The sequence below is a fragment of the Hemitrygon akajei genome, chromosome 7 (genome assembly GCF_048418815.1).
Source record: "Hemitrygon akajei chromosome 7, sHemAka1.3, whole genome shotgun sequence".
NCBI lineage: Eukaryota > Metazoa > Chordata > Chondrichthyes > Myliobatiformes > Dasyatidae > Hemitrygon > Hemitrygon akajei.
Window position 1 is genome coordinate 21393807 of NC_133130.1, and position 288358 is coordinate 21682164.

The 288358-nt window shown below is 42.1% G+C and overlaps 2 protein-coding genes across 7 annotated transcripts in view; one reads left to right on the top strand and one right to left on the bottom strand.

Moving 5' to 3' along the window:
- The first annotated feature begins 72940 nt into the window (after window positions 1–72940).
- LOC140730285 (adenylosuccinate synthetase isozyme 2) lies at window positions 72941–221312 on the top strand. Of its 2 annotated transcripts, none has more exons than XM_073050487.1 (13): window positions 72941–72976; window positions 145480–145582; window positions 150407–150475; window positions 151289–151339; window positions 154440–154506; window positions 156835–156942; window positions 178452–178533; window positions 199097–199223; window positions 202785–202939; window positions 205479–205603; window positions 205813–205910; window positions 208192–208341; window positions 217461–221312. In XM_073050487.1, the coding sequence occupies exons 1-13, from the start codon at window positions 72956–72958 to the stop codon at window positions 217511–217513; spliced, it is 1209 nt and encodes a 402-aa protein (XP_072906588.1). In that variant the 5' UTR covers window positions 72941–72955; the 3' UTR covers window positions 217514–221312. The 2 variants fall into 2 exon arrangements, with proteins under 2 accessions (XP_072906588.1, XP_072906586.1); XM_073050485.1 differs by lacking the exon at window positions 72941–72976 and adding an exon at window positions 73103–73414.
- A 65999-nt stretch (window positions 221313–287311) lies between these two features.
- zbtb18 (zinc finger and BTB domain containing 18) overlaps window positions 287312–288358 on the bottom strand; it is a 5389-nt gene continuing 4342 nt past the window's right edge. For all 5 annotated transcript variants that reach the window (XM_073050474.1, XM_073050476.1, XM_073050473.1 and 2 more), the window contains exon 2: window positions 287312–288358. This exon is cut by the window's right edge and continues 2442 nt beyond it. The gene's annotated coding sequence lies outside the window, so the exon portion shown is untranslated.

Here is a 288358-nt window from a genome sequence, read left to right on the forward strand (position 1 = left end):
CAACAGAAGGACCAATACTGGGGAAACCAGTATCAGATATAGGAAAGACATGTCACAGTGATAGAATTTTTCACAGATTCCCTTTAGAATATTTTAAATGCTATAGGATACATAATCATGAGAGCTTAGCAAACAAAAGTCTGAAGTCAGTTGTCCAGCTATCTTCATACTCCATACAGTAGAGCAAGTTATGTTCTTGAAGGTACCCATTCACAGAGCAGAATAAAAGACTTGCCAAAGACAGGAAATTTGGACAGCCTATCCTTTGTTTAAGCAGCCATAAATCCATGCCCTAATATAGAGGAAAAAGTTTGTTAACATTATTGTTTTGAGTTTTTTTTTCTTAGATTTCTCTTAAAAGGAAACAATAAGTACTCATAACTGCTCAGATATTATGGAAATGTGAGCCAAACATTTGTCGGATTAGAGTGTAAAATTGTTATTTTTCTTGTAATTTAACTTTCCCATGCTTGCTTATAATTTTATATAGATTCCTTAAGGTTGTTACAGTCAGGGGTGATAACGGGGATAATTCCCACTATCTATTAAATGCTCCCAATGACATGTGCCTCAAATAGCCTCTGACAACCAAGTTTAGTTCCTGGCCTTCACATGTGGTTTAGCTACTGAGCCCGGTGGAGACGTTTCTACTGACAGGAGAAGAGGCAAAGGTGGGTTACTGGCTTCTTAATCTAGTCACTTCAGGCAGTTGGGGCTCATCAGCCATGGTTGGCATCTCATCTTGGAGAAGGAAAATACCGATCTCAGACCTCCGTTGCCTTGCAGCTATAACTACTCATGGGAAGGTTTTGGGAGTAAACCCCGAGGGAAAAATCCAGAGCTGGAGTCCCTAAGGCAGTCCTATGTTGAGTTCAACACTGACCGGCAACTCCTGTGATGCTGCTGGTGCCAAACTGTATCAGGCTCTGCCGTTCCTTTAGGTTCATTAGATGTGTGGAGAGGGGGAGCTTGCTACATGGGCAACAGCTTGCTCTTTCCATATTGTATTGTCCAGTCTTGCATACCTAGACAGCTAGGACACAACACCCATGGTCAACTTTGACCAGCAGCGGCCTCAGAGAATTTTATATATCACATGTTCAGTGAATTTTCAGTAATTGTGCTATAGCCGATCATCTATTTTTCTAAAAGTTTCTCTGCAGCCTGTGTCATGCCATTGAATCTGGCTATTTCATAGGTTACCTCTTATCACCTAGCTTTGTCAACCATGACTTTCCTGTTCTTTTTCATTTTTGTTCTCCTTTGCTTTCTCTCTCTCCTTTAGAGCAAGTTGGTTACTGTTGTATTTTTATTGTTATGAACACCTGATAAAACAGTTATAATTACAAGATTTATGTCTGACTCTTGAACTCCAAAGAACCTCTGGATCAATATCACCAGATCCATCATTCTGTACTTAATGAAGTAATTTTAGAAATTTGTAGACATTACAGACATTATTTCTTTCATAGGTTTCTGGATAAAGATTAGCAACAGCATTATTGAAAGCTGCTTTAGTTTACCAAGGTCACCATGAGAAAGTAACCTCATTTTGGTGGAATGCACAAATTGAATACAGCTTGCTCAACCACCAGATATAGAATTCAAGCAGCATTGAAGACAGCCAACCAACTGATGTGTCTGCCCATTGAGGCAAATCCCAAAATTTCTTGATTTGTATCAAGTTTCATTCTTGAGATTCATCAAGATGTTTAAGCACATAAATAGGCCCTTTGGCCTACTTCATCCATACCAACCAAGATGCCATTTGTCTGCATATCTCTCTTACTTTTTCCGATCCACAAACGTGTTCAAATGTCCTTTAAATTTTATAATTATACCCACTTCTACCAGTTCCTCTGGTAGCTCATTCATTTACACACCATGCTCCCTCTAATACTTGTCCCCAGATCCCTTTTAATTCTTCCCGTTTCACCTTAAATATACACTCTTACATTTTTTACTTCTCTTTTAGAGAAAGAGGACATTTTTTACGCTTCTACAAGGTCCATTTTTTTCAAGGTGTCCAAAGAACAGCCAGATGTATCCACATTGGATCAAGTAACCCAGAAGTTGATTTCTTAGTTTAAAAAAAACAAGACAATCATGTATTCAGTTCTGGTCACCTCACTACTGGAAGGATGTGGATAGAGAGAGTGCAGAGGAGATTTATAAGAATGTTGCCTGGATTGGGGAACTTGCCTTCTGTGAATAGGTTGAGTGTACTTGCCCTTTTCTCCTTTGAGCGACGGAGGATGAGAGGTGACCTGATAGAGGTGTATAAGATGGTGAGAGGCATTGATCGTGTGGGTAGTCAGAGGCTTTTTCCCAGGACTGAAATGGCTAACGTGAGGGGGTATAGTTTTAAGGTGCTTGGAAGAAGGTACAGAGGGAATGTCAGGGGTAAGTTTTTCACACAGAGAGTGGTGAGTGCGTGGAATGCACTGCCAGCGACAGTGGTAGAGGGGATAGAACAGGGTCATTTAAGAGACTCCTGGATAGGTACATGGAGCTTAGAAAAATAGAGGGCTATGCGGTAGGGAAATTCTAGACAGTTTGTAGAGTAGGTTACATGGTCAGCACATCATTGTGGGCCGAAGGGCCTGTAATGTGCTGTAGATTTCTATGTTCTGTGTTCAAGGTAGAAGGAATGTGGTGGTGTGGAAGCAGGCACAATAATATAAACAAGACCTAAAAGCAGAACTAGGTCATTCCATCATGGCTGATTTATTCTCCCTCTCCAACCCATTCTCTGCCTTCTCCCAGTAACTTATGATGCCTGGACTAATCAAGAACGCATCAACCTTTGTTTTAAATATACCCAATGACTTAGCATGAATTCTACAGACTCACCACCCTCTGGCTAAAAAACAAAACCCTCCTCATCTCTGTTCTAAACCGTCGTCCTTATGTGCCCTCTGGTCCAAGACTCCCCCGCTACAGGTAAAATCCTCTCTATGTACACTCTATCTCGGATTTTCAATATTCTACACATATCACAGAGATCCCTCCTCATTCTTCCAAACTCCAGCGAGTACACCCAGAGTTAACAAACGCTCCTCATACAACAACTCTCACATCAAGTGTAGACCTCGAAGTAAAGGAATAACGGGAGAGGAATTTAAAATAGCGTCACATGATCAGTGACGGACCAGATGGCTCATAATTTGTGCATGCAGCTGGGAAGAGTTTAAATAACAATACTAGTTATATCAAGTTACTAGAACGACTTTACCTCTGGACGTATTGTCTGCAGAATTGGAACAGCAACAGTCTGCTCCCCCAGGGTCTCCGATCTTCCCGAAAGGTGAATGAGAAGTAAGGCAGCTCCTGAACGACCCTGACCACTTCAGCCGGAATCAGGATCGTCCAATCACTGGAAGGGACCACCCTGTACCTTGTTAACATGACAGTTTCCTTCCATTGCATCGTCCAAGCATAAATTCCTGAGAGAACAAGGAAACTAGAGCGGAGCGGCAGAATGGTTCCATTACATGCGGGTCCACGATGACCAGACCCGACACCATTATCTTCATAACACACACAAAATGCTGGAGGAACTCGGCAGGTCAGGCAGCATCAATAGAAATAAAAAGGGTACAGTCGAGAGCCTTCAGCAGGACCTTTTGTGTGTGTTCTGAGCAAGAGATTTCACCGATTTCAAAACCTACTTCACAATCCTTAAAAACCAATCCACTTTCGCCCGTTGTAATCATGAACACAATGAATACATTCAATTATTCCCCACTGGAACATTAAAATTCCTGCCGACTACGACTGCTCTAATCCGAATTCTCGTTTAATGAGTGTGCGGGCGATAGTATTACTGTAAACTTGTATTCGATATTTTAAGTATTGTATGTCAACACGTGGAACAAAACTACTCTGACTTCTGTCCGTCTGGTTTGTGTGTTACTTTGTGAGAAATACTGTATATTTAATTGAATATCGTCGCTACTTCGCTTTATAATAATGCGCAGTTTGGACCCTTTATGCACGAGGAGTAATTCTTAATGTTTGTGGAGCGCTGTAAAATTAAACTTTACGCGAACTTTGAAGCGATGGTAGCAACTTGTTCTTTAATATTTTTTAAAAATTTTAATACAGCATCTGCTACATTTTCCAACTGCTTTTTATTCAGTCACCCATCGCAGCATTGTCCAGTCAGCCAGTTCTATGTATGAGCTTCCAAGTTCTATTCTCTTCTGTGTTCAGAGTTTCCAAAAGCATCTTCACAAAGCAAGATCTCCTGCTGGCTACCTATTTCAGTTCGGCTGTGTTTGGACCGTTTCTTTTTACGTTTAATGTCAATAATTTGGATGATGGAATTGATAGCTTTGTGGCTTTGTAGAAGATAAGTGGAGGGGCTAGGTAGTTTTGAGGAAGTAGAGCGGGTATAGAGGACTTGGACAGATTAGGAGGATGCGCAAAGTGGCAGATGGAATACAGTGCCGGGAAGTGTTTGGTTATGCACCGGCAGAAGAAATAAAAGCACAGACTATTTTCTAAATGGAAAGAAAATTCAAAATTGGAGATACAAAGGGAGATGGATGGGCTAGTGCAGGATTCCCTAAAGGTTTATTTGCAGGTTGAGTGAGTGCTGAGGAAGGCAAATGTGATGTTAGCACTCATTTTGAAAAGATAAGAATTAAAAAGCAAGGATGTAATGTTGTGGCTTTATAAAACGCTATTGGGCTTCACACAGAGTACTGTGAGCAGTTTTGGGCCACTTATCTAAGAATGGATGTGCTGACATTGGAGAGGGTTCAAAGAAGGTTTGCGAAAATGATTCCGGAATTGAAAAGCTTGTCATATGAGGAGCATTGATGGCACTGGAACTCTGCTCACTGGAATTCAGAAGAATGAGGGGTGACCTCATTGAAACCTATCAAATGTTGAAAGGCCTTGATAGAGTGGATGTGGAGAAGATGTACAGTCTAAGACCAGAGTACACGGCCTCAGAATAGTGGGATGTCCCTTTAGGAACAGAGGTGAGGAGGAATTTCTTTAGTCAGAGTGTGGTGAATTAGTGAAATTCATTGCCACAGGTGGCTGTGGAGGTCAAGTCATTGTGTGTATTTAAGGCAGAGGTTGATAGGTTCCTGATTAGTCAGAGCACTAAGGGATACAGGGAGAAGGCAAGAGATTGAGGGAAAAATGGATCAGCCATGATGTCATGGCAGAACAGACGATGAGCCTAATTCTGCTTTTATATCTTATAGTCTTACCATTCCTATATCTGTCCATGGCCGCCTCTACTGCCATGCTGAGGTCACACTCAGGTTGGAGGAGCATATTCCATCGCCTTGAATCTGATGGCATGAACATCCATTTCTCTAACTTCCCATAATTTCTCCCCATCCTCCCTCTTCTCTCTTTCTGTTTTTCATTCTGGTTGCCCTCTCATCCATTCTCCTCCCCTCACCTGCCCATTAGCTCCCTCTGGTTAACCTCCTCCTTCCCTTTCTTCCATGGTCCACTATCCTCTCCTATCAGATTCCTTCTTCTTCATCATTTTACTTCTTCTACCAATCACCTTCAAGCTTTTTGCTTCATCCGTCTTCTCCCACCCATCTACCCCTCCTCTGGTCTCACAATGCTGACCTGTACTTCCATTCTCCCACCTTCTTATTGGTTTCTGTCCCCTTCCTTTCCAGTCCTGATGAAGGGTCATAGCCTGAGGCTTTGACTGTTTATTCCCTTCCATAGGTGCTGCCTGACTTGCTAAGTTCCTTCAGCATTTTGTGTGTGTTCCTAATTTTTTTTCTGTCCAGATGATAGGCCTTGACTGTCCATTTTCCTGCACAAATGCTGCTTGACCCACACTGAGTTTCTCCAGCAGCTCTTTCCCAGTCTCTGCAGACTTTTGTGTCTCATGCATTGTCCTCTTCCACCCCCTTGACATAGTTTGTCTTTTGCTTATTCCAACAGCCATTAACCTCAATGTCTGTGCCTGGAACTGGGTCTATCATATCAACAAACAATCTGCTAGAGCAGACATTCCCAGCCTTCTTAAAAAATTAATTATTTTATGCATTTCTACAAAACAGCTACAACAAAAACCCATCAACAAAATGAAGATTAATTCAGTGCAAAACAAACGTATCTAATATATAATTCATAACAATAAGGAAAAAGCACCCAAAATAAAATCATATAAAGTTAGTATATGTAAAAGAAAAATTAATTGGCGCGTTCAATCCCACAGAGCTGTAAGTATGTATTTAAAAAAGTATAATGCCTACTACCAAAACTATAATGTAATTCCCATCAAAAAGAAACCGTTAAGCTTACAGAAAAAAAAAGCTGAAAGTAAGGGATTATGGTACAGAAAAAAAGAATAAATTTAATCTAAGGAGGAGTTAAGAAAATATTCAAGAAAAGGTCCCCACGCCTTATGAAACTTTATGTCTGAATTGAGAAGTGAATAATGAATTTTTTCAAGGTCTAAACAGGATATAATATCACTAAACCATTGAGCATGAGAGCCTTTTTTAATACCGTGGACCAATACCATTAACCAAAAGGTCCATGGATCCCATGTCGGAACCCATGTGCTGGAGGAACTCAATGGGCCAAGAGGAAGAAAAGAATTGTCAACATTTTGGGTCAAAACTCTGCATTAGGATGTTCCAGCAGATTGTTTATTGCACAAGATGCCTGCACCTGCAGCCTCGTGTGTCTCTCTCACATTGACAAATGCGACATGATGCAGTTGGCACCTGTAACAAGCAGGTGACTTAACTGGTTGTCAGAAGCAAGTGAGCTCATCTCATTTCCCCACATTACCATAAAAACAGGCAGCCTGTCACCAGCACTCTGGCTAAGATGGCCTCCAGACACTTAAACAAATACATGATACTGAATTTTGAAAGAGAGCTCAGAGCCAAACTCAGCCTTCAAATTTCACCCTGAGGCATGATCAGCTTGTTCAATTGGCTGTAACCTCTGCTGGCTTCCCAGATCGTTCAGAGGCTGCCTGCAAGCCAGTTTCAGGGCAACCCACTGGTGTCCATGTGCAGTCAATGTACTTCTGTCCTGGAATATTGTACAATGCAACATACTCAGTGGCTACTTTATTAGATACGGGAGTGGATCTGCTGCCCATCCATTTCAAGGTTCAATCACAAGAGAAAATCTGCAGATGCTGGAAATCCAAGCCACACACACTAAATGCTGAAGGATTTCAACAGGCCAGGCAGGATCTGTAGAAGAGAGTATAGTCAACGTTTTGGGCCAAGGCCCTTCATCAGGACTCAAGATTCGATGTGCTGTGCATTCAGAGATACTCTTCTGCACACCACTGTTTTGACGCATGGTTAATTGAGTTAAATTAGAATAAGGATTGGGGATTGCCAAATAAATGCATGTTTGAGTATTTCAGTAAGGTATTAAAGAATAACATAATTTCTATGGGTATGAAACTCGGAGTGTTACGGTGCAATGTTCATTCCACACTGACATATGGAAGCGAATGTTGAACAGTATCAAAACAAAATGAGGGAAGACTCGAAGCAGCAGAAATGTGGTTTCTGAGAAGATTGATGAAAGTATCATGGAAGGACAGGGTAACAAATGAGGAAGTGTTGTGAAAAGCCAGAATAAGAAGAGGGCTGATATCATCAATCAGGAAAAGGCAGTTGGAATTCCTGGGACATGCACTGAGGAAAGAGAAGCTCAAACATCTTGCAGTGTTGGGAAAAACTAATGGAAGTCAAAAGTCATGGTCAACAGCGCATGATATTCATGTTATATCGAGGGATGGACAGGCAAAAGTTTTGAAGAGCTTATTAGAACTTACCAGATTAAAGACAGATGGAAGACCATGATCACCCATGTCATACGACACTGCATGTCATGATGATGATAATTTGAGTTACTGTCGCCTGCCTGTCAGCTTGAACCATCTGGCCATTCTCCTCTGACCTCTCTCATTTACAAGGCTTTTTCACCCACTGGATGTTTTCTTTTTGTTCTTTACACCATTCTCTGTAAACTCTAAAGACTGTTGTATGTGGAAAATGCCTGGAGACTAGCAATTTCTGGGATTGCCAAACCACCTCATCTGACACCAACAATCAATCCAAGGTCAAAGTCACCGAGATCACATTTATTCCCCATTCTGATGTTTGTTTTGAACAACAAATGAACCTCTTCACCAGGTTTGCTTGCTTTTATGCTTTGAGTTGCTGCCACTTTATTGGTTGTGTTACGAACCCCGTAACTGGGTCACTTACCAGCAAAGATAGAGAGGTCCGTTGAAGTCTGATGGTACTATTTTTAAAAGTCTTTATTTATAAAGGGGCACAAAAATAAGATTAATACAAACATTCAGATAATATACGTCGTCAATACTCAATCTAAAAGCGCGGGTATAATCATAATCATCAATAAGAAATAGCTCTATCGTTTGTCTAGGGGATACTGTATTGTCCGATGGAAAAATAAAAGTCAATTGTCATTCAAGATGCAGCTCCTTGGATTTTTAGAGAGAGACAGTCTTAAACTTGCCCGTGTCTTTTATGAGGCCAGTCCGTTGAGTCGGGGGAGTTGGTTCCCCGTTGTTAGTTCAAAGTCGTTTTCCGTGGTACTCGCCACCAGTTCCCAGGCAAGGGAACTGAACGCACGTGGCTTCCTTCCAATGGTTTCCCACTATTTCGGGATCGCTAGCGTTTCTTCTGGTGCGTCTGAGGGGGCTGTTCCTACAGCCCCTCTTTTATCCTGACTTGCAGGGTTGTAGACGTCAATCAGGTTGGGGGGATGATGCAATCTCTCCCCTTCACCCAGCCCACTTTGCCCGAGGGCTGTCACGTAGCATAGCATCGCAATCCACAAACGTGTCTCCAAGAGACAATGGCCAATGTCTCGTGACTTTACATCGCCGGGGAATGAGGCAATTTGCACGTCTCTCCCTCATTTCCTGGGTCCCCTGACCCAACCCAAGAGTGCTCTTGCAATTCTCACAAAGGAGGGGGCTGCGGGCATAACAGTTGATTAGATATTTTCAGGAGTACAGGTATACCTAGTAAAGTGGCCACTGAGCATATGTAGTCTAATAGAGGCTGAAGTAAAATTGGATTAAAAATATTAATTTTCTTGCACTGTTTTACCTTTCTTCATATTTCTTCTCTTCCACACAGCTACAAACATTTTTTGTTCTCCTTTTGTCATTTCTCCACATGTTAAAACTTATTTATCTTGAAAGATCTTTGATCTGAAATATCAATTCTCTTTCCTTCTTTACTGATACCACCTGGCTTGCTGAATGTTTCCAGCCTTTTCTGTTTTCATTTCAGATTTCAAGCATCCACAATATTCGCTTTTGTTACATTAGCTCTTTTAACAAAAATAAAATAATCTCTTTGTTCTTCAACTCACAATTAGTTGGATTGAATTTAATATGTTATTTATCAGCCAGTCTGCAAGTTTATCTATGTACTCTTGTGCCCTGAATGTGGATGTTTGATTTTTAAATCTGTAGGAGGTGACAACCAGAGACCACATAAAGGAAGGTTGCATCAGGAGACAAGAATAGATAAACAAGCTTGCAGTCTGGCAGATAAATAATAAATTAAATTCTATCCAACAAAATGTGAGATAGGAAGGAAAAAAAGTACTAAGTTGAGTTATGGATTTAAAACACTTATTAATCATGACCTGATTGAAGAATGTAACCTGATACATTGGCTTCTTGTTGTCACATCTACCAATATGTGACATCACTTCCATTTTCCTTGTTGGAGTCAGCGATAGGAGTCATTCAGAAACTCGACATATGATAGAGTTGTTTGCATTCTCAGCATCTCTGGTTCCCATATTGAACTCTCTCTTCTACAATGATGCAGCTTGCAGGTTGAATGACATCACTAAAAACTTATAAGAGGCACAGCCATCTTCCATTCATCTTGCTCCCTTTGATGCAGGGGTTCCCAAACTGGGATCCATGGATCCCTTGCTTAATGGTATTGGTCCATGGCATAAAAAAGGTTGAGAGCCCCTGCCATAATGTTTTTAGTGCCTTCTGTTGATTTTTGAAAACTTCCCATTCCTCCAGCGTATCACTAGCCTTTTTTCAATATTGTATACCCTCTCTTTTTCTTTTATGCTGTCCTGGACTTCCTTTGTCAACCATGGTTGCCTCATCCTTCCTTTAGAATGAGACAATCCTGTATGTTCCGAGTTATTCCCAGAAACTCCAGTCATCGCTAATCTATTGTCATCTGTAATAACCAACCAGCATTTCTTTCAGGTTTCTCTAGGTAAAGTCACTTTACTCGAGGAATGGATGTCAGAAGGAAAGATGCTGATACAAATGGGAAAGGATTTGGCCACTATTAGCACCAACCACTGCAATGGTTCCAACTCAAAGGTCTGCACAGACTTAATGAAGAGCAAGCCAGATGGTACAAATCGTGTTGGGGAGGGTAAAGCTGCAAATTCACTGAGCACAAGGAAGAAAGTTGCAAAACTCTGACACAAATGGGAGCTGGAGTCAGGAGAAGAAATATAAGAGATGTTTGTGCACAGATGGGCAGATACCTATCTCTGTTTTCATAAGAACATAAGAATTAGGAGCAGGAGTAGGCCATCTGGCCCATCGAGCCTGCTCTGTCATTCAATAAGATAATGGCTGATCTGGCCATGGACACATCTCCACCTATCTGCCATTTCCCCATAACCCTCAATTCCCCTACTATGCAAAAATCTATCCAACCTCTCTTAAATATATTTACTGAGGTAGTCTCCACTGCTTCGTTGGGCAGAGAATTCCACAGATTCCCCACACTCTGGGAAAAGCAGTTCCTCCTCATCTCCATCCTAAATCTACTCCCCTGAATCTTGAGGCTATGTCCCCTAGTTCTAGTTTCACCAACCAGAGGAAATAACTTTCCTGCCTCTTTCTCATTTATCACTTTCATAACTTTATATGTTTCTATAAGATGCCCTCTCATTCTTCTGAATTCCAGTGAGTACAGTCCCAGGCAACTCAATCTCTCCTCATCGTCTAACCCCCTCATCTCTGGAATCAACCTGGTGAACTTCCTCTACACTGCCTCCAAAGCCAGTATATCCTTCCTCAAGTATGGAGACCAGAACTGCATGCAGTACTCCAGGTGCAGCCTCACCAGTACCCTGTACAGTTGCAGCATAACCCCCCTGCTCTTAAATCCAATCTCTCTAGCAATGAAGGCCAACATTCCATTTCTTGATAGCCTGTTGCACCTACAAACCAACCTTTTGTGATTCATGCACAAGCACTCCCAAGTCCCTCAGCACAGCAGCATGCCGCAATTTTTTTTACCACTTAAATAGTAATCTGCTCTTTCATTTTTCCTTTCAAAGTGGATGACCTCGCATTTTCCAACATTGTACTCCATCTGCCAGACCCTTGCCCACTCACTTAACCTATCTATATCTCTCCACAGACTCTCCATATCTTCTGCACAATTTGCTTTTCCACTCAATTTAGTATCATCAGCAAACTTAGATACACTACACTCTGTCCCCTCTTCCAGATCGTTAATGTATATCATTAACAGTTACGGACCCAGCACCGACCCCTGTGGCACACCACTCACCACTGATTGCCAACCAGAGTAACGCCCATGTATCCTAACTCGCTTTCTATTAGTTAAGCAATCCTCTATCCTTGTTAATACATCACCCCCAACACCATTCATTCTTATCTTGTGGATAAGTTTTTTATGTAACACCTTACTGAACATCTTCTGGAAATCCAAGTAAATAATGTGCATCTGTTCTGCTCTATCCTCTTCACTCACTATATCCTCGAAGAATTCCCATAAGTTTGTCAAACAGGACCTGCTTTGCAGAATCCATGCTGCATCTGCCTGATGGATCCATTTCTTACCAAATGCCTCGCCATTTCTTCTTTAATGATAGCTTCAAGCATTTTCCCAACTGCAGATGTTAAACTAACAGGCCTATAGTTACCTGCCTTTTGCCTATGTGGTAACTTCTACTTTACAAAAAGACCACTCAACAACTTGATGGCCAAAAGAGCATCTTTATCTGGGACGGGAAATGATATTTACAATACAGAGGCTTCCAGGTACCTCGTGCGGCATGGGTGGAGGAACTATATACAATGCATACTGGGAGTAAAAAGAGCGGAAGTAAAGACCCTGCCAACCCTGGATCCCGCCTCTTACTACCAACAGCTCCCCGATTAGTATTAACTTACTTTTAATAATACTCACATTACAACAGCCTACATCTTTTTTTGAACAGTTGCCCTAACCCAAGAATTTCTGGCTCAGGGGACTGAATGCTAGCCATTGATTCATGGCTCACACTTAAGCAAGCATAACCATGCGACCCAGACCAGACTAGCAGCCTGACCAACAAAATTGAAATCAGACTAATTACCCATTAATCCCTGCTGCCTTCAAAAGAAAACACAAGCAAGATGATGGCAGGACATGTCAGCTTGTTGCAAGCTGCTCTCTGCATATTTACACATTGCTGCTTTAATAATTCTTAGACTCAAAGATGTACTAATGATGTACCTGCACTATATTTTCTCTGTAATTGTATTCTACTTTCTGTTGTTGCATTTCCCTTTACAACCTCAAGGCACTGATGTGAAGAAATGGTCTGTATGGTTGACATGAAAAACAAAGTTTCTCACTGTACCTCAGCACGTGTGACAATAATAAACCAATTTACCAGCTTTTCTTGAAGGAGTTTCAAGGTATGGCACAAGAGGCAGGTGTATAAATGATTTTATTAATAAATAATCTTAACTGAAAGAAACCAGCAATGTGAAACCCCACTGGTTTTCTTGGCTGCGTACGTCTAGTGAAGATACACTCTGGTCCTGCCAAACCCGTGAGACTGACTGACAGACAGACAGACATACTTTATTGATCCCGAGGGAAATTGGGTTTCGTTACAGTCACACCAACCAAGAATAGTGTAGAAATATAGCAATATAAAACCATAAATAATTAACTAATAATAAGTAAATTATTCCAGGTGGAAATAAGTCCAGGACCAGCCTATTGGCTCAGGGTGTCTGACACTCCGAGGGAGGAGTTGTAAAGTTTGATGGCCACAGGAAGGAATGACTTCCTATGACTCCTCAGTGTTGCATCTCGATGGAATGAGTCTCTGGCTGAATGTACACCCCAAACCCCAGTTTATGTGGATGCTGTGGAATTTGCTACCCTGTTACAACTTAGTGCCAAGAAACAACAGACAGCACACTGCATACGATTAAAGGAATTATATTCATGAATCTTAACTAAAGGGTTACTAAAGTAAAGAAAAAAACAAAATGGGTCCATTATAATTAAACAGTCAAATGTGCACAAGTTGGAGCTCAACTCTTCCCGAAATTCGTATTCACCGATTCTCAGTCGATCTCGGCGCCCTGGCTCCAATGAATCGTGGTCCCCCACTGGGTCAAATTCTACAACCGGTTCTCTCCAGAATCTTCTCTCTTCATCTCCCCCCCCAAACAAAAAAACCCAAGACCTAGCCTAAGATGTACTCTGCACTGGCTATGCATTTCCCCTCCTTCTCCTGACAGTCACCAGGTTACCCATCTCCTGCAGCTCCTATCCATCACCTCCTCATTCTCCAATATGCGTTGAAGGTCATCGAGCTGCAGCTCCAGTTCCTTCATACGTCTTCTTAGGAGCTGCAACTCGGTGCACCTGGTGCAGATGTGTTTATCTGGGAAAACCTGGGAGAATCTGAGAAATCTGGGAGTTGGACAATACGTGTTTCATCCATGGTGTTTTGTGAACAATTGTAATGCTGTTGTGCACAATGCAAAGGCTGGCAAAGTTGAAGATGAAAGAGAGTAGCCAAATCACTCCACTATTTCACCAGAATTATTGTTCCCAAGACATATTCAAAAAGCCCACCTACAAGACAGCTGCCTCCTTAGAGTCAGAGTAATATGGCAGGGAAACAGGCCCTTTGGCCCAAATGTTCCATGCTGACCCACAGCATCCTTCCTGCTAGGCCCAGTTGCCTGCATTTGGCCCATCATCTCCCCTCCATGCTCCTGTCCAAATGCTCCTTAAGTGTTGAAATTGGACTCAATTTGATCACTTTCTTTGGCAGCTCATTCCAGGTACTCACTGCCCTTTGTGTAAAGAAATTACCTCTCAGTTCTCTTTGAAAACTCTCCCCCTTAACTTATATCTGTGCGCTCTGGTTTTGAACTCCTTAACCCCGAGGCAAAGACTACAACCTTCTGGCATCGATAAACTTTTATAAACTTCCATGAGGTCTCCCCTCATTCTCCTGTGCTCCAAGGAACAACCTTTCCCTGTAACTCAGGCCCTCTAGTCCAGGCAGCATCTTTGTTAATCTCTCTGCACTCTTTCCAGTTTAGCAATGTCTTTCCTTTAACAGGATAAATACTCCAAGTGCTGCCTTACCCGTGGTTTATATTGGGTAGATGGAGCTCGTCAGCCTGGGAAGGCAGTCCATCTGAAAGTGAAATCTCTGATTTCAAACCTCTGCTGCCTTGCGGCCATAACCACTCATGGGAAAGGCTTCGGGAGTAAACCCTGAGGACAAATCCGGAGCTGGAATCCTTAATGCAGTCCGACATTGTCTTCAACCTTGTTCTGGCAACTCCTGCGATGACACTGGTGTCCAGCTGTATCGGCCCTTGTCCTTCCCTTGGACAACATCGGTGGCGTGGAGAGGGGTGACTTGCTGCATGGGCAACTGCTGGTCTTCCATACAACCTTGCCCAGGCCTGCGTCCTGGAGAGGGCACAGATCCACGGTCTCACAAGACCAACGGATGCCACATATCACTACAACATAATGTCCTTACTCCTAAAGTCAGAGGCCACAGAGGTCATCGTTACTGATGAAGGCCAGAGTGCTAAACACCTTCTTCACCTCTTTGCCTACTCGTGAAGCCACTTTCAGTCAACTCTGCACTTGTGCTCTCAGACCCTCTGTTCCACATTACTCGCCAACGCCCTGCTGTTTACTGTACAAGTCCTGCCCTGGTTTGACTGTCCGAACTTATCTGAGTTGAAACCCATTTGCCATTCCTCAGCCCATCTCCCTAACTGATCAAGATCTCTTTGCAATTCGTTGTAACCTGCTTCTCCATCAACAAGATCCCCTAATTTATTATCATCTGCAGGCTTGCTAATCATGCCACGTACATTCACATCCAAATCATTTCTATGAATAATAGAGGTCCGAAAGCTGACATTTGGGGCATAGGCTGCCAATCAGAGAATCGAACTTCAACCATCACCCTCTGCTTCCTAACGTCAAGCCAATGCTGAATCCATCTCACCAGTTTCCCTTGAATCCCATGTTCTAACCTTCCAGATCTGCCTGCCATCAAGGACTTTTTCCATCCATTGTCCTATCTTAATCTATTGCTTTAGGTACCTCTTTAGAAACCTGTAAGAGATTTGCCAGAGGTGACGTCTGACACACAAAACAATGTTGTCCATTCCTGATCAGGCCCTAACTATCTTGTTCCTTAGACTTCCCTCCAGTAACGTGCCTACAACTTGAAGTCAGGATCACTGGTCTGTTGCATAAGAACGTAAGAAATAGAAACAGGAGTAGGTCATTAAGTCTTTAAATAAGATCATGGCAGATCTGACTGTGGACTCAGCTCCACCCACCTGCCTTTTCCTCATCACTTTAATTCCCCTGCTATGCAAGAATCTATCTAACTTTCTTTTGAGTATTTAATGAGGTAGCCTCTACTGCTTTCCTGGACAGAGAATTCCACTGATTCACTACTCTCTGGGAAAAGTAGTTTATCCTCATCTCTGTCCTAAATCTATTATCTATTCCCCTGAGTCTTGAGGCTATGTCCCCTCGTTCAATTCTCACCTATTAGGTACACCTGCTTCTTAATGCAAATATCTAATCAACCGATCATGTGGCAGCAACTCAGTGCATAAAAGCATTCAGACATGGTCAGGAGGTTCATTTCTTGTTCAGCCCAGAACAGGGAAGAAATGTAACCTAAGTGACATTGACTATCGAATGATTGTTGTTGCCAGACAGACAGATTTGAGTATCTGATCTCCTGGGATTTTCACACACTACTGTCTCTCAAGTTTATAGATAATGACGTGAAAAAAAATCCAGTCCATTTATCACAAACAAGAGAAAATCTGCAGATGCTGGAAGTCCAAGCAACACACATAAAATGCTGGAGGAACTCAGCAGGCCAGGCAGCATCTATGGAACAAAGCACAGTTGACGTTCCGGGCTGAAACTCTATTTTTTTCAGCTGGTCATATCACTTTGCAAGCTTACATGGCCGTCTCACTGTCCACTTCACCCCCAATCTGGGTGTCATTCACAAATTTGCTGATCTAGTTTATCACATTTCATTTAAATTGGATTCCCATAGATGCTGCCTGGCCTGCTGAATTCCTCCAGCATTTTGTGTGTTCTGTGGGTGTAACACCAAGGTCGCTTGCAGTGCTAAGTGCCTGGAAGGAAATTAATGGGGAGGGGCGAATGAACAAGGGAATTGTGAATGGAGATCCCTATGGAAAGTGGAGGGGGGATGGGGGGAAAGATGTTTGTTGGTAGGATCCCTTTGGAGATGGCGGAAATGCGGAGGGTGAGGGGGTGGTAGGCAAGGACAAGAGGGACTGTCACTATTAAGGTGGTGTGGGCATGAGAAATGGAGGAGATGCAAGTGAGATCAGCCTCAATTACAGAGGGAAGGAAACCCCGTTTTTAAAGAAGGAGGACATCTCTGATATACAGGAACCGGAAGCAGCGTCCTCCGAACAGAGAGAAACATGGAAAACCTACTGCACAATACAGGCCTTTTGGCCCACAATGCTGAGCTGAGCATTTATTTACTTTAGAGATTACCTTGGGTTACCCATAGCCCTCTATTTTTCTAAGCTCCATGTACCTGTCCAGGAGTCTCTTAAAAGACCCTGTCGTTTCCACCTCCAGCACCGTTGCCAGCAGCCCATTCCACGTACTCACCACTCACTTCATAAAAAACTTACCCCGATATCTCCTCTGTACCTACTTCCAAGTACCTTAAAACTGTGCCCTCTCGTGTTAGTCATTTCAGCCCTGGGGAAAAGCCTCTGACTATCCACACAATCAATGCCTCGAGATGCGGCAGAGGCAAAGAAACTGAGAAAAGGGAATAGCATTTTGACAGGAGACAGGGCGGGAAGAGATATAGTTGAGATAACTGGAAATCAGGTTTATAAAAGATGGCTGTTGACAGTTTGTCTTCAGAGATGGAGACAGAGAGGTTGAAAAAGAAGAGGGAGGTATCAGAGATGGACCAAGTGAATTTAAGGGCAGGGTGGAAATTAAAGGTAAAGTTGATAAAGTTGTCAAGTTCAGCATGGGTGCATGAAGTAGTGTCAATGCAGTCGTCAATGTAGTAGAGGAAGAGCTGGGGAGTACAACTGGAAAAGGCTCTGAACATAGACTGTTCTACATTGCCAACGAAGAGGCAGGCATAGCTGAGACACATGGGGATGCCCATGGCTACCTCCCAAGTTTGTAGAAAGTGGGAGGAACCAAAGGAAAAATTGTTCAGAGTGAGGACCAGTTCTGCCAGACATGCTGTGTATTCAAGAGACGCTCTTCTGTACATCACTGTTGTGATGAGTGGTTATTTGAGTTACTGTCACCTTCCTATCAGCTTGAATCAGTCCAGCTATTCTCCTCAGACCTCTCTCTTTAACAAGACGTTTTTACCCAAAGAACTGACACTCACTGGATTTTTTTGTGTTTGATTCCCGCACCATTCTCTGTAAACTCTAGAGACTGTTGTGCATGAAAATCCCAGGAGATCAACAGTTTCTGAGATACTCAAACCACCCCGCCTGGCACCGACAATCATTCTACAGTCAGAGTCACTTAGATCATATTTCTTCCCCATTTGGGTCTTAGCCCAACATGTTGACTGTTCATTCACTTCAATGCTGCCTGGCCTGTGCTGAGTTCCTCCAGCATTTTGTGTGAGCTACTCTGAATTTCCAGCATCTGCAGAATCTCTTGTGTTCATGATTTGTTTCTGCATTCTGATGTTTGGTCTGAACAACAAATTAACCTCTTGACCATGTCTGCATGCTTTTAAGCATTGAGCTGCTGTCACGTGATTGGCTGATTTTATTAACGAGCAGGCGTAAAGGTGTACCTAATAAAGTGCCCACTGAGTGGAAGTTGACTGGTACTTAGATGACAGGAATTTAGAGGATGTGAGCCATATTGGTCAGCGTGGAGAAATATGAGCTGAAGAACCTTTTCCCATGGCATACAACTCTATAACAAAAAATGACAGATCCAACTCTAACTTTATCAAAATGACAAATATTTAATAGAGGAATTAAATCATGCTGCTGAATAGCAGGAAATCGGCAGGCAAGAAGTTGTTAATGATGGGCTTGAAGCTCAGTTACTCAAGGAGCATGAAGGCCTGCAGACAAGATTGAACAAACTAGTAAAGATATACCTCCAGGAATTTTAAGTAGTACAAACCTGGGAACAACATGTAGGAGTATAGACACTGAGTTTGCAACCCATTGCAATCCCCATCTGAGCCTGATAATGCGATGTCATTAAGGGGCAATACATTGTCCATTTTTTTTCATTTTCAGAGAACAGTGTTTAGGTGCTAAAAGATTGCTGAATGTATTTACAAATAATTAATCGAGGAATTAAATCATGCTGCTGAATTCAAATTACTGTTATTATGAAGATATTACCTCGAGGAATATAATTACTTGTTTTGCCAGGCACAATAACATGTTGTCACTGTGAATGTTAATTGCTAGTCCCACCAAAAATAACAGAACACCTAAAATATAGGATAATAAAAATTACCACTATCAAAATATTTATAAACTGACTGAAATAATAATGCAGAAATAGTTTATCCACATGCAAAGCGGAATGAAGTAAATTCATCCATTCCATCGTTCATCCTCAGGAAACACTAAAAGATCTGACAATTCCATTACAAGCGAGTTCCTTTTCTCACCTGGAAGAGAGCAGAGGAAATAAAACATTTTAAAAATACTCACAACAATGCCAACCAAGAAAAAGTTGGTCAAGGGTTTCAAAATTTTCTCCTAGACCCAGAAAGGAAAATAAATGTAACATTGAAAGTGGAATGGGGCAATTCTCTAGAAAGGAGCTAAAAAGCTGAGGTGGCATGGTAGCACGGTGCTGAAGGTAATGCTATTATGGTGCTTGCAACCCGGATTCAAATCCGCCACTGTCTTTAAAGAGTTTCTATGTTTTCCCCATTAACGCATGGGTTTCTTGCGGTTTCCTCACCGGGTGTAATTGGGAGGTGTGAGCTAGAAGGGCCTGTTTCCCTGGTGTATCTCCGAATAATATATTTTAAAAAACTAAACCACGAGTTTTATCAGAATGCCTTTCTGATGGAAATGAACTTTGGAAGCAATCTTTCATTTCCTGTGTCTGGAAATGGCAGAGGTATCTCTAGTACTCTCTTTAACTACCCATCCTCTGTTCCATTACTAAGGGCTGAAATTCTACTCTAAATTGCTGGGCACAAGCTTTTTGGAACTGATTTTGCTTGGTCAGGTGCTTACCCTGATAAGACGCCAAGTGGGGTGAGCACCATGAGATATGCTCTCTCCACTGCCCCATTTTAAACTCCACCTTTCCTCCCAATCTCATTAGTGAACTCACTCCATCTGCAAGCACTTTAGAAGAAAGCTTGTTTTACAAAATTGTTTCATAGCCCCTTTTTGACCAACGATAAATTTTGCCATCATTCAAAAAATTCTCACTCTGCAGTGACCAAAATATCCCTTGCCTAAAATTTCATACCAATAAGAGGACTGAGTATGGGCATGCTTGTAAATTAGCGGGGAGATCAGGGACCCTGGGCAAGACTAGATTTTGTATCACATACAAAATGCTGGGGGACCTCAGCAGGTCAGGCAGCATCTGCGGGAAGGAATAAAGAGTCAACGTTTCATCAGAACCTTTCATCTTTCAATAGATGCTGCATACCTGCTGAGCTCCCCCAGCATTTTGTGTGCATTACTCAGAATTTCCAGCATCTGCAGAATATCTTGTGCTTGCACTACATTTTGTATGGCTGTTTCAAGCTAAGCTCTCAAGATTTATGGTTGACCCAACAAGGGACACCAACAGGATGGTGACGCTGTTAACGGGACTGATCATCCAACAGCCTGGGATAATGGATGTGGAACCCTTGGTTCGGATGGCAACTAGGAAGTTTACATTCAGTTAATTAAATCAAAATAAAAGAAGCAGTGATGACAAAACCACTAGAATATTAAATCTTCTTTGTTCATTAATGTCTTTTAGAGGTGGTAATCAACTGGCTTAGAAGTGTGGGGGACCAGAGGGGTTTGGGGTTCCATGTCCATGGATCCCTTAAAGTTACCATTCAACACAATAGGATTGTTAAGAAAATATATTTCATTAGTCAGGAGATTGAGTTCAAAAGCTGCAAAGTAATGTTGCAGCTCCATAAAACCCTGTGTTAGACAACACTTGGAGTATTGTGTTCAGTTATGGTCACCTCATTATAGGAAGGATGTGGAAACTTTAGAGAGGGGGCAGAGGAGATTTGCCAGGATGCTGCTTGGATTAGAGAGTATGTCTTATGAGGAAAGGTTATTGGAGATAGGACTTTACTCCTTGGAGTGACAGATAGAGTTCAATAAGATGATAAAAGGCCTGGATCGAGTGGATAGCCAGAGACTTTTTCCCAGGGCAGAAATGGCTATTACGATGGAGCATAATTTTAAGGTGATTGAAGGAAGGTATGGGAGGGGGTGTCAGAGGGCTTCTGTCTGTCTTTTTGATACAATGTGTATCCTTGGATGTTAAGCTCCCAACTACAATCGTCTTTCAGCCGTGACTCAGTGCTGTCCACAAAATCGTACCTGCCAGTCTCTAATTGCTACAAGATCATCTAACTTATTCCATGTACTACATGCATTCAAGTATAACACCCTCCCAGTGCTGTATTCATCATTCTTCCCCCTTGTTACATTTCAACGTATCCCACTGACTGCAATTCTGCCCCGTCATCTACCTGTCATTCCTCACTGTCTCACTACAAGCTGCATTGACTTCTATACCAGCTGGCCTATCCTCAGCCCTGTTACTCCAGTTCCCTGTGAACTTAGCTTAAACCCCACGCCCCCCAACAGCAAACCTGCCTGCAAGGATATTGCACCCCTCGGGTTCAAGAGTAACCTGTTCATTTTGTACAGGTCATACCTTCCCCAGAAGAGATCCCAATGATCTAGCAATTGGAAACGTTGGCTCCTGCACCAGTTTCTCAGCCACTCATTCATCTGCACTGTCATCCTATTCCTGCCCTTTCTAACATGTTGTACTGGGTGTAAACCAGAGATTACGACCTTGGAGGTCCTGCTCTTCAGCTTCTAACTCCCTATACTCACTCTTTCCCCTTTCTCCCTACAAAATTGGTGCCAACGTGCACCACAATCTCTGGCTGCTCACCCTCCCCCTTGAGAATCTTCCACAGCTACTCCGAGACATCCTGGACCCCATCTCCTAGGAGGAGTGAACACACCATCTTGGCTTGTCTTTCGCAGCTGCAGACCCTGCTGTCTGTCCCCCTGACTATCGACTCCCCTATCACTGTCGCTCCACCTGTCTTCACCCCATCCCTGTTGAGTCTCACAGCGGGCCAGAGTGCCCCTGGCCTGGCTGCTCCTGCTGTGATAGTGATTTATACACAATGAATTCAGGAAACATTCCAGCATTAACCCTGGAACTTGAAAAATGAGAAAACAAGCTTAACTGTAAGTTGTGGAGAAGGAAAAAAAGGGATGGGTAGGATAAAAGGGAATGGTTCTGACAGGCTGAGGTGTTTTTGTTGTTTACAAAACCATCTGATTAATGGAATAACAAGGACACTAGGAAGAGAGAGAAAGGGATAGAGAGATAGAGAAAGGGAGAAAGAGAGAATGGAAGAGGGAGAATTAGACAGATAAAGAGAGGGAGAGAGAGAATTAAAGATATAGATAGACAAATAGAGAGAGACAATCAGCTATTTCAAGCTGTGAAATGTTAGACACAGATCTTACTGCACCCATAGCTAAACAAAATAGAGGCCTGAAACATCAGGGAGTGCAGGTAGTGAGGAAAAACTCCACTTAACATGGATAACCTTGCAACAGAACTTGTCAGTCCTGATACAAACAGGAAAATCAAACAAACTGAAGCAATTGAATTTCAGAACTGAAGGCTGCAGCAGAACCCGTTCCATGAGAATACAACAGGCCACGCTGAAAGAGTGCATGAGATCACAGACAAGATGGGTTTGAAAAAGTCATGGACACGGCCCAGTCCATCACAGGTAAAGCCCTCCCCGCCACTCAGCACATCTACATGGAGCATTGTCGCAGGAAAGCAGCATCCATCATCAGGGACTCCCACCACCCAAGCCATGCTCTCTGCTCACTGCTGCCATCAGGAAGAAGGTGCAGGAGCCTCAGAACTCACACACCAGGTTCAGGAACAGTCATTACCCCTCAACCATCAGGCTCTTGAACCAGAGGGGATAACTTCATTCAACTTCACTTGCCCCGTCACTGAACTGTTCCCACAAACTACAGACTCACTTTCAAGAACTCTTCATATCATGTTCTCAATATTTAGTGCTCAGAGTCATAAAAAAGTACAGCACAGAAACAGGCCCTTCGGCCCATCTAGTCTATGCTGAAACAATTAAAACTGCCTACTTCCATCGGACATTGCACTCCATATCCCTACTATCCATGTACCTATTCAAACTTCTCTTAGACATTGAAATCAAGCTCCATTGCACCACCTCTGCTGGCAGCTTACTCTCTAACTACACTCCGAGTGAAGAAGTTTCCCCTCATGTTCCACTTAAACTTTTCACCTTTCATTCTTAACCCATGACCTCTGGTTGTACTTCCACCCAACCTCAGTGGAAAAAGCCTGCTTGCATTTACCCTATCCATACCCCTCATAATTTTGTATATCTCTGTCAAATCTCCTCACAATCTTCTATGTTCTAAACAATACAGTCCTAACCTATTCAATCTTTCCTTATAACTCAGGTCCTCCAGACCTGGCAACATCCTTGTAAAGTTTCTCTGCACCCTTTCAATCATCTTTACATCATTCCTGTAGGTAGGTGACCAAAACTGTACACGATACATCAAATCAGGCCTCACCAATGTCTTACTCAACTTCAATATAACATCCCATCTCCTGAACTCAACACTTTGATTTATGAAGGCCAATGTGCCAAAAACATTCTTTACAACCCTATCTACTTGTGATGCCACCTTCAACGAATTATGGACCTGTACTCCCAGATCCCTTTGTTCTACCGCACTCCTCAGTGCCCTACTGTTCACAGTGTAAGACCTACCTTGGTTGGCCCTTCCGAAGTGCAATACCTCACACTTGTCTGCATTAAGTTCCATCTGTCATTTTTCAGCCCATTTTTCTAGTTGCTCCAGAACCTGCTGCAAGCCATGATAGCCTTTCTTGTTGTCCACTACACCCCCAGTCTTGGTGTCATCCACAAACTTGCTGATCTAGTTGACCATATTATCATCCAGATCATTGATATAGATGACAAGCAACAATGAACCCAGTAATTCAGTGATGCCAATCTGTAACTGTGCTACAAGTATACTGCGTGCATTCAAATATTACACCTTTAGTCCTGTATTCACCCTTTTCAATTTTGTCCACCTTTTATATTGCATCTCATCCTGTTAACTGCAATTTTGCCCTATCATCAGCCTCTCTTTGCTAGGGGTCTCACTACACATTGCCTCTGTTTGTAAACCAACTACTTCATCATCAGCCCTATCACTCAGGTTCCTGCCAAATTTGTTTAATCTCTCCCAAACAGCTCTAGCAAACCTGCCCACGTAGAAATTTTAATTCCACGTCCCATTCTCATTCTGATATGTCTATCCATGGCAAGATGAATCCACACTCAGGTTGGAGGAACAACACCTTATATACCGGTTGGGTAGCCTGCAACCTGATGGCATGAACATTGACTTCTCTAACTTCCGTTAATGCCCCTCCTCCCCTTCTTACCCCATCCCTGACATATTTAGTTGTTTGTATTTTTTTCTCTCTCTCTGCCCATCACCCTGCCTGTTCTCCATCTCCCTCTGGTGCTCCCCCCCCCCCCACTTCTTTCTCCTGAGGCCTCCCGTCCCATGATCCTTTCCCTTCTCCAGCTCTATATCACTTTCGCCAATCACCTTTCTAGCTCTTAGCTTCATCCCACCCCCTCTGGTCTTCTCCTATCATTTCGCATTTCCCCCTCCCCCTACTACTTTCAAATCTCTTACTATCTCTCCTTTCAGTTAGTCCTGACGAAGGGTCTCGGCCCAAAACGTCGACAGTGCTTCTCCCTATAGATGCTGCCTGGCCTGCTGTGTTCCACCAGCATTTTGTGTGTGTTGCTGGGGAATAGATGTGAGTTCTTGGCACCTGGAAAGATTGTTGTTCTGCAGGTATTTCACAGACAGTCTAACAATACAGAACAAAGAAAATATTACTTGTGTCCTTGGATAAACCTTGTTGGTGAACAGAGAGAACCTTACCTTGCAGCTTTTTCAAATCACACTCTGCTGTTTTTAAAACTTGCTTGAAATAGAAAAAGAGAGAATCTGCAGACATGGGAAATCCAAGCAAACACAGAAAATGCTGGAGGATTTCAGCAGGCCAGGCAGCGTCTTTGGAAAAAAGCAAAGTTACCATTTTGGACTGAGATCCTTTGGCAGGACTGGAGGAAAAAAAGATGAGGAGTAGATTTAAAAGGTGGGGGGGGGGGAGAAAAACACAAGGTGACAGGTGAAACTGGGAGGGGGAGGGATGAAATAAGTAGCTGGGAAGTTGATTGGTGAAGGAGATACAGGGCTGGTGAAAGAGAAGGGGGAATCAATAGACAATACGTGCAGGAGTGGGCCATTTGGCCCTTTGAGCCAGCACCGCCATTCACTGTGATCATGGCTGATCATCCACAATCAGTACCCCATTCCTGCCTTCTCCCCATATCCCTAGTCTGATAGAAGCCAAGGCCCTAGTTCAGTCCCTTCCTACCTACATCTGTGAAACTTCACACACTTTGGATCTTTTCAATGATTTCAAGTTCCATGGCTCCCATCATCTTATTTTTACTATGGATGCTCAGTCCCGATACACCTCCATTCCCCACCAGGAAGGCCTCAAAGCTCTCCATTTCTTTCTGGACAGCAGACCCAACCAGTTCTCCTCCACCACCACTCTCCTCTGTCTAATAGAACTTGTCCTCACTCTTAATAATTTTTCCTCTGGCTCTTCTCACTTCCTTCAAATAAAAGGTGTAGCCATGAACACTCGCATGGGTCCCAGTTATGCTTGCCTTTTTGTTAGCTACATGGAACAGTCTTTGAGGATATAATGAGCAGAGTGGATAGAGGGGAACAGATGGATATTATTTACTTGGATTTCCAGACGGTGTTCAATGAGGTGCCACATAAAAGACTTATCCATAAGATAAGGATGCATAGAGTTGGGGGTGATGTATTAGCATGGATAGAGGATTGATTAACCGATAGAAAGCAGAGATTTGGTATCCATAGGTTTTCTCTGGTTGGCAATCAGTGGTGAGCGGTGTACCACAGGGGTCGGTGCTGGGCCCACAACTGTTCAAGATATACATTAATGATCTGGAAGAGAAGATTGAGTGTAGTGTATCTATGTTTGCTGACGACACTAAATTGAGTGGAAAAGCAAATTGTGCAGGAGATACGGAGAGTCAGGGAGAGATATAGATAGGTTAAGTGAGTGGGTAAGGGTCCGACAGATGGAGTACAATGTTGGTAAATGCAAGGTCAGCCACTTTGGAAAGAAAAAAATGGAAGGGCAGATTATTATTTAAGTAGTAATACATTGCAGCGTGCTGCTGTGCAGAGGGACTTGGGAGTGATTGTGCATGAGTCACAAAAGGTTGGTTTGCAGGAGCAGTAGACTATCAAGATGCAAATGGAATGTTGGCCTTCATTGCTAGAGCGATTGAATTTAAGAGCAGAGAGGTTATGCTGCAACGGTACAGGGTACTGGTGAGGCCACAACTGAAATACTGCACTCAGTTCTGGTCTCCTTATTTGAGGAAGGATATACTGGCTTTGGAGGCAGTTCAAAGGAGGTTCACCAGGTTGATTCCAGAGATGAGGGGGTTAGACTATGAGGAGAGATTGAGTCGCCTGGGACTGCACTCACTGGAATTCAAAGGAATGAGAGGAGATCGTATTGAAACATATAAAATTACGAAAGGGATAGATAAAATAGAGGCAGGAAAGTAATTACCACTGCTAGGTAAGACTAGAACTAGGGGACATAGACTCAAGATTTGGGAGTGTAGATTTAGGACGGAGATGAGGAGGAACTGCTTTTCCCAGAGAGTGGTGAATCTGTGGAATTCTATGCCCAGGAAAGCAGAGGAGGCTACCTCAGTAAATATATTTAAGACAAGGTTGGATAGATTTTTGCAAAGTATGGGAATTAAGGGTTATGGGGAAAAGGCAGGTAGGTGGAGATGAGTCCATGGTCAGATCAGCCATGATCTTATTGAATGGTGGAGCAGGCTCAATGGGCCGGATGCCCTACTCCTGCTCCTATTTCTTATAGTCTTACGTTCCAAGCCTACAGTTTTATCTGAACCCCACTTTTCCTGCACTACATCAACGACTGCATTGGTGCTGCTTCCTGCAACCATACTGAGTTCGTTGACTTCATCAACTTTGCCTCCAACTTCCACCCTGCCCCCAAATTTACCTGGTCATTTCTGACACCTCCCTCCTCTTTCTCGATCTCACTGTCTCTATCTCTGGAGACGACTTATCTACTGACGTCTATTATAAACCCACAGACTCTCACAACTACCTGGACTATACCTCTTCCCACCCTGTTACTTGTAAAAACACAATCCCCTTGTCTCAATTTCTCCTTCTCTGTCGCATCTGCTCTCAGGATGAGGCTTTACATTCTAGAACAAAGGAAATGTCCTCCTTTTTCAAAGAAAGGGGCTTCCCTTCCTCCACCATCAATGCTGCCCTCAACTGCATCTCCTCCATTTCACACTCGTCTGCTCTTACCCTGTCCTCCCGCCATGCTTCCTGGGATAGGGTTCCTCTTGTCTTCACTTACCACCCCACCAGCCTTCGAGTCCAGCACATAATTCTCCAGAACTTTCGCCAATGAGAAATCAAATGAGGTTCCACCACTGAGCACATCTTTCCCCTCCTGTACATTGGTGAGACCCGACGTAGATTGAGAGACCGTTTCGCTGAGCACCTTCGCTCCGTCCTCCAGAAGAAGCGGGGTCTCCCAGAGGCCACCCATTTTAATTCTGCTTCCCATTCCCATCAATGAGGCCACACTCAGGTTGGAGGAACAATCCCTTGTATTGCGTCCGGGTAGCGTCCAACCTGATGGCAGGAACATCGATTTCTCAAACTTCTGGTGGTGACCACCTCGGCCCCACTTCACCACTCCCCATCCCCTTTTCCCTCTCTCACCTGATCTCCTTGCCTGCCCATCACCTCCCTTTGGTGCTCCTCCCTCCTTTTCTTTCTTTCATGGCCTTCAATCACTACTTATCAGACTCGACCTTCTCCAGCCCTGTATCTCTTTCACCAATCAACTTCCCAGCTATTTACTTCATCCCTCCCCCTCCTGGTTCCACCTATCACCTTGTGCCTCTCTCTCTTCCCTTCCCTAACCTTTTAAATGTACCCCATCATCTTCGTTTTTCTCCAGTCCTGCTGAAGGGTCTTGGCTGAAATGTTGACTGTACTTTGTTCCATGGATGCTGCCTGGCTTGCTGAGATCCTCCAGCATTTTGTGTGTGTTGCTTGAAACAGAACTCCTGTGTTCTCTCACAGCGTGTTTGGTTAAGTTACTTTAAGATATAGATAACAACACACACAAAATGCTGGTGGAACACAGCAGGCCAGGCAGCATCTATAGGGAGAAGCGCTGTTGACGTTTCGGGCCGAGACCCTTCGTCAGGACTGGAGAAAAATGTGTTTGCTCTTAAGATATAGATAGCTGGATAGACTCACTCTCAATCAAGACTTGACTACAAATAGTGGTGTAGCTGGAGCTCAGAATCAGAATTAGGTTTAATATCGCTGGCATATGTTGTGAAATCTGTTATCTTTGCGGCAGCAATACATAATAATAGAAAAAGTGTGAATTACAGTAAGTAAATATATATTAAATAGATAAATTAAATGTAGTTCAAAAATAGAAAGAAGAAGGTTGTGAGGTAGTGTTCATGGGTTCAATGTCCATTCAGAAAACGGATGATAGAGGGGAAGAATCTGTTCATAAATCACTGAGTGTGTACCCTCAGGTTTCTGTACCTCCTTCCTGATGGTAACAGTGACGAACAAGGCATAATCTGGGTGATGGATGCTGCCTTTTTGAGGCTTCGCTTCTTGAAAATGACCTGGATAGTACAGAGGCTAGCGCCCATGATGCATCTGACTGAGTTTACAGCTCCCTGCAGCATATATTTCAATTGAGTGCAGAAGATATCCTGTACCAGATGGTGATGCAGCCAGTTAGAATACTCTCCACGGTATATCTGTGGAAATTTGTGAGTGTATTTGAACTAAATCTTCTCAAGCTCCTAATGAAATTTAGCCACTGCCATACCTTCTTTGTAGCTGCATCGATGTGTTGGGTCCAAGTTAGATCCTCAGAGATATTGATACTCGGAAATTTGAAGCTACTATACACATTATTTAGGTCATAGGTAATAACAAAATCACTGATGCATCTCAAGGTGGTTTATCAATATATATCCAAGCCTCTCCATCTAGGTCACTGACTTCATCATCTGGAGACCACAGTCAATGCAGATTGGAAATAACATCTCCTCCTCAGAAACAATCAGCACAGCACACCTCAGGGGTGTGTGCCCTATAGTTATGACTCATGTGCCAAGGCATGGCCCAAACATCGTCTATAAATTTGTGGATGACACAACTGTTACCATAGAACCATGGAACATTACAGCACAGAAACAGGCTCTTCGGCCCTTCTTGGCTGTGCCGAACCATTTTTCTGTCTAGTCACACTGACCTGCACCTGGGCCATATCCCACCTCTCATTCATGTACCTGTCCAAGTTTTTCTCAAGTGTTAAAAGTGAGCCCGCATTTACCACTTCATCTGGCAGCTCATTCCACACTCCCACCACTCTCTGTGTGAAAAAGCCCCCCTCCCAATGTTCCCTTTAAATTTTTTCCCCTTCACCCTTAACCCATGTCCTCTGGTTTTTTTCTCCCTTAGCCTCAGTGGAAAAAGCCTGCTTGCATTCACTCTATCTATACCCATCATAATTTTATATATCTCTATCAAATCTCTCCTCATTCCTCTACGCTCCAGGGAATAAAGTCCTAACCTATTCAACCTTTCTCTGTAACTCAGTTTCTCAAGTCCCGGCAACATCCTTTTAAACTTTCTCTGCACTCTTTCAACCTTATTAATATCCTTCCTGTAATTCGGTGACCAAAACTGCTGACAATGTTGTTGACGGAATCTCTCAGATGGTGACGAAGAGGCATACAAGAGTGAGATAGATCACCTGGTTGAGTGGTGTCACGAGTGTCACAACAGCAGCCTTGCACTCAATGTCAATAAAACCAAAGAGTTCATTGTGGACTTCAGAAAGGGGGAGTCAAGGGAGCACACACCAGTTCTCTTCGAGGGATCAGAAGTGAAAAGGATGAGCAGATTCAAGTTCCGAGGTGTCAACATCTCTGAAAATCTATCCTGGGCCCGACGTATTGATAGAATTACGAAGAAGGCATACCTGTGGCTTTATTTCATTTGGAGCTCAAGGTGATTTTGCATGTCAATGAAGACTCTAGCAAATTTCTATAGATGTACCATGGAGAGCATTCTAACTGGTTGCATCACCGTCTGGTATGGAGGGGCCACTGCTCAGGATGGGAAAAAGCTGCAGAGGGTCGTAAACAAAACCATCTCCATCATGAGCGCGAGCCTCCCAATATCGAGGACATCTTTGAAAAGTGTAGGAAGGAGAAACGTGGAACCACAATGCTGACACACATTTGTTAATCCAGACGTGGGAAATGGGAACCAGGTAACGCACAGGCAAACACTTAATGTCAGTATTAGTTTTCTTTTTGACATAAGGTATTACAATAGAATTAAAAATCAAAGAAAGGAGAACAGTTCATTGACGCATTCATTTTTTAAAATGTGGACATCACTGGGAGGGCCAACACTACCCTGGTAAATGATCTGAAGAAGGCAGATGGAGGTGTTGATCTAGTGAAATAGTGACAGGGGGTTTGGGGGTTGGGGGCCCTTGAGGGACTGAATGGCCTTCTCCCGTTTATACATTGAATTTACTGCTGACGTTCAACATCGGCAGCATTTTGCTTCATTGCGAAGGCCACATGGGAGACGATTAGATCTTAAAATGGTTCTTCCATTTGTGGAGGTTATCTGGCGTTCAACTTCCTTGACTAACAGCTTGAGCTCATGCAGGTGTTTTTACAGAGGTTGACTTGGCCTCGGTGTTAGCTTGTTGTTCCTTTCCACACCTTGTGGCGCATTGGGCAGCAACCTTGTCCTTTCTTGAGCATTTGTACAAGGCTGAGTTGCTACCTTGACGCTCAACCCAGCATGGATGGAAAGTGTGGTCAAACTCAAACCCGGGGCCACTCGCCCCAAAGTACGGTGCAAATGCCACTGCACCACTGACCGGCTTAATATGAGCTTGGCTCACAACTAAAGTGCCTAGTTTTTGATAGGTGCAATCTGCAATCGTTTGAAACACTTTAAAGGAGGGGAATGATTCTTCTTTCTTACATTTTATTGCAATGGTAAGACTACTGAAAGTGGTGGATACAGCCCAGTCCATCACAGGCAAAGCCCTCCCTATTGGTGAGTACACTTACATGAAGCACTTCCACAAAAAAGCAGCTTCCATCAACAAAACGGCCTCTTTTCACTACTACGTTCAGGCAGGAGGTACAGAAGCCTCAGATCCCACACCGCCAGGTTCAGGAACAGCTATTACCCTATCACCTTTGGGCTCCTGAAACGGTGCGTATAACTTCAAACACCACAACTCTGAACTGATTCTACAATCTACAGACTCACTTCAAGGACTCTTTACAACTCACGTTCTTAGTGTTTTTTATTATTATTATTTTTGCAGTTTGTCTTGTGTACGTTGGTTGTTGGTCAGTCTTTATGTACAGCATTTTGTAAATTTATTTATTTATTATTTTTGCATTTATTTTTTCCCTATAAGAAAGTTTTGTCTCTAAGAAAATGAATCTCAAGGTACTTTATGGTAGCATATAGGTACTTTGACTACACTTGGAACTGGGAACAAGATTTGGTCTTGAGGCGACTGACCTGAAAAAGTACTGGGGTTGCAAAAGTGGTGGCGGCTGCCCTCTAGTGGCCTCTGTACAAATTTTCAGTCCTGATGATCGGGGAGTCCGGGTTCTGTTCCTGAGAAATATCCATAACCCGAAGTCGGAAATGAATAGTGTGTGGGAAAGGGTCACAGAAATAGCCGTAGAGGAGTAAACAGGCATGAGAAGAGCAGCCATCAACAGGCCTTTTTGACTCTGTGAGTGAACGAGTGAGTCTCCTCAGCGCGGCCAGCTCTGCTTGGCTGGGTCGTGCCCCCAGTTAGAACATGGAACAGTGCAGAACTGGACAGGCCACTCAGCCCATAATGCCAACACCCTCCTCCATATTCATGAGTCTATCTGAAAGCCTCTAACCACTGGCTTCCGCTACTACCCCTGGTAACCCACTCCAGGTACATCACCCCTCTAACCTCTGAGTGTTGTGGCTTGGGGGAGAGAGACGGCATGTGGAAGATCCCTGCGACTCCACGGCAGCCAGAAACTCCAAAAAGTAGTGGATACCGCCCAGGCCACCACGGGTAAAGCCCTCCCCACATCTTCACGGAGAGCAGCATCCATCATCAGTGACCCCCACCGCCCAGGCCATGCTCTCCTCTCACTGCTGCCATCAGGAAGAAGGTACAGGAGCCTCAGGGCTCACGCCTCCAGGTTCAGGAATAATTATTACCCCTCAACCATCAGGCTCTTGAAACAATGGGGATAACTTCACTCAGCTTCATTTGCCCCATCACTGAACAGTTCTCACAACATTTGAGCTCACTTTCGAGGATTTATCATCTTATGTTCTTGATATTTATTGCATATCTATTTATTACTATTATTTCTTATTTTGTATTTACACAGTTTGTTGACTTTTGCACATTGGTTGGACACCCAAGTTTACTTCATTGATTCTGTCACAACCGTGGAGTCGGCAGCTCAGTAGATACGGCAATTGCGCTTGTGAATTTACATTTGTCTATTATTTAATCATGATAGTATTTAACTCCATACATGTCGATACTTGGACATGGACATAGCCACACTTCGTTATCTCCATTCCACCTTGCCTGAGGAAATTGGACTGTCGAGTCAACTGACTCTGAAAATTAGTGGTATTTGTTTTATATTCAGTTATTCTTTACAGTGTAGACTTTGCTTTCCATCTGAGTGGTTTAGTTAACGGCCCCGTTTGGCCTAGCATTTATTCTTTTGTTTTCCCTTTAACACTGTTCGCATTAAAGTCTGTGAACTGTTAGTGTCTCTCACTCCGCCCTCTGGCCATATCCGAACTTGGTAACACCTCTATCAGGTCACCTCTCATCCTCCGCCGCTTCAAGGAGGAAAGGCCGAGTTTATTCAACCTATTCTCATGAGGCATGCCCTCCTATCCAGGCAACATCCTTGTAAATCTCCTCTGCACCCTTTCTATATTTTCCACATCCTTCCTGTAGTGAGGTGACCAGAACTGAGCACAGTACTCCAAGTGGGGTCTGACCAGGGTCCTATATAGCTGCAACATTACCTGTCAGCTCTTGAACTCAATCCCACGGTTGATGAAGGCCAATGCTTTCTTAACCACAGAGTCAACCTGCACAGCTGCTTTGTGTGTCAGGTTTGCAGATCAATTGGCCAGTGTAAATCATGCCCATTGCAGGTGGCTGGTAGAAGAATCAGTGATGCGTTAATGACCATGTGAGGAGATTAGATTACAGGAGGAATAAGATCTGTGAGAGTGCTGTCACTATGGTGCGGACATGGCCCAAGTGCAGAGTGAGACACTGAAGCGGGTCGATAGTACACAGACTTTAATGCGAACAGTGTTAAAGGGAAAACAAAAGAATAAATGCTAGGCCAAACGGGGCCGTTAACTAAACCACTCAGATGGAAAACAAAGTCTACACTGCGATTGTAAAGGACAACTGAATGTAAAACGTATACCGCTCGTCTTCAGAGTCAGTTGACTCAACAGTCCAATTTCCACAGGCAAGGCGGAAAAGAGATAACGAAGCGTGGCTACGTCCATGTCCAAGTATCGACAAGCACTACGACAAGTATGGAGTTAAATACTATCAAGATTAAATAATAATTAGCTGACACGTGCAAACTCACAAGCACAATTGCCGTATCTACTGAGCTGCCGAATTTGTGGTTGTGACAGATTCTATTATGGTTATTATTCTAGTACGGATTTATAGAGTATGCCATAAGACTATAAGATATAGGAGCAGAAATAAGCCAATCAACCAATCAAGTCTGCTCCCCCATTCAATCATGGGCTGATACAATTCTTCCAGTCATCCCCACTCCACTGCATTCACCCCATACCCTTTGATGCCCTGGCTAATCAAGAACCTATCTATCTCTGCCTTAAGTACACCCAATGACTTGGCCTCCACAGCTGCCTGTGGCAACAAATTCCACAGATTTACCACCCACTGACTGAAGTAATTTCTCTGCATCTCTGTTCTAAATGGACGTCCTTCAATCCTGAAGTCATGCCCTCTTGTCCCAGAATCTCCTACCATGGGAAATAACTTTGCCATGTCTAATCTGTTCAGGCCTTTTAACATTCAGAAGGTTTCTATGAGATCCCCCCCCACCCCCATTCTCCTGAACTCCAGAGAATACAGCCCAAGAGCTGTCAGACGTTCCTCACATGGTAACCCTTTCATTCCCGGAATCATTCTTGTGAATCTTCTCTGAACCTTCTCCAATGTCAGTATATCCTTTCTAAAATAAGGAGCCCAAAACTGCACACAATACTCCAAGTGTGGTCTCACAAGTGCCTTATAGAGCCTCAACATCACATCCCTGCTCTTATACTCTATACCTCTAGAAATGAATGCCAACATTACATTCGCCTTCTTCACCACTGACCCAACTTGGAGGTTAACCTTTAGGGTATCTTGCACTAGGACTCCCAAGTCCCTTTGCATCTCTGCATTTTGAATTCTCTCCCCATCTAAATAATAGTCTGCCCATTTATTTCTTCCACCAAAGTGCATGACCATACACTTTCCAACATTGTATTTCATTTGCCACTTCCTTTCCTATCCCCCTAAACTATCTAAGTCTGTCTGCAGGCTCTCTGTTTCCTCAATACTACCCACTCCTCCACCTACCTTTGTATCATCAGCAAACTTAGCCACAAATCCCTTAATACCATAGTCCAAATCATTGACATACATTGTAAAAAGTAATGGTCCCAACACGGACCCCTGTGGAACTCCACTGGTAATCGGCAGCCAGCCAGATTAGGACCCCTTTATTCCCACTCTCTGTTTTCTGCCGATCAGCCAATGCTTCACCTATGCCAGTAACTCCCCTGTCATTCCATGGGTTCTTATCTTGCTAAGCAGCCTCATGTATGGCACCTTGTCAAAGGCCTTCTGAAAATCCAAGTACACCACATCTACTGCATCTCCTTTGTCCATCCTGTTTGTAATTTCCTCAAAAAATTGTAGTAGTTTAGTCAGGTAGGATTTTCATTTCAGGGAACCATGCTGGCTTTGGCCTATCTTGTCATGTGCAGTATTCCATAATCTCATCCCCAACAATCGATTCCAATAATTTCCCAACCACTGATGGCAGGCTAACAGGTCTATAGTTTCCTTTCTGCTGCCTCCCACCCTTCTTAAATAGCAGAGCAACATTTGCAATTTTCCAGTCATCCAGTACAATGCCAGAATCTATCAATTCTTGAAAGATTATTGTTTATGCCTCCACAATCTCTCCAGCTACTTCCTTTAGAACCTGAGGGCGTATTTTTCAGGTCCAGGAGATTTATCCACCCTCAGACCATTAAGTTTCCTGAGCACCTTCTCAGTTGTAATTTTCACTGCACAAACTTCACTTCACTGACACTCTTGAATGTCCGGTATACTGCAGACGTCTTCCACTGTGAAGACTGATGCGAAATACGCATTCAGTTCCTCTGCCATCTCTGTGTCTCTCATTACAATATCTCCAGCATCATTTTCTATTGGTCCTATATCTACCCTCAACTCTCTTTTACCCTTAATATACTTTAAAAAAGCTTTTAGTATCTTCTCTAATACTAGTTGCTAGCTTCCTTTCACAATTCATATTTTCCTTCTTAATGACCTTCTTAGTTTCCTTCTGCAAGTTTTTTAAAACTTCCCAATCCTCTATCTTCCCACTAGCTTTGGCTTCCTTGCATACCCTCTCTTTTGCTTTTACTTTGGCTCTGATTTCACTTGTCAGCCATGGTAGTGTCCTTCTTACCTTTGAAAATTTCTTCTTATTTGGAATATATCTGTCTTAGACTTCCCTCACTTTTCACAGAAACTCCAGCCATTGCTGCTCTGCTGTCCTTCCTGCAAATATCCCTTTCCAACCAACCTTGGCCAGTTCCCCTCTCATGCCATTGTAATTTCCTTTATTCCACTGAAATGCTGACACATTGAAATTTAGTTTCTCCTTTCTTGTCCACAAGAAAATGAATCCCAACGTTGTATATGGTGAGATATGGACTGAAAGAAACTGCAGAGGGTTGTAAATTTAGTCGGCTCCATCTTGGGTAACTGTCTACAAGGTACCCCAGACATCTTCATGGAGCGGTGTCTCAGAAAGACAGCGTCCATAATTAAGGACCTCCAGCACCCAGGGCATGCCCTTTTCTCACTGTTACCATTAGGTAAGAGGTACAGAAGCCTGAAGGCACACACTCAGCAATTCAGGAACAGCTTCTTCCCCTCTGCCATCCGATTCCTAAATGGACATTGAACCCTTGGACACTACCTCACTTTTTTAGTATATATTAATTCTGTTTTTTGCACAATTTTTAAAAATCTATTCAATATACGTATACTGTTATTGATTTACTTATTAATTAATTTTTTCTACATTATGTATTGCATTAAACTGCTGCTGTTATGTTAACAAATTTCACGTCACATGCTGATGATAATAAACTTGATTCTGATATATGTACTTTGATAGTAAATTTACTTTGAACTTTGTGTATTTTAACATTAAAGAGGAGAAGTTGGCTTTAATAGGGGGTCCCCCAATGCTGACGATTTGTGGTGCCTGGCCAAGTGGTTAAGGCGTTGGATTAGCGAAATGAAGATCGTGAATTCGAGCCCCAGCCGAGGCAGCGTGTTGTGTCCTTGAGCAAGGCACTGAACCACACATTGCTCCAGTCCACCCAGCTGAAAATGGGTACCGGCAAAATGCTGGGGGTTAACCTTGTGATAGACTGGTGTCCTATCTGGAGGGGAGTCTCGTACTCTCAGCCGCTTCACGCCACGGAAATTGGCATAAGCAGCGGCCTGATGAGCCTATAAAGCTCGGGACAGACTTTAACTTTAATCAATGCTGACTGAAGGACAATTGCAACCATTGGCTCAGTACAGGAAGAGTAAGCCACTTGATCTATGATTTGTGCCTAGACGTGAATGTCAGCATGCACTGCTCATCCCAAATTGGCCTTGAACTGACAAGCTTGCTGGCCAATTTTAGATCAGACACAAGTCACGCATTGATAGAGTGATTAAGGACAGCAGATTTCAATTCCCAGGTGACATCAGTCAGCAAGATTCTTCTTGCAGCGGGCTGCTTCGGTATTGCTGATGCTCAGTTCTTAGCTACTTGTGTTCATGTTCCACAGCTACAGCACCATGGTTGGGTCTGAATTTATCTCTTCACTCAGCGGGTGGTGGGAACGTGGAACCAGCTGCCAGCGGAAGTGGTGGATGTGGGTTCGGTTTCAACAGTTAAGAGAAATTTGGATAGGAAGCCAATGGAGGGCTATGGCCCCAGAGTAGGTTGGTGGGACTAGGCAGATTGATAGCTCAGCACATACTGGATGGGCCAAAAGGCCTGTTTCAGTTCTGGGGTGCTCTATGACTCCATTAAACCAACATATCCCACTTAAAGCAAGTTCTTTACTTTGCTTCTATGCTTTATGTGTAAACACATATGGGGGGCTCTGCACTTGAAAGATTATTTTGGACCTTCAGTTCAGCTCTTTCTAAATAAAATATTTATCTGGCATCTCTTGCCAAAATATTTCAAGGATTTTACGTCATGTTAACTGCAAGCAAAGTTAAGTGATTAATCATTTTTATAACATCTTTATTGCGGATCTTCAGCTCAGACTGCCAGCTACAATCTGTAAACTTACACTTTCAGTAAGATACACATTTAACCCTTGGTGAACCAATGCTCTCCTAAATTCGGGCAAAATTCCTAATGCAATATGCAAGTAAAAATGCAGGTTACAAGCTGAAAAACCTGCTCAAAGCATTGTTGTCTGTAATAAGCTAGAGCAAGCCGAGGAGAAAACCTCTGCTTTCTGCATAGAGAAGGTATTCTGCAGCCTGACCTTGTTTTTTCCACAAAATAAAAAGTAACTGTGCCAGGCACTGCTAGATCTGAGTTTGTCTGGATCCATTACAATTGAAGATGAGGACATACATGGACTTGATAGAAATAAATTCTACATGGAAAGGACAATCACAAAGAGAGGAGTCTGCATTAATCAAATGCCTGGGCCGTGATTTTCTTTCGATGTAAAAAATGGTTAGGGAATGGGCACTGGTAACTTGCCAGGAAGCTGTGTTTAAATCTAACAAATCTTGAATCTGGATGAAAACTGTCTGATAAGTAGCATGAAAGTTGCTTGAGATGTGGACAGACAGGTTGTCATGAGCCCTGTGAGCCTGTGCAGCTGTATTTGTTAATTGCTGTCTAAGGTCGTTAAGCTCTTGTGCTTTCTGCTTACTTATGTCCAGAGTGTTTTGACTGGTTTTCACTGTTCTGTGATCATTTAAAGCAGACTCCCAATTACAGCTGATCGCGGGGTCCTTGTGTGTTTTGAGATTGATTCGTCTCGCAGTGTCGCTCAGTGTACCCACTGATGTTCTGTTGGAATTTCTATGAATGAATGTTCACCGCATGAAAGGAAGAATGGGGAGGCTTTGGAGAGGGAGCAGAAGAGGTTCACCAGAATGTTGCCTGGATTGCAACATAAGGAGAAACTGGAGAAACTAGGATTGCTGGAGAGAGGTGTCGATCGGGCTGGAGCATATCACAATTTCTGGTCATGCGACCGTCAACTGCCAGTCAGACAATCTCCGCCAAGTATTGATAATGGCTGGGGTCACATCTTGTAAAGACACTGCCCAGAAGGAGGCAATTGCAAACCACTTCTGTAGAGAAATTTGCCAAGAACGATCATGGTCATGGATAGAGCATGTTCGCCTATGTCAAGGGAACAGCACATAATGGTGATGATAGGGGAGACAGTCTGAGCATTTTTCCCAGGATGAAAATGTCAAATATTAGGTATAGGTTTACAAGGAGAGGGGAGAGCTTAAAGGAGGTGCATGAGGCCAGATATCTTACACGTCCGGAACATGCTTGTGGTAGAAGCAGATGCAATAACAATATTGAAAAGGCATTTAGAAGGACACATGAAGAGGCAGGGATGGAGTTTTATGGATCATGTGCAGGCAGATGGGATTAGTTTACCTTGTCACCATGGTCAGCACAGACTAAGTGGGCTGAAGGGCCTGTCCTGGTCTACATTCTAAATTAGGAAAGCACAAAGGGGTCAGGAAAGGGAGCGGGCAAGATTAAGGAAAATCTGGTCATTGTGTGTAAATTAGCTCCGACAGATCACCAGAGATAAAAGATAAAGATAACATGTGTAGGAAACCTTGGTTTTCAAGAGATATTGGGGCCCTGGTTAAGAGAGAAAAGGAGGTGCATAGCGGGTATAGGCAGATGGGAACAAATGAGGTCCTTATGGAGTATAAGAAATGCGGTAGAACAATTAAGAAAGAAATCAGGAGGGCTAAAAGGAGGCATGCAGTTGGCTTAGCGGACAAGTGAAGGAAAATCCAGAGGGGTTATACAGATATGTTAAGAGCAAAATGATTGCAAGGGACAAAATTGATCCTCTGGATGACCAGAATAATATTCCATATGTGGAGCCAAAACAGATGGGGTAGATCTTAAAATTTTTGTATCTGTATTTCCTCAGGAGGTGGACACAGAGTCGATAGAAGTGAGGCAAAATGGTATGAACTTCATGGACCTTGTACAGATTACAGAGGAGGGGGTGTTTGCTACCCTGAGGCAAATCAGGGTGAATAAATCCCCAGGATCTGAGAAAGTGTTTCCTTGGACCATGCGGGAGGGAAGTGCAGAAATTGCTGGGGTCTTAACAGAGATGTTTAAAACATCCTTAGTGACAGGAAAGGTACCAGAGGACTGGAGGATAGCCAATGTTGTTTAAAAAAGGCTCTAAACATAAACCAAGAAGTTATAGGCCAGTGAGTTATTGGAAAGTATTCCAAGGGACAGGATATATAAGTATTTGGATAGATATGAACTTATTCAAGATCGTCCGTATGGCTTCATGCGTGATAGGTTACCAAGTAAATGTAAGGCAGTACATAGACGTTAGTGGGGCATTGACAAGGTCCTGCATGATAGTTTGGTCAAAAAGATACAGTCCCTCAGCATTCAAGATGATGTACTAATTGGATTAGACTTTGGCTTTGTGAGAGAAGCCAGAGAGTGCAGTAAATGGTTACCTCTCTGGCTGGAGGGCAGTGACTACTGTTGTGCTGCAGGAATTGGTGCTGGATTCATTATTGTTTGACAAGTGCGAGGTTTTGCATATCAGTAGAACCCCAGGGTAGGTCTTGCACAGTGGCACTGAGGAGTTTGATAGAACCAAGGCTTCTGGGAATACAGGCCCATAATTCATTGGAAGTGGCATCACAGGTCGGTAGGGTCATAAATGAAGCTTTTGGCACGTTGGCCTTCATAAATCAATGTACTGAGTACAGGAGATGGGGTGTAATGTTGAAGTTGTATAAGACATTGGTGAGGCCTAATTTCAGGATCAGAATCTGATTTAATATCACTGGCAAATGTTGTGAAATTTGTTAACTTTATGGCAGAAGTACAATGAAATATGTGATAGATAAGTTTATAGAGAAAAAAATGAGTTACATCAAATAGTATATATCTATTAAATAGTTTAATTAAAATAAGTAGACATGTAGTGTTCATGGATTCAATGTCCATTTAGAAATTGGATGGCAGTGGGGAAGAAGATGTTCCTGAATCATTGAGTGTGTGCCTTCAGGCTCCTGATCTCCTTCCCGATGGTTACAATGAGAAGAGAGCATGTCTTGGGTGATGAGGGTCCTTAATGATGGACGCCGCCTTGCCAAGGCACTGCTCCTTGAAGATGTCTCAGATATTACAGAGGCGCTACTACTACAGAGACACTACAGATAGAGATGACTAAATTTACAAGTGTCCGCAACTTATTTCGATCTTGTGCATGAGGCCTCCACCCCCATACCAGATGGTGAAGAAGTCAGTCAGGATGCTCTCCAAGTACATTTGTAGAAGTTTTCAAGTGTTTTAATTAACAAACCAGATCTCCTCAAACTCCAAATGAAATATAGCCATTGTCTTGCCTTCTTTCTAACTGCATCACTATGTTGCATCCAGGTTAGGTCCTCAGAGATGTTGACACCCAGAAACTTGAAATTGTACTCTTTCCACTTCTGATCCCTCTATGAGAATTGGTTCGTGTTCCCTTCCTGAAGTTCACAATCAGCTCTTTGATCTTGCTGACGTTGAGTGCAAGGTTGTTGCTGTGACACCACTCAGCTAAGTGGTATATCTCGCTCCTGTACACACTTTCATCTGCCAACAATGGTTGTATCATAAGCATCTGCTTTAAATTTTTATTTGCCTTTAAACCTAGCTTACACCTGTGCACTATTCAACAGCTTTGATATCAATGCGATCCTTGCTTGATGGTTTTTAGCAAGAGTTGTAATATCTGGTTCAAGTTGTGACTGTAAAAGCCTTAAGTCCTCACACGAAACAATGTCCAACCGGTTTCTGTTTTTGTGAGTATGTGGTTCACTGCACTGAAGCCTCTTTCAACAAGGTAGGAAGATGGAAATGCAATGAAGAGCAGTTTGGCTCTTCTCCAAAGACCAGGAAACTTCGTATGACAGTGTAGCCACCTCCCTCAAAAGCTCTCATTTTGGAAAAAGCAATTTTGCTTCTTCATCATTCTGAATTTCAATAATTTCTTCTTGCAAGCTCTCTTCCTGTTCTTCTACCTTGCAAAGAAATAGGTTTATTACCCAGTCCAGAATTTCCAGATCATTCAAGCTCTTCAATCGATTCTGAAAACCCTTCTTCGGTGACTGCAGGTGTAAGCAGTACACTTGTAAATTGCCGTCTGTGAAAAAGAGTGCCACACTTTCCATGTAGGGAAACTGTGAGAACGTTCTTCTCCCAATGTTTTGCTTATGTATTTCCAATTTTCTGATAAAAGTGGACACTGCACTTTTTGCCTGGATTAAATTGAAATCGTCACCCTGCAGTTTCATATTTAGAATGTTCATTTGTCATACAGATCGGCTAGGCATTCCAAATCTCCAAGTAGAAGTTCAATTTTGTTTCTCAGGTTCTTGTCAACTTTGAGCAAAAATTTAACCACAGTGTCAAAGAGATCAACAGAATGCTTTCAGCAGCAGCCTTTTGTTAGCCAATGCGCTTCAGTGTGAAGAAGCAAGCGTTCAAACTCTTCATCGTTACCTTAGCATTACTGGCAAAGTATTCTGCTATTTGATGGATGAGCTTTAATTTTGTTGATAGCAGATATTGCGAAAGTCATGCTTGAAAAAAGTCACTGGCTGAGGATTTTGGCTGCGGGGTGTTGACACTGAATTACACAATGGATTGCAAACAGACTTGGAACTTCTTTTTTTCATAACTGCTACTAAACAAGCATGGTGACCTGTCATATATGGTAGTCTATCTTTTGCACAAGAAATCATGTTCCTAATCAGTATATTTTTATCCTTAACATACATTTAATATACTTAATATACTTGGTGTATACTTAATATACTTAATATACACCAAGGAGATGGTGGTGGACTTTAGGAGATCTAGGCCTCATATGGAGCCAGTGATCATTAATGGAGAATGTGTGGAGCAGGTTAAGACCTACAAGTATCTGGGAGTACAGTTAGACGAGAAGCTAGACTGGACTGCCAACACAGATGCCTTGTGCAGGAAGGCACAGAGTCGACTGTACTTCCTAAGAAGGTTGGCGTCATTCAATGTCTGTAGTGAGATGCTGAAGATGTTCTATAGGTCAGTTGTGGAGAGCGCCCTCTTCTTTGTGGTGGCGTGTTGGGGAGGAAGCATTAAGAAGAGGGACGCCTCACGTCTTAATAAGCTGGTAAGGAAGGCGGGCTCTGTCGTGGGCAAAGTACTGGAGAGTTTAACATCGGTAGCTGAGCGAAGGGCGCTGAGTAGGCTACGGTCAATTATGGAAAACTCTGAACATCCTCTACATAGCACCATCCAGAGACAGAGAAGCAGTTTCAGCGACAGGTTACTATCGATGCAATGCTCCTCAGACAGGATGAAGAGGTCAATACTCCCCAATGCCATTAGGCTTTACAATTCTACCGCCAGGACTTAAGAACTTTTTAAAAGCTATTATTAATGCTTTTTGAGATAGTGATTTAGATGCATATCATATTTTTTTTACTGAGTTAAGTATTGTATGTAAGTAGTTTTGCTACAACAAGTGTATGGGACATTGGAAAAAAAGTTGAATTTCCCCATGGGGATGAATAAAGTATCTATCTATCTATCTATCATTTTGCGCCCATTGTAGACTGATTCTTCTTGATATTGTTTTTATCTTTTTATAAAAGAGAATCTCTTCATAAGCTTTTCCATTAGCAATGCCTTGTTGTCTTGCATAGTTGACTCATACAGTTGTATCCAAGATTCTGTTTTTTTTTGCAGCTTTGTGCATAGTTGTGTTGGTCAGAAAGAACTACAGTCTGCAAATCAGTGAATTTGAATGAATCAAGGACAGTGAAGTGGATGGGCCAATTGCCTTTGTTCTTGCCATGAGGGAGGAGATGGAGGCTGCAATTTTATGAAGAGATTGCGTTCTCCATTTTGTGTTAGTCACTTGGTTGGATCAGCGTTTTAAAGTCGACACAATGAAGCCTCATGTAATCTGCTGAACTAGGGATCATTTCCAACCAAGAAGTTATTTGTGAGGTGTTCTTTGGTAGGATATAACATGCAGGTTTGTGAATGGTGTGGTCTGTATCTGTTCTGTGTGATTCAAGCTGGTGGCTGATTGAGAACAAAGAGCAATAAATTACCGATTGTCACCTGCTGGGAAGAGGGCAATAAATGGTTGTTGGCCTGAAGAGGAGCCAATAAAAAGCTGTTAAAAGTCAGATACATGACCTACAGCCAATGACACTGGAATGCAAAATTTGAATTGGTAAGGAATTAATATAAAAGCAGATTCTTCAAGTGTGCAGGTGGTGGTAACTCTGTAGAAGACAAACTGTTGCGGATGTTGAGGTGTCCCACGGACCCGTGGAGATATGAAATGGAACTACCAGAAACATGTGGCCAGCAGCAGAAACTCCTTTTTAACTGGTATGATCTTTTCTGTTCTTTAACTGTTCATGGACTGTCAGGGAAACTTAGTGGTGTGCCCATGGGTATTGGTTGTATAAGTTCACATGTTCTTCTGCTGAGATAATAAAGGTACTTGTTAGTAATCACAGATTCTCTCTGTGTCTCCCTGGTCATGATTACAAGGGGTGATTTTTGTAACAGCTGATACTCAATGTCTTCACTGATTTCATCAATATGATGAGCTACAGAGTTATTACTCCGAGGAATTGATTTTAAATATACTGGTATCCATGTTGAGAACAGCGATGACCACTTCTGATACAGCAAGCATTATTAATCTCTCACTGATTATATGAGATCTTCCACACTTTGCTATCATTTTGGAAATATTATAATAACTATCAAGGACATTTTTAGCTTTCTTGGCAAATGACTTGAGCGTGCAACTCTTTTCAAATGCTTCTTTCATCTTCTGGAACTGAGTAATACCATAAGTAGTCTTTTCAGGATGTCTTTTATGGGAGTATTCCTGCAATCTTGATGGTTTCATGGTTTCATTAGACATCACAGTATAACAAACCAGACACATGGGCCATCGCTGATCTGACAGGAACGGAATAAAACCATACTCCAGGTATGTGACATTGTATTGACGTATTTTCTATAGTTTCTATTTCTTAGCAGGATTAGAATTCAAGTCTTCACTGCCTTCAGACTCATAGAGATTGCACCATACATATTTATCCATCACATAAAGCCAAAGTCACTTCGAACACCTCAAAAGGAATCTTTAGGGTTGGCAGATCACTGATTGCCTCGATTTCACCGTCTGGTTCCGGCCAGCGCTGTATCATTGCTTGACCTGTAGGTCTGTAGAGAAAGTTGAGGGGGTGTTTTTGACTTACCAACTTTTAAATTGTATGAACTCGTTCCATGCCGCGAGTCAAGGGGAACTGTTGGGCACGCTGGTTGCTAATTTATGCATCTCTAATAATGTCTGTTTGGTTGGTAAGTTTGGATGAGATTGCCGAGTTTCAGACGCGTTGTGACAGTGAGTGCTCACCGCCTGCAGAGCTGTGGTTCTTCCTGCATTCCAGTGCCTCTTCCTTTATTTTTGGAAGTGCCTGTTCTGCTAACGGTCGGTCTGGTCTCGTGCCTCAAGTTAGGATGCCACTTACTGGCCTCTCCAAGAATCTTGAATCCCCCCCCCCCCCCCAGATGACTTCTATTTCCCCTAACACCCCCTTAGGACATGTAACAGCCCCCCTGTTGGGAATCACTGGTTTAAAAGAATGGAAGGGGTAACTTCTTCACTCAGAGGGTTATGAGAGTGTGGTATGAGCTGCCAGCACAAGTAGTGCATGCAAGCTTGATTTCAATGTTTAAGTGAAATTTGATTAGGTACGTGGATGGTAGGGGTGTGGAGGGCTATGGTCCCCGTGTAAGTCGATGGGAGTAGGCAGTTTCAATGGTTTCATCATGGACTGGGTGGGCTGAAGGATTGAATTCAATCCCACAATTAATGAAGGTCTGCTTAACCACCCTATTAACGTGTCACAATTTTTGAGGATCCAAAGACTTGAATGCATAGATCCCTCTGTTCTTTCACACTGCTAAGAATCCTGCCATTAACCTTGTACTCTGCCTTCAAGATTAATCTTCCAAAATGCATCACTTCACCCTTTTCCATATTAAACTCCACCTGACTCTTACCCACCCAAATCTGCATCCTGTCTATATACCGTTTTCAAATTTCTGAAGTTCAGAGAGCTTTATTATTACAGGCTATACTATATATAGCCTTGAAATTTGTCATCTTACAAGTAGCCACAAAACAAAGAAACCCAATAGAACCCATTAAAAAAGACCATCAAACACGCAATATGCAAAAAGAATAAATTGTGCAAAGAATACAAAGTAGACAAATAACACTGGAATCCACAGCCACAAAGCCAGTTCAAGGCTGCAGCCAGTCCAGGAGCCATTACTTGCAGGCCACAGCCTCAGTTCAGCAAAGAGATAAGTAAACTTCATGGAGCAGGGAGCTGAAAACCATCCCGTCCCTCGCCTCCAACCCTGACACCTAGACCTCTTCAATCCGGCCCAGCGTTTAAACTGGCCAAATATCGGCCCGCTTCTCACTCTTGGGCCTGGGTGCTGCCACTTCCATTCGGCTACAACTCCACTCCTATAAAGACAATGTCTAATCCAATTTACCATCTTATCTTGAATGCCAAGTGAATGAACTTTCTTGACCAGCCTCCCAAGCTGGAGTCCATGTACACAACATCCACTGCCTTGCCTTTATGCACGTTCCTGGTAACTTCCTCAAAACTCTATAATTCCCAGTATTATCCCTATTAACTTAAATAACAGAACAATATTTGTCATCCTCCAGACTCTGCTGCTACTCCTGTGCCAAAGATTGTCACTGCCCCAGCAATCTATTCCCTTGCTTCCCATAGTAAGCTGGCATATATCCACCTGGCCTTGAGAATCCCATATCTCATCAACCCTAATGTTTTTCAGTTCTTCAACACTCCTTCCTTAACCTCGAGATGCTGAAGCACGTTATTCTGTATGATGATGACCTCACATTTTTCTGAATTCCTCTCCCTGGTGAGAATTAAAGTGAAGTATTCATTAAGGACCTCCCCTATCTCCAGGCACATTTGCCCCTATAGCCTTGAGCAGTCCTTCCTTCACTCTAGTCATCTTCCTGTTTTCCAAGAATGTGTAGAGTACCTTGGAATTTTCCTTTATAATAAGATCAAGTTCAAGTTTGAATTTGATACACATGTATACAGCTAAACGAAACAGCATTCTTCCGGGGCCAAGGACACACGATCACACACAACACACAGCACATATAGTTACGATAGCACATACAGTCACAAAAATAATATTAGCCCAAGTCACTGAGGGTCATGACCTGTAGACTGATGGTGCATGGGATGTTGCCCTGGAGCCACATTTCTGCAAGAACGAGCAACACAGCAGTTCCTCAGCTCGTGCTGAGACAGCCAGAGATTAAAACAATCCAACTTCACTTCCAGAGAGTGAGCACTGGAAAGCAGCACTGATGGGAGAGCTGGGCAGCGGAGACCGTCTTCTGAACCAGCTCAGATTCCAGCACACTGTGAGCTAAGAGTGCAGAGGTGTTTGATGTCTTGGGGTATATCTTTGTGGATAAATCCTCAGGACAGAAAGTTAAGGGACACAGGGAGAGGATTGCAGGGACTCTAATGGAAATGTTTGAATCTTTGTTAGCCCCAGGTGAGATACTAGGAAACTAGAGGATACCTGTTCTTCTTCCTTTATTGCGCAGGAATATTTGTCTACTTGTCTATGTTTGTCTATATTTGTTATTTGCCTACTTTGTATTCTTTGCACAATTTATTCTTTTATTTACAAACGTAGGTAAGGCAGCAGGGATAAACCTGGAAATTGCAGGGCAGTGAGCCTCACATCAGTAGTAAGGAAGCTACTGAAGAAAAATTGAAGGAACAGCATTTATATTCATTGTGAAAAGGGACTTTTATGAAAGTTTATGGTGCTTCCTACTATATAATTCAAAATCATATGATTATTCAGTTGTTCTTAAAACATTTGCAGTGCTTCGCTTTAGAGTCATGGAGTTAAAGAGCAGGAAAATGGACCTCTGTGTGGAATTTGAATTTTTTTTTACCCTGAGTCTTGATGTGTTTTCCCCCAGGTACTCCACTTCCCTCCCATATCCCAAAGACATGTGCGCTGGTAAGTTAATTGCCCTGGTGTAGGTGAGGTGGGAGTGTGGGAAAATTGGCGGTGAATAGGATTGCTCCAGCCCAGTATAGTTTCTATTGATGCCGTCGGGAAGCGTTACCCTCATTTAACAAGAGAGCTCTATGGAAAGAATAATCACCATCTTATTGCAGAGTTTGCCCTAGGATGATTCAGTGTAAGAGAACAAAAGAATGGAAGAAGGTGTGGACTATTTTGTTCTTTGTGCCAGTTCTTCGTTCATTCAGTCTTGTGGGGTTGTGCGAGAGTGCAGTTGATATTTGATTGAAAGAGTACAGAGAAGATTGACGAGCATGTTGCTGGGACTTGTGGATCTGAGTTTCATAGAAGGGTTGAATAGGTTACGATTTTATTCCCTGAGCATGGGAGAATGAGGCAAAATATGATAGAGGTATTCAAAATTACGAAGGGTACAGTTAGGATAAATGCAAACAGGTTTTTTCCACTGAGGCTGGATGAGACTAGAACGAGAGGTCGTGGGTTAAAGATGAAAGGGAGAACTTCACTGAGAGGGTGGTGAGAGTGTGGAATGAGCTGGTGGATTTGGGTTTGATTTCAGCACTTAAGGAAATTTTGGATAAATGCATGGATGGGAGAGGTATGGAGGGCTATGGTCTAGGTGTAGATAGATGGGACTTAGCAGAATATTAGTTTTGCATGGTCCAGATGGGCTGAAGGGCTAAAATGCACTATGACTCTATGTGGGATTAAAGAACAGAGCTTGGAGTAATATGGGATTTTAGTGTGAGATTCAGGGTAATACATAAGCTTAGAGCACAGTTTTGCTCTGCGCAATATTGTGGGGCACAGTGCAATGTGAGATTTTTGAGAACAGTTTGAACCGCATTTGGATCAGTCTGGGATATGGAAATACAGGTAGGAGCAGTGTTGATTTTCACAAGATGTTTGAGCTGTATTGGAGTTTGGAGCATGATTTGAAACACTGTGGGAGTTTTGAACAGAGTTTGGAATGTCGTGGGAATTTAATGAATATTTGGAGGATTGTGGAATTTTAGAATACACTTGGAGCAGTGTAGGATTTAATGGAGCACAGCTTAAAATATTATGAAAGTTTGAAACGCATTTCGGAGTGATGTTAGATTTAGAGCATGGCTTGGAACGGTGTGGAATTTTCAAAGCATAGATTGAAAAATCGTGGAATTCAATGGAGCAGTGTGTGATTTGGAGCACATTTAGAATTGGTGTAGTATATTAAAGCATGATCTGAAACATTTTGGATTGCTAGAGCAGCGTGGAATAACTAGGATTTTAGATCTGTATGTGATTTAAGAGCAGGTCAGACCAGAGTGGGCCCTTGTGCAACAAAATGTTGCACGAACCCAGTGGGTCAGGCTAAGCCTACAGAGGGAAATGGACAGAGGATGTTATTCTCATGTTTTCTGGATATTTAGAGCACAGTTTGGGACAGTGTCAAGTTTAGAAACACAGTTGGAGTAGTGCAAGAGCAGAAAGCACAGTTCCAAGTACTGATGAGCAGTTTGAGATGGGTGGGACTTAGAGCAGCTTGAAGTACTGTTAGATTTAGAACAGTTTGAGGCAGGGTGGGTTTTAGAGCACAGTGTTGGGGGGGGGGGATTTAGAGCAGTTTTGAGATAGGGTTGGACTTGGAGCACAATTGAGGTAGGGTGGGATTTAGGTCACAGTTTGGACAAATATGGGATTTTAAAGTAGAGTTCTCAACAACAAATAATATCACAGTAAAGACTTGAGCACTGTGGGACTTTACAGTAGGGTTTTGTGTAGTGTGGCTTTGTAAAGCACATTGTGGGTCAGTGTGGGATTTTAAGGGCAATGAATGGGATTTTAGAGCGCAGTTTAGAGCGTGTTTTTGAACTGTGTGGGCTTTTCAGAGTCCACACTGGATCATTGTGGGATTTCAGAGGACAGTTCAAAATAGTATAGGATTTATATCACAGTTTGAAGTAAGGTGGGATTTAGATCACAGTTTGAAGTAAGGTGGGATTTAGATCACAGTTTGAGGTAGGGTGAAATTTATGACCACAGTTTGAGGTAGGGTGAAATTTAGATCACAGTTTGAGGTAGGGTGAAATTTATGATCACAGTTTGAGGTAGGGTGAAATTTATGAGCACAGTTTGAGGTAGGGTGAAATTTACGAGCACAATTTGCAGTGCTGTGGGTTTATTTCTTTTGCAGTCAAATGCCAGGTTGGAGGATGATTTGCTTCTAGTCCACTTGTACTGTTTCTGAGGTGGCTGATAAGGCGAAGGTGGGACTCAGAGACTCTTCCTCAGATGGAAGTTCCTGATAGGTCTGGTGGAAGGAAGTTTGAGAAACATCCTTCTGATGTTTATGCTGGGTTTCCTTGTGTTCCCAACACATTAAAGCACAGGCTGCAGTAGAGAGGGCTTTTGTGGATGAGTGTGGTATTCAGCAACACACAGTAGCTTTGAATAACTATTTGAATGTGCCATACAGTAAATGCGTAATCAGTAGTAGTTCAGTTTTGGAGAACAGTTTGGAGTCATATCGGATTTTAGGGCCGAGGATTGTGAAGGGTGAGACATAAAAACCACTGTTAGGACAAAGAGGGGATTTTAGAGTAGAGTTCTCAACAACAAATAATATCGCAGTACAGATTTGAGCACTGTGGGACTTTACAGTAGGGTTTTGTGTCGTGCGGCTTTGTAAAGCACATTGTGGGTCAGTGTGGGATTTTGAGTGCAATGAATGGGATTTTAGAGCGCAGTTTAGAGCTTTCAGACCATGGGGGTTTTCAATGTCCACCTTGGATCACTGCGGATTTCAGAGGACAGTTCGAAGTAGGGTGGGATGTTAAACACGAGAGACTCTGCAGATGCTGGAAATCCAGAGCAACACACACAAAATGCTGGAGGAACTCAGCAGGTCAGGCAGTATCTGTGAAAATGAGTATAAGTTGACGTTTTGGGCTGAGACCTTTCATCAGGACTGGAAAGGAAGGGGGACGATGACGGAATATAAAAAAGTGGAAGGAGGGGAACAAGCTAGAAGGTGATAGGTGAAGCCAGGAGGGTAGAAAACGTAAAGGGCTGGAGAGAAGGACTCTGATAGGAGAGGAGAGTGGACCATTGGAGAAAGAGAAGAAGGAGGGGCACCAGGGAGGTGAGGAGGAGAGTTAAGATGCCAGAGTGGGGAATGGAAGAGGAAAGGGGGAGGGGAAAAGACAAAAAAGAGAAAAAAAAGTCCCAGAAGGAGAAGTCAATGGGATTCATCCCCTCATCTCTTTTCCACAATAAAGCCACTCTCAGGGTGGAGGAGCAACACCTCATATTCCATCTAGGTAGCTTCCAACCTGATGGCATGAACATCGATTTCTCCTTTTGGTAATTTTTTCTCATTTTCTTTTCCCTTCCCTTTCCCTCTTCTATTCCCCAATCTGGCCTTTCACTTCTCACCCACCTATTACTCCCCCTGGTGCTACTCCTTCTTCCCTTTCTCCCATGGTCGACTCCTCTCAGATAACTTCCTCTCCAGCCCTTTACCTTTCCCATCCACCTGGCTTCACCTATCACCTTCTAGCTATCCTCCTTCTCCTCTCCTCCCCCCCCCCACTTTTTATTCTGGTGTCTTCCCCCTTTCTTTCCAGTAATGAAGGAGGGTCTCAGCCCGAAACGTCAACTGTTTATTCATTTTCGCAGATACTGCCTGACCCGCTGAGATCCTCCAGCATTTCAAGATTCAGGAACATTCATGATCAAAGAATGTATAAATTATACAACCTTGAGGTTTGCCTGCTCACAGGCAGCCACAAAGCAAGAAACCCAAAAGAACCGAATCAAAGAAAAAAAGAATAAAAATAAAAGACCAACACTCGATGAGCAAGAGGAAGAAAAAAATATATAAATCATGCAAACAATTGAAGTGAACAACAGCATTCCGAACCAAAACTGAGTCCTCAGATCAGAACCCCAGATTAGCATGGAGTAGGCCCGAAGCCTCGCTTATCAGTTCATCATATTAGTGGGCATGGAGCACAGCAGCCAGGGCAGTCTTCATATCCTTAGCACTGTGGAGATGACCATCGCAGAGAACCAAGTGAAATTGGCTCTCAGTCTGGCCAACACCCTGACTTTTCCGTCTATCTGGGACAGCGTTTAAATTGACCCAATGAGGGAACAGCCAAAGCCTCCAGTGTCCCGGAGACAGCAGTGAAGATCATGGAAAGTGATTGAAATTGGCTCTTGCCTCCGATCTGGGCCGGTGTTTAAAATATCTAAACAGCACCCAAGGAAGTCTGAGTGCGGCACCCAGAGCAAAGCAACCTTGCACCCAGGCCAGTTGAACGAGCACTAAACTTTTCTGCTCGGGCCCTGACTTCTCCTTTTGGCACCCAGTGTGATCCAACCTTGCACCCAGGCATCAGATCTCCAACTGCAACGACTCTGCAACACACCATTTCAGTTCATTCCCCCGAACTCACCTCTTCATTGCTCACCCTTCACTGTTTGCGGCGATAATTTAACACAATTTACCACAGAAAATGTATTTGTAGTCAGATTTCCTATCTTTTTGACTACCAGAAGCTGTCGCATACATTTGGTAGCGCCATCTTAACGGGAAGATTTTGTGTGCGCTGTGGGATATTAAAGCCCACCTTGGATCATTGTGGGATTTCAGAGAACAGTTTAAAATAGTATGGCACATTAAAACCCAAATAAGTGCTTGGTGGAATTTTCTTCAGCAGTTTAACGCTGCATGAGTTTTTATAATCTAGTTTGTAACCCTGTTGGATTTTGTGGTGTATTTTGGAGCAGTTTGGGACTTCAGACCACAGCTTGCTGCACTGTGGGTTTTTTCTTCTTCTTTCACAGTTTCTAAGTGTGGAGTCTGACTTGCACCCACGCTGTTTTTTTATGCTCTGAGGTCACCGTAAGAACTGCAGGCTCTTTCACTAATTCAGCCACAGAAACAGTCCCTTCAGTACAATTTCTCTACGTCAACCAAGGTCCCACTTGCCTGTATTTACCCCATTTTCCTCTGAAGCCTTCCCTACCAACGTACCTGTCCAAATGCCTTTTAAATGTTATTATTGTATTTACATCAACTACTTTCTCTAGCAGCTTGTTCAATTTAAGCACTGTGCTCTGTGTAGAAGCTGCCCTTCGAGTCCCTTTTAAATCTCCTCCCCCCCCCCCACCTTAAAACGATGTCCTCGAGACTTTGGTTCACCTTCCCAGGGGAAAAGACCGCATGAGTTCATCTTATCAATGCCCTCAATGCTTTTAAATTGTACAGGTCTGATGGGGGAATGGTTTGTGAGGTAGCGTGACCTTCCACCTTTTGTGCTGTCTACTCCCAGCAAAAGCACCCAAAAGCTTCTCAAATGCATCTTGCATGTTCCTTTCCATCCCCGAGTTGTCATGGGTCATAAATTCCCAAAGTCACTGTTGTAATGTGAGTATTATTAAAAGTAAGTTAATACTAATCGGAAAGCTGTTGGTAGCAAGAGGCGGGATCCGGGGTTGGCGGGGTCTTTTACTTCCGCTCTTTTTACTCCCAGTATGCATTGTATATAGTTCCTCTACCCATACCGCACGAGGTACCTGGAAGCCTCTTTATTGTAAATATCATTTGCCGTCCCAGATAAAGATGCTCTTTTGGCCATCAAGTTGTCGAGTGGTCTTTTTGTAAAGTAGAAGTTACCACAGTCACTACAAAGGTTATATTGCATTGAAATCCCCTGAATATTGAAAGGCCTAGATAGAGTGGACATAGAGAGGACAGTGGGATATAATAGGGAAATCTAGGACAAGAGAGCACAACCTCAGAATAGAACGACACCCCTTTGGAATAGAAATGAGAAGGAATTTCTTTAGCTAGAGGGTGGTGACTCTGTGGAATTCATTGCCACTGACAGCTGTGAGGGCCAAGTCACTGGGTATATTTAAAGTGGAGGGTGATAGGTTCTTGATTAGTAAGGGTGTCAAAGGTTACAAGGAAAATGGGGTTGAGAGGGAAAGTAAATCAGCAAATGATCAAATGGCAGACCATACTCCATGGGTCAAAATGGTCTAATTCTCCTCCTATGTGCTGTGGTCTTAAGACAGTTGAAGACTGGAGGAAAGTTGGAGTGGGAGGATTGGAATGGAAAGTAAGTGGAAGATAAGTGAGAGAGATGGTTCAAAGAGGGACAGGTTAAAGAAGAGGAGTATGGGTGATGCACAATCAATAACTCTCGGAGACTGGAAGTGAACAATAGGCTTTTATTAACAGCAAAAGGGAGAACGACATCTCGTAGACTGAGGGAGGAGCAGTGCCCCAGTCGCCTTTATACAGGGGTCTGTGGGAGGAGCCACAGGAGCAGTCAGCAGACAGGTGTGTCCAGACAGGTATACATAGTTTACCACAATGGGCAAGGTCAGAATGCATCTGCCGTGTGTGCGTATGCACAAGTTTGTGTGGTACAGTTATACTAAGTTCACTTACAACCTCCTTTGCAACTGGTCCAAGAGCTTGTGTTACCAAGACTGCATGGGTGGTTGCTGTGTAATGGCCCCTTTAACTGCATTGGCTAAATCTGACTACTAGGTGGCGCCTCCCACCATAAGGAACAGAAGCAGAAGGAAGTCCTCTGACCCTTTGTTCAATTAGATCAGGTTTGATCTTTAATCTCAGTGTCCCTCTCCTGCACTATTGCAATGTCTGATGTCCCTGTTATCTGAAAAACCTAGAGCTCTGCATTGCATATACTCATTTCTGAGCCTCCACAACCCTCTTGGGTAAAGGATTCCAGAGATCAGCTTCCATCTCGTATGTGCCTGTCAAAGTAAAAGGTAAAAATGACGTGTAGGGAACCTTGGGTTTCAAGAAATATTGAGGCCCTGGTTAAGAGAGGAAAGGAGGTGCATAGTGGGTTTAGGCAGGTAGGAACAAATGAGGTGTTTATGGAGTATAAGAAATGCAAGAGAACATTAAAGAAAGAAATCAGGAGGACTAAAAGAACACTTGAGGTTGCCCAAGCAGACAAGGTGAAGGAGAATCCTGAGGAATTTTACAGATATGTTAAGAGCAAATGGGACATTTGCTTAAGAGTATGGGACAACATTGGTCCTCTGGAAGATCAGAATGGTAATCCATGCGTTCCTTTAGACCCTGCGGGAGGCAAGTGCAGAAATTGCTGGGGCCTGAGCTGAGATATTTAAATTATCCTTAGCAACAGATGAGGTACAGAGGATTAGAAGATAGCCAGTGTTGTTCCACTGTTTAAGAAAGGCTCTAAAAAAATAAACCAGGAAATTATTGGCCGATGAGCCTGACATCAGTACTGGGAAGGTATTCCAAGGGACCAGATATATGAGTATTTGGATAGTCGTAGATGATTAAGGATAATCAGCATGGCTTTGTGTGTGGTAGGTCGGGTCTAACCAATCTTATAGAGTTTTTCAAGGCTGTTACCAGGAATGCTGAAGAAGACAGTCAGTGGATGTTGTCTACGTGGACTTTACTAAGACATTTGACAATGTCCTGCATGTGAGGTTGTTCATGAAAGTTCAGTCACTTGGCATTCAAAATGAGGTAGTAAGTTGGATTCGACATTGGCTTTGTGGGAGAAGCTAGAGAGTGGTAGTAGATGGTTGCCTCTCTGACTGTGACTCATGGTGTGTTGCAGGGAACGGTGCGGGGTCTGTTGTTGTTTGTCATCTGTATCAACGATCTGGATGATAATGTGGTTAACTGGATCAGAAAATTTGCGGGTGTCGTGGACAGTGAGGAAGGCTATCATGGCTTGCAGAGGGATCTGCATCAGCTGGAAAAATGGGCTGAAAAATGGTTAATGGAATTTAATGTAGACAAGTGCAAGGTTTTGCACTTCCATGGAACCAACCAGGGTAGGTTTTTTATACAAAACTGTAAAAGTTTATTTACATCACATATACACAAGGGACAGGCAGTCAATATTTACAAGACAGTAAGTATACTCAAATTAAAATATGGTTACTATCATCTATAAAACAGTCAATACCCCAGGGAGCCCACTGCTCATGGAAGTTCCCCAATGTGCCCATCACAACCGTGTGCTCCCTCTCCAAGGACAGCCAGGCACAAGCGTATCCTTGGAAAAGGGGTAGGCTGTCAGCCCGAGCAGCACCCTCCACTTTCCACTGCCCACTGCCCAGACCTGCGAATGGCCACCTTGGCCAGGCCCAGGACCAAGTCCACCAGGAGATCCTCCTCATGCCCAGCCCCCTTCCGAACTGGGTGCCCGTATATGAGCAGCATGGGACTAAAGTGCAGCCAGAACCTCTTCAGCTGCCCCTTGAGAAACTCAAAGAGGGGATGCAACCTCTCACATTCCGTGTGAGCGTGGTACAACGACTCCTCCTGCCCACAGAATGGACAGGTGAGTGGGGTGTCAGTGAAGCTGCTCAGGAACCTGTTGTACAGGTCTGTCCGATGCGACACCTTCCACCCCAGGTCCCCAACGTACCGGGGAAGGACCCCTGCGTAAAGAGACTTCCACTGGGGACCACCTCTGCTGCCAGATGGTAACACGGACCGCCAAGGCGAGACCAGTCAGCAGACGAAGGCAAGGAAGTGAAAAGTGTGCGGGAGGGGCACAAAATGGGTTGTCTTACACAGTGAACAGCAGGGCACTGAGGAATGTGGTAGAACAAAGGGATCTGAGAATACCGACTCAAGTTATTAAGTACTGGAGATGGGATGTTACGTCGAAGTTGTGTAAGATATTGGTGACAGCTAATTTGGAGTATTGTGTGCAGTTTAAGTTACCTACCTACAGGAAAGATGTAAATAGGGTTGAAAGGGTGCAGTGGAAATTTACAAAGATGTTGCCAAGTGTTATAAGGAAAGACTGAGTAGGTTAGGACTTTATTCCTTAGAACATAGAAGATTGAGAGGAGATTTGATAGAGGTATACAAAATTATGAGGGGTGTAGACAGGATAAATGCAAGCAGGCTTTTTCCACTGAGGTTGGGTGGGACTACAACTGGAGGTCATGGGTGAAAAGTGAAAAGTATAAGGAGAACATGAGGGGAAACTTCTTCACTCAGAGTGTCGTGAGAATGTGGAATGAGCTGCCTGTGCAAGTGGTATATATGTGTTTGATTTCAACATTAAAGAGAAGTTTGGATAGGTATCTGGATGGTAGGGGTATGGAGGGCTGTGGTCCCTGTGCAGATTGATGGGTGTAGGCAGTTTAAATTGTTCAGCATGGATGGGCCAAAGGGCCTGTTTCTCTGCTGTACTTTTCTATGACTATCTAGCTGAAGGAATTCCTTCTCATCTCTGTCCCAGACAGACAATCCCTTATTCTGGGGCTATAATCCCCATTAGGGTGCACAGTGAGATTTACATGACGTCTGGATTAGAGAGCATATTTTATGAGGATAGGTTAAGCAAGCTAGGGTTTTTCTGCGCTGTACTGCTCCATGTCCTGTGTTTCCAGATACTCCATCCAAGGAAGCATCATCCCTAAATCTATTGTGCCTAGCTTGTAAGAAGTCAGTAAGATCATGTCTCATTCTTATAAATTCAAGTGAACATAGGTCCATTGTTCTGTGTGTTCTCTTTTCCAAGGACAAAGTCTATTCTTCCCTCCCATCTTGTGAATGAATCTGGTGAGCTTCTATTGCAGCTGCTCTGTCTACGTCCCTCCTTGGGTAAAGAGGCTGGACATGTACGCAATATTTCAATTCCTATTTCTTCAAGGTCCTATCTATAATTGTAGTAAGACCTGTTTCATAATTCATATCATTCTGATGACTCACATCATTAGGGCTTCTCTACTTCACAGAGCATTCCTATTAATCCCCTGACTTTCGTTCCACCCACCTCTCATGGTGTTAACCCAGCTAACTAAGCAGCATACATTTAGTGTGGGTGGAAACTGGAACACCCAGAGTAAACATCTGGTCAGGAGTAGAATATCAAACTCACTTGGACAGTGCCCTAGAAAGGCATTGAACCCAACTCACTAGGGCACTAACTGTACAGAACTGCCTCCTTGTACAGAACATTTTAGATCCAGAGGTCAATAGTTTTTAATTAGGTAAAGGCATTGATAGAAGTGCATAGAGTGTAGTTCATTTATCATCTGATCAACTGGCTAAGGCGTCTTGAGAGACTGGGTAGCCAAATGCCTAGTGTCCAAGAACTGAGAGTTCTACAGACAGTGGTGGACATAGCCCAGTCCATCACAGGCAAAACCCTCCCTACCACTGAGCACATCTACAAGGAGCGCTGCCACAAGAAAGCAGGATCCATCATCAAGGACCCCCACCATCCCGGCCATGCTCTCTTCTCGCTGCTGCCCTTGGGAAGGAGGTACAGGAGCCTTAGATCCCACACCACCACGTTCAGGAATAGTTATTACCCTTCAACTATCAGGCTCCTGAACTGGTGTGGATAACTTCACTCACCTCAACACTGAACTGATTCCATAACCTATGGTCTCACTTTCAATGACTCTACAACCCTTGTTCTCAGTATGATTTATTTACTTTGCTATTTTTTTTATTTGCAAATTTTGACTTCTTTAGCACATCGGATGGTTTTCAGTGCTTGTGGGTAGTTTTACATTGATTCTATCGTATTTCTTTGATTTCCTGTGAATGCCTGCAAGAAAATGAATCTTAATGTTGTATATGGTGACATACACGTACTTAGATAATAAATTTACTTTGAACTTTGAATTATTTGAAATGCTCCCCTGTGCATCAGTTGAAAGCCTAATTTTATCTCCCACCTCAAAGAGGAACACTGCCTGTAGCTCCCTTCATCAGAACACGGCGTCCCGTCTATTTTTGTGTCATCTACAAATTTGGGTTTGTAGTGTGCTACGCCCTCCTCTGAGTCACTAATATAAATAGTAAATACATGAGGGCCAAGAACCAATTCTTGAGCAGAAAACAAACTACTGGAGGAAATCAGCAGGTCAGGCAGCATCTGTGGAGGGAAATGGGACAGCTGACCCTTGGAGTTGAGACCTTTCATCTGGAATGCAAGAGCACAGAGGGGCTGGCCAGTATTAAGAAGTGATGGGCAGGGTTGGGGCTAGAGATGGCGATCCAGGTGAGGAGGGATGATTGGCAGATAGGAGAGGGAAAGGTAGAGAAGGTGAAAGAAGCTGGAAAATGATAGAAGAGTAACAAATAATAGAAACACCAAAGCCCTGAAACAGAAAATACCTCAAAGCAGTGGGTACGACCCAGTACATCATGGATAATGCCCTCCCCACCATTGAGCATATCTACGTGGAGCGCTGTCATGGGAAAGCAGCATCCGAAGTCAGGAACTTCCACCATCCAGGCCATGCTGTCTTCTCGCTGCTGCCATCAGGCAGTAAGTACAGGAGCCTCAGTTTCAGGAGCACTTATTACCCCTCAATCGTCAGACTCTTGAACCAGTGGAGATAACTTCACTCAACAGCTCAGCGTGTTAGAGTTCAGAGTTCATTTCCAACATCCTCTGTAAGAAGTTTGTACATCCTTCTCGTGAGAGCGTGGGTTTCCTCCAAGTTAATTGGTCATTGCAAATTGTCCTGTGGTTAGGCTGGGATTAAATAGGTGGGTTGCTGGGCAGCGTGTCTTGCTGTTCCAGAAGGGCCTGTTCTGTGCTTTGTCTCTAAATAAATAAATAAATAACCTTAGCAGATAAGTCATACATTATTTACCCCTCATAAAACCATTTAGAGGTGCAGCATGGTAACAGAACTTTCCAGCCCGATAACATCCACGTGACCAATTAACCTATATGTCTTTGGAATATGATAGGAAACCAGAGCACCCGGAAGAAACCCATGCAGTCATAAGGAGAACTTGCTGGTTCTGTAATAGTGTTTTGCTAATAACTGCTGTGCCATTGCGCTGCCCGTGATAAGTGGGAAAACTTTCCTGCAGCCTACCCAATCTATTCCCTTCATAATTTTATATACCACCCAAACATGTCCCTCTTAATTCCTCTGCTCCTAGGAAAACAGACTCAGCTTTTCCAGTCTCTATGACTGAAATGTTCCATCCAAGGCAGCATTCTGGTGAGTCTCCTCTGCACCCTGTCCACCAAAATCAAATCTTTCCTGTATTATGGTGACCAGAAATGCAGACCAGAAAAAAAAAGAAATGCACACAGAACTCTAGCTGAAATCAGAGTAAAGTTTTATCAAGTTGGAGCATAACTTCCATGCTCTTATGTTCAGTGCCCTGACTAATGAAGTTCAATATCTTATATGGCTTCTTAACCATGTTATCTACCTGCATTGTCACCTGCACACATACTCCAGGTCCCCTGATTCTGCACCTCTTTTAGAACAGTCCTTAAAACATCCTTAGGCATGTTGTCCGTTATCATAAACAATACATTTCACTGTGTGTTTTGATGTGCATGTGATAAATAAATAAATCTTAAACTAAATCAATATCCCTTATTCTACATTCTGTCAGTAAGATAAAGGAACTGATTGTGGACTTCAGAAAGGGTTAGTCAAGGGAACACACACCAGTCCTCATAGAGGGATCAGGAGCGTAAAGACTGAACATCTTCAAGTTCCTGGGTGTCAATATCTCTGAGGATCAAACATGCTCCCAGCATATTGATGCAGCTACAAAGAAGGTATGACAGGGGCTAAATTTCATTCAAAGTTTGAGGAGATTTGGTATGTCACAAAAGACACTAGCAAATTTCTGCAGATGTAACATGGAGAGCATTTTAACTGGTGGAATCACTGTCTGATATGGTGGTCTACTGCACAGGATTGAAGTAAGCTGCGGAGTGTTGTCAAATCAGTCAGCTCCATCATGGGCACTAGCCTCCATAGTATCCAGGACATCTTAAAGGAGTGATCCCACAAAAAGATGGCAGCCATCATTAAGGACCCATATCGCCTAGGTCGTGCCTTGTTCTCATTGTTACCATCAGGAAGGAGGTACACACTCAAGGCACACACTCAATGATTCATGAACAGCTTCTTCCCCTCTATCATTCAATTTCCAAATGGACGTTGAACCCATGAACACTACCTCACACGCTACATTTTTTAATTTCTATTTTGCACTACTTATTTAATTTAACTATTTAATATATACAGTATATACTTACTGAAATTCACATTTTTTCTATTATTATATATTACAATGTACTGCTGCCACAAAGACAACAAATTTCACAACATATGCTGGTGATATTAAACCTGATTCTGATTCTGATTATTTTTTTCACCAAATGCATTTTCTCACATACCTCTGTATTAAGCTCCACTTGTATGCCCATTCCACCAGCCTATTTATATCCCATTTATCAGTGCCTCTTTGCTATACGCAATACTGCCAAGTTTTGTCATTTGCAAATGTAGGAAATATGTTGCAGCCTCAAGTCCATATCATTAATCTAGATTTTTTTAAAAATGGCTCTAATACTGATGATCTATGTGGGACACCATTAATCATTTCTCTCTAGTCTGAGAAACAACCATTCACCATATCCCTTTTGTTCTGGAACCTAATGATCTTTGTATCCATGCTATCAATATCCCTCTAATACCAACCTTACTTCTAAGCCTGTTGTAAGGCATCTTTTCATAAGCCTTAAGGATGTCCATGTACATATCACTTACTTTACCTTTGCCAATTCTATTCATTGCCTTTCTTGCAAATTGGTGAAACATGCTTTGGTATTAATTAATCAATTTTCTCCCAGTTGACAATTAATCCTGTTGCACATCAATGTTTCTAAAAGCTTTCCCATTGCTGACATAAATCTGATTGACATTCAGTTGCTGGGCTTATCCTTCTTCCTATTTTTGAACAAGAGAGTAACCTTCACCACTCTGTAAGTCCCGTGGATCCAAAAATTATTGAGAGATTGTTCTCATTATCCCCATCATTTCCTCCCATATTTAGAAACATAGAGAACCTACAGCACAATACAGGCCCTTCGGCCCACAAAGCTGTGCCGAACATGTCCTTACCTTAGAAATTACTTAGGGAATTTCCCTCAGAATGCTACGTAGATCATATCCGCTCCTGATTACCTCCATTACAAGTTCAGCCAATGCTCCTACTACCTCCATGCTGTCAATTTTTAATATCCAGTGTTTCGTCTATATCCTCTTTGACTATTATTTTGGAAGTCCACTCCTCCCTGGTGCAGACAGATGCTAAGACCACATTGTTACAGTGACCTTAGCACCTATGGGCATGATCCCATTTCTGCCTTAATAAGAGTCCGTGAACTATCATTTTACCATCCACAGAAAATTTTTGGATTCTCACTTAGGTTGGAAGCTAATCTTCTCTTATCAGAAACAAGAGAAAATCTGCAGATGCTGGAAATCCAAGCAACACACACAAAATGATAGAGGAACTCAGCAGGCTGGGCAGCATCTGTGGAAAAGAGTACAACCGACATTTTGCACCAAGACCCTTCATCAGGACACTTTCCATTTGATCCTTTCAAAATCAGTCATTTTGTAATCTCAATAGTATTTACAGAGATTTGACATTAACAGCTTTTTTTTTGGTTTGTTTCACCTCCCTCTGCATCTCTTCCATTATCCAAGAGCTCTTCCTTTGCTTCTCGTGGAACGTGAATAATTTTTTTCCTCAAAGGAAGAGATTCTAACACTATTCAGCTACTTTTGCCAGTCAATTGTTGGTTCCAATTGACCTTGGTCAGGTTCACTCTCACCCAATTGAAACTGGTCTTCTGGGTCGTTTCTTCTCCTGACGTAGGGCTTCAACACAAAATTTCAACATTTTCTTCCCTCCTCCACAGATGCTGTTCGAACCAGAGTTCCTCCAGAAAATCATTTGTTGCTCCTTTTCTCTCTCTTTAGCTGACCCCAGACTTATGACTTTGTGATCACCAAATTCACCATTATACCTGAAAAAGAATTGAAGGAGTGGTTGTGAGTAGGATTGAACAAAGACTGTTGTTCCATGTCTCTAAAGAGACAAATCTGGGGTCATGCTGGTTCCCATTGCCACACTTCTGATCTGAAGAAAGTGAGTGGAGTTGAAGGAGAAGTGAGAATGGGCTCAGCCAGGCATATGAGTGGAGAGCAGCTCACTTGTTTGCCCGGAACTCTGTTCCAGGAAGAAACTGAGCACTCTCATGTTATCCTGATACGGGATGAAGATGTAGAGCAATTGCATCTCAATCAAAACTGGAAAATGGGCTTCATGGCGCGACAGGTGTATTTGAGAGGAAGTGGATCTTGTAAAGAAAGGAAGATGTCCTTATTTCTTATTAGTTGACATTCCATAGAATAGTGTAATCATTCTTCAATTGGTTCTTAACTTTATGCAAGTAGATTCCACTCTATACACTCACTTCACAATATCCTCTCTCAGCAGTACTTCAGTATCTTCTCAATCAGTAAATCTATTCCTCCTCTTCATCCTTATGTACCTTTCCTGTAATAAATTGCATCTACTTGATACTCAGTTCCACTTTATCTTACACCTGTATTGACACAGGAGGTTATTAGTACCCATTCCCTCTTCCTTTTTCCCCTGCACTCTGGTAACTTATTTTCTCTCACACATGCCCAGAAAGTCCTCTTTGATTTTTTTTGCTATTAGCCTAGACTATGCTGCAATTAACAATGGATAATTAACCCGGTGACACGACTTTATGATGTGAGAGGAAACTAGAGCACTTGAATGAAACACTTTAAGTTCTGGATGTGATGTCAGGATTCATAATTTTTATTTTATATTTAGCACAGTTATGGGCCCTTCCAGCCTAACAAACCTGTGCTGCCCAATTAACCTACTAGCCATGCCTTTGAAATGTGGGAGGAAACCCGTGTGGTCACAAGGAAAACATACAAACGCCTTACAGGCAGTGGCAGGAATCGAACCTGCATCGGTGGTGATCTGTGAGGCAACAGTATTAGCTGCTCCAACTCACTACCACCTCTTGGACATCACTATGGCCTCTAACTTGTTTTTCTGACATCTGGTACAAGATGAGCAAATGTTCCTCATACTAAATATTGGGAAACAAAAGTCAATATCTTTCAGTTCATACCTCAAACTTCATTGCTTAGTACCTGTCTCCACTCCTATTTTTCATTGGTGGAGAATGAACCAGACTGTTCACACACTTTACAGTCAGTTACATCAACCCCATTTCTAGACCATTTAACAATTCTATAACGCTACCTTTTGAGCCTGTGGTTATGGGACCTTCGGCTTGCCTCATTCCTCTGCTGCTGACCCATTCCAATTGTCTCCTTGAGACCTCACTGCTTTAATATTCTCTTGGCCGACCTCCCAACTATAAACACAAGAGATTCTATAGATGCTGGAAATCCGAAATAACACGCACAAAATGCCGGAGGAACCCACCAGTTCAGGCAGCATCTATGGAAAGGAATAAAGAGATGATGTTTCCGGCCAATACCTTTCATCATGTCCTGATGAAGATTCTCAGCCTGAAACGTCGACTCTTTATTCCTTTCCATAGATGCTGCCTGAACTGCTGGGTTCCTCCGGCATTTTGTGCGTGTTACTCCCAACTAGAAATTGCACTTAGAAACATAAAAACATAGAATACCTTCAGCACCATACAGACCCTTCAGCCCACAAAGTTGTGCCGAACATGTCCCTACTTAGAAATTACTAGGCTTACCTATAGCTTCCTATTTTACTAAGTTCCACATACCTGACAGACAGACAGACATACTTTATTGATCCTGAGGGAAATTGGTTTTTGTTACAGTTGCACCAACCAAGAATAGTGTAGAAGTATAGCAATATAAAACCATAAATAATTAAATAATAATAAGTAAATTATGCCAAGTGGAAATAAGTCCAGGACTAGCCTATTGGCTCAGGGTGCCTGACACTCCTAAGGAGGAGTTGTAAAGTTTGATGGCCACAGGCAGGAATGACTTCCTATGATGCTCAGTGTTACATCTTGGTGGAATGAGTCTCTGGCTGAATGTACTCCTGTGCCTAACCAGTACATTATGGAGTGGATGGGAGTCATTGTCCAAGATGGCATGCAACTTGGACAGCATCCTCTTTTCAGACAGCACAGTCAGAGAGTCCAGTTCCACCCCTCACTGTCCTTATGAAAGAGTTTGTTGATTCTGTTGGTGTCTGCTACCCTCAGCCTGCTGGCCCAGCACACAACAGCAAACATGATAGCACTGGCCACCACAGACTTGTAGAACATCCTCAGCATTGTCCGGCAGATGTTAAAGGACCTCAGTCTCTTCAGGAAGTAGAGATGGCTCTGACCTTTCTTGTAGACAGCCTCTGTGTTCTTTGACCAGTCCAGTTTATTGTCAATTAGTATCCCCAGTTATTTGTAATCCTCCACCATGTCCACACTGACCCCTTGGATGGAAACAGGGGTCACCGGTGCCTTAGCCCTCCTCAGGTCCACCACCAGCTCCTTAGTCTTTTTCACATTAAGCTGCAGATGATTCTGCTCACACCATGTGACAAAGTTTCCCACCGTACCTATCTAAAAGCCTCTTAAAAGACCCTATCATATCCGTCTCCACCACCATTGCCGGCAGCCCATTCCATGCACTCACAACTCTCTGCGTAAAAAAACCTACCCCTGACATCTCCTCTGTACCCACTCCCCAGCACCTTAAACCTGTGTTGTTTTGTGGCAACCATTTTAGCCCTGGGAAAAAGCCTCAAACTATCCACACAATCGATGCCTCTCATCATCTTGTACACCTCTATCAGGTCACCTCTCATCAGTTTACTCAACCTATTCTCATAGGGCATGCTCCCCAATCCAGGCAACATTCTTGTAAATCTCCTCTGCACTCTTTCTAAGGCTTCCACATCCTTCCTGTAGTGAGGTGAAGAGTAAGGGTCCCAGAACAGATCCCTGAGGCACTCCACTGGTGACCGACCTCCATGCAGAATATGACCCATCTGCAACCACTCTTTGCCTTCTGTGGGCAAGCCAGTTCTGGATCCACAAAGCAATGTCCCCTTGGATCCCATGCCTCCTTACTTTCTCAATAAGCCTTGCATGGGGTACTTTATCAATACTGAAATCCATATACGCTACATCTACTTCTCTTCCTTCATCAATGTGTTTAGTCACATCCTCAAAAAATTCAATAACTTACCCAACAATATCCTGCCCCTAAACAAACTCAGACTAATGCCCATTCATCCATCATGCATGTTTCCTGAAAATACATTAAAACTGTTATCTTTAGTTTCAAAAACTATTTCTTTCTGCAATTCCATAAACTCCAGAAACTTCTATCACTGTGCTTCTCTATCTTAATCACTGCATCATCCATGACTATGTTTACAGCTACCAACTGCTTCCTGTCAGGAATAAAACCAGACAAAACACTCAGCATTGACCTTGGCACCAAATTTAGATGGAGCAATGTCATTCCAGCCCAGTTGACTTTGCAAAGTCCTCCTCACAAACATATGTGGGCTGGTATCTAAATTAGGAGAGCACAAAACGTACCAGTCAAACAACAACGTGATGCAGGCACTGTCACAGAATCGTATCTTACAAACAATGTGCCAGACTTGTCCATCACAATCCTTGCAAATGCGTTGTCCCATTGATGGGACAGATCTACCCGAGTTCATGGTACAGTGGTTTGCAGATGGGATGGAGTGGAAGGCCTCAGTATAAATTGTATACCCCATGAAGTTTCATGGCATCAGGTCAAACATTGGCAAGGAAATCGCCAGCACAAGAAAGTCTGCAGATGCTGGAAATCCCAAGCAACACACACAAAATGCTGGAGGAATTCAGCAGGTCAGCCAGCACCAATGGAAAAGAGCTGAGACGTTTTGGGCTGAGACTCTTCTTCAGGACTGGGAAGGAAGGGGCAAGATGCCTGAATAAAAATATGGGGGGAGGGGAAAGAGGCTAGCTGGAAGGTGTTAAGTGAAGCCAGGTGGCTGGGAAAGGAAGGGCTGGAGAAGAACAAATCTGATAGGAGAGGAAAGTGAACAACAGGAGAAAAGGAAGGAGGAGGGGACCCAAGGGGAAGTAATAGGCAGGTGAGAAGAAGTTGAAGTGGGGGAAATTAGTTGACTGGAAAGAGAAATCAATATTCATGCCATCAGATTGGAGAGTACCAGATGGAATATAAGGGGTTGCTCCTCCACCCTGGAGGTGGCCTCATCTTGGCACAAGATGAGGCCATAGATCAGCATGTTAGAATGGGAATGGGAATAAAAATATTTAGCCACCGGTAAGGCCTGCTTGTGGTGGATAGTATGAGGGTACTCAATGAAGTCTGAAATTTATGACAAGTCTTACCAATGTCCTCCTGATTACTACTTACCCTCCTCTCTCAGCTGATGAGTATTTTCAACTCCGTACCAAACAACACTTGGGGGGAAGCGTCAACAATTTTAAGAGCACAGGCTATCGGAAGAAGACTGCAGAATCTATCACTAAGATAGCATTATCAATAACCAATCTGGCCAAGACCAGAAGTATGTCACTGATAGACTGGGACTGAGGCAGCTAGTAAACAAACCTACACAAGGTGATCACATCCTCATCAATCTGTTTGTGGCAGATACACACCCATGATAGTATTCAAAGGAGTGACCACTGCAGAAGTGTATGCCATCACAATCTGTAACCTCACAGTCCAGTTCATTCCACTATTATAATGAACTCAGAGCACCAAACTCTGCTTCAATAAGGAGTGCAGAATAAATGAGGTGTTTATCTTTGGTCACACTGTGAACAGAATCACAGGCATACTAAACAGATAAAACGTGGTGTGCAATAGATAGCACGAAGCAATTTCATAATTATTGCATGAGTTTCTCATACTTAATTATATCAATGACCTTCATTTCATCATAATGTCAGACGTGGAGCAGTTCGCTGCTTAAAGTTCAATCCCTTTCAGATCCCTACGATCGGGCAGGAGGTACCACAGCATTAGGACAAGGTCTGCTAGGATTGGAAGCAGCTTTCTCCCCCAGGGCATGAAACTCCCTCCCACCATCCAGGTCTCATCACATATGAAGCACCAGTAGCATTACCCTGTTTACTTTTTAACTTGTGTCATAAATACACCTGCTTATTTATTGATGGCAAATATTACTTTATGAGGTGTGTGATTTATATATACTGTTATTCACCTTGGTCCAGAGGAACATTGTTTCATTTGGTGGTATATGGTTGAATGACAATAAACTTGAACTTAAAACTCCTCAGCAAATGAAGCACCGCATGCCTGAAAGCAGCAGGGCACAGGTGATATCCAGACAAGGGCTGATTAGTGGCAAATAAGAGTCATGCCACATACAGTAAATATTAGGAGATTGCCATCCAGGAAGTAAAAGTCTGACTACCCATGCCTCACATTCAATGGCTTTACCATTTACCATCAATACGAATACCATCAACAACCTGGGAGAAAGTGGGAGTGGCATCGTCCAAACGGAAAAGACATACGTAAAAATAGGATGCAACATCTAAAAATGCTCAACACCACCTTGGACACAGCAGCCTGCTTGATTGATACCCCATCTGTAATCCTCCATCTGTAATGCTCCCCATTATCAGCACACAAAGAGTTTGCTGTGGGTACCATCTGCAAATTGCACTGCAATTATTCATCTTTGCTGTTTTTATTTTTATTTAGAGATGCTGCACATTAACAGGCTCTTCTGATCCAATGACCCTGCACCACCCAATTCCAGGCATGTGATTAATTCTGGTAAGGTGGCAGTGCACTTGGTCGAACTGCTTCTATGGGGCCAATTAAGGGTGTTATTGTCTTTTTTAAACATACTTTTTATGATCACTTGATTCAGCTGGATATGAAGAACAAAGAGAACTGCAGGTCTACCCCATCAGCAAGTTGCTTGTTGGCAAAGGAACTGAAGGATTTAGACGGTGCAGATTGTGCTGTTGCCTGTGTCAGGGAGGCCTGGAAGGAATCTGTGCATGAAGGCGGTGTGCAGTCTAACATTGAATTTTCTTTTCTTGTAACTGCAAGACCCTGTTGGACATTGTTAATGTGGAATGCTGCAAGTCTGATTCACTGGTTTATTGGCGGGTGGTGGGGGAGTTGCGTGGCCACAGTCGTAGTGAGGACTAGGCCTCAAACCAGGGTGTCACCTACTTACAACTGCCCAGGAGAGCTGGAGACATCAAAGTCAGTGCACTCCACCAGAGTGCCAGAGGCAATGTGGCGCAATGTCCATGCTGGAGGCCCCCATCCCCCTCCCCCCATCGTGGTCACTTGGTAGAAGACAAAGCCATATTGAGTTGAATTGTAGACTGCTGCAACATTCATGGACTCAGGGAACTGCATTATATTTTTTTCTCTGTGTGACTGTTTACTGCTATCTTATATGTGCTAAATGTGCCTTGTGCTGTGTATGACTGTTGGTACTGTGGCTTGCACCTTGGCCCCGGAATAATGCATTTCACTTGGCTGTGTTTGTGGGTATTCATGTATGGTTGAATGACAATTAAATTTGAGCTTGAACCTACTAATCCATACACATTTGAAATGTGTGAGGAAACTGGAGCACCCAGAGGAAACATACACGGGCATGAGGAGAACTCCTTACAGACAGTGGTGGAAATTGAAGCTGTTCACTGGTGCTGAAAAGCATTACACTAACCATTACACTACTGTGCTGTTCTGACGGAAGCTCTCAAACCCATGACTTCTACCCTTAAGAAGTTCAAGGGCTTCTGTACCATAGGAGTATTACTATTTCCTGAATTGAAAATATATAGCCATTCTTCAAAGCAAATTTATTATCAAAGTATGTATATGTTACCATATACAGTACTAACCTGTGATTCATTTTCTTGCAGGCATTTATGCGAAAAAATAATACAATAGAATTTTACAAAAAATTACACTATTTATAAACTATAAGTAAAAAAGGGCAAACAAACAACCAACGTGCAAGACAGACTGTGCAAATGAAAATAATATTAAGAATATGAGTTGTAAAGAGTCCTGTAAAGCGAGTCTGTAGGTTGTACAGTAAGTTCCGAGTGCACGATGGCTCAGGAGCCTGATGGTTGTAGGATAATAATTGTTCCTTAAACCAGTGGTGTGAGTCCTAAGGTTTTGGTACCTCCTGACCGATGGTAGGAGCAAGAGGACTTTAAACGTTGAATTCTTCATTATCAATAGGTCAAACCCTGGAACTCCTTCCGCATGTCATGTGGGAAAACACTCCATACCTCTTGGAAGACAATATACGCTGGACTTGCCAGATATGCCCGGATCCAACACATAAAAGTGTACACGAGGAAATCTGCAGATGCTGGAAATTCAAGCAAAACACACAAAATGTTGGTGGAACGCAGCAGGCCAGGCAGCATCTATAAGGAGAAGCGCTGTTGATGTTTCAGGCCGAAACCCTTCGTCAGGACTAACTGAAAGGAAAGATAGTAAGAGATTTGAAAGTAGGAGGGGGAGGGGAAAATGCGAAATGATAGGAGAAGACTGGAGGGGGTGGGGTGAAGCTGAGAGTCTGAAAGGTGATTGGCAAAAGGGATACAGAGCTAGAGAAGGGAAAGGATCATGGGACGGGAGGCCTAGGGAGAAAGAAAGGGGGAGGGGAGCACCAGAGGGAGACGGAGAACAGGCAGAGTGATGGGCAGAGAGAGAAAGAAAAAAAAAGAGGGGGAAAAAAACAAAAAAACCCTGAATATATCAGGGATGGGGTAAGAAGGGGAGGAGGGACATTAACAGAAGTTAGAGAAGTCAATGTTCATGCCATCAGGTTGGAGGCTACCCAGCCGGTATATAAGGTGTTGTTCCTCCAACCTGAGTGTGGCTTCATCTTGACAGTAGAGGAGGCCATGGATAGACATATCAGAATGGGAATAGGACGTGGAATTAGAATGCATGGCCACTGGGAGATCCTGTTTTCTCTGGCAGACAGAGCGTAGGTGTTGAGCGTAACGGTCTCCCAGTCTGCGTCGGGTCTCACCAATATATAAAAGGCCACAGCGGGAGTACCGGACACAGTATACCACACCAGCCGACTCACAGGTGAAGCGTCGCCTCACCTGGAAGGACTGTCTGGGGCCCTGAATGATGGTGAGGGGGGAAATGTAAGGCAGGTGTAGCACTTGTTCCAATTGCAAGGATAAGTGCCAGGAGGGAGATCGGTGGGAAGGGATGGGGGGGATGAATGGACAAGGGAGTCGTGTAGGGAGCGATCCCTGCAGAAAGCAGAAAAGCGAGGGAGGGAAAGATGTGCTTGGTAGTGGGATCCCATTGGAGGTGGCGGAGGTTACGGAGAATTATATGTTGGACCTGGAGACTGGTGGGGTGGTAGGTGAGGACAAGGGGGACCCTATCCCGAGTGGGGTGGTGGGCGGATGGGGTGAGGGCAGATGTATGGGAAATGGGAGAGATGCGTTTGAGAGTAGAGTTGATGGTGGAAGAAGGGAAGCCCCTTTGTTTAAAAAAGGAAGACATCTCCTTCATCCTGGAATGAAAAGCCTCATCCTGAGAGCAGATGCGGCGGAGACAGAGGAATTGTGAGAAGGGAATAGCATTTTTGCAAGAGACAGGGTGGGAAGAGGAATAGTCCAGGTAGCTGTGAGAGTCTGTAGGTTTATAGTAGATATCAGTAGATAGGCCGTCTCCAGAGATGGATTCAGAAAGATCAAGAAAAGGGAGGGAGGTGTCAGAAATAGACCAGGTAAATTTGAGGGCAGGGTGAAAGTTGGAGGCAAAGTTAATGAAGTCAACGAGCTCAGCATGCGTGCAGGAGGCAGCGCCAATGCAGTTGTCGATGTAGCGAAGGAAAAGAGGGAGACGGATACCCGTATAGGCTTGGAACATGGATTGTTCCACAAAGCCAACAAAAAGGCAGGCGTAGCTGGGACCCATGCAGGTGCCCATGGCTACACCTTTGGTTTGGAAGAAGTGGAAGGAGCCAAAGGAAAAATTATTGAGAGTAAGAACTAATTCCGCTAGACGTTGGAGAGTGGTGGTCGAGGGGAATTGGTTAGGTCTGGAATCCAAAAAGAAGCAGAGAGCTTTGAGACCTTCCTGATGGGGGATAGAGGTATATAGGGACTGGATGGCCATGGTGAAAATAAGGCGGTGGGGGCCAGGGAACTTATAATCATTGAAAAAATTCAAAGCGTGAGCAGTGTCACGAACATAGGTGGGAAGGGATTGAACAAGTGGGGAAAAGACAGTGTCAAGGTATGCAGAAATGAGTTCGGTGGGGCAGGAGCAAGCTGAGACAATGGGTCTACCTGGACAGGCAGGTTTGTGGATCTTGGGTAGGAGGTAGAAACGGGAAGTGCGGGGTGTGGGAACTATGAGGTTGGTGGCAGTGGATGGGAGATCCCCAGAGCTGATAAGGTTGGTGATGGTATAGGAGACGGTGGCCTGGTGCTCCTTAGTGGGGTCATGATCAAGGGGTAAATAAGAGGAAGTATCAGAGAGTTGTCGCTGTGCCTCTGCCAGGTAGAGGTCAGTCCACCAGACTACAACAGCTCCCCCCTTATCAGCTGGTTTTTATAGTAAGGTTGGGATTGGTACGGAGGGAGCGGAGAGCAGAGTGTTAGGAAGGAGAGAGGTTGGAATTGGAACACGGTGTGGTGAAGTCGAGACAGTTGATGTCCCGTCGACAATTAGCAATAAAGAGATCCAGAGCAGGCAGAAGACCAGAGTGGGGTGTCCATGAAGAGGAGGAGGGTTGAAGACGGGAGAAGGGGTCATTGGTGGGGGGTAGGACAGTCCTTGCCAAAGAAGTAAGCTCGGAGACGGAGCCGGCGGAAGAAGAGTTCGGCATCATGGCGTACGCGGAACTCGCTGAGGTGTGGGCGAAGGGGGACAAAGCTGAGGACGCTGAGGTGTGGGCGAAAAATGTACGTTATGTAGCAGGTTTCAGAGAAAAGATTCCGGAGAGTAGTGAGTTTGTACATAGCAAGATCTCAGAAGGGCGGATGCCTCATAGAGCAAGACTTAACAAGGACCAAAGATTCTTGGTAACATCCCACCATGTGCAGACAGGCTGATGGAGCACACTGAGACTCCACTGAGAGAAATGTTGTAACATGAGGACGCAGATAGATCTTATGAGGAGCAACAAGGAAGATGGACAAGTGAAATGTTAAGACGCTTTTGGAAGTCCGAGATCCAGGGGAGGCAGGCATGACAGGGTAAGATTCCAGGACACGCCGGGTACGAGAGGAAGGGCCCAGAGTGCATGCAGGAAATGTTGAGTGATGTACCAGGGAGATGGTAGGACAGATCCTCGGGGAGCAGCGTGGCAATGTCTCCGGGAGAGAGTGAGGTGAGTTGAGGACAGGGGGATCCGGGGGAGCGGAGACGCGGGCTTGGTCCTTTCCTCCCTCCCTTCCGAGCAGTGCCGGGCTGAGGCGGGGCGGAGAGCAGAGCAGAGGGTTGGCTTTCGGCGGGCACTGGGCGGGAAAGGCGGAGGCTGACACACGGAAGGAGGAGCCAAGCTTCTGCCGGCCGCTCGACACACGGGCTCGCACACCGGGGCATCATGACGGAGAACGGCAGCGCGGGCGGCGTGGGCTCGGAGCCGAACGGAGGGCCGTGCTGCGGTTCCGAGCCGGGCGACAGGCTCCTCCTCCGGCGGAGGCTGAAGAGCGCCGAGCCCGGCAACAGGGTGACGGTGGTGCTGGGCGCTCAGTGGGGGGACGAGGGCAAAGGCAAGGTGGTGGATTTGCTGGCGCAGGATGCCGACATCGTGTGCAGGTGCCAGGTAAGTGAACCCGAAGCGGCGCCGGGGACGGGGGTTGGGGCCCACCAGCCGTCAACTCTTCCCGCGCCTTCGGCTGTGACCTCGGCTCGGGAGGGAGAGGAAGGAAGGGCAGGGGAAGGGGAAGAGATCGAGCCGGGCTGGGGGGATGGGCCTGACCCGCCGCCGCGGATGGAGGGAAACAATTCAAACCCCTGTCCATCCCTTTCTTCCCACAGCCCTAGCCACCTACCTCTTCTCCGTCCTCAGGCCTCCCCTCGCCATTCACCCCCTTAATTCTGCACCTCAGGCCCCTGCAGTGTCTCCCTTCACCCCCTGCCTCACACCCCTTCAGACTCCCCAGGATCTCCCGGCATACAGCCCATCTACCTCTCCCAACTACCTCCCCAGCCCCCCCAACCACCTCTATACCTTCCCTGGACCCCCTGCCTTCTACCTCCCCCAGGCCCCCCACCATACACCCCCTTTACCTCCCCAGGCAACCCCCCACCATACACCCCCTTTACCTCCCCAGGCAACCCCCCACCATACACCCCCTTTACCTCCCCAGGCACCCCCCTACTATACACCCCCTTTACCTCCCCAGGCACCCCCCCACCATACACCCCCTTTACCTCCCCAGGCACCCCCCATCATACACCCCCTTTACGTCCCCTGGCACCCGCCACCTTGCCATACACCCACTTTACCTCCCTCAAGACCCCCCGCCATATCTACTTCCCTCAAGACCCTCTTGCCATATCTACTTACCTTAAGACCCCCCCATATCTACCTCCTCAGGCCCCCCCCCCAGGCCCACTTCTCTCTCCCTCTGGCACCCTGCTGTCTTCCCATTTCTCTCTTCCACCTAGCCCCCACCCTCCAGAACTTTGGCACCTACTGCTTTCTTCTCCTCATGCCATCTGCCCTCTCACTTGCTTTTTCAGCCCTTGCCACCCTTCATTTCTGCCCACCTTTTCTGTCTAATCTTATCTTCCATTCTTTTTTCTTCACTGCTAGTTTTTTTGCTCTCCTACTAATTTCTTTTTTGTTTCAATTGTACTCATTTTTCTCAATCATGGCCTTTTCCCCTCTCCCCTGTTTTGGGCCAATACCGAGCATGTTGTTTCTTCCTTTATTCACTGCGTTTCAGCAAAGCAGAAGTGCTTTTGCATTTGTTTCAGTGGGAGAAGCACTTTATTAATTTGGTGAAATATTTGGATTGCCATCTTGTCCATCCATGTTTCTTCTTTTGTGTTTATAATGTTTTTGGAGGGATGAGCATTTTGGGAAGATAGCCACATGTTACCGTCTGGTTGTTGGTCTGTTGAGTAACAGAACCACTTCCTTTCTGCCTTCAACACTGCCCCCTCTCAGTTTCCAGGATGCAGTAGTAAACAGTACTTGAAAGAGAATTAGCAGAAGTCTGAACCTCCCATTAAGAAAAGGTTGCTGTTTGTTTTCCATGAAAGGAAATGGTGTTTTCTCACCCTGTGAAATAGTTTGTTTCTCTTCATCCTGCCCTATTAAGGACTAGATGAAAAATAATTCCCTGTCTCAAAAAGTGTGCTTTTCCATAGTCAATTTAATATTGTAGTGGATCTCAGAGTTGAAACAAAAAATTGATATTGAGCTATACAATATTGAGATGGAAATTTGTTCAGAAAGGCCATTTGGCCCATCAAATCCATACTGGAATAAAGAACAGAGTTATACCTCATAGAAATAAGCTCTTTGGCCATTCATATCCATAGCAATCATCAGAAACCCATCAGTACTAATTTCCAGCACTTGGCCACTTGTCCCCCATGCCCTGGTAATTCCAGTCATCCTTCAGAAACTTCTTAAATGTTATGAGGATCTCTGCCTTCACCACCCACTCGGGCTATGTGCTTCAGGTTCTAAACACCTGGGTGAAAAGCTTTTCCAGATTTTTTCCCCAAAACTACCAACCCCTTATTTTAAATACATGTTCACTAGTTTTAATATTTGCAATGGGGTAAAGTTTCTCACGATCCCCTGTATCCTTTTATATATACTGTCAAGTTTCCTCTCATTTCCCTCTGCCTCAAGGACACCAACTACAAAATTTCCGGTTTCCTCATAACTAAAACATCCTCCCCAGGGAACATCCTGGTGTATCTCATTTGCATCTTTTCCAGTGTGATCATGTCCTTCCTACAGTGTAGTGACCAAAATTGGATAAAGTGCGCCAAATGTGGTTATTGTACTGTTTTATAAAGCTGTATTGTAGTCTTCCTGTTCCTGTACTCTATGCACTGACTAATGAAGGCAGTTATCTGGGAAACCCTAACCACTTTCTATTTCTGATGCTCTCTTCAGGCATATTTGGATTTATACGCAAAGGATTCCTCTGTTTATCAGTACTCTTTCAGCTGTAGTTTCATTAGTTCTCCTAAAATGCATCACCTAACACCAATCAGAACCTTGGCTTTGCCCAAATCAATTCGTCAATACCATCCTGTAACCTAAGACTACCTCTTCACTATCAAATATAATCAATTTTTTTGTGTAACTTTTGTGACTGGGAGATGTTTTATTAAGCATCTTTAAAAAGAAGATAGATGCCCAGAGGTTCAGGGAAATAAAACCCAAAACTGAAACTGGCAGTTGTAAAGAGATTAAGTCTATAGCTGGAGAAGATTAGAGATGGGGAGTGCTCAGAACTGGGAGGAATTTAACAAAAATAGAAATTTTTAAAATGAGGCTCAGGCATCTTGAGAGTGCAAACAAAAACGTGGTTACAGTCTTTCAAGTAAATCAATGTGATATTATTAATGTGATCTATTACTGAGTACACCCGCAATAAAATGGATTAGAGGGTTGTATATGGTGACATATATATACACAGTATTTTGATAATAAATTTACTTCAAAACAAAACTGAAACCTAAATCAAAAATCAGAAATGCTGGAAGAATTCAGCCAAGCAAGCTGCATCTGTGGAAAATGAACCCAGTTAATATTTTAGTCAGGTACCCTTCCTTGTCATTTGGCCTACATGTAAACTTGTTTCTCTTTCCATGAAGGGTATTTGGCTGAGTTTTTGCAGCATTTCTGTTTTAGTCAATATCCCTTTGTTCAATTAGACTACACTTGCAAACAGTTCCAACCTTTTAAAATTTTAGGTCCACTGCCCAGCAGTAAGGTCACTTTACAGTCGGTGATATTGAATTTCTGGTCATTTGGTGAAGTATGAAACTTATGCAAAAGACTCAGCAGATCAGCGCGGGAATTTATGTGGTGTCTGACTACTATTGACACCTCGTTCAGGACCCTCAGAAATGGCTGATCATCTTTAGTTTTGTTTCTTAGGTGTTTGTTATCTACAGCACAGCTGCTGGTATTTCTTTAAACTTAATTTATCAATTATGAGGTATTTTCAGGTGTTTTCAAGGAATGGTTTGATTTTATTGAATGTGCATGACTTCAAAGTGAATAATGCATTGGCTTTCAAAGTGGGGAAATCTATCGCTTTTACTGAAGTTATCAACCTCTATGCATAGAATTTGATGCTGGACGATTTTGCAATAGGAATTAAATACTAAATTGGTTTGAATCAGTTAGCCATTTATTAATTTATTCAATGTTTTACCATCTGGACATTGCTGGCAAGATCAGCATTTATTGCCTTTGAAAAGATCACGGTGAGGGTCTTCCTTGAACTACAATCCTTCTGCTGTAAGTAGTCCCACAGGGCTATTGGTTAGTCTGGGTGGCAGTACAGTATCAGTGATTTATTTTCAAGTGAGGATGGTGTGTGACTTGGAGAGGAACCTTGACCTTCGGTGGTATGAACTACAAGCTGGGAGGCACTGTAAGACCAGTGCAAGGCTATGGCCTCTGTGTGCCAGTGGTCGAGAGAATATTTGTTTCGTGTTGCTGATGGATTGTCAGGCAAGTGAAGAATATGGCATTACATGTAAGCTGGAAACCAGAAACTTGGAACAGAAGCAAGGTGCTGGAAACAATCAGCAGGTTATGCACCGTTTGTGGAGGGAGAAGCGGAATTAACATTTTTCAGCATTCAATCACCCACTTGGTATGTGCTTTGAAGATTCTGTTAAGCTTGTGCCATGTTAGAAGGTGTGTCACTTGTTGCTCATACCCAGACTATGAACTGAATATTGTTATTTTTGGATAATCTTTAAACTTGACTTAAGGCTATATGTAAAAGTCATGTTTCCTTTGTGATGAGAAATAAAAATTGGACTTGAGGAACCTGGAGTAATTCATTGACAAACATTTCTGACTTTTATTACATTGTGGCAATACCAGTCTATCTAACGATAGTGAACAATTCCTTATACAAGTGCAATTACAAAGAAAGCATGGCAGTGCCTCTGCTTCCTTAGGGGTTGTTGAAGATTTGGCATGACATCTAAAGCTTTGACAAATTTGTGTGTGGTGGAGAGTATACTGATTGGCTGCATTGCAGTTTGGTATGGAAACACCAATGCCCTTGAACAGAAAATCCTACAAAAAAAGTGGATACAGCTCAGTCCATTGTGGGTAAAGCCCTCCCTACCATTGAACACATCTGCACAGAGTATTGTCACAGGAAAGCAGTATTCATCATCAAGCACACCCCGCCACCTAGGATATGCTCTCTGTTCGCTGCTACCATCAGGAAAGAGGTGCAGGAGCCTCAGGACTCTCACCACCAGGTTCAGGAATAGTTATTGCCTTTCAATCAAAGGCTCTTGATCCAAAGGGTAAAACTTCACTCAACTTCACTTGTCCCGTCATTGAAATGTTCCCACAACGTATGGACTCACTTTAAAGGACTCTTTATCTTCATGCTCTCAATATTTATTGCTTATTTATTATTTTTATTTCTTTCATTTTGTATGTGCATAGTTTTACTTTATCTTTTGCACACTAGTTGAATGCCCAAGTTGATGCAGTCCTTCATTGATACTGTTATGGTTATTATCTGTTCTGGGTTTATTGAATATGCCTGCAAGAAAGAAAGCACACCTTCATGAAACACTGTCATAGGAAAGCAGCATCCAGCAGTAGAGATTCCCACCACCCAGGTCATGCTGATGCCATCAACTAGAAGGTACAAAAGCTTCAGGACTCAGACCACCGGAGTGATTCTCAGGGTTGTATATGTTGACGTGCTTTGATAATTCATTTACTTTGAAGGTTGAACTTTTTGAACATTTATTAACTCTATTCAGCAAATTATTTGGCTAAACATTTCATAACCTACGGCATATGAAAACGTTTTGCTGTCGGAGTTAATGCATTTAATTTATTAATATGCCACAGAGCGCGTTGACTGATCCTGTGTCTGACTACACTTGGTGATTTTAGTAAGAATAATGGATTGATTTGGTGTGGATTTTAGAGCTGCCTTTGTTTCAAATTTGAATAGGTCTCGAGGTAAGCAACATTCATTGCTGTTTGACTGCATGTTATGCTTCAGAAATGCTTATTTTGCTGACCTATTTAAGACGATACGCAAATTGTTTTCTGAGTTGTGATTGATTCCTTTGTTAAATCATAAAAGAGAAAGCCTGGTAATGTTACTTTAAAGTAGCAGGTGAAAGAAATAAAAGATAGGTGGATAATATTATGCTTCTTTTGACCCATAGCAACGAGCCAACAATAAACAACTATTCTGAAGTTTGATATCTGCTGTCACTCAGCAACTGTTGATCAAGAAATGTGATAACTTTTGTTCGAGCAGAAAATAAAGCTACCAAAACGCCATACAACATCGAAAGGCCAGCACAGTGGCATAACAGCTAGCAAATCGCTTTACAGTGTCAGTGATCACTGAAGATGGTTGGATTCCCACCGCTATTTGTAAGCTGTTTGTACATTATGATTAGGCTAGGGTTGAATCAGAGGGTTGTTGGCGCTTGATTCAAAGGGCTGAAACAAAAATTTAAAAACTGATCATTTCAAGTCCTCTTCCTACAAGGCATGGCACTCACCTGCTCTGAAATGGATACTGAATGTGGTGCCAAATTTTTCAAGGTAACCTTGATGATGAAGTAGTTTTTGGCTGAGGAACAGGTGGCAGATCAAGTCACTTGTCACTGCATTTTGACTCCTGTTGCATTTTGTTTGCTGGAACTGCTGCTTGAATTAGTTTAACAGTAGGTCTAATTGCTGGTGCATAGAATTACCTATTTGTATTGCTCAGATTCTATGCAAAGTCAATACCTCTGCATATGTAAAAAGAAATAACATCACCTTGTTACTACATGAGAGTTGTGCATGAGAGGCAGGGTGGGGAAGCTCTGTTAATTTTTTTTCATCAAATCAAATGATATCATTTGCCCTATTTAGCTGGCTCTTTTGAAGGAGCTGTCAAAAATCATTCCTACTTCATTGCTGTTCCCAATAATGTTGCATTTTAAAATAGCATACACTTGTATTTATTGCAGATTGAATGTCTATAAACTGTGGTTGCAGTACATTGACATCCATCCCAACCCCAAGTGGTCCTTCTATTCATGTTACTACCAGTGTAGTCAAGTATATCAGAAACAGATTTAGCAGATATTTGGGATGGATGCTCTGACTTTGGTAGTAATAGGCATAACATTCACCAAAGGAAAACATCCAGTGCTAGAGTAGAAGGTAACCTTTTAAAGCCAGTGTTTAAATAAATGGCCAAGAAGGATATTTTTTATTTATTTATTGAGGTGGAGCACAGAATAGGCCCTTTGAGCCATGGCACCCAGCAAATCCCCTGATTTAATACCAGCCTAATCATGGGACAATTTACAATGACCAATTAACCTACCATCTTTGAAATGTGGGAGGAAATTGGACAAAACCCACGCGGTTACAGGGAGAATGTACAAGCTCCTTATGGGCAGCATTGGGAACAAATTCTTTGAAATGATTCCTTGTCCTCAGGGGTCAGTTGGTGCAGAATGGAAGCATGTTCCATTTAGCAATCATGCTCCTTGTAAGATTGACAATTCTGTCATTGATGTTTCTGTAAAATTTGAATATGGCTTTTCAGACTCTGTGACTCTTTTCCACATTGGTTATTGCTTAGACCATTTTCCTCTGGTACCTTATCAACAAAAGCATATATCCATCTAGTTTTGACTTTTATCTAAAATGTGAGAATATATTGATATATTTGGGCATCAAATAAGTGTTAAAGACTTGAATAATTAAGATTTTTAAGTTCAAAAGTCCAAGTAAATTTATTATCAACCATATACAACCCTGAGATTCATTTTCTTGTAGGCATCCAGTAAATCAAAAAAAATACAATAGAATCAGTGAAAGACTGCACCCAATGGGATGAGTAAAAAACCAATGTCCAAAAGACAACAAACTGTCCAAATACAAAAGAAAAAAAGAAAACAGTATTGAGAACATGATATGTAGAGTCCTTGAAAGCAACTCAGTAGATTGTGGAAATAGGTCATTGATGGGGCAAATGAAGTTATCCTCTCTGGTTCAGGAGCCTAAAGGTTGACGGGTAATAACTGTTCCTAAACCTGGTTGTGTGAGTCCTGAGTCTCCTTTACGTTCTTCCTGGTGGGAGCAGCAAGAAGAGAGCATGGCCCTGAGTGGTGGGGTTCTCAATGGTGGGGAGAACTTTATCCATGATGGACTGGGCTATATCCACTACTTCTGTAGGATTTTTTATTCAAGGGCATTGGTGTTACCATACCAGGCTGTGATGCAACCAGTCAATATACTCTCTACCATCCATCTGTGTAAGTTGTCAAAGTTTTAGATGTCATGCTGTATCTTCCAAACTCTTAAGAAATCAGAGGTGGTGCTGTCCTTTCTTTGTAATTGCACTTAAATGCTGGGCCCAGGACAGATCCTCTAACTGATAACAATAAGGAGTTTAAAGTTGCTGACCCTCTCAACCTCTGATCCCCTGATGAGGACTGGCTCGTAGACCTCCATTGTACCCCTCCTGAAGTCAATAATCAGCTCCTTTGTTTTGCTGACATTGAGTAAGAGGTTGTTGTTGTAGCTCGACTAAGCCAGACTTTCAATCTGAGTACTCTGGGTTGTGCTGCTTTGAGCCATTGATTTGCTGGAATCTATACCTTGAAGACTAGTGGCTACCTTTATTTCCCCTATTTTCATAATTTTACCTTTTTCAAAAGTTAGGACTTTATTCCTGTAGGAGATTGAGGGGAGATTTAACAAAGGTGTTCAAAATTATGAGAGGTGTAGATAGGGTAAATGCAAGTAGGCTTTTTCCATTGAGTTTGTGAGACTAGAACTACAGGTCTTGGTTAAGGGTGAAAGGTAAAATGTTTAAGGGGAACATCTTCACTCAAGGTGGTGAGATTGTAGAATGATCTGCTAGCGCAAGTGGTAGATGCAAGTTAAATTTTAACATTTAAGAGAAATTGGGATAGGTACGTGGATAGAAGGGGTATGAAAAACTGTGGTCTGGCAGCAGGGTGATGGGCTGAGGCAGTTTTCCCCATGGGGATGAATAAAGTATCTATCTATCTATCTATCTATCTAATGGTCTGGCACAGACTAGATGGGCTGAAAGGCCTGTTTCTGTGCTGTAGTGTTCTAATACTCTGACTCTTCAGGATTATAGCCATAGTTTACATATAGCAGGTCTCCTCTGCTATACCCGCACATTTGCCTATTCTGACTGACTTTTTTGCATGACTGCTTGAGAAGCTGCTGTAAAATCGAGTTTCTCCACATCCTCCATTTAGTAGTATAAACATCATAGTCCCACTGTAGATCCCAGTCTCGTGGCAGTGTTACCTGAGATCAACATATCAGACTGAATTCTAAATGTTGATTCTGGCTTCACCAAACCTGTGGTTCTCTGGAGTGTCCTCAAATTATAAGAAGCTGGATTGTTGCTGGTTAAATTTCTGGAGTTAGATGTTTACATGTGTTTTTAATGATGGACCAATAATTAAAAATTAAATCCAGTCAGATTCTTTTAAAAATGCAAATGATTAGTTTCAAATTGCAATTTGCCAATAGATGGTAACACATTCAGAATTCTGGAGGAACTCAGTAGGTCAGGCAGCATGTATGGAGAGGAATGAAGAGTTGACATTTTAGGCCGAGAACTGTCATCAGGACTGAAAAGGAAGGGGGAGGAAGCCAGCTGCTACAGCCTCGTGTTACCTTCCAGCTTGTGTTCCTTCCCCTCCCCCCACCTTATTTTGGTTTCTTCCCCCGCCCCCCCCAACCTTATTTTGGCTTCTTTACCCCCCCCCAACCTTATTTTGGCTTCTTCCCCCCCCCAACCTTATTTTGGCTTCTTCCCCCCCCCCAACCTTATTTTGGCTTCTCCCCCCCCCCCCAACCTTATTTTGTCTTCTCCCCCCCCCCAACCTTATTTTGTCTTCTCCCCCCCCCCAACCTTATTTTGGCTTCTTCCCCCCCCCCAACCTTATTTTGGCTTCTTCCCCCCCCCCCCAACCTTATTTTGGCTTCTTCTCCCCCCCACCTTATTTTGGCTTCTTCCCCCCCCCCAACCTTATTTTGGCTTCTTCTCCCCCCCCAACCTTATTTTGGCTTCTTCTCCCCCCCCCCCCCAACCTTATTTTGGCTTCTTTCCCCCCCCCCCAACCTTATTTTGTCTTCTTCCCCCTTTTCAGTCTTGACGAAGTGTTTCAGCCTGAAACATTGACACTTTTTTCTCCTCTTCATAGATGCTGCCTGACCTGCTGAGTTCCTCCAGAATTTTGTCTGTGTTACTCTAATTTCCAGCATCTGCAGTGTTTATGATTTGCCAATAAATGCTTGCTTTGTATTTTAAAGGATATGACCTACCACTTTCATATGACTTTTGTTGGTTATGCATTACCTTTGTATGCAGTCACCAATATTAAATGTTTACTCATTTATATCCTAAGGCTGCATCAATAAATCAGTTTAAATAAAATGCTGATTGTTGCAGTGTTTTGGCTGGAACTTGCTCGGTGGCATATTGTTCGCGAAAGATTTTTTGTGACTTGTGCATTTCAATATTGTGTAATACAGTTTAGTATAATTCTCATCCCATTTCAAAAAATGTTCTGGTGACTGTTCACACAAGCTATGTAAAACTCAAGTCTGCATTATTTCTTCCCTGTGTCTGTGTTGGTTTAAAATTTAAAGTTTTCTAGTTGTGTCAGAATCAAAAAGCAGTTCACTTGTCTTCATTTCCAATCTTTGTGCTATAAAGTCTTCTTTGTCCCTTGTGACTTCATGCACCGTTTCTACCGCTGCAGTAAAATTCTTGATTGTTCGCTTTGGTAGTTGAAGGTGACCTAGGGCTCAATTCCTAGAGTTATTCTGGGAGTTCTGTTCTTGTCACCTTGAATGATATATTCCTTTAGCAGGAACCAACTTTGTCAAGATGTTGGTGGTGGTTGTAGTCATCTGATAACTTGTATTGCACTGTAAATATAGGGACTTGGGCAATGGTAAGAAAATTAGCCAATAAAAAAAATTGCTTTTAGCATAAGTCCTTGAGTTTTATGGATCATCAAGATATAATTTATTCCTCTGTTCAGTTTTCCTCAATGTGTATGTAATTTTGCACTACACACATAAAATGCTGGAGGAACTCCAAGCAGCGTTTATGGAAAAGAGTGAACAGTCAACATTTTGGGCCGAGATCTTTCACCAGGTCTGGCATTTTGTGTGTGTTGCTTGGATTTCCAGCATCTGCAGATTTTCTTGTGTATGTTATTTAGATTACCAGTCTTTCCCCAGGTTGGGAATTCACCCTTGCAGATTCTGCTGACACATTTGAGGATGCCAGTTTTGATCAGTTTGCTTACAGGAGTTCACTTTACAGGTTTACAGAACCATGATTTTCTATTGTTAGTCTTTTGCAGAATTAGCTCCCAAAAATATCTACCAGGTAGCCTTTGAGTTGGAACCATGCAAAGCCATCGAAGGTTCTCTGTCATTTGATTCAGTTGTTTGTGAGATAGAAGGGAATTTGAGCAAGAAGCTTAAGAGGATAGAAGTCTTTGTTTTTGGAACCAGCAGCAGACCCTCATTCATTTCCCTGTTGAAGAAACACTGCAGATGAAGGCAATGGATGTGCAGAAGCTGATAGAGGTACACATAAAATGTCAACAGTAGCAATGAAAGATACATTCTTAGCCTCACCACTTTTGTTTCACTTAGCTAAAGGGTCTTGTACATTTCAAATGCTGATAAAGTCACATTATCAGTGACTCTATCTTCACAGCAGTTTGGACAGAGAAATCTGAAAAATCACAACACTCCAGGAAATAAAATTCTTTGTCACTATCTTAAATGGAGCCCTTTTTCCAAAACAATACTTCCAAGTTCTGCTTTTTCTCCCTGGGGGAAATATCAGCGTACTCACCTCAGAAAAATGTGCTTCAAGAAAACTCGGCCCCAAAGAGATCGCAGTCTTTTTCACCTATTCGTGTTCCATTAGGAATCAACCAGATGAATCTTTATTTGCATTGCCAACACGCACAGCTTATATAAGGAAGCCAAAGCTGTATACAATACCTCAGTATGATTTTAACAATACCTCACACAGTTGTCAAATTTCTTAAATTTTATACAACATTCTTTTTGCTATTAGGGTCAATGATCCAGTTACCCTCCTAATTACTGCTGTGCTCCCAAATGTGAGGTCATTCAGATCCACCTATAAACAGCATTTTGTGCTTTCATCATTTAACGTATATTTTAAACACGAGATTCTGCAGATCATAAACATTAGAAATTCTACAGATGCTAGAAATCCAAAGTTAAAAAAGTTAAAGTCTGTCCTGAGCCTTATTGGCTCATCAGGCCGGTACTTATGCCGGATACTGTGGCGTGAAGCGACTGAGAGTACGAGACTCCCCCCGGATAGGATGCCAGTCTATCGTGAGGTTAATCCCCAATATTTTCAGCTGGGTGGACTGGAGCAATGTGTGGTTAAGTGCCTTGCTGAAGGACACAACAGGCTGCCTCGGCTGGGGCTCAAACTCACGTCCTTCAGATCGCTAGTCCAACTCCTTAACCACTTGGCCACGCGCCAACACAGAAATCCAAAGTGACACACACAAAATGTTGGAGGAACTCAGCAGGTCAGACAGCTTACATGGAAATGAACAAACAGTTGCTGAGCATTTGTGTGTGTTACTGAAGTATATTTTGGTTTTCTTTGAAGTTTTATTTTTTTAACAACTTAAACTATTCATAACTTTAAAAATCTTTGTGTCCACCTCATAGAACCATAGAAATCTAAAGCACGTTACAGACCCTTTGGCCCACAATGGTTCTGCTGACCAAGTTTGCTATGGGCCCCCAAATCCTAAGAACTTTCTATAGGGGCACAATTGAGTGCATCTTGACTGGCTGCATCACTGCCAGGTATGGGAACTGTACTTCCCTCAATCGCAGGACTCTCCAGACAGTGGTGAGGACAGTCCAGTGTATCTGTAGATGTGAACTTCCCACTATTCAGGTCATTTACAAAGACAGGTGTTTAAAAAGGGCTCGAAGGGTCATTGGAGACCTGAGTCACCCCAAACACAGCTGTTCCAGCTGCTACCAACTGGGAAACGTTACCGCAGCATAAAAGCCAGGACCAACAGGCTTGGGGACAGCTCCTTCCACCAGGCCATCAGACTGCTTAATTCATGCTGGCGCAATTGTATTTCTATGTTGTATTGATTATCCTGTTGTGTTGTACATAATATTTATTATAAATTTTTATAATTATACATTTAGATGGAGACGTAACAAAGATTTTTACTCCTCATGTTTATGAAGGATATAAGTAATAAAGTCAATTCAATTCAAGTAACCTACTGTAGAAACTGCCTAGAATTTTCTTTCCACATAGCCTTAAAAGACTCTATTGTATTTGCCTGTACCACTGTTGCTGGCAGTGCATATCACATGCCCACTACTATCTGTGTAAAAATAAATAAATAAATAAATAAAAAATAATTGTGACTCTTGCTCATTTACTCTCATTTTTTTCCTTTGATCTCTTGCTGGTTTCTAAAGTTTTCCTAATATACTGGACTGCTGATAATTTCACATCATTTGTTTATCTTTCAGTTTGTTACCATCTTCACATTTTATCTGCACTTGAATGTGTTATCTTTCTTGTCTAGTCTTTATTTCCTAATCAAGTACCATGTTAAGAATTATGGACTATTTTCTTGAACATTTTCTGTTGTTTAACTACTGTTGCTCTTTAATTTGTTTTCCCTGCCTATTTTTAAACTGCTCTGCCTTCATATCTGAAATTAAGTGTATTTAAGTTAGGCCTTTCGTTTTAGTTTCAGGTTTTTCATTCAAACTGAATATGAAATTTTGACTGCCCTTCCTCAGATTATTTAATTTGAAATTATTAGTCCCAGTTCCATGCATTTGTCCAGATCTAAAGTTAGCTGCTGCCTGTTTCTACAACAAACGCACTCAATGAATTCCTTTTCATGGCTACTTTTGCCAATTATATTTGTTGACTCTATATGGAAATTAAAGTTGTATATGATTAATTCAGTTAGTTTCTTTGAACCACTCGTTATGTCTTGTGTTTACTCTGACGGGTATTATAGTTAGGGAATCCGCCATCTTATAGTTTCCTTCCTCCACCCAAACTTATTCTACATTTAAATCTTCCAATTCAAGATAATTTTCTAGTATATTATTGGGTATGTCCTTTATCAACTCAGCAATGTCATCAGCTTTACCTTTTTTTATGAAATGTGAAATACCCATATTTTGTTATGTAAACATGACTATCAGATAATTCATTCATTTCTATTTTGTGCTGTCACTTCATCTCATTTTCAAATAGTGTGCATAATTTTGTCATTTTTCACCAGTTTTACTGTAAATTGTCTACTTGCACCTGTTGTCCTATGTTTGTATGCTCTGTTCCTTTCAGTTATGCAGTTATCATTCCCGTATCATTACTGTGTCATCTTTAACTTCCTAAACATTCTCATATCCCAAACTCTTGAACTCCACCTCAAAATATTTAGTATTTTTGCAAGTGCTCTGCTAAGTAGTGAAACCCAGTGCAATTGAACAAACAGCTCCCTGCTTTTCCCCAATGCAAGAGTGTGCATTGTGATTCGAAGCTCAGTTCTCCCTTTGAGTTATGCATTCCATTTTCGAATTTGACAGGCATACACCAATTCATGCAAGTCTCAATGTTCCAGTCATATGTATATACAACTCTAATAGTGTTAACCAAATGTGCAAAATGATCCATTTTGCTAAGGACAGGGAGAGGGTAATTGCAACTTACCGAATACTGGTCAACCACAATAGTGTGGATATGGAGAGAAGTTTCTTAGAGCGGGAATGTCTTGGGCCAGAGGTTCCCTTTAGAATAGATATGAGGAGGGATTTCTTTAGCCAGAGGGTGGTGAACTTGTAGAATCCATTGCCACAAATGGCTGTGGAGTACAAGACATTGGGTATATTTAAAGTGGAATTGAATGGTTCTTGATTACTAAGCATGTCAAAGTTTATGGGGAGAAGGTGGGAGTATGAGGTTGAAAGGGATAATTAGTCAGCCATGATGAAATTGCAGAGCAGACTTGATGGGTTGAATGGCCTAATTCTGTTCCTATGTCTTGTGCTAATGATTATTCTGTTTTCTGGGCTAATTTTGTAAAATACTGTGTTAGTCCAATAACTATATTTTGACATGTGAACATCTAAAACAGCTCATCTTTGTAAAGTTATTAAGTCTTTGTTGCCATTGTTATAAGTGACGCAAGCAATCTCAGGTGGCAGCAGAAGATTCCATGTCTGTGTTGTGATATTGTTCCTGGAGTCCTGACCATTATTTAATCCCTTGATCACTATTTAAATCATTATTATTTTCATGTTGTTACTTGCTGCAATTACATTGCTGTTTGATTTATTTCATGACAGCAGTGACTCTATTTCAGAAGTATTAGCTGCAAAAATGTGAGAGAGAAGTGCGGCATTAATGTGAGTTGTTTTTAAAGTTTAACATTTATTTCAAAAATATGAGTAATACAGCACATGATACATTTTCATTATGAGCTATTTCATTCCATTTACATTACATCTGTATGGCATTAATTTTCCTTTACATACGTCTGAGCAAACATCCAACTTTTTTTTACACTGATTCTAGCCTTTCCTTATAAAGAGGCAGGAGGTGTCTGAGAAATGGCCTTTATTTGTGGAGTTTTTGCATTCTCTCAGCACAGTTCTAGACATTGGGGCGTTCTAGTCCCAAAGCATTTGGTCATGAACTATTTATTGTACTTAAAGATCAAAGGGCAATTGTTCATCGAGCTGGCAAACTTCTAGCAGCAGATGATTTTTGAGTAAGTCTCTATCCCTAAGAACAGCTGATCAGTTGCACAGCTATTTGAGATGAAGTTCCTGTATCTTTTTACAGGTCAGGTTGGAAAATGAATATTTTAGAGATGGATTGGTGAAGCTTCTGTTCCCAACACAGCCTCTCGGTCCAAGGCTGTACAGACCTTCTCACCAACAGCCAAGTAAAGTCATGGTGCTTGTTTGAAAGGTTTGTTAATTGGGCATTTTGCTAGAAGTCTTTAATATGCTTCTCAGGGATCTATTCAGCAGGATCCAGTGTCTTTTTGTCCCGCAGGCAAGGGTCCAGACCATTGTCTTAATAAGATGTAGCTTAAGATGTTTTTCTGTACAGTGCCCTGAAATACTGGAAATACAGTACACAAATGAATATACTGTGGCAATGAGCCAAGACTTATCCTTTGCAATATCGAGAGCAGAGAGGAACCAGAGGAACTCGTTTGGTGTTTTTGTACATGGGGTACATTCAGAATCAGGTTTATTATCCCTGACATATATCACCAAGTTTGTAGTTCACTTTGTGATACAGCCACATAAGGATATTACTGAGTATATTTTGGCCCCTCTCTTTCTCTGGCCTTTCTCTAGAGATATGTTGTCACATTTTCACAGATGCAATCCATTTTCAATCTCCAGATAAACAAGTATATGGCTTGGTAACTTGCTGCAGTAGAGGCATGGTGTATGTGCCAGATGCGCATGATATACAGTGGCAACAAGATTGCTGACTAGATTCTCTCCCATAATCAAGAGAGAGCTAATAGTAGGCACTACCATTAGTGCAGTGGTCATGCCTACTATTTATTTCCCTTTATTAAATGATTGTGCACATGATTTGTACCATTGACTGTGATATGGTCTGATATACAAATAGAATTTTAAAAAATTTGCCAATCTCAAGCATACCCACAAATTGCTATATCCACTATTTTGTGTCTATTTTAGGTCAATTTATTCTATATAGCACAGTAGGTTTCCCTTGCTAAAACATGGTCCTGAGAATATTTAAATGTATTTCAAATAGTCTGCTCCTTTTTTTGGTATGGGAAATTGTGATAGAAGCTGCCCGGTAGTATAACATCTGCACTGGACTTTGGCGAGTGATCCCAAGTTCAATTCCAGCCAGCTCCTTGCATGCTTTCCATCTATGCTGGGTTGAGTGTTAAGCTAGCAATTTGGCCTCGTAAGAAAGCAGATAAATGCAAAAGAAACAGCAAGGTTGCTACCGGATGCACCACAAAGTGCGGAGAGGAACTCAAAATCAAATTATGATAAAAGTTTGCTATTGCAACTTTGAAAGGAGTAATTTGGCCCATCAGTGGCCCAACATTGGACACCCAATACGGCAATCCTATACCCTTTCCACTTGATGCTTTCTGGAGCCCATAATTTATTCTCTCATGGCAATTTACTCTTTGATGTACTCTACACCGATGTTTCCCAACTTTTTTTTTTAGCTCAAAGCCCCCTAAAGCACTTTCATTCTTGCCAACGCCCCCCCAAAGCACCTTCATACTTGCCAACGCCCCTCTTAACCACAGTATATTTTCCAGTGCCCCCATAGTGTAAAAACATGTCTACCATATGCTAACATGAGAAAAATGATTCTGCTTTAAATTTTTATTTGTCTTAAACTTACACAGTACCTGTGTGCTGATACAGCAGCTTCACTATTAATGTGATCCTTGCTTGATGAGTTTTAGCAAGAGTTGAAATATCTGGTTCAAGTTGTGACAACAAAAGCCTAAGACCCCATGTGTAACAATGTCCAGGTGTTTCTGTTGTTTTGTGAGTATCTGGTTCACTGTGCTGAAACTTCTTTCAAACAAGGTAAAGGGATGGTATGCAGCAGGGAGCAGTTTGACCAGGAAACCTCGTATGACAGTGTAGCAACGTACAGCAAAAAAACATTTTTGAAAAGCATATTTGCTTTTTTATCATTCTGAATTTTGATAATTTCTACTTGCCAGCTCTCTTCCTGTTTATCTACCTTGCAAAGAAAAGGGTTAATATCCCAGTCCAGAATTTCCAGATCATTCAAATCCTTCAGTCGATTCTGAAAATCCTTCAAGGGTTGGGCCTGAAAAAGTCGCTGGTTGAGGTTTTTGGTTCTGAGATGATGATGAATTACGCAATGGATTGCAAACAGATTTGGAAGTTCATTTTTCATAAATGCCACTAAACCAGCATGGTGACCTGTCATATATGGTGGTCCACCTGTTGCACAAGAAATCATGTTCCTAATCAATACTTTTATCCTCAATATACATTTTGGGCTTGTTTTGGTTTTCCATTTTTGTTAAACCATACATATGCCATTAGCAATGCCTTGTCTTACACAGTTCACTTATCCTGTTTTATCTAAAATTCTGTATTTTGTAGCTCCGTGCATAGTTGATACTCAATTTTTTTCACTCATTTCATCAATATGGTGAGCTGTGGAGTTATTACTCAGAGGAATAGATTTTAAGATACTGGTATCCATTTTGAGAAACAGCATGTCTGATGCGAAAGGCATTATTAATCTTTCACTAATTGTATGAGATTTTCCACACTGTGCTGTCATTTTGGAAATATTATAAAAAGCAATGAGACCACTATCAAGGTCATTTTTAGCTTTCTTGGCGAGCGACTCGAGTGTGCAATGCTTTTCAAATGCTTCTTTCATCTTCTGAAACTGAGTAATACAATAAGTAGCCTTTTCAGGGTGTTTCTGCAATCTTGATAGTTTCATTAGACATGTTACGAACGTTCGACTTATGGACAACTCGTACTTACGAACTGAGGAAGGAGAACACCATCAACCATTTTAAGCCGGATCGCGACGCTGTCTGCCATTTTAAGTCGTTGCCGTTGACACTGTATTGAGTGTTTAACTTTGTAGTTGGCTAAATTTTTCTTCGTAAGATTTATCCTGACACCGCCCCCCACGTTCCGGCCAGGCTTGCGAACAGTCCAGGGACAGACCGCTCCCGTACTGGTTTGATGTCAATCCAGTGACTCCCGTACCATCCGTGCCGGGTTGATGTTGAGCTCGCAACTCGACCTTGTAAAAAAAAAACACTGCCACCTCCAGTTTAAATTCCCACGTGGAATACTGTGAGTGATCAAATACCTAAACCCAGCACAACCCCCACTTGTCCCATTTAACCTGTCTCAGTGCGGTGGTCCTTAAAACCCAGCAGACCTCGGGAGCCGGCACAGTTCGGGACCCGCCGCCCGCAGTGTTTCTGTTCCATTGACGGGAAGTGATCACGATTGAAAATAAAGTGGAAATAATAAAGTGTTTGGAAAGAGGTGAAATGCCATCGGTCATTGGAAAAGCGTTAGGCTACAGTCGGTCAACGATCGGAACAATTTTAAAGGATAACGGATAAAGTGAGTATAATAAAGCATGTGAAAGGCCTTGCTACAATTGAAAAGCTACAATTATTACTAAGCAATGCAGTGGTTTAATTACTGGAATACATACGTTTCTTAAGTGTTTTATATGCTTAGAAAGGTAAAATATATACTAAGACAAACGTTTGACTAACTGACGCTAAATAATACCGGATGTACTTGTTCCGACTTACATACAAATCCGACTTAAAGACGGACTCAGGAACGGAACTCCGGAGACTGCCTGTATTACAAATGAGACACATGGGGCATCACTGATCTGAAGGGAACAGAATAAAACCATTCTCCAGGTATGCAACATTGTATTGATACACTTTCAGTACAGTAGTTTCTGTTTCTGTTTCTTAGCTGTATTAGAATTCAAGGCTTCTCTGCCTTCAGATTCATAGTGATCAAGCCAAATGTATTTATCCATCATTAACAGGACTAATTTAAAATAAAATACTAACAATACCTGTCAGATGTTGACTATGGCAGTGAGTTGACATGGTCAGTCAGGTCTCGTGCCTTAAGTTAGAGTGCAGCTTACTGCCCCTACCCACCACCCCCAAGAATCTTGAACACCTCCCAATGACTTGAATTCCCCAGGGAAGCACTGTTCTACACTAGGTGAAATTTGTTTTTGTTTGTTTAATCTACCAGTATATCTTTAGAATGTGGGTAAACTGGAGCACCCATTGGAAAGCTGCTCAGTTACATACAAACTTCAGACGTCATCTGAAGTCACGATTGATTATAGGTCTCTGAACTGTGAGGAAGCAGCACTTAACAGCTGTGCCACATTTACATCCTGCTTATGATGTTTTTAATATGCAATATTTGGATATTGTTATTCAAAATGATAGTAATGGTACATGGAGCTTAGAAAAAGAGGGCTAAGCACTAGGGAAATTCTAGACAGTTTCTAGAGTAGGTTACGTGGTTGGCACAACATTGTGGGCTGAAAGGCCTTTAATGTGCTGTAGATTACTTTGATTAATGTGTTGCTAAAATGTGCTATTACCTTCAACCCTCTCTGCTCCATGTTGAAAAATGTGCTATTACCTTCAACCCTCTCTGCTCCATGTTGAAAAATACAATACTGTGCAGAAGTCTTAGGCACTATATATATATAAAAAAATGTGTGTATATATATAAAAGACTTGCATAGTACGGTACTTCAGTCCATATACTTGAGTGGTGGCAATTGGACGTGGTTCAACGTTAACATGATCTTAGGTTTCTGAATTAATTGTGCATGTTTGCAAGGGAAAGTTCTGTGCAAGAGACGATCTTGTCCTCAAAGGCCAACAGAGAAGCAGTCATGTTAAATTTCTATTGGATTGGTCCTCTCATTTTGCTTTCAGTCTTTTCAGTGGTCTTTTGTCCAGTAATTGTCATGGGCATGTGCTTTCAAAAAACTTGTTCAAAAAGTTTATTACCGTAAATGGTTCCTACATCCTTTAGTTCAGAAATGCATGCTCAGTATATATTACTTAACTGTTAAATCATTCCACAGTGAAAATCACTTAGATCACATTTATTCTCCATTCTTGTGTGGTCTGAACAACTGAATTTCTTGACCACGTCTGCATGCATTTTTGCATTGAGTTGCTGCTACATGATTGGCTATTTAGATATTTGCATTAATATACAGGTGTACCTAATAAAGTGGCCACTGAGTGCATATTTAGATCCATTCTGGTAGACAGGATCTTCATTCACCCTCTGCTGCAACAAATCAATCCTGCATTAAGACATCAGATGAAATGATGTCCACAATATCTGGAGTTGGTGGTAAATATCCATCTGAGGCGGCAGATAGAATAGATTTAAGTCATAGTGTTATGTCTTATCCAATGGAGCTGCACCATTGACTGAGAACTGCAGTTCATTATTGAAAATGCCTAGGTCATAACTTGGTTGCCTTTGTAGATGCAAAGTCATTGTCAGACAAAAAAGCTAATACTGTATAACATCTTGAGAGCTCCAAGTCTGTTGGCACTGGGATAAAAGAGGGCATTCACAAATCTTGCCAGAAGGAGCTTATGCATTCCTTTAAAAAAAAGTCTCTACTTTTCCACAAAAACTAGTTTAGTCACTTAATAATGTGTTTAAAATATTCAGATATTCACTTCTTGCATATACTGATAGTGTGCTAGCTTTTTGGATAATCTCAGAATTAAATAAAACTTTGTTTTTGTTTTTAAAACTGAAGTACCAATGATACTGTTCAGTTTCATTGAAGCTTGGAATTTAAAATAATGGAAGTTGTTTTTATAAAGTTATCTCTGCGTTAACTTTATCAAAAAGTATTGATAATACAAAAGCCATCAGAATTCATTTTTAATTTTCTCTACCTTGAGAGCAAGGTTGTGATTCGAAAACCGTTCTGATATTTGTGTCTGATTTAGGGTAACATTCTATCCAGGACAGAACTAATGTTCTAAGGCACTATTCAAAGAGGAGCAGTATCTCAAGTCAAGTCAATTTTTATTGTCATTTCGACCATAACTGCTGGTACAGTGCATAGTAAAAATGAGACAACGTTTTTCAGGACCATGGTTTACATGACACAGTACAAAAAACTAGACTGAACTATGTAATAAAAAAAACACAGAGAAATCTACACTAGACTACAGACCTACACTGGACTGCATAAAGTGCACAAAAACATTGCAGGCATTACAATAAATAATAAACAGGACAGTAGGGCTAGGTGTCAGTCCAGGCTTCAGGTATTGAGGAGTCTGATAGCTTGTGGGGGAAGAAACTGTTACATAGTCTGGCCGTGAGAGCCCGAATGCTTCGGAGCCTTTTCCCAGATGGCAGGAGGGAGAAGAGTTTGTATGAGGGGTACGTGGGGTCCTTCATAATGCTGTTTCCTTTGCGGATGCAAATGTCCGTGATGGCGGGAAGAGAGACCCTGATGATCTTCTCAGCTGACCTCACTATCTGCTGCAGGGTCTTGTGATCCGAGATGGTGCAATTTCCGAACCAGGCAGTGATGCAGCTGCTCAGGATGCTGTCAATACAACCCCTGTAGAATGTGATGAGGATGGGGGGTGGGAGATGGTGGGGGTGTGATGAGGATGGAGGGTGGGAATACTGGATATCTCATATCCAGTATTCCTCCTGCGGTCAAAACCAACAGGGATTAGATTAGCTTGTACATTATTTGCCAGTTTGTGTGATCCTGTGACTGCAGAAAGGTTGTTGCACTTGTAACTCGTTCTTTTCTTTCTCTCACCTGCAAATAAATAAATAAATTTCCATTGGTATGAACGGGCTCACAGAGCGATCACTGGTGGAACTTAGCCAGGATTCATGAGCAGATTATTCTAGTTTTGCAAACTGAGGAATTTCAGCATTTTTGTACTCAAATAATGGACTCAGTGCGGAATCTTATAGGTTGAGTACCCCTCATCTGAAAATCTTAGAAATCCAAATTTTTTAAAGCGCTGACATGATGTCACAAAAGGAAAATTCCACAAGGCACTGGGAAGGTTCCAAGACGGTGTGCAGAGCTCTGTGCACTGTAGACAGTTTTGAGAAGTGACCTCGTGTATACAATGAACAGTAGTTAATGAAAAATAGAAAAACACTGCATAAAGTGAGGAATGAAGATCTTGATCGTATATTGAATAGTGGATTCATCAGTGTTGGTGTGAATATATGTTGCTTAATGGTATGCTGATCATGAAACAAGCAAAAATCCATCACAATGAACTGAAAATTAAAGGTAATTGTGAATATTCGGAAGGCTGGTTGCAAATTTAAGCAAAGGCTGGGCATTCATTTTTTAAAGACTTGTGATAAAGCATCTGCTGATCACAAAGCTGCAGATAAATTCATGGTTGAATTTGCCAAGATTGTGGCTTAAGGAAATGTGTAGCACACTGAACGGCTGCTTCAGTACGTCGGTGTGATGAACAAGTACAAGAGAAAGACTGCTTATTGGTAACACATAAATTCAGTCAGAAATTATGGTAATACCAAGCTATCTCATTACATATTCCAAAATCCAGACTCTGAAACACTTGTGGCCTAAGCATTTTGGATAAGCGGTAGTGGAATGCAACCTGTAGTGGAATGCAGCAATAGCAGTGTGCTGTGATAGGTCAGCAAGAGTCTGTGTATGCACATAGAGGTTATGAACTTGCTTCATAGGGCAGTATAGCTAAGGAGGCCATACTGGCATCATTCTACAGATGCGCATCCTAACAAACTGCATCACTGCTCGGAATGGAAACTGCACTGCGGCAGACAGAAAGGTTCTACAACAGGTAGTCAAAACTGCTCAATGCATTACTCAGCCTACCCACCATCAAAGACGTATATACAGAAAGGTGCCGGAAAAAGGGTGAATATCATCATGAAGATTCGTATTCTATTGATTTTTATTGCATTGCATTGGATCTGGAGTAACAATTATTTCATTCTTTTTTTACACTGCATACAGGAAATTACATTAAACAATCTTGAATTTGACCTGTTGGGTATCATAGGTAGAGCAATCTCACTACCCCATAGTCTGCTTAGAGCCTGATATCTTTCTTCTTTCAGTTACTTTTCAAGTTGGTTGAAATTGGTGCCTTATCTGTGAACTAAATAGAAAATAGTGAAAGTATCCTTACTGGTTGCATGGTGGTTTGGTATGGCAATGTGATAGCACTGTAATAGAAGCTGCAAAGCTTAATAAACTCTGCCCAGTACATTATGGGCACATCCCTTCCCATCATTGATAGTATTGCCTCTTGAAGGGAAGATCTATCATCAAAGAACTCCACCATCCAGGCCATACCATCTTTTTGTAGCTGCCATTGGACAGGAGGTACAGAAGCCCAAAGTCCCATACCATCGGGGTCAAGGAGAGCTACTTACCTTCAATCATTCGGTTTTCAAACCGAACTGCAAAGCACTAATGGCTACAGTTTAGCAATATTGTGAATACTTTGTACACTAAATAAACTTCATTTTTGTTCTAATTGTGTTTTCTTGTAAAAATTGTATAATTTATGTTTAATATTTTTCTTGTGAATACTGCTTATTTGATGTTTGTGATGTTGCTGCAAGCAAGTTCGTGAAGGCCAGTTAGCACCAATAAAGAGAGAACGATATAGACGATTCAAGTCAATGATGTTTCAGCGAGGTGGAATGTTGTTGAAGAGAGGAACTAGTTTTAAGAAGGAGTAATGGGGAGAAGAGAAGGAGGGAACTAAAGGGAAGATCTGTAGCAGAGTGGAAGGCAGAACAAATTGAATGATGAAGTGGGTGATGCTGTGACAGGAAGAAGTTTAATGGGGCAAGTACCTTGTCTCTGAGATGTAAACGGAAAGAAGCCGAAACATTAACATTGTGAAAATGATCAAAGGAATGTTGGAAGTCTAAAATAGAAATCACACAACAAGACCATCAAACTCCCAAAGTGTGGGGCAGGGGGAGAAAAGAAACCATGCAAACAATAAAAAGTAATTTTTAATGGGCTCTTTTGGGTTTCTTGTTCGTGACTGACTGTAAGGAGATGAATCTCAAGCTATATACATACTTTCATAATAAATGTACTTTAAACTTTGAACTTTGTAAACAAATACATTAACCAGAGTCCCCGAAAATGAGTCTGTAGTCGGGGAGCTGCTGAGACGGATGAAGCCGGTCCAGAAGCTCAGTGGCTGCAGGACACGGCCTTGGAATCAGTTCAATGCCATGCTAATGTTTGCAGGTCACAGCTGTAGAGTTAGTACAGTGTCTTGATCAAATTGCGGAAAGAGTAAAAATGAAGTAACCAAAAACGCAAGGAACATGAACTACAGAGTCACAGACAGTGATTCCATAGCTGTGGAGCACGTTCATTGCTGAGCCGAGTGAAACCTATCCAGAAGCTCGATGGCTGCAGAACAGTGGCTACTCCCCAACCTATTGGCATGTGATCCTAGGCTCCTGTACCTTCACCAGCAGCAAGGGGAGACCAATTACGTGTAGGCAGACAGTGCTGAACACTTGTTCGTATTCCGCTCTGGTCCTCAACAATTTTAATCTTGTTTGGCGCTTTAATTGGTGCGGTGTATTGGAGCCAACCACGAGCTCAGGTTTGCCATTAGGAATCAACACAGTGTACATCACCCAGATGGCTCTAGCTGCACATTCCGCTCTCATTCGCGCAGGATCCCCGAGGAGATCACAGAAACGCCAGATCATTTGGTCAGCTCAAGAGTACATCCTTAAAAGGGAAAATACAGGATGTACGTAATTGATCACAGTTCAGAAGAAGTAGTATATTTAGAAAGGTAGTAGTTTTGGGAGCTGTCACTAGGATTTCGCTGTTGGACGCTTGCGCATCTTGACTGATATTGCTGGAACACTGTACACGCACTGCGATTCAAAGAGTAGGTTTGGGGCTTGCTAATTCCATGAGATGTTACTGAAAGACTTCCCCCAAATATAAACCTCCATTTCACAAGATCAGAACTCCCAACAGCACTAGAGAGATCTCAACATTATAGCCTGCTTGATTGGCTCCTCATTTACCACCATATGTATAACTTTTTTCCATTGTCTACAGTTACTCAGCAAGGCATCATTTCCTAAGCATGCAGGCATGGCCCTAAATGTCGACTGTTTATTCATCTCCATAAATGCTGCCTGACCTGCTGAGTTCATCCAGCAATTATTGTGTGTTACTCTGGATTTCCTGCATTTGTAGGAGCTCTTGTGTTTAGAATAATACCGTTACCAAGTTCTACCATAAGAGATGTGGAATATACTGGCAATTTCTTCAAAGTCAGAACTATTTGCCCAACTATTCTGTGGGATGGCCTTCAATCAAAGGAATGCAATGTTTTGAGAATACACCACCACTATAAGGAAAATTAACTTTGTGCGTTAAATACTGCCACATCCCTTGAGAAAATAAAGCTGTGTAATGAATTCCAGGTTTCAACTTCCCAGTGCAAATGGTTTAAAATATCTTTTTGAGTATTTCCTGTTGGATTTTTGTTTTGTGTTGTACAAGTATTAAGTTAAATGCCAAACTCAGTAAATTAGTTGGGCAACTGATGCCACATTCTGATTTACCTCTCATCATTTGAATACAAATATAATTCATGAATCTTATATTGTGTATTCTCAGAGGTGTATTGCCTCTGGGAAAGGTTTGGACAGGCTACGCTTGATCTGCTGGATTAGATAAGAGTTACACAAGTTGATTGAAGCACAAGATCCCTGGTTTAGCATATCCCATTTTGACTTGGATAACAATCCATTCTAATCACATTACTCTGTCCATAGTCTTCTATTCTTTGGCAATTAAAGTACTTCTTGGGACACTACTTAGATGTTGTGGGGCTGTCTGCCTCCGTCAGCCATCTGACAGTGCATTCCAGATTTCAATCATCCTCAGTAAAATATCTTCCACTTCAGATCCCTCAAAACCTCTTGCCACTTACTACCGACCTCTTCTGTGGGTATTTTTTTTTAAACATCCTAGTAGTCTGTCTGCGTCATTTCCTTGAGGGATCTCTCATTTAGGAAATCCCTCATTTTGGACAGACAGTCATGAGTCTTTGGAATTCTCCGTTCTCTTGAAGCAGTGCGAGCAGATCCACTGAATTAGTTTAACACAGGCAGAATTAGAATCCGGTTTATTGTCACTGACATCATGAAGTTTGTATTGTGGCAGCAGTACAGTGCAAGACATAAAGATCACTGTTGTTTATTCATTGAGATACTGTGTGGCGTAGGCCCTTCGAGCTGCACTGCCCAACAATTCCTGATTTATTCCTAGCCTAATTACGGGACAATTAAGCTACCAAGCAGTATGTCTTTGGACTGTGGAAGGAAACCGGAGCACACGGAAGAAGCCTGAGTGGTCACGGGGAGAATGTACAAACTGCTTACAGACATTTGTGGAATTGAATCTGGGTCACTGGTACTGTAAAGCGTTCTACTAACCACTAGGCGAACATGCTGCCTCCTAATTATAATTAAATAGTGTAAAAGAGAAACAGCAAAGTAGTTCTTTTGAGTTCATTGTCCATTCAGAAATCAGATGGCAAAACGGAAGAAGTTGTTCCTGAGATATTGAGTGTGAATCTCCAGATTAATTTAAGATTAACAAAATCAGAGGCAAGATAAGGAAGAAATATTTATTCATTGACTGATTTATATTAGGAATGAGCTTCAGTGATGATCTAGAAATTTTAAAAAATGATTAGATAAATATTTGAAAGGTAGAGAAAAGGTGCAAGTTGATGGGGAGGAGGGAAGCAGTGAGTTTAACTGAATGGTTTGCTCTTTTTGAGCATGGATACAGGCTCTTTATAGCCTCCTTTTTTGCACTGTAGTCTTCAGTGGTTCTATGAATAGTAACATAGATCTCAAGGACAGAGCAAGGAGGGAGTTTGTGTAGTCCTCATCATTCAAGCCCACAGTTTGCATGGTCAGCAGATTATCCTTTGTGATACTTGTCCCTCTGTGTTTTTCTCTTGCTTTAATTTCATTAATCTTACCAGATGGATTCATCGGTAGTTTGTCACCATGATGGCAATTCTGGTCTCGCTATGCCGTTGTCCTATTCATACCTTCACCCACTTCTGAGTAATTTTAAAGCTAACTTGCTTCTCTTTCCTTCCCTGTTCTGACAAAGGGTCTGCTACCTAAAATATTAATTCAGTTTTGTTTTTATAACATGCTGTCTGACCTACTCGATGCTTCTAGCATTTTCTGCTTTTAATTCAGATTTCCAGTATGGTTTTTTTCCATTTAGAAAATTAGTTCAGTTTCTTTCCCTTCAGAGAGATGGGCCACAACCTTCTGTTGATATTATATAATTTCTGAATCCATGTCAATAATTGGTGCTGATCTCTGTAATATCCCAAGGGCAATGTGAAACGATTAGTGATTTGAGAGAGGAAGCTGCAGACGGGGCAGTGGTGGTGACAGGATTTGAAACTGCAGAGAGATGTGGTGCTGGAGCTGAGGAGGTCATATTTCACTCATTGCTAATACCTCAGTTTGATTTTAAATCAAGACAGCTGGACTCAGTAGTTAGAAATTGGAAGGCCATAGTGGGGTGTGTCAGGAATGGACAGGAGGAAGAGTATAGGAAACTGATACAGGACTTTGTGATATGGTGCAACTCAAACTACCTGCGTCTCAATATCACCAAGACCAAGGAGATGGTGGTGGACTTTAGGAGATCTAGGCCTCATATGGAGCCAGTGATCATTAATGGAGAATGTGTGGAGCAGGTTAAGACCTACAAGTATCTGGGAGTACAGTTAGACGAGAAGCTAGACTGGACTGCCAACACAGATGCCTTGTGCAGGAAGGCACAGAGTCGACTGTACTTCCTTAGAAGGTTGGCGTCATTCAATGTTTGTAGTGAGATGCTGAAGATGTTCTATAGGTCAGTTGTGGAGAGCGCCCTCTTCTTTGTGGTGGCGTGTTGGGGAGGCAGCATTAAGAAGAGGGACGCCTCACGTCTTAATAAGCTGGTAAGGAGGGCGGGCTCTGTCGTGGGCAAAGTACTGGAGAGTATAACATCGGTAGCAGAGCGAAGGGCGCTGAGTAGGCTACGGTCAATTATGGAAAACCCTGAACATCCTCTACATAGCACCATCCAGAGACAGAGAAGCAGTTTCAGCGACCGGTTGCTATCGATGCAATGCTCCTCAGACAGGATGAAGAGATCAATACTCCCCAATGCCATTAGGCTTTACAATTCAACCGCCAGGAGTAAGATATGTTAAAGTGCCGGGGTTAGGACTCAATGTATTTAAGTAAACTACTTAAGAACTTTTTAAAAGCTATTATTAATGCTTTTTGAGAGGGTGATTTTAGATGCATATCATATTTTTACTGAGTTAAGTATTGTATGTAATTAGTTTTGCTACAATAAGTGTATGGGACATTGGAAAAAATGTTGAATTTCCCCATGGGGATGAATAAAGTATCTATCTATCTATCTATCAAATGTCTCTAATTTTCAGATAAAATTAAGATTTTATTTTTCATACAAAATCAAACTTATTCTTATTTTCTCACAGCATAAGAAGAAGTCATCCACTCCATTGAGGGTATGCCTGCTCTCAAAGTAATCCATTTAAACACATTTAAGTTTTTTTTATACGCAGAAGTGGGTACATCGAAAACCTTGCTGAAGGTGATGGTAGAGGCAGCTACATTAGAAACATTTAAGAAACACTCAGTTGGGCACGTGCATGATAGAAAAATGAGGGTTATGTAGGAGGGAAGGGTTAGATTGATCTTAGAGTTGGTCGAAAGGTCAGCACAATGTTGTGGAATGAAGGATCTGTACTGTGCTGTAATATTCTATGTTCTACTTCCTAATTCCTCACTTGACTATCCAGATTACCTTGATTCTCCTACCACCCACCTACACATGACATCATTCGCAGTAGAATTAATCTATTAATACAATGCTAGAAACAGGCTCTTTGGTCCAGTATCTCCATGCCAGCCTTCTTGCCCATCTTTTAGATATGGGAGAAATATGGAGTCCCAGGAAAATGGGGAAATTGTGCAAACCCTATTTAAATAATGGTGCAGGTCAGGAATGAACCCACAAAATTGGAACTAAGGGGTAACCTCATTTAAAGGACTTGCCACGCTAATATCAATCGAAACCTCTGCATTTGTAAGACTATCTGAATTATAAGCACAGCACAGAGGCACAGAGGGAATAACTTCACTTACCCTATCACTGAACTGTTCCTACAACCAATGACTCACTTTCAAGGACTCTTCATCTCATATTCAATATTTATCTCTTACTATTTTGTATTTGTACATTTGGTTGACTTTTGCACATTGGTTGTTGTCCTTCATGTTGGGTGCAATCTTTCATTGAATCTACTGTGCATGCTCGCAAGAAAATGAATCTCAGGATTGTATATGGTGATACATGTACTTTGTTAATAAATTTTCTTTTACTTGAATGCTGTTTATTTTTCAGAAATCTATCCCATTGTTAATACATGTTGTTGCTAGAAACTTGTAAGGCAAAAGTTTTGAGAAATAGAGAGCAACTAAACAAAATTAGTGGTACTGGAGCTTTGTATAACACTGTCAAGAGGCAAAGGGAAAATGTGAAACCTGACGGGGAGTCAAAGAAGGTGCTTGAGCTTCACAATGTCATTGTTTTTGCAGTTGCCAAGATGTGTATATTTTAAACAATTCCTTTTGAATAGGAGGTAGAGATTAACAGCAAGCCTCTGCCATGCTGAATTAAGATGCCAGATATTGCAAAGTATATTTTGCTGTAAGTTGTATCCCATTTCACAATACCAAAAGGGGAATGACAGGGTTCAATATGTATTGTGGTTTCTGGGTGTTGTGCACACATGCTGCACGTGATTAACGTTTGTCGTAAAAATAGTTTAAGTCTAATCCCCTCCCCCACTCTGTTTACAGATTAAGTCAAAGCTGCTTCTTGAGACTTAACACCATGGTGTGATATTCTCCCGTAATGATACTGATGCTATTCTGCAGTCTTACCACATTAGCTCATCATCAGTGATTTATTTTTTGTTTCTTCCTTCTACCCCTGAACAGAACCATTTCAACACACACACTCACACTCACACTCACTCACATTCTCTCTCATGCTCGCTCTCTCTCTCTCTCTCTCCCTCTCTCCCTCTCTCCCTCTCTCTCCCTCCCTCTCCCTCCCTCTCCCTCTCTCCCTCTCTCTCCCTCTCTCTCCCTCCCTCTCCCTCCCTCTCCCTCCCTCTCCCTCCCTCTCCCTCCCTCTCCCTCCCTCTCCCCCCCCCTCTCTCCCCCCTCTCTCCCCCCTCTCTCTCCCCCTCTCCCCCCCTCTCCCTCCCCTGCAGCTGCTGGAAATAAAGAGCAGCCTATTTAAAATGCTGGAGGAACTCGGCAGGACAGGCAGTGCCTATAGAGAGGAATAAACAATTGACATTTCGGACATTTCTGTTGTCATATCAGCTTCTACATGTATTTGGAGCAATGCCCAAGCAGGTACTTTTCACTATAGTTGGCCCTCCTTATCTGCGAGGGATTGGTTCCGGGACCCCTTGCAGATACCAAAATACGCAGATGCTCAAGTCACTTATTCAACCTGTCTCAATCTGGTGGACCTTAGGATCCAGTGGAACCCCAGACCTTATTTAACCTGTCTCAGTGCGGTGGACATTAGGACCCGGCAGCGAAGCTCTGAATCTGCAGTGTTTCTGTTCACTAAAATAATCACAATCATGATTAAAAATAAAGTGGAAATAATAAAGCGATCGGAAAAAGGTGAATCGCCATCGGTCATTGTAAAAGCGTTAGGCTACGTCAGTCAACAATCGGAACAATTTTTAAGGATAAAGTGAGAAAGTCCCTGCCCTGATGAAAGCTACAATTATTACTAAGCAACACAGTGGATTAATTACTGGGTTTTGGGGTTTTGAGTTTTTGATTCTCCGCATCAACCAGATGCGCACTTGATCAAGTGCAGATTCTCCGCACTTGAAAGCGGTCTGTCACTGGCTCGCACTCAGGAACTTTTGTTCCGGACCCTGGTGCTGAAACATACGTTCTTAAGTGTTTTATATGTGTAGAAAGGTAAAATATATACTATATGCTAAGACAAATGTTTGACTAACTGACGCTAAATAATACCGGATGTACCTGTTCCGACTTACTTAGTAAGAGAACTTCTGATTTTTTTTCGATTCCGATCCACGATAATCCACGCACATCCTCTCGTATACTTTAAATCATCTCGAGATTGCTTATAATACCTAATACAATGTAAATGCTATGTAAAATAGTTGTTATACTGCATTGTTTAGGGAATAATGACAAGAAAAAAAGTCCGTATGTGCTCAAAACAACAAGTGCTGGAAGAGCACTTCCGGGTTTTCTCGATTAGCGGTTGGTTGAATTCACAGATGTGGAACTCACGGATAAGGAGGGCCAACTCTATATGTTTTTGTAGACCTATTCTATATTACTTCCTTGGCATTAAACTCTCACTGGGACATTAATTCCTCTAGTTGAATATTCAAAGGACAGAAGCCAATAGCTCCTGTACTTTGCATCTATACACATTTATTTTGTTCTGCTATCACTGTATAAATTTTACTATTTTCTCCTTCCATGTTCTATACAGATTCCAACCCTACTAAACTCTGCAATATTGTCTACCTCTTAATCACCCATTTGCCCCATTGTCACCTCCATATTCAACATCTTTATCATCTTTTTACTACCTTCCAAAAGGCTTTAGCTCTTACATTTAAGTTCTACTGAGCAGTCATTATTTTGCTTGCAATCCCCATATAGCCCTAATTTAGTATTCTCAGACTTACTTTCAGTGCCCTTTCATGTTCTGACCCCATTCCAATTTCAGCCATTTCAACCAGCTCCACTTTCATCCCTCTGAATCTGGATTCTTAGTGCAAAATGTCTCCTCAGTGCCACCCCAGGTTGTCTTAACTTTAATCACAGTTAAAGCCATGCCATTCCCCAAAAGTGTGACCTTTTAAATCCCATTTCCCTGCCTGGATACTTCTGTAGCTCTTTATTCTCTCACAGGCCTACCAGCTTACTTATAAATATTTTACTACTGACCTGACATGGCCTGTAATAATGATGTAATATTTTACTATTGACCTACATTAGGAAATGCAAGTTCTAATCCACTAAACATTTTCACTTATCCAGTAATCTTGGTGGGGTAACTTTGTCAAATTTAAATGATGTCCATGTTTGGTTCCAGTTTTCAAAGAAAAATTTAACACAACAGGATAGAATTGGAGCTTTCTTTAAAATACTTCACAGCCATGCTGCTTTGAAGCACAATTGATAGCAACCAAATTTTTCTGAGCTGCTTGTCTATCTGAGCTCTGTGATACCACTGCTTCATCTTTTGTTGCAGTGTTGAAGGTAAAAAGTTTGTACAAAAATTCATTTCCTTGAAATGTGGGCTTGCAGTTCCATGAAAATTTGATTACTTGAGTAAACAATCCAGTAATTGCTTCTCAGTTATCATTTAGAAAGAAACCATAGATGCATTTGAAAATAATTCAGTCTAGGATAGAGTTCATTCACTAATTCTCTTAGTACTCTTGAGAAATGTAAATAATCCAATTGAGCTAACTACATATAAATAATAAAAATAACTACCTGTTAATTGGTCAGTTAATTAGTACCTTGCACTCAAAGTCAGTAAGACCAGAGAATTGATTGTGGACTTCAGGAAAAAGTTCAGGGAATGCACACCAGTCCTCATTGAGGGATCAGCAGTGGAAAGGGTGAGCAGTTCCAAGTTCATTGGTGTTAACATTTTTGAAGATCTATCCTGGGTCCAACATATTGATGTGATTACAGACTGTGGCTACTTTTCATTAGGAATTAGAGAAGAATTGGTATGTCACCAAAGACACTTGAAATTTCTACAGCAAACACGAGGAAATCTGCAGATCCTGGAAATTCAAACAACACGCACAAAATGCTGGTGAAACGCAGCAGGCCAGGCATCTATAAGGAGAAGCACTGTCGACATTTCGGGTCGAGACCCTTTGTCCTGACAGTCGACAAAATGTCCAAAACGTTGACAGTGCTTCTCCTTATAGATGCTGCCTGGCCTGCTGCGTTCCACCAGCATTTTGTGTGTGAAATTTCTACAGATGCACTGTGGAGAGCATTCTGGTATTGAGGGGCCACAGCACAGGACAAGATTGGAAAAAGCTACAGAAATTTGGCACTATTCTGTAAGCATTCAAAACACAATGCTTCAGAAGGGCAGCATCTCTCAGTAAGGATCTCCATAATTCAGGATATGCCCTCTTCTCATTGCTGCCAAGGAGGTGGTACAGGAACCTGAAGGCACGCACTCAACATATCAGGAACATTTCCCCTCCACCATCAGATTTCTGAATGGACAATGAACCCATGAACACCACTTGACTTTTTTCCCCTCTCTTTTTGCACTGCTTTTGTCACTTGTCCTATCTTGTTCCCAAAGAGAAGATTCAATATTGTACTCGCTCTCAGTGGGACCTCTATATATTGATTAAGGAAACTTTCCTGAATACATTTCACAAACTCTGTCACGTTCAATCTCTTTACAGTATTAGAGTCCCAGTCGATGTGGAAGGTTTAAAATCACTCCACAGATTTGTTCCTCTCAATTTCATTATTGGGAGGCATATGATATATTGCTGTACACGTGGTCATCCCTGTTTCTTATTCCTCAACTCCACACACACAGCCTCAGTAAACAAGCCTTCCAGTCTCTTATCTGAACACAGCTGTGAAATTTTCTTTTATCAGTAATGCCACCTCTCCCTCTTTAATACCTCCCTTCTATCATATCTAAAACAACATTACTCTGAAAAATTGAGTTTTCAGTCCTGCCCCTCCTGTAAACAAGAAAAAGAGTTCCATTTCTATCTTTACATTGGTAAATAGTAACAATTGTGTATCATTCTGACAGGCTGCATCACTGTCTGGTATGGGGGAGGGTGGGGGTGCTACAGCACAGGACCAAAATAAACTGCAGAGGGTTGTACATTTAGTTGGCTCCATCTTGGCTACTAGCCTACAAAGTACCCAGGATATCTTCAAGGTGCGGTGTCTTGTTTCAAGATGGCCTGTTTCTATGCCATATGCCCAACTCTCGGATACTCATTGAAGGTAATCGACCTGATTTACTGTTTCTGTCCACACACATTCCCTTACTCCCTAACTCTGAATATTTCCAACATAATCTATTTTTTAATCCCCTGCTTTATTTCCCATTTTTGGCAACTTAAATACAATGGTTCCTTAACTTCCTTCTGACTTACTATACCCTGTTCCTGTATTCCCTTTAAATTTAGCTGCAAAACTTCGAAATTTGTTACAATGCTCTGTAATATCTTTTTTAATGAATTAAGATCTGCAAAAATATTAATAACTCAATAGTCTAGAAAATATGCTAAACCAGCACCACCAGCATCCCTAAGTGTACCAAATTATTGGAGTTTTATTGTGAAGTGAATATCATTAGTAAAGAAATTTGATTTGCAGGTAATGTAGATAGCCTTATTTTTAAAATGATTTGCATTCTCATACTCTATTGTATATTAGTCAAGGCTTCTACCTACTTTCAAGGCAGACTTACAAATGTTGTTTTCCTGCTTGTTAGATTGAACCAGCACTCTGCTCAGGTTTTCAATACTTTGTTAATGGATCTCAGCATCTTTGTGAGAATAGGTTTGAAAAGATTATTGAGGGTAACAAAGGAGACCTCTGCATCAAAGCATACTCAAGTCACTTTTATTGTGATTTTGACCATAACTGCTGGTACAGTACATAGTAAAAATGAGACAACGTTTTTCAGGACCATGGTGTTACATGACACAGTACAAAAACTAGACTGAACTATGTAAAAAAAACAACACAGAGAAAGCTACACTAGACGACAGACCTACACAGGACTACATAAAGTGCACAAAAACAGTGCAGGCATTACAATAAATAATAAATAGAACAATAGGGCAAGGTGTCAGTCCAGGCTTCGGGTATTGAGGAGTCTGATAGCTTGGGGGAAGAAACTGTTACATAGTCTGGTTGCGAGAGCCCGAATGCTTCAGAGCCTTTTCCCAGACAGCAGGAGAGAGAAGAGATTGTATGAGGGGTGCATGGGGTCCTTCATAATGCTGTTTCCTTTGCGGATGCAGTGTGTAGTGTAAATGTCCGTGATGGCGGGAAGAGAGACCCCGATGATCTTCTCAGCTGATCTCACTATCCGCTGCAGGGTCTTGCGATCCGAGATGGTGCAATTTCTGAACCAGGCAGTGATGCAGGTGCTCAGGATACTCTCAATACAACCGCTGTAGAATGTGATGGGGATGGGGGGTGGGAGATGGACTTTTCTCAGCCTTTGCAGAAAATAGAGACACTGCTGGGCTTTCTTTGCTATGGAACTGGTGTTGAGGGACCAGGTGAGATTCTCCGTCAGGTGAACACCAAGAAATTTGGTGCTCTTTACGATCTCTACCGAAGAACCATCGATGTTCAGCGGGGAGTGGTCGCTCTGTGCCCTCCTGAAGTCAACAACCATCTCTTTTGTTCACATTAAGAGACAGGTTGTTGGCTCTGCACCAGTCCGTTAGCCGATGCACCTCCTCTCTGTAAGCTGACTTGTCGTTCTTGCTGATGAGACCCACTACGGTCGTGTCATCGGCGAACTTGATGATGTGGTTCGAGCTGTGTGTTGCAGCACAGTCGTGGGTCAGCAGAATGAACAGCAGTAGACTGAGCACGCAGCCCTGGGGAGCCCCCGTGCTCAGTGTGATGGTGTTGGAGATGCTGCTCCCAATCCGGACTGACTGAGGTCTCCCAGTCAGGAAGTCTAGGATCCAGTTGTAGAGGGAGGTATTCAGGCCCAGTAGGCTCAGCTTTCCAGTCAGTTTCTGAGGGATGTTTGTGCTGAATGCTGAACTGAAGTCTACGAACAGCATTCGAACGTACATGTCTTTTTTGTCCAGGTGGGTTAAGGCCAGGTGGAGGGTGATGGCAATGGCCTCGTCTGTTGAGCAGTTGGGACAGTACACAAACTGCAGGGGGTCCATTGAGGGGGGCAGCATTGTCTTGATATACCTCATGACGAGCCTCTTGAAACACTTCATGATGATGGATGTAAGTGTAACGGGACGGTAGTCATTTAGGCAGGACACTGAAGACTTCTTCGGCACGACTGAACTCAACTCTACTGAAGTTGTTTGAAAACACTTTGAAAATTGGAGAATGACTTTGGATGGTAAAGGAGAACTATGATACTGACCTGAATCATCACCTGAGGCTGTAGGTCGCAGACAAGATGGCCTCTTTGTATTTGAAATTCTTAAAGCCAAAGAGGAGTCAGAATCGGGTTTATTATCACCAGCATATATCATGAAATTTGTTAACTTAGTGGTAGCAGTACAATGCAATACATAATAAATATAGAAAGTAAATAGATTACAGTAAATGTGTGTGAATATATACACGCACGTAGAAGTTTGGGCACCCCGGTCAAAATTTCTGTTAACTGTGAATAATTAAGTGAGTATAAGATGAACTGATCTCCAAAATCATAAAGTTAAAGATGAAAATTCTTTTCAACATTGTAAGCAAGATGAGTGTATTATTTTTGTTTTGTACAATTTTGGAGTGGGGGAAAAAAGGAAAGGAGCACCACGCAAAAGTTTGGGCACTCCAAGAGATTTGAGCTCTCAGATAACTTCTACCAAGGTCTCAGACCTTAATCAGCTTGTTAGAGGGCTATGGCTTGTTTACAGTCATTGTTAGGAAAGGCCAGGTGATGCAAATTTCAAAACTTCATAAATACCCTGACTCCTCAAACCTTGTCCCAACAATCAGCAGCCATGGGCTCCTCTAAGTAGCTGCCTAGCACTCTGAAATTTAAAATAAATGATGCCCACAAAGCAGGAGAAGGCTATAAGAAGATAGCAAAGCATTTTCAGGCAGCTGTTTCCTCAGTTCATAATGTAATTAAGAAATGGCAGTTAACAAGAACGGTGGAGATCAAATTGACGTCTGGACGACCAAGAAAACTTTCCAAGAGAACTGCTCGTAGGATTGCTAGAAAGGCAAATCAAAACCCCTGTTTGGCTACAAAAGACCTTCAGGAAAATTTAGCAGACTCTGGAGAGGTTGGTGTACTGTTCTACTGTGCAGCGGCACCTGCACAAATATGACCTTCATGGAAGAGTCCTCAGAAGAAAACCTTTCCTGCGTCCTCACCACAAAATTTAGCGTCAGAAGTTTGCAAAGAAACATCTAAACAAGCCTGATGCATTTTGGAAGCAAGACTGATGAAGTTAAAATAGAACTTTTTAGATGCAATGAGCAAAGGTATGTTTGAAGACAAAAGGGTGTAGAATATCATGAAAAGAACACCTCTCCAACTGTTAAGCATGGGGGTAGATCAGTCATGCGTTAGGCTTGTGTTGCAGCCAGTGGCATGGGGAACACTTCACTGGTAGAGGGAAGAATGAATTCAATTAAATACCAGCAAATTCTGGAAGCAAACATTACACCGTCTTTTAAAAAAAAGCTGAAGATGAAAAGAGGATGGCTTCTACAACAGGATAATGATCCTAAACACACCTCAAAATCTACAATGGACTACCTCAAGAGGCGCAAGCTGAAGGTTTTGCCATGGCCCTTACAGTCCCCTGACCTAAACATCATCGAAAATCTGTGGATAGACCTCAAAAGAGCAGTGCATGCAAGATGGCCCAAGAATCTCTCAGAACTAGAAGCCTCTTGCAAGGAAGAATGGGTGAAAATCCCTCAAACAAGAATTGAAAGACTCTTAGTTGGCTGCAGAAAGCATTTACAAGCTGTGATACTTGCCAAAGGGGTTGTTACTAAGTACTGACCATGCAGGGTGCCCAAAATTTTGCTTCAGGCCCTTTTCCTTTTTTGTTATTTTCAAACTGTAAAAAATTGAAGTAATAAAGTAATGTTAAAATATTAAAGAAATGTGTCACCTTTAACTTTATGCCTTTTGGAAATCAGGTCACCTTTTACTCGCTTAGCTATTCACAGTAACAGAAATTTTGACCAAGTGTGCCCATACTTTTGCATGCTACTGTATATATGTATGTGTGTGTGTAATATATATATGTATGTGTGTATATATATATATATGTGTGTGTGTGTGTGTATGTATGTACGTATATTAAATAGTTAAATTAAAAATAGTGCAAAAACAGGGTGGAAAAAGAAGTGATTAGCATTCATGAATTCAATGTCCATTTAGAAATCAGATGGCGGGGGGGAGGAAGCTGTTCCTGAAATGGAGTTGAAATACTTAACTGATGAGCTCTGCTAGGAAATTGGTGAATCATTGCTCATGGCGTTTGCTTTCTGTTACACACGTGTGCTGATCCTTGAGAATCTCTGACAGACTCATGCTACGACAAGTCAGCTATTGCTCACCATTCCTCTGCCCTTGCTAGAAATTAAACCCAACCTCATCTTTCTAAGAGTTGGGCTGCCACTTTCCTGTATGAAAATTACTGCCTTTGCATTTCTTTCCAGATTTCTTTAAATACTATGATTTGCTTTAACCCCGTTAATTTTGGGGGGGGGGGGGGAGTGGGGAGTGAAGGCTGGGAAAATGTCACTCTAAATGTCGCCTCCAAACTGTGGTGTTCATATCCTAAACAATTTCCATCTTCTGCACATGGTTTGCACTGCCTGCCCCCATGCTCTTTATTTGTCACAAGTTGGATTCCTATTGTGATTGATGGGGTGTGGCTTTTTTCTGGCTCACTTTCTCTCACTTAGTCCACACAACTACAATATAGCTCATAGCTTATCAGAAAAGATGGTCATTTGACCTATAGTGTCAATGCTGGCATTTTGTAAGAGTGATGCATTCCATTGTTCTACTTGCTCATCATTGTACCATTCTTTTAGACAATACCCCCCAGATCCTTTATAATATTGGATTAATAGAAAAGACGTTTTGTCATTACACTGTATATCTTTGTTTCCCAGTATGTATGACATGCAGAACTTTTATAACTTTTCATGCTTCTTAAATTTCACTATGCTCCGCCTTGCTCCAAGGAGAGCAAACACAACTTGTTTAATATGTCAACGTTACTGAAATCCCTCATTTCTGACTATCATTCTGGTCATTTTTGACAATCGCTCCATGTTGAGATAATGCATGGCTATGTAGTGAGTATGTTGATTTGTTAAATTCTCTCTGCTTTTTGTTTACATAGCTTTTCTTAATGAGCCAAAGTTTCCTGGTTGATTTGCTTCACTAGAACTCAATCTCCAATTTGCACATTAATTTAATTAATTTAATGCCTCAAGAATAGACTTGCATGATTGATGAAGTAAAGATCATAAATCCGAACCCTGTTTTTCTCAGACTTTGAAACTGCACGTGCCAGGTTTTGATTACTACGTTAAAAAGAGTAATGACAGAAACTAGGCAAATCGTTTCGATCAAAGATGTTTTGCTTTCTGGTTGACATGTCATAAAACTAGACTGAACTACGTAAAAAAAAACACGGTGGAAAAAAAAGCTACACTAGACTACAGACCTAACCAGGACTGCATAAAGTGTACAAAACAGTTCAGGCATTACAATAAATAATAAACAAGACAATAGGGCAGTAAGGTGTCAGACCAGGCTCTGGGTATTGAGGAGTCTGATGGCCTGGGGGAAAAAACTGTTACATAGTCTGGTCGTGAGAGCCCGAATGCTTTGGTACTTTTTCCCAGACGGCAGGAGGGAAAAGAGTTTGTATGAGGGGTGCGTGGGGTCCTTCATGATGCTGTTTGCTTTGCGGATGCAAATGTCCATAATGGCAGGAAGAGAGACCCCGATGATCTTCTCAGCTGACCTCACTATCCGCTGCAGGGTCTTGCAGTCCGAGATGGTGCAATTTCCGAACCTGGCAGTGATGCAGCTGCTCAGGATGCTCTCAATACAACCCCTGTAGAACGTGATGGGGATGGGGGGTGGGAGATGGACGTAGCCTTCGCAGAAAGTAGAGACGCTGCTGGGCTTTCTTTGCTATGGAGCTGGTGTTGAAGGACCAGGTGAGATTCTCCACCAGCTGAACGCCAAGAAATTTGGTGCTCTTAATGAGCTCTACTGAGGAGCCGTCGATGTTCAGCGGGGAGTGATCGCTCCGTGCCCTCCTGAAGTCAATCACCATCTCTTTTGTTCACATTCAGAGACAGGTTGTTGGCTCTGCACCAGTCCATTAGCCGCTGCACCTCCTCCCTGTAAGCTGACTTGTCGTTCTTGCTGATGAGACCCACCATGGTCATGTCATCGGCAAACTTGATGATGTGCAGGGGGTCCATTGAGGGGGGCAGCATTGTCTTGATATGCCTCATGACGAGCCTCTCGAAACACTTCATGATGATGGATGTGAGTGCAACGGGATGGTAGACATTTAGGCAGGACACTGAAGACTTCTTCGGCACAGGGACGATAGTGGCGGCCTTGAAGCACGTTGGCGCAGCAGTGGCGCTGCTCAGAGAGATGTTGAAGATGTCAGTGAGAACATCTAGCTGGTCTGCACATCCTCTGAGCACTCTACCAGGAATGTGAAATGCTTTAAAAGTTGAGTTTCAATGTTTGTTCTTCGGCACTGGAGTAGAGGAGCAGTATAATCTTATTTTATCACTGAATTTGTTTGGGGAAAAAAAAAGTCCGATAATCCAGTACTAATACAACTTTTAGTCGAATCACAAACGAGAAAATCTGCAGATGCTGGAAATCAAAGGAACACACAAACTACTGGAGGACCTCAGCAGGCCAGGCAGCATCTATGGAAAAGAGTAAGCAGTCAATGCTTCAGGCCAAGACCCTTCATCAGGACTGATTCCTCCAGCATTTTGTGTGTGGGACTTTATTGGTGCCAGATTTGCAAATTTTTGGTACCACTGAATAATAGCGCAACACACTTTAACATTACATCTTTTTAAAAGAAATTACAAACAAATAAAATTGCTATAAAATCAGTGAGTTTAAAAGCATTATAGAAACCCAGGGTGTAGTGAACCTAATGGGAAACTGAACTCCTGGCATGTTTAAATGAAGCAGAAGAAAGAAACCCTTGATTGGTAGATGCCGGACGGTGGAAGTTCAGTTTTACTGCATATTCCAACATGGCATTCTCACATCCATTTCATCACTGAAAGTTTAAGAATGTGTGGGGTGCTTGTGTGAAAAGGGAACAAAGGGGCAACAGGAGGAATCTCTTTTTTAAAAAAAAAAGTGGCATCTCCAGTAGTGCATGGGAATGTGGTGTGAGAAGGGAAGTGATTGGTGGGAAAGGAGGAGTGGAACAAGAAGTCATGAAGGAGATAGACCTTTCAAAATGATGAAAGTGGAGGGTAAGAGGTTTGGTGAGAAATATTTTTAGAAATTGTGGAAATGTGAGCAATGATTTGATTAATCTTGAACTTGGTAGGGTGTAAAATGAGGACGGGGGGATTCTACTCTTGCTCTGTCCAGCAGATCATGTGTTAAAGCAGAGTTTAGAAATGGATGAAATATGGTCACAGGCTCTGCTGATAGTGGTGGTGAAGTACCCAGAAATAATTACCTGGAAAGTACCAGTGTGTAACAGCTCACATTGGTCACATTAATACCTTATTCACATGGTAAAAGTACCTGCACAAACATTGAGCAGTCTTAAAATTAATGTTAGGGTATTCAGATTAGAAACCACTTTTTCCATATAAAGGATTGTGAAAGGCTAAAAGTAAAACCTAAAAATTCTGGTAGTAATTAGATCAGGCTGCAACTATGAGAAGAGAAACAACATTAATGGTTTCAAATTGAAGACACTTTTTTATATTTTCAGCTGCTGCATTTTTTTCATGATTTTCGGAACAGAGTGGAAATCTGGAACTTTTTTCTAATTCATCCAAACGGGTATGGTATCAATTTCAGTACTTGGCAGATTTTTGACAGTTAGTTAAGAGTATAAGATATAGGAGAAGAATTAGGCTATTTGGCCCAGCAAGTCTGCTTTGCCATTTCATCATGGCTGATCCACCTTTCCTCTCAGCCCCAATCGCCTGACTTCTTCCCGTATCCTTTCATGCCCTGACCAATCAAGAATCTATCAACCTCTGCATTAAATATACATAAAGACTTGGCCTCCACAGCTGTCTTGTATAGCTGTAACATTATGTCACGACTCTTGAGCTCAATCCCACGGATGATGGCCAAGACACCATACTCCTTCTTAACAACACTGTCAACACAGCAACTTTGAGTGTATTATGGACACGGACCACAAGTTCTCACTGATCCTTCACACTGCCCAAAGTTTTATCATTAATAGGAATACTATATTCTTCAAATTTAACCTACCGAAATGAACCACTTCATACTTATCTGGATTGAACTCCATCTGCCACTTCTCAGCCCAGTTCTGCATCCTATCGATGTTACGCTGTAAACTCTTAACAACCTTTCAGACTATCCACAACACCCTCAACTTTTGTGTCATCAGCCAACTTACTAACCCACCCTTCTACTTCCTCATCCAGTGTCATCAGCAAACCTGCTCACAATACACCAAGTGTGGCCTCCCCAGTGCTTTACAAAGTCTCAACATTACATCCTTGCTTTTATATTTTTGACCTCTTGAAATGAATGCTAACATTGTTTTTACCTTCTTCATCACAAACTCAACCTGCAAATTAACCTTTAGGGAATCCTACACAAGGACTCCCAAGTCCCTTTACGCTCATTTTTTTTGTATTTTCTCTCCATTTTGAATATAGTCAACTTTTTTCATTTCTTCTACCAAAGTGCATGACCATACACTTCCTGACACTGTATTTCAACTGCCATTTCTTTGCCCTTTCGCCTAAGTCCTTCTGCAGCTTCTCTACTTCTTCAAAACTACCTGGTCCTCCACCCATCTTCATATCATTGCAAACTTTGCAACAAAGCCGTCAATTCCATTATCCAAATCATTAACAAATAACGTAAAAAGAATCTGTCCCAACACAGACCCATATCACCGGCAGCCAGTCAGAAAAGGCCCCTTTATTCCCACTTTTGCCTCCTGCCGATCAACCACTGCTTTATCCATGCTAGAATCTTTGCTGTAATACCATTGGCCCATGGCTTGTTAAGCAGCCTTGTGTGGCACCTTGTCGAAGGCCACCTGAAAATCCAAATACACAACATAACCTGTTCTCCTTTGTCTATCCTATTTGTTACTTCTTAAAAGAATTCCATGAAATTTGTCAGGCAAGAATTTCCCTTGAGGAAACCATGGTGACTATGGCCTTTTTTATCACGTGCTTCCAAGTACACTGAGACCTCATCCTTAATAATCAACTCCAACATCTTCCCAACCCCTGAAGTCAGATTAATTGGCCTATTATTTCCTTCCTTCTGCCTCTTTCCCTTCTTGAAGAGTGGAGTTACATTTGCAATTTTCCAGGCTTCAGGAACCATTCCAAAATCTAGTGATTGTTAAAAGATCATTACCAATGTCTCCACGATCTCTTCAGCCATCACTTTCAGAACTTTAGGGTGTACACCATCTGGTCCAGGTGACTTATCGACCTTCAGGCCTTTCAGTTTCCCAAGAACCTTCTCCGCAGTTATAGTAACTTCACACACTTCATGACCCCTGACACCTGGAACTTCCACCATACTAGTGTCTTCCACTGTGAAGATTGATGCAAAGTACCCGCAGTTTGCCTGCCATTTTCTTGTCCCCCACATTACTACCTCTCCAACATCGTTTTCCACCAGACTGATATCCACTCTCGCCTCTCTTTTACACTTTATGTATCTGAAGTAACTTTTGGTATTTTCTTTAATATTATTGGCTAGCATACTTTTGTATTCTGTCTTTACTTCATTGACTTTTTTAGTTTCCTTCTGTTGGTTTTTAAAAGCTTCCCGCTCCTCCAACTTACCACTAATCTTTGCTCTATTATATACCCTCTCTTTGGCTTTTATTTTGGCTTTAACTTCTCTTGTCAGCCATGGTTACCTCATACTCCCTTAAGAATACTACTACTCTGGGATATGTATATTCTGTACTTTCCAAATTGCTCCCAGAAATTTCAGCCATTGCTTCTCTGCCGACACCCTGCTAGGGTTCCTTTCCGATCAATTTTGACCAGTTCCTCTCTCATGCCTCTGTATTCCACTGTAATATTGATACATCTGACTTCAGCTTCTCCCTCTCAAATTTCAAGGTGAATTCAATCATATTATGATCGCTTTCCCCTAAGGGTTCTTTTATCTTAAGCTCCCAAATCAATTCTGCTTAATTGCACAGCATGCAACCACAAACTACTCTAAAAAAAAGCTATCTCGTGGGCACTCTAGAAATTCCCCCTCCTACAATCCAGCGCCAGCCTGATTTTTCCAATCTACCTGCACACTGAAATCCTCCATGACTATTGTAACATTGTCCTTTTGCCATGTATTTTCTATCTCCCCTTGTAATTTGTAGACCATATCCTTACTACTGTTTGGGGGTCTGTATACAACTCCCATCAGGGTCTCTTTAGCTTTGCAGTTCCTTAGTTCTATCCATGATGATTCAACACCTTCTGACCCCTATATCACCTCTTTCTAATGATTTGGTTTCTTTTTTTTAAGCCACCCAAGCAATACCATCCCCACTGCCTTCCTGCTTGTTCTTTCAATACAGTGTGTATCCTTGGACAGTAAGCTATAATCTGCTTTCAGCCATGATTCGGTGATGCCTCCAGCATCATGCCTGCCAACCTGTAAATGTGCTGCAAGTTCATGGGCCTTATTCCGTATTCTGCGCGCATACAAATATAACACCCTCAATCCTGTCTTCACACTTCTTGATTTTGTCTACCTTTTACGTGGCAACTTGTCCTGTTGACTGCATTTTTGCCCTATCAACAGCCTTTCCTCTCAACACATTCTCTGTTTGTAAACCATCTGCCTACCTCATGTTCAGCACTATCATCACCTTTCCGATAATGCTTCTTGAATTGAAATATATGCAATTCAAGACACTAGTCACACCATGCTCAAACTTTTGATTCCTAATTTTGTGTGAGGTCTTACCAACATCTGCCTCGAGAACCTCTGCACTAACTGTTCTGGCACTCTGGTTCCCATCCCCCTGGAACTCTAGTTTAAGCCCCACTGTGCAGCACTAACAGACTTTTCCGCTAGGATACTAATCCCCCTCCAGTTCAAGTACAAGCCATCCGTTTTGTAGAGGTCTCACCTTTCCTGGAAGAGAGCTCAATGATCCAAAAATCTTATGCCCTCCCTCCTACATCAACTCTTTAGTCACATATTACACTGTATAATCTTCCTAGTTCTGCCCCTCACTAGCACGTGGCACAGGTCCTGAGATCAATCTTGAGATCACAACCCTGGATGTCCTGCTCTTTAACTTAGAACCTAACTCCCCATGTGGGACCTCATCACTCGTCCTACCCATGTCAATGGTACCTACATGGACCACGAGTTCTGGATGTTCACCTTGCGCTTCAGAATGCTGAGGACTCGATCCGAGATGTCCAGGACCCTAGCGTCCGGGAGGCAGACTCAGTGCCAGAGACTCAACCACCGTGACTTTCCTCTGTTGGGTCATCTTCCCTGACAGTATTCAAAGTGATATATCTGTTGTTGAGGGGGATGGTCACAGGGGTACTCTGCATTGGCCCCTTAATCCCCTTCCCCTTTCTGACTATCACCTAGCTTCCTGTGTCCAGCACCTTGGCTGTAACTAACTCTCTATATGTACTATCTATCACCCCTTCAGCCTCAAGAATGGTCCGGAGCTCATCCAGTTCCTGCTCGAACTCCTTAACGTGGGTTTGTTAGAAGCTGCAGCTGGATGTGCAACTCACTGTTTTAGTCATCAGGGACACTGGAGGTCTCCCTGCCTTCCCACATCCTGCAACAGGAGCATTCCACTGTTTTTCCTACTGTCCTAGCTGAGCAGACGTAAAGAAGAGAATGAAAAAACTTCAGTTTTTCTTTGCTTTCTCTTCTCAGAAGCCTCAAAGATCTAAAGTCTCTATCAGTAAAGATCAGCACTCTAACTATGTCCACTCAGACAACAGCTGCTGTGCTTGCCTTTGCCTTCCTTTACTGTGCCCTAGCTAATCAATTCCAAATGCTGATTGGTTGCTGGTCAAGGCTTTTTTTTGCTTTAATAACTCGCTGCTGCCTTTTATCCTCAGGCAGTGAACCTGATTGAAGTTGCCTCCTCTTAAAACTTCTGATGTCCGATTGGCTGCTGGTGAAAGCTCTTTGCAGCCTTTTTGATACCTCAGTACAGCAAAGAAAGCTATGTAAATAACTCACTAAAATAGGAGTGGGCAATTCAACACAACACACAATACTCATAGTTTCATCATTTATGTAGAGCCAAGTATTCAAATCTTTGAAGAGGACCTTGTCATTGGTTTGGAAGCTTGTTTGCTGTCATAAATCCTGGCAGGCATAACAGTCAGTAAGTAATTGTGACTGGACATTGTGAGGATTTTCAAACACTCATGTTGATGAACTAAAACTCTTCAACTTGCATTCAAATCAAGTAATAATACATATAAGAAGATGACATGTCAGCAGCTATATGTCATTAGGAGTTTGAGGAGGGTTGGTATATCACCAAATTTTAGCAAATTTCTACTGATTTACGATGGAGAGCATTCTAACTGATTGCATCACCGTCTGGAGTGGACATACCAGTTGATAGGATCAGAAAAAGGCTGCTGAGGCTTGTAAACTCAGCCAGCTCCATCATGGGCACTAACAGAAAATGCCTCATAAGGTGGCATCCATCATTAAGCAACTTCACCATCCAGCATGTGTCCTCTTCTCATTACAAATGTTAGAGAGGAGCTATACTCAACATTTTGGGAATAGTTTCTTCCCTTCTGCCATTAGATTTCTTAACTGACCAGGAACACTAACTCATTTCTGCTCTTTTTTGCACTAGTTATATTTCCAATATTATTGTAACATGGTAATTTTTATATATTGCACTGTCAGTGATAATACAACTGATTCTGATAGATTCATGGATTTACTTGCAGTGTTCAAATGAACAAGTGTTACATTATCCACTGTGCTGGCCTTTGGTTAATCATTGAAAGTTTGGTTTTTACACAATTCTGTTTGGATTAGTAAACAGGCATGACAAATTTAACATAGAATAGTACAGCACATTACAGGCCCTTCGGCCCACAATGTTGTGCCGACCTTCAAACCCTGCCTCCCATATAATCCCCCACCTTAAATTCCTCCATATACCTGTCTAGTAGTCTCTTAAACTTCACTAGTGTATCTGCCTCCACCGCTGACTCAGGTAGTGCATTCCACACACCAACCACTCTCTGAGTAAAAAACCTTCCTCTAATATCCCCCTTGAACTTCCCTCCCCTTACCTTAAAGCCATGTCCTCTTGTACTGAGCAGTGGTGCCCTGGGGAAGAGGCGCTGGCTGTCCACTCTGTCTGTTCCTCTTAATATCTTGTATACCTCTATCATGTCTCCTCTCATCCTCCTTCTCTCCAAAGAGTAAAGCCCTAGCTCCCTTAATCTCTGATCATAATCCATACTCTCTAAACCAGGCAGCATCCTGGTAAATCTCCTCTGTACCCTTTCCAATGCTTTCACATCCTTCCTATAGTGAGGCGACCAGAACTGGACACAGTACTCTAAGTGTGGCCTAACTAGAGTTTTATAGAGCTGCATCATTACATCGCAACTCTTAAACTCTATCCCTCGACTAATGAAAGCTAACACCCCATAAGCTTTCTTAACTACCCTATCTACCTGTGAGGCAACTTTCAGGGATCTGTGGACATGTACCCCCAGATCCCTCTGCTCCTCCACACTACCAAGTATCCTGCCATTTACTTTGTACTCTGCCTTGGAGTTTGTCCTTCCAAAGTGTATCACCTCACTTCTCTGGGTTGAACTCCATCTGCCACTTCTCAGCCCACTTCTGCATCCTATCAATGTCTCTGCACTCTTCGACAATCCTCTACACTATCTACAACACCACCAACCTTTGTGTCATCTGCAAACTTGCCAACCCACCCTTCTACCCCCACATCCAGGTCGTTAATAAAAATCACAAAAAGTAGAGGTCCCAGAACAGATTCTTGTGGGACACCACGAGTCACAACCCTCCAATCTGAATGTACTCCCTCCACCACGACCCTCTGCCTTCTGCAGGCAAGCCAATTCTGAATCCACCTGGCCAAACTTCCCTGGATCCCATGCCTTCTGACTTTCTGAATAAGCCTACCATGTGGAACCTTGTCAAATGCCTTACTAAAATCCATGTAGATCACATCCACTGCACTACCCTCATCTATATGCCTGTTCACCTCCTCAAAGAACTCTTATCAGGCTTGTTAGGCACGATCTGCCCTTCACAAAGCCATGCTGACTGTCCCTGATCAGACCATGATTCTCTAAATGCCCAAAGATCTTATCTCTAAGAATCTTTTCCAACAGCTTTCCCACCACAGACGTAAGGCTCACTGGTCTATAATTACCTGGACTATCCCTACTACCTTTTTTGAACAAGGGGACAACATTTGCCTCCCTCCAATCCTCCGGTACCATTCCCGTGGACAACGAATACATAAGGATCCTAGCCAGAGGTTCAGCTGTCTCTTTCCTTGCCTCGTGGAGCAGCCTGGGGAATATTCCATCAGGCCCTGGGGACTTATCCGTCCTAATGTATTTTAACAACTCCAACACCTCTCCTCCCTTAATATCAACATGCTCCAGAACATCAACCTCACTCATATTGTCCTCACCGTCATCAAGTTCCCTCTCAGTGGTGAATACCGAAGAGAAGTATTCATTGAGGACCTTGCTCACTTCCACAGCCTCCAGGCACATCTTCCCACTTTTATCTGTAATCGGTCCTACCTTCACTCCTGTCATTCTTTTGTTCTTCACATAATTGAAGAATGCCTTGGGGTTTTCCTTTACCCTACTCGCCAAGGCCTTCTCATGCCCCCTTCTTGCTCTTCTCAGCCCCTTCTTAAGCTCCTTTCTTGCTACCTTATATTCCTTAATAGACCCATCTGATCCTTGCTTCCTAACCCTCGTGTATGCTGCCTTCTTCCACCTGACTAGATTTTCCACTTTACTCGTCACCCATGGTTCCTTCACAATACCATTCTTTATCTTCCTCACCGGGACAAATTTATCCCTAACATCCTGCAAGATATCCCTAAACATCGACCACATGTCCATAGTACATTTCCCTGCAAAAACATCATCCCAATTCACACCCACAAGTTCTAGCCTTATAGCCTCATAATTTGTCCTTCTCCAATTAAAAATTTTCCTGTCCTCTCTGATTCTATCCTTTTCCATGATAATGCTAAAGGTCAGGGAGCGGTGATCACTGTCCCCCATATGCTCACCCACTGACAGATCTGTGACCTGACCCAGTTCATTACCTAATACTAGATCTAGTATGGCATTCCCCCTAGTCGGCCTGTCGACATACTGTGACAGGAATCCATCCTGGACACACTTAACAAACTGCCCCATCTAAACCCTTGGAACTAATGAAGTGCCAATCAATATTAGGGAAGTTAAAGTCACCCATGATAACAACCGTGTTATTTTTGCACCTTTCCAAAATCTGCCTCCCAATCTGCTCCTTGGTATCTCTGGTGCTACCAGGGGGCCTATAGAATACCCCCAATAGAGTAACTGCTCCCTTCCTGTTCCTGACTTCCACCCATACTAACTCAAAAGAGGATCCTGCTACATTACCCACCTTTTCTGCAGCTGTAATAGTATCCCTGACCAGTAACGCCACCCCTCCTCCCCTTCCCCCCCCCCCATCACTTTGAAATGAAATGCACTGAAATCCAGGAATATTGAGAATCCATTCCTGCGCTGGTGCTAGCCAAGTCTCCGTAATGGCCACTACATCATAATTCCATGTATGTATCCAAGCTCTCAGTTCATCACCTTTGTTCCTGATGCTTCTTGCATTGAAATACATGCACTTTAGCCCTTCTACCTTACTACCTTTACACCCTTTATTCTGCTTCTCTTTCCTCAAAGCCTCTCTGTTTATTGGATCTGGCTTTACTCCATGCATTTCTTTCACTGCTGTATCGCTCCGGGTCCCATCCCCCTTGCAAATTAGTTTAAACCCTCCCGAACCATGCTAGCAAACCTACCAGTAAGGATATTGCTCCCCCTCGAGTTCAGGTGCAACCCATCCAATCTGTACAGGTCCCACCTTCCCCAGAAGAGATCCCAATGGTCCAAAAATCTAAAACCCTGTCCCCTGCACCAACTCCTCAGCCACGCATTCAACTGCCATCTCCTGCAATTCTTACCATCACTATCACGTAGTACTGGCAGCAATCCTGAGAACGCCACCCTTGAGGTCCTGTTCTTCAGCCTTCTGCCTAGTTCCCGAAACTTACACTTCAGGACCTCATCCCTCTTCCTGCCTATGTCGTTGGTCCCAACATATATCACGACTTCTGGTTGCTTTCCCTCTCGTACCAGGGAAATTTCATGCAACACACAAAAGAGTTGGAGGAATTCAGCAAATCAGACAGCATCTATGAAAGGAAATGGGCAGATGAGGCTTCAGGTTGAGATGCTCCAAGATTGGAAAGAAAGAGGGGAGATGGTCAGTGTAAAAATAGGGGGACAAAAGGGTGAAACAGAAGTTGCTAGGCACTAAGCAAATTCAGATGAGGGGGTAAAGAGAATGGTGTTGGTGATATTGGTGTTGGGTATGTGATATCAACTCTGTCAGTCACAGACTGCAAATGAATATAGTCTAGTTTTTTTTGTTCATTCTTTGACAAAACAGCCATGTGTAGAACAAAACAACAGACACAAAATGCTGGAGGAACCCAGCAGTTTGTGCGTGTGTTGCTTTGGATTTCCAGCCTCTGCAGACCTTCTCATGTTTATGTGTAGAACAAAATAGTTTTATTCTTTTTAAGGACTTCTCCTCAGCTAACTAATCAAATACTAGTTAACACTTGGAATTAAAAAATCATGAAAACACCCACAATGGTGCGTAAACAAGGGAACTACCAACATGTTCAATGAAATGATTCAGAGTAATGGCTACAGGCCAGCAGAAGAAAGCGGATCCAACTGGTAATCAGCAGCTCCAACAGGAACGGTTGTGTTGAAAATGAAACAGCACCATGTCATGTTATGTGTAGTGAGTAAGTGAGGCTCTGTCTAATTCTGTTCAAGTCAACATTCGTAGCAACTGTCTGATAAATTATGTTGCTTGCAACTGCTGGGTGAAATCATTAATACACCCTAAGTTCATGCTCTACCAACTTTCAATGAAAGAGCACCACTGTGCTTCTGAGTTGGGGGAGGGAACCGGTAATAGTGGATTTTGTTCTTTTAATATTCCTAAAACACCCAAAGACTTTTGGAGTTGTTAAGAAAGCAAAATAAAAATGTCAGGCAACAAAACCAAACACTTGAGGAAATGATCATAGACTTGGTTAAAGAGGGAAGTCTTCAATAACATTAGAAGACAAGAACTTTGGGAAGCATTTCCAGAGCAGATCCTTGGAAGCTGAATGGAGTATTTAAAATCATAAGAAATGCCGAAGGGCCAAAAACTGAAGAAATACAGGGAGGGATTTGCAAACAGTAGGTGTGAGAATTTTAAAAACATGGAATTACTGAACTGACAGTGTATATGATGAGCATGCAAGAAGTGATGGGTGAATGGAACAGTGCCAGTTCATTGTTGTTGTGACATTCAAGATGATTGTCATTGCCTTCAAATTTCTCGTAGTTCCTTATTAAATCATCTCATTTTCACTCCCAACTGTTTCTGGAATCTCCAAACCTGAGTGTTTGAAACCACAGTGAGCAAAACAGTTATGAATTGTCTTGCTGTTTATTGCTCTTTCAACAGAAACACGTCAAAAAAAGTTAAAAACTGGTCGCTCTGAGCACGATGTAGTGTCATAACAGTCACACAAGTGCAACTGACTAATGCTAATTAGAAACTGTTTGGTAATGCTCTCCTGTCACAATTAAGCAGCACAGCATAGTGTCCCAAATAAACGAAGGGAATCCTGACTATTTTAACTATTTAGTTTTTATTCTTTAAGAGTTGTTCCAAAAAAGTAAATGGCAGTCTTGATTAACTAATGGCCCAATTAACTGGAATCTGCTGTACAGAAAAAACAGATACAGGAAATCTGGGGGTGGGGGAAGAAGCCCAGAAAACATTCAGCAAATCAAACAACATCCATGAAAAGAGAAGGTTAACATTTCAGTCAGAAGGTTGTAAGACCCTTTGTGTTTCATATTTGTTGTTTGTTGAATCTTGATGCTTTCACATTTCAAAGGTTCTTTGGAAGGCAAGAATGAGACACAAACTCACTGCTAAGCAATTTTGTTAAGTATTACAAAAACTAAGAATGCACAAAGAGTTGGGAGAGCAGAGAGGGAAAAACATTTGTGGTCATCTTGTACTCCGGCTAGAGATAAAATTCCTGTGATAACAATTAACCTATAAAATTGCCAGATTCAAGTGGCAGAACAATTGCTACAGAAAACTAAGATGCTTCTAGAAAACTACAGAAGCAGTCCTGCCTTGATTGCTGTAAAATTTACTGAACAATTACTTGTATATAGGTGATTATCTGAAAATACAAGCAAGCATAGGAGAGTTAAGCTACGAAGAAAATACAAGAAAAACAAAAATTCTACACCCAACACAATTATACGCATTTATTTTAAATATAGGTGGACTTTCAAGAATAAATATTAGTGAGGTATGTACTATATGCCAGTTATTTTTACACTTCTATTTTGATGTTGTTCCCTCATAAACATAAGTATTTAATTATCTAAAATATTTTGTATCAACTGCAGAAGCAAGTGATGTTTGTGGGGCTGAATACTTTAAATGAAAATCTGTTAAGAGATTTCCTCTAGGTAACAAATTAACAAAAAAGGAGAAGCATTAATAGATGGCTAAACTTAGTAACAGAATATAAGTGGATCTGCAGCATGTGCATGGTTGGGTCCTGTGATTTATCATTGAAGAGACATCCGTTGGTTAAGTTGACTTTAGCACACTGTATAAGTTACAGGTTTTAATTGCTTCAACAAACCAAGCTTACTTGCTGGAATCACATTGAACTTCAATCTTGTTGATGACTTCAGATTGGTACATGCTTTAGAACAGCTATACTGACACCCTGCTGAGACTATTTTCAGAGATTTCATGGTATACCCATCTCCTAGTTATATACAGTGCAAGTGGACCTGATGCTGTAGAATCACAGTAAACTTCCATTTTGGTTAGTCTTTGTCAAGTAGAAGACTAGAGGTACCCACTTGCGTTGGAATGCGTTTGTCCATTTTATTTAGAAAACTGTTCACCTATTAAGCATTATCTTCCTTTAAATGATAAATGTTTTTGCACACACATATTCCAAAATTATATAAAAATTAGTCCCTTAGCGTTAATACTAGTGTCGTCGTCCAATTCTGAGATTCAACATAGCATGTATTTTTTTAAATATAGTTAACAGCTTTTAATAGTTACATGAAGTTCAAGTTTATTGTCACCTGACTGTACATGAAACAATGTTCCTTCAGACCACAGTGTACCCACACGACATACAGTGGCATGCAAGTTTGGGCACCCTTGGTCAAAATTTCTGTTATTGTGAATATCTAAGCAAGTAAAAGATTACTTGATTTCCAAAAGGCATAAAGTTAAAGATGACACATTCTTTAACATTTTAAGCAAGATTACTTTTTTATTTCCATCTTTTACAGTTTCAAAATAACAAAAGAGGAAAAGGGCCCAAAGCAAAAGTTTGGGCACCCTGCATGGTCAGTACTTTGTAACACCCCGTTTGGCAAATATCACAGCTTGTAAATGCTTTCTGTAGCCAGCTAAGAGTCTTTCAATTCTTGTTTAAGGGATTTTCACTCATTCTTCCTTGCAAAAGGCTTTCTAGTTCTGTGAGATTCTTGGGCCATCTTGCATACACAGGGCTATGGTAAAACCTTCAGCTTGCGCCTCTTGAGGTAGTCCGTTGTGGATTTTGAGATGTGTTTAGGATCATTATCCAGTTGTAGAAGCCATTCTCTTTTCATCTTTGGCTTTTATACAGACGGTGTGATGTTTGCTTCCAGAATTTGCTGGTGCTTAATTGAATTCATTCTTTCATCTACCAGTGAAATGTTCCCTGTGCCACTGGCTGCAACACGAGCCCGAAGCATGATCGATCCACCCCCATGCTTAACAGTTGAAGAGGTGTCCTTTCATGAAATTCTGCACCCTTTTCTCTCCAAACATACCTTGGCTTTATTTCTTTTTATGATGAAGTTTTATTTTAACTTCATCAGTCCACAGGACTTGTTTCCAAAATGCAGCAGGCTTGTTTAGATGTTCCTTTGCAAACTTCTGACACTGAATTTTGTGGTGAGGACGCAGGAAAAGTTTTCTTCTGATGACACTTCCATGAAGGTTATATTTGTGCAGGTGTCACTGCACAGTAGAACAGTGCACCAGCACTCCAGAGTCTGCTAAATCTTCCTGAAGGTCTTTTGCAGTCAAACGGGGGTTTTGATTTGCCTTTCTAGCAATCCTACGAGCAGTTCTGTCAGAAAGTTTTCTTGGTCTTCCAGACCTCAACTTGACCTCCACTGTTCCTGTTAACTGCCATTTCTTAATAACATTACGAACTAAGGAAACGGCTACCTGAAAGTGCTTTGCTATCTTATAGCCTTTTCCTGCTTTGGGCATCATTTATTTTAACTTTCAGAGTGCTAGGCAGCTACTTAGAGGAGCCCATGGCTGCTGATTGTTGGGACAAGGTTTGAGGAGTCAGGGTATTTATAAAGCTTTGAAATCACCTGGCCTTTCCTAACAATGACTGTGAACAAGCCATAGCCCTAACAAGCTAGTTAAGGTCTGAGACTTTGGTAAAAGTTATCTGAGAGCTCAAATCTCTTGGGGTGCCCAAGCTTTTGCATGGTGCTCCTTTCCTTTTTTTCCACTCCAAAATTGTACAAGACAAAAATAATACACTCATCTTGTTTAAAATGTTGAAAAGAATGTTTCATCTTTAACTTTATGACTTTTGGAGATCAGTTAATCTTCTACTCACTTAACTATTCACAGTAACAGAAAGTTTGACCAGGGGTGCCTAAACTTTTGCATGCCACTGTAAGCCAAAATATTATACTACTAATTGGTTCATAAAATATAATTAAATATGCATGTAGTAAAGTGCAGCACAGGTAAACAGTATAGTAAACAGCTCACTGGTAGAGTGACAAAACCTTGGTGTTGGTAGGGTATTCATTAGTCTCACAGCCTGGGGGAAGAAGGTGTAACCTAGTCTAGCAGTCCGAGTCCTAATGTTCCTGTTCCTCCTTTCTGACAATAGTGGGTCAAAGAGGTTGTGGGATGTGTGGTAGAGATCTTCAACAATGCTTCGGGCTCTTCCTATACAACACTTCCAGTAAAAGTTGCATAGGGGAGGGAAAGCATGATGATCATCTCAGTGGTTTTTACTGTTCTCTGTAAGGTCTTGTGGTCCAATATTTTGCATCTTCCGTACCACACAACGATGCAGTCAGACAATAGACACTCGATAGTGCTCCTCTTCTTGACAGATGGAGAATTTTGCAGTCTTCAACAGGAATATTAAAAGTTTATGATCTATTCTTGTTGTAAAATACCCTGAAGTTTATTGCTTAGTTATAAGTGAAATTTTAACAGCAAGCTAGAATAAGAGTTATAATTATTGTCTAACACCCTTACAAGCTTATTAAATAGCATATATTAATTCCCTTAAATCTTTATTTCATAATAGCAAGAGGATAAGATGTGAGAGAATAGGACCAGTTAAGTGTGACAGTAGAAAAGTATGTATGGAACTGGAGGAGGTAACGGAGGTACTTAATGAATAATTTGCTTCAGTATTCACTACAGAAAAGGACCTTGATAATTGTAGGGATAACTTTATAGCTGACTGAAAAGCTTGAGCATATAGATATTAAGAAAGAGGATGTGCTGGAGCTTTTGGAAAGTATCAAGTTGGATACGTTACCGGGACCAGATGAAATATACCCCAGGCTGTTGTGGGAGGTGAGGGAGGAGATTGCTGAGCCTCTGGCAATGATTATTGCATCAACAATGGGGATGGAAGAGATTCTGGAGGATTGGAGGTTTGCAAATGTTCCCTTATTCAAGAAAGGAAGTAGAGATAGCCCAGGAAATTATAGACCAGTGAGTCTTACTTCAGTGGTTGGTAAGTTGATGGAGAAGATCCTGAGAGGCAGGAATTATGAACATTTGGAGAAGCATAATATGATTAGGAATAGTCAGCATAGCTTTGTCAAAGGCAGGTTGTGCCTTAACAAGCCTGACTGAATTTTTTGAGTATGTAGGTTCAGATTGATGAAGGTGGAGCAGTAGATGTAGTGTATATGGATTTCAGCAAGGCATTTGATAAGGTACCCCATGCAAGGCTTATTGAGAAAGTAAGGAGGCATGGGATCCAAGGGGACATTGCTTTGTGGATCCAGAACTGGCCTCCCCACAGAAGGCAAAGAGTGGTTGTAGATGGGTCATATTTTGCATGGAGGTTGGTAACCAATGGTGTGCCTCAGGGATCTGTTCTGGGACCCCTACTCTTCGTGATTTTTATAAATGACCTGGATGAGGAAGTGGAGGGATGGGTTGGTAAATTTCACGATGACACAAAGGTTGGGGGTGTTGTGGATAGTGTGGAGGGCTGTCAGAAGTTACAGCAGGAGATCAATAGGATGTAAAACTGGGCTGAGATGTGGTAGATGGAGTTCAACCCAGATAAGTGTGAGGTGGTTCATTTTGGTAGGTCAAATATAATGGCAGAATATAGTATTAATGGTAAGACTCTTGGGAATATGGAGGATCAGAGGGATCTTCGGGTCTGAGTCCATAGGACTCTCAAATCTGTTGCGCAGGTTGACTGGTTAAGAAAGCATACGGTGTATTGGCCTTCATCAGCTATGGGATTGAGTTCAAGAGCTGAGAGGTAATGTTACAGCTATGTAGGACCCTGGTCAGACCCCACATGGAGTACTGTGCTCATTTCTCGTCACTTCACTGCAGGAAGATGTGGAAACCATAGAAAGGGTGCAGAGGAGATTTACAAGGATGTTGCCTGGATTGGGGAGCATGCCTTATGAGAATAGGTTGAGTGAACTTGGCTTTTTCACCTTGGAGCAATAGAGGATGAAAGGTGACCTGATAGAGGTGTATAAGATGATGAGAGATATTGATTGTGTGGACATTTAGAGGCTTTTTCCCAGGGCTGAAATGACTAACATGAGAGGGCACAGTTTTAAAGTGCTTGGAAGGAGGTACAGAGATGTCAGGGGTATGTATTTTACGCTGAGAGTGGTGAGTGTGTGGAATGGGTTAACGGCGATTGTGGTGGAGGCGGATACGATAGGGTTTTTTAAGAGACTCCTGAATAGGTACATGGAGCTTAGAAAAATAGGGCAATGGGTAACCCTAGGTAATTTCTAAAGTAAGTAAACGTTCGGCACAGCATTGTGGGCCGATGGGCCTGTATTGTGCTGTAGGTTTTCTATATTCTAAAATATAAAGGATTAATTTTTTGAATTTTATTTCATATTCAGTATTTAATCTGGTACGTTCTCATATTTATTTGAAAGTTAGCCTGATGTTTCATTTCAATTTTAACTCTCAATTTGGTATCTGAAAGAATTCTTCTATGTTTTTGAATTTTCTATCAATTACCGTAGATTCCGTACTACAGAGCGCACCTGATTAAAAGCCGCAGGCTCTAATTTTAGAAAGAAAATCAATTTTGTACTTGTACAAGCCGCACCGGATTTTAGGCCGCACCGGATTTTAGCCGCAGGTGTCCCACGTTGTAATATGAGATATTTACACAGAAAGATATTACACGTGAGGATTTTTTAACTTTTAATTAAATCCGTATGGTAACATAAACAAATACATATTGCAAATGCTTTTTTTCGAACCGTGCCTGTAACACGGCTACTTTTAAATATACATACGTATCGGTAACACACAAATTACGTTGCGTATACTTTTTTACTGAACAGTGCACGAACAACATTCCAATATCTCCTAACGACTGGTAAAAAAATATATATACTGCAGCCTACCAGGAAAAGTTATTGATCACCTTTAACTTAAAAGCAGCGTTCTCGCGCGGGTCTAATGCGCTCGTCTAATGCGCTCCCCCCACCTTTCCGTTTATCGCAAACCGGTATTTCCCACAAGACGCGGCGAAACCGGATGTGACGTCATAGCATCCCGGGATGTAGTATAGAAAACAAATATAGTTAAAACACTTCTAACTTTAACTAGAAAATACTAACAAATGAATTACTAAGCGAAAATATTATAAACTAAATAACTGCCATAAAGGCAGCACAATGCTTTTCTTCGAGTGTTTTCCATGTTGATGAGGGTGAGTACAAATGACTGATTTACAATAATTTAATTGTGAAAGTGCGCTTGATTTATCGTACAATTTCATTGGACCTCTGTGAACTACTCATCAATTTTATTGGTCTACTGTTACGAGGCAAAATGTTTTTGGCGGCATGAAAAAAAACCATGTATTAGCCGCACCGTAGTAAAAGCCGCAGTGTTCAAAGCTGTTCAAAGCGTGGGAAAAAAGTAGCGGCTTATAATCCGGCATCTACGGTAATTTAGTTGGCCAATAGTGTAGTGGCATCCTCAATGAACTTCGAGGTGAGTGGTCCTGGCTTTGAATCCATCTGGCTTCTTGCATGCTTTGCATCTGTGCTGGGTTGAGAGTTGAGCTAGCAACTCAGCCTCATCAAAAAAAACAGACAAAAAATGCTAAAGAAATGGCAAGGTTGCCGCTGATGTACCACAAGGCGTGGAAAGGAGTGATAACAACAATCACTTGGATTCAGGACGGCTGTTGAAAGGCACAGTGCACAACATTAAGACTACTGATCATTTTGGACATGCATCTGCGAGGTCAGCGGCAAGCATCATTACAAGAAACCATGCTATTATATAATGCAATATTCTTGAGATATTTTCCAAAATATAAATTTTATGTTGAACAACTACTTTGAAGAAACACCAGGAATCGCAATGGTTCAGTGCCCTCTGATCTTGGCATTGTCTCTTGCAAGAAATATTGTTCTGGTGAAATGCATGAAGTCTCTGAAGATGCAGCAAGTTCATCCTCCAGATCTTGCAAAGTATCTGCTGGAAGATTACAAGAAGTTGGTGCTAACATTTGAACTCTCATAAAGGGTTGAAATGACAGAGGTGCACACTTCTCTGGGAATTTGAGATTTTCCATTTGTTTGGGAGGAATCAGAATCAGGTTCGTTATCACCGGCATGTGACGTGAAATTTGTTAACATAGCTGCAGCAGTTCAATGCAATGCGTAATATAGAAGAGAAAAATATAATAATAAGTAAGTAAATCAATTGCAGCACACTTATATTGAATAGATTTAAAAATGTGCAAGAAACAGAAATACTGTATACTAAAAAAAAGTGAGGTGGTGTCCAAGGGTTCAATGTCCATTTAGGAATTGGATGGCAGAGGGGAGGAAGCTGTTCCTGAATCACTGAGTGTGTGCCTTCAAGCTTCTGTACCTCCTACCTGATGGTAACAGTACAAAAAGGACATGTCCTGGGTGCTGGAGGTCCTTAATAATGGACACTGCCTTTCTGAGAAGCCACTCCTTGAAGATGTCCAGGGCTTTCTGCAGCTTCTTTCAGTCCTGTGCAGTACCCCCTCCATACCAGACAGTGATGCAGTCTGTCAGAATGCTCTCCACAGTGCAACTGTAGAAATTTTTGAGTGTATTTGTTGACATGCCAAATCTCTTCAAACTCCTAATAAAGTATATCCGCTGTCTTGCCTTCTTTATAACTACATCGATATGTTGGAACCAGGTTAGATCCTCAGAGATCTTGATACTCAGAAACTTGAAGCTGCTCACTTTCTCCACTTCTGATCCCTCTATGAGGATTGGTATGTGTTCCTTCGTCTTGCCCTTCCTGAAGTCCACTATCAGCTCTTTTGTCTTACTGACGTTGAGTGCCAGGTTGTTGCTACGGCACCATTCCACTAGTTGGCATATCTCTCTCCTGTACACCCTCTCATCACCACCTGAGATTCTACCAACAATGGTTGTATCATCAGCATGTTTATAGATGGTATTTGAGCTATGCCTAGCCGCACAGTCATGTGTATACATAGAGTTGAGCAGTGGGCTAAGCACACACCCCTGAGGTGCACCAGTGTTGGTCATCAGTGAGGAGTATATGTTATCACCAATCTGCACAGATTGTGGTCTTCTGGTTAGGAGGTCAAGGATCCAATTGCACAGGGAGGTACAGAGGCCCGGGTTCTGCATCTTCTCACTCAGGATTGTAGGAATGATGGTGTTAAATGTTGAGTTATATTCAACGAACAGCATCCTGACGTAGGTGTTTGTGTTGTCCAGGTGGTCTAAAGCCATGTGGAGAGCCATTGAGATTGATTCTGCCGTTGACCTTTTGTGGCGATAGGCAAATTGCAATGGGTCCAGGTCCTTGCTGAGGCAGGAGTTCAGTCTAGTCATGACCAACCTCTCAAAGCATTTCATTACTGTCTCTGTGAGTGCTACCGGGCAATAGTCATTAAGGCAGCCCACATTATTCTTCTTAGGCTCTGGTATAATTGTTGACCTTTTGAAGTAAGTGGGGACTTCCGCCCATAGCAGTGAGAGGTTGAAAATGTGTTCTCAAGTGTTATTTGGGCATTAGCACTGATGAAAAGTCTTGGCCTGAAACATCAACTGTTTATTTCATTCCCTAGATGCTGCCTGCCCTGCTGAGTTCCTTCAGATCTCCAGCATCTGCAGAATCCCTTGTTTGTCATTTGGGCACTTCCTACAAAGAAAAGTTAAGCAGCTCTGCCTCTGATTTTTTTTTAATCCTTTCCTTTGCCCATTCAGTTTTATTAGCTCTAGCTGCTTTACTTATTTCTCAATATATTTTGTTCTGTTTCCCATTCTGTGGAAGTGATACCAGAATATGGTCAGTGGTGCTTTCTGATTTGCAGTTCGGGATGAGAATTAATTGCTGTCCTTGTCATGGCTATTCATGTCCTTGGGATGAATTAAAATTAAAGGCAATGCTGAACATAATATTGACAACAAACCTCCACAGAATAAACCAATTTTGCTTTTATTTTATACTCATTCCCCTAAGTGACAGTGAGGCAAAAGTTATATTTTTAAATAGCTTCAACATATGGGGTTTCTTTCCTAACTGTGGATATAATAAGCAGATAGATACAGCAGCCAATTTGTATTCTGCCAGCTTGAAACCATTGATAAGTATGAGGCAGGATTTTTTTTTTTTTGTGTGGCTTTGATTGAGGGCAGATCATTGGAACATTATCCTAGTCGTGCCCCCAGATTTGAAGGATAGAATCTCTAATCCACATATGTGTCTCAGGATTTTGCAGTTTAAGGCTACGTCCACGCTAGACCGGGTAAGTCCATAACTGAAGCCTTTTCTCTTCGTATTGACCCTCCATCCACACTGAAACAGCGTTTTCCTCCCCCGAAAACGGAGCTTTTCTAAAATGCTCTCCAGAGTGTCTAAATCTGAAAATGTCGATTGAGCAGTGTAATGTGTACGGGGTAACCAGAGCTTTTTAAAAACACTGTCATGACGTGCCAGAACAGATGGTAGAAGCAGCGCGGCATTTCATTGTTTTCTTGAATGTAACCTACAACATCACAACAGCAATGGCGGAGGGCTTCAGGAGACTGTCCCTGAGCAAAATGTTACTGCAGCTTTGCAGTATGACAGAGAATTGCAACCCCCCACACAACCTAACAATTTCAGAACAGACAGCAATGAGACTGAAGCCAGCAGAGTTAAGAAATGTACTCACCAAATACTTTGACCCATAACTTACTGAATAAATAAGTATACTTATTTTATCTACCCAGGCGGGAGATAAGCAATACCTTATCTCCCGCCTGGGTAGCCTCCTACCTGCCGGCATGAACATCTAGTTCACAGACCTCAGTTGATACCCCTGCCCCCCCTTACCCCCATCCCTATCTATTATTACTGAATAAATAAGTATACTTATTTTGCCCTGTTTTCTGTCCTTGCTTGTATGAAGGTGGTTTACCGATTTATGCAAGTACTTCTCTGACAATAGATGTGTAACAGCCTAATGTAACATTGTATGGAAATAAAAGATAACACTGATGTAGACATGTTTTATACATTTAACAAGGTGCTTTATTAATGTATTGCTTGTGCAGGCATTCAGTAGATGCAATTGTCACTACTTCCAAAATGTCATTTTTAAGTAGTAGCTTATGTTTGGCATTGTTGGTGATGAGGCATCGGTCTAGTGATCTGAAGATCGCTGGTTCGAGCTTCAGCTGAGGCAGCATGTTGTGTCCTTGAGCAAGACACTTAACAACACATTGCTCTGCGACAACATCGGTGCTAAGCTGCTTGGGTCCTAGTGCCCTTCCCTTAGACAACATCAGTGGCATGGAGAGGGGGAGACTTGCAGCTTGGGCAACTGCCTGTCTCCCATACAACCCTGCCCAGGCCTACGCCCTGGAAACCTTCCAAGGCGCAAATCCATGGTCTCATGAGACTAACGGATGCCTATATAAATGTTTGGCATAGACATGAAAATGTTAAGGCCAAAAAAGGAAAATTGTAAGTTTTACTTTTACTCAGGTAAAAATAAAATCACTTTTACCCAGTAACAAGCCTTATTGCATTTAGTTGTAGCTGTCCTCCCTTTCATCGGTGAAGAGACTATGGCTGTAGGAAATGTTTCCAATACTGTCCGTGAAGTCCCTGTCGATTGCTTCCATATGCTCCAGTATTTGCTTTTTTAGTTTTAAGTCCTCCTGCAGGAGAGCCAACTGCTGTCCATCGTTTGGCAATTTCCTTTTAAGTTTTTCTAGTCTGTAACTGGAAAAAAGCGCTTTAAGTCTTTCACGGCGAGATTCAACACCAAACATGTCACTTGTTTTCTGTAGATGTGTCCTGCGCATGCCCAGTAGGAGGAGATTCGCCCAAATACCCGTTTTAATGTGGACGGAGGTATTTTCAAAAACGTGTGGTGTGGACGCCTATCGTTTTTATGTGAAACCGGTGTTTTCAAAATTATCCGGTCTCGTGTGGAGGCAGCCTAAGTGGACATAGGAATTTTTTTTTGCATGTAGCCCATTAAATCCTTTTATATTGTAAATTGTCCTGTGATTTGGTAAGGGTTAAATTGGTGGGTTGCTGGTGGCATGGCACGAAGGGCTGGAAGGGTCTATTTTGCACTGCATCTCTAGATAAATAATTTTTTTTAAAAATCCCACGGACAGCAGTGGATTCCTGGACTCTGAACTATAATCCATCCCTCGGGCAGTGCCAATTCCATTAGTTAACATTTATTTCAGAAAAAGTGCATAATAGGAGATTCCTCCCCTCACACTAACCCTTCTCTCCCCTACTCAACTCCCAGGTGATCATCTTGAGTCTCTTCTTCCAGGACCTGCTTGGGCAATGATTCGTTTAACTTTGTTCTTGGTAGTTGATACGTAGTTTAGGTTGGCTTGCACTTGATGAAACTAGAGGCACTCTAGTACTGGCAGGCCAGTTCTGTGATGCAGCACTTGCCGTATTTTCATAAATGCTGAAAACAATCTTTGTTCCTCTGTATGATCAGCTGCAAATTTGTGTGTGTCATGACAACACATGGAAAAGGATCAAAAGGTGCCTTGTGCTGATTATGTTTAATGAAGTGCTATGTCATGTGCTCTGTTGAGCTGAAAATATCTCATCTCAATCAATTCATGTAACTGGAGAAAAACAAAGCATGGTGAAATATATTGTGACTATTGATAGTGTGCACAAGTATTTGTTGAATTAATACATAGCTGTTCAGTTTTGAAGTGGAAAAGTGTTGAGCAGCAGAATTTCTTCCTCTACATTGTTAAAGATTGCTAGATTAGTTTTAATATGTGGCAGGTTTGTTTTCATCAGTGTCTATACTATACTGTGCAGTGCCAAAGAATTCTGATTTGCAGCTTAGTTGTGCAATCTATGGTGTAACCAGCTGCGCACAGTGATAAAAGGGAGCCTCTAAACAGCTAATGTGATGTCCGTTCACATCAAGTGTAATGTGCTGAATTTGTCACCTCAAATAGTTTCTGTCCCTGGAGATCAAAATAGTCATAGTTCAAAGTATTTTCTGCAGACGTGAGAGCTTTTGAAGGACAGTTTTTAAATTGTGCGTTCGCAACTATCAACAGGTGTAGCATGAAACTTCTCTTAACAGTGCTTACCATAATGTTTAGTTCAGAGTCCCGGAAAAGTGCAGGAAACCAAGATTTAGTGTTTGGCAGCACAATTTCAATTTGTGTGGCTTTGTTAATTTAGGCAAGAATGTTGTAAGGTTCTTTACAGGAGTGTAAATTTATTAAAAATGATACTGAGCCAAATGAGATGGGCCATTAGTATAGCTTGTAGTACTGATGCACCGCAGCCCTCCAGCTATTCTGGTTCAGTCCTGGCTTCTGGTGTTGTCTGTGTGGACCTTGCACATGCAGTTCACACTTAATTGGTTACTGTAAATTGCCCCTTGTGTGTAGGTGAACCGTGGAATCTGGGGAGAGTTGACAGGGATCATTGTGGAATTAGTGTATATTGGTGTTTGATGGCTTATACCAACTTGGTGACTGAAGGGCTTGTTTCTGTGCTCTGACTTTGACTTGTGGAACAATATCCACAATTGTACCAGCTTATCCCACTGTCACTTTCTAATAAAGTTTCTTTCAATCAGCTTCTTTCATTCCTGAGACATTGGTTTTGATGTTGCCTTCGAGACAAAGGCCTGAGAGTTGTCACTATGAAACAAACCTTCCCTTTTCATTTTAGCATTCTGAACAGACTGTTCTCTCCACAACACACCGACTCTTTATTCATCCACAGAAATGTGCTTGCCACCCTAACTTCACCGTTCCTGAACTGTCTTTGTTCTCCTATGGTATTCCATTGAAGCTCAATATAAACTTGAACTGCATGTTGACTTTTGACCTACTCTGGACTCAACTTTGAGTTCAACAATGTCAAGTCATTACCATTGGCCTCTTTTTAATCAGGAATAATTAAAGGCTCTGATGTTCTGGAAGTGCTGGCAGTTTCTTGTGTAACTATTTGCATTTGTCATCCTAACTGCACGGAGGCTTGAAACTCCTGCTCATGATGGTGATTTCATGATTATGCTTTGAGCCTGGGCCGCAGAGGAGCAACTGCCTGGAATTTCTTCTTAATGATTAATGAGTAATTTGCACATAACCAGTGCTAGGTGAATTGGAGAGAAAAAGCCATGAAGGAAAAGGGCTAGTTTGAGGTAATATAGACAACCCCCATGTCACAGGAGATTGGATTGATTAAAAAAAAGTTTGATTAGTGATTTTTGTCATGTGAAGTCATATTATCTGTGCATGCATCAAGAAATGCACATTGAAAGTAAATAAATTAATTTTATTTATTTATATACACTTTTCCCCAAATAAATTCCATCAGAATAAATTACTGGGCAGTTGGTAAATTCTGTAAGGCTGAATTTCTAATAGCTGAAAAATCATGATACTAAGTTTGCCATTACGTATTTTGAAATAATTTATTTTGAACATAAGAAATAGGAACAGGAGTCGGCCATCTGGCCCGTCGAGCCTGCTCTGCCATTCAATAAGATCATGGCTGATCTGGCCATGGACTCATCTCCACCTGCCTGTCTTTCCCCCATAACTCTTAAATTCTCTTACTATGCAAAAATCTATCCAACCTCAAATATATTTATTGAGGTAGCCTCCACTGCTTCATTGGGCAGAGAATTCCACAGATTCACCACTCTCTGGGAAAAGTAGTTCCTCCTCATCTCTGTCCAAAATCTACTCCCCCAAATCTTGAGGTTATGTCCCCTGGGTCTAGTCCAGGGGTGGGCAAACTTTTTGACTTGTGGGCCACAAAGGGTTCTAAAATTTGACAGGGGGGCTGGACCAGGAGCAGATGGACGGAGTGTTTTGGTAATACACCTCATAAGAGAAAATAAAATATCATGGGGTATGTAGAAAACATGTGCTTTAATTTCAATTGAAAATGAACAAATGCATTACAACAAAATATCTGTCTTTGAAGTCCCATGGTATTTAGCTATTTATTGAAATGACTTTTAAAACACTGAAAATTAAATGAATAAAATACAGTTTTTTTTAATAGTAACAGTTATTATTTTAAAGCACTGAAAATTCTGTTATCCTTCAAGATATTATCATCATCACTCTCCTCCTGACTGTCTTTATTTCAAAAACGGTAGGAGATGCAGGTCTACTTGTCCTGCTCCTTCTTATTCAATTGTCCCCTGTGCCAAAACTCAACAACGACCAGCACAAGGACAGAACAGTGACAGTGCGCCAGTATGCGGAGCGCGTTATTTGATCTGGAGCGCATTTTTTATTTTGAGAACGTACGTGCACCTGCGCACTACTCATGTCCATCACTTAACAGAAATGACATGTAACATGTAAGGCTTATTGAAAAAAATATTTTCAAATGCATTTTTTACATAACACAACGAAGAAACTTATTTTTAATTTCAGTGGGAACAGTGTTGTTGGTCTCCCTTTTTAGCCAGCGCATCAAAGTCTGGATTTAGTTTTGTTGTGGCGAAAACGCCAGAATTGCGGGGAAAAAAACGTTAACAAGGTTTATTAATATAATTTCATCAAGTTCTGCGGGCCGGATTAAAAAGCTTAACGGGCCGCATATGGCTCCCGGGGGCCGTAGTTTGCCCATGCCTGGTCTAGTCTCACCTATCAACCTTCCTGCCTCTATCTTATCTATCCCTTTCATAATTTTCTATGTTTCTATAAGGTCTTCTCTCATTCTTCTGAATTCCAGTGAGTACAGTCCCAGGCGACTCAATCTTTCCTCATCGTCTAACCCCCTCATCTCTGCACTTTCTCTGTACTGCCTCCAAAGCCAAATATATCCTTCCTCAAGTATGGAGACCAGAACTGCATGCAGTACTCCAGGTGCAGCCTCGCCAGTATCCTGTACAGTTGCAGCATGACCTCCCTGCCCTTAAATTCAGACAGCTAGCAATGAAGGCAAACATTCCATTTGCCTACTTGATAGCCTGCTGCACGTGCAAGCCAACCTTTTGTGCTTCATGCACAAGCACTCCCAAGTCCCTCTGCACAGCAGCATGCCACAATTTTTTACCGTTTAAATAATAATCTTTTCTTTCATTTTTCCTTCCGAAGTGGATGACCTCACATTGTATTCCATCTGCCAGACCCTTGCCCACTCACTCAACCTATCTTTCTCTCTGCAGACTCCATATCTTCTGCACAATTTGCTTTAACACTCAATTTAATATCATTAGCAAACTTAGATACACTACACTCGGTCCCCTCTTCCAGATTGTTAATGTATATCTTGAACAGCTGCAGGCCCAGCACCGACCCCTGTGGTACACCGCTCACCACTGATTGTCAGCCAGGGTAATACCTATATACCCCAACAGTCTGCTTTCTATTAGGTAACCAATCGTCTATCCATGCTAATACATCATCTCCTACTTTACACATCCTTTATCTTATTGAAAAGTCTTTTATGCGATACTTTATCAAACGTCTTTTGGAAATCCAAATAAATAACGTTCATCTGTTCCCCTCTGTCCACTGCGCACATTATATCCTCAAAGAACTCCAGTAAGCTTGTCAAACAGGACCTGCCTTTGAATCCATGCTGCGCCTGCCTGATGGATTGGCTTCTTTCCAGATTCCTCACTATTTAATGATAGCTTCAAGCATTTTCCCAGCTACAGATGTTAAACTAACTGGCCTATAGTTACCTGCTTTTTGCCTACATCCTTTTTTGGAGCAGTGGCGTGACATTTGCCTTCTTCCAATACACCGGGACTTGCCCAGAGTCCAGAGAATGTTAGCAAATTATCACCAAAGCCTCAACTATAACTTCTACCATTTCTTTCAGTACCATGGGATGCATTCCATCAGGACCGGGGGACTTATCCATCTTCAGGCCCACAAGTTTGCTCAGCACTACCTCTTTAAGGATAGATATTGTACTGGGGTCCTTACTATCCATCACATCTATAATGTCTCTCTTTGGCATGTTAGACATGTTCTCCACTGTGAAGACCAACACAAAATAGTTATTCAAAGCCTCGGCCATTTCCTCATTGCCCAATATCAACTCCTCCCTCTCGTTCTCCAAGGGACTTATGTTCACTTTGGCCACTCTTTTCCACTTTTTATAATTATAAAAGCTTTTACTATCCATTTTTATATTTTGTGCTAGTTTGTTTTCATAATTTATCTTTCCTTTCTTTATTGCTCGCTTTTTGGTTTTTTAAGTCTTCCCAATCTTCCAGTTTCCCATTACTCTTGGAAACTTTGTATGCACAAGCTTTTAGTTTGAAGCCTTCTTTTTTTTCCTTAGTTATCAGAGGCTGGCTCTCCCCACCTTACTGTTCTTGCTTTTAACTGGAATATACTTTTGTTGAGCACTGTGAAAAATCTCTTTAGTCTTCCACTGCTTCTCAACTGTCCCACTATGTTCCCAGTCTACACTAGCCAAATCCTCCCTCATCCCATTGTAGTCTTCATCATTCAGGCATAATACACTGGTTTTAGATTGAGCTATTGCACCCTCCATTTGTATGAGAAATTCAATCCTATTGTGATCACTCTTTCCAAGAGGATCCCTAACTACAAGTTTACCAGTCTCATTGCACAGGACCAGATCTAAGATGGCATGTTCCCTTGTAGGTTCAGTAACATGCTGTTCAAGAAAGCCATCACGGATGCATTCCATGAAGTCCTCCTCAAGACTGCCTCAACCAACCTGATTCACCCAATCTATGTGCAAATTTTAAGTCCCCCATGGTAACTTAAAGTCCCCCAAGTCTTACATGCCTCAGATATTTCTCTGTTCATTGCCTGTGCCACTGTCATGTTATTATTCGGTAGCTGATAGACAACTCCCACCAGTGATTGTTTCCCCATTACTATTCCTAAACTCTACCCAGATGGATTCAACATTCTGCTCTTTAGATCTTATATCATCTCTCGCTGTAGCCCTGAACTCATCCTTAATTAAGAGTGCTACCTCACCTCCCTTACCTTCCTGCCTATCCTTCCGTATTATCTGATATCTTTAGATATATAATTCCCAATCCTCTCCACCCTGGAACCATGTTTCTGTAATGGCCACTAAATCATACGCCTTTGTATTGACTTGTGCCACAAGTTCACTGACCTTGCTGCGAATACTACAGGCATTCAAATAAAGTCCCCTTAGACTCATTGTGCTTTTAAAATCGTGTAATCTTTTTCTCTTTTGCACTTGATTTTTCTGTACTCCACTCTTTACTTTTCTGTTTTTTATCTTTTGCATTTTCTTTATCTGTATCCACACTTTTTAATTTTATCCATACTTCTCCCATCTGTTGAACCCACCCCCTACTATTTAGTTTAAACCCCTGTCCACAGTCCTAGTTCTGCAATTCGCTGGGATCCAGATCCCATCAGAGTTCAGGTGGAGCTCGAATAAATTTATTTTAAAAGTATTTTAAGTTTTAATAGTGTGAGTAAAATCATCGCCAGTTACAGAACTGCAAACTCTTGCTGCATTTGTTTTGTGTCATACATTTTTATATATTTTTTGTGTCATCTATTTTTTGATCTCCCTTCGCTGTCCATTTCTTGAACTCATTTTGAGGTTATGTTGTAGGATGGCACATCAGGGCAGCTGTTAGAGATAATGACTCACGTATGTGGAGAACTGGGTTCAATAATAACCTCCTCTGCTGTCTGTGTAGAATTTGCACATACTCTTTTTCCCTCAAAAATGTTGATTGTTTGGTTAATTGGCATTGATAAATTGCCCTAACTGTGTGATAGCAACTTGAAAGGGGTAGAGTGGAATTGATGCAAATCCGATGGAATCACAGCACAAAAGCAAAGTTATTCACTGTATCCTTCCTGTACTTTATGTATTCATAAAGGTTATCCATAGCAACCTTTGCCCTGGCAATTCAAGGGCTTATCTTGAAATTACAGTGGATTCCGGTTCATATGGTGATCAGTTAAGTGGGGCAGCCACCACCTAGGATATGGTTACCACCATGAAGGAGGTACAGAAGCCTGAAGGTACACATTCAGTGATTCAGGAACAGCTTCTTCCCCTCTGCTATCAGATTTATGAATGGACATTGAATCGATGAACACTACCTCATTGTGTTTTTATTTCTGTTTTTGTACTACTTGTTTAATTTAATTATTTAACTATATTATACATTATTATTAACTGTATTATACATATATTTACTGTAATTCAGTTTTTCTTCCCCCTATGTTCTCATGTATTGCTTTGTACTGCTGCCGCAAAGTTAACAAATCTCATGGCATATGCCGGTGATATTAAATCTCATTCTGATTATTTGGAACAACTCCTTTGTTAAAGAAGAAAAACAAATTAAGAAAATAACTGGATTCCCTTTGATTATTTGGGATACTATGCTGCTGAATTGGAGCAGGGGACTTCTGACAAACAGTATCTAACCAGCATCATTTTGTGCAAGTTGTATGCCTGTTGGACACTACACCTCATTGAGCAAGAAGTTTTAAAATAGCGTCACTTGTGTGTTTATGTTTTAAAAAATCAGTGATTTTTGTCACCGGTAGTTGGTGAGTAATAAATAGCAAGACAATTCAGAACTGTTTTGCTCACTGCAGTTTCAAGCATTCAGGCTTGGAGTTGCCAGACATGGCCACAAGGGAAAATGAAACCATTTCAAGACCTCCACAAGTTGGGAACTACAAAGAATTTGAAGATATTGACAATTATCTTCTATGTTGTAATTTAAATGAAGACTTGGAGGACACAATGATAGAAAACACTGTTTGAAGGCAGCCCACTACCTGCACTAGATGTCTGCACTGATTTCTTCATTTACAGTCAATCACAAAAAATACAGCAGTGCACACTGGATGAATTTCACTATCAATAGCTATTAGGAAGTAATACACAAATTTATAGTACTATAATAATATTGGTAGTGTTCTAATTTGTTCAATATTTCATTTAAATACACAATTTGTTAAGGTAATTTGCCTTTTTTTATACCTTAAAAAAAACCAATTTCCATAAAACTCGGCTAATTGGGAAGCTGCTTAATTGGGCCAAAGTGAACTGGTCCTGATGTGTTGCAATGAACTGTAATCAACTGTAGTGAGGTAAATGAATTGTTCAAGATAGAGTGGCTCTTAAGAGGATGTTTTCTATAGTGGGGGCATCTAGGATTAGAGGGCACAGCCTCAGAGTAGCAGGATGTCGCTTTAGAGCAGTGGAATTCATTTCCACAGACAACTGTGGAGGCCAAGCAGTTTGGTATATTTAAAGCGGAAGTTGATAGATTGCTGATTAGGAACGGCATCAAAGGTTATGGAGTGAAGGCAGGAGTATGTGGACAAAAGGGATAATAAATCAACCATGATGAAATGGCGAAGCAGACTTCATGGGCTAAATGGCCTAATTCTGCTCCTATGTCTTCTGGTCTTACTGTTGCATAGGGAGCTTTCTGATACTGAGGAGAAAGAAACCCACATCATATCTTCACACTTGGCCGCCTTGCCCAAGCTGCCATGGTCAGAGAAGGTTGCAAGAAAGAAAAGATGGGTGGAATGTATAAGTGTTCTTATTTCATTTGTCTCTCTCACAGGGAGGAAACAATGCAGGCCATACTGTGGTAGTGGATTCTGTGGAATACGACTTCCATCTTTTACCCAGTGGAATCATCAATCCCAATGCCATTGCATTCATTGGTAAGTTTTCATCTTCTTTTGCCTGCAGCATGCGAGCCCAATGAACTAGAGCAGAATTCCTCATCGTCTTCTGTTTTGTTGTGGGAGCTTCATTATCAGGGACTGCTGAAAAGATGGGACTTTTGTATATCAAATGGAGAAAATCTGATGTTGCTGTGATCATGAACAGAATTGCCCTTGACTAAAAGGAATTTATGGCCTCTGTCCGCTCAGTAGTTTATAGATGCTGGCTTTTTGGCAGATGGTTGAGACCTTTTTTTTTTTTGCACCTTAAATAATTTCCCTTCTACTCTTTTTGTCATCAACCAAAACTACATTTTAAAAAAGCAGGATATACTTAGATCAGGAACCAGTAATACAATTATTGTTAAGTTAATACAGTTACTGTCATTCTATTTTCTTGTTTTCTTCTTTATCATGAAGGCCAAACATTGTCATTTTTTAAAATGAAAAGTTGGGGAGTACTGAATTGTGAAGGAAATTTTGGCTTTAGTCTTTCAGTCCAATTTTTAAGAATAATATGATGGGATATCAGGGCTGTAATTCAACTGCATAATTGGGGGAGATGATGGAGATAAGCTTCTACTAACTATTAAATGCTCCCAATTGCATGCATCTCAAATACCCCCTGACAGCAAAGTCCAGCTCTTGGCTTTCATGTGTGACTTAGGTCCGAAGCCCAGCAGAACCATTTCTACTAACAGGAAAAAAAATGGCGTGTATTGGTGCCTTAAAACAAGTTGTATCAGGCAGAAGGGGCACATCAGATGCTGTTGGCAGCTCATCTCGAAGAAAAACTCTGATTTCAAACTTCCGCTGCCTAGAACAATATCCACTTATGGGGAAGACTTCCGGTGTAAAACTTGAGGAAAATATCCAGAGCTAGACTCCCTCAGGCAGTCGTACGTTGAGTTCAACGCTGACTGGCTATTCCTGTGACATCACTTGTGCCAAACTGTATTGGTCTCTGCCATTCCTTTGGATTCATCAGCTGTGTGAAAGTGGGGGACCTGCTGCATGGGCAACAGGTAGCTCTGCAAGTCGTACTGCCCTGGCTTGCACGTCACGTAGAGAGCTAGGACATCAATGGTCGACCTCGACCAACAGAAGGCCTCAATTCAAATACTAACCATCTGAATTAGCAGAGTAATGGAAGGTTTAAATTTCAGCAAAGATGAAGCACTTGGACAAGGTAGAATTGAAATTATAGAATTGAATTTGGGAGACTGAGCCATATAGCCTGACATTAATGGATTTCCAACTTCCCACATTCTCCAAAGTATAGAAGTGAAACATTGCAAATCTAAATGAAATTCTCTTTCGAAGAACTATCAAAGGCATGACAACCCATTAATCTTCAGTGCTGTACTATACAATGGAATCAGACATTTTGATTTCTAATGCAGCCAGCAGCAAGAAATTTGCATGTACTGTATGTTGCTGCTTTAAAACTGATGGTCAATATTTGGTAATTAGATTGTACAAATATTTCATTAATCCTAATAAATAGTTTTCAGTTTGTTAGAGCAGATCCTTTATCCAGAACTTTGAAAATTCTGTTGCAGACAGTTTAATTTATCATCTGAATTTATTGACACAAATATGGAAGTCAGTGGGGAAATCAGCATGCAGCAATATTATCTGCTCTCTTTTTGAAAAATCAATGCAGAAAGATTCTTATTTTTAAAATGCTGCTAAGTTTTCACCTTTTGCAAATGCAGAGAAGACAATGCTGCAAAAAAAATTGCTTTCTTTGAAATCCAAGTCTAACAATGGCCTTTATACTGCTCATGTTTATAAAAGATTCAGATTGCAAGCCTCATTAATTTGATGGGGATTTCAGTTATTTGAATCACATGTAAGCAGTTGGGGTATCTGTAGGGGTGTAGCCTTCCTATTATTTAAAAAAAAATCTTGTACAGGCTTATTGAAAGTTTAAGCAACACACACAAAATGCTGGTTGAACACAGCGGGCCAGACAGCATCTATAGGGAGAAGCGCTGTCGATGTTTTGGCCCGAGACCCTTCGTTAGGACTAACTGAAAGGAAAGCTAGGAAGAGATTTGAAAGTAGGAGGGGGAGGAGGAAATGCGAAATGATAGGAGAAGACCGGAGGGGGTGGAGTGAAGCTGAGAGCCAGAAAGGTGATTGGCAAAAGGGATACAGAGCTGGAGAAGGGAAAGGATTATGGGACGGGAGGCCTAGGAAGGGGGAGGGGAGCACCAGAGGGAGATAGAGAACAGGCAGTGATGGGCAGAGAGAGAGAGAAAAAAAAGAGGAGGGGGATTAAAACTAAATATATCAGGGATGAGGTAAGAAGGGGAGGAAGGGCATTAACGGAAGTTAGAGAAGTCAGTGTTCATACCATCAGGTTGGAGGCTACCCAGCCGGTATATAAGGTGTTGTTCCTCCAACCTGAGTGTGGCTTCATCTTGACAGTAGAGGAGGTCATGGATCTACTGTCAAAATGAAGCCACACTCCATTTATTTTATATTTTTATTATCTGGAAGTTGGAAAGGCCAATATTTATTACTTATTGCACTACTTCCGTTGTATTCTTGGGGAAGGAATTCCAGGATTTGCATACGTTGATGAAAGAGGACTGGCAGTATACTTACCAATCAGGATGGTGTGCAACCTGGAGCAGAAGCTGGAGTTTTAATGGAGTTCACATGTACCTGAAGCCTAAGTCATAGTCATACAGCACAGAAACATGCTCTTTGTTGCACCATGCCCATGCTGACCGTCAATTATTCTTCTACACCTGGAGTCCATGGACTCCTTGTCTAATGGTATCGGCTGATGCCATTAAAAAAGATGGGAACCCCAGATCTATACTAATCTCATTTACCACTGCTAGCACATCTATACAGTTCGCTGTCACAGGAAAGCAGCATCCATCATCAGGGACCCCTACCACAAACGTAATGCTCTGCTGCCATCAGGAAGAAGGTACCGGTGCCTCAGGGCTCACACCACCAGGTTCAGGAACAGTTATCCCTCAATCATTTGGCTCTTAAACCCTTGGGAATAACTTCACTCAACTTTACTTTATTTTTATTTATAATTATTATGTTTTTTTTTCTTTTGTATTTGCGTAGATTGCTGTCTTTTGTACATTGGTTGTTTGTCTGCCCTGTTGGGTGCAGCCTTTCATTGATACTATTTCAGTACTGTATAGTTCTTGGATTTCCTACAAAAAAAGTCTGAGTTGTATATGGTGGTATGTATGTACTTTGATAATAAATTTGAACTTCATCGTACTCTATGCCTTTGTGATTTAAGTATCATGAGAGTACCTGCCTCCACCGTTTTCTCAGAGCAACCAGATTGCCATGATTTTCTAGATGGGGGGGGGGGGGGGGAAATGCAGGTCAATGCAGGTACACTTGCAACATTTAAGAGGCATTTTGATTGGGTAGCTGATGGAGAAGAAGGGCTCGGAAGGATATGGGTGGAATGTGGGTAGTCGGGACTAGCAGGGAGGATGCTGTGCTCAGCATGAACCAGTTGAACCACAGGGCCTGTTTTCCTGCAGTATTCCTCTTTGACTCAGTGACCATCTTTTCCAACTCTTTCTCTCCTCACTTTAAACCAGTCCTTCAGGTTTTGTTCTTTGGGGGGGGGGGGGGGTGGGTGGAATCTCTCCCTATCATGACCCAGAATTTTAGATACCATATCTCTGTCAGATTCTTCTCACAGCTGCCTCTTGTCCAAGGAAAACAATCCCAACCTCTACAGCCTCTTTTCATAACTGAAATATTCCAAGCCAGGCAGTGCTTTGTAAATCTCCACTGCATCCTCCATGGTACATTCATGCCCTTCCTGTAGTGTAACAACCAGACTGCACACAGTGCTCCTGCTGTGGCCTAACAAAGTCGCCCTTGGTTGTAAAGTAATGGGTTTTAGAAGTGCTGTCAGAGTAGCTTAAGTGGTGGTGAATTTCAGTGCAGTCATTGTATGTTTCTGGTAGAGGAATTAATAGGTAAGATGTTGCCTTGGGTGCAGTCAACTCCTGGGTAGTGTTGAGCAGCTTAGGTTTGTTGGTGCATCACATCCAGTGGATTTCATCACACTCCTGATTTATGCCTGGTTAATAGTGAAAAAGGCTTTGGGGTATCAGGAAATTGGATATCCAGCCTTACACTTGCTCTTGTAACCATGTTGGCTGACCCAGTTGAGTTTCTGTTCAGTAGTGACTCAGGATATCAATGGTGGGGTCTTAGTGATGGTAATGCCATTGAATGTCAAGGATTGGTGATTTCTCTTGTTGGAAGTAGTCATTTCTAGCAATCTGTCACATGAGCGCTATGTCATGAATCATCCATGCCATAACAATGAATAGATTTGAGTACATTAGTCCTGAAGAAGGGTTTTGGCCTGAAACGTTGACCGTTTATTCATCGACATAGATGCTGCCTGACCTGCTGAATTCTTCCAGCATTTTATGTGCATTGTTTTGAATTTCCAGCATTTGCAAAATTTCTCTTGTGAATAGATTTGTGAATGAATAGATTTTGCTATATGTAGGCTTGAGAATACTTCATTTGTTGAGGAGTTTTGATAGGATTTGAACTCTTATAATTATCAATGAAATATCCTCATTTCTGGCAGAATGACAGAAGGAAGGTTACTGATGAAGCAGCCACAGATGGTTGACTCAGGGAACTCCTGCAGTGATGTCCTGGGGCTCAGATGATTGACTTCCTAACAATTACCGTAGTCTTTTGTCTGCATTTAATTTTGAAAACTGGGTAACAAGTATGTAATTTATTTATTAAAAATGCAGTTTTGTTAACAAACTAACTGTTTATGCCCTTTAGGTAATGGGGTCGTCATTCATTTACCAGGTCTCTTTGAAGAAGCTGCAAAAAATGCAAAGAAGGGAAAAGGTTGGTCCAGTGGATTTCAAACTGATCTTGTAACTGAGCTATAAAGTGACCTGTTAGAATTTTCTCCTTTATGTCCATCTGAAATATTTTGTATATGTTTCCTTCCAACACTGAATGCAATTCAGTCTTCACTCTATATTAGCTCTTGAAATATTCCTTTAATACCCTTTGCCTGCTTTATTCCCTATAACCTATTCTCCCTCACATGCCTATTAACACTCCCTGTTCTCCTACCACCTTTCTGCACTGAGGGGTAATTTATGCCAGCTAGTCAGCCCACCAGTACATGTGGGGGGGGGGGGGGGGGGGAAGCAGAAGTATACCCAATGTAGTCAAAGACTGCTTACAGGTGGTACTGGAGGTTAGGACTTAACTATGGGGTAGCAGGCTCTCCTGTTGTACTGCACCATTTGGTGTTTTGAACACTGCAGCTCCAAGGGCTTTACTCCTGATTCTCTGGTCTATCCACATGATCCCTTGTTCTTGGCATCATTCTGGTAAATCTACTCTCTACAGTTTTTCTTAAGTGTGATTTCCAGATCTGAATGCCCATGCTTCAGCTTGTGGTCTAACACTATTTTATCATTTACAATATTTTTAATACTTTGTACTCCCTGCCTGTATTGGCAACATCTAGGATCCCATATGTTGTCTTAAATAGCCTCATCAACTGCTAGCAACACCATCTCGGGGAACATCCACAACCCAACTAATATTTCTCCTACATCCAAAATCATCTTCGTAGTTGTGGGCATTACTAATCGACTCTGTGTACTGGTTTAGAAAGTAGTATAACTTTATGTTCATCTTCAGGTCTTGAAGGTTGGGAGAACAGATTAATCATTTCGGACCGAGCTCATATTGGTAAGAGGAATCATTATTAAATTATTATTTTATCAACCAAATTAATAAAATAGCATTATTCTTCTATTTACCTTTGTTGCATAAAACTTTTTAAATAAAGGCTATGGTTATTGGATGCACTGATTGTATTTTAGTTTAATGAGCTATTTTTGTGCTGTAAAATTTTCCTTCCATGAACATTTATCATGTTCAATCCAAATTTGAAACCAGTGTGTTAGAGTGGGGTGGCGAGTGGGAGAGGTACATAAGTTCTGCCTGTTGATAAGTTCTTTTAGCCTAGAAGTTGTTGTTGGAGTTGATTGTCAAGGATGAGGTTATGGAGTATCTGGAGGCATATGACAAGATAGGTAGAACTCAGCATGGTTTCCTTAAAGGAAAATCCTGCCTGACAATCCTATTGCAATTTTTTGAGGAAATTACAAGTAGGCTAGACAAGGGAGATGCAGTGGATGTTGTGTATTTGGATTTTCAGAAGACCTTTGACAAGGTGACACACAGGCTGCTAAACAAGGTAAGAGCTCATGGAATTACGGGAAAGTTACATACGTGGATAGAGCGTTGGCTGATCGGCAGGAAGCCGAGTGGGAATAAAGGGATCCCATTCTGGTTGGCTGCCGGTTACCAGTGGTGTTCCATAGGGATCTGTGTTGGAGCAGCTTCTTTTTACGTTGTCTATCAATGATTTAGATTATGAAATAGGTGGCTTTGTGGCTAAGCTTGCTGATGATACAAAGATAGGTGGAGGGGCCAGTAGTGCTGAGGAAACAGAATCTGCAGAGAGACTTGGATAGATTGGGGGAATGGGCAAAGAAGTGGCAAATGAAATACAATGTTGGAAAGTGCATGGTCATATACTTTGGTAGAAGAAATAAATGGGCTGTCTATTATTTAAATGGGGAGAGAATTCAAAGTTCTGAGATGCAACGGGACTTGGGAGTCCTCGTGCAGGATACCCTTAAGGTTAACCTTCAGGTTGAGTCGGTGGTGAAGGTGGCGAATGCAATGTTGGCATTCATTTCTCGAGGAATAGAGTATAGGAGCAGAGATGTGATGTTGAGGCTCTATAAGGCACTGGTAAGACCTCACTTGGAGTACTGTGTGCAGTTTTGGGCACCTTATTTAAGAAAATATGCTGACATTGGAGAGGGTTCAGAGAAGATTCACGAGAATGATTCCGGGAATGAGAGGGTTAACATATGAGGAACATTTGACCGCTCTTGGACTGTACTCCTTGGAGTTTAGAAGAATGAGGGGGGGACTTCATAGAAACATTTCGAATGTTGAAAGGCATGGACAGAGTGTATGTGGCAAAGTTGTTTCCCATGGTGGGGGAGTCTAGTACGAGAGGGCATGATTTAAGGATTGAAGGGTGCCCATTCAGAACAGAGATGTGAAGAAATTTTTTTAGCCAGAGGGTGGAGAATCTGGAATTTGTTACCACGGGCGGCAGTGGCGGTCAAGTCATTGGGTGTATTTAAGGCAGTGATTGATAGGTATTTGAGTAGCTAGGGCATCAAAAGTTATGGTGAGAAGGCGGGGGAGAGGGACTAAATTGGAGAATGGATCAGCTCATGATAAAATGGCGGAGCAGACTCGATGGGCCGAATGGCCGACTTCTGCTCCTTTGTCTTATGGTCTTATAAATCTCAACTGGCCCAGAAAAAAAAGAACCATTAATAGACCATCTCAAGTGGTCAATGTCATTGTGCTTTATTAGAATTTGCTTTTTTAAAACTCTTATAAAGTATCCATTTCTATTGCATGGATTTTAATTCTGTGCCTGTTAAATATCATGTTTCAGTTTAGTTCTCCTGCTCTTTTAACAAATTGATGAGACAAATTGGGACTCAGATCAAATGGATTATCACAGTCTTTTTCCCAAGTTTTTTTTTTAGCCCAGCACCCCTACTGGGGAATAGGCTGTTGACAGCAACTCGCCAGAGTCCTCTGTCCTGGGCCAGACTTTCAACTTGTCCACAGGTGGCCATCTTCAAAGATCCTTCCTCTCCCAGTGATGAGGTCTTTGGAGTTCTGTTGACATTTCTGTAGCTCTGGGATTTTATGGGATGAGTTTGCTAATCCTATGCCCAACCCTCCTCCTTTCACAGCAGGGTTTGGGGCAGGTTTTTTCCCCAGGGTAGCAAGTCAAAAACCAGAGAGAGAGAGTCGGTTTAAGGTGAGAGGGGAAATTTTAAAGAAGACCTGAGTGGCAAGATCTTCTACACAGGGAGGTGGATTAATCTCTCTACGGATTTTCTGAAGTGTGATTTCCAGAACTGGATACCTATACTTCAGCTCAATTTTTACTAGTGTTTTATCGTTTACCATATTTCCTTACATGTATTAGTAATATCTAGGATCCCATATACTCTTTTCTTTAACAACTTCGTCAGCTTCTTGCAACACCATCTCAGGGAACAGCTGGAAGCTTTCCATGCCCTGACCTATATTTGTTCTGCAAGGTGGTGTCATAGGAAGTGGTACAGTTAATACTGCTTAAAGGACATTTGGATAGGTACCTACACAGGATAGGTTTAGAAGGATATTGACCACATGCAGACTGGCTCAGAAGACTCGGTGGTCAGCATGGATGAGTTGAGCCTTTTCCTGTGCTGTATAACTCTATGGCAAATTGGATCTGTGGCTATGTAGCCAGCTTATAATTGTTGCAAATCTTAGTTCACCAGCATAAAAAATTTGTTCTAAGTGATTTCCATCAAATTGCAAAAGTCAGATATCAAAGAAGTGAATTGCATGGTTAAAAATACTAAAGCTATCTTGTTATATTAGTGATCATGATGCAAAACATGTTGTGACAAAGATTACTAATGACTCTGGACAGTAATGAATGTCAAGACATTCATTCTTCTATTTCCTTGCACACAATGTGGGTGTGATTAGTGACAGCGTGCCAATTTCCACAGTTTACTAGAAAATTGCCATTTTTAATTTCCTACTTGTAAAGCATTTGCAGAAACTATTTTGATTCTAATTTGTTGGACTGATGATTATCCAGTTAAATTCTTGGATAATTTACATACAATATCAATTAACCAAATTAATGGAGCATCATCAATTATTTATCCCTTTGTTTTTGTAGTATTTGATTTCCACCAAGCTGCTGATGGTGCTCAGGAACAACAGAGGCAACAACAAGCTGGAAAAAAGTAAGGTTCTGATTCCCCCCCCCCCCCCCCCCCCCCACTTTTAATGTAGATTTTATACATTTTCTGAAATGGAATTCAATAAATTGTAGGGGAGCTCTTTAATCACATTCGGGAGTACAGAATGTTGCACCATTTAAAGATGCAGTTCCCCTTGGTGCTTGGGCCACTTCTTGACAAGTGTTTGCTATTTGGTAAACAGATATGCTATACTGTTAGTAATCTCTTAACTGTTTATGTCATGCACCAAGCATTTCCTTCTAACCTTGGTTAATGAATTTTTTTTTCAAACTACAAAGGCTCAAACTATATTGAACATTAGACAATTTAAAAACCTTAAGTGCAGAATGAATCGCAGGAAAACAGATTTAATATTTATTGGTTTTAACTGTAACTGTTTTGCATTTAAAGTTTGTCAATTGCATAATAAAAACTGTGTTTTGGCTAGCTTCTCCGTAATGGATTCTGTCTATACTACTTGCAGTCTCAGTAAATAAGTCAGTATAATCAAAAACGCTGGACACCCCAACATTCGCTCTTCTCCCCTCTTCCTTTGGGCAGAAGATAGAAAAGCCTGAAACCACATACCGGCAAATTCAAGGATAGCTTCTACCCCACAGTTTTATGACTATTGAAATGGTATCCTAGTATGACAAGAAAGACTTGACCTCACAGTCTACCTCATAATGATCTTATTTACCTGCACTGCACTTTCCCTGCTGCTGTTGCACTTTATTTTGCATTGTGATCATTTTACCTCGTTCTACCTCAATGAACTGTGTAATGATTTGATCTGTATGAACACTATGCAAATCAAGCTTTTCCCCGTATCTCAGTGCATGTGACGATAATATTCCATTTCCCAATATGTGACAATTAGATTAGCTGATCTACTGTGGCATTGCACACAAACTTGCAACCAGTGTCAGAGATCAGGAATAACTGATATAATTCCTATTTGCATCTATCATGTTCTGCTTTATTTTTATATATAACTCAAAGGGAGGAATATAATTACAACCAGATAAATCTTCCCATTCAGTGTTCTGTTTATTAATTTTAAATAGGTCATAGATATACTGAATTTAAACCTTTGACATTCTCTTGAATTTCTCTTTTATGTTTATTTAGTATGAGAGAGAAAAAGACAGGTACTTAGCTTTTATATCAAATGAGGACAGTACCAGATAATCGTTTTTGGAATAGGACTTTATACTCATACAGTAATGAAAGCCTTCCATCATTAAAAGATCTCTTTAATTCTATTGCTTTGTTCTTTAACCAATCCTCTTCATACCCATAGGACATCCACTACAGTACACAACTTCTTTTCCACTGTCTTTTGTGTCCTTAGAAAGTCCAGATCCACCCCATCCACTAGTTTCCCCTTAATTTCACTGTTACATTTTTAACTGAAAATTTTCATACATTATTTTCCTTTTACAATACAAGTTTGAATCTACCTAATATTACATTATGAATTCCAGGTGTCTAGTTACTATTCTTTCCAATGCATGCTGGTGCTGCCTTTAGCACTCGGCTGCACTCCCCGGATGGAAGCGGGGCTAAAAGGGGTCATTATAGAATGTATACCAAGAGAGTTGACACCGGTGTGCCAGGAACCTGATGTGAACGTGTGCCGTTCGCTGGTGCTGTCACAGCAGTAAATCACTCACAGCTTGGTTATGAAGAGGGTTGTGAGGCTACTGCTGAGCCGTCAGGCCCAATGAGGGTCTCAGTGTTGCATTCCAACCAGCATGGTAAGTGCAGGCCATTGCTGGAGACTGGCAACACCTCCGTGTGTTGATGTGCTGCTCAGTCAAGCTTATTACCATAGAAAAATCCCCAGAGTTGGGGGGATGGTGGGAGTCAACAGCTTCTATCAGGATTATTTAATTACCTGAATTAAATTTCCCAGCAGAGGGATTTCAACCTGTATCTTTAGATCAGCATAACTGTTCTATTTCAGGACTCTTAACCAATACATTGCTGTACCCCTTGTGGCTGACTATAGTGACTGAAGTCCATTCTATCACTAGGCAGCTTATTAACGAAGGCCACTAAAGACAAGTAATAGACGATGTTGGAAAACTGCAGTGTGTTTCTTGCTGTTCATGGTCATGGTTTTAACCGTAATAAAATCATACCATAACATTGGGTCCTGTTTTAATTTCAACCATTCTTTGTGTTGTGATGGGGCTAGAGGAATAAACATAATTTGTGTAATTTACAAAATATTGGAATATTTGCCAATTAGTTCATCAGTTGTTGGAAACAATTAGATGCTGATTAATCAAACAAAATGGAACTTATTTCTTTCTTATTTTGCAGCCTGGGCACCACGAAGAAGGGAATTGGTCCGGTGTATTCTTCAAAAGCAGCTCGGAGTGGGCTCAGGATATGTGACCTCCTGACTGACTTCGATGACTTTTCTGAAAGGTATTTAAGCTTATTCCTTTCTTTAGTTGCGGCTCGGCCTTTCTATTTGCTGGTTTTTCTGTTTGCTCAAGCTGTCCTCTGACAGTTTTGTGCTTTGTGGCTGCTGGTTGTGCAAGTCTGGCATTTTCATCCATGCTGTGTAATATTGTATCTGAGGAGTTCAAATAGCATCTAATACATAAAACAATTCAAAACCACAAATTTTCATCTTGCCTTTTTTTTTTACCATAAATTGTGCAAATGTGTATCAAGTTCATTTGATTATGGACAGTGTCTGCTACTAATCAGAAATGCAATTACCCACAACTGCATTACTAATAGGCTACTACATGTGACCATTGCACCATCAAAATCACTCTATATTGACGCATAACAGCTCAGTATAGTAACTGCTTTGCGCATGACTGTAAGAAACTGCAGAGAGTTGTGGACACAGCATAGCACATAACGAGAACTGGCCTTGTACTGATGAAGGTTTTCAGCCCAATCCCAAGTATTTAATCTCAAACGTGGCACCCGTCAGGGATGCCCCTTAAGTCCCTTTCTCTTTGATTTGGCTATAGAACCTCTGGCGATAGCATTTCGAAACTGTCCTGAATTGACCGGGATTTGGAGAGGGGGTGTTGAGCATAAAGTTTCTCTCTATGCTGATGACTTATTACTCTTTCTCTCAAATCCGTCTACATGCTTACCTCTAATGTTTTCACTTCTTGACCAGTTTAGCCAGATCTCTGGCTATAAACTTAATTTACATAAGAGTGAACTTTTCCCAATAAATAAAGAAGCACAAGAACTAATATTTCGTGATCTCCCTTTTAAAGTAGTCCATAATCAATTTACTTATCTTGGAATTACAGTCACAAGGAAGTTTAAAGATCTCTTTCGTGAAAGCTTTGTCAACCTTTCATATGCTATAAAACAGAGTCTGGTACAATGGTCACCTCTATCTATGTCTTTGGTAGGTCATATTAATGTTGTTAAAATGTATGTTCTCCCCAAATTTTTATACTTATTTCAATCTATCCCAATTTTTATTCCTAAATCTTTTTTTGATTCCTTAGACTATTATTTTGTCATATCTGTGGCAGAATAAGCGCTCTAGAATTAATAAAATCCACCTCCAAAAATCTAAAAAAGAGGGTGGCATGGCTTTACCTAACTTTCGCTTATATTATTGGGCAGCTAATATACATTGTGCTACCTTCTGGTCTTTCTTCCACGGCCAATCCGAGTGCCCTAACTGGGTGGCAATGGGTTGAGCTCCACTAAAGAATTATCTATATCTGCACTTCTTGGCTCTGCACTCCCTAGCAGTCTGCCCAGATCAATAGCTAATCCTCTTGTTAGACACACTTTGCGTATATGGGCTCAGTTTAGGAAATAGTATGGTTTTCAGGGGTTTTCCGTTTCTAGCCCTGTCGCACACAATCACCATTTTTTACCTACTACGTACGATTCAGCATTCCATGTTTGGTTTAGGAAGGGCATTAGACATTTTGAAGATCTTTTCATTGATAATCGCTTCGCTTCTTTTCAGCAGCTCTCTGTTAAGTTCAACCTGCCTAACGCTCACTTTTTCAGATATCTCCAAATCCGACACTTTATTGCTCCTTTAATTCCTAACTTTCCTGAAATGCCTGTGAAAAATGCTATGGACCTATTTCTTTCCATTAATCCACTAGGTAAAGGTTTAATATCAATTATCCGAGATAAACAAGCAGCCTTATGACGAGCCCCTGTGGATAAAATTAAAATGGCCTGGGAGCAGGATTTAAATATCTCCTTATCCGAGGAGAGCTGGGACTCAGTTCTCAAATCGGTTAACTCAACCTCTTTGTGCTCGCCATTGCCTTTTACAGTTTAAGATTGTTCACAGAGCCCATATGTCTAAATCTAAACTATCTCGATTCTACCCTGGCATTAGCCCGCTCTGTGATAAATGCAAGAGGGACGTGGCCTCTCTCATCCATATGTACTGGCTCTGTCCTAGCTTGGAGAAATTCTGGAAAGATGTCTTCAGTACATTATCGGGTATTCTGAATCAGCACCTAAAACCAAACCCCTTAATTGCTCTGTTCGGTTTTTGGGGCGAGACAGATTTATGTCTGGGTCCGACCCAATGCCAAATATTATCCTTTGCCTCTCTCCTGGCTAGACGCTTGATCCTCCTTAGATGGAGAGATGTTGCCCCGCCCACTCATGCGCAATGGCTTAACGACATTATGGCCTGCTTGGACCTCGAAAAAATTCATTATTCAGTTCTTAACTCGGATCTAAAGTTCCATAAGGTCTGGGGACCTTTTATCGAGTACTTTCATAACCTTCCTCCTGACTAGGGTTTTTTTTCTTTTTCTTTTTTTCTTCTTCTTTTCAGTCCCTTGCTTTCAGCTCCCTTTTTTTTCTGGTAGTAGGCATTATTATCCTCTGCTGCTAAGTGTATTCACAGTCTGGGAGTTTGACTGTCCTGACCTATACTCTTTATACTGTGTTGTGGTCGGTCTGGAGTTGTTGTTTTTTATCTTGTGTTTTGGGGCTTGGGGAGGACACTAAGCTTACTTGTCTTTAATTTAGGTGCTTTTTTGTTAAATTCTCTTCCTTTGTAGCATATTGTTATTGTACGCTTAATTTTGCACCATATTAATGCTCCTCATTGGGATTTGGGGTTTTTAATTTGTAAAATGTTTTGAAAAACTAATTAAAAAATGTAAAAAAAAAAGGTTTTCAGCCCAAAATGGCGGTGGTTTACTCCTCTCCATAGATACTGCTTGACCTGCTGAGTTCCTGCAGCATTTTGAGTGTTGCTCTGGATTTCCAGCATCTCAAAATTCAAAGTACATACAGTCAGCCCTCCATATCCACGGGTTCCGCATCTGTGGATTCGACCAACTGCGGGTTGAAAATATTTGAAAATAAAATTCCAGAAAGTTCCAAAAAGCAAAACGTGAATTTGCTGCTTTCCAAGTACTACGCTGAGTCCATGCGAATGAAGTGATGTGTAGGCATACCCTGCTGTAGCCTCCCGCCATTTCACAGATCCTCAGTCTCTCTCCAGCATTCGTTGTTTGAGCATTGTTCGCCTTGCGTCTCGTTCGTTTGCTACTTGTGTTGTGAGCGAGAGGAAGGAGTTTAAGGCTAGTAAGGGATGGCCGGCTAGCGATATAAAGCGCTGCAGCCTCAAGAACTTAAAGATCATGGGAGAATCGGCATCGGCTAATGCCGAGGCAGCATCAGCATTCTCAGAAGAGCTACGATGGTTGTGTCTGTACTGAACATGTACAGTTTTTTTTCCCTTGTCATTATTCTCTGAACAATACAGTATAATAACTATTTACATAGCATTTACATTGTATTAGGTATTATAAGTAATCTAGAGATGATTTAAAGTATACGGGAAGATGTTGCGTAGGTTATATGCAAATGCTACACCATTTTATACAAGGGACTTGAGCATCCGTAGCTTTTGGTATCCGCGGGGTGTCCTGGAACCAATTCCCCGCGGATACTGAGGGACGACTGTATATGTCTCTATATACAACCCTGAGATTCATTTCCTTGCTGGTAATATCAGTAAGTACCAGAAACACATTGGAATCAGTGAAAGACTGCATCCAACAGGGCGGACAACTAATGTGCAAAAAAAACAACAAACTGCAAATATAAAAAAGAGGAAAAGAATTATTATAAATACTGTAAATGAGCAATGAATATTGAAAACATGAGATGGAGAGACCTTGAGGGTTTTACTCATGATGGCCTGTGCCATATCCCTTTTTGGAGGTTTTTTCCTGTACAAGGGCATTGATGTTTCCATTCCAGGTTGTGTTGTATCCAGTGAATAAACTCTCCATTGCACATTTATAGAAGTTTGTCAAAGTTTTAGATGACTTGCCAAATCTTGGTAAACCTCCAAGGAAGTAGAGGCGCTGCCATGCTTTCTTCATAATTGCACTTGCATGCTGAGACCAGGACAGATCCTCTGAAATGCATATTGTACAGTATGAAACCAGGCCTTTTATGTGCAAGTGAGTAAATTAAGTACTCACTTGTACATAATCTCATTTATTTTCCTTCTCCTTACATTTCCTAACCCTTAGAATCTACCACTCACTTACACAAAAGAGACAATTTATAGTGGATATTACCCAACCAGTGGGACATGGAAGGAAACCAAAGCACCCAGAGGAAATCCAAGAAGTTACAGGGAAACCATACATGCTCCCTATTGATGGCACCAGCTGTCAGGTGTGAATTTGGGTCCTGGACCTGTCAGGCTGCATCTGTAGCCTTTCGTTATTTTACCTGGTGAGTAATGTTTTCCAAAACCACAATATATCTTTACTAAGCTTTGGTAACCTGAAGCTGCTCACAGTACTCCAAGTGATGTATAATTGCAGCTTGGAAAATTATAGACTATTTTCTTCCTTCTTGCACTCCTGTCTTCTGACTATAAAGACTAGAGTTCTATGAAATACTTCATTTTCTTTGCCTGTTCTTGACATTTTTTGATTTCCATTCAAGGGTTCCAAATCTCTTCAGACTAAACTGCTCCTGTTTAGAAAGTGCTGTTTATTTTTCATTGTGAATTGAAAGATTCTGTATTTGTCTACATTGAAATCCATTAATCAGACTTTGAGCAATCACTTAATTATTAATAAAGTACTTCATTCGTGCAGCTAATAATGCTGCCTGTATTTACTCATTAATTTGAAAAAAAAACAGATATAGATAGATAGATACTTTATTCATCCCCATGGGGAAATTCAACTTTTTTTTTCCAATGTCCCATACACTTGTTGTAGCAAAACTAATAACATACAATACTTAACTCAGTAAAAAATATGATATGCATCTAAATCACTATCTCAAAAAGCATTAATAATAGCTTTTAAAAAGTTCTTAAGTCCTGGCGGTTGAATTGTAAAGCCTAATGGCATTGGGGAGTATTGACCTCTTCATCTTCGTGTTTATCTAATATTTGTGTTTATCTAATTTTTTGAGCCACTTATAAATAAAATACAACTTCATAGGAAGCCTCTTTAACACAGACTGATTACGGAGTATCTACAAATTGTCACTATTCTTATCTTCCGCCACACAGCCATTTTTCTAGTTTATTCATTTAAAAAAACCTTCCAATTCAAGTTAAAATCTTCAGCTACAATTTTTTCTGAGAGGCAGTTATTTCTCTTGAAGTTCATTTACATACACTGACATCTGACAACTTTAGCCACCTAATCAAATTCTTCAGGGTTGAGCTTATTTTGCCTCCTGCATTTCAAAAATGGCAAGGTGTTCATCTGAAGACTTCAAGAATGTCCTGATATCATCTGTTAAGCTAACAGGTCTGTGGAATTATTTGATTTTCCCCCCACTCAGCCAGTCAGTTTGGAATGGCAACAATATCTCCCCCACAAATTCCATCATCACAGGGCTGTGTGCTTAGCTGCCCTGCTCTACTCACTTTACACTTGTGACTGTGGCTGAGCAAGGTTCCAATGCCATATTTAAGTTTGCTGACGACACCACTGTCATTGGATGAATCAAGGGTGTGACGAATCAGCATATAGAAGAGAGATCAAAGGTCTGGCTGAGTGGGGCCACAACGACAAAGCTCTCACTCAATGTCAGCAAGAGCAAGGAGCTGATTGTTGAATTCGGAAGGAGGAAATCGGAGGTCCATGAGCCAGTCCTCATAGGAATAAATTCCTTAGCGTCATCATTCAGAGGAACTGTTCTGAGCCTAGCACGTACGCAAGTTCAATTATGAAGAAAGCATGGCAGAGCCTCTACTTCCTTAGAAATTTATGAAGATTTGGTATGTCATCTAACTTCTATAGATGTGTAGTGGAGAATATATTGACTGGATGCATCACAGCTTGGTATGGAAGCACCAGTGTCCTGGAATAGAAAATCCTACAAACTGTAGTGGATACCACCCAGCCCATCACGAGTAAAGCCTTCCCGCACCATTGAACACATCTACACAAAGTGTTATCACAGAAAAGTGGCATTCATCGTTCAGGAACCCCACCCCAGGTCATGCTCTCTTTATGTTGCTGTCATCAGGAAGAAGGTACTCACATTACCAGGTTCAGGAAGTTATTACCCTTCCACCATCAGGCTCCTGAACCAGTGGGAATAACTTCATTCAACTTCACTTACCCCATCACTGAACTGTTCCTACAACCTAAGGACTCATTTCAAGGATGCTTCATCTCATGTTCTCAATATTAATGGTTTATTTATTTGTTATATTTTTTCTCTTTTATATTTGAACATTTTGTTGTCTTTTGCACATTTGTTGTTTGTCCACACTGTTTGGTGTTGTCTTTCATTGATTCTATTATGGTTCTTAGGTTTACTGAGTATGTCGGCAAGAAAATGAATCTCAGGGTTGTATATGGTGAAAATATGTACTTTGATAATAAATTTACTTTGAGCTTTGACCTTGCCTTCTTCAGAAGCAGACCAATGTGAGCATCTTTACAATCTGAAGGAATGGTTCCTGAGTCAAGAATTTGGAGGAGTGTTTCAGGGTTCTACAGTATCACCATCACTTATCCTTAAAATTTGGAGTGGAAGCCTAACTGGGGATCTTGTTTTCATATTTTCTTCATTCATTTCATTTTGCAAGTATTAATTTTGGCAAAACCTGTCCTTGCTCCAATAGCAGTTTTGTTTTTCAGGAACTCTTCTTGCAAATGTTTTGCTTCAAAGATATAGTCTGACATGATGGTTGTTTCTGGCATTTCTGCAGTGACCTTTATAATTGAAGTCACCTTTGAAAGAAGTTGGATATAAATATGTCCATTCATAGAGTCAGCACAGAAACAGGCCAACCTGCATATTTTATGAGCAAGTCTCATTTGCAGGCATTTGGCCCAGATACTTCTGAACCCTTCATATATTTACACCTGTCTGTATGTCTTTTAAACATTGTAATTCTATCCACCTCTACCACCACCTCTGGCAGCTCATTCATTACACCCACCACCATCTGTTGGGGGGGGGGGGGGGGCGGTGTTGGAAATTGCATCTCATGTTCCCTGGCACTTTAAACATACTCTCTTCTATTTTTAGACTTGCATGCCCTGGGGAAAATGACTGACAATTAATCATATCTATGCCCCTCTTGATTTTATAAACCTTAGTAAGGTCAAACCTCAGCCTCCTACTGTCTATGGAAAACATTCCCAGTCTAAACAGTATCTCCTTATAATTCAATCCCACAGGCCCGGCAACATTCTTCTGAAATTGGAAGACACCTAAATTAATATTCTTCCAAGTAATGTAACTTTATCCTTCTAACTCTTGTCTCTTGAATTTATTTTGAGACATTTGGTTCCCAGGCCTTTAACCCCACAATTTCTGTTATGATAACTTTTTTTTTTACTGACTGTCCATGTTTGTATAAATATAAATGGAGAAAATAAAGAACAGTGAAACAGAGATCTTCCTCCTTCCACCACTCAATCTACTACCTTCTGCAGGAGCACTACACTGATTATTTCTATGGATCAGCAAGGCTGTGGTTTCAATTATATGTGAACTTCTTAACTTATATTTGTATTAATCAGTTTTTTAGCCCGTTTTTATCATCTGAATGGTCAACATTGTTTATAGCATAATCAGGAAAACATTCACCTGGTTACTTTCACATTCAATTAAATACCTTTTCTGGATACCAACCCTTTGATGTTTCCAGCTTTTTGTTTTCAGCCATCAGCTCTCCTAAAGTAGTGACAAATTTTGGGATCTAATTCTGTTTTGACCGATGTTTGCAAGTGATTCTAGATGCTATTAAAGCAGCTTTTTACAACTTGGGGTATTTTGCAGATAAGCTTGATCTTGCCCTACCGATGTTATCTTCTCAAATTGCACTATGTTCTGTAGCAAAGTAACACATTTCATGTCATAAGACAGTGATAATAAACCTGAGCAACGTACACAAAGCTGGAGGAATTCAACGGTTCAGGAGTATCTGTGGAGGAAAATCAACAGTCAGCAACCCAAAGACCAATATGTTTCTGTTTATTTCCCAGCATAGATGATGCCTGATCTGTTAACTTCCTCCAGCATTGTATGTGCATGTTGTTCAAAATATCCATTATCTGCAGAATCTGTTGTGTGTTAATAATAAGCCTTGATTCTGTTTCGAAAATATCACTCATGGATATAATTAAAAATGGTTAAAATGTCTTTGACTACCAGCAGAGCATTGAAAGGAGTGTCAGAACCTTCTCTGCCGCTATAGTCAGATGTTAGGCGGAGGTGATCATAATATGTCTCCATAATGTTAGCGTTACCCTGCTGGGTGTTACTGGAATTGGCGGAAAAAAAATCACTTTCACAAAAACAAAGGAGCTGGTTGTGAGCTACAAGAGGAACGGAGACAGGCTAACCACTATTGATATCGATGGATCTGGAGTTGAGAGGTGAACAGCTTTAAGTTCCTTGGCATACACATCACCAAGGATCTCGCGTGATCTGTAGGTACCGGCTCTGTGGTGAAAAAGGCACATTAACACCTCTTTCACCTCAGATGGTTGAAGAAGTTTTGTGTGGGCCCCCAAATCCCAAGAACTTCCTACAGGAGCACAATTGAGAGCATCCTGACTGGCTGCATCACTGCCTGGTATGGGAACTGTACTTCCCTCAATTGCAGGACTCTGCAGAGAGTGGTGAGGACAGCCCAGCGCATCTGTAGTTGTGAACTTCCCACTATTCAGGACATCTACAAAGACAGGTAAATGAGGGCCCGAAGGATCATTGGGGACCTGAGTCACCCCAACCATAAACTGTCTGGGAAACCGGAGCATAAAAGCCACGACCAAGAGGCTCTGGAACAACTTCTTCCACCAGGCCATCAGACCAATTAATTCATGCTGATACAATTGTATTACTATGTTGACTGTCCTGTTGTACATATTATTTATTTTAAATTACTATAAATTGCACATTTAGATGGAGACATAACGTAAAGATTTTTACTCTTCACATTAAATGAAAGATATAAGTAATAAAGTCAATTCAATTCAAATGACTGAATCCAAATTTGCAGTGGAATAAATGTCATTAGGTAGAGATCTGAGGGAGAAAACAAAAGTATAAATTAGGTATTTATTGAAAGCGAGATTGCGGAGGTATTGATAATGAATAAGTTAACAATACCTCAATTTTTAAAGAATCTGGACAAATGTCATTGGCACCAATGTCTTATCCAGTACCATGATACCAGGGAAGGAAGATATGCAAACATTTGGAGAAGGAAGTCTGAGAATCAGAACGGGAGTGCTGCGGGAGCCATTTTGATTTTTTTCTTCTTCTCATCGGAGTTGAGAGGCAGGACTGTGCAGGCGTGTAATGTCGGGCAGTGAAGCGCGGAAGATTTAAAAGGAACACAGCCTTATACAGTGGGCAGCGTCATTTGCGGGCAGAGGAGTGAGCCGGGAACAGAGTGAAGGCTTAAGGGCTTTGGCTCAATGGGCTTAGGCAGAAACTGGGGAGGCAAGGTAGGTTTAGGTTTCAGTTTTTCCTGTTATTTGAGGAAAGGGGGAATTATGAGTGTGAGGGCAGCTTCTTGTTCTCGGTGTCGGATGTGGGAGGTCCTGGAGTCTCCTAGCCTCCCGGACGTCCATATCTGTGCCAGGTGCGCCGAGCTGCAGCTCCTAAGGGACCGATGACCTTCGTCTGGTCAGGGAGAGTAAGGAGTTTGTAGAGAGAAGTTACAGGCAGTTGGCCACCCCGGAGCCACGGGAGGCAGACAAGTGGGTCATGGTTCGGAGAGGGAAGAGGAAGAGTCAGGTACTAGAGAGTACCCCTGTGGCTGTACCCCTTGACAATAAGTACTCCTGTTAGAGTACTGTTGGGGGGGACAGCCTGCCTGGGGGAAGCAACAGAGGCCGTGCCTCTGGCACAGAGTCCGGCCCTGTAGCTCAGAAGGGTAGGGAAAGGAATAGGAAGGCTGTAGTAATAGGGGACTCGATAGGGGATCAAACAGGCGATTCTGTGGACACAGTCAGGAGACCCGGATGGTAGCTTGCCTCCCTGGTGCCAGGGTCCAAGATATTTCTGATTGCATCTAAGACACCCTGAAGTGGGAGGGTGAGGAGCCAGAGGTCGTGGTACATATAGGTACCAATGACATAGGTAGGAAAAGGGAAGAGGTCATGAAAGGATAATATAGGGAGTTAGGAAGGGAGTTGAGAAGAAGGACCACAAAGGTAGTAATCTCAGGATTGCTGCCTGTGCCACGCGACATTGAGAGTAGGAATAGAATGAGCTGGAGAATAAATGCGTGGCTGAGGGATTGGAGCAGGGGGCAGGGATTCAAGTTTCTGGATCATTGGGACCTCTTTTGGGGCAGGTGTGACCTGTACAAAAAGGACGGGTTGCACTTGAATCCTAGGGGGACCAATATCCTGGCGGGGAGATTTGCTAAGGCTACTGGGGAGACTTTAAACTAGAATGGTTTGGGGGTGGGAATCCAATTGAAGAGACTAGGAGAGAGGAGGTTAGTTCACAAATAGAGAAAGCTAGTAGACAGTGTGTGAGGGAGGAAAGGCAGGTGATAGAGAAGTGGAGCGCTCAGACCGAAGTTGTCGGGGAGAAGGAAGAAAAAGATAATAGTTGTTTGCACTGTTAGGGATAAACAGAGAGTAAGAGGTGGAGAATGTCTTAAATGCATCTATTTTAATGCTAGGAGCATTTTAAGAAAGGTGGATGAGCTTAGAGCATGGATTGATACCTGGAAATATGATGTTGTAGCTATTAGTGAAACATGGTTGCAGGAGGGGTGTGATTGGCAACTAAATATTCCTGGATTTCGTTGCTTCAGATGTGATAGATTCGGAGGGGCAAGAGGGGGAGGTGTTGCATTGCTTGTCAGAGAAAATATTACAGCGGTGCTTTGGCAGGAAAGATTAGAGGGGTCATCTAGGGAGGCTATTTGGGTGGAATTGAGGAATGGGAGAGGTGTAGTAACACTTATAGGGGTGTATTATAGACCACCTAACAGGGAGCAAGAATTGGAGGAGAAAATTTGTAAGGAGATAGCAGATATTTGTAGTAAGCATAAGGTTGTGATTGTGGGAGATTTTAATTTTCCACACATAGACTGGGAAGCCCATTCTGTAAAAGGGCTGGATGGTTTGGAGTTTGTAAAATGTGTGCAGGATATTTTTTTGCAGTGTTACGTAACCCCGTAACCAGGTAACTTACCAGCAAAGATAGATGGATCAGCTGAGTCGGATGCTACTATTTTCAAACGTTTTATTCGAAAAGGGCACAAACGTATGGTTAATACAAAGCATTCAGATCATATACATCGTCAAACTCAATCTAAAACACCGGTGTAACCATAATCAATCAGAAATAAGCTCTACAGTTGTCTAGGGGTTAATACAGAGTCCAATTGAAATATAAAGAGTCACTCAGAAGTTTGCAGGCTTTTCCCTTTTGGGAACCGCTGGGGTTTTCACGTTGTAGAGAGAAAGAGATGATTTGGAAAAGATAAACACTTGCCCGTCGTCTTGGCAGAGCAAATCCTTGGAATCAGGGGAGCAGACTTCCCCGTTGTTAGCTAAAAGCAGTCTTTCGTTGGTTCTAGCCACAGATTCAAAAGTTGGAATCTAACGCACGTGGCTTCCTTCAGAATGGCTTCCCGCTCCCACGGGAATCGATATCGTGCTTCCTTCGTCTCCTGGGTGCGTCTGAGGGTTCCCCCCCCTCAGACCCTCCTTTATACTTCTTCACGGGATCGCAGGTGTCAATCAGGTTGCAGGTGATGCGATCTCTCTCTCAACCAGCCCACTTTGCCCGAGGGCTTTTCACGTGGTCTCCATGAGACAATAGTCAAGGTCACCTTTATTCTGCTTCTTGGGAGAACGTGGTCTCTCTCTCTCTCTCTCCCATTTCCCTGGGTCTATTCAGCACGTCCCTTCCTCTTTTGGGTCAGCTGACCCCCCTCTTGACTCGGGTTCTTGAGATTCTCACAAAGGAGGGGGCCGATGGCATAATACCTCCCTCCATAACGGGTTTTTAACCAGCGGTTAAAAACAGGTTGGTACTGGGTTTTGTTTTTGAATCTACATACTACACAAGCTTTTCTCTTCACAGAGTACTATTGTCATACATTCAAGTCAGGATCTAAACAGGTAACAAGTACAGTGCCCCTTTTCTTTAATACCTTAACCTCACGTGCCATACTAACGCCTGGTAGCATCAAACTTCAGCTCAATAACCACCTTATTTATCTGCTTTCTTCAGCAACATAACTAAGGAGGTGTGATCTTAGCTTACATACATCTACAAAGGTTCATGCAAAATACTAATTTTTTATGTTACTTTCAAACTTAACAGTCAAGCTTCCATGGGTGTTGTCTTTATTATTCACATACTTTGTCAAAATCCCTTAAAACCGGCTTCTGCTATTTAAAAATCGCGTCCCCATTAACCCTCGCCTCTTTTCCGGTTAATTCCCTCGTGGTGATCTTGGGCACCCTGGTGAAATAGGCTTTCGCCCGCTCCTTTCATAGAAGTTATTTTATCAGTGTGTTCCAAACTTAGACCACCTTCCGGATTTCCACCCAATTCCTTAATTTTAGGCAATTTGTCATTTTTCTCTTTAGGACCCGTCATGCTATTAGTTTCCAAGTTAAGATCTGCAAGCGATCCCGCTTTGTTCAGACAGCATTTCAAACTCTGCCTTTTCACACCACACTCTGGAATAACAATAGCGTGTGGGGCCCCTTAACCTTCCAACTCAACCTGTAATTGATTCACAGGCTTTGTGGTACCAAGCCATTGTCTCTGTAGCCTGGTTGCTGCTTCTGATATCAGTCCAGCCTTTAAATTTTCTTCATTCAATTTGGGAACTACACATTCCCCTTTTCCTTGAGCTCCGTGACTAGGTTCAGCACCACGTGCATCCCCATCTTGGACACACTCAAACGGGACATTGGCCTCTTCCAGGCTTTCAACACCCGTACCTTTTTCAAATTCTAACGTCCCCCGATCCTTCCAGTTACTCTTTAGGCAGCCCCCCGTTGGGGAAGGCGCAACCCTGCGAGCTGAAACAACCTCCTCGGCCATTTCAGCTGACTTCTCCACAGCAAGGATACCCTTCTCCTCTAAGACTGCCCTCATTTCACTCTCGGGACCATCGAGAACACCTTTAGAACTCTCAACTTCTCCAAACAATTCTGCCAAACCAGACAGATCAACCACGTCCAACTCTGGACGTTTTAACAGCTTCATCCGTTTCTCATCTTTATTTCCTACCTCTTAGGACCTTTCTCTTCACTAAGGGGGGGGGCTATCTCCTCGCCCTTACCCCCTTTTACTTTACTACCTTCTGTTTTACCACCCTCTGAACCCTCGTGGTATAGGGTTGGTAAAAACGTCTTGGCCAAGTCACTACTGGCGCGATTTAAACTGCTCTGGTTCTCAGCTGCTTTTCTCGACAGGCCGCGAGTGACCGCGCATGCGCGATAGCTCAGGGACTCCATGGGCGGGGCCTCAACTATCAGGGCGGTTCCCATCTTCCCACCCGCGAGGTCATTACCCAAAAGGAGGTCCACACCCTCCCCTGGTAACTCCGGCAGGACTCCTAGTTCCACAGGTCCCGACACCAACTCGCAATCGAGAAGGACCCTATGCAAAGGCACGACCTCGGTCCGGTTCCCGATACCTCTCAGGGCTACCTCGCCCGTGTGAGGGCTGAATTTTAACACATTACGGCTAATTAACGATAGTTCCGCCCCCGTGTCTCTCCAAATTCGTACGGGGTTGGGGGGATCCCCTTCCCTCAAAGACACGGTTCCTTCGGAACTAAATGTCTCCCGCCCCTCCGGTACTCCATCTACCTGGGGCCCTCTTGTCCATTTCCTGATTACCACTGCACGCCCGATAGGGATCGCTGCTCTCTCCCTCTCTGGCTCCTTTCTCGGAGCAAAGCAGTTTGATGCAATATGACCCACCTTCCCACAATTAAAGCAGGTTAAACCAGAGGGTCTCCAGGTTTCCTGTCTGTTATCCTCACTTTTGCTGCTAGCTCCCGGCGGGATCTCAGCCTCAGCCGGCGGGCTTTCCCTACCATTCCGACGGTCTCTTGGGTAACTTTTTGGCGAGGAAAACTTTGTCTTGTGGGTTAGGGCATATTCATCTGCGACCCTAGCCATCTCTGAGATGGACTGATTCGTCCTCTCATTTAAATACATTCGGATCTCTTCCGGAACGCAACCTTTAAATTCCTCAATCAAAATTAACTCCCTGAGACGCCCATAGTTCTCGGCCACCTTGTCAGCGGTGCACCAACGGTCCAAGAGCACACCCTTCTCATGGGCTAGCTCGGTATAGGTTTGATTCCACCCTTTCCTTAAATTTTGGAACCTCTGTCTATACGCCTCAGGTACTAACTCGTAACCTTGGAGAATGGCCTCCTTTACTTGATCATAATTCCCGTCCCTTTCTGGGGGCAGCGCGGCATATACCCGCTGTGCTTTCCCTCGTAACACACTTTGTAACAACGCCACCCACTGCTCTCTGGGCCACTTTTGATTCCTTGCCACCTTCTCAAAAATCAAGAAATAACTATCAACATCCGTCTCCTCGAACGGGGGGACCAACCTCAACGCCCGACTAACATCAAACCCTTCCTCTCTCTCTTCCCCTTGAGCTCTTCGCTCCTGCTTTCGCCTGTTCAGCTCCAATTCATGGCTCCTTTGTTTCTCTTTCTCTTCTGCTTCTAGCTGCTTTAGCTGGAGCTCACGATCCCGTTCTATCTCTAATTCCTTTAGTTTGAACACATGCTCTCTCTCCGCAGCCTTCTCAGCTGCTTCTACTTCAAGCTGCTTTACTTTAAGCTCATGGTCCAGCCTTGCTTTCTCCAACTCTACCTGATCTGTCCCACTCGCTAATCTCTTTTCGGGAATATTTTCCAAATCCTCAGCTACAAACACCTTCTTCCCAACGTAATGCTGTTGTATGACCCTTCGCACTTCCTGCTTTTTCATTGCTGGCTTCACCGCTGTGAGGTCTAACGCCTGCGCCAAATTTACCAAGTCTGATTTTGTAGCCTTCCCTAGCGCCTCTACCGTTGGGTTTCTCATAAATTCACCCACATCCATCTTTGCTGGTTTTCCGTCTGGCTACCTGCGTAACCAGATTTAAGTTTGGACTTACAGCCTGATTCACTGACCCTCCCGTTTGGTTTCAAATCCCGGGACGAGAACCCCACTTGTTACGTAACCCCGTAACCAGGTAACTTACCAGCAAAGATAGATGGATCAGCTGAGTCGGATGCTACTATTTTCAAACGTTTTATTCGAAAAGGGCACAAACGTATGGTTAATACAAAACATTCAGATCATATACATCGTCAAACTCAATCTAAAACACCGGTGTAACCATAATCAATCAGAAATAAGCTCTACAGTTGTCTAGGGGTTAATACAGAGTCCAATTGAAATATAAAGAGTCACTCAGAAGTTTGCAGGCTTTTCCCTTTTGGGAACCGCTGGGGTTTTCACGTTGTAGAGAGAAAGAGATGATTTGGAAAAGATAAACACTTGCCCGTCGTCTTGGCAGAGCAAATCCTTGGAATCAGGGGAGCAGACTTCCCCGTTGTTAGCTAAAAGCAGTCTTTCGTTGGTTCTAGCCACAGATTCAAAAGTTGGAATCTAACGCACGTGGCTTCCTTCAGAATGGCTTCCCGCTCCCACGGGAATCGATATCGTGCTTCCTTCGTCTCCTGGGTGCGTCTGAGGGTTCCCCCCCCTCAGACCCTCCTTTATACTTCTTCACGGGATCGCAGGTGTCAATCAGGTTGCAGGTGATGCGATCTCTCTCTCAACCAGCCCACTTTGCCCGAGGGCTTTTCACGTGGTCTCCATGAGACAATAGTCAAGGTCACCTTTATTCTGCTTCTTGGGAGAACGTGGTCTCTCTCTCTCTCTCTCTCCCATTTCCCTGGGTCTATTCAGCACGTCCCTTCCTCTTTTGGGTCAGCTGACCCCCCTCTTGACTCGGGTTCTTGAGATTCTCACAAAGGAGGGGGCCGATGGCATAACAGCAGCAATACATAGAGGTACCAACTCGAGAAGGAGCAGTGTTGGATCTCCTTTTAGGGAATGAGATAGGTCAGGTGATGGAGGTATGTGTTGGGAAGCACTTTGGGTCCAATGATCACAATGCCATTAGTTTCAATATGATTATGGAGAAGATAGGACTGGACCCAGGGTTGCGATTTTTGATTGGAGAAAGGCTAACTTTGAGGAGATGCGAAAGGATTTAGAAGGAGTGGATTGGGACAATTTGTTTTATGGGAAGGATGTAATAGAGAAATGGAGGTCATTTGAAAGTGAAATTTTGAGGGTACAGAATCTTTATGTTCCTGTTAGGTTGAAAGGAAAGGTTAAAAGTTTGAGAGAGCCATGGTTTTCAAGGGATATTGGAAACTTGGTTTGGAAAAAGAGAGCGATCTACAATAAATATAGGCAGCATGGAGTAAATGAGGTGCTCGAGGAATATAAAGAATGTAAAAAGAACCTTAAGAAAGAAATTAGAAAAGCTAAAAGAAGATACGAGGTTGCTTTGGCAAATAAGGTGAAAATAAATCCAAAGGGTTTCTACAGTTATATTAATAGCAAAAGGATAGTGAGGTATAAAATTGGTCCCTTAGAGAATCAGAGTGGACAGCTATGTGTGGAGCCAAAAGAGATGGGAGAGATTGAACAAATTCTTTTCTTCGGTATTCACTAAGGGGAAGGATATTGAATTGTGTAAGGTAAGGGAAACAAGTAGGGTATTTATGGAAACTATGATGATTAAAGAAGACGAAGTACTGACGCTTTTAAAGAACATAAAAGTGGATACGTCTCCGTGTCCTGACAGGATATTCCCTAGGACCTTGAGGGAAGTTAGTGTAGAAATAGCAGGGGCTCTGACAGAAATATTTCAAATGTCATTAGAAACGGGAATGGTGCCGGAGGATTGGCGTATTGCTCATGTGGTTCCATTGTTTAAAAAGGGTTCTAAGAGTAAACCTAGCAACTATCGGCCTGTAAGTTTGACGTTAGTGGTGGGTAAATTAATGGAAAGTATTCTTAGAGATGGTATATATAATTATCTGGATAGACAAAGTCTGATTAGGAACAGTCAACATGGATTTGTGCGTGGAAGGTCATGTTTAACAAATCTTACTGAGTTTTTTTTTAGAGGTTACTAGGAAAGTTGACGAGGGTAAAGCAATGGATGTTGTCTATATGGACTTCAGTAAGGCCTTTGACATTCTTCAGATGCTGGAAATCCAAAGCAACACTTACAAAATGCTGGAGAAACTCAGCAGGTTAGGCGGCATTTATGGAAATGAATAAACAGTCAATGTTTCAGGCCAGGACCCTTCATCACAGTCCATATAAAGGTTCTCGGATATGTTGAGGGTATGTAAGTAGGATATTTATGTTTGAAATATAATTAAATTATAGGAAAAAGGCACTGATAAAAACATAAATGACATTTAGGACCACTATCATAAAAGTGATCACTGTATGAGATGTATATATAAATGGGTCAGTCAGCTTCTGGTGTGACAGATCCATTCACAGAGTTTCACAGAGGATACTTGTAATTCATTTATGTAATGAATAGATGCAGTAACACAAGAAAAATTTAGATGGGTGAACCATGATTCAAGATTGTTTAATGTCATTTCCTATACACAAGTGTAAGGAGAAGTAAATAATTGTTGCTCTGGATCCAGTGCATCACAAGAAAAAACACAAAAATAAAGAGCATAATAATAACAACAAAAACTCATAATAAATATAAATCCCCAAGATAGCTTATGGACATTATGTCCATAAAGTGACATTTAGCTGTACAAAAGGTGACTGATGGGAAATGATAAAGTAGTGGTGGAGTTGGTGGGTGGAGGCATTGATCCGTCTTAGTGCTTGGGGAAAGTAACTGTTCTTGAGTCTGGTGGACCTGGCGTGGATATTGCGTAGCCTCCTCCCTGATGGAAGTGAGACAAACAGTCCATGAATAGGGTGTGTGGGATCCTTCATGATATTACTGGTCCTTTCCTAGCACCTTTCTGTATACAAGTCCTTGATGACAGATAGGCAGATGCCAGTGATGCACTGGACAGTTTTGACTACCCATTGTAGAGCCACCCTGTCTGCCATAGTGCAGTTTCTGTGCCAAGCAGTGATCAAGCTTGTAGAATGACGTAAGTATGGGTGTGCCAAGTCCAGCTGTCTTCAGCCTCAGAAAGTGGAGGTGTTGGTGAGCTTTCTTGACTGTGTATGATGTGTTCTGGGACCATGAGAGGTTGTGTGTGATGTGGACTTTCAGGAGTTTGAAACTGCTTGCAGTTTCCAGTGCTGTGCCTCTGATGTAAGGAGGGGAGTTGTGAGTGGTACGAGTTCTCCTGAAGTCAATAATCATCTCCTCTGTCTTGTTGACATTAAGGAAGAGGTTATTTGCCTGGCAACAAGCCTCGAGCTCTCCCACTTCCTTTCTAGAAACATAGAAAATAGGTGCAGGAGTAGGCCATTCAGCCCTTTGAGCCTGCACCGCCATTCAGTATGATCATGGCTGATCATCCAACTCAGAACTCTGTACTTGCTTTCTCTCCATACCCCCGATCCCTTTAGCCACAAGGGCCATATCTAACTTAAATATAGCCAATGAACCGGCCTCAACTGTTTCCTGTGGCAGAGAATTCCACAGATTCACCACTCTCTGTGTGAAGAAGTTTTTCCTCATCTCGGTCCTAAAAGGCTTCCCCTTTATCCTTAAACAGTGACCCCCTCGTTCTGGACTTCCCCAACATTGGAAACAATCTTCCTACATCTAGCCTGTCCAATCCCTTTAGAATTTTATACGTTTCAATAAGATCCCCCCTCAGTCTTCTAAATTCCAGTGAGTATAAGCCTAGTCGATCCAGTCTTTCTTCATATGAAAGTCCTGCCATCCCAGGAATCAATCTGGTGAACCTTCTCTGTACTCCCTCTATGGCAAGAATGTCTTTCCTCAGATTAGGGGACCAAAACTGCACACAATATTCTAGGTGCGGTCTCACCAAGGTCTTGTACAACTGCAGTAGAACCTCCCTGCTCCCTGCTTTTGCCGTGAATGCCAACATACCATTTGCCTTTTTCACCGCCTGCTGTACCTGCATGCCCACCTTCAATGACTGGTGTACAATGGCACCCAGGTCTCGTTGCATCTCCCCTTTTCCTAATCGGCCACCATTCAGATAATAATGTTTTCCTGTTCTTGCAACCAAAGTGGATAACCTCACATTTATCCACATTAAATTGCATCTGCCATGAATTTGCCCACTCACCTAATCTATCCAAGTCACCCCGCATCCTCTTAGCATCCTCCTCACCCCGCATCCTCTTAGCATCCGCCGCCCAGCTTCGTGTCATCCGCAAACTTGGAGATGCTGCATTTAATTCCCTTGTCTAAATCATTAATATATATTGTAAACAACTGTTCTGTTTTCTGTTCTTGTTGGCAATGAGACTGTTGTGTCATCAGCAAACTTGGCGGATGTGATTGCTCGTGTGTTTGGCTGTGCAGTCAGAAGAGCAGAGTGTACAGCAATGGGCTCAACACACATCGGTTGTTTTTATCGATCTTTATCTAGTGACCTCAACAGAGCCCTGTGATAAAACTGTAAACATCACCATTTAATGACATTTCACAAAGGAGTTATACAGGTTTTATAAAGCAAGTTCTGTATTTCTATGCCTATTGCTATTTTCTAACTGAGGATCTTGGTTTCCGGCCAGATCGCACTGGGTAACCTGCTTCAATGTACATCTTTGGAAACTCTGACTGCAAACTATCTCGGATACTTTGCTACATAAATCACACCCTCACTCCCATTTAATATGGAAGATAGCTTTAGTGGAGAAATTTGTTTGAATGTGTTAAACTGGACAGTCATATCTTTTATTTCAGATATTCATGCTTTAGTTTGGCCTTTTTGCCCAACTGGTGGAGCAAGTTTAAAAACTGATGGTTACTCTAATTGCATTGAAAGCTAATAGTTTATTAATTGCAGCATAATGTTCAGATGCAACAATAGCTGGTATCAGAAGGTGAAAATTGAGACAACTGTTGATTTGCATAACTAACCAAGACATCTTTGGAATGTGGGAGGAAACTGGAGCACCCAGAGGAAACAGGAAGAACATACAGACTTCATACAGAGTGGGCTGGAATTGAACCTGGGTTGTTGGCACTGTAATAACGTTATGCTAGTGGCTACGTAACCATGCTGCCCCAATATATAGCTGGTTGAGCATTTCACCATTAATTTTAATAACTAAGAATCAGTCCAAGAACTGCATCATAGATACACACTCAGACTCTGAGCAGTAGGACCAAGTTGTGAGAGGAAAGCTCAATATTAAGTTTCCAGCCAAACAGGAAAGTTTTGTAATAATTGCAGGATAATCAGGTACACCTTCCCCCAGCAGAACCAGGGTCATTCAGTCATTGAGCCGTAGCATACAGGCCATGCCTGTGGAGGCTGAGCTCCAAGTCATTGTCAACTCAGTCATTCATGTATATCGAAAAATTACTCTTGCACCAATCATCTATAAACCTTAGTGTTCTATCCATGTGCCCTGACTGCCCAACACTGCTGTGGATATGAAATTTGTGTTACATAACAGCTTTACTGATAGAGAACATAGAACAGTACAGCACAGTAGTAGCCCTCAGCTCACAATGTGCTGACTTTTTAACCTACTCTAAGATCTTCCCTCCTACAAAGATGATAGAAAAATGGAGGGCTATGTGCCAACCTAAGAGTCTCTTAAATATCTATAATGTATCTGGCTCTATCACCACCCCTACCAGCATGTACCACCATCCATCACTTTCTGTTTTAAAAAAAGAATTACCTCTGGTATCCCCCTATACTTTCCTCTAATAACCTTAAAATTAAACTCCCTCTTATTTACCATTTCCCCTCTGGAGGAAAAATGCAAATTCCTTTACCTCTTAATGTTTCTTAAAGTGCATTACCTTTGCTTCTTTATCATACAGTAAGGTGGAAGTGCTTTTGACTAATGAGATGACCAGATTTATTTTTACTTGACTTTAGTGGAAAGCCATGAAATAGAGTATCCATTTAGTCTTCCTGTAAGTTCCTTGTTTTTTTTCTATTCCTTTAAATGTTTAGTTTAAAAATTGCCCAGAATTTCTGAGTTCTCTAAATCTACATTGAACAATTGTAGAGTCTCTCTTTTTCCATCCCATATATATTAAAAAAAATTCAGGGATTAAATATATGCAGTCCAGCAATGGGGGCTTTCTTTGTCTCGTCACAAAATGTTAATTATATGCAGATCATGTTCATCTGGGTTAATACCATTTAAACCATTTGTCTTATGGATTCTACAACTAAAGGCTTCTGTTTATTTAATTGATTGGATTGTTTTTAGTATTTTTTAATGCAAAATAACATTTCTTATTTTCCTCAGGTTTAAATTGTTGGCAAATCAGCACATGTCAATGTACCCTACACTGGATGTTGACATAGATGGAGAACTAGAGAAGCTCAAGGTAAGCTGATCAGAACTTGGCTTTATTCATTTTTTTTGGTGTTTTTATCATTGTCATTGGCAATTCCCAAGAGCAATGGTTGATCCTTAACCATAATTTTAAAAAAAACTTAACCAGAAATGAAAGAAGACATTGTAAATCTCATGAAAATGTTTAGTGCAGATGGGGAGAGCTTGAAAGTTGCATTCTTCCCCACACTCTGACAGGTGCTTGTTGGGCAACAATATGAATGGTTGCTTCTGGATTGATTTGTGGGGCTGTTAAAGTAATGACATTAAACAATGCATTACATTTGAATGGGTATGACAGGACACCCACAAACTGACATGCACATTTTTTTCCCTCAGCTGTTCAGAAATGCTTGGACTTAGAATTTGCAAGCTAATATTTTGGAATGTAACTTAATTTTAATTACCAATTTTAAGCTGTCTGCAATACAACAAACATAAAAATGTAGATAAATAGATCATCTTCAGAACTTGCTCAGATCTTACTATTGTGCATGCACCAATCCCAACCAAGTTATTGAACCCACTGACAAGGGTAGTGCCATTGTAGTCTGTTGGTCTAACTCTACCTTACAGAGGCCATGTTGTGGTTCTTCCTGCCTACACCAGGACCATGACCCCATCAACAAACATCAGGCTGTTGCCCCCCTCTCTGTCACAGATCTCATTACATCAGGATATTTTCCTTCTACACACTGCAACCTGATACTGCCCTAACCCCACACTTCCTGCTTTTACCTCTTGCCTAGGATGTACCAACAGGACAGTCTTGGTTTCACCCTTCTCCCAGCTCTTGCCCAACTGCACTAGTACCTATTTTCTCTCCAGCCTCCCCTTTCCTTCTCACCTACATCTCAGACTTGTTGTTTGCCCTTCACCATTTTGATAACTTCCAGTTCCCTAACCCCACCACATTATTTTCCCTATGGATATCTTGTTGTTATGCACTCCTTCTCATCCATCAGAAAAACCTTAAAATCCTCCACTTTTTTCTGCAACAAAATCTAACAAGCTCCCCTCCACCAGCACTTGCATCTACCTGACAGAACATATTCAAAGTTTATTATCAGAGAGCATGTATGTCCCCACATGCAACACTGAAATTCTTTTTCCTGCAGGTATACTCAGCAAATCTGTAGAATAGTAACTATAACAGGATCAATGAAAGATCAAGAAGAGCATAGAACTGTGCAAATGCAAATATAAATAAATAGCAATAAATAACAGGAATGTGAAATAACAAGATAAAGAATTGTTAAAATAAGATAATTCGTTGTGGGAGTATCTCAATAGATGAGTTTAACTTTCCCCTTTTGTTCAAGAGCCTGATGATTAAGGAGTAGTAACTGTTCTTGAACCTGATGGTGTGAGCAGCAACTGCTCTTTTTTTGAGTCCTTTTGCTTCATGCATAACAGCGGTGTAGCCAAAGGCACGTGTATGAACCTTAACTATACCTGTCGTCTTGGCAAAGTGGCAAAAATACCTCCACTACCCCCACTTGCTTCAGTCACCCACCACCCAATATTTCACCCTCCAGATCCCCTCCCCAAAATTTGTTGCACTTGCCTTTTGTCTGTCCCCCACTATTATTTCCATTTTCACCTTCCATCCTCATCAGAATCCAGCACTGGTAGGCTTTGCATTTCTGTTTTATTGACCTCCCGCAGCTGTTTCCACCTTCACTCCTACCCCATTTTGACTCCATCTAACCTTTTTTTCAAAAAACTTTATCTGTGACCGTCTGTCACCCACTTTCATCCCCCCTTGATCCACCATCACCTGCTGACTCCTGCCTCATTCTCCCCCCTCCTCTTGATATATTCCCACCGAGTCCAGATGTTGTCTCCACCTGAAACATCAATTACTTGCTTCCCTTGTCCTCACCCTCACAAACCAGATCACTGAGCTCCTTCAGCAGTTTGTTTTTTTTTTGTGCTAGATCCTTACATCTGTAGTCCCTTATATCACCATGTAATTTTGTCATTGCATTAGTTCTTTCAGATACAAAGTGAATCAGAGGTACTGATTTATTATGATCTGATGGTTGACAATTTCAATAATCCACACTTGTTCCACCAGTATTTGTTGTTTTGTTGCCGAACTGTTTTTTTCCCCAAGCTTTGGATCTAAATTATAATGCATATGAATGCTCAGAATGTAGCTGGATTTACCTGCACCTTTTTGAAGCTGAGCTCAAATTTGTGAATGTGAATTGTTTTTCAAATTAATGGTGGTCGGCCTCCTCTGCCTCTGAACTGAGCTGAGCCAGTCCCTTCCACGTGCCTGAACTTGCTCTACTCCTATAAAACATGCATTGTCTTTATATATTAAAAAAATTGCACAGATCCCAGCTCTGCCAGTCCCTTTTTGAAGCATATGTAATATTTTTTGTTCCCTTATCACTTATTTCCACTCTGTGAGGATCATCTTTATTTTGTTTCAAAAGCTTTTGCTGAGACTAAAACTGTGTGCAGTATTCTGGTGCAATCTCACCCACACCCTGAGAATTATGACAAATCTTACCTATTTCTAAAGTTCAACCTCACTTGCTAACTTAACTGCTTGTCATTCAGCATAGAAATAGGCCCCATCTCAGCCGGTCCCATTTTCCCATATATGGCCCATATTACTCTAAACCAGAGGTTCCTGATCTGGGGTCCACAGACCCCTTTGCTTTATGGTGTTGGCCCAGGGCACAAAAAAAACAAAGTTGGGAACCCCTCCTCTAAACCTTTCCTATCCATGTACCAATCCAAAATATTGCTCCTTAGGTTCTTATTATATTTCCTCCCTAAATCTATTCCGACTAGTTCTTCATTCCCCAACCTGGTGGGGGGGGGGGGGGGGGGGGGGAGAGGTGAAACTGAATACATTCAACTGACCTATGTCCCTCTTCATTCTATAAGCCCATATAATACCAACCCTCTCCTTGAACTACAAAGTTATATTTGCTGCTTTTACCCTGCTGGTACTCTGGAATTCCAAGATTTTAAACCACATTTGGATTATTGTATTCGGTTCTGGTTGCCTCATTATAGGAAGAATGTGGAAGCATTAGAGAGGTTGCAGAGAAGATTTACCAGCATGATACTTGGATTAGCGAGCATGTCCTATGAGGATGGGTTGAGGGAGCTTAGGGCTTTTCCCTTCAGAGAGAAAGAGGATGACAGGTGATTTGTACAGGAGTTGTACAAGGTGATAAGTGGCATAGATTGAGTGGAGTTTTTTTTCTGGGCAGAAATGGCTAATATAAGGGGGCGACATTTTAAAGTGTTCAGAGGAAAGTATAGCAAGGATGTCAGAGGTTTGACCTATCACCTGCTACCTTGTACTTCTTTCTTCCTCCTCTCCCTCCGACTTCCTTGCTCTTCCTTTCCAGTCCTGATGAAGGGTCTTGGGCTGAAATGTCAACTGTACTCTTTTCTGTAGTAGCTGCCCGTTCTGCTGAGTTCTTCCAGCATTTTGTGTGTATTGCTTAACCTTTTTGCCATTTCCTGTTTGGTTTGATATTATAGTGCCTATAAAAAATATTCACCCGCCTTGGAAGTTTTCATATTTTATTGTTTTACAACATAGAATCACAGTGGATTTAATTGGGCTTTTTTGGCATGATCAACAGGAAAAGACTCTTTCGTGTCAGAGTGAAAACAGATCTCTACTAAGTTATCTAAATTAATTACAAATGCTGGTGCTGGAAAAATTCCCAGAGCTCTGGTTTACCCTAGCCCTTGCTACTTTGTCTGCCCTACTTTTAGATCTAACATTTTCCTTGACCTCCTTTGTTAACTGCATATGATTCCTCTTTGTCATGGAATCTAGCTGGGATGAATTTCTGCTTAACATCATGAACTAGCCATTTAAATATGTATAACTGTTTGGCAACTAACCTATCTCTTTAATTTTAGCCAGACCACTTTAAACAACTCCACCCTCATACCATTCAGTTGCCCTCATTTAAGTTGAAGACTCTGGTTTTGGACCTGGGGTGTTAACCATCAAACTTTGGTCAGGCTGGTGGCGCAATGGGATCAGCGCCGGACTCCGGAGCGAAGGTTCCCGAGTTCGAATCCAAGTCGGGCCACCCCCGAGCACGCTTTCCATCTGTGCTGGGTTGAGTGTCGAGCTAGTCACTGGCCTTGTAAAACAAAAAACAAAGGTTGAGTCAGGAATGTTCATATCATGACCCGGTTAATCCGAAAGGAAACCAGTCCTGACACCATGCGCCAGACTAGAATAGCTGACTGGTGCGACATGCTAAAGAAAAAACCATCAAACTATGCCTGTGATTCATCCCCAGGTAACGCTTGTAGGTGGGGTGACTGTAACAACATTTCTGTGCTCACTGTGCAAACGTGGCTACAAGTTACAGGATGCTTTAATTCTCTGCCAACTTCTGCCCTGTATTAGATTCTGTTGAAGCTCAACACAAGCTCAAGAAACTGTGCTTATCTTTTCTCATGGCATTTCACAATCATTTGTATTCAACATTGAGTTTAATAAATTTCACCCACTGTTTCCTCTTTTGTCTGGAATGATGATGTTCTGGAAAAGTGCTGGCATCGACATGTCAAACAATCTGAATTTGCCTTCATAACTACTAGGAAGCTTGGAACTCCTGCTCAAGCATAAGCAAATGGGGTATTCGTGTAACTCCTCACCGCTGATGCTAGGGACTGTAGTTTGACCTTGGACTGTAGAGCAGCAGCATTTTCCTATTGATTAATGTTGTATTTTTGTCCATAATACAGTGCAATGTATGTTTTGACTTAAATTTAATTCACTAAGTATTATTTGCTCAAGTATCTTCTTGTGCTTCCGTATTTAATAATGTGGTTAATTTTTAACAGTCTTTACAAGTCCTTGAGAATTTGTGAATGTCATACATTCAGACCTTCAATTGTGGTAGTTGGAACAGCCAGTTCAGCTCTAGGGATGTGGATATGCATTATTTACCGGCTGTTTTAAGCTCTTGGCATGAGTTGTTTGGACCTTGCCACATACTGAGTTAGGTCTTGTTCAGGTTAGAATCAGCATCGTAAGCTAAGCTGTTACTTGATGATCTCTATTGAGTAAGTGTAGATCTAGCAAGTAGGGCAAAAGTGAGTGCATGTTCATCATCACAACAATTTCTGGATTATTGCTACTGTTTTCAAACCCTTTTGCCTTGCCATAGCATACCTTTTGTAAACCAATTATCTCTTTACTATGTTAGCAAGTTAACCTTTTTGTTCTTTCCTCACCCATACTGAAAACAGCAAATATACTTATGTGATTAGAGGAAAGTATAAGGGGGAGGTCAGAGGTAATTTTTATTTTTTATTTTTTACAGAGTGATAACTGCATGAAAAGCACTGCCAGGAGTGGTGGTAGAGGCAGATATATTAGACACATTTAAGGAATTCTGAGATAGGCATATGGATGGTAGAAAACTGGAGGACTATGTGGGAGAGAAGGGTTAGCTTGATATTAGAGTAGGTTAAAACCTCAGCACAGCATCTTGGACTGAAAGGTCCACACTGTGCTGTTATATTCTGTGTTCTAGTTCTGTTATAAGGTAATCAACCTGGAATTTTAACTCTTTCTAAAATTGGGCCTAATCTCTTAAATCAGAGATGGCACATTGGACAATTAGAAGTGGTGCATTGCACCCCAGAGATAATACTAAAAAAGTAACCCTACTCATGCAAAAAGTATTAATCAAAAACCAATTTATAGAAAAAAAATCTATAACAGAAATTCAAAGGCAACACGAGTGAATCTGCAGATGCTGGAAATAAATAAAAACACAAAATGCTGGCAGAACTCAGCAGGCCAGGCTTATCTCCCGCCTGGGTAGCCTCCTACCTGCTGGCATGAACATTCAACTCACAGACCTCCATTGATACCCCTGCCCCCCGCCCCCCTTACCCCATCCCTATCTATAATTTTAGTCTGGTTCTCTTCCTCTCTCTTTTCCCCCCTCACTATAATCTCCCCCCAGCCCTACCTTTCTTTCTCTTTTATTTCCCATAATTCTTTAGATTTGCAGCATGTTATGTTACTGGTTGTGAAATGCGTGAATGAAATTAGAGCAAGAGGATTAAACAGACGAGAGTTCAGAGAATATTGTGAAATGTTAGATTTGGAAAATGGCGATCTCGTCCTTCATTGTGAGGTATGCTGGCTTTCTAGAGGACAGGTTCCGAGTAGACTTTGGAAACTGAAAAATACTGTTCATAACTTTCTAGAAAAGAAAAATGAGCTGCCTGAGGAAAGAGCCCTTTTATGTGATAACACAGAAAACATAGAAAACCTGCAGCACAATACAGGCCCTTCGGCCCACAAAGTTGTGCCGAACATATCCCTACCGTAGAAATTACTAGGCTTACCTATAGCCCTCTAATTTACTAAGCTCCATGTACCTATCTAAAAGTCTCTCAAAAGACCCTATCATATCCGCCTCCACCACCGTTGCTGGCAGCCCATTCCATGCACTCACCACTGTGAGTAGAAAAAAACTGACCCCTGACGTCTCCTCTGTACCTACTCCCCAGCACCTTAAACCTGTGTCCTCTTGTGGCAACCATTTCTGCCCTGGGAAAAAGCCTCTGACTACCCACACAATCAATGCCTCTCATCATTGTATACACCTCTATCAGGTCACCTGTCATCCTCTTTTGCTCCAAGTTCACTCAAGCTATTCTCAGAAGGCATCCTCCCCTATCCAGGCAACATCCTTGTAAATCTCCTCTGCACCCTTTCTATGGACTACACATTCTTCCTGTAATGAGGTGACCAGAACTGAGCACCGTACTCCAAGTGGGGTCTGATCAGGGTCCTATATAGCTGCAACATTACCTCTTGGCTCCTAAATTCAATTCCATAATTGATGAAGGCCAATGCACCATACGCCTTCTTAGCCACAGAGTCAACCTGCGCAGCTGCTTTGAGTGTCCTATGGACTCGGACCCCAAGATCCCTCTGACAAGAGTCTTAGCATTATTACTACATTCTGCCATCATATTTGACCTACCAAAATGAACCACTTCACACTTACCTGGGTTGAACTCTTATCTGGCACTTCTCAGCCCAGTTTTGCATCCTATCAATGTCCCGCTGTAACCTCTTGACAGCCCTCCACACTATCCACAACACCTCCAACCTTTGTGTCATCAGAAAACTTACTAACCCATCCCTCCACTTCCTCATCCAGGTCATTTATAAAAATGATGAAGAGTAAGGGTCCCAGAACAGATCCCTGAGGCACTCCACTGGTAACTGACCTGCATGCAGAATCTGACCCATCTACAACCACTCTGTGGGCAAGCCAGTTCTGGATCCACAAAGCAATGTCCCCTTGGATCCCATGCCTCCTTACTTTCTCAATAAGCTTTGCATGGGGTACCTTATCAAATGCCTTGCTGAAATCCATATACACTCCTACTGCTCTTCCTTCATCAATGTGTTTAGTCACATCCTCAAAAAATTCTATCAGGCTCGTAAGGCATGACCTGCCTTGATAAAGCCATGCTGACTACTCCTAATCATATTATACCTCTCCAAATGTACATACATCCTGCCTCTCAGGATTTTCACCATCAACTACCAACCACTGAGGTAAGACTCACTGGTCTTTAATTTCCTGGTCTATCTCTGCTCCCTTTCTTGAATAAAGGAATAACATCCGCAACCTTCCAATCCTATGGAATCTCTCCTGTCCCCATTGATGATTCAAAGATCTTCGCCAGAGGCACAGCAATCTCCTCCCTTGCCTCCCACGATAGCCTAGGGTACGTTTCATCCGGTCCAGGCGACTTATCTAACTTGATGCTTTCCAAAAGCTCCAGCACATCCTCTTTCATTATATCTACATGCTCAAGCTTTTCAGTCTGCTGCAAGTCATCACTACAATCACTAAGATCCTTTTCCATCGTGAACACTGAAGTAAAGTATTCATTAAGTACCTCTGCTATTTTCTCCGATTCCATACACACTTCCCCACTGTTACACTTGATAGGTCCTATTCTTTCATGTCTTATCCTCTTGCTCTTCAAATACTTGTAGAATGCCTTGGTTTTCCTTAATTCTGCCTGCCAAGGCCTTCTCACGGCCCCTACTGGCTCTCCTAATTTCCTTCTTAAGCTCCTTCCTAGTAGCCTTATAATCTTCTAGATCTCTAACATTGCCTAGCTCTCTGAACCTTTTGTAAGCTTTTCTTCTCGACTGGATTTATTACAGCCTTTGTACACCACGGTTACTGTACCCTACCATAACTTCCCTGTCTCATTGGAATGTACCTATACAGAACTCTACACAAATATCCCCTGAATATTTGCCACATTTCTTCCGTACTTTTCCCTGAGAACAGCTGTTTCCAATTTAAGCCTCCAGTTTCCTGCCTGATAGCCTCATAATTCCCCTTACTCCAATTAAATGCTTTTCTAACTTGTCTGTTCCTATCTCTCTCCAATGCTATTGTAAAGGAGATAGAATGATGATCACTATCTCCAAAGTGCTCTCCCACTGAGAGATCTGACACCTGACCAGGTTTATTTCCAATACCAAATCAAGTACAGCCTTTCTTCTAATAGGCTTTTATACATACTGTGTCAAGAAACCTTCCTGAACACACCTAACAAACTCCACCCCATCTAAACCCCTTGCTCCAGGGAGATGCCAATCGATTTTTGGGAAATTAAGATCGCTCATCACAACAACTCTGTTATTATTACACCTTTCCAGGATCTGTTTCCCTTTCTGCTCCTCGATATCCTGTTACTATTGGGCGGCCTATAAAAAACATCCAGTAAAGTTATTGACCCCTTCCTGTTCCTAACCTTCACCCACAAAGACTCTAGACAATCCCTCTATGGTGTCCATCTTTTCTGCAGCTGTGACACTATCTCTGATCAACAGTGCCACGCCCCCACCTCTTTTGCCTCCCTCCCTGTCCTTTCTGAAACATCTAAAACCCTGCACTTGAAGTAACCAATCCCTGTCCCTGAGCTATACAAGTCTCTGTAATGGCCACCACATCATATATCCAAGTACTGATCCACGCTCTAAGCTTATCCGCTTTGTTCACAACACTCCTTGTGTTAAAACAGACATATCTCAAACCTTCGGTCTGAGCACGTCCCTTCTCTATCACCTGCCTATCCTCCCTCTCGCACTGTCTACAAGCTTTCTCTATTTGTGTGCCAACCTCCTCTTCCTCAGTCTCTTCAGTTCGGTTCCCACCCCCCAACAATTCTAGTTTAAACTCTTCCCAGTAGCCTTAGCAAACCTCCCTGCCAGGATATTGGTCCCTCTGGGATTCAAGTGCAACCTGTCCTTTTTGTACAGGTCACACCAGCCTCAAAAGAGGTCCCAATGATCCAGAAATCTGAATCCCTGCCCCCTGCTCCAATCCCTCAGCCATGCATTTATCCTCCACCTCATCCTATTCCTATTTTCACTGTGGCGTGTAATAGGCAGTAATCCTGAGATTACTACCTTTGCTGTCCTGCTTCTCAACTTGCTTCCTAACTCCCTGTAGTCTTTATTTAGGACCTTTCCCTTTTCCTATCCATGTCATTGGTACCAATATGTACCACGGCCTGTGGCTGTTCTCCCTCCTACTGCAGGTTATCTTGGACGTGATCTGAAACATCCCAGACCCTGGCACCTGCGAGGCAAACTACCATCCGAGTTTCTTTCCTGCATCCACAGAATTGCCTGTCTGACTCCCTAACTATAGAGTCCCCTATCACTACTGCCTTCCTCTTCCCTTCCCTACCCTTCTGAGCCACAATTGGCTATTTGATTTAGAATTTTTAGTTGATGTTATCAGCCACCTCAATGAAATAAATTTGAAACTCCTGGGCAAGAACAAATTGTGTCCTAGCTTAGTAAATGTTATCAATGCATTCAAGATGAAGTTAAAACTGTTCACCTCTCAGTTAGAAAATGAGGATTTGAGCCAGTTTCCACACTTAAAAGAGCTGAAGGTAATGGCAATTTTACAAAATATATTGAAAAAAATCAGGTTATTGCAAGAGTCATTTGAAAGTTGTTTTTGTGAGTTTGCTTAAGAAGAAGACTGCATACTTGCATTTATAAACCCATTTTCACTTAGTGAACAAAAAAATCATGAAGATGCCTAGTAACATACAATTGGAACTTATTGATTTGAAAACAAATCCATTATTGAACATGAAATTTGATGAGGGGCTTCTCTCAGTCTCAAATGCTTCTGACATGATTAATTTCTGGCAATCATTACCCTGTGAACATTTTCCAGAACTAAGAAAATTTGCCCAGAGTTATATCTGTCGTTTCAGAATGACGTACAGATGTAAACAAGCATTTTCAGCCATGAAATTGATTAAAAACAAAACGAGGCCGCGATTGACTGATTCAAATTTGAAGAATTCTCTGCTGCTCTCAATAACTAATTTAATGCCAAACATTAAAAGCTTGGCAAAATCAAAACAGACTCAAAAGTCTCATTAAATTAAGTAACGTTTGGCTCCTCCCACTTCCTCCAAACTAAAGGTGTAGCCATGGGCACCCGCATGGGTCCTAGCTACGCCTGCCTTTTTGTCAGCCATGTGGAGCAATCTATGTTCCAAGCCTATACCGGTATCCGTCCTCCTCTTGCGTTATATCGACGACTGCATCGGCGCTGCTTCCTGCACACATGCTGAGCTCGTCGACTTCATTAACTTCGCCTCCAACTTTCACCCCGCCCTCAAATTCACCTGGTCTATTTCCAACACCTCCCTCCCCTTTCTAGATCTTTCTGTTTCTATCTCTGGAGACAGCCTATCCACCGACGTCTACTACAAACATACCAACTCCCACAGCTACCTAGACTATTCCTCCTCCCACCCTGTCTCCTGCAAAAATGCTATCCCTTTCTCTCAATTCCTCCGCTTCCGCCGCATCTGCTCTCAGGATGAGGCCTTTCATTCTGGGACAAAGGAGGTCTTCCTTTTTTAAAGTGTTACGTAAACCCTGTAACCAGGTAACTTACCAGCAAAGATAGATGGATCAACTGAGTCGGATGCTACTATTTTCAAACGTTTTATTCAACAAGGGCACAAACGTATGGTTAATACAAAACATTCAGATCATACACGTCGTCAAAACTCAATCTAAAACACCGGTGTAACCATAATCAATCAGAAATAAGCTCTACAGTTGTCTAGGGGGTAATACTGAGTCCAACGGAAGTATAAAGAGTCACTCAGAAGTTTGCAGGCTTTTTCCTTTCTGGGAACCCGCTGGGGTTTTTTACGTTGTAGAGAGAAAGAGATGATTTAGAAAAGATGCACACTTACCCGTCGTCTTGGCAGAGCAAATCCTTGGAATCAGGGGAGCAGACTTCCCCGTTGTTATTTAAAAGCAGTCTTTCGTTGGTTTTAGCCACAGATTCAAATTCGGAATCTAACGCACGTGGCTTCCTTCAAAATGGCGTCCCGCTCCCATGGGAATCGATCTCGTGTCTCCTGGGTGTGTCTACAGGGTGCGACTGAGGGTCCTCCCCTCAGACCCGCCTTTATACTTCTTCACGGGATCGCAGGTGTCAATCAAGTTGCAGGTAATGCGATCTCTCTCTCAACCAGCCCACTTTGCCCGAGGGCTTTTCACGTGGTCTCCATGAGACAATAGTCAAAGTCACCTTTATTCTGCTTCTTGGGAGAACGTGGTCTTCCGCACATCTCTCTCTCTTGGGTCAGTTGACCCCCCTTAACTAGAGTTCTTGCGATTTTCACAAAGGAGGGGGCCAATGGCATAACACCTCCCCCCATAATGGGTTTTTAACCAGCGGTTAAAAACAGGTTGACACAGGATTTTTTTTTCTACATACTACACAAGCTTTTCTCTTCACAGAGTACTACTGTTATACATTCAAGTCAGTATCTAAACAGGTAACAAGTACAGTGCCCCTTTTCTTTAATACCTTAACCTCATGTGTCATACTAACGCCTGGTAGCATCAAACTTCAGCTCAATAACCACCTTATTTATTTGCTTTCTTCAGCAACATAACTAAGGAGGTGTGATCTTAGCTTACATACATCTACAAAGGTTCCTGCAAAATACAAATTTTTTTTATGTTACTTTCAAACTTAACAGTCAAGCTTCCTTGGGTGTTGTCTTTATTATTCACATACTTTGTCAAAATCCCTTAAAACCGGCTTCTGCTATTTTAAAAATCGCGTCCCCATTAACCCTCGCCTCTTTTCCGGTTAATTCCCTCGTGGCGATCTTGGGCACCCTGGCGAAATAGGCTTTCGCCCGCTCTTTTCATAGGAGTTATTTTATCAGCGTGTTCCAAACTTAGACCACCCAATTCCTTAATTTTAGGCAATTTGTCGTTTTTCTCTTCAGGACCCGTCATGCTATTAGTTTCCACTTTAAGATCCGCAAGCGATCCCGCTTTGTTCAGACAGCATTTCAAATTCTGCCTTTTCACACCACACTCTGGAATAACAATAGCGTGTGGGGCCCATTTACCTTCCAACTCAACCTGTAATTGATTCACAGGTTTTGTGGTACCAAGCCATTGTCTCTGTAGCCTGGTTGTTGCTTTTGATATCAGTCCAGCCTTTAAATTTTCTTCATTCAATTTGGGAACTACACATTCCCCTTTCCCTTGAGTTCCGTGACTAGGTTCAGCACCACGTGCATCCCCATCTTGGACACACTCAAACGGGACATTGGCCTCTTCCAGGCTTTCAACACCCGTACCTTTTTCAAATTCTAACGTCCCCCCCTCCTTCCAGTTACTCTCCAGGCAGCCCCCTGTTGGGGAAGGCGCAACCCTGCGAGCTGAAACAACCTCCTCGGCCATGTCAGCTGACTTCTCCACAGCAAGGATACCCTTCTCCTCCAAGACTGCCCTCATTTCACTCTCGGGACCATCGAGAACATCTTTAGAACTCTCAACTTCTCCAAACAATTCTGCCAAACCAGACAGATCAACCACGTCCAACTCTGGACGTTTTAACAGCTTTATCCGTTTCTCATCTTTATTTCCTACCTCTAGGACCTTTCTCTTCACTAAGGGGGGAGCTATCTCCTCGCCCTTACCCCCTTTTACTTTACTACTTTCTGTTTTACCACCCTCTGAACCCTCGTGGCGTAGGGTCGGTAAAAACGTCTGGGCCAATTTCAAACTGCACGCTGTCCCAGCCGCCGCTCTCGACAGGCTGCGAGTGACCACGCATGCGCGATAGCTCGGGGACTCCATGGGCGGGGCCTCAACTTTCAGGGCGGTTCCCATCTTCCCACCCGCGAGGTCATTACCCAACAGGAGGTCCACGCCCTCCCCCGGTAACTCCGGCAGGACTCCTAGCTCCACAGGTCCCGACACCAACTCGCAATCGAGAAAGACCCTATGCAAAGGCACGACCGCGGTCTGGTTCCCGATACCTTTCAGGGCTACCTCGCCTGTGCGAGGGCCGAATTTTAACACATTACGGCTAATTAACGATAGTTCCGCCCCCGTGTCTCTCCAAATTCATACGGGGATGGGGGGGTCCCCTTCCCTCAAAGACACGGTTCCTTCGGAACTAAATGTCTCCCGCCCCTCCGGTACTCCATCTACCTGGGGCCCTCTTGTCCATTTCCTGATTACCACTGCACGCCCGATAGGGATCGCTGCTCTCTCCCTCTCTGGCTCCTTTCTCGGAGCAAAGCAGTTTGATGCGATATGACCCACCCTCCCACAATTAAAACAGGTTAAACCAGGAGATCTCCAGGTTTCCTGTCTGTTATCCTCACTTTTTCTGCTAGCTCCCGGCGGGATCTCCGCCTCAGCCGGCGGACTTTCCCTACCATTCCGACGGTCTCTCGGGTAACTCTTTGGCGAGGAAAACTTTGTCTTGTGGGTTAGGGCATATTCATCTGCGACCCTAGCCATCTCTGAGATGGACTGATTCGTCCTCTCATTTAAATACATTCGGATCTCTTCCGGAACGCAACCTTTAAATTCCTCAATCAACACTAACTCCCTGAGACGCTCATAGTTCTCGGCCACCTTTTCAGCTGTGCTCCAACGGTCCAAGAGCACACCCTTCTCATGGGCTAGCTCGGTATATGTTTGATTCCACCCTCTTCTTAAATTTCGGAACCTTTGTCTATACGCCTCAGGTACCAACTCGTAACCTCGGAGAATGGCCTCCTTTACTTGAGCATAATTTCCGTCCCTTTCTGGGGGCAGCGCGGCATATACCCGCTGTGCCTTCCCTCGTAACACACTTTGTAACAACGCCACCCACTGCCCTCTGGGCCACTTTTGATTCCTTGCCACCTTCTCAAAAATCAAGAAATAACTATCAACATCCGTCTCCTCGAACGGGGGGACCAACCTCAACGCCCGGCTAACATCAAACCCCTCCTCTCTCTCTTCCCCTTGATCTCTTCGCTCTTGCTTTCGCCTGTTCAGCTCCAATTCATGGCTCCTTTGTTTCTCTTTCTCTTCTGCTTCTATTTCTAGCTGCTTTAGCTGGAGCTCACGATCCCGTCCTATCTCTAATTCCTTTAGTTTGAACACATGCTCTCTTTCCACAGCCCTTTCCTTCGCGGCTCTCTCGGCATCTTTTTCCCTCTCAGCTCTCTCGGCATCTTTTTCCCTCTCAGCTCTCTCCGCAGCCTTCTCAGCTGCTTCTACGTCTAGCTGCTTTACTTTAAGCTCATGGTCCAGCCTTGCTTTCTCCAACTCTACCTGATCTGTCCCACTCGCTAATCTCTTTTCGGGGATATTTTCCAAATCCTCAGCTGCAAACACCTTCTTCCCAACGTAATGCTGTTGTATGACCCTTCGCACTTCCTGCTTTTTCATTGCTGGCTTCACCGCTGTGAGGTCTAATGCCTGCGCCAAATTTACCAAGTCTGATTTTGTAGCTTTCCTTAGCGCCTCTACCGTCGGGTTTCTCCTAAATTCCTCCACATCCATCTTTGCTGGTTTCCCGTCTGGCTACCTGCGTAACCAGATTTAAGCCCGATTCACTGACCTCCCGTTTGGTTTCAGATCCGGGACGAGCACCCCACTTGTTACGTAAACCCCGTAACCAGGTAACTTACCAGCAAAGATAGACGGATCAGCTGAGTCGGATGCTACTATTTTCAAACGTTTTATTCAACAAGGGCACAAACGTATGGTTAATACAAAACATTCAGATCATACACGTCGTCAAAACTCAATCTAAAACACCGGTGTAACCATAATCAATCAGAAATAAGCTCTACAGTTGTCTAGGGGGTAATACTGAGTCCAACGGAAGTATAAAGAGTCACTCAGAAGTTTGCAGGCTTTTTCCTTTCTGGGAACCCGCTGGGGTTTTTTACGTTGTGGAGAGAAAGTGATGATTTAGAAAAGATGCACACTTGCCCGTCGTCTTGGCAGAACAAATCCTTGGAATCAGGGGAGCAGACTTCCCCGTTGTTATTTAAAAGCAGTCTTTCGTTGGTTTTAGCCACAGATTCAAATTCGGAATCTAACGCACGTGGCTTCCTTCAAAATGGCGTCCCGCTCCCACGGGAATCGATCTCGTGTCTCCTGGGTGTGTCTACTGGGTGCGACTGAGGGTCCTCCCCTCAGACCCGCCTTTATACTTCTTCACGGGATCGCAGGTGTCAATCAAGTTGCAGGTAATGCGATCTCTCTCTCAACCAGCCCACTTTGCCCGAGGGCTTTTCACGTGGTCTCCATGAGACAATAGTCAAAGTCACCTTTATTCTGCTTCTTGGGAGAACGTGGTCTTCCGCACATCTCTCTCTCTTGGGTCAGTTGACCCCCCTTAACTAGAGTTCTTGCGATTTTCACAAAGGAGGGGGCCAACGGCATAACAAAAGAAAGGGGCTTCCCTTCGTCCACTCTGCCCTCCGCCACGTCTCCCGTATTTCACACACCTCTGCCCTCACCCCATCCCCCCGCCAGCCCACCAGGGATAGAGTTCCCCTGGTCCTCACCTATCACCCCACACCAGCCTACAGATCCAACGTATAATCCTCCGTAACTTCCGCCACCTCCTACGTGATCCCACCACCAGCCACATCTCCCCCCCCCCCCCCCCCCCCCCACTCTCGGCTTTCCGCAGGGATCGCTCCCTACGCAACTCCGTTGTCCATTCATCCCCCCCCATCCCTCCCCACCGACCTCCAAACGGAAGAAGTGCTACGCCTGTCCCCACATTTCTTCCCTCACCACCATCCCAGGCCCCCGACAGTCCTTTCAGGTGAGGCACCACTTCACCTGTGAGTCAACTGGGGTGATATACTGTATCCGGTGCTCCCGATGTGGCCATTTATACATTGGGGAGACCTGCTGCAGACTGGGAGACCGTTTCGCCGAACACCGGCGCTCAGTCCTCCAGCAGTGGTGGGATCTCCCTGTGGCCACACACTTCAGTTCCACAGACCACTCCCACTCCGATATGTCTGTCCATGGCCTCCTCTACCATCAAGATGAGGCCGCGCGCAGGTCGATGGAGCAATACCTTATCTCCCGCCTGCGTAGCCTCCTACCTGCCGGCATGAACATCCAACTCACAGACCTCCGTTGATACCCTATCCCTATCTATTATTTCAGTCTGGTTCTCTTTCTCTCTCTTTTTTCCCCCCTCACTATAATCTCCCCCCAGCCCTACCTTTCTTTCTCTTTTATTTCCCATAATTCTCCACCTTCCCCCTAGCCCATTTCCCTCCAACCTATCACTTCGTAGCTCTCTACTTTATCTCTCCCCCCACTTCTTATCCCCCCTTGACCATCCCATGTTACTTCACTCCTGATGAAGGGTTTCGGCCCGAAACATCATCACTACCTCCTCCCATAGATGCTGTCTGGCCTGCTGAGTTCTGTCAGCATTTTGTGTTTTTAAGTAACGTTTATCTTGTTTTTATATTAAATCAATATAGTATGTAAGAATGCTAAATATGTCTATAACATTTTTACAAGAATTGAATGGGGGTACAGGAGTTGTATGGTGTATCTGAACTCGTGCGTAAAAGCATGGAATGTAAAAGGTTGGCCACCCCGTCTTAAATATTTCCAGAATTTGTTGTTTTTGTTTCCCATCTAAGTTGCTCAGTTGCTGGAATCCAGTTCAGCTGCAGAAATGTGAATGGAATGTTGTTTTCATTGTTCAGGAAATGAACTGTGACACCTTTGTTCATTTTGGGTTAGCAGGGAACTTGCCCTCTGGGTTGAGGCTTTGAAAGATAAATTTAGTCTGTACAAAAAATATCACAATCAGATTTAATATTACTGGCATATGTTGTGACATTTGTTAACTTTGCAGCAGCAGTACAATGTAATACATAAGAAATAAATATAGAGGAAAAAACTGAGTTACGTTGAGTATATATATATGTCTATTAAATAGTTAAGTTTAAAAAAAGTAGTGCAAAATAACAAATAAAAAAGCAATAAGGTGGTGTTCATGGGTTCAATGTCCATTTAGAAATTGGATGGCAGAGGGGAAGAAGCTGTTCCTGAATCACTGAGCGTGTGCCTTCAAGGTTCTGTACCTCATTTCCTGATGGTAACCCTGTGAAGAGGGCATGTCCTGGTTGTTGGGGATCCTTAATGATGGACGCCACCTTCCTAAGACACCGCTCCTTGGAGGCTGGTACCCGTGATAGAGCTGGAAAATTGTATAAGTTTCTGCAACTTATTCTGATCTTGTGCAGTAGCCCCGCCCCCACCCATACCAGACGGTGATGCAGCCAGTCAGGATCCTCTCAACAGTACATTTGCAGAAGGTTTCAAGTGATTTAGTGAACAAACGAAATCTCTTTCAACTCCTAATGAAATATAACTTGTGTCCAGGTTCAGTCCTTAGAGATATTGACACCCAGGAACTTAAAATTGCTCACTTGCTCCACTTCTGATCCCTCTATGAGGATTGATTTCTGTTCCCTCGTCTTACCCTTCCTGAAGTCCACAATCAGCTTTTCAATCTTGCTGACAGCGAGTGCAATGTTGTTGCTGCGACACCTCTGAACTAACTGGTATATCTTGCTCCTGTACGTCCTCTCATCACCATCTGAAATTCTGCCAACAATGGTTATACCATCAGCAAAGTTCTAGATATGGTTTGAGATATGCCTAACCACACAGTCATGGGTATAGAAAGAATAAAGCAACGGGCTAAGCACACATCCCTGTGGTGTACAAGTGTTGCTTGTCAGCGAGGTGGGGATGTTATTTCCAGTCTGCACAGTTGTGGTCTTCTGGCTAGGCAGTTGAAAATCCAGTTGCAGAGGGAGGTACAGAGGCCCAGGTTCTATAGCTAGTAGAAAAGTAGAAAATACCATTTATTCTGTTGGAGCTACGTCACCTACTGCCATTTAATGTCAATTGTTCCTGCCTGGCTGCAGCATCCAATACGATCTGCCACCCTACCAAAATATCTACATCAACAACCACTACATCATCAAATGTGGGATAGGGTGGGGTGGAACTTAATATTTAGTTTTGAGACACTCCCCACATCAAGATCCTAGTATCCCACCCACTTCAGAAAGCTGGGCAGGAAAATTATAAATAGATTAATGCTTAGTTTCACTGTGTAGATGTCTGATTTAATTTTCAGTATACTGAGTATCAGTAGTTACCTTTACGGTAATAGCTTGCATCAATTTAGGTACATTCCTATTAGTAGCCACTCTGCAGCCTGCTCTGAGAATAACGTTACCAATGTGTACTTGTTCTAGGAGAACGAAGAAGTGTTGCCATGTTCCTGCAAGTGCTACAAATTGGGAATAAAAGGGTGGGGAATCACTACATCCCTGATGCAAGAGGGGATGAATTTGGGTTGAGGTTGTTGGACCATCTCTGAAAAGAGGGGTGAGGATTAGTGCATCCCTTTCCCTGTGTGTAATAATTTCAGAGGATCTGTCCTGGTTGCAGCATATAGGTGCCATTACAAAAAAAAAACATGACAGCACCTCTACTTCCTGAGATGTTTGCCAGGATTTGGCATACGACCATAAGATATAGGAGCAGAATTAGGCCATTTGGCCCATCGTGTCTGCTCTGCCGTTTCATCATGGCTGATCCAATTTTCCTTTCAGCCCCAGTCTCCTGCCTTCTCCCTGTATCTCTTCATGTCCCAACCAATCAAGAATCTATCAACTTTGCCTGAAATATACATAAAGACTTTGCCTCCACTGCTGGCTGTGGCAAAGAATTCCACAGATTCATCACTCTCTGGCTAGAGAAATTCCTCCTAAAAGGACACCCCTTTGTTCTGAGGTTTTTAATCCTCTGGTAATAGACCCTCCCACCATAGGATACATCCTCTCCACATCCACTCTATCAAGGCCTTTCACCATTCGATAGATTTCAATGTGGTCACCCCTCAGTCTTCTAATCATAGTGAATACAGGCCCAGAGCCTTGGAATTCAATCTTGGAATCATTTTCATGTCATCTTAAAGATTGACAGACTTGTATGGATGTGTAGTGGAGAGTATGTGACTGGTTGCATCACAGCTTGGTATGGAAACACCAATGCCTTTGAACAGAAAAGTAGTGAATACATTCTAATCAATGGGTAAACCCCCTCCCACCCCATCCACCATTGAGCATATCTACAAGGAATGCTGTCACTGTAAAGCAGCATCCATCATCATGGACACCCCCCCCCCCACCCCGCCCACCATCCATGTCATGCTGTCTTCTCACTGCTGCCGTCAAGAGCCTCAGGATTGCACCACCAGTTTCAGGAACTGTTATTACCCCTCAACCAACAGGCTCTTGAACCAGAGGAGATAACGTCACTCGCCCCATCACTGAACTGTTCCCACAATCTATGGACTCACTTTCAAGGACTTCATCTCATGTTCTCAATATTTATTGCTTATTTATTTATTATTAATATTTTGTTTATTTTATTTTTGTATTTGCATAATTTGTTGTTTGTATGTCGGTTGCTTGTCTGTCTTTTTCATTGATTCTGTTGTTTCTTTGTATTTACTGTGAAATGCCTGCAAGAAAATGAATCTCATGGTTGTATGTGGTGGCGTATATATACTTTAATAATAAATTTAAAGATCAGGCATTTAGTGCAACCCTGGTGAGAAGTGATAGTGAAATTGTTGACATATCTCTGAAGAGGTGGAATGGAAGACTGTGCACGTGTGGTGAGATGAGTCTGGGAACAAAGTTACCACAAAGTGAATGTTTATGTCACATATTCCAACCTGCTAAACCAACTTTGGATCCTTTAAAGCCTCTACTGTCCTTTTCCCGATTTATACCTTAGTTAATGCTTAAAGAAAAATTAGTTTGTTCCTAGTTTAGAGATGGGAAGTGTGTCCTCAGTAAAGTAGGGCAAGGAGAACCTAATGAGTGGCAAATGAAGCGATAATCAATTGTTCATCGGGCTCTGCCACAGAGCAGGCAAAACATCATCACTTAACAGCAGTAAGAAACAAATTGCCTGGAGCTGAGTTACATGTCAAGAGCATACGGCAGATTAAATACAAAAATGGGGACTATTGTACTTTCTCAAAAAGGCACAAAGAGCCTTTCGGAAGTTTTGAATAACAGCAATCATTCTGTTTGGTTTTTAACTGCAGGGCTACGTGGAGAAACTCAAGCCCATGGTAAGGGATGGCGTCTATTTCATGTACAAAGCCTTGCATGGTCCAGAAAAGAAGGTTTTGGTTGAAGGAGCGAATGCAGCCTTACTAGATATCGATTTTGGTAAGTTTCAATTAAATTTCATGAAGTAAGTTATCTGATAAAAGAGCAGTGTGTTTTATGCTATGAAATTTTACTTCCTATCTGGTTATAATGCGATGTATCTCTGCATCGTTACCAAACCAGTATGGGGATCTTTATTGATTGTCTACTTTGTGCACAATAGCATGATTACAATGCATCATCTTCAAAAGGTGATGCTTCAGAAAGGCAGCATCCCTATCATTAAGGACCCCCACCACCCAGAACATGCTCTCTTCTTACTGCTACCATCAGAAAAGATGTACAAGAGACACACTCAGCATTTTAGGAAATGCTTCTTTCCTTCTGCCATCAGATGAACCTGTGAACACTACCTCACTACTTTTTTTATACACATTATTTTATAATAAACCTGATTCTGTTATCAGCCATGTTACAGGACACTTCTTTAGAGAAATTTTGATCAAAAATTGTGATGAGTATAGTAGTAAATTTACTACTTTATATTGGTTTATTAAATATTTCCCTCTTCCTTGGTGAAATGACCGTGATTAAAACTGGTTCCATGACTGAATGCAGAATTTATAAATATTGTTACTGAATTCAAAAGTGCCTCTAGAACACTGTAAATTATCTTAAGTTGGTTCTACTTTGGGCCAGCTTGGTCTGTCTTACAGAACTGTTGAAAAGTCTTAGGCACATATGGAATGGAGAGCAAGCTTGTAAATCTAGCATGAGCAAAGGATAAACGAGAAAATCTGCAGGTGGTGGAAATCCAAGCAACACACACAGAATGCTGGAGGAACTCAGCAGGCCAGGCGGTATCTGTGGGGGGAAAAATAAGTACAGTTGACGTTTCGGGCCGAAACCCTTCGGCAGGACAGGAAATGAGCAAAGGATGTTGGGAATGTTGAGGGTGGAGCACTGCGGGAGGGGTGTGGGTCAGGTGGAGGAGGAGTGGTGCCGGGAGTGGGGAGAGGAGGGGTCGTATGGGTGCAGACGCATTCAGCCCTGAGACACCAGGCAAGGTCATTTGATTCCAAACAATTGGTGCTTGATCATTACAGAATTTCTCTCTGGTGCTTCCTGCCCCCTCCCTTCTCCCTCCCCTTTTCCCAACCATGATTCCCCTCTCCCTACACCTTTCCACTCAGTTCACAATAGAGACTTGTATCAGAGTCAGGTTTATCATCACTCGTGTCATAATTTTTTTTTGCAGCAGTACAGTGCATTACATAAAAGGGGTCTTTATGGCATGGATCTTTTCATTGGTGTAATATTACACTTGGTACTTCAGTGCTTCAGCTTTGCAATTGGCAAGCACTGATTCACAATCAGAGGGGACAGGGCACAAATGCATCTTTCGAAAGGTATCCTTGGCCCTCAACCACTGGGACGTGTTCAAAGCTAATGTAAACCAATGACAGATGGCTTTATCTTTGGGCTGTGTGGGGCCAAATTGAAGGGGGCTCGGCCAGCTCAGAGCAGTTCTGAGTTGGGATGAAGGCAAGAGCCTGTCCCTGAATTTCAATCACCTACCACACAGTAGTGGATTCAGAAAATGGGAGATGCTGTGGCTAGAGATTTGAGGCTATTGGGGGGGGGCGGGGGGGGCGACTTGGTTTGAGATGAAGAAGCTGTTTAACCAACCGGAAAGCTCAATGCTGGCTGCGAGTTCTTGAATTAAAATTTACTGCCTTCCTTGGTATTAAGTTTGGTCCTTGTAAAAGGACAAATCTGTGCTAGTGAGATGGCTTCCAATGACTGTCTGCTTAATAGGTGCCAGGGAGAATCAGAAACAGGTTTAATGTTACTTACTGACATTCAGTGGCCTCTTTATTAGGTACAGGAGTGGAACCCAGTGTGGTCTCCTGCTGCCTTAGCCCACACACTTCATGATTCGACATGTTGTGCATTCAAAGTTGCTCTTCTGACACCATTGTTGTAGTGTGTGGTTATATGAGTTACTGTCACCTTCCTGTCAGCATGAACCAGTGTGGCAATTCTCCTCTGACCCCTCTCAGTAATGAGGCATTTTCACCCACAGAACTGCTGCTCACTGAATTAATTTTTTTTTTTTGATTTGTACCAGGCTCCATAAACTCCAGAGACTTACACATGAAAATGCCAGGAGATCAGTAGTTTCTGGAATACTCAATCTACCCCATTTAACACCAGCACAGTCAAAGGGAATTGTATTGTGCAAAGTTGTTGCAACACCACTCAACAAGCTGATCTGTATCACAGCTGTACTTCTCTTTGTCACCATCTGAGATTCTTTCAACAACAGTTGTGTCACCAGTGAATTTACAAATACTGTTTGAACTGTGCCACACAATTATGAGTGTAGAGAGAGTAGAGCATCTTTGATGTGTGCCTGTGTTGATCATCAGCGAGGAGGAGATGTTATTACTGATCCATGCTGACTGGTTCCCCCATTGAAGAAGTCGAGGATACATTTACAGAGAGAGGAACAGAGGCCAAGGTTTAAAACTGAGGGGATAATGGTGTTGAACATCTTGCTGTAATCAATAAGTAGCAGCCTGACTTTAGGTATTGCTGTATTCCAGGCGGTCCGAGGCCCACCAGTGAAGGTTGTGTCCACTGTAGGACCCTATTGTGGTGGTAGGCAGCTTGGAAAGGGTCCTGACGAAGGGTCTTGGCCTGAAATGTTGACTGCTCATTTCAACGGATGCTGCCCGACCTGCTGAGTTCATCCAGCGTGTTTGTACGTGTTGATTGGAAAGGGTCTAGGTCCATGCTCAGGCAGAAGTTAATTCTAGCCATGGCCAACCCCTCAAAGCACTTTATCAGAGTTGATGTGAGTTCTACATGGTGATGGTCATTGAGTTAGGTCACCGTACTCTTCTTGGGCACCAGTATGATGCCCTTTTGAAGCTGGCAGGAATGTCTGACTGCAGCAGTGAGAGGTTGAAGATGTCCTTGAACACTGCAACCTGTTGGTTGGCACAGGTTTCAGTTTCCTGCCAGTTACACCACTGGGGCCTGTCACCTCTTGAAGGATTTTCTAACAAACCTGTGAGGCAGAGATCATAAGGTTGCCAGATGCAGTGGGGATTCACACAGATGTAGTTTTCTTCTGCCCTTGAAAGTGTGCATAAAGTTCTTTATGAATGACAGCCGTAAAGAATGTTCTTGAAATATTTCATAAACCAGAAAAAATAAATAGGAATCATTGACATATGTTGTGAAATTTGTAAGAAATGTGCAGTAAAATATATATATTTTAAAAAAGTTCAAAAAGAGTAAAATAATGAGTTAGTGTTCACGGACCACTCAGAATTCTGAGGGCAGAGGGGAAGAACCTGTTCCTAAAATGTTGATTCTGTACCTCCTTCCTCATGGTAGTCATGAGAAGAGGGAATGTCTTAGGTGGCGAAGGTCCCCAATGGTGGGTTCCACCTTCTTGAGCCACTACCTTTTGAAGATGTTCAGCATTTATTTGGTGGAAGCAGTCATACTGTATATCCTCATGCATGGGAAATGCAATAATGTTAGACTTGTGGCATTTTTTCGTATACAATCACACTACTTCAAAATTTTCCTTCCTTCCCAACAAAGGTACTTACCCTTTTGTGACGTCATCGAACTGCACAGTGGGTGGTGTGTGCACAGGGCTGGGAATCCCTCCTCAGAATGTTGGGGAAGTGTACGGAGTGGTGAAGGCCTACACAACAAGGGTTGGCATTGGTGCTTTCCCTACAGAACAAAACAATGTAAGTTTACAGGCAATTTGAGTTGCCTGCCAAAGCTCATAACTTTCTTCTTTCCAAACCCAGTTTATAATTGAAGTAGGTCAATCATTTTCTGCCTGTTCCTTTATTTTGGATAATCAGATGGCTTCTTTTTTTGTTGTTTTTGCAAGATTGACTCCTCACCCCATGCTATCTCTTCATCGTCTTAATAATATTTTCTGTCATCTGACTATATTCACGAGTAAGTCATCAGTCTTGGCCAGACAACTTGTAGAAACCCTGGTATTTGTCTAACAGGTACTCGTTTGTATACTTTTAGGAGGTTGGTGGAATGTAAAAACACATACCAACATAGCATTTATGAAAAGGCACCTCTAGTCCTCTTCCTGTCATCCCAGTGATACCAGGAAAATAGCTTAGAATCTGTTACCTGCATGTTTATATACCGTATATTCCGGAGTATAAGCCGACCCCCCCCCCCCCCCCCCCCCCCATTTTCAAGGTTAAAAAGGTGACTTTTTAATGTTACCTTTGTATAAGCCGACCCCTTTTGTAGAGGTTTTTGATTTAACCAGAAAAGATCACAAGATCTCACATGCCGGTACTCAGCTTTGCTGGATCCAGAACCTGGAAATTTTGTGAACCAGTACCTGCTGAGAAAACAGGGCTACACATTGTAGGGCATTATAATTGAATTCTTAACAAATAAATCAGGGAGGGAAATTTTGGATTAGGTCTCCAATGGTAAAGAATCCTCAGAATTGTAACCCCCGTGAAACCATTTAGCGACTATTGTAATCTCGTTAAAGCATAACACAGAGTGGCGGGATCAGTATGTTTACTCAGTACTGAGTTTGCGACCGCCATGTACAAAAGATGCGATATGATGCTGGCTTCAAGCTGAAGGTTGTTGATTTTGCTGAAGGAACGAATAATTCTGCAGCTGCTAAGAAGTTTAGGGTAAACGAGAGAGAGTGGAGAAAGACAGAGGACACGCTGAGGGAAATGCCAAAGCTGAAATGTGCAAACCGCAGGAAAACATGCCAGTGGCCAGAACTGGAAGAAAAACTTTTAGAGTGGGTGAATCACTAGCGATCGTCCAGATACATTGTTACCAGAGAAATGATTCGAGTTCAAGCATTGAAATGGGCCGAAAAACACCGTGAGGTCAGCGAAAATTTCAAAGCTACACGAAGTTGGTGTACCCGATTTATGAATAGACGTGATCTTGTGTTGAGACAAAAAACAAAGATTGCTCAGAAAATTCCCGCAGGGTGGTGTTGTTTACGTTCAAGAATGCTGCTGGTTGGACGAAGCCGGTTGCTTGAAGTGGGTTAATGAGGTGTGGCATCGACATCCCGAAGGTTTCGGGAAAGAGAAGTCGCTACTGTGGGACGTCTTCAAAGCGCACTTGTCAGGTGAGACAAAAGCAGCATTGAAAGCTGAAAATACGGACATTGCAGTCATCCCCGGTGGTTTGATCTCCGTGCTGCAGCCACTAGATGTGAGTTTAAACAAATCATTCAGAGAATTCATGCGACGACGGTGGAACGAATTTGACTCAAAAACAGCCAATAAATACGACCTGTCTTCCGTGTATTCGTTTTTCCAAAGTTGGCACCCTCTGTATAAGCTGACCCCCTAATTTTAGGAGCAAAATTTAGGGCCAAATTCTCGGCTTATACACTGGAATTTACGGTATTGTGTTTTTAGGCTGTCTGCTGGTTACATGGACCAAAAAGTCATTTTGGTGATTAATAACTAACGCCATCTAAATCTTGTTTTATGCCAAAAGTTACTTTGTTCAAACTAGTAATCGATTGCTTTTAATGTGTACCATGAATTAACACTAGTTATATGCCAGTTCTGAAAATGATGTTCAAAGCAAAGAATGGAGAATTTATTTACCCACTATATGGTTGCATTTATTCATTGCATCGTGATTTTGTCAGTGATTACAGAAATTGTTTCTCTTCAGCAGAACATAAGTAATGGTCCCAGAGACAAACATTACTGTTAAAGTAACATCATCACAACTATTGTCTAAAAGTCCATCTACTTTTCTCCATGCCTATACAATATTCCCAAGTATATGCTACATGCATATATAAATTCATACAAAAGTACTAGAAACAGGGAAAGAGTACTTGGCTTCTTGGACCTGTTCCACCATTTAATAAGGACATGACTGATTGCAATTTCAACTTCACATGCATATCTACCCACAGTAACCTTTCAAACTCTTGTCTATCGAGAATCTATTCACTTATGTCCTAAAAATATTCAAAGACTGTTTGCAGGCCTTTGAGGAAAACTGTACCAAACACTCATGAAGACCCAGAAACAATTTTGCCTCATTTCTTTCTTAAATGGGGAATCCTTTTAAGCAGCTGATGCTTTGTTCAGTGTTTTAAATACCTTCCATAAATTTTGCAAAATGTTGGGACTTCCCTTTACAGCATTGACCTTTTTTGTGCTCAGTCTAAAGGTCAATGTCATGTCAAATGCTATGCATTGGGGCTATCACATGAGCTTCATTTATAAATCTATTGTGTTATAGGATATTGGTGAATTGCTGCAGTCCCGTGGGTCAGAAGTGGGTATCACTACAGGCAGGAAGAGGCGGTGTGGCTGGCTGGATCTAGTTTTGCTGAAGTATGCTCACATGATTAATGGCTTTACTGCGTAAGTAATTTCATTGAAGTTTTTCTTCCTCTTGACTGATTTTAAAGATCAATCTTGTAATCATTTTATAATTGAAATAAGTAAATACACTGAAGCCTTGCTCTTTCTAAACAAATTTTGACATGGTTAAAGTAGGCTTGCTGACCTCTTTGAATTAGGATTTATTTGCTTAATTATAAATTAACTTTTCTGGTTTACTTTCCGTGTAGTTTAGCACTTACCAAACTGGACATCCTGGATGTATTTACAGAGATTAAAGTTGGAGTAGCTTATAAGGTTGATGAAAAAGTAATACCACACTTTCCAGGTAAGTAACTATAACCGTTGCATGATTTATGATACAGTTATCTTCAGCTGCAGTGATTAAATATATTAGTGTTCTGAGTAACATCAATGTCTACTTTTCTAATTGAAAAAACCTGTAAGTGCACATATAGTTAGGAAGAGCTTTGCAAGTAAGGCTAGAAAGAAGGCTTTTCCCCATAGCAGAGGCACCTAAAGCTAGAAGGCATGAGTTTAGAGTAATGGGTAAACCGGGTGTTTAGAATGTAGAACACATTCTCTGAGGGGGTGGTGATGATTAAAGCAAATTTAGAGGCATAGAAACCTATGAACCCAGTGCTGTTAAATAGGATTAATATCAGTGGGTGTGGTGAAGGGCCTTTTTCTTTGATTTCATGACTGTCTTGCGGAATGATATAGCATAGAAACATCTATTTGGTCCACCATGTTTGTGCTCTTTGAAAGAGTGATTCAATTAACCCAACTCCTCTGCTGTTAGTTCTACAATCAGGCCTCGAAATTTCCTCCTTTACTGCTTCTGCTTTTTTCCCCCTTGAACCTCCACAACCAACAGCTGCTTGTTACTACACCTTTGATGTAAGAAAAAGACATTCTGGGCACATAATTAAACAAAAACCAGTGCAAAACCACACATATTAAATGTACCAGAAGTCTTAAGGTGAACTAAAACTCGAGTGCCCAGGTTTATTGAAGAGCACGAGGGACCATCCAGGGTTGTGTTGGAATGGACAAACCAGGAGAGAGTAAACAACTGGGACAACCAGTGAGCTGAGTCAGGGCAGAGACCAGTGTTGGAAATGGCATGTTCCTGGTCATAACCCAAAATTATGGTTTAAATCCTGCTTCTAGGTTTAATGAAACACTCATGTTGCAAAAGATCTAGTTGTTTTACAAAAGTTGCGAGGCAGAAAGGCCTTTTCAGTTGTTCGCTCAGAACTACTGTGTGGCACTTCTTCATCAGTGACTCGCTCACCATTCACCCGTAAGACCAGGGCAGCATTTGACCATTTATGACGTGAAGGAGCTCTAATAAAGAGAAATTGTTGTTGGACGTCAGTTATCTTGGCCTTGGCACATCAGCTTTACAGTTCTTCCGGTGAATCCATGTACAATTTTAACCTTCTATTCATTATTGGTTATGTTTACTGAAGAATACACAATGTTCTAGTCCATTCACACTACCCTGGCAAGAGAAGCAGAACTCCACTGCTTAAAGCAAACAATAGAAGACATTTGGGCATGACCTGATAGACGGCAAATAACTGTAAGCCACAGAAGTACAAAGTAGTGACCGTCTCCTTCAAGAGTGAGCTTAATTAACTACTTTGAACATTCAATTCAATTACACTAACAGGGCCTCTTGCTGTTAATATCTTGGGGTCACCATTGATCAGAAACTCAAGTAGACCAGCTACATAAGTAATGTGGTTGTAAGAGTGGATCAGTGATTCTGTTCCTGATAACTTAAAAGTCTTTGTACCATCTACAAGGCACAGGTCAGGAAAATAGAATATTTTCCACTGGTCTGGATTAGTGCTAACAAGGAGCTTGACACCACTGAGCCAACCAACTTAATTGTAATCCCCATCCACCAGCCTAAATTCTCATTCTCTCTTCCACCAATACACAGATGTTGCTGTGAGTGCCTAGCAATGCCATTATTCACCAAAACTGCTCTTAATCCATGTTTCAATGCACATGTGATAAGTCAATTAATCTGAATTTCAAATCTCTCGGTCTAACCATCAAGAGGAGAGACTCTCCAAGCACACAGAGGCACCACTAACAGAGCGTTCCCCTCTAAATAACACATTATCCTAACTTGGGCATACATTGCCAGTCCACCTTCATTGCCTGTAAATCCTGCTGTCCTTCTGAAAGCAAACTTGAGTTTCATTTTACCATCTGCAGGAGGTGTCAAGCCAGTACAGTGAAGGAAGCTGGAATTCAAAGTTGTTTGCAGTTTGTCACTCGATATTGTGGAACTGAACTTCTGAAACAACTTCCATTGTAAAAGATATATACCGAAGAATGAAAAGAAAGGAAAAAACAGACAGTTTTTTTTTGCAAATGGATCTTACTGTTATTGTGTACACAGATGCACAAGATACTTGTTGTTCTGATGATTTGTGCAACCTTTCAGGACTGTTTTAGAACATTTTAGGTTCCACTTAGGTTTAGATTGTTAAAATTAATATGTATATACTTTCATATAACATTTCATTGAATAGCTCTTTGTATTGAAAGCACGTTTTCTTTTAACATTTGTGACAATTGTCTCCCAGCTAACCAAGAGGTCTTGAACAAAGTGGAAGTTCAGTATGTGTCTCTACCTGGCTGGAACACCAGCATTGCAAAAGCCAGGACATTTGAAGATCTACCTACAAATGCCAAGAGCTATGTCCGATTTATCGAGGGACATCTTGGGGTGCCTGGTAAGTGCTGCATCGCACATCACTGAAACATGTTACACAATGAGATGCTTTATTCAATCGTTAGGTTTAGTGTTAATCCAAAATAGTTCAATATGCACTGAATCAGAATCGGGTTTAATATCACTACCATCTGTTGTGAAATTTGTTGTTTTCCAGCAGCAGTACATACTAAACAATAAGATATCAATAAGATCATATACAGGTTTCCCCCGCTATCCGAAGGTAGAGCTTTCCTACTAAACCATTCGTAAGCCGAAATAGCGTAAAGCGAAGAAGCAATTGCCATTAATTTATAATGGAAAAATTTTCCAGACCCAAAAAAATAACCTACCAAATCATACCAAATAGCACATATAACCTAAAATAACACTAACATATAGTAAAAGCAGGAATGATATGATAAATACACAGCTATATAAAGTAGAAATAATGTAGGTACAGTGTAGTTTCACTTACCAGAATCGGGAAAATTGAGCCAAAACCGATTTGTAGAAAAAAATCGGCACGCGCACACACTTGCCCATGCAAGGCTTCACGGTAGTCTTGCTTGGGGGTAAACACAAGTTTAAAGCCGGCATCTTCTTCCGTAAAAGCGAAAATCCTCTTTCGATTAGTGAAAACAGGTACTAATGGAAGGCTTCCGTAAAAGCAAAGTTGTGTAAAGCGAACGTTCGGAAAGCGGGGGATACCTATATTACAACAATAAATGTATTAAAAATTAAGTAGTGCAAAAAGGGAGCAAAAAATAGTGAGGCAATGTTAATGGGTTTATTATTGATTCAGAAATTTGATGATGGAGGGGTAGAAGCTGTGTTTTCAGGCTCCTGTACTTTCTCCTTGATGACAGCAATGAGAAGAGGGCATATCCTGGGCAGTGGGGGTCTTTAATGATGGATGCCACCTTTTTGGGGCATCTCCTGTTGAAGGTGCCCTGTATGCTGGGGAGGATAGTACTCATGTTGGAGTTGACTGAGTTTGCAATTTTTTCCATTAGGAGGTGCAGTTTGCAGGCTTGTCCCCACCAGGAAAGCCACATAGGGGGATGATGATGATGAGACCACTGCTGAGGACTGATTGTTTAAAGGCAAAGAGGGGACGATCAGAAGGAATGCTAAAAGCATGGCAAGAGATGAGATTGAGGGAAGGGGCACTGTGAAAGGAAAGTGAACCTGAAGAAAGGTCTAGAAGAGTTTTAAAATTCAAACCAGATTGAAGGAGTGCTCTGAAACTCATTAGGAGGGAATTTTTACAGTTTAATTGGACATGTACTCAACATCCAATTGCATTATTTTAGGTCTGTCCCTGCATAAATTTTACGAACAATATTACATTGCTTATCTAGGCAAGCTACATCTCCTTGGGGGGGGGGGAGGCAATACTGAACTCAATAATTTCAAATAATCAGTTTGTTTTGGATCTAGTGTAAGAGCAGGGCTTACTGAAGTGCTCAGTGGATTGAACAGCTTCTGGGAATAGAGCAGAGTTGGCATTTTGGGTAAACGATCTTTCATGATATGCAGTCTTCCAATGGGCCATTGCCAGTTTCTTCTTCCACTGGCTTTGACACCTTACCAAATTCTTCAGCCAAGAGCCCTCATCTCACTGCTGATGTGTCACTGACCATCGCAGTTTTTCCACTGCCCTTAATCGACCACACCTCCCTCTGAATTTGCAAAATTCAGGACCCAACGTAATCAAACCTGCTGACAAGATGTGGCAAACTGACCTCTATCTTGCGGGAACTGAATGTCAGCTCTAATAATTAGTAGAGTAATTTAAAGAAGTTTATAGTAATATAACCTGAGTGGCTTTGATCTCTGTCCTATCACAAACCTCCTTTCTATTCTATTCAATCTCCCCCACCTCCCTTTCCATGGCTTAAAATGTGCTGCTTTTCGCCCATATTTCCAGTTCTGATTTCAATGTGAAAAGTTAACTCTTAACAATCCCCAAAGATGCCTTGCATTACACACACAAATGCTGGAGGAACTCAGCAGGTCAGGCGGCATTAATGGACATGAAAAAACAGTCAATGATTCATCAGGACCAGCAGGTTCTGTTTTCAAAGGAGTCAAATGAATTCCAAAGCTGGTGAAAACCTGGCCTGGCGGTGTCACCTCTGCACTGCAGGACTGTTTTGATAATATGAACTGGTGGTTGTTCAGGGAGGTTGCTATCTATGACAGTCACGTTAACAACGAGGAGATCTCGGCCCAAAATGTCGACTGTACTTTTTTCCATATGCTACCTAGCCTGCTGATTTCCTACTGCATTTTGTGTGTGTAACATCAAGGAATATGTGGATTCTGTGACCAGCTACATAGAGAGGTCTGCTGAGGATGTTACCATCATGAAACACATCTGTGTGAGAACAAATCAGAAACCATGGGTTTAGTGCAGAAGTCCGTGCATGGCTGAGGGATCGTGATGTTGCCTTTAGATTGGGGGAAGCAAGAACTGTGCTTTCCTGCTGCATCAGGACGGTGAAATGGGAGCATTCTCCAAGAACTTAAAGCCACTTCTGTGATATAAGATACATGAGGCACATGTGGCAGGGACCTCAAAGGATTACAGACTACAATTCTACCCTGCGCATCAGTGACCAGGATGCTTCACTCATCTTCTACACCCGGAACAAAGTGCTGCCATGGAAGGCACCTCTCCCCTCAGGGGAACAGTCACTCTATCTGGCTGAAGCTGAGGTGAGGAAAACCCTGGCCAGAGTCAACCCTGCATGGCCTGATAATATACAGGGTCGGGTTCTGAAAGACTGCATAGCCCAGCTGACGGAGGTGCTGAAGGATATACTGAACATCTCTCTGGAACAATCCATTGTCCCCTCAGTTGTCAAGGTGGCAACCATCATTCCAGTGCCAAAGAAGGCAACAGCAACTTGCCAAAATGACTCTCACCCAGTGGCATTAATTGACAATGCAATAACCTCTACCCTCCACTCTGTTCTGTCCCACATGGAAAATGGGGACTCATATGCCAAACTCTTGTTTATAGACTTCAAATTGGCATTTGTCACCATCATACTGCAAAAACTGGTGGGGAAACTGTCCTCGCTGGGTCTCCACACCTCCCTGTGCAATAGGATCCTGGACTTCTTAACAGCACAGCCACAGTCAGTCCATGTGGGCAGCAGCATCTCTAGTCCCATTAGAATTGATTTAAATCTTACATCCATCCCACAACATGAGTGAGCAAAAATCTTTGCATTATGACTCAATTGTAATGTACAGACATGTGAATTTAAAAGTTTAATGGCTTGTAGAAGGAAGCTGTCCCGTAGCTTTAATGCTGCAGTAGCATTTGTCAAATGGAAACGGCTGAAACAGCTTATGTTTGGGTTGACTGGTGTCCCCAATGATCTTCCAGGCCTTCTTTATGCACCTGTTGCTGTAAATGTCCTCAGTGGAGGGAAGTTCACGTTCACAGATGCATTGAGCTGTCCATACCACTTTCTGCATTATGCTGAGCACTGTTACTCCCCAAGGCTGCATGCTCAACCTGCTGCTGTTCACATTGCTGTTGCATGATTGTGTCACAGGATCCAGCTCAAACCATATCATCAAGTTTGCAGTTGACACAACAGTGGTTGGCCTTATCAAGAACAATGATGAGACAGAGTATAGAGAGGAAGTGGAGTGGCTGGTGGATTGGTGTGAGAACAACCACGTAAGCCTGAACGTGGAGAAGACAAAGGAAATTATCGTGGATTGTTCCCCACTGCAAATAAATGGCTTCTCTGTAGAGAGTTAAGTGCACCAAGTTCCTGGGAGTTCACATCACGATGACCTTACCTGGTCCTTTAATATCAACGTCCTGAACAGAAGGCACAGCAGTGCCTCCACTTCCTAAGAAGACTGAGGCAAGCAAGGTCCCTCCCCATCCTAATTACTTACTTGGCTCTCCTTTGGTCCTTGCAAAGACTTTCAACAGGAGCACTATCGAGAGCATCCTGACAAGTTGTATCTCCATCTGGTATGGAAGCAGTCAAGCATCAGACCAGAATTCCCTACAAAGGACTGTGAGAACAGCTGAGAGGGTCATAGGGGTCTCCCTAGCATCCATTCAGGACATTTATCAGGATTGAATTGAATTGACTTTATTTCTCACATGCTTCACATATATAAGGAGTAAAAATCTTTACGTTACGTGTCCGTCAAAATGTGCAATGTGCAATCATAGTAATTTATAATAAATAGAACAGTCAATGTAACATAGAAATACACTCGACACACACTTCGTCCTGGCGAAGGGTCTCAGCCCGAAACATCAACAGCGCTTCTCCCTATAGATGCTGCCTGGCCTGCTGTGTTCCACCAGCATTTTGTGTATGTTGTTGTTTGAATTTCCAGCATCTGCAGATTTCCTCGTGTTTGCTCTAGAAATACACTCGAATCAGTCTGATGCCTGGTGGAAGAAGCTGTCCCGGACAGCTTCTTCCTGGCTTTTATGCTGCAGTACTGTTTCCTGGATGGTAGCAGCTGAAACAGTTTGTGGTTGGGGGTGACTCAGGTCCCCAATGATCCTTCGGGCCCTTTTCTCACATCTGTCTTTGTAAATATCCTGAATCATGGGAAGTTCACAACTACAGATGCGCTAGACTGTCCGCACCACTCTGCAGAATCCTGTGATTAAGGGAGGTACAGTTCCCATACCAGGCAGTGATGCAGCCAGTCAGGATGCTCTCAATTGAAAGTTCTTAGGATTTGGGGGCCCATACCAAACTTCCTCAACCATCTGAGGTGAAAGAGGTGCTATTGTGCCTTTTTCATCACATAGCTGGTGTGTACAGACCACGTGAGGTCCTCAGTGATGTGGTTACTGAGGAACTTAAAGTTGTTTACCCTCTCAACCCCAGATCCATTGATGTCAATAGGGATTAGCCTGTCTCCATTCCTCCTGTAATCCACAACCAGCTCCTTTGTTTTTGCAACATTGAGGGAGAGATTGTTTTCTAGCACTGCATATACAGACCCATAGTATTATTACAGATCCCACCCATCCATCCAGCATCCTCTTTGACTTTCTACCATCCGGCAGGAGACTCCAATGTATAAAAACAAGAACGATCAGGATGAGAAACAGTTTCTTCCCTCAGTTATTAAGCTTTTGAACACTCTGCTGCATCATATTCAAAGCGACACTGGTTAACCTGTTCTGTCACCGTACAATATTTAATATTAATGCATTTTCATTTGTGATTTATGTGATTCATCTGTAGATTTTATCCTTCATAAGTTATCGTGCATTATGTATTACTACTGTGCTTTACACCCAGGTTTGAATAAATGTTATCTTGTTTCTAAATATATTATATAGTTATATGTTACATATATGTATATAGTTAAATGACAATAAACTTCACTTGTTTAGTTTTCCGACATGCGTTAATTGCTCAGCTCTCTTTGGTCCTTGTTGATTTTACAGCAGAATCGTATTTTCTGCATGTGCTCTTTGCAAAGACTTCATTCACCATTGTCATTTCTTTCTCTTCCTTCCTCTTGCATTAAAATCAGTCAGTGAAATCAATCTTCATTCCATAAGGCATAAGGGCAGAATTAGGCCATTTGGCCCATCGAATGCTCCGCCATTCAATCCTGACTGATCCTTTATTCCCCTCCTCAGCCCACTCCCCAGTCTTCTCCCCATAACCTTTGATGCTGTATCCAATCAAGAACCCATCAGTCTCTGCCTTAAATATACCCAACAACCTGGCCTCCACAGCTGCCTGTGGTATCAAATTCCACAAATTCATCACCCTCTGGCTAAAGGAATTTTCCACAGCTCTGTTTTAAATGGATGGTCCTCTATCCTGAGGCAGTGCCCTCTTGTCCTAGACTCCCCCACCATGGGAAACATCCTTTCCACATCTACTTTGTCTAAGCTTTCAATATTCAAAAGGTTTCATTTAGATCTTCCCTCATCCTTCTAAATTCCAGTAAGTACAAACCCAGAGCCATCAAACGTTCCTCGTATGATAACCCTTTCATTCCTGGAATCATTCTTGTGAACCTCTTCCAAAACCTCTCCAATACCAGCACATCTTTTAGATGGGGAGCCCAAAACTGTTCACAATACTTAAGGTATTCCTTTACAGTAGAACATAGAACTTAGAAATCTGCAACACATTACAGGCCCTTCAGCCCACAATGTTGTGCTGACCCTGTAACCTACTCTAGAAACCTCCTAGAATTACCCTACCACATGGTCCTCTATTTTTCTAAGCTCCATGCCCCTATCTAAGAGTCTCTTAAAAAGCACCATTGTATCCTCCTTCACTGCTGATGTCGGTAGTGCATCCCACACACCCACCACTCTGTGTGGAAAAACTTACCCTGTCTTCCCCTCTGTACCTACTTCCAAGCACCTTAAAACTATGCCCCCTCATGATAGCCATTTCAGCCCTGGGGAAAAAATTCTCTGGCTATCTACATGATTAACGCCTCTCATCATCTTATACGCCTCTATCAGGTCACCTCTCATCCTCCATTGCTCTAAGGAGAAAAGGCCAAGTACACTCAACCTATTCTCATTGGGCACACTCTCCAATCCAGGCAACAAACTTGTAAGTCTCCTCTGCACTATTTCTATAGTGTCCACATCCTTCCGGTAGTGAGGCGACCAGAACTGAACACAGTACTCCAAGTGGGATCTGACCGAGGTCTTATATAGCTGTAACATTACTTCTCGGCTCTTAAACCCAATCCCACGGTCGATGAAGGCCAACACACCATACGTCTTCTTAACAACATTGTCAACCTGCACAGCAGCTTTGAGTGTCCTATGGACACAAACCCCAAAATCTCTCTGATGCTCCACACTGCCAGTTTTACCATTAATGCTGTACTCTGGTGTATTCATGGAACTGCAGAACTTGGATCAGAACAATGAGTTCATCAAATGTAATATATCTGCACCAAGTGTGTTAACAAAACTTGTAGCTAAATCAGTCTTCAAATTAATTCTTAATTCTTCAAACAAGCAATCCATTCAGCCACTCTTCTTGTTTATATTATTGGATGGAGCAGTTTTGGCCCCTTATTTAAGAAAGGATGTACAGATGTCGTAGAGGCCCCTTATTTAAGAAAGGATGTCCAGAGGAGGCTCACGAGAATGATCCCAGGAGTGTGAGGAGCGTTTGATGGCTCTGGGCCTATACTCACAGGAGTTTAGAAAAATGAGGGAGGAGGGATCTCATTGAAACCTGGTGAATACTGAAAGTCCTAGATAGAGTGGACATGGAGAGGATGTTTCCTACAGTGGAGGAGTCTAGGACCAGAAGGCACAGCCTCATAATAGAAGGGCATCCATTTAGAACAGAGGTGAGGAGGAATCTCTTTAGCCAGAGGGTGCCAAAACTGAAATTCATTGCCACATACTGCTCCAGAGGCCAAATCTTTAGGTATATTTTGAGCAGAGATTGAAAGGTTCTTTATTAGGCAGGATATCAAAAGTTACGGGGAGAAGGCAGGAAAATGACATTGAGAAGGGTAATAAATTAGCCATGATAGAATGGCAGAGCAGACTTGATGGGCAGAATGGCCTAATTCTACTCTTGTGTCTTATGGCCTACTTGTTTCGAAGTTAAAATTATTGCAGTACAGGTTTCCCCCGCTATTCAAAGGTAGAGCGTTCCTATGAAATGGTTCATAAGCCGGAATGTCGTAAAGTGAAGGAGCAATTACCATTTATTTGTATGGGAAAAATTTGTGAGTGTTCGCAGACCCAAAAAATAACCTACCAATTCATGCCAAATAACACATAAAACCTAAAATAACAGTAACATATAGTAAAAGCAAGAATGATCTGATAAATATATAGCCTATATAATGTAGGAAAACTTTTCTGCAATTATTGCAGCACTGTCCACTGCAGCAAAAATCTCACGCAAGTGCTCTCGGCAGCAGTTACGGCAAAAGCACACGGCGCAAGCGCTCCCGGCAGAAGCACTCTTTCCAGTAACCTTTAAGCTATGAAGCTACCAAGTAACATATAAAAATACGCAGCCAATATAAAGTAGAAATAATGTATGTACAGTGTAGTTTCACTTACTGGAATCGGGAAGACAGTGAGCACACTGATGATGGTGTGTTAGGCTGAGTCGTCGGATGTTGGGGTGGTGGGAGGTAGAGGAGACTGGGATGTCATCTCATCATCGTCTGTTTCCATCAAGGCAGGCAGGTCACCTTCGTCTATGTCTGCCTGCCTCGATGTCGAAGGTCGAGTTTCGTCATCTGCTGTGGCTGATGTGGAAGGCTTGAAAAACGACATTATGCTTAACTGCTTAGCCTCGCACATTTTTCTATCACACAGTTCTTTGTAAGCACTCAAACCATCCTGCAAATATGCCCTAAACCTACGTACCCTTTCAAAATTAAAGTCATACTTTTCTGCAATCGTTGCAGCATTGTCAATCACAGTGAACATCTCAAGCAATTGCTTCATGTTCAGTTCCTGGACGACTTCACTTTTGGGCCAGTCGCTGCTGTGTTCGGTTTCAATTGTTATCTTTTCCTCTTCAGCTCTTCATCTGTCAGTTCTTGGTCATGGGATGCCAAAACCTCTTCAACATCATCTTCGTCAACTTCCACAAACCCTTAGCCAAACTCACTATATCCTTACTTTGTTCACCACAATCAAAACGCTTTATTATGTCTGGCACCAATAATCATTCCACAATTAAAGTCACTAGGATCACATTTTTTTCCCCTTTCTGATGTTTGGTCTGTACTGTCTGCATGCATTTATGCATTGAGTTGCTGCCACATGATTGGCTGATTAGATATTTGCATTAATGAGCAGGTATAAAGTGGCCACTGAATGGAAGTTGATATAAGGAGTGGAGAGACCTAAAACTCTTGTCAAACCAAGTAATTTCTCAAAAAGATATTGAAATATGTGGAGAATAGTTTCTTTTCGGTCATGTTGTTATTTGTATCAGTGTAGTCACAAAGCTTCAAAGATCACTTAACTCTAAAGCCATGTAAAGTACTATATCCTAAGATTGCAATGGATGTCATATATTCTCTTTGTTACTTAAGTTTACCTTTAAGTTGCAGTGTAATTTAATGTGTTCTGAAATTCAACAATACTTCCTGTTTTTACAGTTAAGTGGATTGGGATCGGGAAGTCAAGAGAGTTGATGATCCAACTGTTCTAAGATTGGTGTTGCCAAGAAGAGCCTCCTAGCCCCAGAGTAGACTTCGGCAAGTTGAAATCTGGATGCATTTGGTCTTCAAATACCAAAATTAGTATTGTTTGTATCTGGCAGAAATGTAGGGATTACTGTTCTTGTGTGGGTGAGGGGAAGAATGGATGCTATTTCAAATCAGCTTGTGAAAATGACTTTGAAACAATAATTAAATTTCATTTCATTCAGGGATAGTTTCATAACCTGCTGTCACAAAGTGTTCGAAGCAGTTGTGCTGACATTGGGATCCAGTATAATGGCACTAGTTTGATATATAAATATATGTTGTTGCTTTTTAAGAGTTGATATGAATTGGGTAATATTTTTGGTTAAGTTAATTTTCTGAATTGAAAATAAAAGCAAAAAATACTCCTTGTATTTCGCAGAAGTATATTGCTGGTGTTTGTTTGCCCAGACTAAACTAAAAAATATTTCTTTCTGGTTTCTAACTTAAAAATGGTGGATCATTCTTTGTGGCACCAAGCAAGATCATGTCAGTTGCCATTCCCTGACTTTCTCTTGGAGTTATTTGGAGGTGAAAGTTATGTTTGTAATGCCTTAAGGTAGACAGATTCCACACTGCAATTCAGGGTTCAGGCCATTGATCACTGGCAGGAGGCAGTGGTTGAGGACAAACCAGTTGCAAATGATACGAAGATTTGTGTTGTTACCACAATAGGACATGTCTCTTTCTTGTGGTCTTGATTATTCCATATTTGAAGTCCAGTAGCATGTTCTCTTCACAGCTGCTGGAGATGAAGTTGTGAAATTGTGGTTAAAGTCACTATCCTTCAAATTTTAAAATTTCAGCAGGAATGCCATCTCCTTCCATGCCCTGAATGCTTTTCAGTTAAGATGTAGTCTTTTGGGCTGCTTGTTGGTCTGGGTGACAGTCAGTCTGCAGTAGATAGGTTGAAGTCAAAGATGCTCATATTAAAGGGAAATTTGAGGAGTTCATTGACATGTTCTTTCCAGCCTATGCTGACAGCCTCTCTGTCCTTAATAAATTCACTTTCATGGTTGGATTTCATTGTGGGTTTGAGCTATTGGTGAGCTTGATGTCACTGAAAAATATGCATACTTCATGATTATCAGTGGGTTTCCTATCACCATCTGCCTTTAGGTCATGGGTTTTCTGTTAGACTATAGAGCTTTCAATCCAGAAACACCTTGTATTTATGATGAACCAGCTCCTGGATCGTTGGTCATTGTTAGCTCTTATGTTTTATGGTGGAGAAGTTATGAGTCTGTCCATGGGAGCCACAGGTATTTGGTGGAGAGGTGCCACCAACAACCTCTGAAGAATTCTCCAAATCTATCGGCAAGATTACGGAGCCAGTGCCAGCATCCTCTCTCAGACTAATGTCCCCAATACTGAGGCCTAATTGCATTCAGTGTGTTCTAATGGGCAGGCCGTGTTCTGATTTCTGACACCGGATTCCCAAAACAAGCACTCTGTTCCAAGTTTTTTTATGCCAACAGATTACTATCTGGGTAGAGGAAATGTTCAAAAACCTTCTCAAAGCATCTCTGAAAAAAGTGTAACATCTCCCAGGCATGTGGGAATCAATAGCACATGACCACTCAATAGGGAGCAGCTTCACTAAGGTGGAGCTGAGAGCCCCAAGTCCATTTCCCTGGAGTACACAACTTAGCTTAAGCAGTGGAAATTTATTTACTTCATTTAGAGATGTAGCATGGAATATGCCCTTCTGGCCTTTCAAGCCCTGTCAGCCAGCAGCTCACTGATTTGACCCTAGCCTAATCACAGGACAATTTACAATGACCAATTAACTTACTGACCAGTATATCTTTGGAAACCAGAGCACCCGGAGGAAACCCACGCACACACATGAAGGACATACAGACTTGCTTACAGAGGACGCTGGAATTGAACACCGAACTCCAATGCCCCGAGCTGTAATAGCATCACTCTAACCGCTACGCTACCATGGCCCCAGTGACATGTGTCCATTGAAAAACCCACCCAGCTCTTCCCCCATCTGTGGCAGCTCCCCCAATTACCTGAATAGGCATCTCAGAACCTACAGAACAGGAATGAATGTAAGTCAGCTTTAATTCTGAGAGACTTCCTAAGAAAAAGATAACTCCTCATAGTATTACCTCATGAGCTTTTTGGGGAAATGCTACAAGCTTAATTATGGTACAATTGACACCAATTGCAATGGTGTTGAGACTGTTGACAATGTTTGAAATTGTGGATTATCGTGTTAATGTGCTTGTCACAGGCAAACTTCTCATGGTGTGTGAATTGTATGGAATAAAGCAAAGTATTTTCTTTTCATACACAGTTCAGTTCTCTCCAGGTGTAGATACAACCTCTGGTGACCAGGGATATAAGACTTTGGGTCTTTGGCCCTTGTGAGGAAGATTTAATTTCATTGCTACTTTGCCTTGCTGGCATTAGCATATGTTGCTGAATAGAGAAATGTATGCCATTGCACTGCATTGACATTAATGATGGAAGATGCATAATTGTAGCATGAAGTAAATGATGGTCAACATTTAACAACTGTGAACAATGTCTAGAAGCTATGCAACTCGGTAATGGAAGTTTCAAAACTGAGGCAAAACTCTTGTTTTAAGATTTAATATACAAGGCTATCAGAGATAACAAGGAAACCTGATTCATTAGAAAGGATTGAAATGGTTGTTTTCCCTTGCATAAAGTGTAGTTATTTAGTCTTCCTTAGTAAGAGCTTGAATGTTGTTTGATGCCTATGGAAACTCCAAGCTAGACAGAGAAGGTAAGAGTTCTGATTTAATCAATTTGATTTTAGAGAAGGAAACATTGGCAATTCAAATCAATATTACTTAAAATTATAATTTGTGAAATGTATATTTTTATATCAAAATTCACTGGAGAGAATAGAATGACTGAATGTATTGTGAAAATTGTTGTGCTGCTTGATTTCTGAGTTTATGAAGTTCATTGTGTTTTCAGGACTGAACCACAAAGAGCTAAAAGCCATTCAGATCCTTTTGTTGGCTCTTTTATGAAGTCATCTACTTGCCTTCTATTTTCCCCAAAGCTTTTTATGCTGCTTGTCCATGTTGTTCTTATGGAGTCAGTATACAATTGTCTTAAAGCACCTCCTCTGTACATTAAAATAAATAAATTTCAGAATCTGTGTGACCCAACACAGGTACTCTTGCAGAGAGAAGCATTTCAGTGCTGTGTGTACTGCAGCACTTACTAAGCAAGCAGGTATCCCAAAGCTGAGAAAGATCAGTGTCAAGAATTTTTAAGCAGTGGTTAGTTTTCTGCACCAGCCTGTACAGCAGTTTTTAAAATATTGTAACTTCTTCCAATAAAACCCAATGCCTGTGCTTGATCTTTTTAAAAAGTAAAGATGTTATGAAAGCTTGCGGTTTGGTATCTCCTTTGGGTTTGTTTTAACCATATTTCTAGAGAAGATTATTGCATATTTGCACAGATTTTTGCCATGCTAACTACTCTCTTAAAAATTGTTTTCCTATGTTTCTGCCTACCAGGCTGTTATTTGGAAGAATATGGCTAACTGCACTGTAAATAATTAACATGGCTAATGTGCAGGATGTTTTTCCTGGGGTTGGTGTCATATACAATGAAGATTCATGTGCAGTACGCATGAATGATTATGTATACAAGCTGTATGTGTTTTACTTTGTAAATTATGCAACTGTTCTCTTTTTAAACACATAACTATTGAAACTCTGGGTGGGCTGTTAAGAACTTAACTACAGAAAATAAATCCTGGAATGTAAAGCCTCTGTGTCTGTTTATTTTGATCTGTAGTCCTCAAAGTAAAAGACATTTTGCATTGAGCTACAATATGTAAATAGCATTCTTCGAGAGTCGGGGCTCCCTTTTAACTGTGCAGTGATTTCATTGGGTTGATTTTAAACTGCCGAGATTGACAACATATATGAATGGAGTTCAAATCCAGTTTGAGTTTCAGTGGGATTGATATTATTCAAATATAATAAACAACCTTGTATTTGAATAAAAAAGTATTTATTTTAATAAAAAAATCTTTTCTATATCTATTTCTAATGTTGAACAAAATGTTCTAGAAACTTCAGAAGAAAAATGTGTATATTTTCTGTTCATGTGTTAGTCCAGTGAGCATTAATTACATTGGAGAACTTTAGAATAGTTGATATACCTGTTGTTTTAAGATCAGTTTAGAGTCATAGAACACTACAGCACAGAAACAGGCCCTCTGGCCGAACCATTAATCTGCCTCAATCCATCAACCTGCATCTGGACCATAGGCCTTCATACCTCTCTTAAATGTTGAAATTGAGCTTGCATACACCACTTGTGCTGCCAGCCTGTCCCACACACTCACATCCTCTGACTTCTCTCATACTTCTCTGAGTGAAGAAGTTACCCCTCATGTTTCTCTTGAACATTTCACCTTTCATCCATAACCCATGACCTCTAGTTCAAGTCTCACCCAACCTCAATGGAAAAAGCCTGTTTGTATGTACTCTAACAATGCCCAATCGTAATTTTGTATACTGTCAAATTTCCCGTCAGTCTTCTACATTTGAAGGAATGAAGTCGTAACCTGTTCAACCTTTCCCTTTAATTCAGGTCCTCCAGACCTGGCAACATCCTTGTAAATTTTCTCTGCACTCTTTCAGCCTTATTTACATCTTTCCTGTAGGTAGGTGACCAAAATGGCACAATACTCCAAATTAGGCCTCACCAATGTCTGATGCAATTTTAACATAATATCCCAATTCCTGTACTCAATACATTGATTTATGAAGGCCAATAGGCCAGAAGTTTACAACACTTCTCTGAGCCTGCCATTTTTCAGCCCATTTTTCCAGCTGGTCCAGATTCTGCTGCAAGCTTTGGTAGTCTTCCTCGATGTCCACTACAGCCCCAATCTTGGTGTCATTTGCAAATTTGCTGATCCAGTTCACCACAAATCCATATTGTTGATATAGATGACAGACAACAACAGACCCAGCACTGATCCCTGGTTAACTATATACTAACACTCTCTGCCTTCTCCCACAAAACTAATGTCTAATCCAATTAGCTACCTCATTGTGAAAGCCATGCGACTGAACCTCCTTGACCAACTCCCCATGCAGGACAACACGAGTGAATCTGCAGATGCTGGAAATAAATAAAAACACAAAATGCTGGCAGAACTCAGCAGGCCAGACAGCATCTAAGGGAGGAGGTAGTGACGACTTTTCGGGCCGAAACCCTTCATCAGGAGTGAAGTAACATGGGATGGTCGGGGGCGGGGGGGGGATAAGAAGTGGGGGGAGGGATGAAGTAGAGAGCTGGGAAGTGATAGGCTAAAGGGAAATGGGCTAGGGGGAAGGTGGAGAATTATGGGAAATAAAAGAGAAAGGAAGGTAGGGCTGGGGGAGAGATTATAGTGAGGGGGGATAAAGAGAGAGAAAGAGAACCAGACTAAAATTATAGATAGGGATGGGGTAAGGGGGGGGCAGTGGTATCAATGGAGGTCTGTTGAGTTGAATGTTCATGCCGGCAGGTAGGAGGTTACCTAGGTGGGAGATAAGGTATTGCTCCATCGACCTGCGTGTGGCCTCATCTTGACAGTAGAGGAGGCCATGGACAGACATATCGGAGTGGGAGTGGTCTGTGGAATTGAAGTGTGTGGCCACAGGGAGATCCAGCCACTGCTGGAGGACTGAGCACTGGTGTTCGGCGAAACAGTCTCCCAGTCTGCGGCAGGTCCCATGCAGGACCTTGTTAAATGCCTTACTAAAAGACCATGTAGAAAACATTCACTGCCTTGCCTTCATCAATCTGCTCGGCAACTTTCTCAAAAAACTCTAAAGGTTGGTTAGGCACAAGGCCATGTTGACTATCCCTAATCAGTCCCCATGTATCAAAATACTTCTATATCAAGTCCCTTAGAGTAACTTACAATAACTTTCCCAATACTGATGTCAGGCTCACTGGCCTATAATTTCCTGGTTTATTCTTAGAGCCTTTCTTAAACAACACAACAACATTGGGTATACTCCAGCCCCTCGCCCATGGCTAAGAATGTTTTAAATACTTCTGGGGCTCCTGCAATTTATAAACTAGCCTCCCACAGGGTCTTAAGGAGCATAGTGTCAGGCCCTGGGGATTAATCTCAGAGAACAATCACTTCCTCCTCCCTAATCTGTATAGGGCCCATGATTTTGCTGCTACATGGCCTCAGTTCTGTAGGCTCTGTGTTCATCTCCTGAGTGAATACAGATGAAAAAAGATCCATTTTAGATATCCCCCATCTCTTTCAACTCCATGTGCAGATTGCCACTCTGGTATTCCAGAGGACCAATTTTGCGCCTTGCAATCCTTTAGCTCTTAACATATCTATAGAAACCCTTGGGATTCTCTTTCACCTTATCTGCTGGACAACCTCATGTCTTCGGTTAATCCTCCTGATATCCTTCTCAAGTGTTTTCTTGCATTTCTTATTCTCGAGTGCCCCATATGTTCCTGCCTGCCGTAGCAGCTTTGCACCTCCTTTCTCTTAACCAGGGCCTCAGTGTGTCTCAAAAACCAAGGTTCCCTAAACTTGTTATCCTTGCTTTTTTTTTCTGATGGGAGCTTGCAAACTGTACTCTCAAAATTTCAATTTTGAAGGCTTCCTATTTATCAAGTACACTTCTGCTAGAAAACAACCTAACACAATCCACACTTGCTAGATCCTTTCTAATACCATCAAAATTGGACTTCCTCCAATTTAGAATCTCGACTAGATGGCCAGACTCATCCTTTTCCATAATTCCCTTGAAACTAATGGCAAAGTGTTCCCCTACACAAACGTCTGTCACCTGCCCTTTCTCATTTCCTAATAGATCCAGTATCTCAAAATCCCGAGTTGGGATTTCTATGTATTGATTAAGGAAACTTTCCTGAACACGTCTGACTGACTCCTATCCCATCCTTTTGCACTAGGGGATTCCCATTCAATATGTGGAAAGTTAAATCATTTATTTTCACACTCTTGTGCTTCTTCCAGCAGTCTACAATCTCCACAAATTTGCTCCTGCACCATCTCCTTAGTATTGAACTGTGTGATTTTCCTATTTCTGGCCTCAGTAGCGTGGATAGCAATCATGAGATCACAACCCTGGAATCCTGTCCTTTAACTTAGCACCTAACTCCCTGAACTAATTTTGCAGGGCCTCATTACCCATCCTACCTATGTCATTGGTACTGGCATGACCACATCGGGCTGCTCATCTTTCCACTTAAGAATGCTGCAGATTCCAATCGAGAGGTCCCTGACCCTGGCACCTGGAAGGCAACAAACCATCCAGGAATCTCATTCTTGTCCACAGAACCTGCTTTCTGTTCCCTTAACCAAGAAATCCCCAATCACAACAGCTGGCCTCTCCTGCTCCCTACCCTTTTGAGTCACAGCCAGATTCAGTGTTAGAGACCTGAGCATTGTGGCTTTTCTCTGCTGGGCCATTCCCATCCTCCCCCCAGGAATATCCAAAGTAGTATACCTGTTGTTGAAGGGAATGGCTACTGGAGTACTCTGCGCTGGCCGCCTATCCCCTTTGCTCCCTCCTGATGGTCACCCAGTTACGTGTGTCCTGAACCTTGAGTGTAACTACCTCCCTGCATGTCATGTTTACCAACCCCTCAGCCTCCTGAATGATCCAGAGTTTATCAATTTCCAGTTCCAACCCCTTAACACAGTCTGTTAGAAGCTGCACTTCTTGCAGGCATAATCATCAGGGACACTGGACATCACCCTGCCTTCCCACATCCTAGAAGAGGAACATTCCAGTATCCTGTCTGGCATTCCAGCAGCTCTAAATATGCAATAAGAAATAAATAATAACCGATGGAAAAAAATACCTACAGGATATGCCTCTCCAAAGCCTCAACTTCCCACTTCACCACTGTGTGACCATTCACACAATGGCCGCTCCACTTAAACCGAACTTCTTATTGATCCTTGCCAAGGTCCAATTTATGCGCAGTTCAATGTCTCCTTGAGAACTGTGGTGCACAAAAGATGCCGACTGCACCCGCTCGCTTCTTTTAAACTCACTCTCCCTCTCCCTCTATGCAATCCAGTGTCTCCTCAGGACTGTGGCATGCAAAATGTGCCGACTGCCCCCATTTCTTTTGAACTCTCTCCCTCTATACAATCCAGTGTCTCCTCGGGACTGTGATCTGTGAAATATTTGAGACCTGCAACTTTGCTGCTCAAAATAAGTAGTTTTATTCTGCCTACTAAAGACATCAGATCCATACTTGGTCAATGATCCATAACGTTACGTCCTATCACTATGGGATAATGATGAATGGGAATGGTAACCAGAAATTATCTTGAAGAAAGCATTCTGCTATCATAATTCTATGTGCTGTGTGACACTTTGTTTTGCATCTTGGCCCCAGAGGAATGCTGCTTCGTTTGGCTGTATTCATGTGTATGGTTGAATGACAATTAAACTTGAACGCAATCTATGGACTCACTTTCAAGGACTCTGCAACTCAAGTTCTCCATATTATTTATTTATTTGGTACTGCACAGTTTGTCCTCTTTTGCACATCAGTTGCTTATCAATGCTTGTGTCTAGTTTTTCATGATTCTGTTGTATTTCTTTTGAATGCCTGCATGAAAATGAGCCTCACTGTAGAATATGGTGACATATACGTTCTTTGATGATAAATTTACTTTGAACTTTGAGAAATGACACTTTGTTCTAATCCCTTCAAAACTGGTGTTTAATAGGTATATGATCTAATAAAGCTTTTAATTGAAATTAGAATGTAACAGAAATTGTTCTTAATTGAAAAATAAACCCAATTGATTTGGCAATTAGGGACTTACTTCAACGTGGTTATTTAATTAAATTTCCAACATTTGACAATGAAGTTCTTGGAGTTAATACAAGTCCTTTTGCTTCATGAATGCACAACAAACAACAGAGATTGTTAAGAACTTTAGAGAGGATTAGTGTGCTTTATTGGAGGCTATTTCAAAACCTGCATTGTACAGGCACAGTTTAAAGATTAAATTCAATTTAAACTAAAGCAATTTCAGCGGAAGCAAATTCAATTTACTGTAGCACTTCCATGATTTGATTTTAAAGCAATAAGTAAGAAATAGAATTGGCCAAGTACAGTACTACAATCCAAGCAACACACACAAAATGCTGGAGGAGCTCAGCAGGCCAGGCAGCATCTAGGGAAAAGAGTACAGTCAATGCTGTGGGCCAAGACCCTTCAGCAGGACTACAATCCATTGCATTTTGGTTATTTTAAAGTGATATTTACATAATTCTCACTTCATCCCACTCCTCATATAAGATCCTAAAACTTTTTGAGGATTCCCCTAGGGTATACAAGTTTCATCTCTCAACAGGAAATCAGGATTTCATCATTTCATCTTTGTCCATGCAAATTAGATTATGACAAAATTCCTACCCCAGTCCAAAGCAGTGGTGTGGTTGCTGTAAAACGAGTTCAGCAAGGGCTGTCCCAAATGCGCCCAGAAATGGCGGGTTGTCACATGGTGGACTGAGAAGAGTGGGGCAGTGTTCTGTAGAATTTAGAATTGGACAGTTTCCTTGAACTATCTAAAAGGGCTCGAGAGGTTTGATGACTCCCCTAACTGAGGAGGAAGGACACAGCTTGAGAATAATAGTGAGGCTGTATACAGTTAAGAAGTGGAACTTTGTTGTACAGAGGGTGAAACATTGGAGCTCTGTGGAAGCTGAGCAGTGTTGATTCAAAACAGAGAATGATAGATTTCTGTCCATTAAAGGGATAGAGGAGATAACACCATGAGGTAGAGGATTGGGCATGATGTTGATGAATGGCAGAGGAGGTGAAATGCTATATAGTCTACTGCTCCTGTTGCTGAGATGGGCTAGTACTGTAGGTAAAGATTTTGCTGCTAATTTTGTAGGGTATTTCATGGAATGGTTTTCTGTGGAAGCCGCGTGTTTTGCTGGTAGTGTTTGGGTTACCGTTAAAGATTAGGGATGCTTGGGAATGTGTCATCCAGTTAGGAGGGTGGAACTGGGAGAAGGTTTTTGAGAACACTGGGGAAGAGGTTTTGTGATGGGCACTGAGGTGGGTTGAGGTCTCTTTCAGCAGGAGCGTGGAAAGAGAAGAAGCCAGCCAAAGGATTTGATCCGGCGGGAAGGTACAATCCGATAGAGCCCAAAAGGGGGATTTCTACCGCGGACCAGTGAATATGAGTTGGTGCCATGAGTACATCGGATACAATGGCTTTTGGAAGATTTGAGCTCCAAATGTGCACATTTGACTGTTTAATTATAATGCGCCCTTCTTGCTTTTTTCTTTTCTTTAATAACTCTTTGTCTAAGTTAACATTCATAAATATACTTTCTTTATAATTACATGTGGTGTACAATCTGTTATTTCTTGCCGACGACCAATTGCATGGAGCAGTAAGTTACACAGTATTCACACAAACCAGAGTTTGGATGGGTGAGACATCCCAACCTCACGGGTTTGGTGGAGCCCAAGTCATTCCGACCCTAGATGTACAGAGTTTGAGAAGGGTGGTTTTCTCAACACTGAGTCCAGTGGCTGTTAGAAAGGGGCTAAAGAGCCGCATCTCTTGAGATGTCCAGTAAACACGGGTTTCATGTACGTAGTGAATGTTGCCTAGTGTTAATTAAAATTTAGATTCATCACATCATATACTCCTCAGTACAATTTAAGGTACTTCAAATTATTAGATTGTTGTTGATTTCTTATGTATTTATATTTATTGTGTTCTTAATCACATCAGTTTTCTTAGTGCTGTATCAAATCCAGAGTAACAATTATTCTGTTCTCACTTGTGAATTGGAAATGACATTAAATAACCTTGGATCTTGAATCTTTAAGCACCTCAATTCTGATATTTTAAGTTAGATTATAGGTAGGTCAAACGTGGGATCCTGATTTGAGAGTGAAGGTGGTGATGTTTACATTAGGATCTCCCTGAACTGTTTGAAGGTCTGCCTTGCGCAACTCTTTCCAGCCATCATTTATGATAAAGCCCAACATATCAAATGTAGTCAAGAATTTCCTTGGCAATGAATTGCAGCATTACTTAATAGATTGGCTTGAATTCTGGTTTCCACAGGTTTTATTTTCACTGAGAGAATAATCTCATTCGTGGCAAATTATAGATAGTTTGAGCTGCGGGTCTTCTTCATGTTTATTTTACTCACTGCTAAGTATCCTTGGAGATGGAAAATGTTCATTTCTTACGACTGACAAATTCAAACATGAATCTCAGAAGGGAAGCAATATCAGTTCCCTCTTCAGCTATAACAATCTTCTGTAAATTTGATCACTTTTTTCTGCCTTTGTTTGAGCTGTACGATTGGGTAAGGTGGCACTGCTGAAATACCGCAATGTGTTGCAGGCAGCTTACAAAACTTATAAATATACTTCTGAACTATTCTCATTGCAGTCTGCAGCCTGTCATTTCCCTTTAAGCAATGTACTTTTGAACCATCATAATGAACCAGCAATTTCATGATCTTCTGAATGACTCAGTGGACTGAACTCTCAAGCATGCAGGTAGGTCATCTTTAAGTGAACGAAGGTACATCGCCATGGTCAGAAGAGAGAGAGAGGAGAGGAGGGCCCCAAGCCAGATCAAAACTCCAGGGTATGAAACTTCCTCTACCCAGTATTTTGTTTGCAAATGTACAGTCACTGGAGAACAAGGTTGAGGACTTAAGGCAAGATTGTTCTATGGAAGGGGAAATAAGGAATTGCTGCATTCTACAGTATGTTTCACGGAGACATGGCTCACCCCAAATATGATTGATATATTGGTAAGTCCTGAGGCCTTTTCAATACACAGGATGGCCCAGAGTGCCTTTTCAGAGAGGGCAAAAGGTTGGGGGGGTGGGGGGGACCAGTGTTCAATGATAAGCCCTTTGTGGTGCTCGGACACAGCAGTCTTGTCGCTACTCTTGTTCCCCCAACTTGGAACATCTAACGATTAAATGCCAACCGTTTAAGTTCCCCTCCATGATCCTGACCACAGTTTACATACCGCCAAAGACTGATGTTAAGCAGGCACTTGAGGTACTGAGAGCCACCATCAGCAAACACAAAACAGCTTAACCTGATGCCTTTCAAATCATTGTTGGAGACATCAGTAAGGCTTGTTTGAAGAACTCTCTGGCCACTTATCATCAACATTTAACTTGCTGCACCAGGGTTCCCGAAACACTTGAGTACTCCTATATTATGATTAGGAATGCCTACTGTTCGATCTGCGGATAGCATTTCGGTAAATCTGATCACCTGGCTGTCCTACCTGCACACAGGCAGAGGCTAAAGAGCAAGGCTCCAGAGATAAAGACAGCAAAGAGGTGGTTGTGGGAGGCTGAGCAGCAGCTTTCAGTTGATGGAATGGGCTGTGTTCAAGGACTCAGAATTCATACACCACGGTTGTCACAGACTTTATAAAAGCAGTTGCAGATGAGTTGTATCCCCACAAAATCATTCAGTCCTCCTCAAGCAGAAGTCCTGGATGAACCATGAGATCCACAATCTGCTGAAGGCCAGATCAGAGGCATTCAAGTCTGGTGACCAAGTAAGATAGAAGAGGCCCAGATATGACCTTCAGAAAATCAACTCACATGTGAATTGGCAATTCTGGACCAAACTTGAATCACTGAAGGATGCTCAACAGCTGTATTAGGACTTGAATGTATCACCTCTTACAAAATGAAACCAAGCGACATAGGTGATAACAAGGTTTCACTCCCAGATAAGCTCAATGCCTTCTATACTTACTTTGACCACCCAAGCATGGAGGCGTCTTCACAAACTCTCAGACCCCCTATGACCTCATGACTTCAGTCTCTGAGGTCAACATGAGAGCATCCTTCAGGAGGGTGAACCCATGAAAAGCATCTGGTTCAGATGGGGACCTGGCCAAGTGCTAAAGACCTGCGCTGATCAACTGGCTGGAGCGTTCACTGAGATCTTTAGCCTCTCACTTTGGCATTCTGAGGTAGCCACCTGCTTCAAACAGTCTTCCATTATACCAGTACCTTAGAAGAACATGGTAACTAGCCTCAATGACCATTATCCACTAGAACTCACATCCACTGTGATGATGTGCTTTGAGAGGTTGGCGATGAACCTTACCAATGCCTGCCTGAGAAGCGACTTGGATCTGCTCCAATTTGCCTGCTGAAAACAACAAGTCAATAGCAGATGCCATCTCATTGGCTCTTCACTCAACCCTGGACCATCTGGACAGCAAAGATGCCTACATCAGGATGCTCTTCATTGACTACAGCTCAACATTCAATGCTATCGTCCCCTCAAAGCCAACAAAAAGTAGTGAATATATCCCAGTCCATCACAGATAAAGCCCTCCCAGCAAATGAGCACATCTACGTGGAGCGATGTCACAGGGAAGCAGCATCCAACATCAAGGACCCCCCTCCTTCCAGGTTAAGCTCTCTTCTCAATACTGCGATCAAGATCAGGAAGAACCTACAAGAGCTGTGATGAAGTGCTTTGAGAGGTTGGCGATGAAACTTATCAACTCCTGCCTGGGAAGCGACTTGGATCTGCTCCAATTTGCCTTCTGAAAGCAACAAGTCAACAGCAGTTGCCATTTCATTGGCTCTCCACTCAACCCTGGACCATCTGGACAGCAAAGATGCCTACATCAGGATGCTCTTCATTGACTACAGCTCAACATTCAATGCTATCGTCCCCTCAAAGCCAACAAAAAGTAGTGAATATATCCCAGTCCATCACAGATAAAGCCCTCCCAGCAAATGAGCACATCTACGTGGAGCGATGTCACAGGGAAGCAGCATCCAACATCAAGGACCCCCCTCCTTCCAGGTTAAGCTCTCTTCTCAATACTGCGATCAAGATCAGGAAGAACCTACAAGAGCTGTGATGAAGTGCTTTGAGAGGTTGGCGATGAAACTTATCAACTCCTGCCTGGGAAGCGACTTGGATCTGCTCCAATTTGCCTTCTGAAAGCAACAAGTCAACAGCAGTTGCCATTTCATTGGCTCTCCACTCAATCCTGGACCATCTGGACAGCAAAGATGCCTACATCAGGATGCTCTTCACTGACTACAGCTCAACATTCAATACTATCATCCCCACCAGGTTCTGGAACAGTATTACTTCACAACCATTATGCTTTTTTTTAAGCAGAGTGGGTAAATTTCACTCAACTTCACTTGCCCCACCACTGAACTGTTCCCATAACCTATGGACTCACTTTCAAGAACTCTACACTCATACTCTCAATATTTATTGCTTATTTATTTATTTACTATTGCACATTGATTATTTCTGTCTACTGAGGCAGTCTTTAATTGATTCAATTGTGCTTCTTGTATTTGTTATGAATGCCTGCAAGAAAAATAAATCTCAGGGTTGTTATGGTGACATGTATGTACTTAGATAATAAATTTACTTTGAACTTAAAAATGATTAGGTAACTGTATTTTCTTTTGCCTGGGCCGCACAGTGGCATAACAGTTAATGCTAATGCCACACACTCCAGGGATCCGAGTTCAATCCTGACCTCTGCTGCTGAGTGTGTGGAGTTTGCACGGTCTCACCACAACCACATGCAATTTTCTGTGGTGCTCCTGAATCCTCCCCCATTCCAATGATGTGGTTTAACTGGCCACTGTAGCTGACCCTGGGGTAGCTGGGTTGCAGGGAAGTTGATGAAACAGCGGATAGATTACAGCAGAGAAAGTGGGGGAATGGGACCATTGGGATTGCTCTGGGAGCTGAACAGACTTGATGGGCCGAATAGACATCGATCTGAAGCATTAACTCTGACAATTCTGTTTCATATGGGGCAATGTGAACAGCTTTTGTCCTTACCATGTGCAAATGTAGCATATACGGTATGCATTTTACAGTGTTGAGGATGAGTGGAATCCAATCACAGCAGTTTCTACATCAAGTCTACAACAGGGGTGCCCAACCTTTTTATGCCATGGACTCTTACCATTAACCGAGGGGTCCGTGGACCACAGGTTGGGAACCCTTGGTCGAGAACATACTTCATGTTATAAACAGTAAAGACCACCTGAAGATGAAATGTTTGTGCAGGGTGCTTGTTACGATATACCCACAAAAAGTGGAGATGTTGAATATCTGAAATGAAAACAAAACCTAGAGATATTCAGCAGGTCAGGCAGCATCCGTGGAGAGGGAAACATCTTAATGTTTAAGATTGGTGACTTTCAAGATTAGTGCCGTCATGGGCACTAACCTCCATACTATTCAGGTCATCTCTTCAAGGAGCAATGCCTCAGGAAGGCAACATCCACCATTAAGGACCCTCACCACCCAGGACATGCCCTCTTCTCATTGCTATCATCGGGGGGAGGTACAGAAGCCTGAAGCACACACTCAGTGATTCGGGAACAGCTTCTTCCCCTCTGCCATCAGATTTCTGGATGGACACTGAACCCGTGAACACCAGCTCACTACTTTTTGATTTCCTTTTATTTTGCACTACTTATTCAATTTAACTACTTAATATATATACATAATGTAGTTCAGTTTTCTCTTTCTCTCCATTATCATGTATTGCATTGTACTGCTGCCACGAAGTTAACAAATTTCATGACACTTGCCAGTGATATTAAACCTGATTCTGATTTCCATCAGAGCAGCTCCACCCTCTGAAATATACCTTAGAATAGCTTGACAAATTCTTGTGGATAAAGCTGTTGAACAATTATTTGCATTGCGTATGTATCTATACTGGACCCGTGGATCAAGTTTGCTTTACAACTGAAATATGCAAAGCAAAGAAACAATTGATGGAGCAAATAAAAATGCCGATGCTGGAACTCTGAAAGGAAACAGAATACTGGAAGCACTCAGCACGCTAGGTAACGTCTGTGGGTAGACAAACAGAATGGACTTGAGACCCTTCATCAGAAACGGAAAAGCAAGAGAACAAGCATGCTGTAAGTTTCGGGGGGGAGGTGTGTGTGCATGTGTAGAAAGAACATAGGAAATAACTAATAAGGTGCAAAGCAAGCAGTCAAGGTAAAATATTCAATAGATTGCTTTCAATTGGGTTAAAAACATTAAAAATAAATCAGATACATCCTCTGAGATGGGGCAGGATGGTAGCGCAGTGGTTAGCACAACGCTTTGCAGTACAGGCGAGCAGGTTCAATTCCTGCCACTGCCTGTAAGGAGTTTGTATGTTCTCCCCGTGACTGCGTGGGTTTCCTCCGGTGGCTCTGGTTCCCTCCCACAGTCCGAGGACGTGCTGGTTGGTAGGTTACTTGGTCACTGTAAATCGGGGGATTTTAGGGATCAGAATCAGAATCAGGTTTATTATCACCGGCATATGTCGTGAAACTTGTTAACTCAGCAGCAGCAGTTCAATACAATACATAATCCAGCAGGGAAAAAATAATAAATAAAATAAAACATAATAATAAATAAACAAGTAAATCAATTACGTATATTGAATAGATTTAAAATAACGTGCAAAAACAGAAATACTGTTTATTAAAAGAAAAGTAAGGTAGGCTCCAAAGCTTCAATGTTCATTTAGGAATCGGATGGCAGAGGGGAAGGAGCTGTTCCTGAATCACTGAGTGTGTGCCTTCAGGCTTCTGTATCTCCTACCTGATGGTAACAGTGAGAAAAGGACATGTCCTGGGTGCTGGAGGTCCTTAATAATGGTGGTATTTCTGGGTGACCCGGCTGATAAGGCCAGAAAGGCCTTTCCCATGCTGTATCTGAATAAATGTGTTGACACCCAGGAAACTGAAGCTGCTCACCCTTTCCACCGCTGACCCCTCGATGAGGACTGGTGTGTGTTCTCCCAGCTTCCCCTTCCTGGAGTCCACAATCAATTCCTTGGTATTGCTGACTTTGAGTAAAAATTCACTGCGATCTCGCTGAATTTTTAAAAAGTATGACATTAAAAGCTAAAATTAAGAAATAAAAAATCAACCAAAGAACCAACTACAGGGTAAAGGGCTAGCCTGGAGCAATGTACTTGAGGTGCATCTGCAGTACTGCTTTGGAGCAAGCCCTGCCACAAGAAGTAATGAATGTTCATCAGAGACTTTTACTGTACTTATATCACTCGTAGTTTTCCACAACCACCAGCACGGTGTAGCACACCTCCCTGCTGCTTCCTTGTGGAGACAATTATACTTGCAGCTCCCACTGTTGTTTCAGAATGATTGCCAGCTCTATGCTTGGTTTCCTCCAAAAGCTCTTCCATCACGATCTATTATTTATGTTAGCTAAAAACACACACAAAAGAATCTCCACTTAAATCCTGTCTCAATCCCACATTTGTTGCCAGTCTTCTATCTCCTCACAGCAGTCAGCTTCTGTCCTGGGCTGTGGAACTTCTCCATGCCAGGCTTTTCTCTAGCTGGTTGGGCTGTCAATGATTTCCAGTACAGATATAGGTAGGAAAATTCATTGCAATCTTATGCTGGCAACTCATTCCATACTCTCACAGCTCCCTGAGTGAAGAAATCCTCCCTCATGTTCCCCTTAAACATATCACCTTCGCCCTTAACCCATGACCTCTAGTCGTAGTCTCAGCCAACCTCAGTGGAAAAAGCCTGTTTTCATTTACCCTATCTATACCTTTTGTATACCTCCATCAAATCTCCCCTCAGTCTTCTGCGATCTAAGGAATAAAGTCCTAATCTATTCAGCCTTTCCCTATAATTCCTACAATCCCAGCAACATCCTTGTAAATTTTCCCCACACTCTTTCAATCTTATTTACATCCTTCCTGTAGGTAAGTGACTGAAACTGTACACAATACTCTAAATTAGGCCTCACCACTGTCTTAAACTTCAACAAAACATCCTATATCCTTTACTCAATACTTAGATTTAGGAAGGCCAATGTGCCAAAAGTTGTCTTAATGAACCTACCTGCCTGTGATGCCACTTTTAAGGAATTATGGATCCATATTCCCAGATCCCTGTGTTTTACCGCACTCCCCAGTACCCTACCACTCACTATGTAACACCTACCCTGGATGGTCCTCCCAAAGTGCAATACATCACACTTGTCTGCATTAAATTCCATCTGCCATTCCAGCTGGTCCAAATTCTGCTGCAATCTTTCATAGTCCTTCTTGCTGTCCACCACACTCCCAATCTTGGTGGCATCCGCAAATCCAATTTACCACATTATCATCCTGATCATTGATATAGATGACAAACAACAATGGACCCAGCACCGATCCCTCTGGCACACCACTAATCACAGGCTTCCAGTTAGAGAGACAACCATTTATAACTACTCTTTGGCTTTTTCCACGAAACCAATGTCTAATCTAATTTACTACCTCATCTTGAATACCAAGTGACTGAAACTTCTTGACCAACCTCTCATGCGGGACCTAGTCAAAGGCCTTGCTAAAGTCTGTGTAGTCAATCTCCACTGCCTGACCTTCATTAACTTTCCTGGTAACTTCCTTGAAAAACTCTATAAGATTGGTTAGACATTACTTTGGGTGGCAGGTCACCCTTGGGCAAGGTGTAGCACCTGCTTAGCTCCCTCCCCTGATCAGGGTCACGTGAAGCCATGGGAGCAGGTGGTGGACGGTCGTATGAGCAGCTGGTGCAGATCACAAGTCCTGGTTATGTGACCACTGACGCCAGCGAGACAATCTCTGAAGAGTATTGATAATGGCTGAGGTCACCCATTAAGTACAGACGCTGCCCAAAAGAAGGAATGGCAAACCACTTTGGTAAGAAGATTTGCCAAGGAGCATCATGGCCATGATTGCTCACATTACATGACATGGCACATAATGAATGAACAAGACATGATTTACCATGTACAAAGCCATGTTGACTATCCCTAATTAGTCTCTGTCTATCCAAATATACTCGGTACCTTAGAATACCTTCCAATAACTTTCCCACTGCAGATATCAGCCTCACCAGCTTATAATGTCCTGGATCATTCTTAGAGCCTTTCTTAGACATCAGAACAACATTAGTGATCCTCCAATCCTCCAGCACCTCACCCATGGCTAAGGATGTTTTAAATATCTCTGCAATTTCTGCACTAGCCTCCCACAAGGCCCTAGGGACTTATTCCACCCTAATCTGCCCTAAAACATCAAGCACCCCCTCCTCCATAATCTCTGTAAGGTCTGAATGCTGTATGGCCTCACATCTGAAGACTCTGTCCTTCTCACGAGTGAGAAGGTGAAAAAAATCCATCTAAGAACTCCCCCAACTCTTTCAACTCCACACATAAACTGCTAATCCAGGCTTCCAGAGAACCAACTTTGTCCCTTAATATATCTGTAGAAGCCCTTAGGATCCTTATCTGCTAGAACAATATCATGTCTTCTTTTAGCCCTCCTGATTTCCTTCTTAAGACTTCTCTTACATTTCTTACATTCCTCAAGTACCTCATTTGTTCCTTCCTGCCTGTACCTGCTCTGCACCTCCTTCTTCTTCTTAACCAGGGCCTCAATATCCCTCAAAAACCAATGTTCACTAAACCCGTCATCCTCGCCTTTTATTCTGACTGGAACATACAAACTCTGTACTCCCAAGATTTCACTTTTGAAAGCCTCCCACTTAGCAAGTACACGCTTGCCAGAAAACAACCTGCCCCAACCCACACTTGCCAGGTACTTCCTGATACCGTCAAAATTGGACTTACTCCAGTTTAAAATCTCTACTCCAGGACCACACCTATGCTTTTCCATAATAACCTTGAAACTAATGGCATACCTTTCTTATTCCTCAGTTCTACTCATAAAGTCTCACCAGATGAGCTCTCCAGTCTGTCCTGTCTGAGCACGGCCATAACATTTTCCCTGACTAGTAATGCCACCCCTCCTCCTTTAATACCTCCCACTCTATCACAACTAAAACAACAGACCCCCGGAACACTGAGCTGTCTGTCCTGCCCCTCCTGCAACCAAGTCTCACTAATGGCCACAATGCCATAATTCCACATGCTCAACCATACGCTAAGCCAGTGATTCCCATTGGGGGCGATTACATGTCCTAAGGGGGCATTAGGGGAAACGGAAGTTGTTGGGGGAGGGGGTGTGATTCTTGGACGGAGGGCTGTAAGTGGCACCTAACTTGAGGCACGAGACCTGACCGATCGAATCAACTCGCTGTCGTTGTCAACACAGGCATTCCCAGTTGTGTTAATTTCTTATTTTAATGTAGCCCTATCAATGATGTGATAAATACGTACCTCGAGTATGAAGGCGGTGGAGCCTTGAATTCTAATCTGGCTAAGAAACAAAATCAACAGAAATAATAATAATATAATGATAAATATTTTATTGATCCCGAGTGGGAAATTCTTCCTTTACAGCAGCAACATTTAAAAACACACTTAGCAGTGTGCAAACTTAACTAGTAATAAAGTACAGAATAATAATGTACACAATAATAATGTACCAATGTGCAATAATAATGTATGAAATAATAAAACAGATGATTGTACTGTGATGCGTCCTGTCCTGTCGCACAGAGATGACTTGTTGTATACACTTACTGCACTTGGTAGGAAAGATTTTCTGTAATGATCCTTGTGACAGCGGAGCTGAGTGAGTCTGTTCGTGAGGGGGCTCCGCTGCTTATTCAGTAGGTCATGGAGAGGACGTGCCACATTGTCTATTATGTTTGGTGACCTCCTCTCCACTACTAACTCAAAAGAGTCTGATTGTAGCCAAGAACTTTTTGATGAGTTTAGTTAGTCTTTCTGTGTCACCAGCACCGATGCTGCTCTCCCAACATAAAGCCGCAAAGAAGGCTGCACCCGCCTCAACAGACTGGCAAAAGAAGTGTGTCAGTACAATATTACATACCTGGAGTATAGCTTGATTCCGTTCCCATCAGATTAGCGAACCCCCTTATATCTTATTTGTAATACTGTACTGTCTGATGAAGCGACAAAACCATCAAGATTGCAGGAACACTTCTGTAGAATACATCCTAAAAAGGTATTCCTAAGTTCCAGAAGATGAAGGAAGCATTCAAAAAGCATTGCACACTTGAGTCATTTGCCAAGAAAGCTAAAAATGACCTTGATAGTGGTCTCATTGCTACTTATAACATTTGCAAAATGATAGCAAAGTGTGGAAAATCTCATACAACTGGTGAAAGATTAATAATGCCTGCTGTATCAAAGTGCTCACCACTGTTCTCAAAATGTGTACCTGTGTTTTAAAATCAACTCCTCTGAGTAATAACTCTGTAGCTCATCGTGTTGATGAAATGAGTGAAAAATTTGAGTACCAACTATGCACAGAGCTACAAAAAGCAGAATTTGGGATACGACTGGATGAGTCAATTGTGTGAGCACCTAAGTATTGCCAATGGCCTAGGTACAGTTTATCAAAAAGGGAAAAGTTTATGAAGAGATTCTCTTTTGTAAAAAGTTAAAAACAAATATCAACAGAGATTCAATCTACAATAACCTCAAAATACATATCGCAGATAAAAGTATTTCGATTAGGAACATGATTTCTTGTACAACAGAGCACCATATATGACAGGTCACCATACTGGTTTAGTGGTATTTATGAAAAAAAGAAATTCCAAGTCTGTTTGCAATCCATTGTGTAATTCATCATCAACATCTCACTGCCAAAGACCTCAGCCAGTGACTTTTTTCAAGCATGACTCTTGTAATATCTGCTATCAACAAAATTAAAGCTCATCCATCAAATAGCAAATTACTTTGCCAGTTATGCCAAGATAACAATGAAGAGTTTGAACATTTGTTTTTTTTCACACTGAAGTGCATTGGCTGTCCAAAGGCTGCTGCTTAAAACGTTTCTTTGATCTTTTTGACGCCGTGGTTGAATCTTTGCTTAAAGTTGACAAGAGCTTGGGAAACAAGATTGAACTTCTATGTGGAGATGAGGCATTCTTAGGCAATGTGTATGACAAAATGTACATTCCAAAATGTTACTGTAGGGTGAGAATTTCAGGCAAATCTAACCCAGGCAAAAAGTGCAGTGTCCACTTTTATCAGAAAATTGGAAATAAATAAGCAAAACATTGACGGAAGACTGTTCTCAGTTTTCCTGCATGGAAAGTATGGCACTTTCTCTCCCAGAAGGTGGTTTGCAAGAGTGCTGCTTATACCTGCAGTCACTGAAGTAGGATTTTCAGAATCAATTCAAGAATTTGAATGATCTGGAAATTCCAGACTGGGTAATTGACCCATTTTTTTTGCAACGTGGGAAGAACAGGAAGAGAGCTTGCAAAAATGTATGGTCATGCACTTTGGTAGTAGAAATAAATAGGGAGAAAATCCAAAAATCTGAGATGCAAAGGAGTTGGAAGTCCTTGTGCAAAACAACCTAGAGGTTAACCTGCAGGTAGAGTCGGTGGTGAGGAAGGCAAATGCAATGTTAGCATTCATTTCAAGAGGTCTAGAATACCAGAGCAGGGACGTGATGCTGAGGCTTTATAAGGCACAGGTGAGTCCTCACTTTGAGTATTGTGAACAGTTTTGGGCTCCTCATCTAAGAAAAGGTGTGCTGGCATTGGAGAGGGTCCAGAAGAAGTTCGCAAGGATGATTCCAGGTAATGAAGGGTTATCATGCAAGGAATGTTTGATAGCTTTGGGTCTGTACTCAGTGGAATTTAAAAGGATGAGGGGGGGGGATATCATTGAAACCTTTTGAATGTTGAAAAGCCTGGACAGAGCAGATGTGGAAAGGATGTTTCCCATGGTGGGAGAGTCTAGGACAAGAGGGGACAGCTTCAGGATAGAGGGGTGTCCATTTAAAACAGAGCTGTGGAGAAAATTCTTTAGCCAGAGGTTGGTGAATTTGTGGAATTTCTTACCACTGGTAGTTGTGGAGGGCAGGTCGTTGGGTGTATTTACGGCACGGCTTGATAGGGTCTTGATTGGACAGGGCATCAAAGGTTATGGGGAGAAGGCTTGGTAGTGGGGCTGAGGAGGGGAAAAGGATTGGCCATGGTTGAATGACGGAGCAGACTTGACAGGCCAAAAGGCCAAATTCTGCTCCTTTGTCTTATGGCCAAAGAAACTATCAAAATTCAGAATGATGAAGAAGCAAGAATGCTTTTCAAAAATATCAGCTTTTGAGGCAGGAGCCTGCACTCTCACACGAAGTTTCCTGGTCTTTGGAGAAGATCCAAACTGCACTTCATTGCATTTCCATCCTCCTACCTTGTTGAAAGAGGCTTAAGAGGAGTGAACCAGATACTCACAGAAAAAAACAGAAACCGCTTGGACATTGTTACGTGTGGGAACGTAAGGCTTTTGCTGCCACAACTTGAACCAGATATTTCAACTCTTGCTAAAACTCATCAAGCAAGGATCACATTGATAGTGAAGCTGCTGTACAGCATACAGGTACAGTGTAAGCTAGGTCTAAAGACAAATAAAAAGTTAACGCAGAATCATTTTCCCCATGTTATCACATAGTAGATATGTTTTTACATTTTGGGGGCACCAGAAAGTATGCCTAAGAGGGGTGTTGGCAAGTATGAAGGTGTTTGTTTGGGGGGGGGGGTTGGCAAGTATGAAGGTGCTTTAGGGGAGGCATTGGGCTAAAAAAGGGTTGGGAAACAGTGCTGTAAGCTCATCCGCCTTTCCTATAATATACCTTGCATTGAAATATACACAACTCAGATCATTAGACCCACCCTGCTCAATCTTCTCCTTGCCATTATATTTTTTACATCAACTACACTAGAACTGTTCACTGTACTGATGTATAGTCTACTTTCCTTGGCATAACATAACTTTTCTTTTGTTAAATTCTTGCAGTGCTTTTGTTTGTATCTAATTTCAGGATTTGCTAAAGTCAGCATCACTGTTTTGCCTTCAAGACAGTGCTGAGCTTCTACTTCACCATCAACCATTATGAAATGCTATGAGAGCCAGGTCGTGGAGCATATTAGAACCTTACTGCCGAGAAAATTGAACCCTTTCCAGTTTGCTTATCGTTCAGATCGATCCACTGACAACACAGTAGCCTCTGGCCTTCAGTCTGCCCTGACCCACCTGGAAAATGGGGTCCAATATGCCAGACCGCTGTTTATAGACTTCAGTTCGCCTTCAACACCTTCGTACCCCAGACACTGGTGGGGAAACTGTTCTCGCTGGGTCTCAATGCCCCTCTCTCTGTAACTGGATCCTGGACTTCTGAACAGAAAGGCCACAGTCAGCCCATGTGGCAGCACATCTCTCGTCCCATTACGCTGAGCACCGTCACTCCCCAAGGCTGTGAGCTCAGCCCGCTGCTGTTCACACTGCTAACGCATGGCTGTATCACAGGATCCAGCTCAAACCGTCTCATCAAGTTTGCAGATGGTTGGCCTTATCAAGGACAATGACGAGACGGAGTATAGAGAGGAAGTGGAGTGGCTGGTGGATTGGTGTGAGAAGATCAACCTAAGCCTGAATGTGGAGAAGACAAAGGAAATCATCGTGGACTTCAGGAAAGTTTAGTTGAACCAACTCCCTTTGCAAGTATGTGGCTCCAAGTTCCTGGGAGTTCACATCACAGATTACCTCACCTGGTCCCTCAATAACAACCTCTCACCGCCCCCCCCCCCCCACCGACCAAGAAGGCACAGCAGTGCCTCCACTTCCTAAGGAGATTGAGGCAAGCGAGGCTCCCCCATCTTGACTGAATTTTACAGGAGCACCTTTGAGAGCGTCCTGACAAGATGCATCTCCTTCTGGTAATGGGAGTTGTCCAGCATCAGACCAGAAGTCCCTACAAAGGTTTGTGAGAATGGCTGAGAGGGTCATAGGGGTCTCCCTACCATCCATCAGGGATGCTTATCAGGAGCACAGTAAACGCAGAGTCCTTAGTATTATTAAGGATCCCACCCATCCATCGAGCATCCTCTTTGACTTTTTACCATTAGGCAGGAGAGTACAACGAATGAAATAAAGGGCAGTCAGTTTGAGAAATGGTTTCTTCCCCAGGTCACTAGGCTTCTGAACTCCCTGCTGCATCGCATTCGAAGTGTCACCGGTTAATCTGTTCCGTAGCTTACAATATTTAATTTATTTACTTAATCCATCTGTAGATTTCATTCTTACTTTCATAAGTTAAGGATATGTGTGTTATGTGTACTGCTGTGTTTACAACCTGGTTCGGAGAAATGTTGTCTGGTTTGACAGTATACAAGTACCTAGTTATCTATCTATCTATCTATCTAGTTAAATGAAAATAAACAACTTGACTTAACTTGAACAGTATGTGAAGGTTCATGTGTTGAAGGTACTCCTCCAGGACTCTGTGTCCAAATGATATAGGACTTACACAGGTTCTCGGACCTGCTCTTGTAGGTAGTGGTCACTACGGTCACAGTTTGTCAGTCGTGCAGAGACCTTTGTGTTGAATGCCCTTCCAGTAGGTATTGTGTTTCTCTGTGTGTTTCACTCATTTTTTCTGCCGTTGACACTGTTACGTACCCCGTAACTGGGTTACTCTGCTGGGTAACCAGCAGAGAAAGAAGAATTCATTGGAGTCTGGTGGTACCAAACTAAAGGTGTTTATTAATAAAAATAAGCAAAACCATATCAATAATGCAAATATACATATAAAACAAGTTAGCAGTAATAAACCTAAAAGTGTAGGAATAATAATAATCAATAATAAACAAGCTCTATCGATGTCTAGGGGTAAATGAATTGTCATAGAAAAGTATAAAGTTCAGTTCAGTTCATGAGCGTTGATGTAGTACTCGTATTGTACTCGTTGGAGAGAGAGAGAGAGAGAGAGAGAGAGAGAGAGAGAGAGAGCGAGCGAGATGTAACAGCTACAGTCAGGCAAACCTTCTTTTGCTTTCTTAATCCGTCGTATCGGTGTGGTCATTCAGTTATGACCTCTCCGTTCTTCTGTGGTGGACTCGTCACTCTGGCATGAGTGGACACACACACAAGTCCCCACCGGCCCTGCGTTTACACTGATAGCCTTACTGACCGACCTCCTGGTTCAGTCTTCGAAGCCCCCACCTTTCTTGTGGGTTCCAACACTCAATCAGTGTCCACTGGCGTGTCTGGAGGGTGTCTCTCCAGACCTGTCTTTTTATCCCTACTAACGGGGACTCAGCTATCCATCACTCCTGAATGACTGTGTCCATCAAATAAGGCCACTCCTTCAGTCCACTGAGGAATGTTATTGAGCAAAATAGTAGAAGATAAATAACCCTTGCAGAAGTCATAATACAGTAACATCATCAGTCTCTCTCCCCCTCTTATCTGTAATAAATGTTCTTGCCTGGGCTTTATCTCTCTCTCATGGTCAGCATAGCAACAGCAATAGTTCGTGTTTCTCGGGGGGGGGATGGTTAACTCTTCACTCCATTGTCCATCAGGTCTGTTATCACTCATAACAACGCAATTTGTTCTTTTGTGTATTGTGTGTTTTACGTTTTCTTTGGACGGGTTCCACCGTGTTTCTTTGTTGCACAGATGTCTGTAGGAAGACGATTCTCAGGGTTGTATATTGTAAGACATAGGAACAGAACTAGGCCGTTCAGCACATCGAATCTGCTCTGCATTTCATCATGGCCAATCCCAGATCCCACTCAACCCCATACACTGCCCTCTCACCATACCCCTTGATGCCCCGACCAATCTGGAATCTATCAACTTCTGCTTTAAATATACCCACAGACTTGGCCTCCACTGCTGTCTGTGGCAGAGCATTCTACTGATTCACCACTCTTAGGCTAAAAAAAATTCTCCTTACCTCTGTTCTAAAAGGTCGCCCCTCAATTTAGAGGCTGTGCCCTCTAGTTCTGGATACCCCCACCAGAGGAAACAACCTCTCTACATCCACCTTATCTAGTCCTTTCAACATTCGGTAGGTTTCAATGAGATCCTAATGCATTCTTCTAAATTCCAGTGAGTACAGGCCCAAAGCTGCCAAACGCTCCTCATATGTTAACCCCTTCATTCCCGGAATCATCCTTGTGAACCTCCTCTGGACTCTCTCCAATGACAATACATCCTTTCTAAGAGGCCCAAAACTGTTGACAATACTCCAAGTGTAGCCAGACTAGTGTCTTAAAAGGTTTCAGCATTATCTCCTTGATTTTATTTTCTATTCCCCTTGAAATAAATGCCAACATTGCATTTGCCTTCTTTGTCACAGACTCAACCTGTAAATTAACCTTCTGGGAGTCTTGCATGAGGACTCCTAAGTCGATTTGCACCTCTGATGTTTGAACCTTCTCCCCATTTAGATAATAGTCTGTACTATTGTTCCTTTTACCAAAATACATTCTCATACATTTCCCTACTCTGTATTCCATCTGCCACTTCTTTGCCCATTCTTCCAATTTGTCCAAGTCCTGCTGTAATCGCATTGCTTCCTCAGCACTACCTACCCCTCTACCTATCTTCATATCATCTGCAAACTTTGCCACAAAGCCATCAATTCGACTATCTAAATCATTGACAAACAATGTGAAAAGTAGCGGTCCCAATACTGACCCCTGAGGAACACTACTAGTGACTGGCAGCCAACCAGAAAAGGCCCCTTTTATTCTCACTCACTGTCTTCTGCTTGTTACTTCCTCAAAGAATTCTAACAGATTTGTCAGGCAAGATTTTCCTTTACAGAAACCATGCTGACTTTGACTTATTTTATCATTAGTCTCCAAGTATCCTGAAACCTCGTCCTTAATAATGGACTCCAACACTTTCCCAACCGCTGAGGTTAGGCTAACTGGCCTATAATTTCCTCTCTTTTGTCTTCCTTCCTTCTTAAAGAGTGGAGTGACATTTGCAATTTTCCAGTCCTCTGGGACTATGCCAGAATCAAGTGATTCTTGAAAGATCATGACCAATGCATCCATTATCTCTTTAGCAACCTCTCTCAGGACTCTGAAATATAATCTGTCTGGTCCAGGTGACTTATCCACCTTAAGACCTTTCAGTTTGCCCAGCACTTTTTCCTTCGTAATACCAATGGCACTCACTCCCGCTCCCCGACACTCACAGATCTCTGGCATACAGCTGGTGTCTTTCACAATAAAGACTGAAGCAAAGTACTTGGTAAGTTCATCTGCCATTTCTTTGTCCCCATTACTACCTCACCAGCATCATTTTCCAGTGGTCCAATATTAACTCCCTCTTCCCTTTTATTCTTTATATAACTGAAAAACTTCTAGTATCAGTTAGTTTGCCCTCATATTTCATCTTTTCCCTTCTTATATCTTTTTAATTGCTTTTTATTGGATTTTATAAGCTTCCCAATCATCCAACTTCCCACTCACTTTTGCTACCTCATATGCCCTTTCCTTGGCTTTTATGCAGTCCTTAACTTCCCTTGTCAGCTACGGTTGCCTATTCCTGCCATTTGAGAAGTTCTTCTGCCATGGGACATATCTATCCTGCGCCTTGTGAACTATTCCTAGAAGCTTCAGCCATCTCTGTTCTGCTGTCAACCCTGCCAGTCTCCTCCTCCAATCCACCTGGGCAAGTTCCTCTCTCATGCCTCTGTAATTTCCTTTATTCCATTGCAATACTGATAGATGTGAGTTAAGCTTCTCCCTCTCAAACTGCAGAATGAATTCAATCATACTATGATCCTAAGGGTTCCTTTATGTTAAGCTGACTAATAAAATCTGGGTTATTGCACAACACCCAATCTAAGATAGTCTTTCCTGAGTAGGCTCAAGCACAAACTGCTCTAAAAAACCATCTTGTAGGCCTTCAAAAAACTTCCTCTCTTGTGGTTCGACACCAACCTGATTTTCCCAATCCCCTTGCATACCAAAGTCCCCTTTTATAATTGTGTCATTACCCTTACATGCCTTTTCCAGCTCCCTTTGCAATTTCAACCCCACAGCTTGGCAACTATTTAGTGTCCTATATATACGAGGGTGGGGGGAGGGGCTGATTGATAAGTTTGTGGCCTAAGATAGAAGGAGTCAATTTTAGAAAACCTAGCACATTTATTTTTCAACATAGTCCCCTCCTACATTTACACACTTAGTCCGGCGGTCGTGGAGCATACGGATCTTGGACCTCCAGAAAGTGTCCACAGCAGGGGTGATTGATAAGTTCGTGGCCTAAGGTAGAAGGAGATGAGTTATTCAGTCAGGATTGTGGGAGTGATGGCTAGAAGAACAAGGGTGGCAGATGCTCACACATCTGGTGGTAGTATTTCCTCATTCCTTCTCCTTCACCTGGTTGATACTCTGGAACTCACTCCTTAGAAGCAGTGTCGGAACGAATAAACTCTTCTTGGGCTTCCAGCTGAGTGCAGGTATCAATTTTAACTGAAGTTTCAATGACAATCTCTGCTATGGTGCCTGGGCATGTTTAGTCCCGAGGTATTTATTCATCCCTCCTGAATGGTTAGTCCTCGTCCAATCAGGTTTCTGCTCTCCCACCTTGTTTACAATCAAATTCCGGTTCTTACTTCGAACAGGACCTTCAACTTTGTTAAAATTCTTTTCCTCTAGTTTTATTCCAGTGGCTTCCTTCACTGGACGGTCCCAAAAGCCATCGGCGTGGTACAGTAGTTTTGTGCCACCAAAGCCATTGTGAATGCAAAGTTCTGCTACTGCCAATTTCTCCGGGTAATCCAAACGGATACACCTCTCGAGCTCCTTGATGCGGCATTCCACCGTGTGCCCTGTCTGGCTCCGCACTCAGGGAATCCTGTAAACACCAGCTGTCAGAACCTTTGCCATATGTGCTGCATCAGTTCAAAAAGAGACTCGACACCAACTGTTCAAGGGTAACCAGGGATGTCAATAAATGCTGGCATTGTTGATAACATGCAAATACAAGAAAAGTTTTGACTTTCCAAATGGCTTTTTTAAAAAATCTACACATAGCTAATTAATCTTACTATATAATACCTCAGAAAGCATTGAACCCATAGTTCAAATTAAATCATATCAGATCAAATTCAAATATAAAAAGCTAAGAGATCAAAACACGCACCAACACTACTGGTTAAAGTATAAGAGATGTTTCCATCTGATATTCTCTATCTGAAGAAATAGGTGTATTTTGGAAGAGAATGTACACGAGATGCTGAAAACAAACTAATTCTTGAAAATAGAAAGAAAATTTGGCACACCTGCCCAGGTCTGAGGTTATGTAAATATTTGCAGTGTGTACATAAACAAGTGGGCAATGCTGTGCAGATACAAACCATTGGTTAGTTAGAGGTTAATGGCCTATTTTCGGAAGGACATTAGATAATGGAGAGGAATAAAGAAAAGATCCATTAAGATATTGCCACAGGTCATTCTGAAAGAAAGAGGAAGCTCTCTAAACCAATTATCTCGAGGATAAGATAGAAGTACTCAAAACTATCAGGATGTTCTGTTGAAGTAAGTTGGGACAAACAATTTCAACAGCCAATTATAAAGGGTATAATTGATGACACTGACAAAAGATGTTTTCCTCATGCTTATGAACCCTTCGAAAGTACGACCAACTAATCACCCTTGCCTACTTCCTGGAAATTTGGAGTCATTCAAACCACTGACTTTATAATTCCCAGTCTCTTTACCCAATTATTTCTATCGCAATATGTGATTCATCATCCTTTATTTGTTTTGTAATAAACCTTTGACACTGAATAAAATAGAACAGAACTTCACTGCCTTTGCTCAAAACCACGAGATTGCAGTACTACTCCAATCCGTGCAAAATGGATATCTACAATGCCTACAATACAGCTTAATTTTAAATAAATAAACAAAGCTCCCATTTTTATGTGCAAAAAGTGACTTTGAAAGCTCATAACACTCAAAGGCCGTTGGCAAGCCAGGGGGTAGCATTACCCAGCTGCACCACAGCCCAGGGGAAGTGGCTGTTTTAGAATACAGGAGCAGAATTAGGCCATTCAGCCCATCGAGTCTGTTCCACCATAACAGAAAAATGAGAGGGTGGATCTCATTGAAACCTATCAAATATTGAAAGACCTCGATCAAAAAGACATGAGGAGGATGTTTCCTATAGTGAGAGAATTTAGGACCAGAATTGAAGATGGTCCCGTTAGAACAGAGATGAGGAATTTCTTTAGCCAGAGGGTCATGAAACTGTGGAATTCATTGCCACAGACAGCTGTGGACGCCAAGTCATTGTGTGTATTTAAAGCGGAGTTTGATAGGTTCTTAATTAGTAAGGATGTCAAAGGTTACAGGGAGAAGGCAGTAGAATGGGTTTGAGAGGGACATCAAATCAACCGTGATGGAATGGTAGAGCAGACTCTATGGGATGAATGGCCTAATTCTGCTCCTCTGGCTTTGGGTTTTACATGCCTGCTTGCTCTGAATCAGAATCAGAATCAGAACCAGGTTTATTATCACCGGCATGTGTCCTGTAATTTGTTAACTTAGCAGCAGCAGCTCAATGCGATACACAATATACTGCAGAAGAAAAAGCAAAATAAAATAATAATAATAATAAAAAAAAATAAGTAAATCAATTACAGGATACGTATATTGAATAGGTTAAAAATCATGCAAAAAACAGAAATAATATATATTGAGAAAGTGAGGTAGTGTTCACGGGTTCAATGTCCATTTAGGAATTGGATGGCAGAGGGGAAGAAGCTGTTCCTGAATTGCTGAGTCCTTCAGGCTTCTGTACCTCCTACCTGATGGTAACAGTGAGAAAAGGGCATGCCCTGGGTGCTGGAGATCCTTAATAATGGACGCTGCCTTTCTGAGACACCACTCATGAAGATGTCCAGGGTACTTTGTAGGCTAGTGCCCGAGATGGAGCCGACTAGATTTACAACCCTCTGCAGCTTCTTTTGGTCCTGTGCAGTAGTCCCCCCAAACCCCTCCATACCAGATAGTGATGTAGCCTGTCAGAATACTCCTCACAGTACATATATAGAAGTTGTTGAGTGTATTTGTTGACATGCCAAATCTCTTCTAATGAAGTATAGCCACTGTCTTGCCTTCTTTATAACTGCTTCAATATGTTGGGACCAGGTTAGATCCTCAGAGACCTCGACACCCAAGAACTTGAAACTGCTCACTCTCTCCACTTCTGATCCCTCTATGAGGAATGGAATGTGTTCCTTCATCTTGCCCTTCCTGAAGTCCACAATCAGCTCTTTTGGCTTACTGACGTTGAGTGCCAGGTTGTTGCTGTGACACCACTGAGTTGGCATATCTCTCTCCTGTACGCCCTCTCGTCACCATCTGAAATCCTACCAACGATGGTTGTATCATCAGCAAATTTATAGATGGTATTTGATCTATGCCTAGCCACACAGTCATGTGTATACAGAGCATAGAGCAATGGGCTTAGCACACATCCCTGAGGTGCACCAGTGTTGATTGTCAGCGAGGAGGATATATTATCACCAATCGGCACAGATTATGGTCTTCGGATTAAGAAGTTGAGGATCCAATTGCAGAGGGAGGTACAGAGGCCCAGGTTCTAGAACTTCTCAATCAGGATTGTGGGAATGATGGCATTAAGTGCTGAGCTATAGTTGATAAACAGCATCTTGACGTAGGTGTTTGTATGGGCCAGGTGGTCTAAAGCTGTGTGAAGAGCCATTGAGATTGCATCTGCCATTGACCTATTGTGGTGATAGGCAAATTGCAATGGGTCCAGGTCTAGTCATGCTCATAAGTGACAAAGCATCTTTCCATGACATATGCATTTGGTTTCTCACTTGTTATTGTTGTTGTTCCTTTCCACACCTTGTGGTGCAACCTTGCTGTTCCTTCAACATTTTTCCCCTTATTTTATGAGGCTGAGTTCCTAGCTCAACATGCAACTCAGCACGGATGGAAAGTGTGCGAGGAACCAGCTGGATACGAGCCCGGGACCACTCGGTTCGAAGTGTTGTGCGGATGCCACTACACCACCAGCCGACTGGTCAAAGAACACTGAGGCTGCCTACACTATTCTTGGTTGGTGCGACTGTAACGAAACCCAATTTCCCTCGGGATCAATAAAGTATGTCTGTCTGTCTTTGGTTTCTCATTTAAGGTGGTGTTATTGAGTTTTACCAGTATCAATTATTTGAGTGCAGGTTTCTGTTAGAAAAACAACCACATTGGCTGACAGACACTACTGCAGACCGTTAACCAAAGGTTATCAACGGTAATGGGTGCACTGATGTTAAAAGCATCATGCTTTTGTGAAAGTTTAACTTCATTATGCTTACTTTTAACTCATTGAATTAGTTATTGTTAATGCCCGTGGGAGAAATTGATGCTTTGCAGAGGCTTCAATGATCAGACAGAGCAATAGGAAGGATTTCACTCTGAAGACAGAAATATTAAGGAATTCAATCCGATTTCTAGCATTTAAAAACTCTGAGAATCATAAATGTTGAACTGTACAATGGAAAGATCTGGCAGTACCTTTCCTTACTTTTATTTCATTACAAGGCCATGATATACCATAGTTACTAAATATTTGGCAATCTTATTTATTTATAGACAATAGACAATAGACAATAGGTGCAGAAGTAGACCATTTAGCCCTTTGAGCCTGCACCGCCATTTTGAAATCATGGCTGATCATCTACTATCAATACCCGGTTCCTGCCTTGTCCCCATTTCCTTTGATTTCCCCTATCCATAAGATACCTATCTAGCTCCTTCTTGAAAGCATCCAGAGAACTGGCCTCCACTGCCTTCCAAGGCAGTGCATTCCACACCCCCACAACTCTCTGGGAGAAGAAGTTTTTCCTTAACTCTGTCCTAAATGACCTACCCCTTATTCTTAAACCATGCCCTCTGGTACTGGACTCTCCCAGCATCTGGAACATATTTCCTGCCTCTATCTTGTCCAATCCCTTAATAATCTTATATGTTGCAATCAGATCCCCTCTCAATCTCCTTAATTCCAGCGTGTACAAGCCCAGTCTCTCTAACCTCTCTGCGTAAGACAGTCCAGACATCCCAGGAATTAACCTTGTGAATCTACGCTGCACTTCCTCTACAGCCAGGATGTCCTTCCTTAACCCTGGAGACCAAAACTGTACACAATACTCCAGGTGTGGTCTCACCAGGGCCCTGTACAAATGCAAGAGGAATTCCTTGCTCTTGTACTCAATTCCCTTTTGTAATAAAGGCCAACATTCCATTAGCCTTCTTCACTGCCTGCTGCACTTGCTCATTCACCTTCAGTGACTGATGAACAAGGACTCCTAGATCTCTTTGTATTTCTCCCTTACCTAACTCTACAGTGTTCAGATAATAATCTGCCTTCCTGTTCTTACTCCCAAAGTGGATAACCTCACACTTATTCACATTAAACGTCATCAGCCAAGTATCTGCCCACTCACTCAGCCTATCCAAGTCACACTGAATTCTCCTAACATCCTCATCACATGTCACATTGCCACCCAGCTTAGATTCATCAGCAAACTTGCTGATGTTATTCTCAATGCCTTCATCTAAATCATTGATGTAAATTGTAAACAGCTGTGGTCCCAATACCGAGCCCTGTGGCACCCCACTAGTCACCACCTGCCATTCCGAGAAACACCCATTCACCGCTACCCTTTGCTTTCTATCTGCCAACCAGTTTTCTATCCATGTCAATATCTTCCCCCCAATGCCTTGAGCTCTGATTTTACCCACCAATCTCTTATGTGGGACCTTATCAAATGCCTTCTGAAAATCGAGGTACACTACATCCACTGGATCTCCCTTGTCTAACTTCCTGGTTACATCCTCGAAAAACTCCAATAGATTAGTCAAGCATGATTTGCCCTTGATAAATCCATGCTGGCTCGGCCCAATCCTATCACTGCTATCTAGATATGCCACTATTTCATCTTTAATAATGGACTCTAGCATCTTTCCCACTACTGATGTTAGGCTGACAGGACGATAGTTCTCTGTTTTCTCCCTCCCTCCTTTCCTAAAAAGTGGGATAACATTAGCCATTCTCCAATCCTAAGGAACTGATCCTGAATCTAAGGAACATTGGAAAATGATTACCAATGCATCCGCAATTTCCAGGGCCACCTCCTTTAGTACCCTAGGATGCAGACCATCTGGACCTGGGGATTTGTTAGCCTTCAGTCCCATCGGTCTACTCATCACTGTTTCCTTCCTACTGTCAATCTGTTTCATTTCCTCTGTTACCCTATGTCCTTGGCCCATCCATACATCTGGGAGATTGCTTGTGTCTTCCCTAGTGAAGACAGATCTAAAGTACTTATTAAATTCTTCTGCCATTTCTCTGTTTCCCATAACAATTTCACCCAATTCATTCTTCAAGGGCCCAACATTGTTCTTAACCATCTTCTTTCTCTTCACATACCTAAAAAAGCTTTTGCTATCCTCCTTTATATTCCTGGCTAGCTTGCGTTCATACCTCATTTTTTCTCCCCGTATTACCTTTTTAGTTAAGTTTTGTTGTTCCTTAAAAACTTCCCAATCATCTGTCCTCCCACTCACCTAGCTCTGTCATACTTCTTTTTTTTAATGCTATGCAATCTCTGACTTCCTTTGTCAACCACTGTGGCCCCTTTCCCCCCTTTGAATCCTTCCTTCTCCGGGGGATGAACTGATTTTGCACCTTATGCATTATTCCCAAGAATACCTGCCATTGCTGTTCCACTGTCTTTGCTGCTAGGATATCCGTCCATTTAACTTTGGCCAGCTCCTCCCTCATGGCTCCATAGTCTCCTTTGTTCAACTGCAACACTGACACCTCCGAGCTGCCCTTATCCTTCTCAAATTGCAGATAAAAACTTATCATATTATGGTCACTACCTCCTAATACCTCCTAATGGCTCCTTTACTTCAAGATCGCTTATCAAATCCTATTCATTTACTTAATGAGATGCAGCATAGATCAAGGTTTTTTGGCCCTTCAAGCTGTTCTGCCCAGAAACCCCTGAATGAACCCATGTCTAATCCCAGGACAATTTACAATGACTAATTAACCTACCAACTAGTACACCTTTGGACTGAGGGAGGAAGCCAGGACACCTGGAGGGAACTCACGGCCATGGGGAGAAAGTATAAACTCCTTATAGAATTTTGGAAAATATAGATTCATTCAACTAAAGGCAGAACAGTACCTTTTCTTACCTTATACACTTTTATTTCATTACAATGTCATGATATATCCGCTACAATAACCACATTTGGCGATTTTGGATAATGCGGTTTCACTCAACCAACTGCTGAGGGGATTTGTTTTCAACTGATTAGAGGAGTCGTCATTACATTACTGGGTCAAGATAAGGATTATCTTCATCTACAATCAGTCTTTTGGCAATGAAAGGGAAGTTATAGGAAGATGATAATTGCCTTGTTAAACAAGCAGTCCTCAAAATATCAGATGTAATTCTGATGAGGGAGGAAGAGATACACATATCAGTGTCGATGGCTGATTTCTGCTAATGGTTTGTAAGAGATGCAAGTGGGCTTAGCAACAGATGGAGGGTAAGCTGTACCCAAGAGGGGTTTCTCTTTCCTTGAGGCACATTCCAAAGGACTTCAAAGACACCCGATGCCAAATGTTGCTGGCAGAAGGTTGGCAACCCCTGTTTGGAACGCTGGGCAACTCTGGCTCAATGTGTGTCATATTTCTGTTGAAAAAGATTGTCACCTGGGAATACAGACACACTCACATCCCAATTATTGCAGACTTGTCTTCTTCATGGATCAATGTTTCCACAATGGAATTAAACACTCTTACTGCAATTATTTCTTTGGTATGTCAACTGACAAAAACATCTGAATTAATCATTAAAGTCATAGAATGAAAGAGCACTACGGCACAGAAACAGGCCCTTCAGCCCATTGTCCATGCTACCTAGCCCCATCTACCTGCAACTGGACCTTAACTATTCATGCTCCTTTCATCTGTGTACCTAACCAAACTTCTCTTAAATATTACAATTGATCTCGCTTACCTAACCACTTCCATTTATAGCTCGTTCTGCACTCGTACCATACTCTGAGTGAAGAAGATCTCCCTCAAATGCCCCTTAAATATTTTACCTTTGACCCTAAACCTATGACCTCTAGTTCTTGTCTCACCCAACCTGAGGGAAAAAAGCTTGCATGCATTTACCCTATCAAGATTCAGGATTATTTAATGTCATTTCCCGTAAACAAGCGTAAGGAAAATGAAATAAAGAACCCAATGATAATAATAACAAAAACACACAATTAATGTAATACATAAGATAGCCTATATACATAGAATGATTGTATGTCCATTAAGTGCTGCAAGGCTGTACATAAGGTGAGTGACGGGAAATAAGGTGGTGAAGTTAGAAGGTGGAGGTGTTGATCAGTCTTACTGCTTGGGGAAAGTAGCTGTTTTTGAGTCTGGTGGTGCCAAGCTGTATGGGTCCTAATTCAGTCTCTCCGTTGGTGGTGTGGAGAGGGGAGACTTGCAGCTTGGGCAACTGCCAGTCTTCCATAAAAAAAAACCTTGCCCAGGCTTGTGCCCTGGAAACTTTCCAAGGTGCAAATCCATGGTCTATCGAGACTTACGGAGGCCTACACACACCTGATTTGGATGCTAGGTCGTCTCCTCCCTGATGGGAGTGGGACAAGCAGTCCATGAGCAGGGTGGGTGGGACCTTTTCCAGCACCTTTCTGAATTGTGTGCCCTTGGTGGCAGGTGGGCTGGTGCCAGTGATGCCCTGGGCAGTTTTGACTACCGAAGGAAGAGCCCTTCGGTCCACTGCAGTGCAGTTTTTCTATCAAGCTGCGATGCAGCTTGTCAGGATGCTCTCCACTGACATGAGAATAGATGTGCATAGTCCAGCTCTCTTCAGCAGCTTCAGAAAATAGAGAGGTTGGTGAGCTTTCCTGATTGTGTAGGATGTGTTCTTGGACCATGAGAGGTTGTGTGTGACGTGCACTCCCAGGAGTGTGAAAATGTTTGCAATGTAAAAATCTGTGCGTGGTACAAGTTCTGCTGAAGTCGATAACCATTTCCTTTTTCCTGTTGACATTGAGAAGGAAATTATTTGCCTGGCAACAAGCCTTGACCTCTTCCCCCTCCTCTCTGCAGGCCGCCTCATTGTTGTTGGTGATGAGCCCCACCACTGTCGTGTCATCGGCGAACTTGATGTGATTGCTCAGGTGTTTGGCCATGCAGTTACGAATGAGGAGAGTGTACAGCAATGGGCCCAGCACACAGCCTGGAGGAGACTCCCATGTTGAGGATGATGGGCGGGGAGGAGCAGCTGAGCATCCTGACTGTTGTTAGGAAGTCCAACACCCAGTCACACAGGGGTGAGTTCAGACCGAGGAGAAGGAGTTTGCTCACCAAGGTCTGCGGGGCAATAGAGTTGAATGCTGAACTGAAATCCAGAAACATCATTCTGACATAAATGTCCTTGTTTTCTAGGTGTGTCAGGGCCAGGTGCACGGCAGATGCTGTGACATCTGTTGTAGAGTGGTTTCTGTTGGTGAGTGTCCAAGGTGACAGAAATTGATTTTTTGATATATGCCTTTACCAAGCATTATCTATACCTCTCTAAATTTTGTACATCTCTGCAATATCTCCCCTCATTTTCTCACACTCCAAAGAATAAAGTCCTTACCGATTCAACATTTCCCTGAAACGCAGGATTTTACATTTGACAACATCCTTGTGAATTTTCTCTGCATTCTTTCAAACTTATTGATATATTCCCTGTAGGTAGGTAGATTCTTTTAAATGTACTAGACTAAATTTTGTGACCAATTGTAAAAAACACTTTGGAAACATTTTTAATCCTCTTCCCTATTGGTTCTGCCCTTTGGCACAATGTAAAATTAAACTTTCAATCTAAGCCCAGTAAAAAATCACTAAAGCTATGCAGTCCATCATGATTCATGACCATTAGTAATGTCAAAACTCTCAGTCCACCGATTAATATCGTCTTTACTCACCTCCCTTCATAGACAAGAATGAATCCATGAATTTCAGTGGGAACTTCATTTAGCATAATGCAAATGAAGCCAAATGAGCCAAAATGGTGAAGCGTTTTGTTTGGGAAATTGGTTTTGGTTCAAGTAGCTCTTTGCTGTGCCACTTTCTACAGCCCAACAAAACACGGATTAAAATTCAACATCTTATCTAGACTATTGATGCTGATAACAACTTCGAACAAATTACATTTCCTTCAACCTGATGGCATGACAGCCAATTTATCTAACTTCTGATAATTTCTCACCCCTCCTTTCTTATCTCTGTTTCCATTCCCCTTTCTAGTTACCCTTTCATCCATCTAACCATATAACAATGACAGCACAGAAACAGGCCATCTTGGCCCTTCTAGTCTGTGCCGAACGCTTACTCTCACCTAGTCCCACCGACCTGCCTGACCTGGTGAGTATTTCCTGCACTTTCTGGTTTTACTTCTTTTATGCCAGGAATGTGTTACTCCTGCCTGTGTATTTAAATGATGTTCAGTTCATATGTAACGCTGTTGGCACAGTGCACCATTGTTGCTTTCGTCACACACAATCCATTCCCACTCCTGGTTCTGGCTGTCATGCTGTAGGAAGGATGTGGAAGTTTTGGGGACAGTGTAGAACAGGTTCACCGTGATATTGTAAACACAAGAATTCTGCAGATACTGGAAATCCGGAGCAACACACACAAAGTGCTGGAGAAACTCAGCTGACCAGGCAGCATCTACGGAAATGAATGATAAACAGTCGATATTTTGGGCCGAAGCATTTCATCAGGACTGGAAAGGAAGGGAGAAGACACCAGAATAAAAAGATGGGGGGGCAGGGAAGGAGGACAGGTAGAAAGCGATAGGTGAAGCCAAGTGGGTGGAAGCTGGCGAGGAAGGAATCTGATAGGAGAGGAGAGTGGACCATAGGAGAAAGGGAAGGAGGAGGGGACCCATGGGAGGTGATAGGCAGGTGAGAAGAGGTAAGGGGCTAAAGTGGGGAAAAGAAGAAGAGGGAAGGGGGAGGGAATTCTTTTTACCGGAAGGAGTAATCGATGTTCATGCCATCAGGATGGAGGCTACCCAGATGGAATATAATGTATTCCATATTCCTGGGAATGGGAATCAGAATGGAAGTGTTTGGCCACCGAGGAGTTCTGCTTTTGGCAATGGAGCAGAGGTGCTGGACAAAGCGGTCCCCTATTTACAACAGGTCTCACTAACGTAGAGGACCGGGATATTGCCTGGATTGGAGTGTATGGAGAGGATGGAAAACTTGGATTAGTTTCTCTGGAGCAACAGGAGCTGAAGGGCAATCTGGTGGAAATATACAAAGTGATGAGAGGTGTAGATAGGGTAAAAATACCAAAAAACCCAAAGGGGACTCATTTGTGATGGGAGGGGAAAATTTAATGGAGATGTGCAAGGCAGGTCTTTTTCACAAGTAGCTGTCTGGAGTGTGCTGTGTGGGGGAGATGGATGTGTCATTTAAAGGCATTTAGACAAACACAAGAACAGGCAGTGAATAGAGGATTCAGGCCATGTACAGGTAAATGGGATTAGTTAAAATGACACATGGTCAGTACAACTGTGCAGGACTGAATGGCCTGTTCCATGTGGCTCTGCTTCTGCAGTTACATTACCTTTGCTTTGCAATTCATCTTGATCCAAAGGCTTTCAGCTTTGATCATCGATGGAAAACCACTGGGAGGTTACGCTGCCAAGGTCAAGTTTCCTTTCTCTGCAAAGCCCCTGCCATGGGGCAGTAGGTTACACTAATGGAACAATCTTGGAACCTGAACTCCTGCTGTCCTACTTGGAAATAAAAGTTCAAATGGAGTCTACTTTTGTCTGCAGGTAAAGTTTTATTTTTTGTATAGATTTCACCTTTTTAATCCTTTCTTCACTTACAGTGAAAACTGGCGACATTCAACACCCAACTCCAACACCTTTCCTCTCCATTAAACATGGGTGATGGGTAATGGCTGACGTTAAATTCATATTGTTCAGCAAGATCTCTCACCTCATGATTACTGCATTGTAAACACTTTAAACTACATTTTATATTGCTGTTTACATTGTAAATACGTGCTGGTATTCCTGTATTTATGTACATTTTATTCCATTCTCTCCTTTAATCTCTAACTTTATTAGCTTTTTTATTTATATATAATCTTTATTCATTATATTTATTGAATGTCGATTTTTGTTGCATGTGGCAGCAAATTCTTAATAATGTAAATGTAACTGGTAAATCAGGTTGATCCTCGATCGCACACCTTCTACCTTGCAGAATGTAATTGATCTTTCCGGCATCGGCCATGAATATTGCGTGACAAAGTGTGGCACCAGATTGAATCTGAGTATAGTGCATGCTGGGGAACTCTGGGATGTCATGGTAGCACATGGCTCTTGCTGGATTCAGGAAGACAACAGCCGGCATCCTGTCTAATGCCATGTTAGCACCCTCTGCTGGCAGACAGGCTACATCGTAGAAAATATGTCATGTCATTTCTTTTTTACGGTAGCACTACAGTTACTATAACTTACAATAAGAAATACATTTAAAAGATAATTTTTTTATTAAACAAAATATACTTTATTCAAAAATAAAATTATGTACAGTAAACCATTCAATGTCTCTCAATCCTTTACAAATGTTTCCATTACGGTCTTTACATTTCCACACTTTTAGCCACCCACGTAGCAATCTGTTGTTTCATATTTACATTCCATTGTTGAGGGGTAAACTCCCCGCCCCCCTACCCCTCAACTCCCGCGGGAGAAGAACCCTAAACTGTGGTCCTTCCCCCACTGGGCCCTTGCGGTGACTGCACCGAGTTTCAGTGCGTCCCTCAGCACGTACTCCTGCAGCCGAGAATGTGCCAGTCATAGAACATAGAAATAGAAAAGTACAGCACATTAGGCCCTTTGGCCCACAATGTTGTGCCGACCCTCAAACCCTGCCTCCCATATAACCACCCACCTTAAATTCCTACATATACCTGTCTAGTAGTCTCTTAAACTTCACTAGTGTATATGCCTCCATCACTGACTCAGGTAGTGCATTCCACACACCAATCACTCTCTGAGTGAAAAACCTTCCTCTAATTTCCCCCTTGAACTTCCCTCCCCTTACCTTAAAGCCATGTCCTCTTGTACTGAGCAGTGGTGCCCTGGGGAAGAGGCGCTGGCTGTCCACTCTGCCTAGTCCTCTTAATATCTTGTACACCTCTATCATGTCTCCTCTCATCCTCCTTCTCTCCAAAGAGTAAAGCCCTAGCTCCCTTAATCTCTGATCATAATCCATACTCTCTAAACCAGGCAGCGTCCTGGTAAATCTCCTCTGTACCCTTTCCAATGCTTCCACATCCTTCCTATAGTGAGGCGACCAGAACTGGACACAGTACTCCAAGTGTGGCCTAACTAGAGTTTTATAGAGCTGCATCATTACGTCACATCTCTTAAACTCTGTCCCTTGACTTATGAAAGCTAACACCCCATAAGCTTTCTTAACTACCCTATCTACCTGTGAGGCAACTTTCAGGGATCTGTGGACATGTACCCCCAGATCCCTCTGCTCCTCCACACTACCAAGTATCCTGCCATTTACTTTATACTCTGCCTTGGAGTTTGTCCTTCCAAAGTGTACCACCTCACACTTCTCCGGGTTGAACTCCATCTGCCACTTCTCAGCCCACTTCTGCATCCTATCAATGTCTCTCTGCAATCTTTGACAATCCTCTACACTATCTACAACACCACCAACCTTTGTGTCGTCTGCAAACTTGCCAACCCACCCTTCTACCCCCACATCCAGGTCGTTAATAAAAATCACGATAAGTAGAGGTCCCAGAACGGATCCTTGTGGGTCACCACTAGTCTGCTTCCGGCAGCCTAGGTGTGACTACCTCCCTGTAGCTCTCATCTATGACTGCCTCATTCTCCCTTATGAGTCGAAGGTCATCCAGCTGCTGCTCCAGATTCCTCATATGGTCTTCCAGATCGCCCAGCCGCAAGCACTTCTGGCAGATGTGACTCTGCGGGAGAGGGAGTTCCCCCAAGACTGCCACATCTCACAGGAGAGGCACATCACCATCTCAGGAGGCATTGTAAAGACTAACTGGGAGCAGCATTCCCCCACGGACATCTCCGTGTGCTGGTAGACCATCAAGTTTCAGGCCGACCAAAGAGCGTCTTCCACCGAGTTGATGATCTGCCTTACATTCCTCGCTCGGTATGTGGAGAACGTAGGAAGTAGTCTGGATGTGAAGGACAGTGAGGTTTCTTCGATGGTTCAGAAAACTGGTGACAGGGAGGAACTGCTGTTAAAATGTTGAGCATGTGTTCTCAAGCTCCTGTACTTCCTCTCTAAAGGTAGTGATGAGAAGAGGTCACATTCTGGATGGTGAGATGCTGCTTCCTTGAGGGGACGCCTGTCGAAGAGCTTCTTGATGGTGGGGAGGCTCATGCTCGGAAGGAGGTGGCAGCTTTCGTGTTCATGTGGACTGGCGTCTCCGTACCAAAAGCTGATGCAACCAGTCAGAACATCAGGATGGTCTCCAGTGTACATCTGTAGAAATTTGCTAGAGTCTTTGGTGACATGTCAAATCTCCTCAAACCCCGAATGAAATACCGTATAGCTGCTGGCATCCTTTCTTTGTGTTTGTGTCTTTGCTCTTTGTCCTCTTTCACTCTTAGAACAACTAAAAGAAAACAACCATACCGCCAAGGTTTATGCCTTATTTTTGACTTACAAAGAACCTCTTGATTGTAATATCACCCAATCCAACAGTATTTAGTTCAGGGGCACTTAGGAGTGGACGATGAATTCTGAGCTCGCAAGTAATACTCATATGCTTATAAATGTAAGATTAAAAATTCACCAATACTATTCACACAGGGCATATGTGTTTTATCATCATCATCATTATGTGCCGTGTTGTATGACTTAGGCAATCATGGTCTCCGTGACCCTGGTTGCTCTTGGCAAATGCTTCTCCAGAAGTGGTTTGCCAGTTCCTTCTTCTGGGCAGTGTCTTTACAAGATGGGTGACTTCAGCCATTATCAATACTCCTCAGAGATTGTCTGCCTGGCGTCAGTGGTCACATAACCAGGACTTGTGATGTCCACCACCTGCTCCCATGGCTTCACGTCACCCTGATCCGGGGGGGCTGAGCAGGTGCTACATATCACCCAAGGGTGACCTGCAGGCGAGCAGAGGGATGGAGCACCTAACACTGTGTTTACTTGTACAAAATACTCTCTCTAAGAGCATCCGAAATGGTATCAGAGTTGACCAAACCATTCCTCAAGTCTCATTCGGTGTTATCATTGAAATCCAATCTTCTCCATAACCCATGAGATCCCCCTAATCCAACAAAATTCTATCTACCCATCTCAGGATATAGTCAATAACTCGGCATTCACAATTCCCTGAAACAGGAAAATCCAGGAAGAGGCCATTCAGCCCACAATACCTATGCAAACCATGGTGCCAATTTAAACTAATCCCATCTGCCTACACATGGTCTGTAACCCTCCATCCCCTACCTGTTTATATTCCTGTCCAAATACCTCTTAAATGTTGCTATTATATCTATGTCCAACATCTGTCCTGGCAGTGTTTTCCAGACACTTAATCATTAAACTTCCCATCTCTCACCTTAAAGCTGCACCCTCTAGTGTTTGAACTTCCCACCCTGCGGAAAAGACTCTGACTATCTACCCTATCTAGACCTCTCATAATTTGATACACTTCAATCAGGTCTTACCTCAGCCTCTGACGCTACAGGAAACACACCCCAAGTTTCGCCAACGTCTCCTTACAGCTAGTACTCAAAGCTCGAAGAGTCAGAATAAAGAAGGCCTATCCTGCTGGTGGCAAGTGGCGTTTCACAGGGGTTGGTGTTGGGGCCACTTCTTTTAATGTTATATCTCAATGATCTGGAAGCTGGAATTGATGCCTTTGTGGCCAAGTTTACTCACAATAGGTAGGAGGCAGGTAATGTTAGGGAGCAGAGAGTCTGCAGAAGGAAATAATCTATGCCTTTATTCCTTGTATCAAAATGCATCACCATACACTTCCCTACTCTATATTCCATCCGCCACTTCTTTGCCGATTCTCCCAATCTGCCCAAGACTCTCTGCTTCCATGACACAACTTGCCCCTCCACCTATCTTCATACCAACCTGTCTATCGTTGTATTATCTAAAACAGTTTCCCAACCTTTTTTAACCCACTGCCCCCCTAAAGCAATTTCATACTTGGCAATGCCTCTCTTAGGCACAATATATATTTTCCAGTGTAAAATATTTCCAGCGTAGTGTAAAAACGTATCTACCATGTGCTAACATGAGAAAAATTATTCTGCTTTAAATTTGTATTTGTCTTTAAACTTAGCTTACACTGTACCTGTGCGCTGTACAGCTTCGATATCAATGTGGTCTTTAGCAAGAGTTGAAATATCTGGTTCAAGTTGTGACAGCAAAAGCCTTATGTCCCCACATGTAACAATGTCCAAGCGGTTTCTGTTTATGTGAGTATGTGGTTCACTGCACTGAAGTCTCTTTCAACAAGGTAGGAGGATGGAAATGCAATGAAGAGCAGCTTGGCTCTTCTCCAAAGACCAGGAAACTTTGTCTGACGGTGCAGCCACATTCCACAAAAAACCGACATTTTTGTAAAGCATTTTTGCTTCTTCATCGTTCTGAAATTTGATCATTCCTTCTTGCAGGCACTCTTACTGTTCTTCCACTTTGCAAAGAAATGGGTTAATTCCCCAGTCGAGAATTTCTAGATCATTCAAATCCTTGAATCGATTCTGAAAATAATTAGAAAACAGAGAAAACCTACAGCACAATACAGGCCCTCCGGCCCACAAAGTTGTGGCAAACACGTCCCTACCTTAGAAATTACTAGGCTTGCCTTCTATTTTTCTAAGCTCCATGTACCTATATCTGTGAAAAAGAGTACTATACCATGCAGAGAAACTGTGAGAACATTCTTCTCCCAATGTTTTGCTTATTTATTTCCAATTTTCTGATAAAAGTTGACACTGCACTTTTTGCCTGGATTAAAGTGAAATTCTCACCCTACAGTAACATTTTGGAATGTACATTTCGTCATACACATTGCCTAAGAATGCCTCATCTCCACATAGAAGTTCAATCTTGTTTCCCAAGCTCTTGTCAACTTTAAGCAAAAATTCAACCACGGCGTCAAAAAGATCAAAGAAACGTTTTAAGCAGCAGTCTTTGGACAGCCAATGCACTTCAGTGTGAAGAAGCAAGCATTCAAACTCTTCATTGTTATATTGGCATAACTGGCAAAATATTCTGCTATTTAATGGATGAGTTTTAATTTTGTTGATAGCAGAGTCATGCTTGAAAGATGTTGCTGGCTGAAGTTCTTGGCTGCGGGGTGTTGACGATGAATTACACAATGGATTGCAAACAGACTTGAAAGTCCTTTTTGCTTGAAAGCCAGCATGGTGCTTCATCTATTGCACAAGAAATCATGTTCCTAATCAGAATGCTTTTATCCGCGATATATATTTCGAGCTTCCCATAGATAGCTTTTCTGTTGATACTGTGTATTTGTTTTTAACTTTTTGCAAAGGAGAATCTCTTTATAAACTTTTCCATTTTTGATAAATTGTACATGTGCCATTAGCAATGCCTTGTTGTCTTGCACAGTTGACTCATTCAGTCGTATCCTAAATACTGTTTTTTGTAGCTCTGTGCATAGTTGATACTCAATGACTGCAGTTATTTCATCAATATTGCGAGCTACAGAATTATTACTCAGAGGAATTGATTTTAAAATACTGGTATCCATTTTGAGAACAGTGATGACCACTTCTGATACAGCAAGCATTATTAATCTCTCACTAATTATATGAGATCTTCCACACTTTGCTATCATTTTGGAAATATTATAAGAACTATCAAGGTCATTTTTAGCTTTCTTGGCAAATGACTTGAGCGTGCAGCTCTTTTCAAGTGCTTCTTTCATCTTCTGGAACTGAGTAATACCATAAGTAGACTTTTCAGGATGTCTTTTATGGAATTGTTCCTGCAATTTTGATGGCTTCATTGGACAGGATTACAAATATGATCTGACAAGAACGGAATAAAACCATACCAGGTATGTAGCATTGTATTGATGCACTCGCCGTACTCTCAGTTTCTTTGTAGGATTAGAATTCAAGGCTTCACCTCCTTCAGACTCATTGAGATCGTGCCATATGTATTTAACCATCATTAATGGTGCTAAATTAGAACAAAACATTAACACAAACTGGAAATGCATATCGGATGTTGACGTGGATGGAATGATGGTAGCAGCACGCAAAGGAATAGCGAGGTGAAGATGAAGATGATCACAACAGCAAAAATTATGTTGACAAGGATTCAGACTGGAACCTGAACATTAGTCGGGATACAGCTCGTGTTCAGCAAGCTACCTTTATACTATTCCAGTTAGTGCAATTGACCAATCACGTAAGGTCTCATGATCCCCAAAGATGGTTCTTGACCACACATATGAAGCCAAGGTCACCTTGAACACCTCAAGAGGAATCGTCAGGGTTGGCAGGTTCACTCTTTCACTATCTGATTCTGGCCAACACTGTATCGTTGCACGACCTGTTTTCTGTAGATCTGTAGAGAAAGTTGAGAGGCTGTACTTGACTTACCAACTATTAACTTTTTTTTAAATTTTTTTATTAGTTTTTCAAAACATTTTACAAAATTAAAAACCCCAAATCCCAATGAGGAGCATTAATACAGTGCAAGATTAAGCATACAATAACAATATGCTACAAAGGAAGAGAATTTAACAAAAAAGCACCTAAATTAAAGACAAGTGAGCTTAGAGTCCTCCCCAAGCCCCACAACACAAGAAAAAAACAACAACAACTCCAGACCAACCACCACACAGTATAAAGAGTATAAGTCCGGACAGTCAAACTCCCAGACTGTGAATACACTTAGTAACAGAGGATAATAATGCCTACTACCAGAAAAAAAAAGGGAGCTGAAAGCAAGGGACCAAAAAGAAGAAAAAAAAAGAAAAAAAACCCTAGTCAAGAGGAAGGTTATGAAAGTACTCGATAAAAGGTCCCCAGACCTTATGGAACTTTAGATCCGAATTAAGAACTGAATAATGAATTTTTTCGAGGTCCAAGCAGGCCATAATGTCGTTAAGCCATTGCGCATGAGTGGGCGGGGCAACATCTCTCCATCTAAGGAGAATCAAGCGTCTTGCCAGGAGAGAACCAACTATTAACTTGCATGAATTTGTTCCATGCCGCGAGTCAAGGGGAACTGTTGGACACACAGGTTGCTAACTTTTGCATCTCTATTAATGTCTGTTTGGTGGTAAAGTCAGATGAGATTGCCGAGTTTCAGACACATTGTGACAGTCAGTGCTCTCTGCCTGCAGAACTAAGGTTCTTCCTGCGTTCTAGTGTCTCATCCTGTTTTTTTAGAAGTGCTGCTAATAGTTGGTCAGGTCTCGTGTCTCAAGTTAGGGTGCTGTTTACCGGCCCACCTCTTCAACGATCCCTGATGACTTCTATTTCCCCTAACCGATTTCCTCTCGGGTATGGTACTTCTCATGTTGGGAATCACTGGTCTAAGAGTTTAGATTATTTTCTAAAAGGGGAGAAAATTCAAAACTCAGAGGTGCAAGGGGACTTGTGAGACCTCATACAGGACTCCTTAAAGGTTAATTTGCAAGTTCAGTCTGACGTAAAGAAGGCAAATGCAATATTAGCATTCACTTTGAGAGGTCAAGAATATAAGAGCAGGGATGCAATACGGAGAATTTGTAAGGCACTGGTCAGACCTCACTTGGAGTATTGTGAGCAGTTTGGGGTCCCTTATCTAAGAAAAGATGTGCGGGCATTGTAGAGGGTCCAGAAGTGGTTAATGAAAATTATCCCAGGAATGAAAGGGTTAACATGTGACAAGTACTTAATGTGTCAAGGCCTGCACTTGCTGGAGTTTAGAAGAATGAGGGTGGATTTCATTGAAACCTATTGAACATTGAAAGGACTAGACCAAGTGGATGTGGAGAGGATGTTTCATATAGTGGGGGAAGCCTAGGACCAGGGGCACAGCCTTAAAATAGAGGGACATTCATTTAGAACAGACATGAGGAGGAATTTCTTTAGCCAGAGGGTGATGAATCTGTGGAATTCATTGCTACAGTGACTGTGGAGGCCAAGTCATTGGGTATACTTAAAGCAGAGGTTGACAGGTTCTTGATTAGTCAGGGTGCCAAAGGTTACAGGGAGAAGGCAGGAGAATGGGGTTAAGAGGGATAATAAACAGGCCATGACAAAATGGCGGAAAAGGCTCGATGGGCCAAATGGCCTAATTCTGCTTCTATACTTTATGGTCTCATGGCCTAATCCTTTCAGCATCCTTGTTTATCTCTTCTGTACCTTCTCCAGAGTCTCCACATCCTTACTGTAATGCAGCAACCAGACCTGCACGCAATACTCCTTATGTGGCCAAACGGAAGCTTTATACACAGTAGTGTTTTACAGGACCTTCGGCCCATCTAGTCTGTGCCAAACCGTTACTCTGCTTGTGCCATCGACCTGCACCTGGACCCTCCATTACCCCTTCCATCCATTTACTGATCCAAACTTCTCTCAAACATTGAAATTTAACCCACATCCACCACTTCCAATGGCAGCTCCTTCCACAGTCACACGACCATCCGAGTTCCCCCTCAGGCTCCCCTTAAATATTTCACCTTTCAACCTTAACCTATGATCTCTAGCTCTAGGCTCACATAACCTCAGTGGGAAAGCCTGCTTGCATTTACCCTATCTATACCCCTCATAATTTTGTACACTTCTTTCAAATCACCCCTCATTCTCTGATGCTCCAGGGAAAAAAGTCTTAACTTCTTCAGCCTTTCCCTATAACTCAGGCCCTCAAGTCCTAGCAACGCGTTTGTAAATTTTCAATGCGCCCTTTCAATCTTATTGACATAGTTCCTGTAGGTAGGTGACCAGAACTACACACAATACTCCAAATTTGGCCTCAACGAGGTCCTATACAATTTCAAGATAACATCCCAACTCGTTTATTCAATACTCTGATTTATGAAAGCCAGTGGCCAAAAGCTCTCTTCCTACTCTATCTACCTGTGATTTAATTTCCAAGGAACTGCGGATCTGCGTTCCCAGATCCATCATCTCTGGTCTATTACTTATTTGTTTATGTTTTTAAAAAAATTTATTTGAAAATATAGAAGAAGAATAGGCCCTTCCACCTCAACGAAGCTGCAACTAATTACTTCCAGGTGACCAATTAACCTACTAACCCATGTGCCTGTTGGACTGTGGGAGGAAACCAGAGCACCCAGAGGAAACCCACGTGATCACACAAACTCCTTCTGGGCGGTGGCAGAATTGGGCCCAGGTCGTTGACATTGGAATAGAACTACACTACCGTGATGTTAAAAAGTCGAACTAACTTTATCCTCTAATTGTAGGCGACAGTTCCCTATATTCCACAACATATCAACGGTGCCATTGAATGCTCGTGGAGGGGTTGAAGGTAGCCACGGCTTGCCACGGTGATTATCTGCTTTCTGGGATCACTTGTTTACATACTGCTCAGACCTTGCTGCTCGTCTGCCAAGAATGCTCCATTGGAAACCTAGTTATAAGTGATCGTCAGTGACTGGTGGCATGTTACCTGTTTAGTAATAATGCATTTGGTCAGCATAATAGATTTGTTATGTTTTTGATTAATGCAGCTCTAACATTTGCCTAATAAGCTGCTTAAGTTAAAACTGACAGCACATAATGCCACAGATGTTTATTAAATTTAAAACTGCAGATTTAAAAATTCAATTAGTAGCCTCCATTATAGCTAATATGTTAATATTCTAAATTGAAGATGTAATGAGGAGTGATTTTTTTTAATTACAATAGTGTTGATTGCTAATTTGCAGAGGTGTAGTGGGTAAAATGTATTTTGGCATCCACTTAAGGGATTTGTCATTACTCTGCCTAGGAATTGCTGCCTGACTCAGAGACAATTTAATAATTTAGGTCTACATTATTTATGTAAAGCCGATCTATCTTCTGCTTTTATACGGTTTAAGGTAATTGTCCAAAGAGCCAGACAGGAGATGAGAGACTATTTTTATCCATAGGGAGTTGTTATGATGTGAAATTTATGCTGTCAAGAAGGTTGGTCGAAGCACATTAAGAGGTAACTGAATCAGACGCCAGTTATATAAAAGGAACAATTTGGAGGAACATGATGAAAGGGCAGGGGAGGATGATTGGGTCTAATTGGACAGCTTATAGAGGGATGACACAGGGGCGATGGACAGAATTCCCTTCTCCGTACTGGTGTTAAGTTATCCTGTCTCAAAGTAGTGTTGAATCTGGAGATGTGAAAGAACAAGGAATGGTACACTACACTATGATCCAGAGCTTCTTCAAAATTCAACAATGAGGCATAAAACTTGGTAATGACCCCTGTTTTAGCATATAAAAATGTCATGTGATATTGGGTCATGGGCCTACTCGTTTTTGTTGAATAAACACTTTTACAGCCACTAGCTTCAGGCTCTGCAGTGACTTTGTTCACGTCACAACAGTTGTCCTATACAAGCTGGACAAATAGAGTACATTCCAGTGATAAGAAATAACCTGGGATGTAGCCACATTCAGTGGCGTGACACAGAGACCTAGAAAAATACAGAATCAGCTAAAAGACAATTACTGAAAATTCACTGAGAAATTGCACACATTTAAGTGATAAGCAGGGGTAGAGAAAGTTAAGCTACAAAAAAAATAATATGTTTTACACTCTAATCCAACAGTAACAGAGATGCTTATTGCGAAGGCTGGTTTAAATCCGAAATGGTCTTGGTGGGAGTGAAACTTGGTAGATGTTGCAGTGGGAAATCCTACAGGAGAAAAGGAGGTCACTGCTGTACTTGTTTCAGTGCTCCTACAGTAGAGGCAAGTGTGAAGGAAGAGGCTACTGTTCCAGAAGCTACTTCGGAGTTTTCTTGGGGCCTTGCTGGTGGTATGTGACATGCTGTGGTAATATAAAAAGAACAGTTAGTCCAGCAAAACTGACACTTCCGACACAAACAGTCCTCCTCGCTGTCCACTACACCCCCATTCTTGGTGCCATCTGCAAATTTGCTGATCCAGTAACCACATTATCACGCATGTACAGTCTCCCAGTAAGGCTAACTGCTAAGGCTAATGTAATGGCTTCTCTGTAGTGTTAACTGCTGATGTAATGGTTTCTCTGTAGCTGCAGTGTTTGGGTTATGACTAGCGATAACGGGGCTTTATCCAATGGGAGAGATGTTATTCTTTCTTGTGTGTCTGAAAGCTGTTGGTTTTTGTGGGCTTTGGAGACGCGACTTGAGGAGTTGGTGGGCTGCCCGACTCTCCGGGCTCCGGAAGACAATGACGACCGAAGGAGGATCAGTGAAGGGGAAACCTTGAACTCCAACAATTTGTGCACGGACTGTTTAATAAGATTATTGGCACCTTTTATTTCACATTTTGTTTCTCTACTAACTCCATAGCCAAAGTAAGAGTTATAAAATCTTAATCGTTAAACGCATATTGTGTACTGCTTGTTATTTTGGGTTACTGATTTGAAGCAGGGGACACATCGCGCAGCATCCACCCAAACGAGAGTTCTAAATTTTGGCCGGTCAAGGGGTTATCACCCCTGAGGTCATGCCACTAGGTTAAACGAGTGTTACACACAGATGACAAACAACAATGGACCTACTGCCGGTCTCTGCTGGACTCTACTAGTCACAGGCCTCCAGGAATTTATTATTCCTCTCAGCATGCTCTCAAGCATGAGAGGGGACTTAATAGAGGTCTACAGGGTTATGAGAGGCATAGATAGAGTGGATAGTCAGTACCTGTTTCCCAGGGCACCAATAGCAAACACCAGAGGGCATATGTACAAAATTAAGGGAGGAAAGTTTAGGGGAGACATCAGGGGTAGGTTTTTTTACACAAAAGGTTGTGAGTGCCTGGAATGACTTGCCAGGGATGGTGGTGGAGGCTAAAACATTAGGGGTATTTAAGAACCTCTTAGACAGGCACATGGATGAAAGAAAAATGGAGGGTTATGGGGTAGTGTGGGTTTATTACTTTCTTTTAAGGATTATATGGGTCGGCACAACATGGAGGGCTGAAGGGCCTGTACTGTGCTGTTGCGTTCTATGGTTCAACCAATTCTCCTGCCTTCTTCCTGTAACCTTTGATGCCCTAACTAACCAGGAACCTATCAGCCTTCACTTTACATGTTCCTAATGACCTGACCTCCACAGCTGTCTGAGGCAATGAATTCCATAGATTCACAACCCTCTGGCTGAAGGAATTCCTCCTCATCTCTGTTCTAAAGGGATGTCCTTCCTTTCTGAGGCGGTGCCCTCTGGTCCTAGGCTCCTCCACTATAGGAAGCATCCTCTCCAAATCTCTCTTCTCCTGCCTTTCCAGCATTTTGCAGTCAGTGTTCCCTTCAGAGCTCCCTAGGCCACTCTTCCCTTCCCACCAGCCATCTCCCTTCTGGCAGCATCTACCCTTGTAACTGCTCTTCCCTTCCCTCATCCGGGGACCAAAACAGTCCAGAAAGCTGCAGCAGCAAGTCACCAACGCTCCTTCCAGCCTAGTGTACTGTATTCACAGCTCACAGTGTGTTGCCAACATTATACACTCAGTGTCTACTTTACTAGACACACCTGTGCACCAGTTCATTAGTGCAAATATCGAATCAGCCAATCATGTGGTACATCTCAGTACCTAAAAGCATGCAGACATGGTCAAGAGGTTCGGTTGTCGTCCAAACAGAATGGGGAAGAAATGTGATCTAAGTGACCTTGACTGTGGAATGATTGTTGGTGCCAGATGGGGTGGTTTGAATATCTCTGAAGCCGCTGATTTGCGCACAGCGGACTCTAGAGTTTACAGAGAATGGTGCACAAGCAAGAAAAAACATTCAGTGAGTAGCAGCTCTGTGAGCAAATAAACCTTGTAAATGAGAGAGGTCAGAGGAGAATGGCTAGACAGGTTTCAGCTGACAGGAAGGAGACAGTAACTCAAATCACCATGTGTTACAATTCCATGAATGAATCACCTTCGTCTCATAAATATGCACTGTGTATATAAAGAGCTGGCAACTTAATCCCTCCTGCCAATGGGATCATAATCCCCACTGCTCTTCTGTTGGTGTTTATGGCAGGTCGTATCCTCCTCCTGAAATCATTATTCTAAATCCATGATTAACCTTTGCACATTGGAAGCCAAGCATTTTCAAACAAATGCCTCTAGGTGGCAGTACAGCATGCATTATGGAAACATGCAATAAATTTTGTTCTGGTTATAGTCACTGATCTTTTGTGGGGTTAGGGGAACATTTTTTTAAAATCGAGCACGAGAAACTTTGAAAAACATTCCTCAGTGTTTATTAACAATGATGAAGTTCTTTACTTAATTCTTGCTTCAGTCAGATGTTTGTGGGCTCCGCGGAGCACGTAAGCGTATTATTCAGGTTCATTTATCAAACGTAGGTATATTGACACATACAGTGTTGTTTGGATTGACAACCAGCCCAACCTGAGGATGAGCTAGGAACAGCCCACAAGCATCGCTGCATATTCCGGCAGCCAAATAGCACACCCACAATGTTCGGCAGAACAATATGAACAGAGCGAACCAGAACACAACAAGCAACAAAACAACGACAGCAGAACTAGCCGCATTACCCTCTCCCATGTCCTTCAAGGCCTCCAGGCTTCAACTTTCTCCATTTCAGAGTGGTACCGAGGGAGCACTGTGCAGAAGGTAGTGCCACCTTTTGGCCGAGGTATTAAGCCAAAGTCCTATCGACCTTGTGCACAAGATTCCATGTTGTTTCTCCAATCCCAAATGTCTTAACTAATACTCGTTCTTCAACAGATGGCGCATATGCTGGAAATCTTGAGTAACACACACAAAATGTGTGTTGGAAGGCCAGGCAGCTTCTACAGAGGGGAACAAACAGTCAATGTTTAGGCCTGAAACGTCAGCAGTTTATTTCTCTCCATAGATGCTGCCAAACCTGCTGAGTTCCTTCAGTATTGTGTGTGTATTGCTCATTAATTTCAGGTAACTTGCATTTGCTGTACTCTGACCAGTTTTGCTGTGGATTAGCCAAAGTCAGGACGCTGGAGCAGGGATCCAATCGCAGACCCAGTTCTGTGCACACAGTGACATTAATTGAGTAACAAATCCCAAGTTGCAAATAAAGTCGGCGTCAAAGTTCAGGCAGAGATCAAAACATCCAGAGAAATCCAAAAACCAGAATCAGGAAACAGGCAGAGTCAAAATTCAGGCAGACAGAGTACAGATACGAATGCTGGAAAGGATCAGGAAAATTCTCTGGCACAATCTGGCAACAAACAGGTGAAAACACAGGACTGAAATACACTGAGCAATAAACAGAGAGGCAGATGATAGGTGGAGCACAATGACACACAGGTGGCAGCAATACAGGTAATAAAGAGAAACAGATGAGAGGCGGAGTACTCAGTGATACAGGGGCCGGAGCAGAGCAGGAGTGGAGACAGGAGCACATGGCAATACAAAACCACAGACTGACGGCTAGGGGGGAAACACACAAAATGACAAAGTTCATCTGGAGGTACTGACAGCCATCTATAATATTAACTTAGTTTTTCCCTGTCTGCTGACATTATCTCCTCTGTTATCCATTTTCCACATCTGCATTTCACAACATTTTTTCATCACTTTGTTTTCTCTCTTCTAACTATTCTCTCAGTCTATAAATGTGAGAGGCTCTGGCTTCTTCTCCTTTCCTTTCCAGTCCTGATGAAGGGTACAGACCTGAAACATCGACTGTTTATTCCTCTCCATAGAAGCTGCCTCATCAATCCATAACCAGATAGCTTCTTCAACACAGACACAAAAGGTTCTGCCAATGCTGAACACACGCAAAATACCGGGGGAGCTCGACAGGTCAAGCAGCATCTATGGAAAAGAGTAACCAGTAGATGTTTCAGGCTGAGACCTTTCAACAGGACTGGAATAGAAGGGGGAAGAAGGCAGAATAAGAAGTTGATGGATAGAGGAAGAACACAAGCTAGCAGGTTGTTCTTCAACCCTATATTTGGGAACGAGAAAGTTTGTAAAAATTGACTACAGCACTTGCTGTAGCAGTTACTGTGGCAGTAACTCAAGATACACTCAGTGGCCATTTTATGAGGTACACTTGTACACCTGATTGTTTTTGTAAATATCTGATCAGCAACTCAACGCACAAAAGCATGCAGACATGATTGATAGGTTCAGATGTTCAGACCAAACATCAGAAAGGGGAAGAAATGTGACCTCAGTGACTGATTGTGGAATAATTGTTGGTGCCAGACAGGGTGGTTTGAATATCTCAGAAACTGCCGATCTCCTGCACAACAGTCTCTAGAGTTTGCTGAGAATGGTTTGATCAACAAAATACATCCAGTGAGTGGCAGCTCTGTGGGTGAAAACGCCTCGTTAATGAGAGAGGTCAGAGGAGAATGGCCAGACTGGTTCAAGCTGACAGGAAGGCAACAGTAGCTCGAATAACCACACGTTACAACAGCGGTGTGCAGAAGAGCATCTCTGAATGCACAACGTGTTGAACCGTGAAGCGGATGGGCTACAACAGCAGAAGACCACACCAGAATCCACACCTGTGGTCACGTTATGGGTGCACTCCTTTACCTAATAAAGTGGTAACTGGGTGTATTTGATGAAGGGTCTCAGCCTGAAAAGTCGACTGTTTATTCCCCTCCATAGATGCTGCCTGACCTGCTAAGTTCCTCCAGCACTTTGTCTGTGTTATTCCTGATTTTCAGTACCTGCAGAACCTCTTGTGTATAGTATTTGAATAACTAGTCTTTAACACTTGAATTATAATCTTTCCTTTTATACTTTTGATTTTTAACATTAGATGATTGAATAAAGCAGGATAGAAAAGCTTAATTTTTTTTTGTTATCCATTCCCAGCAGCATTTTCCACAGCTTACCTCTTCTGGGACACCTTCATTGTCTGGTAAGAAATGCCAAACCCCCCAGGATGTCAGGGTTCAATGCAGCTTGCTCTATAATTATTAGTCTTGCCCAAAACTGACAAAGCATTGAAGAAGAGGGATTCCGGATAAACACTGAGGCTTGTTAAAGATTAGGTTGCAGGTCCTTGTAGATGGATGCATATTAGAGTATGGAGGTGAAGTGCTGAATGAGGCTTATTATTGATATCGTGTTCTTAGAAAATGGGTGCAATCTGGTCAAATCTGTTGGCAACGCTGAAACAGAAGAGGTGTAGTTTGGAGGGAGTGCAGCCCTATATCGTTAAAACCGCACAAAGTAACTTCAAAATGACAGGATGTCATATTTTAAAGATAAAATAAATGCACACTAACTTCATCAAAGTGTAAAGCAGTGCAAAGGAGGGAAGATCTTACTGTGTATAGGTATACAAGGTTTACAAGGATTTTGCTGGGAAATGAGATACTGAGTTACAGGGAAAGGTTGACTCCTTTCTCAGGTGTAATACCTTCACCCAAGTGTAATATCCTCACTAAGGTGTAATACCCACACTCAGCAATAATACCTTCATGCAGGAGAAATACCCTCACACAGGTGAAATACCCACACTCGGGTGTAATACCCTCACTCGGGTGTAATGCCATCACTGTCCCTGCACAACATCCATTAGATGGTCTTTCCTGCTGCCTTGTTCTGTTATAATTATTGAGTCTGATCATGTGCTCACATTTATTTAAGTTTGATTTTTGATGTTTGCTCATGTGACCGTTCTGCTAATTGTTGATTGCTTACGACTGTTTGCACTGTTGTCTTGTAAATTGTTGGTTGCTATTGTGTTGTCTGTTATGGTATTGTCCTGTGTTTTACGCTTGGCACCGAACCTCAATCAATTCTGGTATGTTTCACATTCTGGTAATAAACTATTTCCGATTCTGAGTAGGTTAGTATTTTATTGTCTGGACTGTGGGAGAAAGAGGTGAGATTTTACAGAACTATACCAAGTCATTAGAGGTATAGATAGGGTGAATGCAAGCAGGCTTTGCCCCCTCAGGTTGAGTGAGACTACAACTAGAGGATGAAGGTTTAGGGTGAAAGGTGAAATATTTAAGGGGAACCTGAGGGGGAACTTTTTTTCCCTCGGGGGGGGGGGTGCGAGTGTAGAATTAGCTGCCAGCAGATGCGGTAGGTTGATAAAATCACAAAATGCTGACAGAACTCAGCAGGCCAGACAGCATCTAAGGGAGGAGGTAGTGACGACGTTTCGGGCCGAAACCCTTCATCAGGAGTGAAGTAACATGGGATGGTCGAGCGGGGGATAAGAAGTGGGGGGAGGGATGAAGTACAGAGCTGGGAAGTGATAGGCTGAAGGGAAATGGGCTAGGGGCAAGGTGGAGAATTATAGATAGGGATGGGGTAAGGGGAGGGGCAGGGGTATCAACGGAGGTCTGTGAATTGAATGTTCATGCCGGCAGGCCCACATGTCTGTCCATGGCCTCCTCTATCGTCAAGATGAGGCCACACGCAGGTTGATGGAGCAACACCTTATCTCCTGCCTAGGTAGCCTCCTACCTGCCGGCATGAACATTCAACTCACAGACCTCTGTTGATACCCCTGCCCCCCACCTTACCCCCATCCCTATCTATAATTTTAGTCTTGTTCTCTCTCTTTCTTCCCCCCTCACTATAATCTCCCCCCAGCCCTACCTTTTTCTCTTCTATTTTCCATAATTCTCCACCTTCCCCCTAGCCCATTTCCCTCCAGCCTATCACTTCCCAGCTCTCTACTTCATCCCTCCCCCCACTTCTTATCCCCCCTCGACCATCCCATGTTACTTCACTCCTGATGAAGGGTTTCGGCCCGAAACGTCGTCACTACCTCCTCCCATAGATGCTGTCTGGCCTGCCGAGTTCTGCCAGCATTTTGTGCTTTTATTTATTTCCAGCATCTGCAGATTCACTCGTGTTGCTGTAGGCAGATGCTGTTTCAGTTGTAACAGTCGAGAGGAGCTCAGATAGGTACGTGGATTGGAGAGGTAGAGAGGGCTATGTTCTGGCTGCCGGTAGATGGGATTAGACAGAAAACCAGGCTAGCATGGACTGGATGGGCTGAGGGACCTGCTTAGGCTGCAGTGGTCTCTGCCTCTATGATTCTAATCTCATAGCATCATGGAGTCACACAGTGCAGGTTAGGGCTGATCTCAGTACATCAGATCCACAGGAACCCATATACACTGATCTCATCTTAATCTTCCCACCTGTCTATTAATAACACTGGCTGGATATCGAACTAAACTGTAAAAGGGTAGAACACAACTACAGGTAGGGGAAAAATCAAACTCCAATATTCCTATGTCAAGCACAAGCACTGACCATTGCCCAAAGACCCTGACCGCCTGCACTGGATGTGGAGCGCTGCGCTGGCTCACCGCTCCCTGGATTTGAATGGCAACGCAAAGGAAGTACGGGTGGCAGCAGCACCCTGACAGGAGACTCCAGGCACAAACGGCACGAGCCTTGCGCTGGGTGTGACTGTTGGTACGGTGTTTTGCATCTTGGCCCCGGAGTAACGCTCTTTCATTTGCCTGTATTCACGAATGGTTGAGTGACAATTAAACTTGAACTTGAGACAAGGTTGGGGCAGAGACTTGTCTCCTGTCAAAACTGGGAGTCTCTTTAAATATTTTAGATGCTCAAAAACATTTAAGAACCATTAAGTATGGTACATTAAAACAATACATGATTAAAATGTTAAAGTAAATACCACTAAATAACGGCATTTCTTTTTCTTCTGAATCTCTAGTTCAGGAATTACCTTTCTACTGAATGGGGATTCCAGTCCTGTGCAGGATTCCAGAAATAGAGGGGAGCGTAATAGAGTGAGGTGTAATAGAGGGGAGTGTAATAGAAAGTAGTGTAATAGAGAGGAGTGTAATAAAGGGGAATATAATTGAGTGGAGTGTAATAGAGGGTAGTGACAGAGGGTTGTTGTGTCATTTAACTCAAGCCAGACACATGGTAGAGCTGCATAGTTCCTGGATTCACCAACCTGGAAGCAACAAAACCAGGAGCCAAGTGATCTTTCCATCTTATAGATTGAGTGATGTACGTTGGTCTGGCCATTTCTCCTGTTTCTCTTCATATATTACCCCAGAATCTTTTACTTTCACCTGAGCAAGTTAGACCATCACAGTTTAACACGTTGTCCAAATGACAACATCTCAGTCGATGTCATATTTAATCTGCATGGCAAAGTGTTGTGTTATGGCTTCAGCTGGACTGGAAGTAGTTCAAATTCCTTACCATTTCAGTTCTATTGAAATCATTGCCATTTACTTCTGAATGCATCATCCACTTTCTAACAGGTAACTCCGGTGAAAATATCAAACACTAGAGGCCAAGACCTTAAGGTGAGAGGGAGAAAGTTTAAAGGAGAAACGCAAAGCGGGATTTTTACCCGGAGATTGGAAGGTGCCTGGAATGAGCAGCATGTTATTTTAAATTTTAGACAGGCAGAGGAGAATGAGGTGTGGACCACAAGCTGGCTGATGAGGTTAATGTTATTGGTGGGCACGGTGGGTGGAAGAGCTTGCTCATGTGTTGTTCTGGTCCACATTCTATTTATCTTAGATCATAATTGGCCTCAAGAGACTTGGGTGCACAACTTGTAATTCAAGGATAAGTGTTGGCCCAATGACCCAAACTGATGGAATGGAAAATTCTATCTTTTGTTGCAGAAAGGAAGCATCCACAAGACCTTATAAATACTGTTAAGGAGTAAGATTTACTCTTACAGATTGCTTTAAGTTAAACCATGGAGAAAGAATAAGCAGACTTAAAATTCAATCAATCAAACGGTACACTTTACAAATGATATCAGAAAATTCTTCCTCATTTAAATTAATTTCTTCTTCTTCATCTCTTCATCTCATGCTCTCAATATTTATCGCTTATTTTTTTATACTTGCACAGTTGTCTTCTGCACAGTCGAACACTCTAGTTGGGTGGTCTTTCAATAATTCTGTTATGGTTATTATTCTATAGGTTTATTGAGAATGCCCACAAGAAAATGAATGTCAAGGGTGTATGTAGTAATAAATAATTACTCTGATAATAAATTTGCTTCAAAACTTTGAAACTTTAATATTCATCGCATGGAATAATCTTCCAGATTAGTCACTGGAGGACCCTCTGGAAGATCTAAAGTCCAATTGGACAGTAGTTCCTCCCTAACTTTTCAGTTCTCTCTCTATATTGTGGAACTGGTTCTAACACCTCTTCGAAACCCTTCCCCCCCTCCTCTTTCCTGATCTCTTTAGCTCAGTTTCAGATCCATCCCTCATACAGAAATCTAGAAATTACCACCTCAAGGCTTTGCCTTACGATTGAGCCTTTCTTAGAAGGACTACCTCCATGCTTTTTTTCACCTTACCTTGCTTGTTCTACCAAAATCCAAATAACTGATAGTTCTGAGTAGGTGCCAGCCTCTTTTTGCATGGTTTTCTGCATAAGTATTTGGTGTCAGCCCTTGCTTAACCTCATAGCACAGAAGGCAAAGACATTCAAAAGGATGATAGTTCACGACTTGGAATATGGATCATAGAAAAATAGAGGGTTATGTGAGAGGGATGTGTGAGATCGATCTTAGAGAAGGTTAAAAGGTCAGCACATCATGGGACAAAGGGCTCATGTTCTATATTCTACATTCTATAACTTCTTGTCATCCACAAACTTCGCTCTGTGACCAGACAATTGATCAATTCAAAATTAAAAGAGCAGGACCACCAGAGAGAATAATCATTTTGGAAGTAACACTGTTGGCCAGTTCTGTGCTAATCTATAATACCATTTATATTATGTTCTGTATTTGAAAGGGGACAGGAACTTCTCAAGAGCCAAATTAACCTTTGGAAATGTCCTAACTGGACAACATGGAGACATTAGGACAAAAGTATAATTTCACTTTTCTGAGGGAAATTAAATACTGCAATCAATACATCAACAAAAATATTAATACAGATAAAATTTGCCTTTAAGAAGAATTTTTGGGGACCATTTGAGTCTCTCCACTTGGTTAAAACAGGTGGGACATTCTTAATGTAACACATACAAAATGCTGGAGGATCTCAGCAGATCAGTAAAAGAGTCGCCATTTCAAAGCTGAGACCTTCATTAGCATGGCCCAAGACATCAACTCTTTATTCAGAATCAGAATCAGAATCAAGTTTAATATCACTGGAATATGTTGTGAAATTTGTTGTCTTTGCAGCAGCAGTACAATGCAAAATATGATAATTATAGGAAAAAAAACAGAATCGCAGTAAATATATATATATATATATAATAGTTAAGTTAAAATAGGTAGTGCAAAAACAGAAATAAATAAAAGAAAGTAGTGAGGCAGTCTTCATGGGTTCAATGTTCCTTGCCATAGAAACTGTCTATTCCGTTGAGTTCTTCCAGCATTTGTATGTGTTACTCTGGATTTCCAGCATCTACAGAATTTCTTTTGTTTATGGGATATACTCCTGTCATTTCCTACTGGAAGGCCCCATATTTAGTACCAGGTCTGTGCCAACAAACAACTTTTCCTTTGAATTAACTACATTCCATTTCCAAATCTTATCCAGCCCTTCAACCCTCCACGGCTTTTAACTCCTCCGATTCTACCTGTCCGTCGATCGTCGTACTTCTGCTGTCTGTCTCTGGATTTCTGGAATGTTTTTCCTTGGATTGCCTCTCATCTCTAGCTCTGCCACCTCCCCCACAAACCTACCTCTCCCAACGGGACTTTGACTATCTCCTTGTTGGGTTCAGTGTAAAACGATTCGATATGTTTTATGCTCAGGGCGCTATATAAATACAAATTGTTGTTTATGCTGGCTTCAAGGAATTCCAGCAGAACAGATTCAACAGTAGCGCTAATTTTTCTCATGAGGCAGTTGATCTGGGTATGACAAAATATCACAGTTGCTGCAGCAGGCAATACAAACATTGCACAGCTGGCTAAATATTACAGCTAATGTGGGAACACAGCTAGGAAGGGTTTCTTGGGGAAGAAAAATTGAATTCCAGATTTCCACATGAAATATTTCTGCATGTTCCATTTGAAATAAATCTGCATGTGCCTGTAGCTAAACTTGGCAAAATATTTTCTCTTCCTATTTATATAATTATTTTATGCTGCATCCAATTGGCACCAGTTGAATAAGATGGCAAGAAACGTTAAATTTCACACCCCTGGGATCTCATTGTTGATCCATTAGAGCCATGGAGCAGTACAGCGTAGATACAAGCCCTTTGCCGATGCCGACTACAGTGCCCATCAGCTAGCTCCCATTTCCTGCGTTTGCCCCATAATCCCTCTAAGCCCCATTTACCTATCCAAGTACCTCTTAATGATATAACTGTACCTGCCTCAACACTTCAACTCCATATTCTCACCAGTGTCTGTACCTTTTAAATCTTCCCCCTTTCACCTTCCCCTCTCACCCTAAAACTACGGTTTACTTACTGCCTGTTACGCCGCTGGCATTTAGGGCAGCAATGATGGTCCTCCATCTCAGTCTGTATAGAACGATTCTTCATTCCTGCTTCTGTAGCAACTGTTTTTTGACCAGTCGGGGTTGTTAGCCCTGAGCTGAACCCTCGAACCTGAAGGAATGGTGGACCATTCTTAGTTTGGCCTCTGCACATTGACCTGCTCAGCATGGGTGATCCTACCATAAGCCGAGGCACAAGGCCCTAACTCCAGCTGACGTAGTTCTCTAGGTAAGTGAAGGACGCGAGCATCCAAACCCTACCACAAGGTTGTGGTGCTCTTGGAGGCCTAAAACTATGCCCCCTAGTTTTGGACACCCCTACGCTAAAGAAAAGGCTGCTGTGATACAACTTACCTTTATTTCTCATAATTATAAACACTTCTGTAAGGTTGACCCTCTTTAGTGTAAACAAAGCAAAATGGAATTCCTCTTTTAACCCTTTGTGTAATACAGTCACTCCCTTGTTTGTCAACCAGATGCAACCTGTAGTTGAAAGAACAGCCATTGACAAGAATAGGCCTGGGGAAATCATATGTTTCAGTGATGGACATAAAGGTTATGTCTTTCCCATTTTCATTACCTTCCACAACATATTCTACAATTGCATTGAAAATACCTGTTAAATACCTGCAGAAAGTTTACCCGTCTTCTCAAACATGGCTCTTGGAGTGAGTGGTATATGCCGCTCAACTCAGGAGAATTCCACAGGCAAGGTTTCAGTCATTGATCATGCACAAAATTTCCAAAACATTGCTCTTGGAGTGAGTGGTATATGCCACTCAACTCAGGAGAATTCCACAGGCAAGGTTTCAGTCATTGATCATGCACAAAATTTCCAGTAAGCTCCCAGGACTGCAAAGGAATTGAGCTGAATTGAATTGTACTAATTTTAATTCCTTTCGAAACCTGTAGGTGTTGTTATTTAGTAGCACTCCTAGCTTGTTGTACCTTGAATCAAAGTCCATGGACCACCTAGTTGGAAAGGGACCCGTTAAAACTAAATGTTTTCACCAAATGGGAGAGAGTCAAATGATCCTCAAGTAATGTTTCAAAGGCAAATTTTAACTGAGTTGTTATTGTTCAATATGTTACAATTTTCAAATTATCGACCAGAGATAATTATACGCTGATATTACTGCTTCATCAGACAAATAGTCCTTTTGGCAGTTGCTTGCACTTACTATTAGAAGTGTTGTATCATACTGGAGCATGGTTAAATAGATACCTTAAATAGACAAATGGATCTCATCAGTGCTGCTAACATTAAAGAAATATTTCCTCTTGCACTTTCTTTGAAGGTATCGCACAATTTAAATCTGATTTTCTTGTACTTAGGTCCCAATCTTAGCTATTTCAGTATAGCACAGAGGTTCCCAACTGTTTTTATGCCATGGACCGTTAAGCAAGAGGTCCGTGGAGCCCAGGTTGGGAACCCCTGGTATAGCATTTCGGTACCTTGACAATTATTAAGACTCCTTCTCTAATATGTATTGATTTGAAAGGATTCTTTTGTTAACACCTGGTTGGTGAATTTGTAATTTATTTATTGAGCTACAGCGCAGAATAGGTCCTTCTGGCCCTTCGAGCCGTGCCTCTCAGCAATCCCCCAATTTAATCCTAGCCTAATTATGGGGCAGTTTGCATGACCAATTAACCTACTAACAGTCTTTTGGACTGTTCGAGGAAACCGGAGCACCCGGAGGAAACCCACGCAGTCACGGGGAGAACGTACAAACTGCTTACAGGCCCACAGTAGTGTAGTGGTTAGCACAAATTAAAATCTCCTTTAAAAATACTGCCAGGTAGATCATCGCATCATAAATATTTCAAAAGAGTCACAATTTGTAATGAATGATTACAGTTATGGTACTTAGTTTTGGATTAATGCTTTACTTAGCCTATTTTTCTTCCTGTATGAAACATTTTGTTACCCACCCCTCCACTTCCAGCAGGATAAAGCAAGATGGCCTAGGCTTTAGGCTTTGGACTTCCAGCTTGTGAATGGACAGCAGAAGGTGCAAGATGGCCTAAGCTTTAGGCTTTGGACTTCCAACTTGTGAATGGACAGCAGAAGGTGCAAGTCAAGCACAACAAACCAAATGATGTCAGCGATCCATCTGGCAGCGTGCCTGGGAGAATGTAAAATAAAACATAGTTCACAAGATTGCGTTAAGCAAAACTAAGTGACAGGCAGCTTAATTGTAATGTTTATAGTTAACAGTTGACTAAATCTGACAATTGTTCTCCAGTCCTACAGAGAATTTAAACTCAACTAATCCAACTCCACCACAAAGAAACTGTTCTTTTGGTTTTAGCCTGGCCATATTACGCTGGCCCATGTGAGTGAATTGTGTTTCCCACATTACAGCAGAGATTACATCTCATCCCTACTTCATCAGCTTAAGTATACTTCAGAATGCTTTGGGAGTTACCCAAGGTGCTATATAAATGCTTTGCTTCACTACCAACTGTGACTAGAGTAACCACCAACCCTTTGCTCAGCTCAGCCGTTCCTCCTCATTTATTATTTGGACTTTGTGAAATGAAAATTTATGGAAGATAGAATTTTGGAAGTGTTAGTTGTTCCTAGTAAATTTGGAGATTAAAACATGCAATATTGATTTCAATGCAAAAGAGTGTAATATTCAAGATGTTTAACAGGAAATAAGATTGCACTCAAACACCCTGTCCCTTAATGGTACTCCACCATTCAGTAAAATCATGTCGAATCCTCAACCTGCTCGATTTTCATAAACCTCGATTCAGCGTCCAAAGAGCTATCAATCTCAGCCTTGAACAACTGGGCATCCACAGCACTCAACTGCGTTCCAATCTTGGATTTCTGCAGCAAAGGGATTGAAAGACGTGAGTTGCAATGACTGGGAAATGTTTAGAAGGCAGTTCCACTGTGCACCATATCATCACCGTTCAATAAGGAGTACGGATAAATAATTCAATTGTTTTATTTACGTTTGCCAAGATATTCACATGGTACTTTTTTTACAATATAGAAAATATTCACTGACAGAAAGGTAGTACTATCACAGAAATATTACATTGATTCTCACTGTTGTAAACGTGCATTTGATAGGTTATCATACTACACATTTGAAAATACTCAGATTTTTTAATTTATTAAAATACTGCATGGAATAGGCCCTTTGAGTCACATCACCCAGTATCACACCTATTTAAATCTAGCCTAATCAGGGGACTATTTTCAATAACCAATTCACTTATCAACTGGTAGGTTTATCAACAATGGGATGAATCCGAAGCTCCTGGAAGTCACGGGGGAACACGCATAAACTCCTTACAGGCAGCGGCGGGAATTGAACCCTGGTCGCTGGTACTGTAAAGCGTTGTGCTAACCACTACACTACCATGCCAGTCCATTTTTTGTTTGTAGGTGACCATTTGAACTTGAACTGTTACGTTGATGAAAAGCAATCTTGTGCAATGGTATGTTTTAATTAAATCACATAGAATTTTCCAAGTGTAAAAAGATTTTTAAAAAATGTATCTGTGTGCTAGTAAGGCAGCCTTGAAAATGTTATGCCTGTACTTCATTGTGAAAATTTCAACATCAAATTTAAGTTATCTTATTTGCATAACATGGTCATACCGAAAGTTTAATGTTGCTTTTATACTAACCTCACTAACCCTTTTCCACCAACACCACAAAGGACAGGAAAATAAACTTCAAAATACAAAAATACTTCCAAAACAATTCTAGGTTACTGAGAGAACAAAATGCCAGAAGATAAATATTTGACTTGTCGTCAAATTCATCCCATCCTTAGAGAATTAATCTTTCATCTATTTACCTGTTATAATAGTGTTTTTTTCTCTCCACCTTATACTTTTGCACCTCCATTGAGGTTTCTATGAAGTACCAAACTGTTGACATTTACTGCATAGGGAGTCACTATAAATACACCTTTCAAGAAGCACAGAATCTTGCATACAGTGCAGAGTATGAATCATGTCACCCACTCAGATTGATAATAGGAACTACCGGTAGGCTTATTTCTCCCTCCTATCTCAAGCACCCAAATAAAGACGGCTTCAACATCCCCACAAATTGAGAGTATAGTACAGCTCGTTCACAGTTTTAGTCAGACCTACTAAAGAATATTACTTGAGGTCAATTTTAAAATGATTGTATTTCCAGAAAGCAGAACTAGCCCAGCTCCGGAATACATTCTCAGCAGTTCAAGGAGGCACTGACCTTAATGCTCTTGCTTTCATTTCCCGAATTATTTTATGTACAATTCATTTTCTTTTTTTGTTTATTAAGAAAATACAAAAGCCCTTTGCATAATCATATACCACCCACAATGTTTAAGAGCTTCCATTTGCATTTTTGCTGCAAACTGCAATCCAGAAGTGACAGTCGGTATTTACATAATGTTCTACAGTGTTTTAATTACAATAAATTGCAAATATTCAGTAGGAAAATTGAAAGGAAAATATAAAAAAGTAACATTAATTTCTTCAACATTTCTGTTAACATCTACAAACAACTCATCAGATTTCAAAACTTCAAATGCTAATGTATTCGTATTAAAACTGAATGCTATTCATCAACCACTTTAAATCGGCCGTGCATCTGAATTGTGCAAAAATGAATGAAATCTGGCAACTGGTAGAAAAATAAAACTTTCATAATTTAAAAACTAAAATTTCTAGTACATGAAGCACTGAATGTATGTAGCATTGTTCTATTATAACAATTGTTTTTTTTTCTGTCATTTTTGAGATCTAGGCACTTTAATATAAAATGTCTGTTTCTTTCCCATACCGTGGTGTAACAGGATTACACATTACGACTTCATTCTGCTTGCAGAATGAATATTCATGATAATTTTCACTAGCTTGCTTTGACTTTTGTTGTTTCTTTTAGTTGGGAAGATTTGCTGTTGAGAGGTGCCCGCAGAAATTATGATTTCAACTCTTATATTTTTTTCAGAAACAGGAAAAAGGAGGGGGGAGAAAGTTTGTCGTGGAATTGCAGATACAAATTCAAACTGGTCAAGTGCAGAGCTCTAACATGTTGTGCCCAGTACCCCTCGGCACAGCCAAATGTTTAACCAGCTGCCCTTTTGGCCTGTTTCCCCCCCCCCCCCCTTTCCAACAAAGGACAGATATAAATGAGTGACCTACAAATTTACAGGGGAGGGAAAAAACTGCACCATGGTTTCAGGGCATAACACATGAATAGAACAGATGTTTGAACAGCTTTACTTTAAATATCAAGCTATTTTGATTGTTTTGAACAGTCCAACGTTGGAGGTGATTTAATAATATCTTTATCATTTTGCCCACCCAGAAAATACTCAAACAGGACAATCATTAACATTCTAGTAGGTGGATACTTCTAAAATATCAAGATAATTCATTTATCATCTGTCAGATTTTTTGCTGATCTGAGATGACCAAACACTGGACAAATAAAAGCCTGCATGCTATCCGTCAAAAATTACAAAATAGAGGCAGCGGTTCATCTCTCTCCAGTGCACGGATAATGTTATCCTTAAAGTATTTAATGACCTGTTCACAGACAGGTTTTGTTGTAATCTACCAATTATTCCTCACAATTCTCCTGATCCTTTACTGATTTCAGTTCTGTTGTCATTGCATAGATCTGTAAGAACTAGGGAAGGATCTTGACAATGCTCATCTTACGCGCTGTGAAATACTTCATAAAGATGTTCTACAAATGTGAGTTGTCGCTGCAGATTTTGGTTTCATCCAAGTAGAGTAATGCAGGATTCCTGGCGCTTTCAGTGAAACTCTTTCATCCCGTAAAGGCCAATATATAATGTATTTAATTTAGCCTCACTAAACTAAAGCATCTTGTAGAAATAAACATATTCACATAATTTTAGTATAGGAAAAAATACAATTTAATGACAAGTATTTTCATATAGGATGCAATTTTTAAACAGGTTATTGCTATTTTGTAAAGGGCCATTAATGTTCTAAAAAAGGTAATTGAGATTTATTCCTTTACCTACAAACACGTTTGTAAATAAAGATAAATTTCTGTGGAAGATGCGTGTTTTAGCATCTCAGGATTGTTCAATTTATGTGTGCCTGCAGAAATAAAGGGGAAGGAAACCTCAAAAGTGCATCAGGAGTTTAAAATCTCATGTACTCGAAAGTCTGGAGTTGACTTTATGTTACATCAGAAATGAATAAAATTCCATCAAAAGAAAGACAACTAAGCAGCCTTTTCAATTTACATAATTTATTGCAGTTAGCACACAATTTAAAAATTCCACCAACGGCACATCAAGGTACAAAACTAAACAGCATTATAATTTACTCCCCCCCCCTTTGTTCTGAAAATTAAAAACAGACTATGATTGTCAAGGCTAACGTCAGTCTAAATCCAGGTAAAAAGGTAGAATGTCACAGGCTTGGGGGGATTGTGGTTGAGGGGGTTAAAAAAAAAGAGGGAGGGAAATAACAAAAATAAAACTAGTAAAGGGTCACCTGTAAGGTAAAAAGTAACTGAGAGTCATACTCACAAATACCACAAAGAAAACTAACGTGGGAACCAAGGAAGCTGTTTCATTTTAAAGACACTGATTGTCTTACCTAAACAATTTTTTTTAAATCTACAGTTCAACATACTTTTGTCAGACATTTAAACTCTTCAAGTAACTAGCATAATTACAGAATCTTAGAGGCCATTTCACAGCTTTTTAAACAATGTCAAGAGCCAAAAGAAAAAAAAAACTCATTTGACCCGCTTTTTAAAAAAAAAATCCAGCAATACACAATCTAGTTTTTCCATTAATAATCATATTGCCTTTGTGCACAAAAATAAGCTATGTTTACAGTAGTTAAGGCAATCAAGTAAAAAAAATAAAACCCACGGAAAGAAAGGGGGAAAACAGCCACGTTTCCGTGCTACTCCCAGAGACCTTATTGCGAGTGCAAGACAGGAAAACAAACACTGTGCAAAACACTTGCCATATGTGTTGTTCATTAAAACCACACACATACCAAGCAGCCACTTCAGCTGCTTGGTTACACATTATATAATGAACCCCTTCTTCAAAACCGGGTTCATGATCCTTCTTGCCCAACCCCACCCACCCCCAAACTTCATGGCCAATGTAATCAATTGATTTCTATCAACCACCAATTCCGATCACATGAAAGCAGGGAACTTCCACTGGAATTTGTGCTGCACCACTATCTAATATTGAGAACACAGGCGACTGGGAAAGATGTTTCACACATTGAAACTGCATAGCAGTGCACTTCTT

What these genes read in the sequence shown, in the direction of transcription:
- LOC140730285 (XM_073050485.1), top strand. Translation starts at nt 73,193, where the DNA reads ATGACGGAGAACGGCAGCGCGGGCGGCGTGGGCTCGGAGCCGAACGGA. An exon ending in GAGAACTAGAGAAGCTCAAG is followed by an intron (nt 178,534 to 199,096) that starts GTAAGCTGATCA and finishes TTTTAACTGCAG; the next exon opens with GGCTACGTGGAGAAACTCAA. An exon ending in CTTACTAGATATCGATTTTG is followed by an intron (nt 199,224 to 202,784) that starts GTAAGTTTCAAT and finishes TTCCCAACAAAG; the next exon opens with GTACTTACCCTTTTGTGACG.